Source organism: Zosterops lateralis, assembly GCF_965231275.1.
Source record: "Zosterops lateralis genome assembly, chromosome: 3".
NCBI lineage: Eukaryota > Metazoa > Chordata > Aves > Passeriformes > Zosteropidae > Zosterops > Zosterops lateralis.
Genome location: NC_139764.1, coordinates 98,762,690 through 99,051,047, shown reverse-complemented (window position 1 = coordinate 99,051,047; position 288,358 = coordinate 98,762,690). Strand labels below are relative to the sequence as shown.

At 43.6% G+C, this 288,358-nt stretch overlaps 5 protein-coding genes across 6 annotated transcripts; 1 reads left to right on the top strand and 4 right to left on the bottom strand.

Moving 5' to 3' along the window:
• Positions 1–117,726: 117,726 nt before the first annotated feature.
• Positions 117,727–123,146, bottom strand: RRM2 (ribonucleotide reductase regulatory subunit M2; the record flags this gene model as incomplete). Its single annotated transcript, XM_083858272.1, has 10 exons — positions 117,727–118,660; positions 119,053–119,166; positions 119,296–119,400; positions 119,785–119,918; positions 120,688–120,782; positions 121,482–121,615; positions 122,121–122,237; positions 122,334–122,468; positions 122,859–122,936; positions 123,018–123,146. 10 exons carry the CDS (start codon positions 123,144–123,146, stop codon positions 118,508–118,510), a joined length of 1,194 nt encoding a protein of 397 aa, XP_083714398.1. The 3' UTR covers positions 117,727–118,507.
• Positions 123,147–144,535: 21,389 nt separating this feature from the next.
• CYS1 (cystin 1) lies at positions 144,536–161,275 on the top strand. 2 transcript variants are annotated; one of them, XM_083856666.1, is made up of 3 exons: positions 144,536–144,912; positions 154,852–154,904; positions 159,950–161,275. In XM_083856666.1, exons 1-3 carry the CDS (start codon positions 144,607–144,609, stop codon positions 160,050–160,052), a joined length of 462 nt encoding a protein of 153 aa, XP_083712792.1. In that variant the 5' UTR covers positions 144,536–144,606; the 3' UTR covers positions 160,053–161,275. The 2 variants fall into 2 exon arrangements, 1 of the variants encoding a protein (XP_083712792.1); XR_014589501.1 differs by lacking the exon at positions 144,536–144,912 and adding an exon at positions 145,346–145,423.
• A 4,848-nt stretch (positions 161,276–166,123) lies between these two features.
• Positions 166,124–180,814, bottom strand: KLF11 (KLF transcription factor 11). The gene is made up of 4 exons (XM_083858046.1): positions 180,734–180,814; positions 178,033–178,287; positions 170,998–171,991; positions 166,124–169,034 (listed from the first exon to the last, which is right to left on the bottom strand). Exons 1-4 carry the CDS (start codon positions 180,773–180,775, stop codon positions 168,730–168,732), a joined length of 1,596 nt encoding a protein of 531 aa, XP_083714172.1. The 5' UTR covers positions 180,776–180,814; the 3' UTR covers positions 166,124–168,729.
• A 12,595-nt stretch (positions 180,815–193,409) lies between these two features.
• Positions 193,410–234,706, bottom strand: GRHL1 (grainyhead like transcription factor 1). Its single transcript, XM_083858343.1, has 16 exons — positions 234,607–234,706; positions 230,926–231,112; positions 227,865–227,935; positions 225,975–226,365; positions 225,133–225,209; positions 224,196–224,352; positions 223,607–223,718; positions 222,550–222,644; positions 210,053–210,211; positions 204,588–204,675; positions 202,255–202,394; positions 201,332–201,369; positions 201,144–201,232; positions 199,300–199,385; positions 197,653–197,717; positions 193,410–196,491 (listed from the first exon to the last, which is right to left on the bottom strand). The coding sequence occupies exons 1-16, from the start codon at positions 234,624–234,626 to the stop codon at positions 196,377–196,379; spliced, it is 1,890 nt and encodes a 629-aa protein (XP_083714469.1). The 5' UTR covers positions 234,627–234,706; the 3' UTR covers positions 193,410–196,376.
• Positions 234,707–242,250: 7,544 nt separating this feature from the next.
• On the bottom strand, positions 242,251–287,998 carry TAF1B (TATA-box binding protein associated factor, RNA polymerase I subunit B). Its single transcript, XM_083858232.1, has 15 exons — positions 287,941–287,998; positions 287,140–287,238; positions 286,567–286,654; positions 284,685–284,782; positions 284,295–284,390; positions 283,570–283,702; positions 279,809–279,965; positions 273,520–273,619; positions 254,115–254,262; positions 251,904–252,081; positions 251,533–251,579; positions 248,722–248,812; positions 248,205–248,275; positions 245,864–246,089; positions 242,251–242,889 (listed from the first exon to the last, which is right to left on the bottom strand). The coding sequence occupies exons 1-15, from the start codon at positions 287,956–287,958 to the stop codon at positions 242,688–242,690; spliced, it is 1,752 nt and encodes a 583-aa protein (XP_083714358.1). The 5' UTR covers positions 287,959–287,998; the 3' UTR covers positions 242,251–242,687.
• Between the last annotated feature and the right edge of the window lie 360 nt (positions 287,999–288,358).

Below are 288,358 nucleotides of genomic sequence, written 5' to 3'. Positions count from 1 at the left end.
GGCAGCTTTGGGAACACATGGGTTAGGGCCATGTGAAAGAGAGAAAAGTAAACACAAATACAGAATCTTGGTTAGAAGAACCATCCAAAAAGCATCAGGGCAGTAAAGGACAAACAGAAGCAATGTGATTGGATGACCAATGTGACAGAGCTTTGTGGAGACAATTGGCAGCAATAAGAGTTCCCTCTGCAGTTCCCTGTGCTTGGGCTAAGCTCTCAGGAGATACCAGTGCCATACCCTCCCTACACAGCCATCGTTAGAGACCTCTCTGTACACAGCACCACGGTTGGTCCTGAGTACAGGAGAGAAGCAGACAAAAATATCAGCAAATATACTGAGACCTGCAAGAGCTCTTGCAGGGCACAATGCACAAAAGTGAGATACTCTCTGGTAGGAAAATGCCAAACTGCAGGTATATGTAGGATATCTACATGCAGGACAGAAAGAGAATTATTAGAGTAATGTTGAGGTAACAACATGATTCTGGTTTTCTCAAGTTAAAAAAACCAAGGCACTCATCACTTCACACCCATATCTGGGCTTACAGGTGACACTGGGGCACTCTAGAACAAGTCTACATGAGTAGGAGATCTGGCATGGGGACTTTCTCATCTCTTTCCTACCACCACACTCTATGATTTCTCACACTGTGGGATGTGGAGCAGGTCTTGCTGAGCCCTCTGTGGCTGCCCTGAGGTGAAAAGGCAGAGCAGTGGTGCTCACACGCAGACTTGCAGCAGCAATGCCTCATGACTACTCTGTTCCCAAAGCCATTAGCTGTCTTGGTAGGTTTCTTTCAGATGTCTCAGATCCATTTCTGCTTTGCATTATTAATTGCAGCATCCACAACCACATTAAGTCTCATTTTCAGTACTACCACTAAGCTACTTTTAGTAGCTTATTCTCAATGCCTCTCCCTTGGAAATGAGTTCCTGGCCTGTTAACCCTTTCATTGCTTCTGAAACACAGCAGGTATCTTAAAGGGTGTGGAATTTTCCACCCTGGAAAAACGTGGGATATGCATCTATAAGTCCTTGATATCCAAGAGATAGCCCAAAGAGGGACTGAGCAGTGACCACTCCTCTGAGACACCAAGGTTTGAGCTTTCCTGCTGGATTTCCTCCTGTAGGTCTCTCACTGTGTGTAGCCCTGATTCACGCCTGAGATGTTTTGGTTTTCTGAAATTCTTTTCCCAGGGAATTTTCTGTAAACAAAAGAAGTGTTTTTGTAGCTGTATTATGTTTACATTCTTTTCCCTAGGAGGGACTTCTTGATGTCCCTCTGGTCTGACCAGCGTGATTGAAGAGGTTTGTCTTTGTTTCACCAACCAAATTGGTCTGTGTAGAATAGCATATAAGGGAGACACATCTCAAAAATAAAGGAGTCATTTTTCAGCCTTCTGAAGTCAGAGTCTTGTGTCATTGTGGTGTACAACAGTGTCAACTGTGCTTTGTGGCCACCCAATAGACTGGCTGGGGGGTGCAAGATCAGACCATCTGCTTGCTCAGGAGAGCTCTTTTGCACAGCACTGACTGAGAGCAGAGACATTCACGCCACTCATGCCCCAAAGAAGAGGTTTGGTGTCAGTCTTGGATTACTCCTCTATTACTACCAGATGGCCTCACTAACACTGGTCTGGGCTGATCTTGTTCTTGAATACCCTCTGACTCCACCATCCTTTGCTTCTACAGCAGAGAGGTTTAGATATGACAAGGATCACACATGTGAAAATATACCTCTCTTGGAAGAAAAAAAAGCATGTACAAATATTTATATAAAATTTATAAAGAGCAAACGATCTTTATAAAGACAAAAAGGCCTTTTCTCATCACACAAAACACTGCTTTCCACACCATGGGCAGGCTGCCCTGTTCACAGGATACACAGTGGAGCAGGCAGGGGAGAATAGCAGGTGTCTCATCTGCAGGGGGAAGCAGGAGGGCACCGAGCAATTTGTGAGGCCAAAGAATGCCCACTTGTGCCCAGGGATCCTGTAGGTAGCAACATGACTACAAAATACTGCTGCAGCAGCCCTTGGCACCCTCAACCACAGTACCAGTTGCCTTGTGTCCTTGGGTTCACACGGGCTCTGGGAAGAAGAACGTGCATTTGCACCAGTGAACCAGTGCTTGATTTGGGCTGTGTATCTATCTGGGGGAAGTGAGACAGCAAAACTCAATTAGCACAAGCTGTAAACATGGATGCTTTCAGCTCCAGTGGCCCCTGATTCAATTGGTGCCATCTATCCAGGCAGCAGCTGTCACCTACCTTTCCCTCCAGTGAGTTAAGAAAGGTTTGTATCAGAAATCAGGGGAAGCAATTTTCCTTGACAGAAAAGGCCTGGAAAACAAAGAACTTTGTGTCTGGTAGGAAGGGGTGTCCTGTTCCAGCTCTTGCTTTCTAGAGCACACATCTGCATTCAGTTTGCTTTCCACGCCTCAGCCAGGTATTCCAAGCCCTTAGCATTCTCTGTACATCCTCCTTTTTTCTTACCCTTGATTTTCCAGGAAATGCCAGGGAAGCTGCACGCATACTGTCTGCTCCTTTGAGCTAAATGTTTAATAGCTTTCCTGTCAATGAAAACACTTTTCTCTATCTTGCCTCCTCCTCTATTTTTCCAGCATTTGCATTATCCCTTCTCAATATATTGTGACTCACTGTTAACTTGAGACCACTGGTTGTGTCTCCCTCCCCCTTACCCAGGAACTCCTTACATAAATCATTGGGATTGAGGAACAAAAAACTCAAAACCAAACAAAAAATTAACATGTGGAGATTTATTGTTGCTTTTGTTTTCTCAATGCACAGACAAATTAATATTATGGAGATTAGGTCCCTTTGCTCAGCTCTCCTGAGCACAGTGCAATATGACAAGAAAATCCCTGTTCTGTACAGGAAAAAAAAAAAAAAAAAAAAAAAAAAAAAAAAAAAAAAAAAAAAAAAAAAAAAAAACCAAACAACAACAACAAAAAAAACTGGATAAACTCTGCTATTGTACAATCACAAGATCCCAAAGAAAGAGGATTATTAAACTAGAACACAATGTGAAATGTAATCAATACAAAGACTGACTAAGATGACACTGAATTGCAGAGGAGTAACATCTCTTCTGTATATGATGTGTGGCGGGTAAGCAGTGAGGGGCTGCTACAAACCTCATGAGTTTAGAAAAATTATGTGTTTTCCTGGACTCTGAGCTATTCACATCTATTTCACAAGGAGGGAGAGAGAAAGTTGAATAAGTCTTTAAGAGTCATAAAAATCAACTCAAAGCAGAGTCTTTTTCAAGCTGACAGGACCTTATTGCTAGGTGGAATCATTTAGAGTTACAAAAAATGCTTGTAACCAGAATCTTCCATAAAATCATATAAAGAACATCTCAACTACTCCACAGACAGCAGAGATGCCAAAATAATTTGCTTTTCTCTGACTTGTATACAAGAGATGAAATTTAAAAGCTGTTTTTCATTAATTTAAAGTTACAAAGAGAGGGGTCTGTCCAGATAGGTGTGTGCCTTCAACCTCCTCCAAGCAACAATTTCTGGGTAACATAAGGACCTTTGCTAAGTTTTTCAAATTAAGAAGTCTGTAAGAGCTGTGGACAAATAACACCTTCAATCCAAAAATCCAAAACTTTCTCCCTCCCAAATTTGTTTTCTTTTGTGAATAAATGCTACAGACACTTTTACAACTGGAAAGTTAAGTTATACAGTGAAAGCCCTATACAAGCTTATATAAGCCCTTTAAACCAAATTAAATCTTCTGTACTCTATTTAACCCAAGACTGACAAAGCATTTAAAGTAAATCCCAGGGAAAGATTAATCAGTGGGCCATTGATGTACATAAAGGTAGTCTGAGAGCACTGGAAAAGTTCTTAAGTTTGTTGAGGACTTTATCTACCTCTTATACCTCTGGACAGACCTATTCAGAGCCAGCATTTCAGATAATTTAGCTTCTTTGGCCAACAGTGATCACCTAGGTTCTTTCTGCAACAGTGGAGGGAAAATCAGACAAAATTAACATCTGCCAGAGACATTTCTATTGGAATAGGGTGAATTACGTTCATAGGTTGATCCTATTTTTTTCAACACATATTCAGTTTTTAAGGGAGCCATGACACAGGCTGGGACAGACTGCTTGATCTCTGCAGAGCTGAGGGAATGAGGGATGTGCTGAATGACTACATTGCACTCAGGCAATGTAGACCAGCCCAAGGCTCAGTGCAAAGGAAAGCAGTGGCACCAGGCCACCCTTGAGGAGCTCCAAAAATGTCACTCCTGTCCCTCGCACTGTAGTCAGCACAGGACAGCTCTCAGTTCAATCCCCTTCTTCCTTTAGAGCACATGGTTCATATCCAAGGCCTGCTGCAGCCACCAGCCACCCCCATGTACTTTGGACTCAGCTGTTCCAGGGCCTGGTTTTCAGGATGTGGCATCTACAACTGTGATTACTCCCAACTCTGAAAGTCTGGCCCTAAATGCACATCCATTGCCTGATAGACAGGAGTCAAAGGAGTGGTCTGGGTTGAATGGGCTTGTAAGAAAGAGCTTCATCACCAACCCCTGCAATCACCCCTTTTGAGGAAGGGCCAGGACTCAGATTTCTCTCAAGTTGCCACTGAAAATCTGGGAGGTTTCACCAAGCGGGGTTTCTCAAGAGCTATGTTCATCTTGGACTTCCAGGCTTCTGACTCATCACTTTGTTTTGTTTCTCTGAGCAATGTAAATCATTCATCCACTTGACCCTTAAAGATTTTATCAGAGAATTAGCCCAGAATGACAATTTCCACATTGGAAATGCTTTAATGTTTTAATCCTTTGAATAACTTCAAAACAATTTAATCACAATGATTCTGGGAGATAGATGAGTTGAAATCCTAATTTATTTGCAAAGAAACTGAGCCCAAGAAGTTCAAGATCAGGTGCTGTCCCCATCTCAGACATTCCAATATCCCATGTATCAGCCTCCCTGTGGACCTGGAGATCCACCTCATGCACATGGCCATCAGAGCATGCTTACCATGTGTTTGGGGATCCAGATAGGAATTGCCTAAATTGCCCTTGCTTGCCTAAAATTCCACTGATGGGGACATAAGACACAATCTCTGAAGCTTTTTTCTTCATTCTGCCAGTATGAATCCTGCTCCTATTAGGTATTATCACCAGGACCAGCTAATTGGTGAGATACAATCCTGGAACTGAGGGAACCAAGTTCAGCCCTATTGCATTTAACTAAATGGCAGGTCCACCTACACACACTAAAGTGGAATTTTGCTGAAGGTAAAAATCAAGCTGTGCCTCCATCCTCCACCCCCCCTATTTCATGCAGTTTAAGATGACAGTTCAGCTTATGGAAGTTATTATAGGATGCCTGTGCATCATGGTCGCTGGTCTGGACCACTGCTATTCTTCTCCTACACACACACAACACACCCATGCACACACAGAAAAGCTGCCGAGTGCTTATATAATCTGATGTGTCAACAAAGTCCCTGCCAACTCTCCTACGTCTGGGGACTTTAAGTGGTTTCAACTTGTCCCAGACAGAGCATTTCAAACATGTGAAAAGTTCCCCTTCAAGTCTACCCAAACCCAGCCAATCCAAACCCATACTGATTCTTACTGTGTAAGTGAGAAAACAAGTTCAGTTGTTGCTAAACAAGTACTTGAGAAAGCGCAGGCTGGCAGCTCTGCCTGTTGCCAGACCCCTGTCCTCCCATCAGTGTGCAGCACAGCTAGAAGCTGTGTCTGTGTCTGACTAGTCACACGGCATACGTCTGTCAGGTGGGTGTCTGAGCACTTCTTTTGAGAGACTGAGAGTTACATGAGACAGCCAGAGCAGACAGGGGACCACTGCTGCATCTCTGAGTGGCAGCCCTTTGGTACAACAGTCTCATCAAAGTCAAGGGCAAGGGGAATGTATAATTTTTTACGCAAAAAGCTTTTGGTCAGGTGATGGCAAAAGTTTATAAATCTGTACGTAAGTTATTTCTGGTTTTGTCTTCCCAGTTCTATAAGGGGTGGGTCCCTTGTGACTCCTGATGTCTTTTGTCAGGCATGTCCTCATATCCTCACATGTGATGCTGGTGGAGGCCATATGCCAGCACTGCCTGATCCAACTCTCAGCATGGCTACTGGGCTGTGGAGAAGTCAAGTGGATTTACCTTTAGATCCTGCCAAAGAAGGAGGATGTGAGTATACAGCAGGAGACCCTCCTCCTAGGAGACAAGTGCCTTTGTGTGTTAGGTGGTAGAATATCCTGACTTCTTTTTAGTGTTGCAAAGTTAAAACTTTGCATTAAAACTGCTTTTAAAAATTGTTTTAAATGCACCATGGCCACATGTATTTTAGCCCACAGAATCAGCAAAGATTAACTTCAATGGCATTCTTTGCTTAATTGCTTTGCTGAACTGTAACTTAATGAAATTCCGGACTGAAGAGTTTGAAGCCCATAGGTTTCCAGAAAACAAAGTTCCAGTTTCAAAATAAAGTTACCAGCATTCAGATCTCTTCCACACTGGAACAAGTTTGAGGGATTTTGCTTTTTTTTTTTTATGTAATAATTACACCCCTGCAAGACACAAAGAAGGACAGACAAGCTCTGAACTTCTTGATAACCAAACCATTCAGGTGATCAACCTAAAACATGGAAGATGTAGATTCAGATAACCAGAGTTAACAAAAGCAAAGAAACTTGGGACTATGAAGACCTCTAACCATATTACCTTAAACAAAGATCCTGTTCTAGACTCTACAAGTTTACATCAAGCTTTGCACAGTTCTTTAAAATGGCTGTACCTTGATCAGATGGAAAAAATTGCCACTGAACTCTTAAGACTCTTTCAAAAAAGAAAAGGAATCTATTTTGAACAAAGGGCCCCAGCCATAATGCCCCTCCATGTGCTAGTGTTAGTGCTTGGAAAGGTGCAGGCTCCTATAGTAATGTTAAAGCCCTCTCTACCTGCAGTGCACCTGCAGAAGGAATTCCTTGCAGAGTGGTGTCTGTGCCCTACAGCTGTGCAAAAGATGCTCTGGCAGGTCTGCAATTAACCCCTTCCCACCTGAGGAGGCTCCCTGACTCCTTCTGTCCTGGGCCTGTGCCATCTTAGGAGTCTGAGGCAGGTGAATGGCTCAAGTCAAGCAGAGACATCAGGCAGTTTGACAAGAAAAATTATGACTCCTGACTTCAACGTTGAAAAAGGTCCATGAGCTAGTGAGATAATGAAGCTATTAATGAAGTGAAACATCATGCTGAGGCAGAAGCCCATATGTGGATATGATTCATATATTTGAAAGGTCTAGAGTAGAATTTCAGTAAGAAAAGCACAGCTTCCACACTCAGAATAAAGTGACTGGCATTGCTGCCCAAAACGTAAGAAAACAATTCATGTTTTTGTTGAGTCATTTTTCAGCCCACTGAACACATGTTCCAGAGCTCCTGCACAAAAGCAAAAATACACCCTGTGTACACACTGTCTTTATGACCCCTCTCCTCCCTCCCTCCCTCCCTCTCTCCACATCTTGCACCTCAGAGTTTGCTACAGAGGTAATGGTTTCAAAATTATTCCACAGAGATAAACCTCAGTGTGTGCAGTGTAACACTGGTTTGTGCACCCAATTACCACTCAAGAATGTGCTAAATTATTCCATGGAAAGAATGAATGCTCCTCTTTCCTGTTTACTTTTCAGTATGTGAATATTTATTTTCTCGTGTCAATAATTACTCTAATGTTTCGGAACACTCCATTTAAAACTGGCTTTCATTCATAGAGAGAGTCATTCACAGAGAGAGCCATTTTTGAATGATAATGAGGCAATCAATGTTTTTAAAGGATCTTATTTTTCAAGTGAAAATAAACACAATTTCACAATTTCTTCCCAAAATACAGGCTAATTTTTCAAGAAGCTTAAAGGAAATACCAATGCCACTGTAAGCATGTGATGCAATTTTCTAAGCTTTTTATTTTCAAGACTAATTAATGATCTGGATATCTCAAAATACTTAATTTGAATCTAACAAGAAGGAGATTTAAATTCAGGCTGTTTCCAATGTTTTCACCAATGCAGCATATTTATCATTCTCCTTCCACTTTCTCTGAGCTGTGCTGGCATTGCAAGACCTAGAAGGGGGGTTAAAACTCTTCAGATTTTACACTCAAAATCTTAAAAAATAACCTTTCTGACTGGAGAAAAGTAGGAATTATTTCTGTCAGAAATATGCTGTAGCATGCTAAACTTCACAACCCAAATCTCTTTTTAAATCTGGAGTCACATGCAGATGGAATCATGCAGCTGCTTGTAGATAAAATGGATACAGATTTGTCCTTCTGCACGACTTGGTAACTGATAGGAGCTTTCAGAGACTATTGACATGAGATACTGGCCAATGGTCCTGGACTATTAAGAGCAGTGACTTCCCCTACATAACCCTTAGGGAAGCATCAATATGAACACAGGTGGCCAGACCATGTCAACATGAGGTTTCCAGTTTAATGTGCCACAGGTCAGCCTGACACACACTGTGCTTCCCTGCTCGCCACCACCTGAAATCATTGCTCCTAATGATAGAAGGGAAACTCTCCATAAGTCAAATGGCAATAGGAAATGGAAGTATGGCTTGTAGAACACATCCTGGAAGGACTGTGGCCTCATTCACAAACACACACACATTCCCAGGACTGGGTATTGCAGTGCCACAGCAGTCATGAGCAGCAAACATGGAAAAGGCAGAACATAAGGGTAAAGGTCTAAGCAATTCAGGAATAATGCTGTCTTCTTTGTTGGCTTCATTTGAAACTCAGTCAAGAGAGTAGAGCAAGAGAAAAACATGATGCTCCACTACAGGGTTTCCTCCTTGGAGGGAGGGCAAGAAGCAGAATACCAGTAAAAACCCTTGAGAATAGTTTGTGTGGTGGTTGCAGTTCATACCCAGAAAGGAATCTGATTCTATACCAAAAACACTACAGAAGACATTTGATATATATTCAATGAAAATACAAAACAAACTCCATAATTAGTGTGGAGTTTTGGCTTTACCACTTCTTATTAGGTGATCCCAAGTGTTTTATTGTGCTGTGGTACTTGAACTTGAGCTCTGAGCTGACTAAATAATTCGTTCTTTCTTATCAGGTAATTATAAAGTCTGCAACTAAGGAGGACAGAAGTAGTTCTAGTCAATATGTTTGTACTTCCTTCCTACCTCTTTGTCAAAATTTAAAGGAAGGCTCCCCTCAATTGTAAATGTGTAGTGGGATATGTTACTCATCATGTGCAAAAGGCAGGTTGTAATGCAAGAGTATTACAGAGGTACTGCTGAAAATACTGGAGTCCCTGCACTAGAGTACATCCCTACAGTAAAGCACACCACTGCACTTGTCAGGCTTCTGCAAACTAGATTAGCTTTGGATAGCAGTAAAAATTAAAACACAAATAAATGTGTACCACATCTGTGTTCTCTTCTATCAGAGAGTTTGTATGTTAATTCAGGGGTAATGCAACTATTTGTGCACTGGAATTGATTGCAATAACACTTCTGTGCACTGGTAGGTAATCTACTGAGGGGCTGGTAAAATGATAATATCTTAATTTAAAATTCTTACATAAATTTAATAGGACAATTACTTGAGGACAATTAGTTGACAGCCTGCTAAGGAGACTAAGCCAGCAAGTGGTCTTAACGGTAGAAAAACAGGAGAAAAGAATAGAAACACTAAGAAAAAGGAGAAAGAGGAAGAGAAGCCACCAGCAGTGTCCTGCTCATGCCAGCTGTTGCCATGGTGCCTCGATCCTCAGATACCATTCTGGACAGCCCTGGTCCACCCCTGTTAACCCCAGTGTGATTCTGGTCAGAAGGGGATCTCCATGAAAGGCAACCCATCAGCATAAAGGATGGGGTTTGCACTCACATCATGCCTGTACTCTAACTTCATTTTAGCAGCAGAAGAGCAGAGGACACCCGTGCAGCACACATTCTCCTTGTGAAAACTGATGTATGTCAGCATTTCTTGAATAACTGTGAGCCAGCACAGCATGTTTGCACTGGATCAGCACTTTGCATCACAGAGAGATGTGTTTTCAAAGCTCTGTGAGGAGTCTTTCTGACAGGCTTGCCTATCATAGCTTCTCTCCCAGCAATGCTATTAATACTGCTGCATGGACAGGCTTAAATCACAGCAAAATTGCAGGCATGGACACAAATTACAGCAGTTACTGACAGACAAATAAAGAACATAATCTCATGATCTGAAAGTCCAGTCAGCAGAGGCACGGTCAGTATTAAATGCTCTTTGCTCAAGAAGTTCCCAATTGTATTAGATGATTTGGGTAAAATTTGGTTTTCCTGAAGTCAGCAGGGATGTTCCCAAGGTTGTCAGTGAGGCCTTAATTTTGCAGCCTGGCTTTGAAAACTTTGTTCCTGTGTTAACACTGGATTTGGTTGCTGAAAAGAGCCCCTTTGGTTCTAGGCAGCCAATTTCTTTTCCTTGTGGCTGCTGCTTAGCAAATGCACATCAGCCACTTTCCTGACCACAACATCCCATTATAAATGGAGAAATAAATGATGAGCAGTACAAGTAAAGCTGCTTCTCCCAAAAGATTTTAGCTCCAGCCCAATGACAGCTAATTCTTCTCCCCCCCCCGGCCCATCCCTGCTCATGAACCCTGTGTTAGGGACATTGTATGCCACACATTCACCAAACACAGAGCAGCTCTGCTTCTGTAATTAGGTTTCCTTATTCACCATTCATTCAACATGACTTAACAAGCAGACAAGGAGGTGGGTTAAATATTACATTTTTCTTTCTTTGAGGATCTATAATGTAATATATATGTACCTAACTTCTTATCTGGGTACAACACGCTAAAATGCTCAAACATATATCAGTGGAGTTAGGTTTGGTTTGGTTTCTTTTGACCAAATATTTACTGCCAGAAATATGGCTAAACCCCAGACTCCTCGGCTTCAGCTCCAGGCTACCAAAACCAAATCAGCAAATCAGCTTTCTGCATCCTATTAACTCACCAGAGCCCTAGTTTCCATAATGATTAAACAACATTTACCCAGGAAACACACTATAATTTCATTTGTGTACTTTGTGGTTGAGATTCTGTTCAAGCAATTTAACTAGATCAGCTGGTCCTTCCTAGCTGCTAAGCACGAAACCCACACTCTGGCAGGAATGGCACTGGCACTCTCTGAGTGGAGACTTGCCTGCTGGTGATCCTTCAGCAAGATCAAAGTCAGGGAACATTATGCTTCCAACAACCAGCCATTAGCTGATCTCATTACAGCTGACTTGCCTTTCATGCTCAAAGCCTGAGCTTGCACTTACAGTGCAGATGTTGGGGACACTGAGGCAGCCTCCCTGAGCAAACAGTGCAAACACAGGAGGAGGAGATTCACGTTTGGGGTGTTTTTTCCAGACTGATTTTATTCTGACCCTGAGGACTTGACACCCACCAGAAACAGTAACACAATCTCTTTGTTAGGTCCATCTGAAAGGAGTTCATGATTCCTCGGTGGCAACCATGTCCCTGGAGGTGGGAACAAGCAGGAGTTTCACTCAGAAGTGTAATTCTGATTAGACTACAATGCTGATGTAGATGCATTAATAATCCTTAGTCAATCCAGGATTTACACTTGCTCCATAGTCTTCATTAAACCATGGAATCTTTTAGCCTCTGTTACCTATCTGCAGCAGAGGATTTAGTGCTTCTTTGAGGATATATTCACTAGTGCTTCCAAAAGACACTTGAAAATTGTGATGATGAACCCTCAAGAGAAGAAGACATTTCAGCCTCACATTTCTGCAGAGGTTAACACACCAATTTACTCTCCTATCTAGTCCTTTAGCCCAGCCTGTCTATGATGAATAAACATTAAAGAGGGTAATCTTTTTTATTTTTCCAATGTTCATCAGGGTTTCTGAATGCTCTGAAACACACCATGCTGGTTGAAGCTGCCAGTCTTCTGAAGCACATCTGAAGAGCTTGAAAGCATTTTGAAGAGCATGGTGCAACTACCGAGTTTCAGTCCTCGTATCAGGGCCTCCGATGTTCTCCCATCCTACATACCACTTGTGATCAGTGTTACTGGCTGAGTGGTGGAGGTTTTGTACCCACAGATACTTCTCCAGCTTTCTCTGAGACAGATAATTGCTGTGTACTTAAGTACTACTGACAGCAGCTTTGGAATTGAAAGTATTTTGGGTCAACATCTATCAATTCGAGCAGAACAAAGAACCACAAGGATTCACACATAAGGTGAAAATGACCTAAGGATTTTAGAAGCTTTTTTGATAATAACATGTTCCATACTTGTTCTCCATTTCTATCCTTCCCACTTGTACACTCACTGCCAGAAAACCAGATAGCTGCTCTCAAAGGGAAAGGGCATAATCAGAACTCACAAAAAAAGGCCCGGGAGAAAACTCACACTGACTTTCCAACAGACCACACAGCTTCTCAGATGTGACAGGACAGAGACTAAAGCTGTTACTTGCCTCAGTTCATTCTCCCAGCTACACCAGTTAATTTGTTTAGGGCAAGAAAGCAGACAAGAAAGCGCACACTTGTTCATACTGGGTTTTTTGCAAGCCGGACACAGAGCTCTCAGTCCTTCACCTCTGAAGACACACAGGAAGAAAGTCTGCTCACAACATCCAAGTAGTGAGCATGCCTCCTGTCCATGCCATCCCATGTGCCACTGCCATGCTGGGGATGAGGCCAGGCAGTCCAGTGTTTTTCTTTCTCAGGATGCAGGTTTGGAAGGTGTCCCAATCAGGAAAAGAGGGAAAACTGGCAGAGCAACTGGAGTTGTTTAGGACATAAAGAAAGCTGTGTGCATTTCATGATACCTAGGTGTTGTGGTGTGCATTTTGGGGTTTCCTAAAGTTCTGTATGTTTTGTTATTAGTTCTGTAATGGTCAATCCCTATGCCCCCCATTCCCAATTCCCTGTAGCCTTTCCCTGATGATACACACTGCCACCATGCCCTGAAGCCTCGGAGTTCTGGTGGAGTTTCAGGGTGACTCAGCCAGGCTTCAAGTTCCCCACTCCCCTTTCTGTCCATAGATGGCCCTGCCAATGCCCCCTGTTCTTAGTCACTCCCCTCCATCACCAGAATTGGTTCTGGGTGTTGCCTTGTCCAGGAGACGCCCCTGGTATTTAATGGGCAACCTGAGCCCCAGAGAGCTCACTCTGCAAATGGCCTTCGGGGTTGGATAGACCTTCCTGCTTCCCACGTGAGAGTCCTCCTTCTTCTATGCTGTAACCACATTTCTGTCTGGGGTTCAGACCCACCAAATCTTCATCATATTGTGGTCAGAGAGCCAGCTAGCTGGTAAAACAGCTCAGAAGCCACAATACCTAGGGGCAGAGATCTTGCCAGCAGCGTCGCTCAAGACTATTGTCACACACCACACTGCACACAGCAGTCGGGATCCAGCCTTCCCTATGCAAGGAAACAGGCTGCAAGACACAGCTCCACACTCCCAAGTACAGAGGGGAGAAACAAATTACATGTATGCATCCCACACATGAGATTTATGGAGATCAAGGGTCCTACAGACACACTAGGCATTTAAGGTTTCAACATAACCTGCAGAGAGCCAGCCCCAGGGACCTGTATATCCTAAAATAGACCCTTTAGATCTCCTGCTCAGCGGGACCACTCCCCAGGCTGCACTGTGAACATCAGCTGGACTCACATTGACCCAACAGGACTTAAATGCTGCTGCACATGTAGGCTCCTGCTCTACAGTCAGTTCTAGACTGAAACCCTGCCCAGGTGTCAGTGTGCCTGTACTCAGACTGCAAATTACTTTCCTGGGCTGGTCTCACCCTCTCACGTATCTGCTGCTGTTGATGGATGAGACTGACAAAGTCTTCAGGCTCAGGTTCACTAGCTAATGCCTCATCCTTCAGTAAAATGAATATGAAGACAAAAACTTGGCACCAAAGTGCCAACTAGCCAACCAAAGGCTAATATTCTTTTATGTGAATCTGATTTCTGGACTAAAAGCACCTTTCAGCCTTCTGCATTTTATGGTAGCAATTTATTTTTCACTGTGTAACTCACACAAGTGGTAGGCTCTTCAAAACTATTATCAGTAAAGTGCCTTTCTCTTAACACATTAAAATCTTTCCATTTCTTATACTTGCCTCTTTTATAATTTAATGCTGCCCAACTCTGTGCTTGCAAACAGAAGCAGAAGAGAAATGAAATTTGACAGTCACCACAGAGAAGCATCTAACTAATGTTTCACCTTAAAAAAGGTGACAGGAGAAATCACTACCACCATCTAGATAAAGCCCAAAGCAGAACAGTTACACAAAAGCAATCGTTTATTTGGAGTCCAGCTGCTGACATCTGCACTCTGGGCCAAGTGCCTAGGACCAGCCATTTCCACACATTTCCAGGGAATGGAGTTGCTTACACCCTCAAATGGTAGTCATAGCAAAAGGAGAGTAAAGCTCCTTAAATCACAGCTGGCTGATACGGGTTTACCACAGAAATGGTGTTATCTAATAGACTTGGTGACGTCAAACAGGAGCAGCAATATGTACTTACAAGCATGTGCTGCCCTCCTGGAGGCAAGCCCTTGGCATTAGTGCTTGAGCATGGCTGTGTGGCCAGAGACTGCTCTGGAGGAGATCCAGAAATGAGGATAGGATATGGCCAGTGCAGGCTACAGAGCTCATTGCAACTTTTCATCCCACAATGGTTGAATTTACCTTCAGATTTGAGTTCCTTGTGAAAAATACCATGCATTTGTGACAACTGCCCTGGCACCTGCCTTCAGCCCTAAAGCTAACACCACCAGCCATCTTTATTTCTCTTTTCCTCCGGCTTTTGGCTCTTCACCTTTCATGAGACCGCTGCTCATAAGGGGAGAGCATGACGAGTCAGGCCAGATTCCTGAGAGACAACCCAGACTGTGGTGGGCCATGAACTTTTCAGAGTGGAAAGTTGCCACCTGAGTAACTTGAGTGCAAGCAGGCTGCTACTGCAAGCCAGGCCACAGAACGAAGACCACCCTGTTTGGAAGTCCCTCCAAATATTCTTTGTCCTTGAGAATCTTTCAGTATCTGTGTGGTGCAACCAGTAGTCATCCAGAAAAGTCTTCCAGTTCACTCACTATTGGGCAGCTTCCAGGAGGCAAACTTCAGCATCTCATCACAACTGCTGCAGTTTAAAAAAGCTGCCGAGATGCTTTATCCTTGCACAAATCCAGGAAAAATTATAAAAACCGTTGATTATAATTCTTGTGTGAGGGTCAATGCACCTGTGGCATTGTAACATCATTTACTGATTCAGTGCATGAATAATTCAACTTTTTCATGCAAAATTTGTAAGTTTAAATCTTTGCTGAGCTTCCTAGATACAGTAAGCTTGCTGAGGCTTTAACCTAAACACTACACTCATCTGCAATTTTTATTTATCACATTCACTGTTAAACTAGAATTATCTTGAAGTATTGAAATATTGAAGTGCCTTGCAAAGTTATCATAGCTGGCAACCTCAAAATGAATCTTTAGAACAATAAGAGATGTTGCTACCATTGATTCATGAATATCTATCCCAGGGGAATTTTTTTTTTTTTTTTTGAAGAGTAGCATAGCCCAGAGGGATTTTTTTGCAAGAGTAGAATAGTCCAGTGTCTTTAAAAAATTTTAAAATTGGATTTTGCAAGTATTGTTATAGCTGAAAGCTAGCAAGTAAAGCTAACCACAACTGCCTCTCTAAATAGCAAAATACCAGCAAGGAGTCCTTCTCCCATTCAAGACCTTTGCCTTAAGGGTAAGATTTCACCCACATTTTTGAAAGAGCTTTTAAACTGTCAAATACTCTCTCTCAGAGAGCTAGTCTCTCTGTCTGTCTCTCTCTCCGAATCTACACATGCACAGATAAATACATTTGTTTATGGTCTCCCACAGCACCCTTTTAATTTCTGTTTTCAGTGTAAGAGGGGGGAGTCTTAGTAAATGTCATAATTTTACTGTAGTACTTCCTATCAAAAGATCTATCACAAGCAATTAAATATTCTACTCTATTTTGTTCTATTCAATGAGGTGCTTTTTGCTGCCAGGAGTTTAAAAATATACTTGTTAATCTAAATGGTCATATTGGAGGTACTAGGTTTATCATTTCCCCCGTCTCTCACTTTTGCATCTGCATTTCTTTCACATATAAGTGGAGAAAAACCCCAGGAATTGCAAGAGGAGTTTTAAACCCCTCCTTTCCCCAGCACCCATCTCTACTCTAAATGTCATCTGCAACATATGTTTACAACCTAATAGCAGCACTGTTCCCAGTAGGAAACTCCAGATGTCGGTGTAAAATCCTTTCAGGTTTCACAGCACATGTGCTGCTGCTCTCTCAGATCTGTTCCTCAGCTGATAGTGGAAAGGAGGGGAAGGAGCAGGCACTTGCCATCAGTTTTCCCACAAGATGCAGATTCTTAGCTCTCCAGAGCATGCAGGATCCAATCAGTGTGTTATACCATTACTACATAAATGCTAGGAGTGGTCTCAAAATGCTGAGCTCCCTTAGACTTTACACCTCTTAGGTGAGGTATAAAGCACAGGAAACAGAGGGACACATGGAGCCTGCTTAGTCCTTTCAGCTGCTCCAAAGAGATGGGGCTAATCTATGACAAAAAGCAGCCTTATTGACAAAATTCACATTTAGGTTTGGATAAAGGCTGCCTCAGGGTCAAGAAGGTGGTTCTTCAGTCTTTGTGTTCCAGTGTGCTTGTTCACAGAGCAGAAATCAAATCTTATGGCTTGAAGAAAATTACTGGCAGGATTCAGTAAAGCATTGTTGTTCTGTCAATCAGACACAGTGTAGTGCCAGGTGCTATAGGGATGGATCAGTGATAAGCATTACTGGCACTGAGAGAAAAAGGAAAAATTACCATTGGTGCACCTACCTGTTCTTTGTATTCCTTTCCAGAAATGGCCTTCCTGAAATTGTCTGTTACACGGCACGGGGCCATCACTTCCAGCTACTTTTTAAAAAGACTCTGACACTGTATTTCAACAAAAAACTGTAATCAACATTTTAGCCAGCTCTGTTTGCAAGTTCAGCAATCATCTGCTTAATTTGGATTGAAACAGCTGAGTGCTTGGCAACACTGGTAGTGGCAATGTACAACCTGAACAGGCTGAAAAGCAATCTCTCTGTTTCTTAAAAAACATGTTTTGATGTTAGTTTGGTTCCCTTCAGGCTCACAATAACAGGCTGAAAACAAAAAACACTGTAGTTAGATCTGTTCAGTCAGTGAGCAATCCCAGAACTGTCAGCAAGGCAAGCTTCTGGTACAGGGTCCAATTCTCCCCGTCCTCCTCTTACACATTACTGTATCTAGGCTCATAATCTGATTTTATACATGTAATCCTCTCCCCTCTGACAGGAAATGCAGAGAGACAGCCTTTATATCACACTTGCATTAAAGTGCCCATGAGACCAGGCGAAGTGGGATCAGCCCCAGGTCTTTTGTTTGCAGTGCTGCTCCAGCTGAGCCTTCACTGGGCTGGAGCAGGGACATGGTTGGTGGCAGAGAGCCTTCTTCCACCGCACGTGAAATCAAGGTGTGGCTTTGTGTCATTCAGAAACTCACTGGTCAGGTTTGACCACAGCTTGCCTTTTGCATTTTTCAACTTTTTTTTCTACTGAGATGCCAAAGTTGTCTTACTGAATGCTTGGTAATTAAACATAGACTGCATAAAATGCCTCCTTTAAGTCTTCCACTGGCAGTTAAAGTTGTTAGAAGGAAACACGAGGAAAAAAAAGACAGAAAATATGTAGGTTAAAATATAATTAGTAGTTATATTTATCACTGAGCTAATTCTGCTTAGAAGCAAATGAGGTGCCAGACTGCAGGCAGACATGGCCACTTTCTGGGAGGCCCACAGCAGGTCCCAATCTGCTGCTCCAGACTGTTTTTCCACTGAACACTACACTGAGATGTAAAAAGAGTAAGCCAATTGGTATCTGAAAAATTTTTTAAAAAGGCTACACAAATTCTTGACACACAATTACTCTTTTAAAAAAATCAATAGGAGTTTTTACTCCCACGCCTTTGGTCTGCAGAAAAACTCAGCCTACATACATTAAAAATAAAAAATATATATATTTCTACTAATACTTTGCATCAGATATTCATTAATAATTATAGAAATCTGCTTTTAAACTGCTCATTTCAGTTCTAGAAATCAAAACCTATTTTTTCTGCGGGGCACTTTTAAGCCCTGTACATCTTTAAAGCACTTTCTGGGGGGAGTAGAGGGGAAGGGGAAGTACCTGAACTGTATTTGAATCTCCTTTGCTGAAAGCCAAACCTTTCAGTAATAATCACATTAGCTGCAAATATATTGATCCCTTCTAGTAACTCTATTGCCTCATAACAGAGTTTAGCAGCTCAGGAGCCAAGTCTGATACAACCATCTGACTCCCTTGGCATGAAAATTTAGTATTGTAAAACCCATTGCATTTAGAGGGTTAAAAACCAAAGTCTCAGTACTAAGTTGACTGCTGCTGGATTTTTCAGTTTTTGGGTTTTATTTTTTATGCTACATATTTCAGGAGGGAGTAACAGGCTCACAAGAGTTGTCCTGCAGAAAACCTCAGCCTGGTAGCAGGTGGGGTTTGATGTACACAGCGTTTCCAGGGCTGGGACAAGAGAAAGGAAACATTTTATTTTTCTTATCCACAAAAGAGATTTAATCTGAATGAGGTATAAAATGGAAACTTGAAATTTCCCTCTTTTCTGGTTTACTTTTCAAGTGAAACTGTACTTTTCCTGAGTGTCGTGAATGTTGTACTGCAAAAAGTTATTAATAAATAATAACTTGAGTATGTATGCAAGATCATTATTTAATCTTTCAGTAATCTTTTTCCATGCATAATTTATTAAATGTTTTATTTATTGCTCATATTTATTAAAAATTGATTCTATTTCTTCTACCTAATGTCAATTTGCAACAAATTATTAATATTTAATAAATTGAAAGATGCATGGAAAGAAATATAAAAAAATAGAAGTGCTCACTCCACGGGTCTCCTCACAGACATCCTCTCGCTACATGTTAAGCAATCCTGTCCTTTCTTTGCAGTGTGGGGTTCCACTTTAGTTTACAATTTGGGCTGTAATGACAATAAAAAAGCATGAAGCTCCAGAGTCAAAAATCACCAATCTCTTGCCTCAGGAAGCCTGTGAGGTTGGGTTCAACCAAGAAGAGACTCTGAAACTTGGCACTCATCTCTGAGCCGTCAGACTCTACTTTCAAGATATTTGCTTTAACCCCAAAAGTTAAAAACTAGAAATAAATATAAACTCCAAACAAATAATATGGATGGAAAGCTTCCAAAAAAAAACAGGAGATATGATGCAACATATCATAAGGTGATTCAAAACATTCATTCCAGACACTTCCTAGCATTTGCACATGGAAAAACATCATTCTTAGATTTGTTCCCAACATCACTGGGAGCTGGGGACACCCAGCAGATCTTCTGGGGACACTGCCCTGCACATCCATTGTAGCTCCAGCCCAAAGTCCTCTTTAGTTTTTTCCTGCTCCCCAGACATCAGGCTGGCAGCAGGTCTAACCTTGCTCTGCACCAGCCAGAGTGGCTGGGGCTGGGGGGCAGCTTCTTGGCTAACCCTGTGCCTAGGCTCATCAATTAGTCCACTTGAAAGACCAGAAGAGTCTTCATAAGCTCTGAGGTCTCTAGACTTGCCTGCAGTACAAAACAAAGCTAGAACACTGAGAAACTGGAAACAATTAAAAGCAAAAATCAAATAGTAATGACTTGGTTGTCTGGAAGAAATTAAGGAATAATTAAAGCAATTAAATCTGGATAACTTGGGTAAGAGATAACTGCAGAGAAGACAAGCACTTCCATAAACTTGAAAAGCTTAATCACCATCTAAAGGGTGACAGCACACACAGAATTAGAGCCTGCACACAAACTGTGCTGGGAGATGCAGGGGCATGAGCAGGGGGACTTTAAACCCCAGACAAGGCTGGGGAACCAAAACTCTCATAGCAGAGAAAATGGAGGTGGGCAGGAAGGAACTGATGAGACAACAAATCTACCCTCATTGGTTAAGCAGATAGAACAAAACAGCAGGTCACACCTCCAAAAAGGAGACATGACCTGCTAGGAGCATGGCAGGGACAGGGAGAACAATAACCAAAGAGCTCTGGTCCTCATGCCTGCATGCACATGGTGTTATTCACTGCATCACTCTGTTCGAGCTTCAGCCTCAAGGGTTTAAATTATGTTTAATTTGACAGTGGCTCTTTCTGAGTCTGATGTTTCCTCCCACCCCTCCCTGCTTTCCACACACCTAATACAGATGTAGAAATTAGGTTGTAGGCAGTGAGAGCTGGGAAATTAAATGTGATTGCTGGATAAAACTCTGCAAGTGACAAATCCAATGAGCCTGTTTTAATCCTCTTGAACTGCTAAACACACTGACTGCCTGGGCCAGTGCACAGCCTTGTCTGGCAGAGCCAGGGACAGCCCTTTCTGAGGGGCACCTGCTGGCAGCTTTGATATGCACTTTGTTCTTCTGATCTGTAAACTGACCTAGCTGAAAAGTACTGTTTATGGGTATTAAAACACATACAAACTCTTTTAAAGTGGTATGGATGCACCCAGCTTATGTGACAAGTAAGTCTTGCACCCATTTCTTACTGCTTAAGGCCATAGCACCTGAGAACCTGCTGCATGGAGCACTGCTATGGTGCTCCTCCACACTGCCTCCCCTCCCAGCCAGCCAGTGCTGTACCTCAAACCTGCGCCTCTTTCAGCCAAGCTGTTTGCAGTTACCTGCCTGTTCCCTGGGTTGTTTGGGCTTTTAAAACACACCCAGCACCACCCTGCTGCCTCTTGCTCCTTAGCTGAGAGAGACGTTGTCCCATTTTCCAAAGGTGCCAAAAGTACTATTCACAGTTTAGCACTTTTCCAAAGACTCCAGAATGAAGATTCTTCATTAATCCTCCCTCAATATTAAAAAAAAAAAGTGCCCAACCATCATTGTAAAAACTAACAGTGTAAATAAAGGAGAGCTTGAATGTGCTCAGCATCCTGCACCAGGAATTCAGGATATGAGGGAACATAATTCCTAGCTCAGGCACCAGTTCTGATCCTGTAATGTCTTTAGGAAGAGGGCATCATAACTAATTAAGGTGCTGAAAGATATAAGCAAATTATATTTATTCTGGTTATAAATTCCTGCCAATAGTCAATGGTAAAGGTTTGCACTCCAGTGCAAGGGAGCTGAGCTAATTCAGGTGAGCACTATATCCTATTCCTTGTCCATCAGTGCTGCTCCTCATGACTTCATTGCAAATCTTACAGCAACTGGTTTGAAAGGTTCAGTTCTAGAGTCATGATATTGCTTTTGTTGTTGCTTTTTCTTTTAATACCCTCATTAAACAAAATTTTCAAACCCTGTCTGAAAAATGTCACCCAAGTTTAATATAAAGGGTAAAAAGACAAAACAGACAATGCACATTTTTATTTTATTATTTCTTCCAAAAATTTTTCACTGTTTTGGTGAACAATCTCAATTATCTACCTTCCCAGGTGACTAGAGTTTACAGAAGAGAGTTTTATTTTCTAATGATCGGGGAAACTTCTCAGCCAAGAGTCTGAGAACCTTTTCCTCTTGCTCCCTCACTTTTAAGGCCCCGTGCATATCCCAGGCAAGTAATTTTCTGTCCAAAATAGTAACTCAGTCCACAGAAAACAGTAAGTCCAAACTGCACCCTAGCCACCTTCTTTGGAGTCTACCAACTCATTCTTTTTATTGTTTCAGTGAAAAACCACAGAAAAAAAATTACTTCCTCATGATCCTACCTTATTGCTGTCTGATGTCCATCACCCACAAAAAGCCTTCACCTCTCAGTGCTGAAGTCTCCAGTATTTATTAAGGCATGGACTCTCAGAGTGCAAATTTTCCTATGGAAAGCATTTTGAAACCAGCTCCCTCACATAGTATCCCTTGATACAATATACAGGTGTTTCCAAGGCAATATGTGACATCTCCACTGTAGTTAATACCCTTCCAGATTAAGGCAATAATGCAGAAAGCAGCTGTTATAAATGCAATGGCAAATATCGGATTAACAAAGAAACAATTTATTAATAACATGATATCGATCACCAACAAAAAGAGAAAACCACAAAATAGGAAATTAGCAGCGCCGCGCTGGGTGGATAGGGGTCTGCACGCCAGGGTACAGGATGCCCAAATCCACGCCGAACGGTCCTCAGTCCACCGTTTTATAGGATTTTTCTGCCCTTAGGCAGTCCAGGTGTCCAGGGTGGGCTGAATAGTCCAAATTTCTTTTCGATGGCCTTCCCGGATCTTGTCAAGTCCCGTTGATCCGTTCTGGGAAGGTCTTTTCTTATGCCAATTGTACCAGTCAGTCTTATGTTGATTTCAGTGTGCACATCTGCCAGGGCGTTGATGAAATCTGCATCGTCGTCAAGAAGGAATTCTCCTTGCATTGGAAAGGGTGCGATTCGTATCAAGGCTGGCTAGCGTCTTTGTTCAGTCTGATGGTCCTTCTCCTGTTTCTCAACTGAAGCCGTGCAGGCTGGGGATGCAGATTGCTACCTACTAGACTTTACATTTTATTAACATCATTCTTATGATACATTGGATTATTATTTTATACACGAATTTTTACACCAAATTTATCACAGCAGCCAAGTGGGAGATCAATAACCTGTAATAATTTTGAAAGTTTCTGTCTCACTTATCAGTGCAAGCAGAGTATTTGCTTTTTAAGATGGATGTTTGGAATTATTCTACACATGTCGGAGTCCTGAACATATTTTCCCCTGTTCCTGGGGGTTTTGTAGCCTGGGTTTGGGTGGTTGGTGGCCTCACTAAAAGCCTGGGCCAGGGTCACCCCTCTTCTCTGGATGCTAACCTATTCCACCAGATGTCCTGCCCAGCCTCAGCTATCCCCACCTGCCTGGAGACACTTGGTGCCCTGGGCTGGCCTTGACAGAAAAAGTATGAGCTGAAATCTGTGACTTAATTAAAAACTTTTGACAAAACATATGTGGGGTTTTGGGAGTGTTTGAGGGAGTGTAGAATGGAGACACTTCAGCTTAATCATTTAATTTGAACTGAATTCCTGTGTTCCACAAAGAAATGGTTTTGACAGACATTTTTGTTCCGGTTGTCTTTATAAACAATGTCCAGGTGCATTTACGGGAGAATTTTAGTTCAAATCAAAACCATGCTTGTGAAGCAAAATCTCCTAATGATAATGCCTACATAACATTGATTTCCACCACTGTGTGAGAGTGGACCATGCAAACTTATCTCTTTCTGGATGAAGCTAAATCCAAAGGTGGGCTTCAACTGCTAGTGGATGTCCAATCAATGAGAACAGGCTGGAGCTAGTCTGAAACATCCTTGAAATGTCCATAGTACAAACTTTGAGTCTTCAGCATTGGTTTTATCCAAAATCATTTGGTTAATAGGACTTTGAAATAACTTTTCAAGCACTATATAAACTATCCAGGCATATTGGGTTTGTATCTTATTTGAATAAGCAAATACTATTTGTAGAGAACTTGCACTATCTGAATACTCAGTTAACTGATACAAAGAGTAAAAATACTTCCTCTGAAGCTACAGTAGTTTTTGCAAATCATTGATTTATTTTTCTGAACATTTTATCTCAGCATAATGAGGTTGCCTGTATCTTGTTAGATTTAACCCAATGATGACTTCTTGCATCACATATTTCACATCTGTGATGTGTACATGAAAAGAGTCACAAAATGAAAATTTCCTGAAATAGCAGAAGCACAGATGGCACCATAACTGAAGGCCTGTAAAAACTGAGTCATTCATATTGCATCAGAGGAAATAATTTGTGTAAGAAAAGTTGATATAAATGAGACTGTAATTAATTACAACAAATAGAGTAATTTAGACTTTCTTTAAAAATGCAACACAAAGGAGTCAATCTGATGATTAATGCAGGCATTAGAACCTTGAATTAGAACAATAGGTGTATGTGTGGGTTCCACAACCACCTACAGACTGCTTCCCAGATGGTACATCTGAATCTTGTGTAAAGGTGCACAGGCTACCCGGGGCAAGGTGTGATATGAAAGGAAGCAAATGTAGTAAAACCTGCCACAAAATTAATTATTTGAAGAAAATAGTAGCTCACTACCTTATACAAACTATGGAATATAAATGCCCTTCAAACAGGAACTGGAAGATATGGGAAAGTCAGCACTGACTCCGTAACAGCTGATCATGAAACCTCCTCTCACTGCAGCAAACAGGATACTTGGCAGTCAGTCTGTTCTGCCCTGTCCTGTACAGGTGACCTCTTGGGAACCATCCTCAGGAGGTCCTGAAGGAGCCCGTGGTCTGAGCTTCCACATGACTGTCCAGCACACCCTCAACAAGACCAGTAATTAAAAGGCAAAAGAACTCTGACATTAAATACTTGGTACAATCACTGAATTTTAAGCAGCCACACAACAAAGATTAAGATAGAAGACAGGCAGGAAGCAAGGTATGAAGGGCAGGCAGATATTAAGGATAAAAATACAGCATCACTTCCCTCACCTTTCCAGTCAGAGAATCATTTTGTCCCAGAAATGATTTGATTCTGCATCACAGTGGTTTGTGGTTTGATATTCTTTTTTTTTACTAGTCCAATTTCAGCTCTGAAAAAATGTAATTGGCCAGAGCTCTGCTTCTGTGCTTGAAACTTCAATTCAATAACCTCTCTCCTATTGTATTCCACAGAGATCTGGAAGTAATGTGTGCTCAGGATATGAGAAGAGTGATTCTCTGGGAGAACTGAAGTTCAATTCCTTTATTTCATTTCAATAAATGGAGGTTGACTTTTAAATGGACAGATTTGTCAAAGGTGATTTTTTATCACAATTAAAAGCTGAGACATGTAGTGGTCTTATCAAAAGGAAAAGAAATATTTTTTTCTATGTTTCTGTGCAAGTATCAGCCAGAAAAGGCAGAGTAGAGGGAATATAACCAAAAATTATTCTCACAAATACTTACAGTGATTTTAAAAAATGAATTTGTTCCAGCTGTGTTTGCTTTTTTTAAACAGGCAAATAATTCTGTTAAGGTCACACACATTCTCACAGAAAGAAAACTTTGGAAACTCATGAGGATACATGGAAAGCAAAGTATACACAGAGAAGGAAATCAGCCAGACAGGAGTCAGACTGCACTGATCACAACCGGCACTTCAAACAGATGCAACTATCATGGGAATATCAGAGACGATTATAGTAACACCTTTGCAAGACATCAAACATGTTAAACTCTGCCTTGGACAAACACTGGGTCAAGCACAGCAAGTATCAAGAAATTTCAATTTTTTATTGTACTTAAAACAGTGATTGTCGTACTTGAAGGGCCCCAGCCTGAGAGGGCTCTAGTTGCTTCTTTTATGACTGGCTTTAATCTTTATATTTATTGAAATCTTACATAGGTTTCTATTTATCCAAATGAGGAACAACCATCTTCTGATCTGAGAAGGCCGTCTCCCTAGACACCACTGCCAGGAATGCTGAGTATTTAAAGCAGCTGGTGCATGGGGTAAAAAGAGCCAAGAAAGACAACAGCTACAGATATAAAGAGGAGACAGTTGTGGTGTTGTGCCCATAGAACACAGCTGTAATTTCAGTCTGCGTGACCTGCAGCCCATTGTGCCCTAATACAAATAAGTTGGATACTTGCTAACACTGCAGCTATGACCAAGCAAAATGGATTCAACAAAGCCTGGTGATAAATACCCTGAGCAAGGCGTTACAGCAAGTCAGATCAGCTGGCAAGCCAAATGGTTTAAAAGCTTCCTTTTGAGCCAGTCCAGCAGCCTGTCCTGTGCAGGAGGTACACAGACCCTCCTGACACCAGTGGTCAAAAGAGTGGACAGGTTCAAGCTATCAAGCAGTGGCACCAAGCTGGTTTGCCTTGAGACAGCTGTGAAGTTCTTGTGGCCAATGTGGCTAGTACAGCATCCCTTGCATAGATTTCATGAGAATGGTTCCCAATTGCCTGGATAAAAATAAACATGGGCACACTTAGGCAGGTGCTGTGAATCTTGGGACAGCACAGCCCTATGCCAGTGACATTGATGCCACGAAAAGCTCATCCATGCAGCCACTGTTGGAAGATGCCTTGGGTACCAAAGAAGCAGTGGTGAGAAAGAGCAACTGTAGTATTTAGAGGAAATGTAAAAGGGCTTACTTCCACCCAGGCAGTTTTCTCTCAATATAATTTTTTGCCAACTGATAGCAGTTCATAACCACGCAACTGGGGGAATCCCTGTGCCATCTGGAGCATTTCTGAATAGGAGTTTCATAAACCATTATGCAACACTTCTACCTTTGTGTGCATATTCCCAGGAGGGCATTGCAGTGGCCTAGGGAAGGAATGTTTTCAATCCTCACAAAACTTGATCAGCTCCACCCTGCATTTCACCACCTTCTGTCAGATGGCTCCACTTGGCAGATCTTGACATCCCACTCTGAGCAATATTTCAAAGTGTATTTGAGGAATCTTCCCATTCCTCTACACAAGGAGGTAACACGGATTTTTGTTTCCCTGCATGGGTTAGTCACACTGTGAGTCATAACCAGAGCTCACAGCAGCACTACCAGACTCACCACCCTTCAGAGACAGGGAAAGAGGGACCACAGTTCTGTCCCACCAGGGTGACATCCACCTGGCGCTGTTGAGTCATCCTGGAGATGTCCAAAACCCAGCGCAAGAGGAGAACCAAGATGCCCTTTCCCTGCAGGCATCACTAGGAAAAAGGCAGGTTTCAGAGCCGTCCTTGGGATACCATCAAGGTTAGCACAAATATTCACTGTTGTCAGCCCAGAATGGTAATCCATCTAGCTGGAATTGGGTCTGCCTGTCCCATGTGAAAGCTATCCTGTCCCCATCCTATTGCTTCTGGACATTTTTGGCCACCTGAGGAAAGCAAAGATGGGCTGCCCACCCCTCTCCTGTAAAGCCTTTTGTGATACTGCTGAAGGAAAAACAGAAGGTTGACAATTAATGGAGCACAGATTAGTTTGTGACCTCCAAGAAATACATAGCCTGGCACATTGTCTGTGAATAGCTTATGCAAATACAGAACTTTCCTGTTATTATATATATAAATCTGGTTTATTTTTCCAATGGATTATTTTTGAGTGTTTTGTAAGTAAAATGCAACCATCTTTTCACTGGCTTTCCACAGATAAGTGCTCTGCATCCCAAAGGTCTCCAGCCAGCACAACATCACCACAAGTCTAGCAGCATTGTTATAGCCTGCCACACTCATGCTTACCAGCAGAAGAAAGGACAGCAGGTGCTGAGCTGATTCCAAATAACAAATATACCTGACCTCTCACTGCAACCTCTCATTGTGCAGGGACATTAATTGGTGTCTCTCCTCTTTCCAGAGAGTGGATAGAGGTCAAATGTCATTATATAAATATGAATACATCCTCTTTGAGTTACCTCCATCAGAACTGAAATTTCTTGATATTTGCTGGGCAGTAGAGACTGAGAGGTAGAAAGATGGATGGATGGATGGATGGATGGATGGATGGATGGATGGATGGATGGATGAAAGAAAAGAGCAATGGACATGGAAACTGGGTGGTCTCATTGCCTTTGAAGACCACACTGATGTGAGATAGCACACATGCCCATCACAGAACATCAGGTGGCTGAAGTGGTCAGACTGCTATTCTAGCATCAGAAAGGTCAGAAGCTGGACATTTTTTTAGAGAGGTTGTCTCATAAACCAAAAACAAGAGGAAAAACATCTTTGTCTGTGGCCTGTAACAGCCTTTTTGTGAGCACTTGCAGACTTGATACAGGAGAGGATGTCAACCTCAGTCAGCCTTCAGTCAGCCCTGCTGCTTCATTCTGGTAGGATCATATTCAGCCTGAATATGAAGCTCTTGTTCATCTGAGGTGGACATCCTTCTGGGATACCCTGCAGGCCTTCTTCTGGACCCAGAGGCACCCTGGAGGCACTCCATCACTGCTGCAGCACTGTTGGTTTTTTTAAAGTCTCAGTCGATTTATAACTGCTCCAGGCAATAATCATCCTGTTAACTGCATCCTCTTGCTTTCATTAACAGCTCTTCTTTTCATCCTCACAGTCTGTGAGACCTTCTTGTATCTGCATGTCTGCCTTAAAGCAGGATTGCACTCTACAGAGCAGGAATTGCTTTACTCTATGTTTTTTGGTTTTTTTTACCACGGTATGTGGCAAACCACAACACATGGCAAACCATCCTGACTGTGTTGCCTCAGACATCAAGGCTTCCTCTCCAGCAAAGCCCACTGCACCACAACACAGTGAAGGCTGGCCTGAGTGGAGCAGGGAGCTCAGGCTCGTGGAGGTTTATTTGAGGAAAAAAGACCATCTTAGGGCAGGAACCGCTGCGAGACTTGGCAGTGGCTCAGCAAATCTTTCTTGCTCTTCTTTTGAAAGTACATTTCTAAATGTTCTGCCTTGAGGCCAAAGAAATTCCCAGAACATGAATGAATTTTTCAGGAGGATGGAATGTGTCTACTGCTGTTCTCCAAGACACAAAAGAGACAGAAAAGGGTTATTTTCTGATTTCAAAGAAGATATTCTTAGTATAAACTTCCAGAAACACATCCAGACAAAAACACACAAAAATACTACATATATGAACATGAATATGTGATTACCACTACCGCCATTTCTACAGAAGCCCATCCTGGTAAACCATCTTCATGTTCCTCTGCTATAAATTATTAATCTTAACCACTTGATCTGGAAGTAAAGCACTTTCTCTCCCAAGAACATACTAACTCACAATGTGAAGAGAAAAAAAAAAGTACAATTTGCTTTGCTAGTTACTGAAAGCACCAGTAATGCACTGTCCTTGTTCTCTTTTCATTCTCAGTACCCAGAATAGCTGCAGAGTTGTTACCAGGCTGTTGGGCAGGGCTGGGGAGTGGAAATTTATGTATGGAACCCTTAGAGCTAATTGCATGTGCCACCTTTCAGGTGAATAGAAAACTCATACACTTGTTCTGCACCCAAAGTGACAGCCTCATCCTCTGTGTCACATAAACATGTTTAGAAAATGATTCTTTTCTCTCCATTACTGAGCATTAAATCTTAACTAACCTGGTGCTGAGCTGAGAACTGCTCTTTGTTTCCAGCAGTGGATCAGTCCCCCACTGATGATGCAGGCTCCTGGTTTTGTGTCCTTCAAATCACCTCCCCTCTCCACACAGGACACCCAGCCTGTGCAGCATCAGTGCCCATATTAGCAGCCAGGATGGTGCAGAAAATTCAGCCCCCATAGTTTGTGGGAGGCACAGGAGTGAGGTTAGGACAGGACAGAGTGTTCTGAAGCAGCTGTAGACCAACACAGTCATTCTCTCTCTATACTTGTCTATACGCCCATGTACATATACTCAGAATATTTCCACTCTGATATGAAAGCCTGATGAACAGAATCAATGCATTTCATCAGCTGCTCCTAAAGGCTGAAGCCTTAGCAGGCTGTGCACTCCTAATGGAGGTCAAGACATTAGCAATTTTTTGTGATAATGTGGAAAAAATAAGTAATCCTCTGTTACATGGCTTTCTGGCAAAGAAGCCTGATCTCTGCTTCTTCTAGATACTTCCATTTTGTGACACTGCACAAGAGGGGATCCAGCCATTTGGAAGTGAATATTACCAAATAAAGTAACTGACATTCTAATCTTATTATGGATATACGTTGCTAACATTTCTCTTCCACCAACACTTCACAGACATCCAGGGAATGATGCAGTCTTTTAGCTGATTTACCACTAACCTGTTAAAACACCAAACCCAGAAGAATCAAATCCCCTCACATTCTCAGATCTGAACAGAAAGCATTTGAGTAGTCAAACTTTTACTAAGCTTTTCAGAAAACCAGTTTGGAAAGGAATTCAGAGAACCCTCCAATCCATCTCAATGCCCTAAATCCTACCACTGGCTGAAGTTAGAAAAATTCCACATCTGGAGTACAACTAGACTTCATGCATCAAGAAAATGGTCCAAACAACTGACTGACTAAAATTTTATCTGGCAATTTCTTTTTTTTTCTGATTGGAAACTTTCAGCTGCCAGCGTAAGTGTAAATTCTCCTCACTTCAGGCAGGTAAATATTTCCTTGAAACAGTGCCATGAAAAACAGGCCCACTGTGAGTCATTTTATCTCTGGCAATTTTTCATAATTGGACTGCATGGAACAGACTCCTCTTGTTATTGATGTGATATCAGATAATAAAATAAATAATTTGCCACTTTTGTAAGCAGAAGGGAAACAAAACAGATTTATAGCATTGGGATTTGGAAATGCTTGTTACTTGCTTGTTTCCCATTTTGTGTCTCCTCAAGAGGTTAAATAAAAACATCAGTGTCTGTCTGCAAAGAGTTACAGGGGAAACAACAGTGTGTATTAAATTGAGACTTCAGAGGGGAATTTCAATCAGTATATTATCAGGATGTTCTGACAAAGTTTAGAATCTCTAGAGATATAAAACAGTTACTAGAACTCATACAGCTATTTGATACTGATCTGTGATTGCTCTTACAAGCAAAAAGCAAAAAACGGAAAAAAAACCAGTTGGAAATTTTAGCAGAAATTAAGGAACATGAAAGACAGAAAGGAAAGAAAAGGAAGGTGCAACAAGCAGAGAATAACATAATAGGCACTACAGATGCAAAGTTAAAAAAAATCCCTAAAGTAAGAAAGAAGGCACATATATTTCATACTGAGTGATGAAACCTGAGAGTGCATTACTATAAATTCTCCATTTTGTGATGTCCTCTCTAAAAGCATGTGTCTTAGAGTTCAGAATGGGAGTAATGGATTTGACTTGAGTATGTGCTTTAAAAGGATAAAATAGAAATAAAAGTAAATAAGGATAAGCTCAAGCATACAAAGTCTCCTTTATCAGCAAAGCCTCAGCAAGTCAGAGTTCCTCATGGAGAAGGACAAAGCGCCAAGGGAAAGAAAAGCAGGGTTGGCTGTAAGGTAGATACAGGGTCAGGTAAGGCAGTGCCAGATGCCCATGAAGGGACTGCTGACCAGCGGCAAATCAGACTGAAACCAAACTCAGGCCTGGTTAGATCCATCTCCTTCTGGCTGGGAGGCTACTGGGACCACCCCAAGTGGTACAAGGCACACAGCAGCATTCAGGAAAGCCTCTCTGAAGAAAATAATGATGATCATGAAGAGCCTGAAAGCTAGAAAGCTTTCCAAGCTATGGTATTAGCAAGGATAGGAGCCCACAGGACTGCCCAAGCCCTGCCCTGGAGGTCCAAGGTCTCCCATATTTCCACCTGTTCTCCAGGGTCACAGACACCCACACCTAAGCCCAGACCAACCCTGGGTGCTACAGGGAGCTCCTGTGCCCTGCAAGCTCTGCTGCCTCCCTCTTCTCCTCTGGCCCTTTCTGTGATAAAGGAGAGCACATGTCAGGATAGAAGCTCAGCCCCTATTTTTTGCCAGCTCCTGGAGGATATTGTTCCTTTCCACGTGCTGTTTGGGAGGCATAGGCAGAACCAGGTTCCTTGCCTGGGCATCAGTAGTTGGGTGCTCTGGGTAAATGGTGAAATACCCCTCAGACTGCTATTTTCCAGCTCTGCTTCTCCCAAAAGGCCACTCAAGATGTATCAAAGTCACAAAGTCAGCGCATTTGCTTTGCACAAATTCAATTTCAGAGTGTCTCATTATTTCAGAGATGTGAAATGAGAGACTGAAGGCTTCAAAACTGCTAAATATGACAGATACTTTGCTTATGTCTCACTCTCACTTCAGTTCATTCTCCCATGCTACTTGACACTTACTTTTGAGTAGTATGTACTGTTATGGAATTCAATGCTAAAATCTTATGAAAAAAGGTAATTCCTTCTGTAAATTCCTTGATCACCATGTAAACCATGTAAAGAATAACAGTACTGTACTGAATAGCCCCCAAATTAAACACACTGAAGGGAAAAAAAAAGAAGACATCTCACCCAGGAAAAGCAATTTGAATTTTAGAAAGCCTTCTAAAGGAAGGACTATTATCAAAAAAAAACATTACTCAGACATATCTCAAGTGTTATAGGCTACCAGAGGAAATCAGAAAAGAAGAAAAATCAGGAAACAAGCAGTAAGCAACTGAAGTTGAATTCTAAAAACACAACAGCTTCAGCCTTCCCATTGAGTCTACTACACACCAAACAGAAACATGTTTCAAAAAATTTGTCATTCAGAGGCATTAAAATTATTCACTTACTGCCATCACACACTGAGAAAAATGACATTCCACCACATGAGTCATCTCAGCCAGGAAATGGGCACAAAATGTACTGTGATGCACGCTGAGAAGTCACAATCCAGGACCCAAAGAGAGAGGGAGTTTCTGATGTGTAACAAGAGCATGACCTTTGCTGATACCAACTGTGATCGTGTCTTTAGTACATGGAATGGGCCACAGCAAGGAGGTGGAAGTGCTGCTGGAGTGAGTGGTCCCTGGAGGAGACCCACTCCAGGTGGGAAGGAGAATATTTTTCTAGCTGCTCTGTGTCTATTCTTTAGCACATGTTGGATAAATGCACCCAATAAAACCAATTACTGCAACAACTGGACTCTCACCATGTAGTACATCAATAAAACAAGCTTGCAACAAAACAAGGAAATTTTCCGGGGCTGTTCTGCTCTTTCTGGTGCCCACTAACCCATGGCAGAGAAGGGCACTCTCTATCTCATTAAAGTGCATTTTAGATCCCCCCCAAAAGCCATAACTCTCTGCTGAGCATATTTGGGGAGGACATACCAAGCCCTCCACATTAAAGCAGAGGCAGGAGGATCCTCTGGAAACTGCTCAACTGCTGCTGAGCACGTTGGCACCTGGAGACCAGGTGAGGCAGCTCACATCATTGTCTTGGTTTCTTCAGGGACGTGTCCCCCAGTCAGGCTGTCACAGCGGACATAAACCCTCCTTCTTCTCAGGTGGGTCTAAAGCTGTGTTATGTTTTCCTCTGGCCCCAAACCTCCAAGCATGCCCTCCAGTGCTCATGAGGACCCTCTAGGCTCACTCTTTGCCAAGATCAGAATGTGAAACTTCTTCATCTGAACCTCTTGATTCTGGACCTCCCCAGAAGCAGCACATCCAAAATTGCCACAAACAGAAGCTGATGCTCCTTCACAGTGGCCCCTCATCCCTCTTATGTCCCAGCCAATGTCCTTGACCCCTCATACCTCAGAGGTACATAACCCAAATGCAGAGCTCACCTTGGAGAACAAGAGGCCAAAGGTTTCCTACAGCATCAAGTACAGAGAGCTTATCCCACACAGTCTTTCTTCACTGCTGTGGCTGCCCTGCAGTGCAGTTATGTGGCACAATTCAATGCAGTTCATGACCTGTTCCTGTCGTGCGTGCATCGCATGCCTTTGTTCCAGACAGCTGTTACTTATTCTAAGACTGTCTCAAAGTCTTCCTCAGAAAAATCCTCCACAATTTCAAAAGCCGTGATTTTCTTTATCTCCTTTTTGTTTCACAATCATACTGGGAAAATGCTGGGGATTTTTTTCCCTTTCACTTTTAGAAGTCAGGGTTGCATTTCACTTGAAAACAAAGCAACTGAATAATCTTACAGTCAGCTTCTTCCCTTAATGGGACATTTTTAACTTCTTCACTTTAAGGACTTTGCAATGAAAGTCCTTGGTTAGCTAACAACATGTATTAATTAGTATTTTATTGTGAATTTCCAGTGCATATCTTTTCAATGGAAGCATTAAAAAACTTAGACTGTATCTTACCACCTTTGTGATCATTTGAAAAAATTGCCCTTCATCATGCCTTGTGATGACATAAGGAATCTCATTGAGAGACAACCCAAACTATGTGAAAGCAGTATCTGTACAAAAAGCATTCAGAAAAAAAAACCAGTATGGTATCCTCACTTTAAAGAAGTCTTGGACAAACAGTTTGTACAGGGGTTTAGAAAATAGAAAAATTGAAGGAAAGGAACAAATGAGTGGCTCATTACAGTGGAAAACAATTAATCATATCTGGTCCTGCAGGTGGAAGTTTGCATCCATCACCTCCCAGCAAAACTCCCGAAGTGTAGAAGTGACATATTAACTGTGTTTGTGGTTACTTTTGATTCCCCAGCATGAAAGGACCATATAAATTTACAAAAGAAAGTCAAGGAGTAGTCAACAATGTGGTTTGTCTCAAACCACATATGACATATTACCTATAGGGGTGTTCAAAAGCCTAAACACAAGAGAAAAGAGACCACTTGACTTGTCAGAGGTGGGACACAGCCATTCTGGCCACAGAGACTGCTGAAGAAGGACCAGTAGGTTGTATCTGACTCCCTCGTGTCTTTGGCAGCTTCCCTTGAAAGTCAGACATGGCTCAGCAGGGGGATGCACTTACATCCTCTGTCTTGTGATCTCCCAACAGCTGAGCACAGGGGAAAGCTATGGAGTTCCTAACCACAAAAGGACACGTGTCTGGAATCAGATTCCTTGTGGGTGCCAACAGTAAGACTGAGAGCTAAGCTTTTTTGAATCATTCATCAGCTCATATGTGAGTTGTCAGCCATTTGAACGTTTTCCACAAAAGCTGCCACACAGTCTGTGCTCTTTATCCATTCTCCAAGTATAGAAGTAGAGATGTGTCAGACCCACTGTTTCAATTATTAAAACTTTCTGCCTAGTTTGACAAACAGGAGGAAAGTTCTAGATAGAGCTGAGCATTAAATAACCTTCCTGCATTCTCCTAAATCTCCAGTTCAAAGCAGTACATACTGTAAAACATAGGAGAAATTATTCTCTCTCATTTAAGATACCCACTAAAATCCTGTGTCTGACTTTCCCTGTGCTCAAACCCAGGCCACTTCACTGCTGCTTCAGAGACTTCCAGAGCTTCTGTCCAGAACATCAGTTATACATCCCCCAAATTTTAAAGCAAAAGACTTAGCTGGAACATAATCAGAGAATGAAGAAGGCTTTTAGGATAGGTCCAGTTCCTCATAATTTTAGGTACTCTACTCAGGATGGCAGCACATGGTTTTACAACTTTTTGGAGGGGAAAGGTTGGAGCACTGAAATCCAGGAAGTTCTGTGTGTCACGAGGAAAAGGGTACCAGCAAGTTGGCATTGCTAGGGTGAAGCTGTGGGAACATGTGTCCTGTTCCCAATAGAAACCAGTGATGCTGTCTGAGGCTGTCCCCAGGAGAATCCAGGCATGCTCAGATCTGCTGTCTGAGCTGCTCTTAGGGGGGATCCCTGTGCCATTTAGGTCAAAATGCTCTGGGTGAGTCCAAACAGTTTAATAGTGAGTCCTGAGACGCACTAGCCCAAGTTCCCTATGAAGTCAACAGAGAGGAGAACATTTCTGTAGGGCAGCTCAGGCTCCCAAGGTCCAAGTCTGGGCATACCTGTTCTCCCTTTGTCCCGTAGAGTCTGAGGCAATTTAACTCCTGAGATGGATAACTTAGGAGGAGGTCCACAAGAAGAAGGTGGACACAAGGTTTAGACAGGCTTTCACAGCTGAGTGTGGTTTGGGGGGATTGGAAACACTGGACAGGGCAGCAGCTGGTCAGGGTAATACTGCAGCTGGGGCAGCCTCTGGGAAAGGGGATGGGGGTCTCCCCAAAGGGGACAGTGTGTTCTTGCTATGAAAATGGGACAATTAGCTGAAACCAGTGGGAATTATGTTCAAGTACCATAGAGCAGGGATAAAAAATTATAAGTACCATAGAAATCTGTAAGGTGTTTACTGTGAGGAAGCTGAAGGCACAATTCTAATCCCACTCAGTAGTCCTGTTGTAAAAGTACATCAGTATTTGCTTTTAACAAACCTGTTCTGCAAAGAGTACTTGAGAGATCTTTGAGTCATGTGAGGAGAGTCCAACTCCTCCAGGACCTGCAGCAACTAAGGTGCTTTGCATAATTTATAATGTAAAGCATATCTAGAGGGGAAAGAATCCCAGGAGTTAATGGGTTTAACTCCACTAATTTCAATAAGTTATAGCACTGACTCCAGGCCTCAGTTCAACGCATCGTATTTTTAGTGAACTAGATGCAAAAAATAAACAGACTTTTTCTTTAGTTTTTAGGAAGACAAAGTATACAGATTCTGACTTTTTGAAGTTACTCCCAGGAAAAAGGCAAGGAGTAAAAATGAGACATTTCAGGCTAAGAAAACAGCAGCTAACTGAAAGGCTCAGAATGGAAACAACCTTCTTTGTCCAGTAACTCATGATTTAGGTATAATATTCTGGCCCTGAAACTAAAGCTGAAGGAGATTTTATTACAAATGCAGCTGCATTTTTAATTAAACAGTGAAAAGTAGTAGGAAAAAATAGCATAGGAACAATTTTGTAGGGGGACCGTGTGACCTAATAGCTGTTTTTCAACTCTAATATCAATGATTTTGTGCTCTAGTTTCCTTCATCAGCTGGCTGGGGACTGTTTTTCAAGTCATTAGGAAACTAGGAACATACCAATTCTATTTTAGAACCACTGAGAAATGGCACCTATTAGAGAAAAAGGTGGGGGGTTTTATTCTTACCTAAACTGATTGTGAATTGTTTAAACTGGGCTGATACTGTGCCCCTGCTTTTCTTGCTACTGATAGACAGAACAGAGGAACCAGACCCCCCATATGATATTTCCAGACAGCAAGTTACAGACCGAACTTGTAGAAGTGGCAGTTCTTTGTGTTTCCATAGCAACCCAAGCTGCAGTTGTCAGTAATTAAAATTAACTCCATAGTTTTATTGGAATGCCAGGAGCTGCCTTCTCAGATGATGGAGACAAAACAGAAGCCACAATAACTGCAAAAATAACAGTTTTCTATATACAGTTCTGTCGTTCCACCAGCAGCATTCAGCCACATTGCATCCTAGTCCTTGCGGTGCTTTTCCAGCATCTGTTTGACCAGCAGTGGAAGATGGTATTTAGATTTTAACCCAACTCCCAGAGCAAGCCCAGAGCCTTGCAGATGCATCCTGCTGGTGACACATTCTCCTGCCTGGCAGGAACCTCTCCAGGTTCTCCTGTCTGAGCAGTCCTAGGCATGCCCTCCTCTCTCCCCAGCTTGTAGGTAAGAAAGGTGAGCACAGCCTTTCTCCAGGTCAGGCTCAGCTAGAGCCCACTGAGGCTAGGGCTGGTGAGAAGGTGCAACCTGTGACTCCAAGATGCTGGACAGAAAAACCTATTGAGATAGTCTTGCCAGGCTCTGACAGGGCTTTAGGGTGGCTCCTTTCATTCCTTGCCAGCTATCCCTGTTGTGGTGTGCATTTTGTGTTTTCTAAAGTTCTGTATGTTTTTGTTATATTTTTACAATGGTTTGTTCTAACATCCCTATCCCCAAACCCCTTGGTGGTCTCTCCCTCATGACAGACTTGTCAATCACCTTGTAAGATCTGGAAGATTCTGGGGAAAAAGCCCTGAAATTTGGCAAAGTACCCGGGCAACACTTTTCTCTATTGTTTTGTTAAGTTCCCTTTTCTGGGTCACACCCACCCTTCACTTCTATTGGTTCTGGCTTCTCCCCTCCTCGGGGCCACCTCCCAGGGATTTAAGGTGAAAACCGAAGCCCAGAGCTTGCTCTTGTACGTGGGCAGCTCCCTGGGAGGAATGAAGCCTGGTGAAACCCACGTTAGAGTTCACTCTTTTCTTCCACACTGTTGACCACGCTCCAGCCTGAGGTTCAAACCCATCAAACCTTCATTATATGGTGGTCAGAGACCAGTAAAGCTGCCAGTAAAGCAGCTCAGAACACAACTATATATCCCTGAACTGCCATCCTCAAAGCAATTGTCTGTGCCACAGATCACATAGCATGGGCAGGGCTGCAGACTGCAGCAAGCAGTGGTGCTGCTGGGGAGAGGGAATTTGCCACCTTCCAACCCTCCCCAGCCTTCATGCCTACTAAAAGCTCCCTAGAAAAAGTGCTTGTCACATAGAATATATCTACATGCCAAGTAAAGGACACAGGGGAAAAGCCCAGCACTAAGCCCACTACTTCAGTCAGGTAATTTCTTGCTTTGCCCTGAACCTTCCCCACCAGCTGCCTGCAAAGCAGGGTTTGGGCATGAGTGCTGAGATGGTTCACTGCAGGACTTCTCCCCAGTGTGGCTGTTAGTGTGACTGATTTGAGAAGAGAGCACCGTGTTTGGCTCCCTATGCACCACCACTTCCCCAGAACTATCCTGGATGGCTTTGCAACCTCACATGTCCTTGTGCTAAATAGCAGCAAAACACTCCACCAGGATCATGGGGAAAACCCACCGGTGTGGTGGGCTGTAACACTTCACTCATTTTCCTTTAGACAAGTGAAACTGGAAAAATACAGTAAAAATAATAATCATAGTCTTCTCTGGGGCCCAGGGGAGAGCCAGGGCCAAGTGCTGTTAAGTGTAGCTGCAGCCAGTCTGCTCTGGAGGGAGCAGAACAGACATGAACCTGTTTGTTCCCCGTGGCCTCCCACACAAAAATCAGTCCTTGGCTCTCTTTTATTTACTAGTAGGGATGTATACATGGAGAGTACTGAAAACCAGTCCTGTGTCTAAAAGCCTCCTAACTTAATAGAAAAATAAATTATTTTGCTTCTCAGAGAAAGATTATATTTTCCAACTGGCTAAGTATAAATTGAAATTCATGTCTTAGGGCCATAGCTTACCAACAGCTAGCATCTCCAGCAAAGCAGATTGCCATTAGTTATTCTTAGTTGTTAGGTAAGCCAAAATAAAGTGTTATATTAATAAAAAATATTTTCCTAATGTCTACCCTGAAAGGACAGCAGTTAACAGCAAAAGAAGTACCTGCATTTCATACTAATAATTCAAATGAGGCAGGACATTGTAACAGCATTGATTTATATATTTAAGATGAATGGGAATACAAAATACATACATACATGCATGCACGTATCATGAGCTCAGTAATAACATCAAAACTATATGCAGAGAGGTATATGCTGTAAAGGTAATATCCATGACTGGTGTAAATGTCTCCTACCAAAAATATCATTGGCAAAACTATATGTTCTGCAATGATGTCTTAAGGGGCTTCTATGGAAACTGACTTCAATAAAGAAGACTGGAACTAGAACCCTCTGAACTTAAATTTTTTTTAAACACAGCTTGAAACAAAATTTTCTTGGGTTTTTTAAAGTCTGGAAATCAGCTTTCATTTTCTCTTTGCTCATTTCCTTTTATTTAGACAATAAATACCTGGAAAATTTTGCTCTTCCTAATTTTTACCCCAGAAAGCCTCAAAGCAGCAGTTCAAGAATCTCTCACAGAGCAAAACAGTGCCCTAGACCTATGATCCAATAATCCATCCTGCAGATGGAACAACCCAGTCACACTATGATTATTGTTCACCACTTGCAGCTCTGGTTTCGTGCTGAAACAAAATTCTGGTAAAGACACAAACCACAATTTCCAGGAATGTCCGTACAAGCAGCACAACACAGAGATGAGCATTCAGGGCATGTGAACAAAAAAGGTCTCCTGGAAGCAAAGCCATGTTTAGAAGTCTCAACTTGCAGCTTGTTATACAATGCTATCAATAGTCGAAATCCTGCCAGGAGTCACAATATTTTTCGAAATGAGCTTGTGTTGCTCCGGGGTTGTATTGGTTGTATCGCTGTGCTGCTGCATTTGACTGCTTCCTTTCCCTCCCACTTGAAACTTGATAAGATCGGGTGGGAAATGGAGCATAAGATGGACAAACAATGCTGTTACTTGGTGAGAAATGCACTCGGGAATAGAGGAAATCCTACATTTCCTTATGAAGATAACTTTTCAAATAAGATTTTAAGCAAATATGCAGGTCCTAGTCACAAGGGGAGCCAGACGTGAGCCAGGCAAAAGCTCCGAAGTGTGTGTTGTAAAGGGACACTTAAGCCTCTATATAAAAGGTGTCTAACAAGTGCCAAGGCAGAGATCCATGTCCAGACCTCAGGTTCAAAGGACTTAATGCCAATGAGCATTAAACTGAGCCATGTTCATGCAGGCTGCCCAGGAACCTCTTTGGCTGCTTCCTGCATCCTGCCTCTGGTGAGGGGTGTGTGCTTGGGAAGTCCCCCCAGCGTGCTAAATGTGTCCAACATGTGCAGGGGGGATCCCTGCAGCCACCAAAACAGAGTGACACTCTTGTTTGGGCCCCTCAAGCAATGCACAGTATAAGCACCATGCCAAAGTGTTTGTTGCAAGGATGGGGTAGAATGCAAAGCCAGAAATATGTGCAAATGTGACATCACCCCAACACCCAGCCCATGAGAAGAATTTCCACATGGGGAAAGAGGGTACATGCAGGAAAGAAAAACATGTCAGCAAACCCACTCCAGCCCATGTGGCCAAGGGGTGGTCTTCAGGACAGCCTGTGGTTTTAAAATGAAGCATATTCTCAAGTGTTCTGTTAAAAACTGCTCACCATGTGAGCAGCAGCACAGCTTTCCCAAAACAAACTGTCTGGGAAGTTGACTGACTGTCTCTCTGCTTAGGATACAAATTGTGTTTGAAGTACCAACACCAGGGACTTTTCATATGTATCACATATCTGCACAGATATTTGGTGCAGTAGGACACAACAATCTGTGAATTGAGCATCTCGGTTTAGGAGAGACCAAGCTCGTCTCATGCAGCCTTGGGTTTAATACTAGATTTCAACAAAACAGAAGTGGAATTCAAACACCTTCATGCAGGTGCTCACATGCCCAACACACTTCTTTCACCTCAAGGAGGGTTACAAGTTTCAGACCCAGGTATTACCATGCCAATTTTTTCTGACCATACAAAACTCAGGTCAGCAAAAGCCTGCCCAGGAACTGGAAAGCAGATCTTTCTGCACAGCATGACAGAGGTAAGAAGAAGGGGGAACACCAACTCTCAACATTGCCTCTTGGATTGCAGCCCTGAGCTGCAAATACCTTTTCCACTCATCCTACCCAGCAGGATACCCGCAGCAGCAGCAGCAGCAGCAGCAGCAGCAGCAGCAGCAGCAGCAGCAGCAGCAGCAGCAGCGTGACCAGTGCTGGCAGAGGCAGCCAAATGAACCCAAACCTGCCAACATGACTGTGCTGTCTGGTAGAAGTGGAGAGAGACATAACAGCAAGAAAAATTTAAATTAATTAAAGATATGGCTTTAAAACCCCAATATCTGCTCTGAAGGAGTTAAACTTGCTCTTTGTGTCTCTCTGACCTGTCAGTAGTGATAGAATGGCCTCCCTTCCTCCTACTTTTTTATATACTGCTACACAGTTAGATTCCAACATGCAGGAATGGCTTCTCTAGAGTTTTATACATTTTGTCATGGTTGGCTGCATTTTTCAGAACTCTTTCTTTTGCCTTCATTAAACTTGAATAAAAAGAGGTCTATTAAAAAATGCAAAGGACTCATTTTTCAAAATCAAACCTAGCCTCCAATTTTTCAAAGTTAGAGCACTGTTTCTTTCATTTGGTTTAATCCAACTGCAAAAGAAAGGAAAAAACCCATTTAGAGGGTAACCAAGGATATAAATGCCTCAGGACCAAGCAGGACAATCCAACACTGCCTGTTCCATTCACAAGCTGGGCTCTCCATGGTTGATGGTGGGAGGAAGACATCTTCCCAACAGAGCCCAGAAACAGTGTCCCCAGCAAAGTGGTCACAGCACTAAGCCTGGCAGATTTCAAGAAGCATTTGGACAATGCTCTGAAGCACATGATGTGACTCTGGGACTGTCCTTTGCAGGGCCAGATGTTGGACTTTGATTATCTTTGTGAGTCCCTTCCAACTCCAGATATTCTTTGATTCTATGATTCAGAGCAAGAGACAAACTGTGGAGCTCCAGCAGATCTTCTGTAGAGACCTTTCTCTCCCTGGATGGCATTAGGTGCCTGAGCTTAAATCCTTCCATCAGCTGCACAAATATCCACAGCTGTGCACTAAACTTTGTCACAGTTGCAATCAGTTCTTAAAAAAGCACTTAAAAGGCCATATCTTCAGGAATTGTATCAGAGTAATCAATATCTTCCAGCCAGACAAGAGAGAAATTTTGGGTCAGGTTTGGATTCACAACTAAGCACCCATTTTCAAGGTGACCTTATCTCTCAGGCTTCTAAGTCAAGCTATTTTTAAAAGGTTTGCAAACAAAAAGAGCTCCATATTTTAAAGACCATAGTGCATGGGGTTAGGCACAAACTGTTGCAAATTGTCAGTGCTCTTCTAACATCAACAGGACAGTCAATGACATTTGGCTTGGGCAGCAGCCAAGAGATGCACAAAAGCTCAGGCTTTTTGAAGCTTAAAAACACTTGTATAGGTGTCTAAAATGACAGCTTTGGTTTCTGGGGAAGGTGTCTAAGGACAGAGAATGTAGTGGACTCTGCCAGGCAACTACATCTCTCAAGTAGAAAAGACCATTGTCAATAAGCCTGGTTGCATACATTTGAACCCACTGATTTAAAGAGTAATTCTCCACCAGGACCTGTTGCTGCAAACAAAAATATGATGAGAGTGTGAGTGTAAGATGTCAAATTAGTCAATGCAATGTTTTTAAACTCACAGTAATGGCCACCAGAACAGCTGCTTTGTCTAATATTTTCCTTCCAGCAGAGAAGACCATAGCCACATCCCTGTCTTGGCATAACATGTAACACAGAAAAAGTCTTCAAGTGTTTCTAATCCTTTTTTGCTGTGAAAGATTCAAAGCAAAACCATCAAAGATCAGGAAATATGTGACACCTGCTCATTCCCTATATCTGATGGAATCTAGAGGTTAGTTTATGTTTTCATTTGCTTCTGGTTGTTTTCTGCTGCAGCCCAGAAAGACAGTTTTTTAATGACTACTTAGGAGGAGGAATCAGTTTAGATGCTTCAGACCTAAAATCAGATCTGTAGCTGATCCTCCACAAATTAAAGTCACTATCCTTCATTAATGGAAACATCAGCCAATGCTCTAAAAACCATCTGTCGTTTAAACCATGTTGTTTTTGTTCAAGCCTTTTGAATCTACTTTAAGTTTCACATCAGAATTTTACAGCCAATACCTTTTTTCAAGCTGACTTTTTAAGGCAGGCTAATGGAGGCAGGAAAGCAAAATATCTTCCTCTAAGCCCATAGGGAAAGTCAAGCACAGACTTATCCCACCTGCATCAGTGCAGAACAAGCATAGGGAAACCAAGAACTCCACAGCATGATTCAGCACTCCCAAGACACAGACCATTTCAGAAAGTGACCATCTCTTCCATTGCCATACAGATAGCCAGAACTGAGAGATGTATTTAACCAAGGGCCACTGTTAAGTGCTTCAACTGGGATCACTGGAGAGCTGTGGTGAGTCTGAACATGGCCTGAAGTGGCTTTTAGAATGCCACATTATTTATCTGGACTGTTCACTTTGCTTTCTGCAACCATTAAATTGGAAGACAGTTCTAAAATACTCTATTTCAAATGCCATGGGTTTGTTATTCAAAGGTTTTAATCCATCTCACAAAAACTTTAACTCTCCTGCAGACCTTGATGAGCTCAAGTGGATACACTTGCTGCAGATCATGCCTTGTGGTCTCCTCGCCAGCCTATTCTTTGTGCATGTAAAATTGCCCTTGCTAATAATAAAGAGCACCAAAGCATCTCCTTGAAGCATCTGGGAATATTTCCCTTCAGCTGCTTTGTGAAAGCTGTATTATGTTGGAGCAATATTTGTAAAGTATTTTGTTAGACTCTGTCTAATGAAAAACCATCAAACAATCTTTTTAAATCAAAAAGACCAATGACAGACTTGTCCTGAGCAGAAAGCTCATCATAGTATATGATGGACTCCCATTGTGGGTTGTACACTGGAAATGTATTTCCAAAACTAGAGGGGTAAAAGGTAAAAAAGAAAAGGGGTTTTCTTATATATGAGCAATGGATGTTATAAAATTTCTCCCTCTTCGAAGGAAAATTAGAACTTAGGTCTTCCAGCTGCCACTAATTCACTTGTAACAAAGCATGATCAATTATTGCTATAAACAAAGCACATTCCAAAACAATTGAGGCTGAGGCAATAAAACCACCCATTAGAACAGACACGTTGGACAGGCTCCAGTCAGTCTCATTTAGGTGAGTAATTTAGGCAAAGCTCCACTGAAATTTTAGGCATCTGGCATGGGAGAGGAGGGGGAAGACAGTTCAGCCAGCCCCATACACCTCTCTGGAGTTTTCTGGAATCAGTGGAGAAGAGTGAGGGCTGCTAAAGATGGAGGGGGGGATACAGGCAGCCCTGCACTGGACAGGAAAACACTGTCCTGCCCTGTCACAGTCCCGCAGGTTGAGAGACTACCCAGGAGATGCTACAGCCAGGAGGGTGAACAGCACACAGCCCCAACAGGACTCAGCTCCATGTTACCTGCTCTGGGCTAGAGGAGGGCACCTGGGGCCACCTCTCTTCACCCAGGGGGGTCTGTAAGGGCAGCTGAATAATGCCACACACTGCACATGGCCCGAGTGTGTCTCACCATCAAATTCTCACTCTGCTTTCCCTGGCTCAGCCTTAGGGGCTCAGTATTTTCTCAGACAGCACTCCAGGCATGTCCTGGAGATGGCATGGGCATTGTTAAGGTGCAGCCCTCACAGTTTGGAGAGTAAGGGAATATAAGTGTATGAATGCAAGCTGTGCTCTATCAGTTGTCTTCAATACAAAAGAATACTTTGGCCCATCAATCTATTTGTTCAGATGTAGTCACAATCAAAGCAGGGTTAACAGTCGAGCTCCCATCTTCCCCAAAGGGGGCTGAACACCAAGGCTCAAGTAATGTGTTTTTCTAGGCTGTCCCTCACCTGAACACGTGACACCTGTCTCCAAATGGGACCAATTTTGTCAGGAACATGTCAAGTGTAGATACTCAGGATACACCACAGCAGATTGTCTCTATTACTCTCCCACAAACCCACCAAGGCAAGCACCATGTGCTTATGATGGTGGAAGAAACCACTGGATAACTGAAAACATATTCTGCGCCTCATCCACCACCCAGAACACTGTCCTGGGCCTTGGAAAGCAAGTCTTATGGCAACATGGCATCCCAGAAAGTACCGAGCCAGACAAATGGACTCAAACAAAGGGTTGTTCCAAAACAACCTCGTAGACACCTGGGTTGAAGATCATGGCATTGTGTGGGTTTATTGCATCCCTGTCTGTGAAAATCAAAAATACAGAACACTGTTAAAGCCACTATTGAGAGCAATGGGTGGTGGGACCTTCAAACAATGAGATACACATTTAGCAAAGACCACCTGGGCAGTCAGCACTAGAGGATCTGTCAGCTGGGCCAGCTGTGCTCAAACAAAACTTTTACATAGCATAGAAGGGGATAAAGTCCCTGTAGTGAACACAAAAAGGCTTCTGGGGAAAACAATCTGAGTTATTCCTGCTTCAGATAGTGACAAACCCATCCATGGGATTGCTTTTGCTCAAGGACCTGCATGCACTTGGTGGGTAATGTGGGAGAATAGGGAAGTCTAAAGTTTGTGGGAGGATAGGGAGGTCCAAAGTTTGCTTCCAGGGAATCTGGTTCTGTGTGAGAATAGCCAGTGATTTGGACTGTACGGTGTTAATTGCCATTAACGTTGATGTCATCACTGCTGAGCTGGCTACATGCAACATCAAGGGTATTACAGTAGGAATCACCCAGATTAATGAAGAACAAACTTTGATGAAACTGGGCAAAATGCCCAGATAGAACTGAACAAGCCCAGCACTGATGGAACGAGAACTGACTTCAGCAGGCAAAAATTCAACACCACACAACACGTCTCCAGCCCCAAAGGACTAAAATGACAGATGGAACCCGAAGTCATGGACTAAATGAAGTCAGTAGACTTGTTAGGGGGATGGCACATAGATTAAGGGAATGATATCTGTGTTTATAAATCAAATGACAAGGAAAAGTGATGGTGGTTACTTGGGGTCTATTGAAAAGTGTGGGACCTGGGCACAGCATAAATGGTATTGAATAAGGGATGAATATTGTTCTGATTTCAGCTAGGATAGAGTTAATATTATTCCTAGTAGCAAATATAGTGCTGTGTTTTGGATTTAGGATGAGAGTAATGTTGATGATTATCAGCACACTGATGTTTTAGTTGTTGCTAAGCACTGTTTACACTAAGCCAGGACCTTTCAGGTTCTCACCCCACCCCACCAGCAAGTAGGATGGGGTGCACAAGAAGCTGCGAGGGGACACTGCTGGGACAACTGACCCAAACTGGCCAAAGGGAGGTTCCACACCATATGGCTTCTTGCTCAGCATATAAACTAGGGGGAAACCTGGCCAGGGGCCACTGCTCTGGAGCTGGCTGAGCATCAGTTGGTGGGTGGTGAGCAATGCATTGTGCATCACTTGTTTTGTATATTCTAATTCTTGTATCATTGTTATTACTGCTATTATTTTCCCTTCTGTTTCTGTCCTATTAAGCTGTCTTTATCTCAACTCACAGATTTGACTTTTTTTCCCAATTCTCTCCTCCACTCCACTGTAGGGAGGGAGGAGGGAGTGAAGAAGCAGCTGTGTAGTGCTTAGCTGCCTGCTGGGTTACATCATGACACCCACCAGTAAAGACAGCTACTGGTACTGGTGTAGGTACTATGTTGAATAACTTCCGCACAGGTAAGGTTCCTGGAGGAATCTCTCAAGTGCTAGACTGTAACATTAAGACCAGTATCTATCACCATCCCAAATGTGACTACAGTCCAACTACACAGTCTCGTCTATTTAGGCTGCTCTGGGGAAAGATCAAGTAGCTCTTTGTCCAACCCTGGATCACAAAATCGTTTGAGTTGACCTGCTCCTGAGAACTGGCATATCTATTCAACTCTGAGCAAACGACATCTGTCACCCAAGGAGGTTCTATGCTGAGGCCAAAGATGAGTACAGAAAATTCTAGGAAGCTGATGGACAGATTTGTCCAAGGTTTGAATGGAATTCAGAGTGGTGGGATCCATGCCAAGATGGCAGGAGGAGTTTGTCCTTGAATGCCACTCAAAAAACAGTCAAAGTCAGATATTATTATTATTACATGCAGAGCTGCCACACAAGTTTCTGATACTGAATAGCAATAGGTGGCAATGAGAAGGTGTAAGAAATATGTGAAGCATGCACTGTTTCCACTGTTCCAGATCATCCAGCAATCAACATTTGGGAGAATACTTGGGCTGGAGGCTACACTTGACTTTTGTGCTAGATCGACACAACCAACTGTATCTTCCAGCCTCTCTTTTTCTTTTGCCACTACAATATTTTTTTACAACTTCCATGATTCAGTTATGTACATTTCTTCCTTTTTCTTGTGTGAAATTTTCTGCTAACAATGCCTTATATTCTGATTACACTCTATTATAAATTATAGCAAATAATTATCCTTTATTCATCTCTTCTAATCATCTGATATCATCCCCCAGTCATCTCTTCTTGGTGTTGAAAGTTTAGTCTATTCACTTTTTTCTGCTATAGAAACAGTTTAATATTTCTGGTTAACTTCCTCTGCAACTTTTCATGTTCTACTGTCTTTGCACAATTTATTTCTTATATAAAAATAAAAGAATATATTTCTTAAATATAAGAAATATTTCTTATTTCTTTTGTGCAGTTAGGTACTGCATAAATTCTGATTACATTGACCTCCATCTGCTAGCTCCTTGTTTTTGGGCAGTATCCACCAGCTAGCTGCAGACACAAGTTTAGATTCCTCTTTTTGTTCCCACTCTTCAGCTCTGCCAGTTCCCAGATGGTATCAGTATTACTTGCCCTGCTACAGCAGGTCAAAGTTTTGGGATGTTGGATTTTTGCTACACAGACTATTTTTTAAAATTTATATTTGGAGAACAGGAAGTACCTGATTTGTGAAAGTCAAATTAATCTAGGACCCACACCCCAGCTGTCAGTACCCTTTTGGGGAAAAAAAAATAGACTAAATCAACAGAACCTTTTAGTTTAGATGCCATTTATTTAAATGCAACATTCACATTGTCTGCAAATAACAGCCAGATGAAACTTGTTGGAAGATTAAGTTTCAATTACAGCTGACATTTCCAAAACACCGTGTGACAGAAAAGCCATTCACACTCCCAAATCCAGAGAGTCACCTCATATCTTCTGTTTCTGGGCATCAGCTTTTCAAAGGGTCATCACTGGCAAAATCCACTGAAGAAATACAGTGGCTGACATTTTTGTGCTCCAGCAATCATGGGAGTCATCAACACTGGAGTCAAATAAGGAGAGCAATCACACAGCATTCCCAGCAGCCTGTGGGATACTCTAGTGATCAGCACATGTTGATGCTGTAATTTCAAGGGAGATATTTAATTGTACAGACAAGTGAAATTTCTTCACGTGCGTGGGGAGTGAAGGAAAATGTTCATCAATCAATAGTAGTGGTTTGGGGAAGAATGGTTTGCCTGGAGATTTGAGTATTGTTCTTTCAAAGGAATTCTCACAGAATTCCTTTGAGTCTCAGGCAAGCTGTTTATGCCGTGTTTAAGAGAGGACTACAGAGAGCCTTAGATGGGAATGGATGCCTTTGGTTCTTGTCTTTCTGGGCTCTTTCTGGGCTTCCCAGGCTCATGTGAGCAATACCCTATATGGGTATTGAGAGCATCCTTCCAGAGTAACTTTTTAGGTGTCTTTGAATCTACTTTCCAGGGAAATACCCACAAGTTTCAGCTACTCTACTAAATTAAAAAGAGTTGGGTTGTGCACGGAGAGAATGGAAAACTAAGAGGCCAGCAAATCTCCAGTCATGTCTTGAACTTGGACAGGCTGTCTGAGCATCATCATCCCTGAATTCCCTTGCTGTCTCCCTGGAGAGTCTGGGCAGGAATACCTGGGTGAGTTTCACAGCTCATGCCTGTGAGCTGGGTAGGCAACATCATGTTTGGAAATGTCCAAATCAGCTGCAGTGTAGACAGACCTTGAATTGCACTTGTGGCTGGGATTGGCTGTGATTACAGCCAATACAATCAATAGCCTCTTGCAAAAAAAGGTCTGTCACTACGGTTGTTGGACAGACATTACCAAAACATCTATTTGGAATAACTGGTTATATGAACAAGCTTTTCCTTAAGGTATTCTGAGTATTTCTTGTACCTGTACAAACCCTTTGGGAAATGGGACCCTTATAAGGAACATAGTCTTTCAAATAAAGTCATATGAGTCACAAAAACACCATCTAAAAGTGCCTATATGTGAGTAGATTTGTGCTGTCCAGAGTATAACTAAAAATAAAGGAATAATCTAATAAAGAAAGCTACAGGAGGAAGACTAGATGACAGGAATTTTCTTGTAATGTGCCCCCAGATGGACTAAGCAGCTTCTAATTCCACTGATTGAGATGGTTTTGAGGGACAAGCTGTAGGGTTAGATAAAGGGCTATTCTTAATCTGACTTACTTGAAAATACACAGCACACATCTGTCTCATAGCTGCAACAAAATATTTATATTCATCTTTGGGACAGGAAAATTACAAGATCAATTGAAATAAAAAATGTACATATATAATGCCCATCTCCCCTTTGCCTTGAAAAATTGTAAATATTCTAAAATTCCAAAGCAATATTCTCAGTTTTAGCTAAACCACCTCTTGACAAGAAGAAATTTTACAAAATGACCTGATACAAAAACAGCAGCTGAACTCTCTCAGTTTGGGAAGAAATCTTATTTAGGAAGAGGTCTTTTCACAGATCTAGTCTCTCGCTTAAGGCTGTTTTGTACCAATAACGCTATTTGGACCATCAGTAAAATGGACTGACCACTGCACCCAACACAGCTACTTAGGTTTCTCATCTTTCAAACACCTGACAAATATTGGCATTATTGAGATGCATTTCCCATTTACATGAAGTACCTCAAACCATCTTAAGATTTATATAGTGCATTAATCTTTTCATCGACAAGCATTTCCTAACTGGGGGAGGGGAGGGGGTGTGTCTCCCTTATTTCCTTCCTGAGAGCATTTAGCACTAGTCAGACTGCTTTGCCCATAAATGCTGAGTGCTGTTTTGTACATTGCAGGGCTATTACAACCAGTTCCTTTCTCCTTTTTCCAAAAGGAGACTGATCTACACCCCCAGCTGACAGCTTTCCCTCTGACACCACCTTTCTGATCACAGTGTATCTTCTTTCATCCCAGCAAGCCTTTAAAGTAAGACTTCTGACCCAAACACCAACAGAGTCATTGGGCACCTCTGCCCACTGTGAACAGCAAGACCCAGGAGTCCCTCTAATCTGCATCTGATGTCAGGATGAAATACAGATGGGCTGTGAATCAGCCTCCCACGAGCAGACCTCAACGGGAGGAAAATCAGATTGCATGGATGTGTGTCAGCCAACCTACTGATAGAGACAATTGAGAGATCAGGACCTGGGGGCTTGCCATGACCTGGCTGATTTGTACTCTGCACACAGGTGCTGCTTCCCACAAACACTGGATGCAGTGCAGCATGCCAGGAGCAGTATTAGTGTGTGTCCCTGGAGCTTCAGTGCACCCACTCCAGAGGGAGAAGCAAACTGGTGGGGTAGATAACAGAAATGAGCTGAAAGCCCAAGTGGATATTTTATGCCTGTCTATGACAGATAAAAATCAAAGGACAGAATCCACTCTGATTTACATTTTATGCTCACGGAGGGCATCGAAAAGCTAAAGCAGTGCTGCTGAGACCCAGTCTGGGCTTTGATGAGCTTCAGTTAGATAAGATGGGAGGTTTATGGTCACTAAACTAGCCTGTTTATTTGAGCTGTTTCTTCTGTAAAATCTCCAGAGTGCTTCCTTTAAAAATGTGTTCAAGAATACAATTCTAAAACAAATATAAACAAAAAATATCTTATGATTGGCAAGGATGATGATTTACTGGAATAACTAAGACTAGTGGTATCTTAGGCCTTTTCCTCTGATAATTTGAGTGTGAATACACATAGCATTCCTTTGTTTTGCTCTAAAATAAATCACTTGCAAGTATTTGGAAACTAAATGCTACAGTAATTTCCTGCCTTAGGCTGACTCTATTTCTGATAGCCCAGTGCTTTCCACTAATACAATAATTCCTTTTATTTTAGAGCCATATGCAGCTTGATGTGATACCATTAAAGAGCTCACTGAAGGACACAATGGAGTGATTGCCAAGGGAAGAGATATGTGACCTCAAAGTGCTCAGCTTTTCTCTGGTTGGGGGTCCAAGGAGTGCATTTACAATACACAACAAAAGAAATACATTTCAAATACAACCCATGGCTAACTGAATAAATATTGAAAAAGCTACTGCTAAACACTGAATTCACAGGATACAAATAGCAGGAATCTGTTTCACCAGCTGAATGCCAAGCAATACATCTATTCTTACAGTCATTTTTAACTACTTTTTAAGACTATTTACCACTTCTCTGCTAACAAAAAGGCAATTTTTAGCATGATCTTTATTTTTGTCATAAACCACTTACATGTGTTTTTGACCCTTGAAACCAAAATTTTCCCCAAACTTTTCAAAATGAAGTCATCATTAGTTTATACTGCATTTTAATTTTTACATTGATGCATTCTTCTAACCAATATCTCACACCTCTCTTTTTCTCTACTCTGTCCTAAATCATGAAAAATAGACAATTTATTTCACAATCCAGTGCATTACCAGGAAAATAAATCTACATTATTTCACTGCATGCTTCCATTAAAGGCTGCAACCTTTTCTCCAGAGATGTCAGCATACATACCAAAGAAATTATATCAGCTAAAACTGCCTTATCAATGTGCTCAGATTTACTAGTCTAGCCTCCGAACTGCAGCAAACACAGTAATAAATCTTGTCAGGAAGAAGTTCATTCTGATTGTTTCCTCCCTCAGACTGGAAAACCAAGCCTGGCATTATAGTTTTTTCCTTAGCCATAGTTAAAGGCAAGATGTGTGCACTCCCCACACACCACCACCCCCCTGCCCTGATGGGAAATGAGCAGGAGAAGCTGGTGCTGGCACAGGGCTTGCAAGCAACCGGCATTTCTTTAACGGGGCTTTGTCAGACACACACAGTGCTATACAGACACAGGAATCTCAGATACCTCACACTTCTGCTTTGGGCATCCAGCACAAGCTGTGAGGCTCTATAGTTTACTGTCTGTCCATCCATGGCTCTAATCTCTGTTTATCACACAGGAGGATATTACCCACTCCCATCCCACTCCACACTCCCCCCACCTAGTGCTTCACTACAGTATTTCTGAGTTAAAATCATTCCTGTTTCTCTGCCTTCAGAGCATAAGACTCTGAGCCTCCTCCCCCTTCTCCACAAGATGTAGTGCCCCGGGACTGAACCTCAGCAAGTGTGTGAGACTACCAGCTCTCAAACAAGGCAACATCTTTTAGGAGCAGAAGGCATAGCCTTGTTTTCCACCATTCTCTCTCCCAAGCGAGGAGGTGCCTGCCTCATTAGTTGAAAAGAGGTTCAAAAGCCCAGAGAGACCAAGGCCATAATCTTAGTGTGCCTGTCTCTAGGCAGGGTGCAGCACCAGAAGAGGGGTTATGATGGGTAGGACAAGATATCCCAAAAGGAAATGCTGTTTAGGGAGAGCATGCAAGCCTCACCACTTTCTCTGATCCATGCTGAATGTCCTCTTTTGCTGATGGATCTGGTGAATTGTAGTTCTGTCTTCACTTTATCCACTGCCTTCATCACTCCCATGCTAACTGTTCTCCATCCTGCAAGGTGACCACTAGGCCCTACCCTCTCCTTTCCATCTGTTACGCAGCTTTCCCATTTGTTACCTTCCCATTTGCTCACCTTCCCAATAGTTAACCAGCTTTCACCCCATACCAGAACTTTCCTCCTGTAAGCACTGAAGCTCACTTCTGGTGAACACCAGATGTTACTTTCTTGAGCAACATCTGGTGTTCACCCAAGTATCCACCTTACCAAACACATGATGTATACTGGATCCCCTCTACCCACCAGCTTCCTGAAACATTTCCAAAACTACAGAAAGTTGCCAGGGCAGAATTTCCTTCCCATGACAACTCCTCAGGAGTTATGGGAACATGACAACTTCTCAGCTCAAGAATACTCAGAAAACTTGTTCTTTAATATGAAATCCAGCATTTTACAGGGGATAGAAGTCAGGTTCACTGGTTCATCATCCCCATGAGCTCTCCTGCAGTCCCTCGGGTTGTTGGGAATTACACTGCCAGTTCACCAGTTATCAGGGGTAAAGGAACTTTGTAAAGAGGGGTTACAAACCTTGGCCAGCACTATCTAATTCAGCTATTGGACATAATATTTCCCACATGTTTTCTTCACACTGATTTCACTCTTTTGACCCACAGGCCCTGAGGAATGTACCCAGTGTGGGAATGTCTTCAACACTTTCAGTAATGTGTTCAGCAAAGTTCCAATGGGCTGTTCTGCTATGTCTCACTGTCTATGAAGTCCCATTTATCAGTAATGTCCCTTTTAGATTTTTCTACCAATTCACTACCTTTCTCTAGATGTATCTAAGGAACTCTTTTACTCTTGGCTTGAGTGCCTTTTCTGAGGTGTTTTCCAAATGCTTTTTTCAACCCTCTTATTCTCCTGTTTAGATTTCAGCTAACATATTTCATGGACCTTGCCATTATTTTTATTTAGAAAAATAATTCTGTTTTTCTTGGACACTCATCTTTTTCTTCAACACTCATCTTTTTCTTTTTTAGACCATCCTGACTTTTTGTTGACCATGTTGTGCTTTATCACACTTTCTGTTTTTATTTTTTGGCACACCTTTCACCTGTGCTTCTAGTATTTCAGACTATTGAGGAGGTTGGGGGGTTGAGCTTGTTCTGTGTGACTTTTTTTTTACTAATTACTGCCTTTTAATATCAGTCCTTGTTTCTGAATGTAACATCTGCATGCTGAATTAGTTTGTCCTGCTCTCTCTCCACAATGTTAAATCAATTTGCAGTGTAGTTGCACTATAACCACCTCTCCCACTAAAGACTCCCAGGTAAGACAGTACACTACTGAAGAGCAAATCCAGGCTGATGACTTTCTTTGTGCATCCTAGGACTGGTTGTGATGTGAACCCATCACTCATCACCACTGCCTCAGGTAGGATCTCTACAGGTGTCCCACATTAGCAGAAACAACAAAATTCATTAACAAAAATGGAAAAATGGGGAACACCCTTTATTCCCTTCTTTAGTTTTACTGATGCACCACATCTTCTTTGTTCACTGTTAGATTATAGAACTATACATCACAATGTCAGGTCATTTAAAAAAAGTGAGTATTTCCTCCAAAAATCTAAATTCTCTCACCTGAGCATGCACCAGATATGTTTACATCAGTCTCCTCTGTCATTCAGCTGAATACATTGTTTACATCCAGACCTGCCTTTTTCATAATGAGTGTCCTTGAAAATTTTGTCATAATATTTTCCAGTGAAAAATAATTACTTGCCTACATATCAATTTCTGCTAAACAAGATTCTTAGCTAGAAATTTCATGATGGGGGAAGAATCTTTTCCCCAGCAGCTCTAGTGTTTACTTCATCAGAGGCAGAGCCATCATTTAAAATTCCTCCCCAAGGCATCGTAAATAATGTCACAGCACACTGCTCCATTTTTTAGCTCCAAAAATTCAAGACACACAAATGGCAGAGGCAGTGGTCTTTGTGAATGCTAAGATTTGTTCCCCTATAAAACTTAGTTATTACCAGGTATTCTCAGAAAGATGTTATCACTGTATCATGCAATTACATGACTTTATGGTGATGGCAGACTAGTTTACAAGAAGAGCATATGGAAAATACAAGAGTGGATCAATTAGTTTGAAGATGCTTTTGATTAAAGGACTGAAGCTGGCATGACATTTCTCGAGCCTTTGAGACTATCTATGTTTCATAAATATCACAACATAAACATTTTCTAACAGATTCTGGTTCAGCTTGGTAATATCCTCAAAAATCCAGTGCCCAGAATCCAGTGTGCACTAATATCTTGAAATCTGATATCAAGGACTGGGAAACCACAAGAGTTTAGATAGAAGAGAAGAACTCCAAATGACAGGAAGATCTCCAAACATGAGATATCTTGTGCTCCAAATGATACCATTTATTTCTGCAGTATCTTTGGGCCCCATGTCCCTTACAGATGGTGTGGCAACATTTTTAGTTCTTACATGGGCTAGACTAGTTTCTGTGGTCTTCTTATTTTCTGCTTTAAAAGAAAATACATAGATTACCATGGCTGAGAGAACCTGTTAATATTATTATTATTATTATCATTATTATTATTATTAAGTAATTGAAAATGCATTATTTAGTTTCAAATAATGTCATTTAATATCTTAAATAGCTTTTGGTAGAGACAAAGCTACACTGTACAAAGAATAAATGCATTTTTTCCTCCTGTTGTATTTCTGCTATGTGGAGGACAAACCCAAATTCTGGAAGTAAATGACATTTAAGCAAAAGGAAGGTTATGCTTAAAGAGACTATAATTGATTAATACAATAAATTCTAAAATACCTATTTGCAAGAGGAAAGAAATTAAATCCTTTCTCTTTTAATTCATAGGAAGAAAATCACATAAACATTTCTGCCAAAATTTCAATTTTTTCATACCAAGGAAAATCAAAGGCAAAAATGCCTCTTTTCTTTTCAAAGTTCCTATTTTTCTCTCTAGCACCTGAATTCAGCCCAGTGCCAGCTGGGGTAAAGGAGGCAGACAGACGGAGCCAGAACAGCACTTCACAGGTTTTTGGAAAATGTAGCACCTTTTCTGCCTTTTTTTTTTGTTGTTGCTTTTGTTCAGCATTTGCAATGATTATGAGGACTTCTGGTCTTAAAGTGGTCTAAACCCCTTGCCTGCAGAATTTTTCTCCCAACTCCTTGGCCCTGGGAGCTACCTTTGGAATAGAAGCTGAGCTGCCTCCAGCCAGAGCCAGCTTTGCAGCTCTGGGCACATGGAGACATCCTCTCTCCTGGAGCTGGTGAGAAAGGAGATGGAAGTCTGGGAGGAAGAAGTCTTGTCCACCTTATGTTCAGCTGTGGGAGCCTGGCAGGTGCAAGGTGCTGGCTAGCAGCTGGCTTGAGCTCTGGGCTGCTCCAGTTCCCATTCTAGCCCTCCCTGCACAGGACTTCTGATTAGTTAAATCCGCGTTTTTCAAGGTTAGTGTTGGCTCTAAACCAGGGAAAATAAATAAAAAATTTGATCATATGCTTTAACCTTCAGTTCATGGTTGTTATATGTCAGAGAAAGAAGGTGCTGTCACTTTCAAGAGGAAACACAAGCAAAGAATTAATCAAGCTTCTGTCTCACTATCTAGCTGTCACCTGGCATTTATTAATAAAGGACAAGTTTGTTGTCTTAGGGGATTTTTCCATGGGGGCTGGCCAACTGGTTGGCAGTTCCAATTGCAGAAGTGCCTTTTACTTGCCAGCCGGATTAGCTCCTTCCCAGCATTCCTGGGCAAGCACACAAGATAATCTGACTGAGACCTCGACTGCGTCAATGCAGATATGAGTGATAGTCAGTGACGTGGTCAGACAGCCCCACCAAGCACCCAGGCTCTGGGTGCTCAAGGCAAGACCTTGCTGGGGCCAGCAAAGGTCCTCACCTGCCAGCTACAGGGCAAGAGGATGCTTTGTACTAATTATTTTCTGGGGGATGCCACTCAAAGCAGAGCACCAGTATGTCAATTCAGCTTGTTGGAGAGTCAAGCAGCATCAGCACATGAAAACTTGTCATGTGGTGTTGTGTCCACAGTCCACAGGGTTGAGCTTTGGGATGCTGAGTGGTTGCTAAGATGGCAGCTTTCCAAACTAACAAATTGCAGGGCTTCCTGGGTTGAGAAACAGAAGCTACTTCATCACAAGGATCAGTGTCCTAGAAACTGCCCTGTCCCAACCTCACCATGAAAAATTCACTAGTGAGATTCTGCCCTTGTGATAGACATATTGACAGTAACGTGGACTAGAGTTGGACTAGATGATCATTCTAGGACCCTTCCAACTGAAATAGTTATCCTGTTCTGTTCTATTCTATTCCAATCTATTCTGTTTCCATTGTATTCTTTCTGCTTTATCAAGCAAAGAAAGGCCCGAAATGCACAACAATACAACCCAGCTATTTCTGATTCATTTGACATGCCTAAGAAATAAAATTGAAGATCTCTATGGAAACAGTGGGATTCATCATAGGAAGTTCATTGGATGGGTGAGTTTTTTCAGGTGACTTGGTGTTAGATACCAGTTATTTGCTTGTCTACTTTTGTCTGGAGCAGATGGACAAGCTGCCCCAGGAAAAGCAACCACATATTTGTACAACCTTGTGCCCACAAGTCCACAAAGAGCAGATAAAACTAGTCATTTTCATTAGCTACTCCAGGTCTGAGCCTTCTCCATCTCATTTTCATCTCCTGTTCTGCACCACAAGGGAAAAGCAGTAGTGTCAGCCCAACAGACCAAGAGCTGCTTCTCTCATGGCCATTCCTAGAGTGAGATGACACACAACATGGAGCAGAGGGACAGGCTCTGTGGAGCTGGTCTCACACATCTCACCAAACAGAAGAGGCTAGAAGCCCTACTCCTCAGAAGAAGACATTCACATGAGGTCCAACAAGGTCCAACAGAGCATGGAAAACTTTTGACACAGAGAGCCGAGACTGGAGGGTGGGTGGGCAGAGAAAGTCATCCCTCAACTCTCACTGACTTTCAACCTGACTCAGACACATTAATGTCCTTCACATTGTTTGAAAGCCTCCCTTATCCAGTGCACTTAAAAACAAGTTATTTAGTTTTGCTGAACTGTTCAGAGCTGATTATGTCTTCTTATCAAAAACAGAGAAACAAGTGATGCACATTTTTATGTATACACAGTGCAAAATACCATCAAACAGATGTAGGTGTAGAGATGCTATTTGTGAGATGCACCAGCTGGCTCTGCTGCCCCTCAAATGCAAGGTATCTTGCAGTCTTCATAAAGGTTATGTATGTAACAGGTTGAAAGCAGAAATGTGATGTCTGAAGGCAAAAGCAGGCATGAAATACTGGGGTGGATTTTGATACAGCATCTGAGTTAGGATTTTTAGAGAAGTTAGAAGGAAGATTAATGGGCTTAAAATATAGTTTAGTTTTTTTAAAAAAAGAGGAATGTATTGAGAGACTGCTCATACTGACAAGTTTGGATAAATTTTCAAAACTGGAGATGCTGGAGTTTCAGAACATATCTATGCATCCAATTAGGAAAACACATTTGCACTGCAGTAGTAATCACAAAAGTACAGATATTGCTGCCCTGTAAGGGTACTTGTGTGTGCACTGGCTTGGCTAACATGTATGTTTGGCAGGTAAATATAGAAGGCCTATTATTTTAACACCAAAGGCAATATTTCAACAATGCATCTCTTCTTTTAGAGCCTAAGGTTCATTTTCAAAGGTAATCTAAACCTCTCCAAGGCTAACTAAGGCTGAATTAAAATGAGCATCAAAAGCTGAACAGTCTGTTTCACCTTTCAAAACAGGACTTGAGCACTTTCAAATATCCTCTTCTTAATCTCCATTGACATGCATTGGTTCTGCTGTGCTATTCTGGGCAGAGTGAGGCTTTTGTAAATATATGAGTCAGTCCCATAGTACTGAAAATGTGAGAGTTGTCTTCTGCAAGGTAGCAAACCCAAGGGTTGTCTTATGCCCACACCTGGATTTCATGGATCATACCCTGGATTTCAATGGAAACCACAGAAGGATGTCAGTGTTCCTCCAATAACTACTCTAGTAGAAGTAGGGCTATAACTGGTGAATCCTGATACCTTCTGAATGGCTATGTAAATAACTGCAGGAGAAAAGACATCTAAACACAGAACAACTGGTTCAGTGACTCCCTGCCTGGGTGATGGAACAGCCAGTAGTGAGAAATAAAAGATGTGACTGATGATGATCCAAGGCAAATTATAAATGTAGATTGAAATGGTGAGGGGCAGAGAGGGGGGAATTAAAAGACCACTCTTGAATAGATGGGAATTGTAAAGTTGATCTGTAAAATAAATACTGTGTTCAGCTATACTTCAGTCATGTGCAAGCTGGAGTGAGAGGAAAATGTGGCATCCAGCTCTGATCTTTATGCTGCAGCCACAGTGGAGCCATCCAGGAGGGGCCTGAGCACCACACGCTGCAGATGAACAAGAAAACATTAGGAAGGGCAGGTCAGAGCTGTGAAACAAGGGATGCCAGTAATAAGTTCTCAGGAACTTCAAGTAATTTATCTCAGCTCAGTGATGGGTTTATTCATTCATAATGTGTCAGGAAAAAAGTGGAGCTTGAAAAATAATTTTAAAAAATCCTTTGTCTCTTAGGCTTTGCATATACATAATTGCCCTGTGCTGCTTTCAGAAAATAACCCAGACAGACATTTTATCTGAGGAACACACATTTTCTTGTGTTTGTAGGTCTGTCAGGCTTCCATTTATCATTATATAAGCAACACTGAAATGCCACTACTTTCAGATGAGGATCTCTCATCTCTGCCAGGTGGCAATTTAAAAATCATTAAAAACAGGCAGGTCTCATCACCAGTGAATATTGGACCAATATATTGTCCAATATTTGGCTCCTTTAAGGGTTTCTTTCTTATTTGTATTTTAGGTTTTACACTATTGTAATCATTTCAATCAAAGCACTTTTTATTTATGTTCGCAACTAATATATCACAGAATCACTGAACAGCTGAGGTTGGCAAACACCTCTTGAAATCGTTTCGTCAAACTCTCCAGGCAGGGCCAGCTACAGCAAGTTTCCCAGGACTGTCCACTTAGGGTTTGGATAGCTCCAAGGATGAAGGCTCCATAACCTCTTTGGGCAGCCATATGCCAATTTGACCACCCTCAATGGAAATAACTGTTTTCATGCATTCAGATTATTTTTTTCTTTTTATTCCTAATTTGCAGAAGATTCTGAGAAGAGAGAAGTGTCTGGGTCACTCTTGTTCACTTCTTCCCATGAGGTATTTATGCCCTCCTTGAGCCTTCTCTTCTCTAGGTTGAACAATCCCAGCTCTTTCAGGCTTTCATCACAGCAGAAATGCTCCTGTGCCTTCATTGTCTTCACGGCCCAGTTCTGGACTCAGTCTAATATATCCACATCTCTGTATTGAGGATCCCAGAACTGGACCTGGCACTCCTCAGTGTACTAATGCACTGTGAGCAGAAGGCAGAGGTCCCTTCCCTTTAGCTGCTGGCAGCACTCCTCCCAGCACAGCCCAGGAGGTTGCTGGCCTTTGCCACAATGGTGCATTGCTGGCCCACATCAGCCTGCTGGTAACCAGGACCCCCAGATCCTTCTCTGCAGAGCTGCTTTCCAGCTGCTCAGCCCCCAGTCTGTACCAGGGCATGGGATTGTTCCTCCCCAGATGCAAGACTTGGCATTTCCTCTTGTTGAGCTTCACAGGGTTCCTCTCTACTCAGTTCTTCAGCCTGTTGAGGTCCCTCTGGATAGCACCAGAACAATCAGGTGTACATTTGCTCTCCTAAAGTCTTTGCAAACGTCTTCCAATCACCATGGTGGCACTACTGTGCCACATGGAAATTTAAATCTCAACCTGTTGCAATCCTGCTACCTGTGGACACGCTTCACAAGGAAGAAAAAGGGCTGCCTTTTCAGGAAGTGGTGTCTGTCTCACTCCTCACACATGGACTGAAATTTATTATTCTGGTTTGTTAGTTGAGGAAATGTTTGATTTTGATTTGAAATATTTCAGGGTTTGTTATTTCTCCCCAAAGCCACAATTTTCTGTAGCAACAAAACCTTTTTTTTTTTTTTCCAAACCAACTGTATCACAATAACTAATCTGACAACAGAGAGATTCTACAACGGCAGGAATGCTCTGAGATCAGAAGGAAAATACATCAATACCAGTGGGGCCACCAGCAATGACTAAACTACATTTATTGTTTTACTATTCACTCCCTCAGCGCCAAGAGCCAGCCAGCAGACTATGCTGACTCCATACAGTGTTTTCTTCTGTGTTGTGCTCAAACTACTGAAATCCCACTCACTCTCTCTGATACTCCCACTCATCCCACACAAGGGTTGAGTGATGTTTTGTGACTGGTAGCAGCCAAGAAAATGCCTATTCTCCCCCATCCATGAGGCTCTGGGGGTAGGGAAAGACATGGACAATTCTCTGCCATGAGGCAAAAGGCAAAGATCTACAAGAGCAGGCAAAAATTACGCTTGTCATCACTTTCCTACTCTCTAGAAAAGGCACACAGACCTTCGAAAAAGCACTTTTAATATATGCATTATTAATAGAAAGCTAGTGCACAGTAATAGCACTTTCTGCTACTACTGCTGTCCGCAGAGGGGCAAAAGAAGGCCACCAGAGAGCTACTAGCTCTGGATGAGAGGCATGAGTGATTATTACAAACTCATGAATAATTCTGGTTTACATTTGAAAATTGCACTGGTAGACACTCCTCTCCCAACACAGGCAATTTCAAGATGCACAGACTCCCTGAGAATCCATGTTCAGATGGGTTTGCCATTGCTTTTATTTAAAAGATATGTAGACAGGTACTTAGTCACATGGTTTATTGGTGGAGTTAGCAGTGTTAGGTTTATGACAGGATTGAGTCTTTTCCAACATAAATAATTCAAAAAAACACAGTGAAAAAGGTAAGCTTTCCATATAGCAGCATACTCAAACCTTCTGCCTATACAAGAAGAGCAGGGCACAGATGTATTGGAAGGATAAGGGAATTTCCTTTACATTATTTCTACTTGTTATTTCAATGATGGTTTAATCCACAGGAGTTTAAAGAACAGCTTTTACCTTACCTCAGAAAATTCCCAGATCCCAAAGCAAGAACTCTGAAATAGCGATTTTATTTAAGTGCTGCACTCTACTGAGGAAAAGCTGACCAAAAGCAGGTGTGACTGTAGGATGGGAAGAGCTGCAGGAGCTGATCAACCATCTCAGCAAGCCCTGACCATGCTGGGAAGCTGAGACACAAAGAGGGCCTGCCCCATACAAAGCTGGAAATAGCTCCTGCTTTTGACTCACACATACCCATGACCATCACTTCTTCCAGACCAGGCTTTTTCTGTACAGACTCACCTGGCACCACAGCTTTCAGCTCTTTCCTTTGCTCTGCATCACCTATTGTTTCTTTCTGTGAATAGAGAACCACAAAAGCTGTTGTAAAATCCAGTCATGTTGCTTGTTTGGAGTGTGATTTACCAGAAACCATGACGTTCTCTCTCCCTCCTGCACCACCGAATTCATGTTTCCACCTTCTAGCTGCAAGGGCAGGGTGCTGCAAAATGAAAGTTGAATTTAAGCTGTGATTGACACTTTTGGGAGTATCCCCCAGAGAAACTCTGTCTGAATCCAACTGTAGAAGAGAAAAGTTTATGACTCACCAAGATCAAGACTGTACAAGGGAGCTCATGGCTTGTGTCATTTGACTCAAATAGTCATTTGACTATTTTTGGTTTTGGGCCATTAACTGAAAGAGATGAAAAATCACCCAGTTCCCAAACCAACAGCTGTGCATCAGCCTTTCAGTCAAAGTGAATTGGCAAAAAAACTATTCTGATTTGAATTTTTAGGTCAGGCTGTACCAGAACTTCATAAACTGCTCACACGTGCTGAATTTTTTATAGTGGTATTTTCAAGAGAATGGTCATTAGGTTGAGCAGTGTTTATTCTGGCAGATACTATTGTTTCCATGGCACGCAAGAAAGGAGGAGTTTTTTTTAAGTATAAGGAAGATAAGGTCATGGTAACAATCCCCCATCTGCTCATCACATGGCCCCTTCCTCCCCTCATCACTCACATTCAGAGTATTCCCCACTGTTTTGCAATTCTTGATTTCTGGGAAGCATTTTCTTTGCAGAGGAATATTTATTTATTTATTGACCCATTCAAAGCTTTAGGCATGTACAAAGCTTAGCCTCTTAACATTTTGTCAACTGCCAGTGGAGGGAAAAATTCCAGGAGTTACTTGTTAGTTATAATGATGCCAAACTCTGCCCTCATAGGATGCACTTTGCCACTCATGACGGCAATGGGAAGGGCTCCCATTTATCTGATGGCAAAGTGAGCCTCTCCCAGGCTTACTGTTTTGTCAACAGGGAAAGCAGCTGGCAATCTTGCTTTCCTGAGGAAAAGAAGAGCAAACATCCCTCCTCAAACCTGTCTTTTGGAGAGGCACATAGCACAACAATGTGCTGCGTTTTGTTTGTTTTCTAGTTTTCATTTGCACATTGAGTCCTAATTTGTGTAACAACTGTTCAGGCTCAGATCTGTTTTGCAAATCATTGTGAATTGAGCAGCAGTGGCAGATCTGTCTCAGCCGTTTTTATTGAGCATAGTTGAATGCAAAACAGTGTGGTTTGTAAAGAAAAGGCAAAACGAGAGGACCATTTTGAGCTGCAAGTGCCTCAGCAGCACTGCCAATCCCTGTGCAAAGAGTAATTCTCCCAAAGTGTCTGGTGTATGGCTGCACCTACCTAAAAAGGTGGGGAAACCAACTGTCATGGTGGTATAAAGTTATTTCCTGCAGACATGATCCTACCACACCAAACCCACTGACAGCCCAATACTGGCATCTAGAGCAGGAGCCACTCCCAGCACACAAAGCCAAGGCCCCTGTGAGACCTGAGAATCACTCAGGGCCAAGTAACATCCTGCAGCTTGTAAACGAGCAGCCCCCACCCCAGCACCACAGGACAGGCCAGCTCCTGCCATCATGCCCAAACACTGTACCATGAAGTGCTGGGAGTGCAGGACAAAAAATGTTCTTCCTTGTCTTTATTTTTCTTCACATCTTTTCAGAGGTTCCTGCTTCGGAAAATCATGACTAAGTCTGATGCTAACTTGAGATATAACAGTGATGTTTTCATGACACCACAGCTGCAGGATACAGGGACCAGCAGACACAGCCCCTCTGAAACAGTGATCCCAGGACAAATAACATAGTCTTGTTCTGCAAAGTCTTTTGTTTGTAGCTAGGATTTCCTTGGGTTCAACTCTTAGAACAGTAAGAACCTCTCTCCCAAATTAGAGCCAACAGAAACTGAGGGAGGCCATGTTTCCAGAGAAAACACTTTAAAGGTCTCACAATCAACGAGTAAATAGCTGTTCAAATGCCCCCACACCAATCTGGGCACTGAATTGTGGTGCCTTGATGTTCCCTCCTCCCCCCAAGGTTAGTAGGTGAGGGCTGCTATGGAAAAGTCAGGAAAGAAAGGGCCTTTCCAAGGACAGCAAACATACAATGTCATTACAGCCCTCATAATATGCAGAGGTCCTGCACCCTTTTCCTTGTATTTCGTCCACAGCTTGCAAGCAGCTGTAGATGCCATCAAAATAGAATGATGAGAACAGCCTCACACCCTCCAGCTTCTGCAGGGAGGGCACCCTCTGAAGCCACAGCTTCTGTGGTCAGTGCTTGATTTGCATTATTGAACAGTCTCACAGTGTCTGCCAGCCAAGGCACCACCCTGCTGCAGTGTCAAACTGCTTCATCTTCACTGAGCATCTCCATATTTACATAATAAATGAGACATACCAAAGCATAATATATTTATGCTATATCTCAAGCCACCTGCACATTATCATTCCAGTAACCTCTCCATCAGGAAATGAATTCCACATCTTCACAGAGTAGAAATGTGAAAATAATTGTTAAGCTACAAATGGATCACTAGGAACCAAAATGTATGGAGAATTGTTCAGCCAAAATTAAACCTCTTATCTCTACAAAAAAGAGATTTATCATTTTAGTATCTTTGAGCCAGGTTCAGGGATCTATTAATGATTGCTCCTTGATCAAGTATCTGCAAAAAAAGTGTATTCCAATGTGTGTTAGTGTACAACTTCAAGTCAACCACAATAATGTCCTGAGCTATATAGTGGGGTTTATGCATATATATGCATATTTTTGCGTATATGTGTGTCTATAAGTACCTAAAACAGTGCCTACAAGTCACCTGCAGTGATGAAAAATTAAGTCAGAAATATGGTCACAGGAATGTTGAACTCTAGAAGAAGAGAGCTATTCTGTCTCCACTTCCTCTTCCTTTTGAAATGTCAGGAGTAGCCTACCTTGACCTCTGTATATTATACATTCACTTTTTGAATGTCACACAGGAGGAATAACTGCCACATCAATATTAATATTAATATTGTCCTTCTTGAGCCAGCTCAAGCAGGAAAGGAGTACAGTGTTAGTGTAGGAAGCGTATTAACCCAGAAGCTTGTTAATTCCAGACTCGGCTTCAAAGCCAAAGTCAAAGGCTACCCTGTGCTAGGCATTGCCCTCTGGATGATTCCCTGCAGACATGACCCTGCTCCAGCAGTGCTCCAAGCCCATCCCCAGGGTGGGCACATATCCAACAGCTGCCTGTGACCTGTCCAAGCCCATCTGTGTCCAGGTCAGCAGCTGGGCAGCATCGTGACAGCACCCCCAGCACGTCTCCATCTCTACTCTATGATCCTGCTGCCTCACTCCATTGGAGGGTTGTCAAAAAGCCAGAGAAGGCAAGAGGATTTTCTGTGCTCTTGATCACAGTTTATAAATCATCTGTCAATGGAGTCCATCCCCTGCCAAGCAAACAGTGCTTCAAAGAATAAAAAATAGATCTTCACCCTAGTGCAGAATAATTATACCTCCTATTACTCCTGAATTTGAGATTAAAATATAGCAATAGCATGACAGCCACGCAAACCAAGGATACTGCAGTCTCTCTTTTCTGGTCAGGTCTTCCCTTTTTTTTTTTTCAAGTGATCACATTTTCTCATTTAATCACATGCATTGCCAAAAGGTTTTTCCCCTTAATGTCACCAGCATCTGGGCTTACAAGAAAATGGACAACAGTGGTTATGTACAGTCAAATTAATGAAACACAATCTTTTAGTCCAATGCCCATCCAATTAATAGAGGTCCAGCTCTGCTGCAGCCCTGTGAACCCCTCATGGAGAGGAAAGCTGAACTGGAGTAAACAAGAGAAAGGATTGCCATCCAACCCCCATCTACCACTGTGCTTTCCATTTGTTACATAACCACCAACCACCAAAGCACAAAATGGAGACTTGGGGCACGCAGAGCTGGCACTGGACTCAAATACTTGATATATACCACAATAATAATGAAAACAAGATGATTTCTGCTCCTTCTCCTAAAACAGCCATGTTAGAAATCCCACGTGCCCTACTATCACACTAAGAGGATTCCTACCTCAGATGCATTTAAATGTTCAGCCAACAGAATTTACAAAGTCTTCTGTTGCTTTGTCCTTGTCTTGTCTATAAAGTGAAGCTTCAATTCCTGTCTTCAGCTTCCATCCCCAGCTTGGTTTTGGGTGGCCACTTCTCCCAGTGTGGCCTTTGCCTCAGTGTATCTACCCATGCCCAGTCTGCAATCTCTGTACCACAGAGCACCAGGCATGCTCTTGGTGCTTAATGGATTCTAATTAATGGGACGTGTGGAATGGCACAGAGATTAAAATGAAGCATCTTCTCTCACTGAAAAATGATTAATTTCTTGTACAGATGTGAATGTTGTGCTTTGTTAGCAGGACATTGTATGGCAGATAGGCACACACACAAACAGCACCCCATTGGAATATTAATTAGTGCTTCTGTATGCAATTTATTAAAAAGACAGTGTTCCAAATTCCACAAGACTAATGTTACAATTAAAACACTTGAATAACTCTCACTGTCATTTCCATAGCCAAGTGCTCATCCATGCCTACACACTCAGAGAAAACAGAGCTGGAGATAAATTCACTTTAGAACATTTAGATCTTTAGCCAAGAAGAGCCTAAGTGGGAGAACAAATGGAGGATCCATCTCCAAAGCCAGGAATATGATGTGACCAGTGGGAGTCTGCATCAATCAATCAATCAACTATGTTTTCACATTTTTCATATTTGGCTCCTGAATGTGCAGGGCGGCAGCTGGTAGGATGTTCTAGTATCACACTGAGGTTAACTCCCAGTAGCATTCAAGTCAGGCCCTGAAGCACACAGAGGAGTCCCACCATGTCCTGTTTGCTCTCTGATTAAAATCCTCTTCTTGGTAAAACTCTGACTGCCTTCCCTCCTGTGACTGTGTTGACTGCCAGCACTACCACAAGGAGATTCTGGTCACTCCCAACACTGGAGCTTTTTCATTAACTAGACCTACTGCTCAAGTGACCATCTTATTTTGCTGGCCATGGGCTGCAGGGAAACTCCACTGCTGCTCTGGCAGCCTGCCTAAAGCAGCAGAAGACATGGGACACCTCCAGGCTGCCCAGCCAGGCTCCAAAGAGGACACATACATAGCTACCATCTCCACGTGAAGGAGAGAGAGAGACATCCCTCCCAAAACAGCCCACACTCAAAGTGGGCAATGGCAAAAAACAACAACCCCAGGCCACACAGTCCCCCATTTTCAAAGATGTATCATCCAGGTTCATGAGATGGGTTAACACAGTCCTCAGCTCAATTTAGGCTTTGAACACCTTGGGTGTAAAAATTACCCTTTTATTTAAAGGAAGATCTGCCTGCCTGGCACAGCAGTACCATGTCCTGATGGGACCATCCCAGCAGAGATCCACCATAGCTCCACCAATTAACCTCAGGGGTAGCTGTGGCCTTGGCTGCAGAGAGAAGTGCTGGCAGGGATGAGTGATCAGGGATGAGCATATTTTATCTGTCATTGTTAAACTACATGGAAAATGGCATTGTATAAAAAGGTATTCTGATGTTTCTCTGAAAGAGTTCTATCTTGATATGTTCCATGGAAAAAGTTTCTGAATAATTTAAAATCAAAATTTGTTGTCTTCCTTCATGTCCAACAGTCCTTTTCTCTTCCCATTGCACTGACAGTAGAACAGAGCACAACAGGGCAGGGTGGAATATATTTTTCACCTTATTAGGCGAAGCTGCTTGACATCCATGGCACAGTTTGACACCCCACTGAAAAGCTGCATTTCAAGAAATTTGTCTGATGTTTCCACTAGAAACATTTTTTAGCTTTTCTCTTCTGCAAAACATTTCAAAATTCCAGCCTTTCACCCCGATTAAGGACAGAGACAAACTTCATGATGCTGGAATGTCTCACAGTACTTACAATTTCAGTGGGCTGCAATTCAACTGATGGGTATGTGTAACACCAACCTCTAACTCCATGCTTTCTATAATTGGAGAATTTCAAAGATAGGTTCAAGTGCAAACATCAAATCTGACTGCTGGCAAAACTGAGCATGATTTTCTCTGGGGCTGTGAATCACATGTGATGCTACTAGAAATGAGGGATATAATGTATAGCAAAACCAAAAATCCAACTTTACAAAAGAAGGGCTGTGTATTCAATATTCACCTCACTCTAGACATCACAAACTATTTCCAAGCACATCAGTCATATTCCTCTCTCTAATCCATTTCAAGGCATACTACTTTGTCAATACTAGTTCTGCATTAATATATATTAATGGCTTTTTTTCTCGGTTTCAAATTGACCCAAGATCTTCAATATCTTGACAGGTGACTTGAAATGACTGCTCAAGTCAGCTCACATTTGTCACATATTTAAGTCACAGGTATTGAGCTTGTCATCTGAATTACCAGTATTGGACTTGTCAGCTGAATTTTTCAATATAATATCAGAGAAAACCAAATTGTTATTGACACACCACAGGGAACATCCTGCTCTCTGGATACAAAAAGTGAAAGGTTACACAAGGAGCACTTGGGGAACTGAGAGTATAGAAGAAGGGAAGAATGGGTTGTCATGAAGTCAGCGGGCAGTCCTGAGAAAAAATAAAGCAATCTGTTTCTGCTTTTTGATGTTCTACCAAAAATTTCCTTGGCTGAACCTTTGTAAGTCAAGCATGATAGGGCTCCTGGCTTTCTTTGGTCCCACCAGATTTTCTATTCCTCTTGGAAGACTTTTAATTCCGGACCTCAAGTCTGTGCTCCTTAGGCATACTTGGTTTTGCATCATTTGTTTAGCCTAATTGTTGGAGAGGAAAGATGGTTGACAACAGACATTTTACTGTAGTCAAAGTCTGTAAAAAAAGAAATATAAATATTTAACTGTTAGTCTAATAAGTAAAGCATACATTGTAGTGGTTAGTGTACATTTAAAATACAAAGTCAACATAGTATCCAGAGATAAAAAATGGTAAGAAGGGAGCTGAGCTTCATTCACAACTCTTCATACAAAAATTATTGGGCATAAGACTTGTATATGCTTTTGTGCTCAGCTGGGCATTCATTTTTCTGGCTGCCTCTTTGATGGATGGATGGCCACACAGAAGATGTGCAAAGCAGTGTCAGTGTGTGTGCAATAATTTTTAAATGACATGATGTCACAGGGAATCATCTCTAATAACAAAGGCTCTGTGCAAGGTGATGACAGTCCTGAAGAGGATACTGTGATACTGAGCCTGTCATGAGCAACACAGCTTCAGGTTTCTTCCTGTCCTTTTTTCCTGACAGTCACTTAACTGAAAGCACCACTTGATGAAAACTGGCAGCAGTGTCCTAGGGAGTGCAGGATGATGACACAAATTCAATAACCAGGGATCTTCTCCCAGAGATCAAATGAAAGTCTGAAAGAGTTTCACACACACTGTTGTTTGGGTCAAGATTAGTCATGAGGCTTTCTTTTTGATTTGGATTTTGAAAAGCATATCCTTGCTGTTTTTCCAGCACAGTCAGTCAAAAGAAAAGAACTGCCTTTTAGCTGTGGTAAACCTTTCAGCGGTGCCAGGTATGGTTCTCCTCTCTGTAATCTTCACCAAGATCCTTTGGGAGCTCTGGTCCACCCCCTTCAGTGGAGACCAGGAGTAGTAACTCCATACAAATCAATAAATTAATCCTGGAGCACAATGGCTGAGTCAGATGTGTACATTTTGTCATTGATATTGACTGCAGAAAACCTAAAGGTATTGAGTAATAATTTCCAGGATCCCTTGGCACAGTCCCTTGATTAACTACCAGCCACTGCTCTCCACAGGGCCACCTCCATGCCAAGGGGAAACTGAACTGCTTCTGCTCAGCCTCAGGACCAAAGGGAAGCTTCAACATTAGGTATCTGTCTCTCTCCTACTTCTCCCCAGGCTTCAGAGGTGACTTGGGCATGAGAGATAATGGTCCCTATGCAAAGGCAGAGAGTGAGGGGCGAGTGCCTCAGCCACCAGCACAAAACCAGCCCTCACTCCTCCACTTCTGAGCTAAAGCCTCACCAGGCTATTACTGTAAATACTTTCCAGAAGACTTAGTTCCATGGTACAGCCGTGCCCAGCAGCATGGTAGGATGCCACAGATGGAGCCCATGGGTGTGTGGCTGGACTGAATTCCCCAGGGAGGGATTATGGCTGATGTGTTTGATGAGGAGATTTATCCATGCACAGGATGCAGTCAGTCTCCTCATCTCCCATCTATTTTCATGTAATTACAGGGACATATGGTTGTGTTCCATAATTAATTTCAACAAATTAGAAGCATTCAGACAAGGCTGCTTAGAATGAAACAGTCAGGCTCTTATGTGAGTTTGTCTTTACATTAATTTATTTTAAAATATTTGTAAGTAAGTTGGTTGTTCCAGCTGCAACAAGAAGATTGATACCTTCAAAACCCTTTTTCACTGGGTACCTTGGGGGCCTTGGTGAATCCAAACAAAATTAAATTCCCAACACTGTTCCATGGTCAGAAAATAATTTTTCTACAACTGGGGAGACAGAGATGCAAAAAGTGAGTGCATCAATTCAGCCTTGTAATAGGAACTGCAATAGGGAAAATTTAGGTCAAAATGTTTTTGTCAAAAGAGAAGAATCCACAGGAATGATAATAAGATCAATGTTTCAATTCATATTTTTAGAATTCCCCTTTTTAAATGGCAAAGATGCTTTTCCTGCTGACATATTATTGAATCATAATAGCATCAGATTTTTTACTACAAAGAAGTACTGTATGCATAGTTGTAACTACTTGGATTTAAAGAGGATCAGTGCATAGACCTTCCCAAGTACCAGAAATCCTGGCAAAGATTACAGCTGTCTTAGGCTATGAAGATTTGCCTTGGCTTTGGTTTGCTTTTACTTCAAGTGTATGCCATTAAGAGACACTAATTTTTCAGTATTTGACACATAGAAATAAATCTGAAAATAATAAGAAGGAATTAAGAGGTCCTGACATTTCCCTGAATACTCAGAAGAATTCCTGGAAAATGAAGCAGTGGAATAATTCCCCAGGTAAGCAGTCTCCCATTACCTTCCAAATTTAATTACAGCCTTGGATGTACAACTGGAAAAACAAACAGCAGTGAAAAAATTCTGCCCGGTCAATAAATATTTTCTATTTCTGACTTGCCTCAGTATTAGATAAGTTTCTCCCTTTTTAGATAGAGAGATTGAGTAAAAGACCTCTAGATATATTGCTACTTTTCAGTGGCTCCCCACAAAGCTCTTCAAACAGAATACTCTGCTTTCACAGTTCAGAATTCAAATATACTCTGAATTTACATAAATTAAATTGTCCTGCAGAAAAATAATAGTAACAAAATATCTGCTCCAGGTAACTAACAAAACCTTGTTTAATGCCTGTAGAATACAAAGGAAATTCCAGATATTTGAAGATGTGGGGTTTTCCCTTCCCCACACAGCCATTTGTCCAGTACTGTTGGCAGTCAAATGAATTATTCAGGAGAAACATGAATACTCTAGGAAGGCATTTAAATAAATATGTAAAGCAGATTACCTTATTCTATTCATTTATTTAGATGAAAAACACAATGAATTTTGTTTGGCATTTCCTGATGATTGTCTTTGTTAATAATTTCACTTAGTATTTTCTGGCTGTAGAAGGGACTGTTAGAGGCCCTCAGACCACTCAAAACAGGACAAGCTTCAAAGCCCTTCAAATTTCAGGGTTTATTACCCTGCATACCAGCTCTGGACCAGTAACAGAAATCTGTGTGGTGCTGTAGCACTGAGAGCAGAACCACAGCGGCCAAAAGTGCCACTTTGGGGCAGTCTCCTCCACACTCCTCCATTACAATCTGAAGGTAGCCTGAATAAACCCAACCTGTGTATGAATTTTACACTTCCCTGGGCCCAAGGCTTTCTCCAGTGGGCCCCCCAAGTGATGCTCCATGTGGGTGCAGTGTGAGCCTGCTGCAGGCTCTACAGACCCATCCCAGCACTGCTGGATGCCCATGGAGCACATGCAGGGCACAGAGGGAGCACAGCAGCCCAAGCCACCTCCAGCTGCCCGAAACCCAGCTCACCCAGGACTGTGCTGAGCCCAGCACACAGCCAAGATAAAGCAGCAGTGAGCTGGAGGGCGTGGTATGTGTCTGCCTGCTCCCAGACCTGTTTTTCCCCCCTCCACAGGATCACAGCAATGGAACAAGAACCAAGGCTCCTCAAGGCAGAGCTTTGCCCTCTCTGAATGCATGAACTAGATCCAGACCTATTAAATCCAAATTCTTATTCTTAATACTGTGGTGGAGTGAAACGATGCTGGCAGTACCAACAGAGGCGAGACTAACAGTGTTGGATCTACCAGGCTCCAGTGGGATTTATTATGGCCATTATTGACGGTCTTTGAGCCCAGCAGCCAAACCAACTGCATTCCCCCAGCAGACACAGAAACACATTTTTACAAGCAGTGAATACCTTGTAAGCCAAGCACTCCCTGCACTTGCAGCAGAAAGGGATAATTTAGAAAGTGGCTATTCAGAAAACAACATAATAGAAATTTAATTCTGCTGTTTGAAAGATTTGCAAAGATCATTTGCCCAAGGAGAAAAATAACACCAGAGAGTAAAAGCATAAGCAACTGGGTATGATGGCTATGCACATTGCTGCCTTGCTCCGACAGAGGTGACTCAGAAATACCCCACAACCCTCCTGCAGCAGCTCTCTCCTGGCTCCCAACAGCGCCGCACAGGTAAGCAAACACAGAGGAAATAATGACAAGATGGAAAAGTAAATGAGGGAGAGAAGATTCCCATATTATGTAACACTGCATTTAAAGGATTAATTGGGACAGCCTGATAAGGATGAATTGAATGTGTGAGAGCTACAGTTTTTTTAATTGAGCAGCTTTTCTCGAGGGAAGAGAACTAAGTTTAAACCATCTGTCCAATTTCAGTGTCATTTGCCAAGGAAATGATTAAATATTTTAAGATTAAATCAAAATCTGGGAATCAAGGCAGGAGCCTAGAAATAAACTATTTTGGGGTTTGTTTTACATGCAATAATATGAAGTTCAAAGTTGGTGAATTTTAAATACCATTTCTCCCTCCTGCATGCACACACACACATGTACATATGCTCATCCACAGTCAAGTGAAGCATTGAGACACAAGGCACTTCGCAGCATCTGAGTGAGCCAAAGGCCAGTGTGCAGCAAGGGACCAGACAAAAAGAAATGAGAAAGGCTAGGATGGCATCTGCCACACAGGGTGAACCTGAAGGGGCACCTGGGGTGAAGGATCCTCTCTCATGGTTGCCACAGGGAAAGAGTGAACATGGCAGAACTGACCCCACAAAGTCGTTTTCCAGGAGACTAAGAGCATTTCTAAAGTCTGATAAAGGATCTGAACTACAGTTGCTAATCACAAGGCAACTGAAGAAATACAAGATTTTAGATGATCACTTATACAAAGCAACTCCTTTTCCACCCCCACATGTTGTGCATGCCCCACGGTGTCCACCCACCCCTCATGTCCAGTTGTCAGGTGTTGGCCATGGTAAGAGAGAGGTGAAACAAAAACAGAGCTACTGTGCCACCAAGTCCCTGAGCATCTGCTGGGGTAAGCCAGGTGCCCAGAGTTTATGTTTCTCTTCCTGTTCAGGGGATACTAGAAAGATTTTCCCTTTCCCATCTTACAGCTGAAAAGTATCCAGCAGTCAGGACTGGAAATGGACCAGCTGAAAGGATTACCTGCTTGGAGTGGAGAAAGTTTTGTCTGGAAAGTCACTTAGCTCTCTTGACAAACACAGCACATTTCACTTAACCACAGTAGTCACACCGTGCCCATTGCTGAATGATGCTGGTCAGAGCTTGGTCATGATTCAATTTTAGATTAAGAAGCCTAAAATTCAGACATTTACATTTACACTGAGTATATAAACTCCCACCATAGTCCATGGTGTTTTAGAGATCATTTTAGTTCTCCAGCCAAAGTCAACAAGTGCCATTTGAGTGTTCCCAGGGTGTCTGCAGAGGCCTGATGGGCATGTCACAATGTCTGCACAGACCTGTGTTCCGCTAGAGACACCGTGGGACCCCCCAAGACCACTGAGGTGATGAAAGGCACTTGTGTTTAGGACACTGCATCTTCCTCGTGATGCCACAGACTTCTCTGCTACACCTCCGAGCTCTGGAGCAGGGCACAGCCAGCACTGCCTGCAGCATCCCAGCAGGACACAGCCTGAGGTGCCACCTTTCCATAGGGAACCTCCTCCTACTGCTGCACCCCTCCACCTTTAATGTGTAAGTCCCTGTGCTCTCCCAGGTGGATAACAGCTGATAGAGACAGACTTCACCCCACCTTGGGCACCCTTAGACCACACTCTCTGTGGGTGAATAGAGAGGTGTTTTGGTTGCACTGGAATTTGATCAGGGGCCAGTCACAGCAGAGATTTTTCCATAAAGTCATAAGCTGTAGCTCCAGCTGTTTAAGGGAAAACCTTAGGTTTTATTTCTCCTTATTATAAAGGAAGTTTCTATCCTTTCTGCCTAGGAAGAAACCTGGAGTCCATGAGGAAGGTGAACCAAACCAATGAAACCAAGGTGAGCATCATTAGTATTTTCCTCTAAAATCTGATGGCTTTTAGCCCAAACTCATAATGGCCCAAGAAGTCTTGCTCCTGGCAATGCTGTAGGAGAGGGATTAATCTCAGCTTTATCCAGCATTTGTCTAGTCTGTCACTGAGAGCTCGTTTTAATGGCAATGAAGCAAAACAGGCACTTTCATCTCAGTGGGTGCCTCAGACACCATGTTAGACGTTGGATCTAAAACTTCGCTAAGTCTGGGCCAAGAAAAAATCATATCCTAGCTAAACACTGCTTGAAAATGATAATAGATTTTTTTCGAGGTGTCATTTAATCAGGTTTTAAGACATAAATGTTATTTTTGTAGGGCAGCCAGTTCCTTAACCTCATTTACAGATTTTTTTTTAATTTCTGCCTTTATCTTCCCTCAACAACTGGTACATTTCATAATGTCCAGCTAATTACATTCATCAGCTTCCCTTTCACTCTTATTAAATATTGATTTGTTTACAGAACTTTTCACACCACCTCTTGACCAGAACTGCTTTGTAACCAAAGTCATTTTATCAATGAGCAAAATACCAGTGTTCTTCAAGTATTCAAATAATCTTTCACATTATTAACTTTTCTTCTTTGAGAAGTAGCCAGTTATCAAGTACCCAGATTATGCAACCACTTGTGGAACTTACCTCCTGCTTGCACAAAATGTGTCGAACTGGAGTGTGATCTCTTGCACCCAGGGAAAAAAAAAAAAAAAACTCAATGTCTGTCCAGTGGCTTTTATGCCCTTGAAACAACTTTGATATTCACCTTCTCCATAGAACAAATAAAAGGCTGACCTTCCACAATGGAAGGAGGAATTTTAACTTATAAAACTGTACTGTGAAATTTTATAACACATTATAATTTTTGGGACTGTCAGGGCTATTTTATTACTAGCAGCACAAGTTCTTGAGCATCTTGACTGGAATGGTGAGGCATTAGAGAATAGAGTAACCAAATTCTTAGCATATCCATTAGCATTTATTTCTTGGTGAAGAAAATACATTTGCAAATAAAGGAATTTTAAATGTGAGAGTATGTAATATTTTTCGTTCCTTATGAAAAAAGTAGATGTATGCAGGGGAAAATTCTTTCTGATAAAGTTCTTTAACCACTGAATTTTTTTCCACTTTGACAATATTATTTATTTCCAACCCGACTTTCAATTTAATGAAGGAAACTAAAGCTGCATTTCTTCCTGATAAATTTCAAATAAATGAGAAATGTTCAGATGAAAACAATCTTCATCGAATTATAAATCATATTTTCTTCTGCCATTGCAAAATGTGTTGAAAAATACAGTCTAAAATAACCCAGGTACAACCAGTCTGTGTGTTTATTTTAAAACAAGTTTATTGGATATTTATTCCTCTTTGTTGAATTATACTTTCTACACAAAACCACAGCTCGTGCAGACCAAGATCAAATTTCTTGCTAGAGCTATTTCAGAGGAAAACTATAGAAAAAGGAAGGTATGACTGAACCACATTCTGCAGTCCCTTTTTTCCCCCTGGTAATGTCTATCTTATATTTAGAGGACTTTTTTGAAAAACAACAAAATGAGAGAAACTCTGTGCCTGTGGGCTCACCCCTCTGAACTGCTGACTAAAGTGAAAACACCAGCCCTGGTGCAATCAGTGAGCACCAAGAAGATGTCTGCAAGATTTTTGTCAGAGCAAGGGACTGGACCATAACCTTAGTGGTTGCTCTAGGGGGAACAGGCACCCCTTCCCAGTGCTTCCCAAGTAGTCACAGCCTTCATTTTTTGTACCAGCTGTGCTTAAATAATTACAGCCTGTTCCAATCTGAACCACGACTGATGTGGAACTGGAGGAAGAGAGGGGAGGAAGGCTGGAGGAAGGCTGGAGCAAAAGTCATACCAGGAGCAGTTGAGGGGGCAGGGAATGTTTAGTCCAGAGAAAAGGAGGCTCAGGACAGACCTTATCTACAACCATCTGGAAGGAGGCTGTAGCAAGGTTGGGATCAGCCTCTTCTCACAAGTAGCAAGCCATAGTACCAAAGAAGGTGGCCTCAAGCTGCACCAGGGGAGGCTTAGATTGGGTATTAGGAAAAAATTCTTAACTGGAAAGGCTGTCAAGCATTGACATAGGCTGCCCAGGGATGTGGTGGAGTCACCATACCTGGAGGTATCTAAAGATGAAGCACTTAGGGATGTGATTTAGTGGTGGAATTGACAGTACTGGGCTAATATCTGAACTTAAATATCTTAGTTTTCTTTTCAGCCTAAATGATTCTGTGATTCTCTGATTCCATATTTTTATGAAAATAAAAGGGAACTGAGAATCCAAGACTCACATCACAAAACCACCTTGCCAACCGCTAAAAAGATGTTTTACATAGTTGGCTTGATTCATTGTTTTAATTCAATTTTCCAGCTCCAGCTGCAAACAGCTTCAGGACATGGCTGGTGGAAAACTTCTCAACCCTGCCAGACCACCCTGGGACATTTTGCTGGGCAGCCACACAAAGGAAAAGGGGCTGTAGTTGGGATTGGACAATACACCCTGCACTGGCTGCAACATGAGGTGTTACCAAGAAAAACCCAAGGCCTCTTCATGTCTCTGTAATAGAAGAGATCCTGCTGGTCAGCAGAATGAGACTGGGAGGCACTGGCTCAGGGCCCCAGCACAACAGCCCTGCTCTATAAGCTGAGCCCTGTGACACAGGGATTTTATTGAAATAGCCTTCTTGGATGGTAATGGCACTAAAAGGGGGAGGAGTAACATCTCCCAGCAGCAGAACCAGAGAGCAGCTTGCCTGGGTTCTGCTGCAGCAGCTGCAGACCACATGCTGGAGGCACCTCCTGTGCAGCCACAGACTGTGGGCCCCGGGCAAGACTCCACCAGCACCTCCAAGAAGAGATTGTCCACGAGGCACTGGATGCAGCTTTTGCTAAATTCTGTCTGCTCTTCCAATCAAAAGTCAACGTGTGTCCTACAACATTCTCTCATTGCTTGCAAGTTATACCATACAAGACCATACAGATGAATCAGTTCTGGCATCTAAGAATCCCAGAGAGCACAGACCCCCTAAATAAAGCAGGTACACTGTCAGCTGTGACTTGCTAAAGTAGGTTAAGCATCTCTTCTCCTAAGGCAAGAGGGGATTCATGACTATGAAGTCTGTGGTGTTACTGATAATACTGTCCATTGTCATATTCATCTGTGTCAAATAGCCAGAACTCCTCAGATTTTATTCCTCTGTAGTGCAAAGGTGTGTATGTGTGTAGTTTGTGCACATCACTGTAGAACTGCAGGCCAAACAACTGAAGTGAGGCCAAACTGAGGAGCTCTGAAGCAGTGCTGCAGAAGAGTCTGTGCCAGACACAACACCTCACTGCACTCTGCATGTTTACTCCTCCCTGACACCTCCAGGGATCACACTGCAGCTCACCAAAGCAGGTACCTCCTCACAGCTGACATATGCCTCTGCATCACTGAGCTAGATCAGTTTTGTCCTGAGTACACCGTGCTCTATCCAGCTCTATAAACCCCTCATTCACTTCAGCAGCTTTCAGGAAGGACACGTTTTCTTCCAGCTTTCTAAATCCTGACTGCTATTCATGAAAAGTAAAAGTTTTGCTAACCCAAGAAGCAGCAGGGGAAGGGATATGGAGGAGGAAAATTAATGTTAGTACAGAGATATTCTGCACGACTTCAAGACAAAAAATAGCCAGGGAGACTTTTAAAGAGACACAGCTAATCCAATGGTCTTGAAAAAAAAAAGCAGAAACAAAGGCAAAAAATTAGCATGAATTGATGAAATTGTATAGTCTGGGAATTAGCAACTGTGGCTGAATCTCTACACTAAGATTTTTTCTGGAGAAACTGAGACTGAAATAAGTGCTGTAACCTAATTTCAATGCTCGAGAAATCCGGTGGCAGAGTCAGGACTTAACTGGCCCAGGCCCAGTACAGTGACTTTTGCATCCTGCCTGCTGTGTTTGAAAGGTGACCCCTACATCCTGATACTCCTGCCCAAAACAGAGAGGGATAAAATTGTCTTCACTGAGATTAGGAAATACATTAGCATTAACTTGGCCTCAGTTCCAACCCTAACACCTGTCTTGACAGCAATAGAGCCCCATTTGAGCAGCTCATTATATCAATTTTTGTGCCTGAGATGAACATCTCATTGGAGGAGGACCTGACCTAGTGCCTGCTGCTCCCTCAAGGAATCAACACATCCACTGTGGGGATGTTTGATTGGAAAGATGTCTTCCCTCTCCAGGAGAGAAGTGGTATGACTAAGGTGCTTTGCTGAAGGCACAAAATGCACCCATGGTTGTACCACAATGACAACCTGATGTCTTCCAAAGACCTCCAAAAAATGGTTTTCAAAGGGATCTGAAAATGATCCCTACTTTTCATTATATTTGGGAGGAATGTTGCTGTTGAGAACAGCCTTTAGCAATACTTCTTTAAATGAAAGAGCAAATGATAATTAAATGAAAAAATAATCAGCATTTAATGCTCTCTTTTATGTACTTTTCTTTTTTGAGTAAAGTTTTGTGTGATAGGTTTAAAACTAGATCTAGATTGAGCCTCTCATCCATCAGACAGGCTAACTATAAGATACTGAGACACTTGAAAGTCAGAAATGTAGGTGATGTTGATAACATCTTCAAATAGTGCAATAATAGTGTTCAGTCACTCAAGGTCTTTCATTTTTGGAACTGCCCCATATGAGCGTGACATTCATTAGTTCAATCCTGTATCGTGCTACAGCAGTTTGAAAAAAAAAAGTCACTAGGAAAAGTATTAAAAATTTCATGAAGGAGTCTTTCCCTCAGGCATTTCTTTCAAGGTCAGAAAGCCTCACTTGTGTTTTTTCTGCTGACATGAAAACATTCAGAGAGATGATGTGATGTGAAGACCCACACCTAATCCTGACCTTTAATTCTGAAAAACCTTCATCTTCACACAGTTTTTTCAAATGTGACTTTCTTTGATCTCCATGAAATTAAGAAAAATATGTGCCCTGTTCCCTAGCATGCCTTCTGTAGGATGCCCACTTAGAAAACTTCTCAAAGATCAGCAGAGCCTCATTAATAAAAATTGCTCCAAAGGCTCCTTTACCCAAGTCAGAAGTAAACATTTATGACAATTGAAAGCTATGATAAGGGTTGCATCTCTCAGTTTTTTGCTTTCTTTGTAACAAAGCACAGTTCACTTGGTTTGTCCCCCCGGAGGCTCCCATGTAGGACCAGTTCCCAGGGAACACACATTGCCTGCTCTACTCTCCATCCCAAACCCCAAACCCCTGCTCTCCTCATCAGCCAGCCCTTGGAATCCTCAAACCAATGTTTACAGCGTTTGATCTCAAGGATCATTGGCAACACCAAGAGGAGAAACACATTCATTTGGGCTCCTCTGTCAGATAATGCACGGCTATTCCCAATGTCACTTTCAAATATCAAGACTTTCAAAATTGGGTGAAAATATGATTTATGGAGTTGTGCATGGAAGAATTCTATCAGCATTAAAAACAGAGCTTGACAGTATCTTATGACTTTTTCTTCCACTCATCTCCAGCCTTTTATTTTTTTTTTTTCTTCAGAAGAAAAGGGCATTTCTTATAGTTCAGGTGTATTTTCAAAAAAAAGTTCAGTTTTCTGGTGAGTAAATTTATCAAAACCTCAAAACCACACAGTAACAAGGAAAAAGGTTTTAAAAGCAGCAGTGTGATTTAGGCACCCAAATCCTCTTCTGTAATGATTATGAAGACCCTGTTCTGCCAATTCATCAAATTTGGCTTCAGGGCTCCTACAGGAACACAGCAGTTCCAGGAGCAAAATCACTCCATCAGTTTGGTACAAATTGACCTCTAAAGTTTAAAGTTCCTTATATATATATATATTTTTTTTTTTTTTTTTTTTGAGAACTTTATATCTGTAAAATTCTCAGTGCCCAGGGTTCCAACATTTATTAGGCTGGAGTTGAGTGCCACCTGCCCACACCACCCTAAATTCAGATAAGAGTGGTCTCTCAAAGCCAGCTCAAAAACTTGAGGTGGATGCAGCCCGTGCCAGGTCCTCTGACCAGTTTGGGAGCACAATTGAATTCCCAGCAGGCTCTGACAGACAGATGCAATGTCCAGTGCCCTCTCCCATCAGCTGTCCCCAGCTCCTCATGTTTTCAGTTTGATGGCCCCTCTGGTTGTGCAGATACAAGTTTTCACAGGCCTGTGATGGAGTCAGATCATGGAATTGGTCTCGGCTTTCCAAAATACAAAGGCAAAGGAGCTCCAAAAAGAAAAACAAATATCCATTTTTTCAGGCTCCTTGGAGTTGATAGCATAGCCTACAAATAAGGGGAGCAAGAAGTGACAGGACTCTTCTCTGGGGAAAAAAAAAATTTAAAAAAAAAAAAAAAAAAAAAAAAAAAAAAAAAAAAAAAAGAATTGCAGATGGCAATCCAACCTGACCTTACTGAAAATCAGGAGGATCCAATCTTAGGTTCCCTCCAAGACTTTTCCCCCTCCCTCAGGTGCACACCCTTGATGTCCCCTGCTGATGCTTGTTCCCGGAGCTCCAGCCCCAGCTCCACAGCAGGGTCAGCTCTCCCTGCAGGCTGCCCCCAGCACAGGCAGCCCAAGCTCAGCCAGCATTCAGCACACACTGTCACTGGCATTCTGACCTATCTCATACAGGGAAGTAAAACACCCTAAAACAAAGCCCCAGACCAGTGAAGTTTTGTTGCTATGCTATGGCAGGACTCCCTCATGGCTTATCAACATGTAAGATGTGCAAGGAAGTGATTGAGTCCTCATCCCTGGAGGTATTTAAAATATATGTAGATGTGGCACCTGGGGACATGTTTTAGCGGTGGACTTGGCAGTGCTGGGTAAATGGTTGGATTCAGTAGCCTAGAAGTCTTTCCTAATTTAAATAAAACTATGACTCTAAATTCAAAGCTTCCTGCAAAGTTGGGAATTTCATAATCACACCCTTGTGGCAGGAGTATCCGATATGGGATCCTTATGGGAGCACATCAGAGCAGCTCTTCCACACCTGCCCCTGCTGGGACATTACAGCTTTGAGACCATTGACCACCGCTCCCCCCGTAAAATTTAACTGAAACTAGCTCTTTTGTGTGTGTGCAGGGTTTCTTCTTTCCAAGCAAAATGACAGATGCTCTGGTACAGACTCTCAGTTTCATTTCCATAGGAGGTCAGCCTAAAGTCTTGTGTAGAACAGTCCAGCCAAGCACAGAAAGGTGACAGACAGGCACAGGTACTGCAGTGGACAGCTGGGCAAGCAGCTCCTCCCCCATCTTCTCATAAAGTACATCCAGGAGGGCCCTGACACTTCTGAGTCCTGGGCCAAACCACAGTGCTGCATCCAGGTGCAGCAATCCCTGAGGATCATGATCAAGACCAAAAGAAGCCTCCTCTAAAGCAACATCAATGGCCACAAATGAGTCAGCTGATGGAGGTGAACACGTGCCCCAAGGTGCTGCACACAAGCCATAGGGATCTGGGGAAGATCAGAGCCCATGGGGACTCAGACAGGTCCCCAGCCATGCTGCACATGAGGAGGAATGACTCTCATGGGTGGCAGATGAAGAGCAGCCTGACAGAACACAATGCCATGCCCTAGGATAGCTTGGCACTGCTCAGACACAAGCCTCAGCTTCACTGTTTTACTGAGCACAATCCAGAAAATCCATTTACTCCCCAGCTAATGCTCATTTTATCACCCTCTAATTTTATGAGAACTTCCTAACACAGATAGCTCCTGCACTGTGTGTACGAAAGGCTTCAGTGCTGACCTTTAAGGCTAATGGCTCTGTCTGCATTTGAGATATTTGGACTTGTACACTTAAAGCCAGATCTTGAGCTCACAAGCACTGTAAGCAGTATTGGTGGCACTCTCAGCAGGCCAAGCAGCATTCCAGTTGTAGGTGTACAGGGAGTCTGTGTGGGGATGGAGCAAGGAAGCTGTCCTGCCCTGGGATCAGGATGCTTCTAACAGTCCAGTAAAGGAAGATGCTGCTGCTAGCTTTTGGGCAGAGGTAGCATCTACAGTGGCAAAATCTGAAAAGCAAAAGGACCAAAGGATCTAGACTGGCTCAGTGCTCACCACCAGGTTTATTGTCTTCCTCGTAACAGCCAGGCAAGATGTTGAAGTAAACTGTCCAAGCAGTGCTTTCTGTAAAGTTCATGGTTCAGTGATGCAAAGCCTTCTTGGGATAAAGTACCACAGCACTGAGGTTGCTGCCCCTGACACCACCACCCTCCTCTCCAGTGGCAGTCCATCCCATGCCCTGACCCCTTGTGTTTTCGTACCCCAGCAGAGTCTACCAGCCCGGTGTGTACTCGCTGCCAAACACAAGAGACTGGTGCTCCAGGGAACCTTCAATATCAAAAGAACACACAAGAGAGGAAAATAACATTAAATGTTAACATTAACATTAAATTACTGTCTTGTCCATAGCCAGCCTGGCTTCTGAACACGTGCCCACCATGAAGTTGTGATTAGGAGTTAAGTGTATCTGTTCATGCACCTTGCAGAATAGCACATTCTGGCAAAAGCCCATGTAATTGATTTCATCATACTTTTATCATCTTACTAGTAAGACATCTGAGTGCTCATATGCTCTGTTGGACCAGCATAACCTTGGGCATTAGGTTACTACATAGCTGAAACCAAATCGGCACTTTCATTACCTGAAATGAGACTAATGTTTATTTTAAAGTCCCAAAATGCAATCAGATTTTTGGCATTATAATTGTGCTTTTTAATCAAACCTTCATGCAGATGGAAATCTTCACATAGTATAGAGCTGTGTTAGAGACCCATACAGAACAGAAAGCACTCTAAATTTGCACAGAAAGACCTAGAAGCAACAAAGACCTGGTCAAAGGAAAAGGGAACAAACAAAAAAAATAGGTATTTCACCTCACATCTGATTACAACACCTGGATCCCAAAAGCAATTTTCAAGTAATTTCATGGAAACATTTATTGTCTCCAGTAAAGTATTTGCAGACAATGAAACCCAGAATGGCTAATAGGCACTTGTCCATGATCTGCATCTAAGGAGTTGCCTATTATTAGTTAATGAGCAGACAGCAATTCAGTGTTCTAATTTTAGCACTAACACATGCCAGGAACTGGAAACAAAAACAAGGAAAGAGAAACAGGCCAGGGCTGAATAAAAAAGGATGTTCTGCTGCCTTTCCATCAGTTGTAGAAACCATCCCACCTGCCTCATCCCTGACACCAGTTCAGTCTCCAGGCAGCAGCAGTCACACCATGGAACAGAAACACAGGCTTGGCAGTGACCCCAGAGATCAGCCAGTCTGCATCTCTCTCCCTCCTCAAGGCAAGCTCAGGTGTCCTCTAGCAGGTCCTGTTCCACCTCTAAAGCTGCACAAAAGCAATGCTGCTACAAGAGCTTTCCAAGGGCTGGGGCCATGTCTTTGAATATCTCTTCCTTTTCCTCTTCTAAACTAGAACATCCTTCAAGAGCAAAAGACTTCATTGTCAGGCTGGGAAGACCCAACAACACCATCCTAGTGAGATGTATGTGACCACTGTGAAGAAACAGTGAATTGGTGCTTGGTGCTGCAGGGACTCCACACCCAGCAGGGAACAAGGATCCAGCAGTGCCAGTCGTGATCAAGCCCCTACAAATTCATAAGAGAGGTCTGAAACACTAAATCATAACAGCACAGCTTTGGCTCTTCAGAGGGTTTGGCAGATTTACCCATCTTTGGCTACACAACTCCTCATGAAACATGGCCAGGCCTTTAACTGGGTGTCCAGAACAAACAAAAGCTGAACATGGCACTGTGACATTGCCACTTTTCACTTAGCAGGCAGGCAATTATTCTCATGTTTAATTGCATCTGATGAGTGACACTCACAGGCCCCATGCTGTTTAAATGTGAGATATTTTATTTATCATAGCAGTTTTTACAGTTCTACAAATGGATAACACTCAACCCATTATCATTTTGAAAGCATTATTATTCACACAAACATGTCCCAGAACCTTAGAATTTTTTTTTAATTCTTTTTTTTTCTACACTCCTTTTAAATTCAGAATGCAAATTCCCTATCTTGCCAATGAGATTTCCTCCTCCTCACCAACCCAAAATAAATTAGAGAACAAGCTGCTATCTCTAAAAGCTTTATAAATAAAACATACAGCACACACAAAATTTTAGAGTACTTTTGTATCCTGGATGGATTTGGAGATGTCATTGCAAATGCACAGATGCTGCCAGTCACGGGAGCTTAACAAGCACTATGAGGTTTGACATCCCATCAGACTGCAGCCCTTTGTGGCAGCTGAGGCCTCCCAGGGCAGAAAGTAACATGACAATTGCTTCTATCAAAGAAGAAAATAATGGCAACCACACTGGCAAATACATCAAGGGACAGAACTAAAATTACTCTTTCCTGGCTCAACTAAATAAAAAATTATGACAGTTCAAAAGAATGTTAAAAGTTTTCTGGAAGTTGCTAAATCACACTATTCCAAGCTGTCAGTGGAAACATTTGCTTTTTTCTTTACCTCAAAAAGGAAGTATTTTTCAAAGAAAAAGTTAAAAATTTGACTCAACTTGAGTTTTGATTTTTCTACTTTTTCTCCAACCAAAACATACAAAATATGAGGAGAGAGCAAGAAAAGAAAGTAGTTCCAGAGGTAAGAAATCTTGTTTGCTCTACGAGATTGAGCTGGGTTTTAACTCAATTAACACAAAGCTGCTGTCGAGGCATGGCCCATCTGTCGGTGATGCCCGCAGGGAATGGAGGTGGCCTGGCAGAGACAGAGGCTGCAGCACAGCCTGAGCACCGACTCTAAGCTCTTCCTGCCTTCCAGCCCTCCAGCCCAGAGACTAAACAGGCAGCAAAGGTGGGAAAAGGGGGGAAAGAGAAAAAAGAGAAAAACGAGAAAAACTGTAGCAGGAGAAAAATACTACATTCCAAATGGAATGGTTTGAAACTTCTTAATCCACGTTTGGAAAAATCAGATGTCATCTATGAAAGCAGTCCTCCTGTGCCAGCAGCACCACTGCAGGGGAGGAGGCAGCTCACTCCCTGCCTGCCCAGGGAGCACAGGCACTGCCCACAGGATCTCTGTCCCATCCCAGCACAGAGCGGGCAGAGAACAGTGACCAGCCCTGAGCAACTCTGTGAAGGGAAGTGGCCCTGCATCATGCCTGAGGTGAGGAATCTGGGACAGAGGTCTTCAAAAAGCCTTGTCTGTCCATCTAGCTTACTAAATAAGTCTCCAAATTACCACCTTCCTTTCTTTAGGGCTTACAAAGAGATCAAACAGGTGGATTCAACAGACAAAATGGGCTCTGCAGACAAGCACCTGTTACAAATGCTGTTTTCCTGAGCCAGATCACGAGTGCAGTTAGCTTCAAGTGCCACAGTGGCCACTAAAAAGCTGAGACAAAAAGAGTCATGCTGGAAATTTTAAAAGGTCAGATGCATTTTAAACATTTTTGAGGTCTGGCTCATTGGCTCTGCTCTAACAGAGAGGAAGCTCTCTGTTAGACTTCCACCTGAGCAGATAACACAGCTTTAATGCATTATCTCCACTCTCAGCATGAGGCACACATCAGCAGCCCTTGCAGGTCTCTGCCCACCCGAGGTGAAGCCTGACCCCCCCAGCAGCCCACTGACCTGGGATGGGCTGGGAGGCTGTTCAGGAAGCCCCAGCCCTGACTAACCCCCTGCAAAGGGAAGCATCTGCCCTCACTGGCATTTCCCATGAAAGAGGACACACACAAACTTCATACCATCTTTTTCTGCCCTAGAACAGGGAATTTTATCAGCCATGTGGGTGTCTATGTTTTTGGAAAACACTGAGCTCCTGGCCTCAGTAAAGACCCACAGTAAACAGAACCAAGAAACAGTTTCTTCACTGCAGTCAGACTCACTAACCTCCATTTTCACTGCACTTCCCCTGTTCTTGGATGAAGAAGAAGAGTAAAGGACACCAAGCTGGCCTTCAGCACCCCCATGCAGTATCTCCACACTATTCTACCAGCCCATTTTTCTCAGCTCCTTTGCAAACCAGACAGCCCCAGCCTGTTTTCACAAACCCCCTGTGGTGCCAGCCACAGGAGTTCATCACACCCTGTCTACCTCTGCTTTTTTGCAACAGGGGCCACTTTTTCCTACCTGTTATTTGCTGCTGTTCAGTAACCAGGACACAGCTGGGTCTTGGGTCACACAGGCAAGGCTGTCACGACATGCAGACAGCTACAGCATTACAGCCTAAAGCCAGAGTCCAAGGGAAAGTGGCAACAGACAAGACACAAAGGAGAAAATCAAGCTGCCATCTTAACAGTGATTTCAGTGATTCATAGGAGTCATTTTAGTCAATTCACTGGTTAATGACTTAGCAGCACTGGTACAGGGTCAAATCACAAATGGGTAGGAGCATTTCTCCAAAGCAATCACTTATTTCTCTCTTTCCAGCTCTCCATTTCAACTTGAAGAGCAGCACTAAAAAGGAGAGAGAAATCAGCTTTCCATCTAAAAAAGACTTGTGAGAAACCACAAGTGCCAAGCATGTTTCATCTCCACCCTTGTCTCTTTTCATACCAGCCCAGTTCCTTAATCTGCTACAGCTGCCACTTCTTCAGTGGTGAAAAATATTTGCAATACACATTGCTGAATGGTATTGAAACACTGAAGAGCAACTGGAGATCAGTTAAACAGCTTCATCCCTAAGCAGCAACACGTTGAAATGCAGGAAAGACAAGTGATAACCAGCAATGGGTCAATGCAATGCACAAGCTTCATTAAAATCTATCTGTAAAAATAAAGCCTGCTGAAGTACGGCTGTTTCATCCTATTTGCATGTGATCTTCATATAACTGGTGGTAACAAGATGACAGATATGTTATGAATAAAAATGGGCGGAGAAAATATTAATCTCCATAAACGCCTTTATTAATCAGCTCTTATTAATATTTGCCGGAGGGGTTTGGTCGCCGCGGAGGAGGAGGGCTTTATCAGCTCTGCTGCATGCAATTCAACAGAGCTGGAGGACTGGCCCTCGCCTGGGAAGCAACCCCAGAGTCCTGTCAGTTCTTTGTTTTCTCCTGTGGTCTCATCTCTGGTTTGGTCTTTTTAACTTACGGCTAGTAAGCTAAACCGGAGAAATTAGCTCTTCTGATTCTCTAGGGTCCACACGGCTGAGTATTAGTTCTTATCCGTTTTAATTTTACTTGGTTTTTATTTGATAAGGGGTTTTTTATGTTAGATTTCATCCCGGGACGCTTTCGGAGTTCTTAATTTGCATGCGGGATCACCGGGGCGGGCACTTGGAGCTCTCTGCGGCCATGGGCTAGTTTTTGCCGCAGAAATGGCGTCCCAGTCTCATGCCGCTCCACAGCGGCGGCAGTGTTGTGGGGGGTGGACCGGGGCTTGTGCGGTGGGATGTGGAACGTGGTGGGTGTGGGGTTTTTCTTTTGAAGTGGGGCAGCGGTCCGGCTAGCTCAGGGACGCTTCATCTGGCCGAGGCAGCTGACCGCGTGGCGGCTGCGGCGGCTTGTACAGGGAGCATGGTAACTGCGGGCAGACGGGCGGCCGGGGTTTCTCCGCGCTGGACCGGCGGCGCCTGACTGCGGGCGGCTTTGCGGGCTGGACGGTTGGGGCTTTTCTGCGCTCCGGCACGGGGCTGACTGCAGTCAGGCTTCTGTTCGGCTGGAACTCTTTGTGCTGAGCCTGGGGGGGAAAGCGGCCGGCTCCTCTGCCCTCCGCTCCGGCGGCAGCGGCGGGGGTTGGGACCTCCCCGTGCCAGACGGCCGACTGTCCCGCGGCTGGAGCTCTGCTGAGGCGGGAGCCAGGCGGGCGGCTCCGCGGGCTGGATGGCCGGGGCTGGGAAAGGGGCTTTTCTGCAGCGAACCGGGGGGGGGAAGACGGGGCGGCCGGCCCCTTTTCTCTCTCTCTGTCGGTGGCAGAGCCGGCTCTGCCGCGGCCTCCCCGCCCCGTCCCCGACCCGGGACGGGGGGGGTGCGGCGCTCGGGAGCTTCTCCATGGGAACGGGCTCCCCGTTTTTCCAAGGTGGTCTGGGAGGAAGGAAAGCCACGGAGATGGCTCTCCATTGCTACATCATAGGACAAACACCCCAAATTTCATTTTTAACAGATAGAGGCAATAGAAAAACATGGTATTAATTACTCAAACTCCTTGGTTCTAAGTCCTAAGCACACTAACATATCCACACCATAAGAAATCGGGAGAACTCAAAGTAAAATCTTGTCAGGTCCTGTCCTTCCCTCCCAGAGGGCAGGAGAGAGCTGAAGCAGCACTCTGGGATCAGTCCCTCTGGTTCTCTGACCATGCTGCCCCAGAGGGATCATCTTTCACTTCAAAACCATCTTTAGGCATCCGTCTCCCTTCAGACATGGTTTATTAAAAGACATGCTAGAGGAAGACTGACATGGAATAAGACAGGAAGAAAGCATGGAGGAGCCCAGATATTCTTAGCTCTGACAGGTCTGTGGGGACATCTCTAGGTGGGACTCTGAAACAGACAAAACAGCAGCTGGTGATGGCAGCAGGTAAGAGACTTCCCCTAATCACTACCCTCTCCGGATTTGACTCAGACATTTAGTGGGCATCCATTCCAGCCATCCTGGATGCTGTTTCTACATGTCCTCCCAGCTGTTTTCACCAAACCTGAATCCCTCAAGTATTTTGTACAAGTCGTGGTTTAAATCACAACCAGCAGCTCAGCCCCACACAGCCACTTGCTCACCCTCACCTGTGAGGGGAGAGAATTGAAAGCATGAACATGAGAAAACTTGAGGGTTGACATATAGGCAGTTTAACAGCAAAAGCCACATGCACAAGCAAAGCAGAACAAGGAATTCATTCACTAGTTCCCATGGGCAGGCAGGAGTTCAGCCACCTCCAGAAAAGCAGGACTCCATCACATATAACACAGACTTCTAAGAACAAACACCATCACTCTGAATGTCTCCCATTTCCTCCTCCTGCCCCCAGCTCTGCATGCTGAGCCTGAGGGTGTATGGTCTGGGATATCCCTGGGGTCAGCCAGAGTCAGCTGCCCCAGCTGTGTCCCCTCCCAACTCCTTGTGGTCCCCTAGCCCACTCACCAACGGGGTGGAGTGAAGAGCAGAAAAGGCCTTGGCTCTGGGTGAGCCCTGCTCAGCAATAGCAAAATCATCCTGGTGTTATTAACCTTGTTTCCCTACAAACCCAAAACACAGCCCAATACGAGTTACTGTGCAGAAAATTGTGTTTTGCTGAGACTAAGGCACTTGCTTTCAAAAACAAACAGGCCAGAAATGTTTCCTTTTCCAAAACCATTCCAGCTGTTTAAAACCATCCTAATTTACTGATGTTCACTCTATCTGAGGTACCCTAGGAAGGGCTGGGACCTGAAACAGGACTACATTCTTAGTGAGGTGAGACAACACACTACACATGAGTTTTTGACCATGGGTGGGGTTAGTTTTAATCCAGGACAGAATTTCAGTCTTACACAACCTTTTCCAGTTTCCAAGAAAATGGTTCTCTTTCTTGCTGCCTTTTATTATTATTAACTGAACAAACCTGAGGAATTGGGACATACAACATGACAGGAAAATAAAGATGGTTTGAGATGAGCATTTTTCATTTGTACTGCTCTATTGGATTACACACAGACTGTTGACCTTATTAAGATTCAGGTTAACAGCCCACTTCAGAAATATCTACATGTGCACCTGAGTGTTAAAACAAATGCTTGGAAGACATATTAAATCAAATAAAGATTGATAGCTTGCTGTTTCTATCCTACCAGTCATTCAAACACTGCTTACTTCTGCATATACATGAAATAGAGAAAACTGACAAGGGTGTTTCTCATGGCTGCTCTCTCTTCAAAGCACACCTACCTTTACATAGGTACCTTTGTTGCACCTTTTTACTCTTTGCTTATCCAAACCTAGCACAATGCAATGTGCCAATGTCTGTTGTGCATCATCTACTGCAAACCAAAAGCAAACCTGGGGTTGCATTCAGTCCTTCCTACTTGAAGAGGTTATAACCCTGAGATCAGCCCCACCACTTGCCCTAGGAATCAAGACTGAAAGAAAAGACAGGACCTGAGAGGCAGAGGAAATACATACCTTTCAAGGACAATCTGGATTTATTTTTGCTAACACACTCAGTCACAGCCCACTTAGACAATGCACATATGAGATCCTCCAAAAATCCCTTCCTACCATGCCACCTGGGATGCAACTTCATGAAAGGAGCCCAAAGAACTGCCCATCCACCTCCTGGTCAATCAGCTGCAATGATGGGGAGTAGGATTTACCAAGGTAGACATGCATTTTACTGCATCAATAGTCAAAATTATGCCTAAACCTCAGCTCAAAGCTTCCTCCCTTAACCCAGACATATCCTGTGTGTAGGGACCACCACCATTCTGGTCCTCATTCTCAACATCCTCAGCAGCAGAAACAGACTCAGGACAATAAAGGTGTTGCCTTATTTCAAGTTGTCTTCCCAAACCTCCTATGACTAATGATTTCATTTCCTGATTATAGAGGAAAGATGATATTCATTCCAGCTGAATCAGACACTGCAAAAATCATTTAAGTGATCCCACCAAGACAGGGAAGCACAGGACCCTAGCCTGTTCCTGGCACATGTTCATGTAGCTTGTTCTTGAAAACTCTGCTGATAACTGTTTATAACCTTTCCAGTTGATTTATCAGTGCATTCCTCTCTTTCTAGTTAAAATGCTCTTTCTTCACCCACTGTAAAAATTAACTCCCAAGCTGAGGTGCTCATGGACAACACCATGACTTGGTTGTTGTGGTGTGCATTTTGGTCTACCAAATTTCTGTACAATGCTTTTTCCCATGTAGCCCATGTTTTACCCCATTATGGTTTACCCTAGTTATTGCTGTTAATCAGTCATCATTTATGTGACACCTGCATCCTGTCTGTCACTTCAAGGCCTCACCCTGATGTCTAGAAAGTTCTGGTGAGGACGCTGAGTGATTGGCAGGGTCTCGGTTCTCTTTCCCCCTTTGTTCCTTGATTTGTTCTATGGGTTGTCATCTAGGTTTGGGGTCACTCCCTTCCCATTCTGGATTGGTTCCAAGTGGTAACCTCCCCACTCCCCTACCCTGATATTTAAGGTGAAAACCCACGAGTTCATTGGGCTTCGGCAGGCTGACTCCTGGGTGAAAGGATGTCGTTTGGATTTAATAAAACCCAGTTGAAGTTCCCCACCAGAGTTTCATCTTTTATTTCTCGCATTGTTCACTCTTCTGCCGAGGCAAGGACCCACAGGATGGCAACTGTATTCCAGAATACAGAACTGTACCTTTATTGCCATGTTGGTGCCAGAGCTGGCCAGGAAGTGTGGGTGAAAGCCCCCAGAGAAGCATCACACCTTCGCACCTGGTGACTGCTGGCTTCAGACATACCACTTCGTCCTCATTCATTCCATAATTTTTTTGAACGCCATGCTGCCTCATTCTCCCTCTAGCTCTTACCTGACAGATCCTTTTTTCCATCATATCAAAATCATAAGGTATTTTGCTTCCCTTTTTTAAGCTCTTCTTTACCTGTTCTGCTTCCCTTATACTGCCTCTTGGACACAGAGTTCTCAGTAAAACTTTTTAAATCCTACATTAACTTCTCCTTGCAAGTCTCCTATGCCCTAAAGCAGAGGGATTGTTCTGTGTCAGGGAGCTGGTGGCTGGTGTTGATTCAATAGCATCCCTCCTGCTTTGCACTCTCCTTTTGCTGCACTACCTTGCCCTATCTCATCTTAAAGCAGACATTAAGGTCACAATACAATTTCTGTGCTTAACAAGCCTCCTCCAGGCCCCGACAATAGTCTGTGTTCACTCCAAGCCTTTGGGACAAATATGGCAATTAGATTTCATGTGTGCCTCTAAATTATTCCATGTTTGCCATGGCTAAAAGCAAATGCATGAACAAGACCAAAAGGTGAGACACAGCAACTTGTTATGCAGCAGTCACTCGAGTCTGAGCCCTTGATCTTGGCCAAAAGAGGTCACAAGCTCTTTCTTCCCTGCAGCACACCTCATAAATGGGGTTCAGCTGCCTTAAGGCAATTGCAATTAAAAGCACTCTCCAGAGGAGCAGATTTCCTCTGACAAAGTATTTCTGTGTTCCTCTATATTACATTCTGATCCATGAATAAATGCAGCAGGCTTATCTGTGTTACTCTGTGTTTGCTTTAATAGCTAGCATGAAGCCTGTATTTATTATCCAAATCCTGTTTCTAAATCTCACTCCCAGATAAAGCAGTAATGGCATGACTGCTCTGCTCAGATTGCCCCACAGCTTTTCTTTCTTTCAGAAGGAAAAAACATATCTCTACCCTGCCCCGATGGACCTGCTGCCATTCCACCATCTGACATTGCTGCCAGAACATCTTGGGTTGTCCCAAGCTGCCATCCTTCCTGAGAAATCAACCCAAAGATCACAGTGACATCCCAAAGCAGATCCACACAGTGCATGTTTCCTTTAACTCAAAGACTGGAAGACTGTGGTCATCTCAAAAGTGGCAAAGCCTCATCTGGAATCTCATTGAGAGACACTGAAATAGCAGAGAGCAGTCTCCCAGTAGGTATGAGAGGGTCTCACTAAGGGAGCTGCCCAAGTTTGCATATGCTCCAAGTGTTTTAAGTAGAATAGAGGCTGATAATCACAACAGAATAAGCTTGAGACTTTCCTTTTCTGGGAAACTACTTGGGTCAGGGAGCAATCCTCTCCCAGTGATGCTCCTGTACCTCCTTACAAACCCCAGAGGAGCAGTGCTGTCATAAGCAAGAGAGATGCTTTGCTCCAGGAAAGATGCAGATAAGTTGTTGAGATGAGGAAAGGAAGCTTAAAAAGCAAAAATATATTAAAAGGGAGAGCAGACAGGAGGTTTTCAACAGGTACAAGCTCAAATGGCTTTTAAAGCAATTAAAAATTATCCTTTCCTGGTTCTAGAGACATCAGTTCCCAGTTGATCACAAGATTATTTCATCTTCCTCAGAGAGCAGAGCAGTCTGAGGGAAGGTTAAAATCTGCTTCAGACAACAACTACCTGGTTATATCAGACCAGGGGACTCGGTCAACCTTGACAGGAGCACACAGCTGGCAGGAGCAGTGAGCTGTCCCCAGCACTCACCTGCCCCCAGGCTGCTGTAGCAGCTTTATGGGTGAACACCTCACAGGGAGCTGTGCCAGGAGATCCAGCCCACTATCCTGGCTGTCCCAGGGTGGCATCTAACCAGTTCCCCAGCACTGCATCCAGCTGGTCAGTCACCTCCTGTGAATGTCACCCTCCACCCAACCCCATCTCTTACCCCCTTTAAAGTTGTCTGCTTCCTCCAATCTTCCAGCATAAGAGCTCATGTAATCAGTCCCTAAATCTGGTTTAGTCAAGTGATCTGCATTAGGTTGTTGGTTTGTTTGTTTTTTTTTTTTTTTTGTTTGTTTTTTTTTTTTTTTTTTTTTTTTAATGTTCTGTCTTGATTTAGGGTTTCTTTAAGCCCCCTAACCCATGGTCACAATCATGCATGACATGAGATGGGACAGCTGGGAACCTCTGGAAGGAAAACAGGCAGGCAAAAGGAGCCTAGTAACAACTGGAAGCATGTCAGGCTCCCACAGAGCTGAAGTCTCAGAGCCACAGGAGTCTCAGATGCAACACTCCAAAGCAGTTGTGTTGGAAGCTGCTAATTAAACACAGTTTATTTTGGCTTTCAGTGATTTACACAGATTTAAAGCCAGACTGGTTAAAGCAGTCATTTTGCAAGAGCTGTGCCATCCATGTAGCTGCCTTTAATTACAAACAACACCAAGGAAGCTCTTTTCCACTATCAGTTTTCTCATCAGTGCTACTTTGAGCAACACTTTTTAGTGAAATAAAACTTAGTTTTGACAAAGAGCTTTTGTGGGGGCTTTTAGACCAAATACCTGGCTGTTTCTAGAAGCCCAGCTTGGTACCAATTAAAAAACGGGGCAGTGTGACCTAGAGAATTCAAGAAAATGTCATCGCCTACTGTGAGCTCCTGGGCAGCAGCTCCATTTGCTAAAATTAGAGGAGCAAGAACCATTGTTTTTAAGCATGCCAGATTGTCATCTTTTAAGTAAATGCTCAAATGTTTCAACCTAGTTCATACTACTTTAGGAAAACCTAACAATTTTTGTGTAGGTTGCACTGACAAAACCTGGCATGTGCTGGATTTTCTAGGAAAGGTATTTTGTTGAATAAGTGATGGAAACAATTTTTAAGAGGTCAAACCCTAGGACCTGGGAGTTGAAAATTTTACTGAAATCAAGTCACACTCTATATGGACAGAAACTTGCAGTCTGCATTCTCACAGTAGCTGCTACCTGTTTTGTGCCAAGAACACAACAGGCATTGTTCAAGACAAGAAAAAAGACAATTTCTGCCCTAAGAACACCTAAAACCCAACAGACGATATGAACTGGAGGCCTTGGGGTGTTCCTTACACATTAGTATAGCCACTGCACTTCATTAGAAAATAGACTGAAGTATTTGAAAGGGAGAAGAAATCAACGTTTTGATGACTTGACAATGAACATGGTGGTGATGCTGGGTTGGACAATTGGACTTGATCTTAAAGGTCTGTTTCAACCTTAAGGATTCTGTGATTTTTTGATCTCTTGGATAGTTTGGCATCAGCCCAGATTAAATCTTCAAACCAGGAGTCATTGTATAGCAAATCCCTGCAGGCTAAGAAGGCATACAGCTTCTCCTCCAAGAGCCTGTGATCCTGTAGGAGAGCTACCAGCTGCCTTCATCAGTGTGCCCACAGACAGTACACATCACATCTCACATGCAATATTCTTTAGATTTTAATGGAGAACCAGTTCTACTCTAGGATGATCCAGAAACCACATGTGAAGAACAGAACTGCCTCAGAATCTAGATTATGTAATTTATTTTCACCATTAATTTTATCCAGACTGTTGAATCCAGACTTTTTAGTGAAGGATATAAAACGCTGGAATTCATTTATTCAAGCATCCCCCTGCTTTTGAGCCTTTCTCTCATCTGCAAAGTCTCCTGCAAAGGGCACCTCTCCCTGGCACAGCTTTTGTATCCATGGACAGCTAGACAAAAAGACACAGGGACCATTTATAGGTCTCGTCCTACCAAATGACTGATGGCTATGTTGTAAGCAAAATTCAATTAGGAGAGACTGTGAGATCAGCCTCTGTGCTTGTTAGCATCCAGCACAGGGCAGCTGGTTTGGCTGCCTATTGACTGAGCAATTGACAGACAATCCCTGCATCCAGCCACAGAAACATCCGAGGAGTGCAGTTCAGGAATGGGAGAGGTATCCAAATAAAATCTGCTGAAGGGGCTTGACCTACAAGACAATTATAAGTTTCCAAGTTTGCCAACAAAACTTCAGCATAACCCTTATAAGAAATCATTCATACATGACATTTTGCTTGCCTGCCTCTAACAAGAAACAACTTAAACATTAATTTTGCTGTTCCCACACCTGTAAACTCTGCAGATCAGGACCTGGCTTCTGTGGTTGTATCTAAGAGCTCCTGAATCAAATCGTCTACACTGAAATGTCCATGGGAGGCCTCAGAAGTACCCCACACAAGTTACCAATAAACTTCATGGACTTACGCATATCCCTGGTTCTCTGCTCCTCAAATCATCAGTGCTATCCCCAGAAAGTTCTCACTTTGCAAGAGAGGGGCCTAATAATGAAGGGCTCTTCCAGAGGAGGATTTACTGAGGGTTTCTAAGAAAGGTAAATGACTTGAAGGTATGTCCTCTGTTGTCTTCCCACTGTTTGCACACATTTAAACTAAACTGGGTTTTTAGATTGATTCGAGTTGGGTAATTTCCTTCCAAGTACTTAGGACTTGTCACAACTCCTAAATGAGTTATCATATAAGTCTCAGGAGAGCCTGGGAATGGACATAACCCAGAAGGGAACTCTGTGGTCAGTGAAACAGCAGAGTTCAGGACAAGACTTTTATGCATTTCCCCTCTAAGCACCAACAAACTTTCCCCTGGCTGGGTGCACACCCAGTTCAGCGATGGGGCATGTCCAGGCCTGATAAAGGCAAGATTATTCAGCACAGAGGTTTAACACACACAGTCCTTACACCAACATCCCACTTATTTCACAGATGCTTTTATCAAAGTCACCGAGATCTGACACAGCTCAAATGCACAACTGTGCTGTAAATCTTGGTGCCACACTGCCAGATAATTTCAAAATAAATAATTATTGAAATGGTTCCAAACCAGTTTGTAACTGTTGTGAAAGGACTAACAGGTTACAGTGAGAGGGGTAAAAACTTTCTGGAGTATTCTCCAGGATCAGGGTTTGCTGTTCCCAGCCCTTAGCTTCATTGCACATGGGAGCCAGCAAATTAAGACCTGAGCCATTATAAAAATTTGCCTGAGCCATTATAAAAATTTGCATAATGTCAGAAGCATTTGGTACCCTGAGGATGATGTACTCAGCACAGTCTGACAGTCAGGACTAAATGATGGCAGTGATTTCCAGTGGGACCAGAGTCTGGACACAGCATAAGATACAGAAGCACCATCAAGAAGACAGACCTGATGATGGCCACTTTGGAGTCCTTCATTTTTGGCAGTAAATGGAAAGTTTCCTTGGTAGTTGCAAAAGATAATCAAAGCAGGAGAAGTAATCAAACTAAACAAGCACTGTCCAACCACTGCAAATACATTATAGCTTCACTTTGAACTGACGCTGCATGGATACTTTATTTAGAAAACAAAAAGGTTTACTTGTTTACAGTCTTGCAGCTTCCAAATAGTTAAGCAATTGTCATTGTTTTCATCTTCTGCAAGGAGAAACTGAGAAATTATTCCCAGTCACAGAGGGGCTGGATAAGCAATGACACATACACAAATCACAGATACACGTCCATGGGAGAGTTTATCCTCCTCTAGCTTATGACCTGCCTAACAGAACCAAATAAAAATCATCTGCTCACACTCGTCTACAGATAATGGAGTTATTTACTGACTAAATTTCTCCATGAGCAATATTTCAAGCACTCGTTCCTCTCCATCTGCTTTGCTGTTTTATCCAGTGTGATGAACACGGGAGTTTGTTTCCTCAATTCTTTGTTCATTTCCTTCTTATAATTAACCACATTAGCTTTTTACAGCAGCATGAGAAACACCTCATTCCCTGTTAAATTGTCAACAGATTCAACAACAACAGTTCATTATATCCTGCTGGACTTACACCATCTCTAAGAAAGGTGATCTGAATAAACACCTTTCTCTGGTACCCTCTGTTACAGCTTAACTTTTAGGGAGGGATCAAAGATATAAGACGAAAATATACAGCATCTTCTTCACCTCCCATCTATCCATTAAAAAAAAAAAAAAAAAAAAAAAAAAAAAAAACAACCCACAATCAGCAAACACAAAGTACTTATCTGCAGGTTTATAGTTGGTAAAACAATCTGCAAAGAGTCCCTGACCTTAACTGAACAACCTCTGAACTGCTGCATGATCCCAAGGTCTGCCATTTGACCAGACCACAACCACTACCCCAAAAACATCATCACTAGCAACCACAACCAGAATTAGATTTGAACACAGAGACAAGAAACAAGAAACTTCATTGATCTTTTTACCTGGAATTCAGTGACACTGTGGGGAGGCCAGAAACCTGGATTTATGGGCTGAGTTTAAACTTCTCCTGTCTGGTGTTTTCCAGGCAGTGTCTCTCACATAAATCCAACCAGCTACTTTTAATTTGGTGTCTGGCTTTGCAGATTCCTTTAGAAAGCTTCACATGAGTGATAAACTCGTAAATATAAAATGAAATTTGAATCATTACTGTTCCAATTACTGAAATAACCTGCATTTGCTAGAATTTTATTCTTTTACTTGTGCTCATAATAGTATCTAAATGTCAAGCAAAAAGCATCTTTGTGTCTGTGCATTCATCCTACTGTCCAAATTTATCCACCCAGCAAAGGTCAGGAATTTGCTGAATTACAAATGCAAATATTTAGAGCAACTTAATACAACTTAGTGAAAGCTGCACTCAATTTGTTGAACCCAGCATCCTGAAGTTCCTATGGAAAAATTATTGTGCCAGATGTATTAAGTGCAAATTGCATTAGAAATTCATTTATAATTAAACTGCCATTTCTGTGCCTCCTGCCATACCCCATTTTCTGCTGAACAGACACACCACTCTAGCCCTTGCTGTTTCTGTATCTGTTTTAATCTGTGCAACAGTTAAGTCTCTCCATGCTCCTGGGAAATGCATGTGCTCAAGAAACTGAGGCAGGAGTTAGGCAGTGTTTCACAGAATGGTCTGGATTGGAAGGAACCTTAAAGATCTAGTCCCAATCCACCTGCTGTGGGCAGGGGCACCTTCCCCTAGACCAGGTTGCTCAGAATCCCACCCAGCCTGGCCTAGAACACTTCCAGGAATGGGGCTTCCACTATTTCTTTGGGCAACATGTTCCAGTGCTTCAGCATCTGCACAACAAAGAATTTCTTCCTTCCTAATATCTAATTTAACCCTGAAATGATGGGAGCAGGAGCAGAGAAACTGCTATCTCCCCACTGGCTTTTTCTTTCCCCCTTCCCAAGACTGAGCTAAGCACAATGGCCTCAGAAGCAAACGTGGCCAGCCTGGACTGATGCTCCATAGGCTCTGCTTGACTTTTTCCAGTGATGGTACAGGAGACACCAGTGATTTGATCTTCTCCACTAAATAAATGCCTGCAGACACCAAAGAAGGAGCCACCAAGGACACCCAGCTCCTTGCACTGATCAGTGCCCATCTCTTCACGTCCTTCTACTGCTGCCCACTCCTGCAAGAGACATCCATACCTGCCTTAGTGCCTGCCCCAGGACAGAGAGGCCCCAGCCTGCACAATTCTATCTCTGAACCCCTCCCAGCATTTTGTCTGCACCCCTCACCTTGCTGGCACTCTATCCACAGCCCCTGGCTGTGCAGGGGACACTGAGCTTGCAGCCTGTACCCTTTCCTGCCCTCCCAGGGTTATGAGGCAAACAGCTTCTCGTGGGCTGTGACAACCCAAACCATGGCATTGGCACACATTGATCATTCCATAAAACCTGGACAGCATCTGCTGAGGGAAAGGAGCAGAGAAGTATGGTATGTGCTTTAAAGGGCTGCATCACTGGGAAGACACCTCTGATGCTGAGCTCAGCTCCATAGCAGTACAGGCATTTCTTACCACAGAAAATCAAGCACAGACACAGGAATTCACAAAGCCACTACTTCTCCCTCTGATGTGATACACAGCATAAGGTTAACCCATCCACCCAGAGCAGCATCTCTTCACTAATCTCCCCCACCCGAGCAGTCCCACAGGACAGTGCTGGTTCCAGCACCACTACCTCACACGGGATCTTGCTGGGCCAGGACTCAGGTATAAGCTTCCCTTGTGAATTTCCAGTTTAAAGCAAGGTTATGGTACCCTTGGTTAAAAGGGCAGTAGAAGTACAAGTTAATTTTGCAGCATTGCAACACAGCTCTTCTGAGAGGGTGCAGAAGGAAATTGGCACTGTTCTGATGGAATATTCCATGTGGCTAACAACAAAATGCAGTCTCAGAGAAGACAGTCAGTTAGCTAAATCTGTTGAAAGGTAAGAGTGACGTGCAAAGTGTTATTCTTTCCTTACATGTAGTACAACCATATATTTTCAGCTATATAACTTATGTTTATAGATGAGAAGAAAGCAAAACAAGGAAAAGGCATCAAGCTGAAAATAAATTGGATGCAATTCAAAAGGACAGTGGAAAAATACAGGATGACAAAGAGATGATAACTTAATAAAAAAGGATCAAGGCACCACCACTAATCACAAGCAAGCAGTGCCCTGCAAGCACTGTGTGCATCCACACCATGCAAAATGAACAAACACACTTCAACACCTGGGAGGGCTAGAGACAAGTATCACCCAGGAATCAACAGCTCTAAGATCTCAAGAGGGAACCTAAATGTAGCCTTGGACATGTGTTTCAGAAGAGACACTCAGGAGACCAACAGGCATCACCAGCAACCAGAAATGTATAGTCTTAAAGAAAAGGTTGGACTGGTGGTGAAGCAGGTAAGGAGGGGAAAGGCTGAGGAGAGACTTGATACTTCTTTTTTAAGACATGAGAAGTAGCTACCAAGCAGAGAAGATTAATTGTCCTCTCTATCAGGATAACCAAAAGATTTAAATCAGGGGACTTAGAGTAGACAAGAGAAAGGATTTTTAACAGTGAAGATAGTGAAGATCCAGAGCACTTTACCTGGGGGTAAGGTGTAAAGCCTTTGTTTGATGCATATAAATAAAGTAACTCAGGCAGAATTCACCATGTCTTGGGAAAAGGGATGGCCTCTGACTTCTGCAGGTAAACAAACCCATGCATTTTGAATCACCCTCTCCTTTAGGACATCCAAAGACAGAGAGTCTCTTGTGCTCCAAAATGTAGTCAGGATCCCATGAAGGTGGGATTTGCCCTGCTGACAGGAACTGAGAGGCAGACAGTGGGGAGGTACATCAAGGGACCTGGAAGAGATGGTCCTTTTGTCTGTTGGGCTGCAGGTTGGTAAGAAGAGCCACTGGCTGGCTTCTCACCACCAGCAGTGAGCAAACCAACCTGACCTCACAAGCACACTCACTCACTTATTAACTGGGAAAATAAATCACCTCCAAAAGGAACATGAGCAGAAAGAAACCTGCTGCACTGGAGAGGAAGCTCAGCTTGGCTAAGTGCCTTCAGAGCAGCACATGAGGCTTTGAGCTGTAGAGGTTGCAGAGGGTGGGCAGCAGGCAGTCTCCATGGCAGGCCACAGAGACTTGTGCTATGCTTAGCCCACAAACCCTTTTTCCCCATTGGACACACAAACAAAAAATTAAATATCTAACAGCTCCTGTCAATATTAATTCTCCCCCAAGTGGCTTGCTATTCACAGCAGGATAACTAAAGCAACACTCATTACTTTAATTAGTGAAGGAGACAAAAAAAATACAACCAGAGCTTGCAGAACAGCTACTTTTACTTTATTTGAAATGCCTACCACAAGTCCATACTTCTGTCCATAAAATTTGAAAGTACTCTTCTGCATATGCTGTCTACAGAGCACAATTTCTTTTCTGGTGAGGACAGTTGGACCATGGCAGAAAATGCACTTCTAAAATTTCTCAGGACAGATGTATCCAGACAGATATTTTATAACTGGCGCTATGAATCCCAATGCTGCACTAAAGCAAGTAATACAGATGCAGTGTCTCCAAAGAGACCAAGAACCAGAAAGCCAACACATTTCTTCAGCACACTACTGTAGCAGCAGTTTATGCCTGGACTACAATTCCAAACTATGGCTTAGCACACAGAAAATAGGCTTTCATGGGCTTTTTCTTTTCAATCAGTCATTCAACATCCTCTTGCCAGCAATAAAAATTGATCACCTGCTTAACCCCTTTCTGCGATGAGTCTAGCTCCAAACAGGAAAGCAGGAGGCAGGCATGGTGGATTACAGAGTGAGACCCTGAGAGAGAGCACGTCTGTCTGAGCAAGGTTCTGCCACAGCAGTCAAGACACAATTATGCTCATCATTTTTTAATTAGGAAATGATGTGTGATTTACAAGTCTTAGTGCAATATGGTATTTGAACAGTGAGGAGTGACATTTCCAAACGACATCACAGGAACTTTCTCTTCCTCTGCCCCACATTCCCAGTCATTTAAGCAAGTCATCCAGACAAAAAAAAACCCTCCTTTGTCTGGGTTTTAATCCAAACTAGTAGAGTCCTGTATGTGTTCTTTTCATTCTTTTTTCCATCTTTTTCCAGCCTCTTTTTCTTTAATAAGACACAGTTTCTCCCCTGCAGTCAGCAGTGACAATTGCGATTGTACCTGTCTGAATTCCAGCACACCTAACCAGAATTTGAGTTTCTCTTGAAAGAAAGTTCACCAGGTCTGAAAGAGGAGAATTATGCACCCAACAGTCCAGCCCTGTCTGAGACTTTGTCTGCTGGAGGGCTGTGGCTGGCATGGACCCACCACCACCATTGGCAGCATGATCCTGCAGCCTGCTCCTCAGCCACATCCAGCAGTCACTTGCAGGTTAGATCCACGTCCAACATACAATGTATGAGTGAAAAAGCTCAGAGTAGTGGTGTGGAAGGAGTTGGCTCTCAGCATACAAAGCTTACTGGGTCTGAGAAGGAAGATCTCACTTCTCCTGCTGCTTCAGAACCCACAGCACTCCAGTGACACACCTTACAGGCAAATATCTGACCACGTGGTATGTCCCCCAATCACAGCTGCAACAAGGAGATACACCTGCTCTCGCCAGATCTGATAAAACTTTTTAAGTCTCCATCAACAGTGGAAAGCCAGGAAGAAGGTCATGACATCTTTAGAAACTCATGGTCCCAATACCCAACCCTGTTTTGGGGGATCACAGCCCTGTGTTGCACTCACCCCAGCTCAGAGGTCTGTGTAGGGCACATTCAGCACTGGTGGTGGGCACTCTGAGAGCAGCCCAGAGCACACAAAATTAAAGCTATGGATTGATAACTGTGAGGGAAGTAGCTGTGACCTACCACTTCATACAGAGCTACAAGAGGAAATTCCCCACATGCAGGCAAGGTCTAAGCATAATGCAGCACCTCCAGAAGAAACATCTACTCACTGGTACATAGGGGCAGAAGAGTTTTAAGAAACACAGTGAGAAAGAGTAATTGAAGACACCAAAATCACAGGTGAAAACCTCACTAGCAGGAACAGCATCATCTCAAAAATAAATAAGAGGACTGGAATATTAATACTGCCCTTGTCTGCAGGGAGGAATACAGCAGGAGAAAGGTGGCAGACATGCTTTAGACCCAGAGGCATGAGTCAAAGCATGACTTTAGACTGATAGTAGAGATGGTTTCCCATCAGCAGTCACAAGTGGATAGAGCCAGCCTAGGAATCAACAGAGACATTCCAAATGCAAATACCATTACACATAAAACCTCATGGGTCTGAACAGACTAGCAAGAGCTTGGCCACCAGTTTCAGGTAGAAGACAATCAATTGTGCCCTTTGGCACACTCCCTCCATGTAAGAAGAGGTAAGAGTGATGTGTGAACACAAACCATGTTATCCTTGATTGCAACCTGAGCAATGCCCCAGGTCATCACAAAGCCTCAATGAATTTAACAAGCCCTGGAGCATTACAGGGGGAAGTGAGCACCCAAAGGGAAAAATACTCAATAGTCTACCTACTAAAAGGAAAAGCAGTCTTTCAGAGGTAGCTGTTAATTTTGGAGTTGCATTCCTAGAAACCGTACTTTCAACATAGTCATCTGTTGTGTTTAAAAAAAGACATTTCTTACTGTTAAGACTTTATCAGACTGCTCACACATGAAATAACTGCTAAACTCTACACATTCAAAAACAGATTTTTTTTTTCTATCTACATCTTTCCATAATGACCAAAATATTCCACCTTGGGATTTGACCTTTTCTTGAAGATTACTTGGATAATCTGAATTAGATTACACCTGCAAGACAATTAAAAAATACAGCCTGCTGACTGCAAGTGCTTAAATATCATTAAATAATGATATAGCATAAATTATGCCATCCTTAGAACTAGCAGCTCCCAGGCTCAGACTCAGAATTCAAGTCTGTGTAATTTACATCTTGCCTCTCCCTAAACTGAATAAAACATGACCTATGTTTGTTTATATTCTCCATATTTCATTCACTGTAGCTCTCTTCCATGCAAGCCTCAAAGACAAGCTCTGAAATATAGAGGACAATCATGAGATATTTGTGTTGCACTGTGACTTATATTACACTGTTTTTAATTCAGTTCACAGTTAATTTCATCACTAAAGAACTCCAGAACAACTAAGTATTTTCAGTAATTCTTTGACTTTGTTTGGGTTTATGCATTACTCCATCTAATTCCAGGTGTTTCTGTTCATCTCAGTCATCACAGCAGATTTGGCAGTCCTATAATTCACCTTTTCACAGAATCATTAAAGTTGGAGATCTTCAAGATCATCCAGTCCAACCATCAATGCAGCACCACCTTATTGGTGCCTAAACCATATTCCCAGATTCCACATGCAGATGCCTCTTGAGCACTTCCAGAGATGGTCAAACCACTGTCCCCCCGCTAAGAAACTTATTCCAATGCCTTTCAGTGAAAAAAAAATTCTAATATCTAAACTGGACCTTCTGTGGTGCAACTTGAGGCCATTTCTTCTTGTCCAGTCACTTGAGACATGGCAGAAGAGACCAAGCTCCTCATCACTACAACCTCCTTTCAGAGCTGGAGGGAGCAATGAGGTCCTCACTAAGCTTTCTCTTCTCCAGGCTAAACAGTTCCCCCAGCTGCTCCTTGTAAGAAAAGTTTTCTAGACCCTTCACCAAATTCATTTCCCTTCTGTGGACCAGCTCTGGACCTCAATGTCCTTTTTGAAGTGAGGGGCCCAGAACTGGACACGGCACTCAATGTGTGACCTCATCAGTGCTGAACAATCTCTTCCCTGGTCCTGCTGGCTATGATTGTCTTAAAACAGGCTTTTGTTTTCTCTCCCACTGTGATATCAGATGAGTTTTGCAAGAGAGTCATCTACTGGGGTGAGGAAGAAGCAGGATGAGCAGCAAGCCTCAGCAGCAAGAGAGCCAGGAAGAGTTCATGTCATGTAAATATGCTTCCTGTCCTATTGGAGCATGGCTTTGCAAAGGTAACATCACTAGTGGAATAATGAAGCACTAAGTGAACACAGGCAGAAGGCTCCAAATAAGACAGGCATTGGGCAAGAGAACACATACCTTAAATACTGCCCACATTTCCCAGCCAGAGGTGAGGGAAGAAGTCTCTTGCAAAGCATTAGTGGGAGCTTTATTAGGAACACGAGTGAGCGTGGTCCAATTCCTTCAGCTGCCTCAAGGACTCAGGCTGGTGCCTAATTTTCATTGTTTAAATTAACCCCAGGCTCCAGAGTCCCTCAGGGCTGGGTTCATTCTGTCATTTCCCAGGTAAGAATGGATAAACCCCATCAGGCTCATAACTCACAAGGAGAACAGGCTTCCCTCACCATAAAAGACTTCTGCTTCCAGGTAGCTAAGCCACAAAATACACATTGCACGTCTTAAGAGGCCAAAGAGCAGGGAAGAGTGGGGCACCTGCCTCTGAAGGCCACAGCACTCTATTGCTGGAAGCAGCTGAACAAAGCCAGTCTTCTGCAGCTTCAGCATCAGAAGCCCCTACTCTCCCCACCCATTCCAATCACTCACAAGCTGGCCACCCTCCCCTTTAAGTATGAATGCCCATTTAGAGGCTCTCCCTGGCCCAGAAAAGACCTGGCTGTGGAACATAAGAGGGAAAAAGTTTGACAGGGAAAGGACAGTTCCTGTGGAGCACATCACTTTAACCCCACCATGAGAGCTCATAGGGAGACATCTCATGTGGGGACCAGCTGTTGCTGTTTTGCTCATTGCTGTTGCAACCAGCACTGCAAGCCTAGAGGAAATTTGGCTAGTAAGAGGACTGGATATTCTGGGATTTTAGTGCCAGGTTCTGGGACAGCTCCAACTGAGGGTTAGCCACTGGCTGCTTTATAGCAGGTGGATAAAACATGGGTGGTGGGAGTCAGTTCTAGCCCCTTTTGCTGATAGCAAACAGTTTTTTCAGCAGGCTGAACTAAACACAAAGGGTTTTCCCCTACAAGAGGGCACTCAAGAGTTGCCAAGCAGCCATAGCAGAGGACATCCAGGTGCAGATTGTTCCATCAGTCTACGAGGGAAGCATGTTTGTTTTGCAAGACAGGAGAGATGTGCTTGACTGGTTTTCACTCCCACCCTAGGGAAGGCTGTGCATCACTATTCTGTTTCGTCACAGATCTAATCATCTGCTTCATCTCTTCACTTTGCAAAAAGCTGCAGCAAGGAGCAGCCTGGTAATAAATTTGCTGCATCTTACATTTCAGATCCTCAACACAGTCAGCAAACTTCTCTCCCTCCACACATTAGGCTGCCCAGAACAATTTTTCCCAAACAGGCTAGGCTTGACCCACAACTTTCTTTGGAAGATGATATCCCACAGCCCCAGGCACACCTGAGCATCCCTGCAAACATGGAGCTTGCTAAGGAACGGCCTCCAGTTGCCCCCACATCTAGATCTGTAGTGAGCTGCCACAGAAAATAAGTCCAGTTTTTGAAGAGGGTGCATCTCTGAGCAGCAGATGGGATCAAGTAGTCTTTGTACTCATCACTGGTCTTTTCAGCATAAAGAAAAAATATTACAAGCTTCAGAGTTTTCCCTACAAGAACCTGTGAAATTCATTAACAGCCAACAGAGGGAATTCTCCATTTGAGGTCTTTTTGGAGAATAAGACAGTACAATACTGTTAATGCAGTAAAGCATAGAAGACACATTTTCTGGGGCTGCAGGCCACTGTTAGACTGCAGGAATGTTTATATGAAGGTTCTACTTAAAGTCTTCATCTAAAGGGTCAATAACAATCAGAATACATAAATATTTATACACGTTAGTAAACACGTGAGCTAACATATAAGTTGCTTATGCCCATCTATAATACCTACTTTCATCTCATTTGTATTACATACTCCCCACATGCATGACACGCTTATGAGGATCCATTCAACAAGTTAATCTGTGATACAGATTAAGCATGACCTAAATTTTAGTCTGCATCTCCCATATGCCCTCATAGACAAAGATTTTATTCAGAGAGCTCTGGTTCCTATAGGTGGCCTCTGTGCCACAGGGGCAGCTGCACACCTCGGGTACCTGCCTGCCTGGATGCAGACACAGCCTGAGAGCCTCACTCCATGTGAGCTCAGGGCTGCCTGCATCACCTGGGCAGAAATGCTCCAACATTCCATTCTTCTCTTTTCAGCCATATTTCACAGACACAAGCATCAAACAAAACAAAAAGGAAAAACCAAACAAACAAATTAAAAAAGCCCCAATATGAACATCACTGCTTGCATTTTTCATCTTGGCTGCCTTGATGCTACAGCAAGCAGAGCATCAAGGCAAAGTGGGAGGGAGCATGTGCAAAGAGAGACAGAGGGAAAACAGATCACACAAAGAGGAAATAAAAACACAAACCAAAACGTGTAATGAAAAGATCAGCAGCAAAAGAGGAAAATTCAGGAGACAGGCAGTCATGAGCTTGACAGGTGAAGCAATGCAAGGAGCTGGTACATGACTGTGGGTTTCAGCAGGTACTGTGATGCTCTCGTTCCCATCCAAACAGCTGCCCCATGAATGCCTTCTCTGTGCCCCTCTATCTGCCTTTGCTGAAACCAGAATGCAGCAGCTCCCAACCCAGCAGGCAGCCTTTAAAAACTCACAGTCAACCTGTGAGCCCAGGGAGGGCAGCTCTGACAGATGTGCAGGGCTGGATTTTGCTGCAGGGGCTGGAGGCATTACTGTAAGCAGCCTTCCTCAGGCTCACCACTTCAGCAATCACATAATCCCTGGGATTTAACCAGCAAACACAGTGCCTGCTCAGCAAAGGTCCGAAAAAGGTGGTGTGAGGTACAAAAGAGGGAACCAGAGGAGAACTGGCTTGATCCCAGTGTGATACAGGATACCAGCAGCTGGGCAGCACTGAGAATCCCATTTACAAAACCCACAAGCTTCAGACGCATCAGGGAGATGATGTGATTCCAGCTGTGTAAAGCTGGAATTCATGGCACCAGATGTAAATGCCAAAACAAGAGTTAATCCCCAAGATTGCCTGTGCCATTCACGAAAAGAAATGAGGCACCTTCCATCCCTCTGAAAGCTGTTGTCTGACACTGGCCAGATAAGCTGCCCCTTCCCCTTCATCAGCTCTAAGGGGGTATTAGGTTTACCAGCCAGTTACAAATTTCTTTGTCATAAGCATGGAAACTTAAATGAAAATAACCCCAGGATATCTCACATGTGGCACTTGATTTTGATTTTCATGCTACCACAGGCCTGCTCCATCTCAGCAGCCGATCATCCAAGATGAGTAGACTTCACTTTGACGGTGATATTTAAAAATATGCATCTTCTGTACCATTTCAATAAAGTTTGAAGGCAGTGGCTTTATGTAATAATTAACAACTGTTTGAGGAAATTATTCATTAAGTTTTAAGGGCAACGTTATTTGTCATACTTGTCCTAATTAAGATCAACACCAAGGAAATGTGGCTGCCTTGTGGGAGATTACTCTTTTTGCAGACAGTATGGGAAGCCTCTTGCAAAGTGAAGACTTAGCAACAAGTGCCTGATTTTGAGAAAAGCTTTTTCAAACACTAGAGGGACTTGGGGGAGTTCTCTTACAGACTTCCAAGAAATCCACCCATTCAGGAATCTGTACACACAGTATCACACAGAGAGGCTGGACACACACTGAAACCCCAGCTCACAACACATTCTATCATACTTCAGCACTGACCTGATGCTTCCACACCTCAAATCCCATTCCAAGGCATCAGAACCACAAGCAGAGCTAACAAAAGCAAGCTTTAGCAACCTTCAGCTCCCTGAATGGAGTCACAGCCCTGTAATACAAGATGAGGCTAATGATATTTTTTTGGACACATGGATCTGGGTAACACAAATGGCACGGTGATTCAGCTTAATTATAAGCTTCCTGTTAGAAATATCAAGGTTCCTCTGATGGCACTGTCAATTGTTCTTCTGACTCATCCAGTTGTTCCTGTAACCTGTCAAAACAAAACCCTCTTTGACCCTTAAGGTATAAATAATTAAAGGAACCATTATTTTGAATGAGCACCTGGCAATCCATAGTCGCTGGAACACCATAGTAACACAGAGAGAGAATTACAACATTCTGCTTAAGGACAGTGGCTTTTATTACAATTCCACTCCCTGAAAAACAGCCATAAAACACCCATTCATCCCTCATTTGGAAGAGGCACATTAACTCCCTACACCTTCCTGCTTCCAGCAAGGTTGGATAGCTCATCACTAATCAAGGGTGAATCAGAAGTCCACACATTCCAGGCCAATATTATAAGGTCAGTAGTTCAGAAAGTCTTGCTCATTTGACACACAGGCTTGAACCTTCCTGCAAGTTAGTTCTACCTTAGAGCACAGAACTAGAGACGCAGCAGGAAAAATTCAAGGGCACTACACCCATTTCCATCTCAAAGCCTGACCCTTCCACAGGATCCTCATCCTCAGGTTCAGGGCGAAAAGATATTCATGGTAAATACAAAGACAAGTCAGCCCACAGCAAAACAATTCTGAGCCTCAGCAGAACCTCCAGCACAAAGCAAGGAGCAGCCTCCTTACCAGAAAGCTCTACAAGCTCCCAAAGTAAGAATGGCTTATTTTTTTAAAAAGCCATGTTTTTAACTTACCTCTCAGGAGGTCTCGAACATGATTTGCAAAGCCTCAGGACCAAGTGGGCTCCCACAGCACACAACAGAGCATCACCCCAGGCTCCTGGGAGGCATTAAGGCAGCAGTCAGTTAATTAGGGTAGGGTTTGCAAGAGCCTCCCAGCCTTCTCTCACAGACAATACGGAGTGGCAGCATTCACTTCATCAAGGGCAGGATCGAGTTATTTGTGATTCACAGTAGCCCACTTCTTCCTCCTCAGGTTTTTGTCTCTCTTTGGCATAAACATCTTGAAAAGCCTGTGCAGCTAATTCCCAAGTCCTACACAACTGTGAGGCTTCCTTTCCAATCTCCCTTTGGTGAACTCTAAAATGCCACATGGGGCATTAACAACCCCCATAATAAACCCTCAATGAGTACGACTTTGAGATCTATTTTTTTCCATTACTCTGTCTTCTATTTTATTTAAGAACTTGATTTTGGGAGGCACAAAAGGCCTGATTTCCAAAGATGCTGTGATTGAACAGGGAGAGGGGAACAGAGATGTACAACTCTTTTGAAAATCACATCTCACGCCATGAAACCAAACACTGAAAAATTACCAGCGAGAACTCTATTTTTAGTTATCCTGTGTCATAATATTCACCATTCCCAAGCAAACTTTCTGGCAAACATTTAGAGTGAGTCTCACAATCCGAAGCTTTGTCAACAGAGCCCAATGATTACCTAGAGCAGCTGCAGGCACAGCACCTGCAGCACTGCAGACAGAATCGCTTCAGCTCGTTACCATGGCACTTCTAGGTGGATTTTGCCTGTTTGCATGTAAAGGAGGCAAGATAAACCTACTATGTTTTTAATATGTGATAAGCAGGGCACAACTAATCCCCAAATAAAATGGCTTACAGGGCTCATCTAAGTCAGGGGAAAGTGAACTTTCACACCAGGCATTTGTGGCAGCTCTGAAGTGCTGCTAGAGAGCTTTTCCTGGATGGGTGTTAGTACAAGTCACAGCCAGAAGCAGATGCTGCTGTGCCCAGGGGTGGTGAGGCTGCAGCAGGAAGGGCTGAGGTTGGGCACCACACTGCAGCCAGCCCCATCCCTTGCCAACAGCCACATCCCAGCACCTGTCTGCTGGCAGCAGTATGAACACAGGCTCAGTCCTCAAAGCCACCCAGGTAAACACCCCACAGGGAACTCCTGCACTTGAGCAGTTCAGGAGAACTGACGTCTCAGTTTACAGCACAGCCATTCAAAATGAATTTTAGATGAACTACCAGTTTAGCAATACATGGGGGTTTTGGCATAAATCAGATGTACCGCCCCCTTCTACCTTGTTTAAGTATCATTAAGTTAAGGTGCTTTTGTTCAGCAGCAGAGGTTCAGGCCTAATAAACCCACCTTTAACCCCTCAGCCTCAATTCACTATGTGATTGCACCCAAATAATTATTTGTGGACTGACACTACTCTGAGCTGAGAACCAGCCCCAATTAGAGGATCTGCAGGACAGAATGGAAAGTCCCTCTCTGCTCTCTTCTCACCCCATTAAATCCACCTTTCTGCTTGGACTTCTTGCATCTGCTGGAGGCTTCAAGGAGAGCCATGACCTTGATTCCTGAGGGAAGAAGTTAAGATTAACAGACATTAGGATCTCTTCCTACTGAGGGCACTTGGGTTGGCACCCTAAGAAGTCCTTCTCTACAGGAGCTATACTGCTTGTTTGCTATGGCCCCAGCACGCCAAAAAGAGCACAGCACAGTCCAAAAAGGGCTCCCAGAGAGGTGAATGAGAGAGCACAGAGGTCTGGCATTCATTAAAATACATTACACATCTACAAGAAAACCACTCCCACCCTCAGCTGTCGTGTTGCATGATGAATTAGCCCACATGATGACTTCCATTTAGTCCCATGTCTGTGAGGTGGTAAGAAAAGCACCCATGCTGCAGAACAGGCAGCTCCCCCCAAAAACACAGCAGCCGGTACCCCACTAAAGGAACCAGTCTGCTACGAAATCCCGAGCAGAACAGGATTTGCACATTTAATCTCTTGCCCTGCACTCAGTAAACAAGCCAGTGTGGACCATATCATACTCACACAGGGAGGGAGAGCCCCTGCAGCCCAGCTCTTCCCAGGTGTGACAGCCACCTGGCACTCCATAAACAGCCAGTGCTTGGCAGCGTTACCTGAAATGCTGCAGCAGCTGTTGCTTTCTTTACCAAGGAGCCCCCCTGGTGACAGCCACATGTACTGCTTGCAACAGGGAACGGGTTATACGGCACAAATTACTCCAAAATAAGACTCCTGATTAACTGCTGTGGCAGGGCCCAAATGAAAGAGAACATTTGAGAGAGATGAGCAATGGTGCGTGTGCAGGCTCGAGGAGGGGTGGAGAGTCATGGGAACACCCATTCCTGGAGATCCCCAGAACCACATGTGCTACCCAAAGGGGCACAGCAGCGCCCTGCCAACCAGCCCCTGCCTGCTCACCTCAACACAACCTCTGGGACCAACTGTGTGATGATTGGATTTGGAAAGCCCTTTTCTAAATGGCTTCTTCAAACAAAACTACTCCATCGTGGTGAACAACTCTCCCTATGCCACACAAAATCCCCCTCACCCCTTGGAACCTGCAAAGCGACACTTGAGTGTATAGGCATATTTAAATGGTTCACAATCTGTTTCTGTATGTGTTATTTCAGGATATAAATGGTGAAATAACATCTGCTTCTTGAATATCTACACAGCAATATATAACATTTTATTTGAAATATTTTTGCTTTAATTTATTTAAATGCAACCCAGCCATCCAACTATTTCACATATAATCCCAGGGATTTAGTAGCCACAAGTGCAGCATCGCAGTTAATAATGGAAAAGTGGCAAAATTAAAAACTTACCATAAAATTAGCCTATTTAGCATAGTAAATAACTTTTCAATTTGACAAGGGATAACTATTTTATGAAAATGTGTATTAAAAATAATCCTGTTAGGTTGCCCAACATTTGCCAGTCTTAATCCACACACTGCAATAAACCCAGATCAGAATAACTTTTCCAAAGTCTGTATATCTGTACATATTTATAGTATTATCAAGAGTAACTGCAATAGTTATATCAATAGAATGAGATGCAATTTTCACAAGCAGTAATTGAAACAGCAAAGTTATTGCTAAGCCTCCAATAAACCTAGCGTGTTCTGACTAAAGTTATTACCAAATCCAATATACACTTAATATTTCAATTTCTTTTATGGGTGAATTACATTTAGTCCTTCTTATAGCTGACATTGCTTTTAAGTGACATCGCAGAAATTTACAGCCGGTTCACTGAACTGAACACTTGGCCCAGCCAATGTTTCCCTATCTTGAAATGTTCTTTTCTAATACACACCCTACCTCCAACTCTGTTTCTTGCCTTCACCCAACATCTGCTCATTGTTTCAGAGTTCCCCTGCCAAGTCACCACTGCCTGCTGAATGTTGGCTTTTAAAGCAAGGAAATGCAGGAGTTATTTCTTTTTCGAGGTTCACCTTGAAAATAAGTTCAAGAGATAAATCATTCAATTAAATACCAAGAAGAGACAGGGATGTGGAAATTCAACTGTCACCATAATCTTTGCTACTTATAGGACCAGGATTTAACTAAAGCAGGTGGCAATTCATGACTGCTGATTGCATCCTGAATCAGAAGAATATATTTCAATGTCTCCCAGAGCAGAGACCCAGGGCTAGGAAGATGGAGATCCATTCTGAAGCACTTAAACATTCTTACTGCAAGCTCCTGGACCACACCAAACCAAAATCATTACAGGAAGTGCTACACCCACCACAAAAACAGCGGCTGAAGCCTCATGCTTCATCTTGATTTTGAATCCTATCAGGACTTTGCTGGTTGAGTATTTAGGAGATAAATGCTGACAAAATATTTTCATTTTAATGAGGCAATATATTCCAGAGAGAAGCAGGGAAGCTTTGGCCAGCACCAGTCAGAAAGCAGACTCATTGCAGTCCCTGGCAGCAGAGCAGCCCACAAGGCTGCAGAAGGATGCTGGAAAATAGGCAACACAAGGTTACTGTTTGGTGTTGCCCTGGATTTGCATGAGCTCACAAATGCCTGAGTTAGAACACTGGGTAACACCTAGGAGCTGGATTCTGACAGCTGACTGAAAGGACAAACTAGGTAGGCAGCTCCCTACCTAAGAAAAGGATAGGAAAAACAGCTGGCAATGTGGCTAAAGGTATGAGAAACAACCAGCAACATATGAAATAAAATGCTGTGTAAGTGCTGTGTAAATGCTCATCTGCCAAAGATGTAGATGAGCATGAAGCAGGAATGTGGAATGAACAGAAATGCACTGTCCTTCCCTGGTGCTGCACCTTTCCTTTGGAGCCAGGGATCCAGAGGCACCCTTGAAATGTAAAACCAGTGTGTGACACATATTAGACATTTTTCCTATTAGCTTAATCTTTTTGCCATTCTTCATGTAAGGATTGTTTTACCACGGAAACCAAGACTGTCTATGTGGATCACAGGAACAGTCCCAACTAGATCTCCATCAGCAAACAGGACATCAGACTTAACTTTGTAGTTCCCAACTCTTTCCTGATGAAAGCATTTACTTCTCATAGTACATTATGCACAAAAAGAGCAGCCAAAGCTCCAAGAGGTAATCAACAGCTTGAAGTAAAGCAGGCTGTGAAAAATAGGCTTGGAACAAGTCGACTCCATTCAGCCCCTGCTTCTGCCAGGCAAAATTTCTGATTGGTGTGGAAGAAATGCTTACCCCTTCAGGGATCACACCAGACTGTTAATGTGCCTTCAGATTCACAGGCTGACTGTGCCCTGCTGCAGGCACGAGCAGCTGCAATTGTTCTCTGACCTCTTCTGGGCACAAATTCCTGTAATCACCCCAGGAAATTTCAGAAATCAGGGACTTTTCTACTTCTACTTGTTAGACTCTGATGTTGCAGTTACTTCCTGAGGACAAGGCTGACATTAGGTTGCTTCTTACTCCTCCACATTGTCAAGATTTCAATGTTTGACATGTAATGCAAAGTGAAAATATGTCAATTAAGGAGTTATGGAAGCTTTTTTACCTGAACCCATGTGTTTGGCTTTTTCAACAAATTACAAATATATATATATATATATATATGTATATATAACAAGAGAAACTATGCTTGAGGTTACTCTCCTCCCATTTTATCTGCTGCTATTAAAAGCCATTAATTTTAACAGCAACAAAGAAACCCAGGGGATAACTAGGGATCAGTTATGCATAACTTTATCACCAACATTAGAGCGCTGTCATTGCATCATCCAGTACATCCAGTTTTACTTACCCCTCAGTATTTTTTCCTCTACGGGCCTAATCACTTTCTACTTTTCTGTGGCAATTGCAGCCAGACATTCTGATTCACAAACAAAAAAATCTGCACTTTCATCACTTCAAATCTCACCTGGTTCTCCAAACTTCATTTCAAGATATATTCCAAAGGGTCATTTAAATTTTCATTGAAATTTATTTGGGGGAGTATTCATTTTTTGATTTTTTTTGAAAGAAATAAAATACTTATCTCCTTAATTCTTAAGAGGATCAAGTGTCCAAACAACTGGTATCACAGTCAAATTGGAAAGCAATCCGTTTTCAGTAAACAAGTGTTTCATTAAGACTTTGACATAATCTGTTCAAACTAAGCAACAGCAAGACATTTCAATCCTTGTGAGAACAGAAATTAAAAATAGGTGGGATGAGATGAACAGCTTTTCTCCAGACTTTACAGGAAAAATTGACTTGCATTACAGCAGGTACATATACCAAAACTGAAGCATTTAGACATCAGAAGCATGAATAAGATCAACAGCAGCCACAGCAAGCCTTGTTCTCCCGCTGAATGACTTCTAATTCCCATCTAATCTATCTCTAATGCGTGCACAACTACAGTATCTATTACCCCTTAAGAGCAAGGCTTCGCTAAAAGGGACATTCTTCCTGCCTCCCATTTTAACTGATTACTTGGCCATCATATCCATTCCTAGCAGTTCTCCGAAATTATGTTGAAAATATTCCCAGTTCCTATTTCCCAGGATTGCAGACAGCAGATTAAATCTTTCTGTCCTAATTGTTTGCATATTGATCCTTTGCACATACCAAGAATCAAATGAGAAGAGATGGCTGTAATACAGGTAGACTTTACTCATAGATCAGAAGTTTTACCCTTTCTCTATTTCATCTAAGTATATGAATTAACAGATTTGAATATAAATTGAATGCTGCTAAATCATACTCTGGTCCAAACTAGTCTCAGTATTACTGCCTCCTTTGTGCTCTAAACAGCATAGCCTTAGCACTCTGACATCAGATGCTTTTATCACTTAATTTGATCAAAGCTTTGACTGCCAAGAGAAGCCAAGAAAAAGCACAAAGCCCAATTTGCTGAGAAGGAAATGCTGGTATTTAGGCAGAAACAAGCATTAAATTTCAATACTTCAAAATAATGTGTCTGACTGTCCAATTTAGCACACCCCTATTTCAGTTCCTAATACATTATTCTCAATGCACTGCAAGCACTGACCTGTTGGCAGCATCAGTGCTGCAAGGCCTTTATTAGAGTTGTCAGTTTACAGTCCTCCATCTTGCATTCCAGACTTTGGAAGTTAGGCTTTTTTAATTATTTACTGGGGTTTTCTCCCTAGGATAGCCTTGTGCATCCTGCTAGTTTCAGACTCAGAAGAAGAGCATTCACACACCATCACCTTCAGTGCAATCAAGAGCAAAGACCAGCAAGGCAGGTAATTTTACACCAAGGCAGCATATCTCAAAGAAGCACCACAAATATTGTGCTTTTAAAAAGGGAGCACTTAAGCAGCAAGAACCAGTGTTCTTTCCTGTGAAGGAAAAAGTTTTGAGTTCTATAAGGCTTATTCACTTTAACTATGCTTGAGGAAAGAAAGGCTTGCAGAACTTTCCTTGTTGGATATGGATGAAATCATTGATAAACACCTTTTGTACAGCGAGGCAATAACCATTTTCAGTCCACCTCATTGTCATTTCATCTCACTGCAAATCACTCCCAGGAACTCTGAGCCCAGAGGGATTTCTTCACAGACCACACACATCAGTTATATAAAGCATATTTCTTTTTACTGCTCTGTCTAGAGTGGAAAAACCATGTTATAGTATATACATTGTTTTCACTACTGTTATGTATTAAAACCAAGACTTAACTGGCATGATGCAAAGCTCAGAATACTGCAGCAGCCTGAATTAGCTGAATTTACCCTGAAATATCATCTGTTTAAGTGCAGTCAGTCTGAAAGTCAGAGCTAAGCACAATTTCATTTGACATCCATCTACCACGTGACTGAGCAGCTATTTCCTGAAGACCTTGCACTTCCTCAGTAAAACTGTAATTCAAAAAGAAATCAGCACACAACTTTGTCCATTGGAGCACTGAAGCCAGTACAACACTGAGTCCAAACAGCTCTTTATTACATGAAATACTGTTCCCAGGTATTAAAGAAAAAGCAATCAAGTCCACAAGCCACCTGCATCTTATTTCAGTACCCAGAATATCCAATTAAGTTCTTTACCTTTCATACCAAGTTTCTTCCTGTGCTTTAATATATTTTAGGATGAATAGTTTAATTCATAGCACCATTTTTAAATTACATACCCAGAAAGAAGCACAAGTCATAAAAGGTTAGGCTGCAAAAGATTTTAACAAGCATTTTACTATGGATGAATATTACGAGACAGTTGTTTATTTTAAACATTAAAGTGCCAGGTTTATGTACAAACTATTAAAATAGTAAAAATGGTAAACTTAAAACCTGCTAAAAAAGCAGTGAGGTCATCATGTAGTTGCCCCCAGTTTTCTACGGACTATTCAACAAATTTACAACTGGAATTTTTAACTCTTCCTCTGTTTATGGTGAGAACAGCAGAAGCCACAGGTCAGTGCCCATAACCTCCCATCTTGCTGAAGGAAGTACCTGTATCTTTCATGGAGTGGAATAGCATGTGCTGTAAGATACACCTGAGCATTCTATGCATTAACACCATTGTAAAAATCTAATTAAAAGAGGTTTTACTGCTGGAGCTAAACCAGCCTTCTAAAGTATACCAATATCACCACACTTTGCAAGAGTGGGATTTCAGTACAGGAATCAAGTCACTATGACTCAGCACACTGAGTGTTTCCCTGCAAACAGGGCAGGATGCACATTAATGCACACGGTCCCAGGTCACTTAGAATTCCGCATCCAGGGTGAAGGAGTTGTCTGTGGGGTTCGACATGACTCCCATCCTCTGGTATTCACCTACTCGCTTCTCAAAGAAGTTTGTCTTGCCTTCCAGAGAGATGTTTTCCATGAAGTCAAAAGGATTCTCTGCTCTGTATATCTGAAATAGAAAGGCAATTCTCTAGTCACCACAGGTGCTCACATTCTGAGTATGCAAGAGCATTAGAGATCAGTGGGAAGGAGCCTAATGGCAGCATCAGCAGGCTTACTATGCAGTGAACAAAAATCTTTGCCCCCAAGCCTCCTCTACTCTATTTGTTCCTGTCTTCTTTTAGCTGCAGTAAACAGAAGCACAACTACTAATACAGCTTTTTCCATAGCATCCTTTTGCTCTTGCTTCTGTGGGTCCCCAAACAAAACATAGCAGAACTGCTCAATCATTTTACAAGTTAAAACAATATTGCTGCCGAAATCCAAATTTACAATTTGGATTCCTGAAGGAAATTAACATTATCTTTTCCCCAATAAATATTCAGTGTATTAGAGCCTTACCTTGTTAAATCCCAGTTCCAACATGAGCCGGTCTGCCACAAACTCGATGTACTGTTTCATTAAAGTGCAGTTCATGCCAATCAGATTTACAGGCAGTGCCTCCGTCAAGAACTCCTGCAGATAACAGGCAGGAAGCATTTTATGGACTGAAACTGGTATTCACTCTCTACCATCTAGGTTAATTTTATGCCAAACAGCTCTGTTGATTGCAATGAAGTTCCTAAACAAGAGACAGACAGTTACCTGTTCTATGAGAACAGCATTCATAATGATTTCCTTTACTCTCTCCTCTGATGGTTTGTTTATCAAGTGCTTGAACATGAGGCAGGCAAAATCACAGTGCAAACCCTGGAAAAGGTTTCAGAAAATTATTTCAGGAACATATTTAAAAGAATACAGAGTAAGTGGCATCACCTTTGCCACGTTACTCTTTCCTACACACAACTTTCTGCCAAACCAGAAGGCGTCACAAGCAAGTTGTGCCAGTGCGGGGCACAGCAGATGCCAGCATTGGTGAGAACCCTCCAACTAATTCAGACGAAGTAAAATGCCAAGTTCATTCATATGCTTCTGCAAGATCCACAGTGACACATGTTTACACACTTTAGTGAGCTTTATAGTCTGCCTGTTTCTAAATATACTCCTGTTTTAAAATATAGGCTCCAATTGAGTATCATTACTTGGATCTACTGTGGCACATTACCATCTTAACTGCTAGAATTTGACTCATACCTCATCTCTACTGATGAGTTCGTTAGAAAAAGTGAGTCCAGGCATTAATCCTCTTTTCTTCAGCCAAAAAATTGATGCAAAAGAGCCAGAAAAGAAGATTCCTTCCACAGCTGCAAAGGCTACTACACGTTCTCCTGTTAAGAGAAGATTGATAGTGATACCACACAGAAAACTTAACAGGACTGATACACAAAAAATTGCAAACTGCATCCTGCAAAGCAAATGAAGTTGTTTGTGCCTAAGTGTACTATGGCCTGTGCTTACAAAAAGATTTCTGATGATTAAACAAAATGAACATGAGAGGAAGTAGGAACTACTTCCTACATGAGAGGAAGTAGAGTGGCTACTAAGTAGCTGAAGCCAAGGCTCCTTCCCCTTGGGTCAACCCTCCATATTATCTTTTTTCAGATGGCTCACTAAAAAGAGCAGTCATTTTTGGCAGCTGATTTAAGTCAGTGTCTGCTCATCTTTGGCCGTGAAAAATGCTTCAATACTAGTGAAATTATGATCTATACCATCTCACCTTTGAAGCAAGACATGAGGAATCACCAAGGCAGAGCAGCTACAGCCTCCAGCCAGACATGTCTATTGGCTATAGATGGCCATGACATGTCCTGACATGTGCCAGCAGTGTAGTTTGATCATACAGTCAGGCATATGATGATTGCCACATGACCTTATTATTCATGATATCAACAATTCTAAAAAGATTTCCTGTCAGTAGCTCATTTGAAGATGAAAATTATTTTCTTCACATTCAGAATTATACCAGTGCCATATACTGGAGAGCATGTACTGTCTCTGTGACAGCAATAATCCCTGTTAACTGTGAAATCTGGAGTAATGGTGGTTCCTCTATCTTTAGGAGAGAAATTTCACTTTGTTTTCAATAGAGGTACTCACCATATGTTGCTTTCTTGTCCCCAATCCAGCACATGGCCCAATCTGCCTTCTTTTTAACACATGGTAACGTTTCAATAGCATTGAAAAGAAATTCCCTGAGAAAAATAAAATCCCTCAAGGTAAGATATCAGCAAAAGCAGCAGAATAAGGATTCACTGCCACAAACTGTCTTGATCACTTACACATGCTCTGCACCTCCATCCTGGCAATTGTCCTTCCCCCTCTTACCTGGCAGCAATCTAGCTCTGTTTGTTCCAATCAACTACTTTTTCTTTCACATACCCATCACATCAACACCAGTTCACATGAATTCCCATTACAATATCAAGGGGAGAACTGTTTCACCAAGTGTACTTGAACAAGGCTGTAAAAACTAGATATTAACCAGGACCCAATTTACAGTATGAGGGCATCAGACCTCTTATGTAAGCCACTCTTGCTAGAATTTAGCATCCCAGAGTAGAAACAACATAACAAGCTTTTAAAGCAGCAGTAAAACTCACTTGCAACTTAATATACTCCCCTTATTTGACTGCTCAATCATTTATATTGCATAATTCCTTTATTTCAGTACTGAGTGATTTCAGTTTCACTCTTCATGTAAGCAAGGTCTTACACCTCAGAGGAAAAAGATACTGTGAAGTAAAACTGCTCTTAAACAGCAGTAGCTTTTTATATGTCAAATTTACATCCTAAAATTAGCCTCAAAGTTGGAGAGCGAACAACTGACAAGCATTAGTTAAATTCTGAATATTTGCTGAGTTTTGAACTTTTCATCATCAAGCAATACAAACCTCTCTTTGGAATCCTTAATGTAGGTGTCAATAAGAAGACTGTACATTTCTGAATGTATATTTTCCATGGCAATCTGGAAGCCATAGAAACAACGAGCTTCTGTGATTTGTACTTCTTGACTGAACCGCTCCACCTAGAGGAAATAAATAAGCATTTGCAGAAGTGTTTGTGATTTACAGGTTAGAGGCATTAATGCTGTATGAACCAGTTATTGATCAGCCCACAAAATCTCCTGATTAATTCTAGAGATGCAGATTACTAACAGCAATATTCAAAGCAGCAACCCCTCAGAATTTCAGCTCAGAAGGTATTTTTTCACCCCATGGGAAAATAACTTAGTTTTACTTATCCCTCATTAGGAAGAAGAGCACAGAGGGCAGAAGCAGAGAATGGGCTGGGAAACAGCAAAGTGTGACTGCGGCCAGCACTCAGTGCCCAATGGGGAGTGAGCAAACCGGGAGATTAAAAAACTGACCCCAATTAGTTAATTAACACAGGACTGCCTTATGCATTCTAACAGTGTAACACTCCCTGATCCACAAACCAGCTGGATCAGCCACAGCAAGCACGCCGGACATGTGAGTAATCTGGTTATCGACTCAAAGTGATTTTTCTGTGGGGACTTTTTACACACTCACCAAGTTCTCATTGACAATGCCATCACTGGCAGCAAAGAAGGCGAGGACATGTGAAATGAAGTATTTTTCCTCAGGCTTCAGGGACTCCCAGTGCTGGAGGTCTTTGGAAAGGTCCACCTAAACCATTGCAGGATAAATAAGAAACGGGTTCTCCTGTGGGAGCCCCTCCCGGAGCCCCGGGGCCGCCCCAGGCTGCGGGCGCCCACCCCTCACCTCCTCCGCCGTCCAGAAGGAGGCCTCGGCCTTCTTGTACATCTGCCAGATGTCGTGGTACTGGATAGGGAAGATGACGAAGCGGCGGGGGTTCTCCCGCAGCAGCGGCTCCTCCTCCTCCCCGCCCCGCGGCACCTGGAATGGCGGGAGAGGCTCGGGGGGGCTCGGGGCGGTGCCGGGTCGGGGGGAGGCTGAGGGCACAGCTCGGGGGAGACCCCCGGGAGGGAAAAGGCCTGGGAGGGCAGAAAGACCCCTCTGAGGGAGAGGGGCTGGGCAGGGCGGGGAGACCCCCTGAGGGGAAGGGCCCGGGAGGTGGGGGCACCCTCTGAGGGAGAGGGGCCGAGGCGGGTGCGGGGCCGAGGCGGGTGCGGGGCTGCAGGGCCCGGCGGGGACCAGCGGCTCGGCCGGGGCAGAAAGGAGAGATCACCGATGGGGAGAGAGGAGCGGAGCTGGGGGTGCAGGAGCCTCTCCATGACAAGGGGAACATGACAAGGGCGAGCGGGTGCCCGGGCGCTCTACACTCACCGGACTGCCGTCGCTCTCCTGGAAGATCTTGCGGGCCGTCTTGCTGGCCAGGACACGGGCGCTGCTGAGCGCGGGGGGCTGCGGGGAGGGAGAGAGGGGCAGGGTGAGCGCGGTGCGGCGCTGCCGGGCGGGGGGCGGGGAGGACGGGCGGGCGCTCACCGTGTTCTCCTTGTCGCTCAGCCCCAGGCCCTTCATGGGCGACAGACTCTTCATAGGAGACTGGCTCTTCCTGGGCGACACCCGGGGCTGGTCGTGGCGGGCGGCGAGCGGGGTGCGGGCGGACAGCATGGTTGAAACTGCGGCGGCGGCAGCAACAGCAGGAGGAGCAGCGGCGGCGGCGGCGGGACGAGCGGCAGGAAGCGAACGATCCCGCGCAGGCCCTTTATATCCCCTTCGAAGTTGGCGCCAGAACGGCGGGCTGGCCACTCACAGCCCTCGCCACGCCCACCTCCGCCCGCCCCCGCCCGCCCCCGCGTTCCCATTGGCTGGTGCCGCGGGCGGGGCCCCGCCTTCCATTGTGGCGGCGGCGGCGGGAGAGAGAGCCCCGCCCCTCGGTTTGGCGCCAGCGGCGCGCGGACAAGGCGGGAGAGCGGCGGTCCCGCCCCGCCCCGGCACAGAGCGCGGGACTGCGCCCACCCTGCCTGCGGGACAGCCGCCTGCCATGGGAAAGCCTAAACTGCTTTGGGGTACACTCTGGAAATGCCCCTTGGCCTTGCTTTCGCCTTTTCTTTTCTGGTCCCTCCTACCTGCCCATTCATTTTCTCTTTCAACACTGATCCCTGAATTTGGATAGAGATTCCACATTCCTGCATTGAAATTGGCAGAAATTGGCTTCCTGGAGAAACTGACTCCGTGTGCCACCCAGTTTCACGTGTTTTAAATAATTAGACAAGAAAAGGAGTGTACAGGTATGAAGAAGAGATGAATATTCATAATTTTTAAGTCAGCTTTTATTTTTTGTTGGCTAAATTGCAACATCATTTTCCTCATCCAATTCCACAAGGCCAGCAGAGACATTAGGCTTCTGAGGTTTTTGGTCCTATTCAGGACATCAGACTGGTGCAGACACCCACCCAGATGTTCTGTGTGACTTTCTGAGTTAAATATGCACCCCAATACACAAGCCTAAATAAACATCTCCATCCCAGGAGAGTGAGCACCACAAAGCCCCATCCTAGCAGACAGCCTGGACAAGCACAAACATGCTCCTGCTCTGCCCCAGGATGCTGATCCTAGAGGCAGGAGTACCAGGCATCTCTCAAAAGTCTCACAAGTGTCCATGCAACACCCCATTATCTCCTGCCACCTCTACAGCTGCTGGGAGAGTTGGCAGAGAGTTAGAGCAGCACCCTCCCCATCCCACCCAAACTCATTTACCCTCCCATCCCAATAAAGAACCCCAAAGCCACCACAAGCCCTGGGCCAAAGGCTGTCACAATGCAACAGCTGTGTTATCTCTGTACTCCAGCTCCTGTTCCCAGAAGCCCATGGCAGGGCATCAGAGCCTCGTCCTGAGCATGATGGCTCTGCAGGGAGAGAAAAGCAGCAGGGAGAGCACAGAGAGAGTGTGTGCAGAAGTACGTTGCAACTCCGGGCTGCTGGAGCTGCCACAAAATGGTATTTAGAAATGAGTGTCCATGCTGAATTTTCCTATTACAACAGTTTAACCCAACTGCATTTGTTCCTCCCTTCATGCACATCCTTCTCCATGAAGCAGCTGCATTTTGGGATCAGCATTTTCATGGCAGCCTCTTTGGCAGAGCTGGGTTGAAGGCAGTAGGCTGCTGCCCTGCTCTGAAGTGCTCAGCATCAGGGATGACAGGGACAGTGACCAGGGATGTCAGCTAGCTCCTGCCCTCTCTTTGTGTGTGTGAAAGAATGCTCTGCCCTTATGGCTTCTGGCCACTAGTTCTGAGTACTGTGTGCTTAAAAAAAAAACAGCCCTGGACTTGTATTAGTTTCTTGCCTTCTTTGTTTGCAGGAATTCAGACACTCAGCAAGGTGGAAGTAAGAGCAGCCTGGGGTGTCTGGGTGGGGCAGATGTGGGGTGTTGTGTAACCACCCTGTTTGCAGGGTGCCCCCCAGGCCCCATGCTGGGGTCCCAGCTCCACCCAGGCCCTGGCATTCTCATGGGCTGCCCGTGGAGCTCAGCAAAGCCTCTGTCCCAGCACTGCTGCTGTGGTACCCTCAGTGCCAGCAGGGCAAAGCCCCATCCCACCAGACACAGCCCCCAGGCCCCGTGTCCCCCTCACACCTCTGCTTCCTCAGGAGGGCTGTTGCTGTGCCTCTCTGCTCACTGGCCCGATGGAAATGCTCAGGGCAGGGTTCTCCTTGCTCACAGGATTGGTTTTCTTCCATTTTAACACAGATTACCTACAGATCAGACAAGTAGTGACTCCAGGTGGCAAACTACCTCCCACCACTGCAGAAACTGGTCTAATGAAAGTCAGTGAGGAGAACTGACTCATCCCTAGCTGAGGACTCAGTGTTTGCTGATGGTTTACTCCTGATTTATTTGCTTGGTCTCATCCAGCCACATTTATCCATGCCAAATCCCAAAATCCTCACCCACTGTTCAGTCTGGTAGGGTTGATATTTGTATTGAGCACCATGCTTGAGGGCCTCTGCTTTGGTCCACATGCAGCACAAAGAAATTCAAGTACTCTAAATATAAGCTGAGACAGGGTAGGAGAGGCCACGAGCCAACATCTCTGGTCTCAATGTCCTCCACTTTCTCCAGCAGGTTTGGAGAGAGGCCTCAGCGTTTCTTCACCCAGCTCTGCTGAGAAGAGTGTTCCACATCTCTCCAGAACTGATCTGAACCATAAGGACTCAGACCAAAACTTCAAAAATTTGAATGAAACATTTCTCCCAATAGCTGTCTACCTGTTTAGAGCAGGTCACCCTCCATTTACTCCAGGATTTATAACTGCAAAAACTGAACTTCAGGGCCAAGGCCCTTCAACAGGCTGTTTCACAGAAATCTAGAGCAGAACAAAACAAGTCTTCATTAGCATGATTCTGTCTCCTATCACATTTGCCAATGCAGCCCATTCATTTGCAGCACCATCATTAGCCACCTGCTTACCTGACAGTCAGCCTCTTTGGAGATAATGAGCTGTTGGAAAACAAAGCCCTCACAGGGTTAACATCCCCAATGCCTTGATTTTTTTTTTTTAAACTGTAGTTCTCACTTATTCAAGGTCCTTACTCAACATTTACAACTCTCAGGACAAAGTCTGCAGATAATATATGACCACATACAGCGTTTTAATGGTGTAATTGGACATGTTTCTTTGGTGTTCATGAAACTCAGCACAGTGCTGCAGATACAGTCCCACAAGTGCCAGGTACATGATGCAGCACTGAAAGACTTTCAAGAGCTGGACAAATGAAGCTTTCCAAGCAGCTGCACTTGCTGGCCATCAGCAGTCAGTAACATGCAAGAGCAGCACTGATTCTTCTGCCTTCCTCAGGATCTGTGGGCACACTGTGGAGCTGGACTAGCAAGGCCCCCATTACATTCATACCTGTGCTCAAGAAGGTTGTAATTTTTCCTGGCTGGTAGCACCTCCTTGTTTCCTGCAATAGCAGAAGGCAGCGGCTGCAGCCTCTTGGCCCACCATTGACTTGCCTCAAGCAGTCAGTGTTTTGGCCTTCGTTTTGGGCTCAGCTCCTGTGCTCTGGTCATTGAGACTGTGGCTGATCTCTTGCCACACATGGACAACTACAAGTCTCCCTATAGCAGCCTGTCAGTTACCACTGAGCAATGAACCTTCCTGAGGGTTACGTTCCTCAGCACTTACTCATCCAAAACTGCCTGTTGGAGGGTGCAGCCCCAGGTCCTTAATTTCTGGGCAGGCCCATGCTGGTTATGTTGAGCAGGGCTGTTGCACAGCAGCACTTTTGGGACACCTTCTCATTGCTACCATACATACACAGTGGTCTGAGCCACCCTTTCCCTCTTGGTCCAGAAGACAACCTTGCCATCTTAACAAGACAACAAGGAGCCCTCCTGTACTTCCAAATGGTTCCAAAGAAAACCACCTTCAAACCATGAAAGTCAATTAACTGAGGAGACAAAGGTGGGACTTCAAATCATTTTTCTTAACTGGGTCAGCAGTGGGCAGTTTGTTCACCACCCAAACCTTACTCACCTGTGGGGAACTCATATGTGTTCCACATCCCTGCTGTATCTTCTTCCAATGACCTTTTCTTCTCCAGCAGAGACTTTTTTTTTTCCCCTGGAAAATGCAGATTATCTTCCACAAAGTGATACCTCCTACTACCAGACTTCCTGGTGTACATTGGCATTCCTATCCTAAGAAACCACCTAGTCAAGATTGTCATGAAAAGACTGAAAAAGGATGCTGGCTGCCACTTTTGGCACAGTACAACATTTTAACCCTTTTCTGCTCCAGATGGCCATGACATTTGCACTCATCCAGCAGGGCAGAGAAAACAGGGAGACTTATCATTGAACATTTTTTCTGGTGGCATCTGCCAGATACTTCCCTGCAGAGCATGAAAATGTTCAGTATTTGTTAGGATTCAATTACAGTGTTGCCAAAGAAGGGACTGGGAAAAGCCAACTCCTTCTATGCCCTGTCCTGTGGTTCTGCCATGGCAATTTCATTGTGGGGTCCAGCAGTGACCCCATGGTGATAGGAAAAGGTGCAAAGGACGGTTTACCTGGTCAGTCCCTGTGCATGAACAGGCAGCAGCAGAAATGATCCCAGATACATCCAAGTAAGTGAAAGATGAGCTAGGAATATGCCTATATATGAAGGCAGTAATTGACCTGGGAATTGTAACCAGGGGGAAAAAAGATAAAATGGAAATTAGAAAACTAGAGAGATGCAGGTGTCCACAGCACTTAGGGGACCATGAAAACACAGAAAAATGGGTTTATGTTGCACTTGCATTCAAAGGGATAACCAGAGGTAGATAAATGGATGCAGGTCTGATATTAAATGAGACAGAATCCTGTATGGGAATGTAATTGGGTGTAAGGGGTGACAAAAAAAAGACTGTCATCTATTATCCCTTTGGCAGTACAGTCAGGCTGATAAAAACAAAATCCCTTGGTTTATAAGGGCACATTTGAGTCACTGTTTTGTGACACAGAGAGGATTAAAACTGGCCAACTGATAGATTTTAGAAAGTCACTGTTGGGGCATATCATTACCAGCTAAATGTCCTGACGTGCCTGCAAAGTTTTATGTGGTAGATGTGGTGCATAGTGAATGTGTGTAAAAGTAACCTGTCCTTGGTATTAATGAGGCTAAATGCAGGATCATGCACTAGGGAAGAAAACTAAAGGTCACATTTATGAATGCTGGAGTGGCCCTGCAGAGAGGGGCTCCTGGGTGATGATTCATAGCAGCTCCATCAGCAGCTTCCCAGGCTAACCCATGGTCAAGGGAGCAAACCAGATCCTCTGCTCCATCAGCTGGAGGCATGACTGCTTCCCTCCTGCATTGTGTGGGACAGGATCCATGGGGCAGGACTAGCAGGGCTCAGCTCGAAATTCAGCCACCCAAAGGCAGGTGTCTACTCATGGGGGGGGTGTGCAGGCACATTCTAAAGCACCCTGCCTGACCTCTCTGTGCCACTCCTTCCAGCCACACATCTAGGCCCTCTGGAGCCTCTCAAATGGCACAAATATCCATATTCAGGCAACCAAGTCAAGCCATCCAACATGAGTTGTCTGAACATCTAAATGCATTGTTATTATCTCAAAACAAACCCACTCCCTGTGCCCAGTCCCAACAGCAAAGGGTGAAAAGAGTGTTGACAATGTGGGAGCTGTTCAGAAGACAGCTCCAGGACATACCAGAAGATTACAAACCTGCCCTGGAGCAAGATGCTGGAGCAGGCTGTCCTGTTCACTGCTGTGAGAGTGAGCTGGGGAGCAGCCAGATAACCACCTCAACCCAGCATGGCTGAAATCAGCCAGTGGGGAAAAAAGGCATAAGGTCTTACAGCTTTGAACAATCACCAGAACATGGAGTTCAAAGAGAAGGTATTTCCCACCAGAGGTAATTATGCATTGAACAGCTTTCCTGAGCACATAGCAGATTCCTCAATTCCCAGTCATGATTTCAAGATTTCACATGACAGTTTTATTCAGGTACATTATGTTTTGCTCAGCAGTTACCATCAAGTTTTGCTGGGCATAAAAGGATTAGGATATATTATTTTATTAGTCCTTTTGTCCACCATCCATCAAGATGCTCTTTCATTGCACAGCAAGCTCAAGGGCACGCCAGAAGCTCCTCCCCAGCTATGCCTGTTGGTGCACCCAGCTGAAGAAAGGGGGGGGAAAAAATCTTCAAGATAAAGTTTTAACACTGAATATCTCAATAAATAACCGATATTTTGTTGCAGCAAAACACTCTGGTCTCATGTAACTCCAGCAGTAAAAAAAACACACTATAAATCAGGAGACAGCAGGTCTCTTACCAACAGAAACCCACTGTAACTATTCTACAACATATTGCCACATATCTCTCTTGGGGCTTCAGTGACTTCTAACATTTTCAGTGAAGCTGAGACACAAATAATTCCCTTAAATGATATAGCATTTTCCATATTCCCTTCCTTTCAAACCCCTTAACAGATCCACTCCCTCCTCCTTTCCTACAGCAGCCCTTGGGGAAAAAGAGGGATTATGCAGCTGAAGTGTTTCCTTCCTAGCAGGAATTGGGAAAACTTCCCTTTTGTAACCATCCTAGATCAATCACAGATGGAGACAGCAAGGCATTATATGACCATACTTTGCCTATACTGCATTGCAGAACTGCATATCCATACACAATTTTCTACAATAGTTGCCTTCCCTGTGACTGTCCCTATATCTTCTTTATTTTTTCATGGTTTTTTTTAAGTTCCCATCTATCCCCTTTTCTCCAGTGCTGCCACATTGCTCAGGACAAGGAAATTTGCACCCTCTTTCCACTGGGACCTTGTTCCCTCCCCACCTCGACCCTGAAGCTCATTTCTGAGCTTTCAGTACCAGCTTTCCTCAGCCACTTCCATTCTCATTTTCCACAACTGCCCCAGATCCAGCATCCAGGACAGATCCCATCTGAAAAGCAGCTTTGGAAAGCAATCTGTACCCCATGCACAACACATCCCTTCCCTGGCCCGAGTGCTAACACCCCAGCCACACATCCCTGATGATGAGACCTGATGTCTCCAGCTTTATGCAGTGCAAACACAGGCACATGATAAGCTGGGCATGAAGTGTGTTTCCTAAGGTCACTGTCCAGAAAAGGGATGAGACTGCTACACAGCTGCTGCCCTGTCATCTCCTCTCTGCAGAACTCATGGGTGCTTGGCTGCAAAGATAATGAGTACAGGCACAGAGCTCAGAACAGCAAGGCTGTAAAGGGGAGAGGAGAGAGGGTGCAGAGGATCTGCACTGTTTGGACTTTTTAAGCCAGTCCAACAATGCCAGGATCCTTTTTGGCATTCTCTGGGCACTGCCTGAAGGGGAATGAGACTTCACACAGATTAGCAGACCAGACTACCACAAAGTGGGGAAAAGGAGCAGAAGAGACCAGAGTTCCTTTCCTTCTTCCTTCTTCCTTCTGGTCATCCTGAAATTCACACACTCTGGTGCCTTTATTTTTTTAGAAATAACATTAAAATGGCCCAAGCTCCTGCCAGCAGCTGCCCTGCCCTGAGCAGAACACAGTCTCCCTATCTTGTGCTGGCAGTTATCAAAACACTTTGCAAAGGAAATACCAGAGGTGGAGATAAGCACTGGGTTAAATTCACCCCCCACTACATTCAGGTTTTTATTCTCCATATCACCTCCTCCTCTTTCCCCATATGATGGGCCATTAATCTTAAAACTCAGAGAAAGGTGTGCCACTGGAAGAAAGCAGCCTGCTGCCCAAGCCAAGCAGACTTCAGCCACACCACCTGGAAACTACCTGGCACTACAGGGCTGCTTCCATCACACTGCTTCCACAAAGCAAACACTTCTCAATACCCTGTAAATAATCTAGAGCAATAACCTTAGGACTCAGAGAAAGTTGTGCCATGGGAAGAAAGCAGAAGGAATTAAGGTCATCACTGTCTTCCTAGGTGCCTGTCATCACCAGGAATTAGTTAACCACCAAAAAATTATTATTCAAATGGACATTTAAATGCTAAGAGGAATGATCATTGGATGAGAGCCAAGAGCAGACCCTTGTCTCCCACACTAGTGCCAATGGTTAGGGAAAACACACTTTAACTTCTGGCCAAGTATTCCTGCTCCCACCATTGCCAGGAGGAAAATGTGCCTTTTCCCAACACCTTTTCTTAATGTGTTCACGCTGGTTTCATATAGAAGCACTAATAAAAGGGGAAGATGTCAGGGATTGTGAGGAACACAGACCCACAACTGCTTTATTTTTCAAATCAGTCCAACTGAGTGCAGCCACAAATCATGCAAAGTTTTGTTAAACAGAGAAAAAAGCTGTATTGAGCTTGCCTGGCAAGCACAGGACAAGCAACTTCGGGTCAGAATTTAATTACATCTCAATGGGGCTAAGCTGGCTCTGCTCCCATTGATTGTGGAGAGAGGTGAGCAGCTATCATCTGCTCTGATGAGGCTGAACAGAAGTAGAGCAAAACCAGATATATTTAGCAACAGGGCATTGATACAAGAACCTGATGATGTAAAGAGTAACCACCACCCTGCTGTCAAACCAAAAAAAAGCATTTGGCTGCCTGTCCTGAGCATGGTCCAGGCCCCAAGGGGCACAGCACAGACATCACCACCTCCCTCCACAATTCTTACTCAGCCTCCAGAGTCAGCTGGGGCTTTTGATTCTAATTTCATGGTGTGAGCCTAGACTTTAGTGGGTAGATTGCAGTCCCCCTGCAATCTACAGCTTGGCAAGTGGATGTGAGAGGTGGGAACAAACCATTGCTAACTTACAGAGGTGGTGAGGTGAGATGTGAGAAAACACTGCAAAGCACCACCCCTTTAGCTACTAACTAATCTGAGCCAGCTAAATTCAGGGCAGGGCCTAAAAGCAGCCCTGCCTCTTGCTGCTGAGGCAGGAGGAGGCACATCCCTGCTGCACCAGGCACACAGGGATGCTCTGCTTGCACACAGCCTGTGTGTGCAACACATCACCACCCACACTGCAAACCTCAGCTCCTTCTGAAGTGCCAGGAAGTGGCATGTCCTGCAGGCTGGGAATTCTGTACCCAGCACAGAAACAGCAGCCAGCCCCTCAGGGCTCTGGACAGGTCTCCAGATGGCAAGGCTGAGGAGCAACCTTGCAAACTGAGTCTCATCCTGGATCTCTTGCTACTACCCAAGCTGCAACCACAGCATCATCAGGGGTTACAAGTATCACAGAGGGGAACAGCCTTCAAAACTGGATGGCCACAAAAGAAATCAGCAGTGATGTTAACTCCCAGGGGACCAGGACCTGGCAGGGAGGACAGAGTCATGCAGAAGGAAATGCTGCTGAACTGGTCAGCCCTCTCCACCCCCTCTTTTGAGCTCCGGGATGTAATCCAGGCTGTGTGTCAGGGACAGTGCTGCACAAGGGACATCCTGAGTACCATCAGTGACACATCCTGGTGATAAACAGTGGGTTTCCCAGACATGCACCACTGTCACTGCCAGGTTTTCCTCCTCCCTCAGTGCCTGATATTGACTGAAGAAGTAGGACATTTCCACATACATCTGTGTTTTGAACTGTGTAGTGTCAGAGATTAAAGCACTGCTGGCTGCACCCCTGGGGTCTACTCATAACTCCAAAAGGTGACACATTAGATGTTCATGTTTGAGAGGTGCTCATAAAAATCACCATCTGCTGAGGTAACAGAAAACAATGACTTCTGTCACCAAATTGTACAAATGTTTCTCTGCTCTGTGTTATCTCCTTTTCACAGGCTCCCTTCAGTGCCATTTTATGATACATTTTCAGACAGCTTCTCACCGTTAGCTTGAGCCAGTTCGATTTCTTGTAACATTGTACAACAATTAGGGTAGTTTTACATTTAGTCTGGGTTTAGCAAAAGGAAAAACATGGTGAAGTTAAGGGGTTTTGTTGGGTTTCCTGGACCTAGAGCCACATTAGCCTCTAGGCAGTGAGCTAGAAAAAAACCCCATGTTTCTAATCCAGAAAAGCTCCCTGGTCTCTATTAAGTATTAAATGACTGATTTATTCATCAGGAGTATGGTGGAGGGTTTTTCACTCACAATCCTTTCAAGATGATTATTATTCTACTTAAAATGCCTTCCAATGTCTGCTTTTGAGTCTAATCCATGTTAAACAAGAGCTGGGAGAAAGCTTTCTCTGCTGAGCTAACAGAAGCTTTGTTTCAAACTCAAATAACCTCTTTATGGGAAGCTCTTCTGGAAACAGTGTAAAACAAACATTGGTGGAAAAAAAAAAAAGGAAAGAGAAGAACAAATCATATCTTCCTTCTTCTCAAATCAGACCTCTGCTACTACAGTTACTCTATATGTTCTGAAGAGTGCTTCTTTGTGATCCCCCTTAGCTCACATCATGAGCAAATCCCAATCCTACATGCACTTATTAACAGGCCCAGATATTTAAGGGTTAAAAGGCTCACTTATGATAAGATGAAAATTAAGTACATCAAGATTGCAAAAGACCAACAGCTTGTTTAGAAATGCCTGTACTCAGTAGTCAAAACTAACAGCCATCAAACAACTATTTTTAAAGACCTTCCCTTTTCCCGTTTTTAAATAGATGAGAAACAATTGAAATATTCAGTAAAATGCCTGTCAATGCCAGCTTGTGTTTGTAATATAATGTAGATTACTAAGATGTTGGTTCAGTATGATTAATAGTATTTAAAATAAAATCTATGAAATAGCCACATCAGAAATCTGAATATTAACAAAAAAGCTTAAGAAACCTAAATAAAAAAATCAAAGTACTAAGAATTTCTCATGTCTCACCAGGTGATATAAATTTAGTTCTCCCTTATAAAAAGTTATTGAATCCAACTTTAAAAAGGTCTTTGTTCCCCTTGTGTTTTAAATGACAATTTAAGGATACATCTGTTAAACAGCACACTCTAAAAGTCATTGCATGACTCTTCTGGCTGATAAAACCAAGGTAACCTTGGTACAACATTAAAGCAGTCAGTGTTAATGGATTACAGGGTTTTAAGCAGTCCTGCTGCAGAGGCATCCAAAGCACTGCAGGAATGTGGTGGTTTGTTCCCCTGCACCAGGTTTCGGTCCAGGACTTCTCCATCTCAGTAGGTGGCAGATCATTCAGATTACAGCCTGTTTGGATTGCTCTTGCCAAGGAGAGCTAGAAACTCTGCAAAAAACAGGCAGACAGTGACTGAGGCTTTCTCTTAGCCCCCATGTCCTTCTGCCATGCTGCGGAAGGGCACTCCATGCCAGTCACAACACAGAGTGACCCAGAGATGAGCAAGTTCCTCCTAGATGGGTGCAGGAGTCATCACCACTTGGTCACAGAGGGACAGACACAAGTGCACAGGAGGGCCTAGTGCTTGGCATGCTCTGCCTGTGAGTGTGGTCTAGCATGTAGGTGCATCCCGCAAACACCAGTGTTGGGGCATGGACATTCCTCAGACCACAGAGTGGTCAGGAGCTGCACAACTTAAACCCTGTCTTCAGTGGGCCCAGCAGGACCCATTCTGCTGGGTGCTGAGTTTAGATACAAGGAGCACATACCTGAAAAAAAGAAAGATAAATTCAGTCACAGAGCCAGTTAACAGGAGAATGAAGAATAAAATATGATCTTCTTGCTCCAAGGCAGAAACCCATTGCCAGTGGTTCCCATTGTATGTTTTCCACAGACCCCAAGAACCTTCATACTATTTCAACAGATCTTCAAAAATCAACTAAAGCTATTGTCACAACAGGCTGAGGCTCACACCTCTAAGATAAGCATCCTTTGGGGACCCCTCACTTCAACAGAGAACACAAAGATCTGCTGCATTCAACCCAACAGCTCCTGAATCACTGCCAACTGTTGAGCAAAGAGTCTTTATGATGCTGTGGACTGGCTCAGCTAAAGGCAGCATGGCATTACACTGCCCTATGGGAAATGAGCCACAGTCAGCACTAAGGCAGTCCAGCACAAGGTTTTATAGCACACAATTTACTATTTCCATCTTTATTACACCAAGGTGTCAAACAAGATCCTGAATATGCAATGGCAGCAGTCAGCATGCTAATGGCTGTACTCATTTTCAGCATCCTACAAACCATTCAGACTGGAAAAAAAAATTGCAGCCTGCTTTGGTGTTAGCACTTTGCAATTAAATCCTCACCTTTCCCTCTCTTGCTTGGAGCACTGTCTTGCTAGAAATAGTACAGCCATGCCTGGCTTCCCACTTTTCTCATATCTTTATTATTCCAGCAGGCTGGGGCCACTTGGTTTGCGAGGGCCAGCAATTCATAAGCCCTTACCTTGCTCTGTGGAAAGCCATTTCATGATAGCACAAAGCCCACACTGGCACTGCTCTGTTATCCACAGGCTTTGGAGCTTTGCAGGGAAATCCATTAACCATGTGCATTTAGAGGAGACACAATTACTCTGCCTGTAACTGCACCTCAGTGAGTGATCCTGCAACACCACAGACATTCACTAACATTCACCACCCTGGGCCTCCAGTGTGATGCACAGTGTGATGTCTCTTCACTCAGTTGTGTAGCACATTGCCACAAAGGAAAGTGAAGGCAGTTTCCTCCACAGCCTTTGTAACTGCAGTTGTAAAAAAAAAAAAAAAAAAAAAAAAAAACAACCAAAAACCTCCCCCAAAAAAACGCCACAAAACTTCTAATTAAATAAGTCACTTCAAAACCCAGACCTACCCACATTAGCAGGAGATTTAACATCAAGTTCTTCTGGGGATGAGGGAAGTGTTTATACCAGGCAACAAAGCATCTCTGAGCTCTCTGCTTTGCCCTTACAGAGAGGAGGTAACCACATCCACCCCCAAGAGGGACCAGAAAGGTTCATTAACTGGTGGTTACACAACACTTTCACAGGGAAGCCATGTGTTCACAGTTTCATTTTGTCATAATTAGGGTCACATACTAAAGCAGTGTCTCTAGGACTTTAATACCCCATTTGTGCAAGGGGCATTTCACAAAACTCAGCAAAAAAAAAAAAAATTCCCTGCTATTAAGCAACCTATTATTCCCACATACATACACTCATGTCTTACAGATGCCCTGACATGCCTCAGAAGAAGCAGGTAGCAGGCAAAAGCTTTACTTGCTCATGACTCAATGACATTAAACCAATTTGCTTTAACTAACTCTCTGATGCAGGCAGCTACTACTTAACTGCTAAAAACAATTTAAAAAAAATGTTTGCCTTCATTGAAAACAAGCCCGGTTCAGGTGGCTATCTGAAAACAAGAATGGAGGAAAGGCAGATGGATTGCTGTCCTCTGGGCTAAACCCAAAGCATTTTTCAGGACTGGTCAACAGAGATTACAAAGCTATGCTGTTCGTTGTGTGACCTGAGCTGTGACTTTGTGCAATGTGTCACTGACCCCAGGGTGAGGCACTGGTCTCTCTCTAGCCCATGGCACCTGAGCAGATGTGACAATGAGCTTCCATATGGTCTGTTAATGAAGGTCACTAAAGGCTCTCAGCAGATACATGTTTTGATATTTCTTGGACAAAACCATGTTTCCATTTCATCACTGTCAGATGGTATTTGAGTGTTAATACCTAGAAATACCTTGACCTCCTTCTTCTGGGAATTTCACTCTGTGTTTTGAAAACATAGACTTGACTTCATGACTTGACTTCATGCCCTGCTGAAGTGTTGCTGACATTTCCTGACATCCTGGAGCTGGCTAAACAGGGACAAGAGCCTAGAGGAAGAAAAGGAAAGATTTTTGCAGAGATGATGTCCTGGTAGTATTATACACAGATATTTTAAATCAAGGGCATAAAAGGGTTATTTAAGGTCATGGCTGGGGTCACAGTAATAAACAGTTCAGGCCTACAGAAAATCAGAGTAATGGCAGAAGAAACTCACACATGAGATTAAAGGTAATGAGTACATCATGTGACAGATTCCAGAATTTTGTTTGACATTATTTTTTGATGCATAACATCTCTGCTCCCTGTGGTCTGCCCCCATAAAATACCCCCATCTCCCCCAGTCTGCTTGGGTTTTCAACCTTCAGCTACACATAGGTGACAAATCCACTGAGTCTGTAATTTATGCACATGTGTATCTACCTCCAACCTTCCAGCAGCTCCAGAGGAGAGTCAGAGGGTCCATCTGTGCATGTAAATAAGGCTAGGCAGGGCTTGTCTACGACCAGGGGTCACCTGACACAGCCTGGCCACCTCTCTACAGCTCCATTCTCTTCCCACCAATCTCCAGTCTGAGGGCTAAGGGTGTAAAGTTGACCTTCCCAGCACCTGTGGAGGCCAAGGAAAGGATGGACATTTTGAGAAAATAATAACTGATGGATCTGGATGCAAAAATGAGTATTGGGAGTAATCCTGAGCAAAGAACCTGAGCATTTCAGTGGCCTCTGTAGGAAAGGTGAAAAAGGCAGCACCACCATTGAGCTCAGTTGTTTGTACTCATCAGGAGCTGGGACATGTGCTGTTTTCCCCCTGTGCAGACAGGCTGCCTGCACATTAGCAAAAATACACCCTCCTCTCCAGGTGGAATGTGACTGCCCAAGCAATCCCAGAGTTGGACTAGGTGGTCCTCACTGATCCCTTCCAACTGAGGATATTCTGATTCTGATTCCAGTCATGGGCTGGTGTCAGTGCTCTACTCAATTACAACACTCATGACTCTTCCTAGAGGAGCTCAGCAACAGGACAAGAGCCACACACTGGAACAAGGGAAATGAGTTTTTACTGTGAATGTGGTCAGGCACTGGAGCAAGCTTCCCAGAGAGGATGTGGAGTCTCCATCTTTGGAGATACTTAAGAATGGACAACACCCTGAGCAGGCCAATCTGGCTGGCCCTGCATTAAGCAGAGGGTTGGACTAGAGACCTTCCAGGGGTGACATCTCTAGGACGTCTCAAATGGTTCTGTTTTTCCATGTGGAGATTCAGTTTGCTGCTCCTCCATGAGCTGGAAAAGAAAATGTCTTCCTTGTCAGCAGTACCAATTTGCCCATCTCCATTCCTTGTGAAGCTACTCTGCGTTTGCAGACGTCAGAAGAGTTTACAAAACCCAAACCCTGGGATCTATGATATATTTCTGGGGAGTTCAAGGGAACAATCCTATGTCTCCTCCTTCCCCTTTTAATTCCCAGCAGCACAAAGATGAAAGCAATGCCAATCCCTGAACTCCTATACCTCAGGCCTGCCTTCTGGAAAAGCACAACTTGACATTTTTAACTACATGCTTAAAGGTACATTGTACATTGGCTACAGTCTGTACAGGTGAGCGTTTTTTACAACTTCCTTGCCATTAATCCCTTCAAAAATTGTACAAGTTCTTTCAACTAGAAGAATGCTAAAGCTCCCTCTGAGGTAAAAGCACACAATTTTGCACATTAAAGACAGGGTAGATGAAAGGAAGGTCTCTTCACAAGGGATCTCATCCTGTAGACTCCACCCTTTGCAGATAAACCCCTGGGAAAGCCCTGCCCTGCCTCTCCCTCAGGCCACCCAGCTCTGATCCCACCTCCACTCCATCCAGGAGATGGATATGCTCTATCGTAGGCCAGCTTCAGAAATCTTTGTAACAATCCCACCTCGTCTCTGGGACTGGTTAGGAGACAAAGGTTTGCTAGCACCAGGATTGGTCATGCATACCATGGAGGCACCAGGCAGAATCCCAGCACAGCTATCAGGATGTTATTCCATGGCCTGTCCTATAAACCAAACATTGCCCAAATGCATGTCTTTATCCCAGGTCATCTGTGAGGCATGGATGTAGCTCAAGTCTGAAGTGGGCTAAGGGCAGAGAGACTACCAGCACAGCACAGCCCTCAGGGGACAGGAGATCAACCAATCTAACAGTGTCTCAAGTCACAGGAGTTTACATTTGCCCTTGACCCCCATCACCTCTCTTGCAGGGCTCCAGGCTCTCAGGCTGGAACAGAAAGCAAAGGTGTGGGTGTCAGAGAAGAGATGTCCCTGGTCACAGACATCTGCAAAGCTCAACTTGGCAAAGTGGACCAACAGCAATGCTGGATGTCACAGCTGCCTTTTGTTCTCTGGACAAAGCATCATGAGACTGCAGCACATCTGTGCTGGGCAAGCACCTGGGGAAGTGCTCCTGTAGCCCCTTGCCTTCTTCCAGGCTGGGACTGGGCAAAAGCCACAGGAAAACTGGGTGCTGTGCAGGCAGCAAAGCAGTTTCTGCTGTACAAAGCCAGGACTGTCACCTGCTTGCTTCCCTACACCCTGCCTGGTGTCATCCCAGGCTTGTGCAGGTCTGCTGAGGTCCAAGCCCAGCAGCCCTTGTAACTTTGCTCAAGTTTGGGATTTAATGCTGTAGCGAAAATCCTGTAGCCTGACAAACACTGGGAATGTCAGCCTGTCCAAGGTCAGCCAGTCTTCAACCCTGTCCTCACTGAGGATGAGAAAAAATCTTCACAAACGTGGAACAAGAACAAAGTTTCTTCAGGAAGGCGAGGTTCATCTCTTGCTGATTAGCTTCACACACCCACAGCATCTCTGCAGGGCTCTCCTGCTTCCTTACACTTGTGTTTACCCAGCAGAGTTAGAGGCAGCTATCTCTAAGGGCCACCCACCGTGAATACCAGGACAAAGAGGAGAAAAACATGACTAGGAGCCTCAGCAGGACACCCAGCAGGGCTCTCTACAGGAGAGCAACCCACTGGGGATGGAGCAGGGGTGTGGAGTCATCAGGGGATCCCTGTTCAGAGATATGCTGGCCTTGGGAGCCACAGTGGGAAAGGCCAGAGGGAAGTCAGAATTGAAACAAGCAAGCCGGGACAAACCCAAAGGGGCTGAGTGGACTCAAGGGTGGCATTTATGCTACTGATGATGTGAGAAGACCACACAGACAGCTTGAGTCGTCCTTACTTTGGTAACTGCATCCATCCTGTGGCCACTCACTGGCTGGAATCTGCAGCTTGAGTAGTAAGTCACTCGTGGGAACACAGCAGTACCAGGTGGACACCAGCTCATCCTCATTGCGCTGCGTCTCGTCTGCTGTGGAGCTTCCCCCCCTCCACTGCAGGTGACAGTGATTTTGGCCTTTTTCCTCATCTGGCCATAATTTGAGATCACAGAGGGTCTCAAAAGAAAGGGCTGTTTTATGAGCACACAAGCTGCTCACATGGGACATACCGTCACACTCCAGCTGTGCACAGCAGAGATGCTGGGGCAGGAGCCAGCTGCAGCTGCTGCTGGTGGAAGTGCTCCCATGGCCTGAGCCCTCCATGCTCCCAAAGGAAAGGCAGCAGGAAGACAGCATGGTGAGAGACATGAAAGACAACTCTTTGCTGGGCTGGGTCTTTATTCTTGTGTTTTTGAAGAAAGCAAAGCCCATCCCTTGAAATGTGGGAAGCAGGGAGAAAATAAGTGTTTACTGGCAATGCTTAGGTTGCAGTAAAATCCAAGATGTTTGAAAGGACACTCCTAAAAATATGCTTTTATATTTAAACATCTGTTCTCAGCAGGTTTTTTGTGAATTAGATGAGTCAAGCTCCAGCCCTGGGCCAAAGCCCAGCTTCATTAATTACACAGGGACAACCTCCCTCCCACCTCCAGCTGTGGCTTCCCCACTGCATCCTGGCCCAAAGCTGCTGAAGGATGGCTCTTCAGTCAGGGAATTGGTGTCCTCTGCAGCAAAGCATCCAGCTTTCCAGCTCATCTCAGCTGGGAAAGGCATGTTCAGTGTGAGCCAGCACCTCGAGGAGGAGCAGAGATGAAACAGGTTTATGAACATTAACTCCTAGCCCTCACCTTCCAGCTCAGCCTCATGGACCTTTCTTCTCTGCATCGCAACAGCCTCTCTCTTGCAGTTATTTTTCTCTGGGGAACTTGTTGGAGGCAAAGCAAATTTCCTCCTCCCATTCCCTGTTTGGGTCCCCAGACAGACAACACTGGCTCTGTGCTCTTTCTCAAGTCCAGCTTTTTCCATCCACTGAATTTCAGAGTACATGAGCTCAGAACATGGCACAGACTCACCAGATATAAGGTCTTCTCTGCATCAAAGTAAATACCTGAAGAACTCTCAACATTAGAAATAAATTTTTCAGAAGGTTTTGGGTCAGAACTGTAGAAAAACGCAAGTTTATCTGGGTAAATGTTTGGAAAGCCAAGTGATGGATGCTGGCTCTGCTTTGAGCAAGATACACATTGCCTTTGCTACACACGAGTTAATGTTAGAAAGGCAGATTAATATATAAACTTGTTCACTGAAGGGTAACACCAATGCAGCAATTTATGGTGGGGAAATGAAGGTTTTCCTGCTTGTTCCATAGAGGCTAAATCTTGCTGGTTTTTTTCTCCGAGCATGGCAAAAACTGTCTAAGCTAGTTTGAAATCTAAACAACCTTCTGATGGACATTCACTGGACTTCTTCTAACAAATCCACAGTGAAAATCTGTACCAAGATCTCCAGACTCTCTCCAAACATGCCATGGTGTCCTCATGGTGCAAGGCAGGAGCATCCAGGTCCTGGCAGTGGTCAGCCAGCATCTGTGCCATAGTGGAAGACAGCCAGGAAGAGGCAGCATCTCCCCATGCTACATTCCAGGGAAATGGATACCCTGTGAAGGGTGCCTGGGAAGCATGGAAGAAAACACCCTTTCAGTCAGCAAGCAAAAGGGAGAGATCCATTCTGACATTCTGTATTTTAACTTTGAATTTTAATCCTTTTTGTGGTTAATACAGGTGACCACCAAAAAACCCTCATAGTTTTCCTGAACTGTTATGACAAGAGACTGCATCTATCTCTCTTGAAGACTTGCTGAAAACACAGCAAGTATTAGGAAAGAAAATGAAATCTTAACACATGTGCTGAGATATTTATTGTTATAAGATCAGCTCCTTCAGTGAACTAACTGCAAATAGCTTAGAAAATTTCTGGTGGGAACAAAAACCTGGAAAAACTCAGCTCCCCAGGTTTTGTTTTGATTAATGTATTGGAGGGAGCCTGTTATTTTACCCAGAAAGGAAACTCCTTGTGTTTGGCTCTCTGGTGCTCCTATCCTAGCTCCTGGTAGTGCTGCAGCTGTCCATCACACCTCACCAGGGTGAACAGCAACACAGCCCAGCACAAACACCCCTCCCAGATGCTGGTGCTGGGACCTTCTCAGGGTGTTTTCCCTGCCAAGGGAACGTGTCTGTGGCATGTTCTTCCATCTTCCCCATCCCTGTCTTGCACCAACACTGCCAAGTGCAAGGGCCAGGTTGGGCTGGGCTGAGCTGGTCCTTGCCCTGGCTACAGCCATGGAGATCTGTTCTGTGGCCAGAGAGTTGGTTGCTCCAGGAGTTGAAGGCAAGTGAGCAAAGACCTGAGGAAGCAAAAAGCTCAGGCTCTGTATCACAGAAGAACAACATTTCCTTGGCTTTAACAAAGAACAAGTCTTAACTAGGGGGTTTGACCCGTTGAGATTAAAGTCAGGTGTAGAATAGGGTCCATAAGATCATCCCACAGCAACCATGGACTAGGGAGAAGGCAGGGAACAAAAAATGTCACTGGATATGGCTGCAATTTTTCACATGCCCTTTCTCTTCACAGATGAAAGTCTGTCAGGAGAGAGGAGTGACAGTCCTGCCTGTAGTCTGGGGATGAGATATGGCATGGAGAAGGAAGAGTCAGGTATGAGTTAACAGTATAGTTTAATCTCATACTTGGGGAGTGAGCAATCTGAAAATCAGATCTGAAAGTCACATTTTGTCCAGACAATTGCATGCCTCAACTCCACTTTGGCCTTTGCTCATAAAAGTCCAATCGAATTCTATAGCAGGGTAAATAAGTGCTAGTGGTTTCAATGGATAATGGTAATCTTAAAATAATCCCACATTCCTTAAATAAATATGATGGTTTAGAAAGACTCAGATGTTAATATGTACAAGAACAAATGTGTATGTGTATATGGATGTATGCATTTATCTCTCAATAATTAAATCTTTTATTAGAAGGCATGATTGAAGAGTGCTAACAGCGAGCATCTATAACATCTTTTCTTTCCCAAAGCAGAGGCTGAGTGGCAGCACAGCAGGAGTCAGAAGAGGCCATCTACCATGTAACTCCAGCATCCATGCCCAGAAGAGCTCCTGGGCTCCCACAGGATTTGGGAGAAGCCAAGAGCCAGCACTTGTTGGCTCCTTCAACACTGTGCTTTTGATGTGAAGGATTCTGACTCCTTGCTGGTCTGGCTGGGTGCCATGCAAAATTGATCCACATGCCACATTTGGCATTTGTACTACACACTTCCACCCTTGCTCTTGAAGATCAGCCAAGATACTATCTACTGGCCCTCCTGGGAAACAGTCTTAAGGAGCACCAGGCCATCATAAAAAGGAATTTGCCAATTTTCATTGATTTTTCTGAGGAGTTGTGCTAATTAGGCCTTTAGCTTTTGGGAAATTTTCTCTTTAATTCTCAGCACTCGTTCAGGGGCAGGGAAGTATCACTGCATGGCCTCAGAGTCCTTCAGTGTCACTGCTAAACCACAGCAGCATTTGAGATCACTGCTGCTCAAACACTGTCCTGGCTCCAGCAGTGATCTGCTCCAAAACACAAGGCATTTGGCTCATTTTGACAGCTGGTTTATGGAGCCAGCACTGCTTCCAAGTGAATCTGGGGAACTGTCCTGGAATGAACTGTTTCCATGCGGGCAGCCAGGAAACTTTCCAGGACGCTCCACTCCTTCAGAGACAGCCTGCAGGGATGGAGGAGGAGGAATTTGCTCACTTTGGTTGAGAAGATTTTTTGTCTCTGATGCTTGCAGAGCCTGTTCCCTTGGAACATTTTGTTTGGGGCTATTTAATCCCATATTCAGCTCCACCATCTCCTCCTCCTCATTTCTCCTTTCCCCAAGACCTGCCTCAGATCCAAAACAACTTTGTGACTGGCCTGGCTTTGGACCCGGAGCTCTGCATGTGACACCACACCCCCACATTCCCAGATTATCTACTCTTCCAACAGAACATCCTTCTCAGTCACAGTTTGTGTGGGAAGGGACTATAAGGAACATCCAGTTCAACCCTCTGCCATTCCACTACACCCAGTCTCTCAGAGCCTCATCCATCTGACCCTGAATGTTTCCATGGATGGGGCATCTGCCACATCTCTGAACAACCTGTGCCAGTGTTTCACCACCTTCATTGTAAAAAAATTCTTCCTTACATCTAGTCTAAATCTGCCCTCTTTTAGTCTAAAACCTTATTCCTTATTCTACCTATATGTGCTCTGGTAAAAAATCTATCCTCACCTTTCTTGTAAGCCCCCATTGCTATGAGCTCATCTTTCTAACAATGGTCTGACCACTCATTTCCTTCTGTCCTTCAGCCCCTCCATTACAAACTCTTGGGCTTTAGCTCAGTGGTTTAGGAAGAACCAGCAGAATGGAAGATGCAATCATTGCAGTCAGTGCCGAGGAGCAGCAAGAGGAATTACACCTCTGTGCCTCTGGTTTGGAAGGAAGGGAGGCAGAACGGGCTGGACACCAAACAGCCACAGTACTGCCCTGCCCTCCGTCCCTGGAGGGAGTGACAGCCTTGCCTTTAATATCGATAATCTCGCACAGTCGAACAATGTGCAAATGCTGCTGGAAGCAAAGAGCAGCCGAGGATGGCTGGGGAATCAGCTGCACAGGCTCGACAGGCTGTCGGGAAGCAGAGCGACTCGGTCTGTGGGCAGTCGGCTCAGGGGATGGCCCACCTTTGCCCGGGAGCTGCCCTGTATCTCCAGGAGCACGGCCGGAACCGCACTGAGCGCGCAAACCTGCCCCACGGGGCATCCCCGGGCCGGGCTGCTCTCCAAGGGTCTGCCCGACCCGTCTGCGAGGGCTGTGCTCAAGTGCAGCACCCAGGGGTGCTGGTCCTCTGCAGGGCTCCCGGAGATGACAATGTCCTCCTCCTCCCAGCTCCGGGAGATGTACGTAAGGATCTGGTGCCTGGGAGGCCCGAGCTAACGGGCTGGGCTGGAAAGTTTTGGAAGGGCAGGGGAGCGCGGCAGGCTGCCCGAAACCGCGACCGGAGCCGGGCGCGCCCCTCCCTGCGCCGCCGCCTCCCGCCCCCGGCCGGGCGCTCCGGGGTGGGATTGTCCCCCGACAGGCGCCCGCCCCGGCCGGGCGCTCCGGGGTGGGATTGTCCCCCGACAGGCGCCCGCCCCGGCCGGGGCGCTCCGGGGTGGGATTGTCCCCCGACAGGCGCCCGCCCCGGCCGGAGAGGCGGCGCCCGGAGCGCTCCCGGCGGGGCCGGCCATGGGCAGCGGCAGCAGCCGGCGGCGGGGGCCCGCGGGCAGAGCGGGGCACGGCCGGGCCGTGCCGGGGACCGAGCCGGCCCAATGCCAGGGGACAGCGGCACCGCCCGGCAGCGCCGAGCCCCGGAACGGCGGGAGCGGCGCGGAGGCGGCGGGAGGCGGCGGGGCCCCGCTGCAGCAGGCGGTAAGTGCCCGAACGGGACCCCCGGCCCCCGGCTGGCCCCGGGCCCCCCGCCCAGCCCGGCCCAGCCCAGCCCAGCCCAGCCCAGCCCGGTCCAGCCCAGCCCAGCCCAGCCCGGCTGTGGCCGGCGCCACCCGCCGTGGCCGTGCCTTCCTCCCAACAGCAGCGGCGTTAAATTCTTTTGATCTTCGCTGCGAGCCCGGCTCGATGCTCTCTTTGCGTTTTCTCTTTGCTGCTCTCTTTGCTTTTTCAGTCTCCGATGTAAGGAAAACACGGTCCCGAGAGGGGCCGTCCCGTTCTTCGGTCTCCGGTGCTGCTGGAAGTTTCTTTTCCTGGCTTGTGGAAATAACTCGACTTCATAAAGTTCGGCTCCTGCTTTTTCCTGGGTCAGCCTTGTAAACAGAAGTTTTAAAATGTGAACATAAAGCTGCCCTTTAATGTTTACTAATCCACTGCAGCTGCAGTCTGGCTCTTCCTAAAGGCACATTTTAGTCTCTAACAAATAGTGGATTTGCTTCCGAGGGAGTTGAGATTTATCTTTTGGGCCTTTTTTCCAATCCAAGAATAACAGCAGCGTATATATCAGCTGGAGATGAGGCTAAAATCACCAACATCTTTCATCTTAGCTTGGCTTTGGAAGCTGTGTGGGTTTTGTTAGATAAACAGTGCTCTCCACAGATACACAAAAGTTGTCAGAATAAAGTAATAAATTCAAAAATGGAAAGAAATATTTAGGACCCGGAAACATTCTGTCTTGGATGCCTCAGTTTTGCTCTTTGGAAGGGTATCATTTCCATCACTGAACTGCAAGCACATCCATGGGTTAAGGATTACTTTAATACAAACTAAATTTTCCATTAGGAAACTTGGCAGGGTTCTGTATGAGAACCCTTTATTTAGACAGGTTTTAAAGAAAAACGTCAAAGTAAGGTTTGGAAATTGAAGGAAAAAAAATAGAGATCTTGTACTGGCATATTTTTTTCCTTGCTCTTTAAACTCCATACCCTCCTACAGAATGAATGGAGCTCACTCCAGCATTACTTTCTCCTCTGAGAGACTCTCATTTATGAGCAATCCTCCTGACTTTTCCCATTTATCTCTACTTACGGGAATAGAGGCTGCTGGTATTAATTTTCCCTCTTTTCCCAGATGTAACTATCATGGCTGGATCTTTAAAAATTCTATAAGCTGTGAGTTTTCCTATGCATAAATCAGTATCTTAGCTCTGTTCTGAAGTGATGTATATTCTGAGTAATAACATATCAGAAGGGCAATGGAGCTGCCCTCATCTTTCTTTTCTAATGCCAGTAGAGACAGCCCATTATGGCAGTAGATACCAGTGAACTAATGGCAAGAAGCAAACTATAGAGGCTGAGGAATTTAAGATGTGGCCCTTGGTGTAATGTGGGGGTCACTATGCCCCACTCCCTGCTTAAGACTTCCACCTCTGGCAGAAATGGTGGTGAGGAACCTGTAGCATCACCTCAGCCACCTCAGGCTGTGGTACAGACCCAGGGTGGGAATGTTGTCAAGCTTTGCAGCACAGAGGTGTCCATGAGGGTCCTCAAAACTCAGCCTGGAGCAGGCATGTGTGGCTTTGGCCATCCAGTGAGGCCAAGTGTGTGCAGCACGCAGCAGTGAGGCAGCAGTGATGCTGAGCATCTTGTGTGTCTTCTCGTCCAGCTGTTGCTGCTGCCTCCTTTTGGGGGGAAGTTCACAGCTCTGGTTGCATCCAGACATAGACAGCAAATAACTACCAGGGCTTTTCAAAGATACAAAAGATATACAAGAGAAGTCTCAGGTAGTTTCAGGGCAAACTGAAGCTTTTATTGGTAGCACTTTATTTTGCTGAACCAGAGATGGCAGTCATGGGCTTACTATTCTGATTCCTTGAGGCCTAAAACATCACTAGCCTGTGAAAAGGAGGGAGGAAACTGCAGCACCAGGTTTTGGTTGTTTACTGGGTGCAATTTAGTCTTTTAGGTTGTTGTGCAAACTGCAGTACCACCCTTCCCAGGAGGCTGGGGAAGGAGCTTTCTGGAAAGGGATGTTGGCTTCATTGCATTGCTAGTAATTTTGAGGGCAATTTCTCTCAGTCTTGGCAGCTTTTCAAGTCATTTGTAGTTTCTGTCTTGTGGGAGGAACTTGCTTGCTTTGCCCTGTTCAGTTGTCCAAATTGGAGCGTAAGCAAAGAGATTTCAGAGAAGAAAGGATGAGTTAATTCAACAAAGTTAGTGGAAGAAAGGTGAGGCAGGAGGAGGAAGGGCAACAAGGAGGTATCACGGTAGGAAAATCTGATGAGAAATATCCCCTGGAGGAGAATATTGTGGCCAGTGGGAAAGACCTTTGACACCAGTCAGAAGAGAGCAGAATTGCAAGCAGGACCCATGGTTCTGCTGTCACGGCTGGGTTTCTCCTGGGCACGATGTGCATCAGTGTTATGTTTCACAGCTGAACCCTGGCACAATTTGCCATCCAGCAGCAAGCTGACAGCACTGATGGGCAGTCAGGGCAAGTGACAAAGGCTGGTGGAAAGGTATGCAGCTGCCTTTAAAGGCTTGAGCCACCTCTGTTATACAAATAGTGCTTGGGAGCAAGGAGGATGAAAGCATATCACAGCAGCAGTCTGGGAACCAAATCCTGATGAGAAACCTGCACATGCCTCAGAGCAGACCCCAACACCTCTTGTCAGCATCAAACACCTGCTTTCAGCTTTGCTCTCAATTCCAGATGGTTGTACATGCTTCTCCTTGTTTCTTTGCTCAAGACAGAAAAATATAGTTGAGGCTTTGCAGGTGCTGCTGCAGCACAGAGCAGCGGTGGCAGCTCTTGGTGGAAGCCAGGACAGAGGCTGTGGTGTCATGCCTTTCCCCATTAGTTTCCTAAAATGGAGGGATAATACAGACTTGTTAGGGGTTTTGGTTTTAACAGCTTTTTCCGTGGCACCATCGCTCCTCCTGACTGGAGATGGGATGTGATTCCATCAAGCAAATCACCCCAGATGCAGCACAGGAGTAACACAAGTAGAGGGTGTATTCACCAACTTCTAGGGGGACTATAATGTAATTTTAGAACACCCAAGTGTTCAAAGCTTTGCCTGATTTTTTCAGCCCGATGTTTTTTCTGCAGACTGATGTGGCACAGCGTCACCTCGTGGCTGGCTGGTCCCAGCTGCAAACACAAAAGGGTCCTGAAGGGACATGAAATGCCATGCCCCATTAGTCTCTTACAGGAACTCAGGTTTATTTTTCTACTCGTGTTAAAAGCACTCTTGTCCTTCCCCCAAACAGAAATTTGATCTTTCTAATTCCACGTTGTTAGCAGTTTATTTCAACATTTTCTTCCTGGTTGTGTTAATAGTCAAGAATGCCCTCGAATCAAAACATTGTGCTACACTCTCATAGGGAGCATGGGGCCTTCAGAAAATGTCATCTCCAGCTGAATATCTGGGACTCCTTGAAGTCAGATTATTTCAGATTCTGCAGTTAATGTCTAGTTCTAGATCTGGTGGTTGCTGAGTTAAAGATCTCACTCTCTCTGCCATTATATTCCTTGTCTTGTTCAAAGCACATGAAATTTCATCAGAGCCCAGAGCAGCGAGCTGTGCTGTCCCCTCAGCCAGCATCACCCTCCCAGCACAGCTGTGTTGCACCTGGACTTGGAATACTGCTGACTAGGTATTTTCCACAACTTCCCCCCCTTCACTTGGCAGAGCATGGGTTGCTTTTGCCCTGGAAACTATTTGTGATCTAAAAAGTGAGCCCGGGGCATGTACAGAATAGCTGAGATAGCTGATGTTTTAGTAGGCAGGGGAGGAGAAGCGTGGGAATTCCTTGTCTCCCTGCCCACTTCCTGTCCACCGCCTGCTCTAATTCCTTCGCTGGCCAGAGGATGTTGCTGCAGACCAAAGCAAGGCTGGAAGTGCTTTGCCTGGGGTGCAAAGCTGGGGCCATGCGTCACATTTGGTACCTGCTGGCACCCTGGGTAAGCCCCTTTTTTTTTGCCAGCAGTAACTGGCTGGGGGTTGGAGAGGCTGGTTGCAGCAGCGCTGACTGTCTCAGCCCGCAGCCCTGTGCTGGTGTCGCTGGAGGCGCTGCCCTGTGCGGTACCGGCTCAGCCCTCCGCGCTCCGCTGCGGACTGCAGGGCGCTCCAGCTGATGTCCTCGCTCCCTGCCACGGCAGCGGGCTGGCATCTCGGCTGAGGCTGGTCCGCTGGTCCTGTTCACGGAGTGTTTGTGAAGAGGGATTTGGGAGGAGCAGAGGCAGGGAAAGAGGCACTGGCGTTTTTTCAGAAACGCTGCACTATTTAACCACAGCCAGAGGACCAGCGCTGGCAGAGATCACACTGCTCCCGTGTCGGTGCTTTGCGTGGCTCGGTCACTCCTTGGACGGGAGTTGCACTGAGCTGCACTCAGGGTCTGTATCTCTGCTGCATCTCAGGGCTGTATCCATACTGGTAAATTGTACCATAGCAGCTGCCCAGGACTGGACTCTGGTGGTCTGCCCCACTGAGCTGGCTTGATTTTCGATCAGGTCCAGCTTGTAGTCTCCCAAATAATGCCTGGGCATGGCTTAGGGAACAGCACAGGGACCAGCTCAAAGACAGATTCAAAGGGAGCTGGCCTCCCAGTTTTGGAGAAAATAGTCAAGACTGTAGCTGGCTGGTTTCAGTGCAGCTCTAGAGCCTCCAAAGGTACACGGCTCCAGATCACCTGGTGGAAAGTTCCAGGAAAGGGTGTTCTCACCCAGCTTACTCAGAGCTGCTGGAGTTGACAGAGAAAGTAGGGGGTTAAGGGCTGGCAGGGCCATGAGGAACACTTGCACTGGACTGGGGAAGTGGGAAGCTGCACCCCAGGAGTGCTGGTTTATGCACACAGCAGAGAGAAATAGCTCTTGCTTCCAGCTCTCAGCTCTGCCTTGCTCCCAGGAGCTGCTGCCCTAAAGGATGGCTGAACTGTGTGTGCAATGCCTGTCAAGCCATTCCACCCCACATGGCGTGATATTAAATTGAGTGTGCATATATGCTGGGTGAGCTTAATATCCAAGCCTTTAAACTTGGAGCAGGGGGTGATATGGGGCTTTGTGGCACAGCAGACCTCAGCACAAGGTGCCTGTGCTGAAAATGGGGTGGAAAACAAGGAGACACACCACAGTCTGGATGAGTAATAAAAAGATGACTGCAAGCTGCAGAAAGGAGAAGCTGACTTCATTTATCTCTTACCAGGACACAGGCCAACCAGGCCAGCAATTACTTATTTAGCTGTAGGATAGGAACCCATAATATTAAAGTGTCCTGACATGCACATCATCCTAACCCACATAAAGGGCTAATACTAATTATCTGCTGAACTTGCAACATACCCATTACAGCAATCCCGAGCCGGCTGGGTGGGGTCAGTTTTTATTGTGTCTCACAGCCCAGGGCAGCCGGTGCTCCCCTCCCTGCCTGCTGCCCGGCACACGGTGTCACCCGGGCCCCGCCGAGCCGGTGTCCTGTGCCCGCAGGAACTGGGAGCAGCTCCCAAACCACGGAGACTCTCATGGCAGGGAAAAGGCAGAGGCTGGAGGTGTCTTTTGTTTTTACTTGCCACTATTTTTGATTCATGCACTGGATGAAATGTTGGTAGAAATCTACCTGTGCCTGTTCCAAATTCTCTTGGGAAATAAGTTTTGCTGCTGACAGATCCCTTGGAAAAGGTGGGAACAGGTTTTGCAAAGAGAAGCAGATTTTGCTAACCAGAGCTGCACTGTCCTGATGACGAATTAATTCTGTCTTCCACCCACACAACACGTACAGCTCGTAATATGGAGGAGTCAGCCACAAGGGAAGAAAAAAGAGACAATCTACTGTACAATCCAAACCCCTCCCTAAAATTATCCAAACTTATCCTTTGCACAGAAGCATTGGAAGCTGGGTTCTCACTGTGGGAAGAACATCATCAAAGCACTCCTAAAGAACTGTATTTCCCTTGGTGCTGAGGATGAATAATGTTCCTCACCTGACGGAAGGAAACTCGGGCCACAACAGTAGTCCAGTGGATGATGGATGAGGAGCTGCATTGTGGGATGCAGTCCCAGGAGAAGTCAGCCATCATGCTGTTCTCCTGGCACTGCTGCTTGCTCTTGTTGCGTGTGGGAGATTGCCAAGAAACGATCATAAATAACCAGGAGAGAACCGTCTTACCTCACTGTCAGCTTTCTTACATACCTTTGTCTCTGCTTTGACCCAGAAGCTCTTTCTAGAGTAGTTCAGCCTCTTCCAGAGAAAACAAAGAGCAGGGACTCTTCTGAAAGGATGTGGAATGCCTTTTGACAGGTATTATACTAAAATGCTATGAAAGACTGGCAACATCTTTTGTCATTTTAAGCAGGCAGCTAGGATGTGAAATACAGTGGATAACAGACACCTTTCCTGGCTCCTGAAATGAAAGCTACGAAGGGCTCACCTGGAAGAGATGTTCACCCAGAGCCGTGAGAGAGGTGTCCTTACTGCAACTCTCCCCACCTGCTGAAGCCAAAGGTGACCACAGTAGCACAAACCCTTGCAAGAGGCAAAGAGGAACTGAGCAGTTTGCTGCCAAGCACCTCTCTGTCTGCCTTAGTGTCTAAGACCACGGTGTTTAAACCTCAAATCCTTTCCATCCCCCATGAGAAGTAGCTGAGGAAGGAGTGTAGTGAAAAAATCTTTTTAAATTAAAATCAGGTGTCTTGCAATACTTGCAGATGCCCACCCAGGTGGACATTTCTACCCAGTGGATGGCACATACAAGCCTGACCAATACCAACAGATTTAAATGGGTGCAAAACTGTGTGTAAAGCCATCATTGTTGTACCAGCAGTGCCTGTAGTGGGGCATTGCCCCTCCATAGCTCCCGGTTTCCAGCAGCAGTCCCGTGCATAACCTCATGGCAGCACAGGTTTGAGCTATTCCAAGAGCATATACATGGTCTTACTGAGGAATTGCTTGATCCCATCCAAGCCTGCAGAAACACAGCAGAGGAACAGGCAATATCTCTGCATTGCAAGCTTTTCCACACCTCTCCCTGGTTCCTTTGCTTCCTGTTGGGGGTTAGGTTCCTTTCATTTTGTTCCTTTTTACTTAGGGAATTTTTTCCCCATAAGCTGCTAGGAAACACTAAGGACTGGCTACTTGAGAAAGACAAAAGAAGTGGCCAAGCTCAGGGGAGGAGGGCATGTGGTTGTGCTTCCCTTATCTGGGAGTTTCTCTCTGAGGGGCAGAGATACCAGAATTGGGCAGGTAAGGGATGGGGCTGGGGCAGCTGCTGGCTCTGGAGCTTGTGGGAGGGAATTCACTGCTGGAGCCCATCCCAGAGCTGCTGCTTCTGCCGTGGGGTTGAGCTTCTGCTTGTGAGAGCAGCCACTGAACTGGGACCTTGTTAACACCTATCTCACTAAAAAAAAGGGACCTGTTCCCATCTGCTCGGGTGCCCGGGGTCCTTGGCTCGCCTCTCCCTGCCCTGCTCAGAGCCGGGCCGCCGCTGCCCCATCCCTGCTGCTTCTTCAGCTCCGAGCTTTTGCTGCACTATAGCCCTACACCCCGTGCCTGCTGAGACATCCTGCCGTTCCAGCTTGCTGCTTTCCGAGAGTCCTGCTGGGGCAGCAGGACCGGTTTGTGCACAGGGGGTTTGTGAAGCGAAGCCTCCCCTCCATCCCTCCCCGTCCCAGCCCGGCCGCCATTGCCCCGCGCTCCCCGCGCCCGCCCACAGCGCCCCCTGCAGCCGCGGGGGAGTCACCGCGCCCGCCCTGCCCGCCGGGAGCCACCAGCGCCCCCGCTGGCCGTGACCGGAACTGCACCCAGGGGAAAGCGCCCGCGGCGGGAAGGGTCGCTGGGCTCCCGGTGCTGTTTGGGGTTTGTTTGCCCTGTTACACGTACTAGTAAAGAACTGTCATTCCTATTCTCATATCTTTGCCTGAGAGCCCCTTAGTTTCAAAATTATAATAATTCAGAGGGAAGGGGTTTACATTTTCCATTCCAAGGGAAGCACCTGCCTTCCTTAGAGGACACCTGTCTTTCTAACCAAGATGCTTCCCTTTTTTCTTGTACAGAAAATATTTTCCTCTTTTCCACACTGATGGAACAGCTTTTCATTTCTGTTTTCTGGAAGGCCCTGGTTTGGTGCTACCTGTTTAACTTGTGAGATTTAGGGTAGCTTGTATGAAGGAGCTCACCAGGTTTAGGACTGCACCTCAGAAAAGATAATGACAAGCCAAGATGCAAAGCCATGTCCCTGTCCCACTCCCTTTCCCTGTGAGAATACAGTAAAAAGGTAAAAAAGATGAGAGATACATTATTCTCAGTAGTATTTGACTACAGAGAGTTCATTTTATTACTGGCCCAGCTGGGGACGAATGGTCACATCACTGCCCCTGTTAAATACCATTAGGTTCAACTTTGGTTGCTCCCCAGGTACCCATTGACAGCCTGTGGATTCCAGCATAGGGAAGATGGATGTTTCACCCCAGATGGGTAATTTTTCTGGGAAACATCTTTGTCAGGTGAAAATTGGGTTGATGTTGCAGTGACTTCATCCCTTAGGCAAGTATTTTCTTACTGTTACCTACAGCTGATGGTGCAGTGGCCATTCATGGAAAACTGGGAGGTTTAACTGTTCAGTGTTCAGGGATTTTGGTTCTGTAGCTGGCAGCCACCCAGCTGCCCCTAATGCTGAAACAGAACCGGCAGAACAGGGCTTGTAAAGGAGAGTCTGTTGTACCTGAATTGTCTCCACAGAGGTTATTTGGGGGGTTAAATCAAACCAGGGGGTTTAAACCAGAACATGTTGCCCACTGTAGACAGAGGTAGGTTTCATAGAAAGAAATAATGGTTTGGGATGAAAGGGAGCTTTAAAGATCAGCTGGTTTCAACCCCTCCATCATGGGCAAGGACATCTTCAACTAGAAAGATGCTCAAAGCTCCATCCGGCCTGGTCTCGCACACTGCCAGGGATGGGGCAGCCACAGTTTTTCTGGGCAACCTGTTCCAGTGCCTCACAACTCTCACAGTAAGAATTTCTTTGTAAGATATAATCTAAACCTGCCCTCTTTCTGTTTAAAACTATTGTCCCTTGTCCTGTCACTACAGGTCTTGTTAACAGCCCCTCTCCATCTTTCTTGTAGGCCTCCTTTAAGTACTGAAAGGTTGCAATAAGGTTTCCCCAGAGCCTTCTCTTCTCCAGGCTGACCAACCCCAACTACCTCAGCCTGTCATCACAGGAAAGGTGCTCCACATCTCTGATCATTTTCATGGCTCCCCTCTGGACTCATTCCAACAGGTCCATGTCCTTCCTGTGCTGAGGGTGCCAGACCTGGATGCAGCACTGCAGATGGGGTCTCACATGAGCAGAGCACTGGGAGAGAATCACCTTCCTTGACTTTAAAATGTTGTAACTGTGTCTTGTCTTCTATCCTAGGCTTTGTCAACCAGAAGCCCACCAGGCCCAGAGAACAACCACCTTGACCATCAGTGAGTATCCCCTGCTTTCATCTTCAGGGGGAAAAATCAGGTGGAATAAAGAGATCTTTATGCTATTTCTGCATTCCTCACACTGTGCAAAAGAGCTGGGAATGGTGTGAAATGGTTTATAGCCCTAAATATTCTGCCCTTTACTTATTTGCAATTTTTTTTAAAAAATTAGGTGCTGCTTGAAAAGATCCAGGCTCCAAGTGTAGTATAGCGGTTGTGAGCAATCAGAATTTAGGATGTTCACATGTCAGAGAGGCACCTTGGAGTAGTCAGTGCAAAGCTATATGCTCTCCAACAAAGAGCTCAGGCCCTGATTCACCTGTGGGCTCTGCAGCCTGTGGAAAAGGAGAATAATGTCTCTGCTCCCCAGGAATCATAAGAGAAAGCCCATAAGATGCTCTAGTGCTACACCAGTTAGAGACATGAGTGTCCCTCGGAGACGCTGAAGTGATGGGGAGCTGCTGCTCTGGGTGCCAAACAAAAGAAACCCGAAATTTTCCACAAGCAAAAGCTGCCCAGCAGAGTGAACCTCTGTTCACCAGGTGCACCAGGAATGGGGACAGTTTAATATATGTTAAAAAAATCCAGGTGAAATGAACAGGCTTGAAAAGCCACCTTAAAATACCACCTCCTTCCATTAAAGAGTGACTGTTCAGCATTAAATGCTGGCTGTCATCCAGCCCCTCTGCTCCTGCAGCACTCAAGAGCAGGCTAATCTGCAGATGCTGGTCATGGGCTGTGTGAGCTGCTAATGCCCAGCAGTGCTGGTGGATGTCAGCAGGGCCCAGGCACCCGCTGCTGTCTGCCCTCCTGCTCTCCCTTCCAGCTGGCAGGGAGCTCACCTGGCCAGGCTGCTGCTTCTCAGAGTGCTCAGAAAACACATCTACCCTTGGCTTTTCTGATGGCGTGGCTTGTACAGGTGCTCTCACAGGTTCTGCATCCTCTCCTGTGCTTTCCAGCATCCTCAGTGGACTTTGGGCTATGATGGCCACAGAACAGTCTCCTCCTGGGGTGCACAGCCAGCCCTGCCAGGCCCCTGTGCAGCTTCCCAGGCCCAGGCCCCAATGGCCCCTCACATCCTCCCAAGGCTTTCCTTCTCCCACCCTCTTGGACGTGCAAAGGGAAGGTTTGAGACTACAGAAAATATTTTCTGATAAAGGATGACAGAGCATGAGATTATTTTCATTTAGATAACATTTACTTTATACCCACTGCAGAGTCCCGTAGCACAGCTCACATGTGAAGTGCCTATACTGCCTGAGATAAGCAGAGCTGCAATTTCTGCTGGCAAGAGCTGTGCAGACATTTTTTTGGAAATGGTCCAGCACCCAGCAAATTTTTGAAGACACCAAATCAAATAAAATCAAATCAAGCCACAGAAACAGAGGTTAATGTGTGTGTGTAGGTGTCTCATCCTTCGCATTTCTGTGGCTTGAATCATTCTAGGTAAACACTCACTTTACGAACAGCCAAAGTCAGCCTTGTCTTGATAGAGTTGCTGACTGAAGAAATTCCCATGCAGCAAATTAAGGGAGAAGCAAATGTCAAGGAAGGAGAAGAAGAACTAGATAGGGAGACTTAATAGTATCCGTCAAGAGAGCAGTCACGCATGAGAGGTGGTGTGCACCTCCTGTCCTGTGACACCACACCACCATCTAAATCAGCCCCTGGTAAATACTCTGGATGTGCTCCTGGTTGGGCTGTGTTACCTCTCAGCCTCCCTTCCCCAAAATCTTTTGAGAACTGCTCTGGTAGTTCACGGGTGGATGACACAGGCGCATGATAATGATTTGATAATTGCTGCCAAGGCTCGTGGCACTGGCAGGATTACCAGGGCGTTGTTTTGACCCATTTTTCAGCTGCTAGGTCTTGCAGAAGGCATTTTAATGATTAACCCTGGACTTCCCCATCCTCAGCAAAATGATAAAAAACATTGGCCTAGATTCACCCCAACCTAGTTTTCAGTCACTTAACTCAGCTTTGTGCCTGGGAGCTTGTCACCCATCAGGGCCCTTGTCACGGGAGCCTGCAGGCAGCTCTCCCCCACACCAGGCACCTGCCTGACACCAGGGATATGGCACTGACAGCCATCCCCACTGCTGGGATCTTGCTCAAAGGTGATTTTGCTCACTTTTGGTCTAATTTTGCCCTTTGCATTTCCTTCTCCACGTTGCATTGTTCATTGTCTTTACACTTTACAGAAAGACACACCCATAACTCCTGCTTCCTTTAAGAAACTTTTGAACATCGAGAAGCTTGTAGCTAAAATGGAACACATTTCTTGCTTTCCTCTTTCCTAGATTGCTTTGCTCTAGCCTCTTAAATCACTTTTATTGCTGCTTTCTAAACTCCCTCCAAGCTGTTAATAACATTTTAGCAGTGAGGCGCCCAGAAGCCTGCCCAGTAATCCTGATGGAGCTGCACTAGCCTTCTTTCTCCTTGCTGCAAATTCCCCTCTTGTATGCTTTTCACTCAAGGTATTGAGCTGTTACTTCCCTGACTGGAAGGTCTAACAGCCCTCAGGTGGACTCAGTGTGTTTGAAGCCAGGCTCTGCAGCCCTGGCACGTGGTGACAAGAGGAGCAAGATGCCTCCTCTGTTTCTGGAGCAGCTGGAGGAGCATGGGAACAGGCCTGTAGTCCACCAGCTTTTGTCCTGTGCACATCCTGAGCTTGGGATTTCCCTGCCACAGCTTCTCACTGAATTCTACGATCAGCAGAAATGACTGCACCAACATGTCTTTGGGGAGGTTTAGGTTGGGATGGCCTCAGGATGTCTCTAGTCCAGTCTCCTAGCTCTAACTCCAAACAGGATCAGCTGTGAAGTCAGAGCAGAATGTTCCAGGCTTTGTCCCATCAGGTGTTGAAAGCCTCCAAGGACAGACCTTGTGCAACCACACAGCCTGTTCCTCTGCCTGCTGTCTTCAAGGTGCAGAAATTTCTCCTTTTATCCAGACTAAAGCTCCCATTTTTTTATTTTATTTCAATTTTCCCATATTAAATGATACAGAACTTTGCCACAAATATAAAATAGAATGAACAGCAGCTTGCTTTTCCTTTGCTCTAGAAAGAACACAGCCCTCTCTTCCTCTCATTTCTGGGTTGTGCATAGGCAGTGGAGTCTGCTTTTGTTTTTTCAAAAGCACATCTGTGTCTCAACGAATTTTACCTGGAGATTTTCTCCATGCAAACCAAAGTATCAGGAATAATTAACAGTGGGAAATTATGTAACTGCTAAGAGAAACAATGGCTCTTCTGTGGGCCTGCAAGCAAGCTGCCAGGAGCTCTGCCTCTTACTCATCACGTAACATAAAATTAGTTAGAGGATTGTTACAATGGGGAGTTTAAATCAATAAATTGTGTATTTTAACTCAGATTTGTGCACTTCCTTTCCCATTATTGCTTTGTAAATGCTGTTGTATGATTAGAGCTCTTGGACTTGTAGCTTTCTTCTCAAGTCTTATTTAATGCAGTGGAAATCAGACACTGTGCAGCCCTTAGCAGGGAAAGGAATAAAAGGAGTAAGCAGAAGAGTCTAGTTGCTAAATCCTACTTGCTGCTAATAGAAGTTGCCATCAAGGGCATAGTGCAATGTAACTGTAGAATATCCACACTCCCAGTGTCACCAGCTGGCCATCAGGTGACTCCAGGAAAAACACCAGGCTATTTCTGACACATGGGGGGCATGGCACAAACACAGCTTGGTCAGAGCAGCTGGGCTGGGCAGGAGCCTCTGTGGCCAGGGCAGGTCAGAGCAGAGGGAGGGTTGCACTGCACTGTGGCCACTCCACAGCTGCTGCCTGTGGGAGGAGCACTGGGGATGCCCAAGGAAAGCAGTATGAAAGCACCTCCTCTATAGGAGAAGGCGTCCTTAGAAAAGCATTTCAAAGCATTTTCTTCAACTCTGATTCTACATTTACATACCTGCATTGGGGCTGTTTCTATGATTTTGTCTAGTAAACAGGTCCTCAGATTTTTTCATTAAAGAATGCTAATGGATGAATTTTATTCATCCCAGCTGCAAGAGCAATAATTGGGATAAATCTCATCCTTAGAGGAATTCCTCAGAGGAATTCAATAGATAAAACATGGTGAATCTGGGACAGATGTGGAGCCACACTAGTGGATATGAAAATCTCTCCTCTTTGGCAATGAACTAACTGACACACAAACCCAAAACATTTATTTCTTGTTTCCTTGTTCTTCACTAGTGGATGGTCACAAAGTCTTGGTTGGCATGGCATGGCAGAGCACTTAACAGTTTGAATTTACCAGCTCAATTCTCCACTTAGCTCTGCACCTCATCGTGACCTCCATTCCCCAGAGCCATGTGTTCCAAGCCTGACAGCCTGGCTTGCTCACCTCCCAGATCTCTACAAGGCCAAGGAGCAGCACTTGTCAGCTGCTGGCTCCTCTCTTGAGTCCTGGAGGACAAGATCAAGTAGACTAAATTGGTAGCATGAGGTACACTGGTCAAAGCCTGCAGAAGATTTGTCACTGTTCTTCCTTATGCAGGTAGGGAGTACCCAACATAAACCACCTCTGGTAACACCAATAAACCTCATACCAGTTCCCTTTGAGTCATACATCAGCCACTCATGGGAGGGCTGTGCTGATGTGAAAACAAAAGCCATAGGAGCAGCTTGAGGGAGCTGCATTCATATTTTGGTTGAAACTCAGATCCCTTACAAATACAAACAAAATAATTTCTTTTTGCGTAAAACATTAAAAGTAGCATAAAGATTACCCTGTCCTTTAGCTGGGCCTGGAGCCTGACTCAAAAGGTTCTGGGAGCTTGATCTGGAGCATTGTAAGGGTAGTACTGTAATGAACTCACAGACTAAACTGGTGCCAAGTGATAGCAAATGTCAGCAGGCAATGTGCCAGCGGGGTATGGGAACGAGACATGACAGAGTATCTGTGTCTCTGCGAGCCACATGCAGCTCAATCTTTCCATTCACAAAAAAAAAAAAATGAAGCAAGGTTCTTCTTGTATCTTCAGAACCTGATTCTCATAACACCAATAATTCATTCCCTTCCATGATAGGTGCCCAGAAAGCAGCAAGAAGTCATTGGGACAGTCTACAATATTGTATGACTACTCGGAGGAGGAGCTGATGGCAAGCATCGAGCGGGAGTACTGCCGCTGAGTCCAGTTCCCTGCCACCGGGATGTCAGGCATGATCCCTGAGGCCCAGCTGAGCAGAACTGCTGCTGACAACATCTCACACAGCGAGACAGCACAGGAGAGGTGGGTGGTAGAGAGTACTGGAGCATGAGAGGCACCATGGCTGCTTGGGAAGCACAGAGGAGAAAGTTCACCTGATCAGCTCCGAAGAGCGTGAGGATCCTCTCCAGCTGCTGATTTCTGATTGGTGCCACTGGAAGAGGGATCAACTGATCTTAAGAATCAATATTTAGAAGCTCATTTATCAATGCTATTTATAAATGAACATGTAGTAGAATTAAGTGTCATACTAGAGGTGTTGAAATGTGGTGCTTTGAAGGAAGATCTTGCTTTGAATTTAGTTTAAAAAAATGCAGCAATATCATCTGATTCAGAACTTAAGGGGAGGTTGAATGAAATTCATGTTTCTGCCACTTAAAATATGCCAAATGTACTCCTTGCACTGTGCAAGCCTCAGGTCCAGGTCTGAATTTGGCACTGTCTCTTTCAATCTGGTCCCCAGTATGTGAGATAAGAGGAAAAGAGGATTGAGCCCACCATCTAGTGCATATGTGGTGTAATTCCAGATTTCAAATCCCACCATGCTGGCAAATTAGCCTCTTGGGAGCCATCAGGGAACATGGGATTTGTGTGAGCCTTTTGGAGCAGGATCCCAGCATAGGTGTCTTACCTGAGGCACCTGGGCATGGATCCATCCCAGTGATGGGAGTGAAAGCAGGAGGCACATCCCCATTTCAATCATCCTTCTTGAGAGGGACTTGCATGCTCCTATAGAGCAGCTGTTTTCAGAACTGCCACTCCTGGCCTTTCCCTAACATTTCTTGTCCTACAAGAAAAATCACTTCATTTTATCATTAGCTGACTGCAAAGTAAACCAGAAAGTTCTCTTTTCTAAGGAAATAGTATTTTCAGTGTTCCCAGACAGGGAAACCTGGTATTTTGGGTTTCTGCTTTTATTATACCTGCATCTTAACATAGTATGAGTATCTGCTTATTATCAGAAGTAGAAAAACACTTTATTCCTATCCTCAACTGAAGCATAAAGGACATCAGATAAAGTCTTCACTACATGTAAATGCAAGAAAAAAACTGCAGGACACCTCTTAAGATGCTGTATTTTAAGTACTTTATGATTCCTGGGACCTATGAAACATAAATAAATGCATCTATACTCTGAAGCCCTCAGTGAAGGCATCAAATGTTCTGAAAAAGGCTCTCTGGCTTACACGGGAAATCATGCTCTGGTACCTGCAGAGACTAAGCAGGATGCATCCCTGAGGATGGCAGGTGGGAAAGCCTTGTGAGGGGGGCACTAGATCACACCCCTGGCACATATACTCACACCCCAGTTGTCTTTCCTGCAGCAGCCTTCAGCAAGGCTGGACATTGTGCTCTGCCTGGGAGCTGGGGAGCCACCAGGCAGCCCAGGGTGGGCAGTGGGAAGGGAGCCAACCTCCCACAAAGTTGTGCTGGCCCGGAGACAGGAGCTCCCAGCACAGCAGCTGGGGCATGTCAGTAGCACCAGGGATAATTGGAACAGGTTGTGAATGTCCCATCCCTGGAAGTGTTCAAAGCCAGGCTGGATGGTGCTCTGAGCAGCGTGGTCTAGTGGAAGATGCCTGTGGCAGGGGGTGAGACTAGATGATCCTTAACGTCCCTTCCAACCCAGGCCATTCTGTGATTTTGTGATACCTTGGAGGCCCAGAAATAGCTGGAGTAGAGAGCAGATGTCCCTGCATTGTTGGGAGAAGTTGGGTGGGCCCTCTGGAGCAATGGCTCTCTTAACACTCCTGGAAAAAAATCCAATTTTGAACAATAGCACTTCTTTCACAGGAACAGTCATTTTTAGACCTGTTAATGTCACTGATCTGTGGCAGGAACAGAGTTTCTCTGCAGTTTATCAAGAGTACACTCACTAGATCTCCCAGAGCTTGTGTTAGTTTTCAGCAGCTCTCAAAGACCTACTGGGATGAACAGAATCTGTCTGTGGAGAGCAGAAAAAACACAGTGACCCCAGCACCACAGGGGACCACAGTACTCTATATTCTTTTCTAATCACTATAGTGGTTTATATTTTCTTTGAACGTGGATTTCATTCTCTCAACTAAGACCTTCCTTCTGTCAAGGTCCCCTTGAGTCTCTGGCACATGTGGGGAGATATTTCATGAGTTCAGTCACAGCTCCCCCTTTGTGAGGGCAGGGCCAGTGGATTGCTGCCTTTTTGGATGGCCTCCAATGACACAGCAAACCAGAGGAAAGCCACACTGCTGTCAGACCATGCTGTGACAGGAGCAGACAAGGACAAGGGCTCTGCCTCCCCCCAGGTCGCTCTGTGTGTGCCCTGCCTGCCCTTACAGAGCTTCTCTCTCTGAGGCTGCATTTGGTGACTGGCCCAGGTAACAGCTCTACAACCCATTTCAGGCTCTCCTGAAGGAAAGCCTAAATATTCACAATTACAGAATGGACTACTTAAAACGAACACCTAAACTGAACATACTGTTGGGCTGCAAAAAAAAAAAAAAATATCTCTATTGAACACAGCAAAGCACTGAGCTGCTTTATAAAATGAGTTTCTAAAATAACCAAGAGACAAGCACATTTCTGTGCTTGGAACGAAGGTGCAGTGGGTTTAATGGATAACCTTTTCAGCATCACCAACAGAAAACGAGCTGCAGAAACATAGGAAGGTCCAGAAAGGAGTGATGCAGCTGGGACAGTCACTGCACCAGGGTGCGAGAAAGAAGTTTGGGGATGCAAGGAGGGACCTCAAACTGTGGTATGGTCTTGCAGGCTTTCTCTGTGCCATAAAATGATGTGTGCTCAGCACTGAGCTCAGACACAGAGCCAGCCAGCACAGACAGCTCACAGCCATCTGTCTGATTCTCATACCATGCAGAACAGGATGGTGGTACTCAACCAGGTTCCCAGTCTGCCCAAGAATTGATGTGTCAAAACCAGCAGCATGCCCAGAAGGGACAGTGGCAGTGGGGCTGGTGCCTAGGAAGCCACAACTACAGTTTAATTCCCTGGTGTCAGTGTAACTCTGCTTTTGGTCCATCCTTTGCTCACAGAAAATGGGACACTAGATCATTTGCAGGTAAATAATAGTATGGAAGCAGTAGCTGTACTCACAACAGATTTCAAGAGAAACTTCTTGAATTAATGGGTTTAAAAAAAAAAAAAAAAAAAAGGACAATTGCACTATAGACATCCCTTTGCCACATCTCAGGGAGTGAATGCTGACATCCAACCAGCTGAATTATTGGGAAATTAATTTTCTTTTCATGGTATTTCTCTATAACACCATTAAATCACATCTGCTTGAAGGACAAGAAATTATTCAGCTTGCCAGTCCCTCCTGCCCCTAAAACAGTTTGCTGGAATTAAGCAGGGTTCTGGAGAGTCTCTTATTCATAATTTTGGAAACTGCCCTCCTGTTCAATACCCTCAGCATAAGACAGGATAACTGACGATGGCTTTTGAGCTGACACCATTCATCTCCATTAATAAACCAGCAAAAGGCTATTATTTTTAACCAAATCACTACATTATTCATCTAACAAAGACAAATGCTACATGCTGCATTTTGCACTAGTCCAAAAGGAGCAAGAGAGCCTTCCTGAAACAGAGCCTCTGCCCCAGCAAGGGGGGCAGCAAGGGGGCACAGACCTGGAGCTGTGCCACAGGAACCTCATGGAGCTGCTCACCACATTTGCCAGCTGCCTGGCACAGACCACATCTACTGCAGGGTTCCCCCTCACCTCACTCTGGACACAGGACATGGCAATTATTTGCACAGGGTGGATTAATCTGGGCAGTGATAACCAAGAGAAAAGAAGTCACTCTGAGCTCAAGAGATGCTATGAGACAATTATACCTAAAGGGTTTTCCTATCTGGGAATTCTTCCCATATGGGGACAAACTCTCCCAGGAAAGGGTATGCTCCCGCTCCCTCAAGTTTTCTGCATGTTTTAAGATGTGCCCATTGCCTTCTGCACACATCAGCACAAAGTCATCAATTTCCTTCTACCTGAGGACTGAAGCAGCAGATGAGGAAAGCTGCACTTGACAGAGGATCCCAGGACAGCCTGGACTGAGATGTGGCTGAGGCTTTGCAGCTTCCTCCTGGACTGTCTCACCATTTCCTCAGCCTGCTCGGTTTTGAGTCATGATTTACTCTTGCTGCAGACCTGGAAGCAATTTGCCTTCTTACAGCCAGAGCCTGCCTGCCTCAAGCAGCCTTGCCAGACGTGAATGGAAGGTAAACAGGCAGATGGGCTTGCAGATTAAACTTCAAAACCAGTCAGATTTATCCCTGCAGATAACTCAAGCCAGAGGCAACCCTGGGGCAGGACTCAGCTCATGAGATGACAGATGAAGGATGTTGAGTACTGCTTTCACAGCTGGAAAGGGAAAGTTAGCCAGAGCTGTGGCCTCAAATGGAGGAGTACACCGAGCGTGCAACCACCCTGCAGCACAGGCCACTGCTGCAGCATCAGAATGGATTCACTCTTCCGGTGTCCAGACTTCAAGAGGATCAGTGCTCACTGATTTGCAAGTCAAGCTGCTGCTCAGCCCAAGGTTTGGCTGTACAACCACACAGGGTAGTGTGTGTAACAAGCAATGCCACTCTGACTGCAAGATGAAGCATTAATCCAATAGACATGTTTGAGCACGAATCAACTATCCTTTAGAAAATGATTCCTTTTCATGGATTTAGAATGACTTCAAGCCAGAAGGGCTTGCCCTCAACAATGTCAGCAATGGGATAGTTGGAAAGGGTTCCTTGTATGCAGGCTGTTTTCTCTCACTGAATGAAGCTGTTCCAGACTCCAGCCCCATTAGGATGTGGACTGAGTGCACCTCCTGACTGCACAGAATAGCTCAGACTGCATCTTGAGTCTAAGGAAAAGCAGAAAGGTGACCACAGACTGTGAAGTCCATTGCCATATTTCACATAAACAAAGCCAGGGAAACAAAAATCAGCCAACAAGTATTCTTAGGGATATAACTGGATGCTCAAAAAAAAAAAAAAAAAATCTTCCTTAAAAACAGTAGTAGGGACAGGTAGGACATCTTCTCCTGGGAGACAAAAGCATTGTGGCAGCCTGCAGAGCCCAGGGGCTGAAGTTTGTGTGTTCTGCCAGAGCATTAAAACTGCATCTAAGTTTTCCCTTCCAGTTGTTCTCCTGAGGAGGAAGCAGAACCATCTATGAGATCTCCTTTCACCTTCCTCACACTTGCAAGAAAGATGTGCTCTTCTGTGGAAAAAGCATTGAGTCACCACTCTTAGGTCACTCCCTGAGGACTCTGCCTGCAGAGACTGAGCCCCTTGCAGTGAAAGGCTGTGACAAAAAGCTGGAATCATTACACCTTCACCCTTTCTGCTGGAAATAAACATTTCTGCAGTTCAGGAACTGGTCAGAGGGAAACAGCAGAGAGACACAACATAAAAATGTAGGTAGTCGCTGCTGTCATCATCATCACTGGACACTTCCTTCCCAGCTGAGACTGGCAGGTAACAGAGCCTGCAAGAGCCACTTCCCACCAGAGCAGGAAGAACTGGGGCTAGCACAGCCATCTTTTGAGTTAAATTCTCATCTCTGCCTTATTTCCAACATTCACTCCATGCACAGCTTGTGACACAAACAGCACCCAGCACATTCATTCTGCTGACAGCTGCAGGAGGCCGGGCTGAAAGTGGTGTGGAGCTGGGAATTCTTCTTCCCAGAGAGAAGCCCCAAGGCCTGGTGGAGGTGTGCACTTTCTAACAAAAACATGAGATGAGTGGTGTAAAATCATCAATAAGTGAGCACTGGTCAACTTACAACAGGATCCAAAAAATCCTGCCTTTACAGGTAAGTGAATCAGCAACCCCCAAAGTCTTCCACTGGCTTAGACACACATCTAATCCTGAAGGATTTACATAGTTCTGGAATGGACACCTATGAAAGCTGAAAATCCATGATTTTTTTATGACTTAAAACCAGTCACATTACATACATTTTATTTAATAAAAGTTAAAAACACGTACAAAAATGCAGTTCCATTTCCTTAAAATATAGGCTCAAAATAAAAAGACTGAACAGTAGAGTTCAGGCAGTAAAGTGCAAAGACAGCAGCTATGCCAGTCATGCTTAATCCATAAATAACCCTTACAGAGCAGGAAGGAACAGACAGAGCAGACACAGCCACACCGCGGCACAGCTATTCACGCACATCCACAGGAGAATGATCCACACATCCCAGAGCAGGCTGCCAGGAATTGCAGGCCAGGTACACCCAAACAAGGAAGGAGCAGTTGCTTTTCCACATCGTTACACACATACATGACACTTTTTGAAAGTCTGTATTCTCCAGTCCACTGTTCCCCCCCCCACACCCCATAATGCAACAAACATGACAATTTATATAATTATGATAAGAGTTTCCAAACTGTTTTCTCAGATGAGCACCATAAATGGTCAGTCTGTAAAAATAATCAAGTGCTAAACTGGCTACTAAACTGAGACAGGACATGCTTCCCCTGGTTAAAAGCATGCAAAACCAGCATCCAAAAGCCAGACTTCTAAGGGATTTATGAGAAAAAAAAATCAAACAAAAAGGTAAGAGCAGCAACATCTCTTTGTTCACCACAGAAACTTGGAAAACTGGGTAACAACAGAGAACAGCAACACCACAAGGATCCACTTCACCAGGAAAAGAGGTTCCAACTGAGCCCTTTGGAGAGTCCAAGCAAGGTCCACGCACACACTCACTGGCACGTACACTGGGGTCAGTGGGATTACAGCACGTGTCAGCAAACAGGGTGTGGGCCTTTGTAAGGTCAGGCACAAAAACTTCAGTACACTTAGCACAATACTCCAATTTAGTGCAGTTTGAAAACTTACTACTGTTAATTATAGCTATAGACTTTAGTGTAAAAAATAATGACATTATCTGCTTTAACTGAAACAGGTCTCTGCCGATTTCAGCAAAGTGCCAGCTGAGGTCAGCAACTTAGCACTTACATAAATGAGATCCATGCTTTGCCCACACTGGGAAGCAAGACCAGCATTTCAGAACAAAGCAGTAAAAGAGAGAGTGCATTCCTAGTTATCCACAGTTGATGCATATAGGAAAAAGAAACCTCCTCAGTGCTCAACTAAGCTTCAGTGCAGGAGTGGCTGAAGGGAGAAGAGTCCAGAAGGAAAAAGCACTCCAGAAATATTTCATTCAGTGGGGGAGCTGTCTCCCAGCAAAACACCTGGTGCTTTACTCTACTGTCAGGTCTGCTGCAGTACATACACACTCCTCCTGTACCACGGGAAAGGAGCAGTCTGATTGTGCTGCAGACATTTTGCTGCTCACACCATGCTATTACAACACAGCACTCCTGCAGCCATTGGTTCCGTTTCTTAACTATCATTACTCTTTTGTGTAAAAGAAAATCCATTAAACAGGGAGAGTGTATTGTTTAATAGAAAAGGGTGGTTTTATACAAAGTACTGTGGAGAAGTATAAGGCCACATGAAGAGCATCATCAAGTTGACATGGTGGCTATTACTTAACTCAAGAAACAATTAGTACTTCCTCTGGTGCATTGATACAGTTAAAAGAAAGCCTTGAACAATTTCCTATAAGGTGCACAAGCATCCACAATACAAAAAAACCCTTTAATTTTTTATTTCTCCTCTACTCAAAAAAATATAAAGAGACCCACTAATTTTTCATGGGCTATCTTACCATTTTTGCATTTTTTCAGTTGATTTTGATATGTTGGTTTAGTAGGACCAAAACTAAAGCATAATTTTTAGTGTCAAAATTTCTAAACAGTGTTTGTGCTTCTACCTCCATCAGAGCAGTCAGGCTCCTCCAAACTTTCAGTGGAGGCTCCAGTGGAGTGTGGACTCAGGAACGTTTCTACCAACAGCCACATCGGCTTCTACTTGCAAAGGGTATGAATTCATTGTATGTTGAGGATTTCAGCACTTGTATTCTCAAATAAGGTCATTCTGGTTTGGTTTGTTTTAAAAATGACTGACTCACTTTGATCTCCAATGTACCTGCATAAGGAAGGTGTAAGAGCACTAGCCCTTTGCAGGATCAGGATTTGCAAATGTGAAAACACCAACCAGTATGAGTTATCTAATAGTAAGTGTTTACAAAACACTCAGAATGCAATAGTTTAGGTTTACTGAAAAGGAGTTTCCAAAACTCTGGGTCTCATCCAGCACAGCCCTACTAATGCAAGTAATTTGCCTGCATAACAAGACCAAAATGAACAAATACAAAATATATTTGGTATAGAAAATAGTACTATAAAAATTAAAAACCATCCTGTTTTACTATCCATCAAAATATTAACAGCAAGCATCACAAGTAACTTTTTTTAACCTATTGCCAAAATAATTTCCAAGGAGTTCTACTTTCCTGAAGTGCTGGTGATTGCAATTGCCCAAGTACTGAAAAAAACAAACAGGGAAGAGACAAGGAAATATGATAGATTTTTTACATAGCACTATCAACAGAGGACCTAAACTGCAGGAAACTAAAGTACACACAAACATGGGGAAAACAAAAGCCATTGCCCATTCTGCTGTTGCCATCGGAGCTCTTCCTGATGTTCAGAAACTTTGCAGGGAAGGCGCTTCTTCGCTCTAGCCCTGGCAGACAGGTGATGGCATGGGGATGAGCATACTCAGAGCACTGCTGCTCTTGGGTTTCTCTGCCGTGGCAATTCTGCTGAGTTTGCCAACCTCTGTCTGCCAGCTGGGGGTCTTCTTGGTGGTCATGTGGCGGCGGGTGTGCTTGGTCAGGTGGTCGCTGCGCATGAAGCGGCGCTCGCACACCGGGCACGAGAACTTCTTCTCGCCCGTGTGCGTCCTGCGGTGCCGCGACAGCTCGTCCGAGCGGGCAAACTTCTTGTCACAGCCGTCCCAGTTGCAGCTGAAAGGTTTTTCTCCTGCAGGACACAAAGGAAGCATATGTTACTTCTGAGAAGCTGTGTTGCAGTCTTATCAAAGAGCTAACTTAAAATCCGCCTTGCAAAAACCAGTGAGTTCCACAGAACTGCTCATCTGTGCAGTCAATTGAAGGTTAAGATAAAGTTCTGTTCCAGAGGAAAAATAATAGGTATCATTTCTACTTATTTCCTCGTTACTCTCTTTAAGTGTTCTTTCATCAAGCCTGGTTTTTCAGTTGTCCAAAATCCCAGTTTAAAGAAATAGAGCCTTCATAAAGCTGCCTTATCCACTGACTGAACTAGAAGCAAGCCCCTGCCCCCATCCCCGTGTATCCACATCTCTCTGGCTGCAGCATGTCATCCACAAATACTGTGGGCAAACAGGAAGCCTGGAATGGAGCCTCAGGGTCCTGCTGCTTCAGTCTCACATACAAACACACACCAGTGAGCACTCCTGAGGCAAAGCCTGTCCTGCCAGCTCCCCACAAACCAGCAATGGCAGCAGTCAGCAAGGCTGCCCACATCAGCTGCTGCTCATCCTGGGCCACTGCTGAACATCCCACCTTGTCCTGAACAACCACAAGTACTGCCTGCAACTCCCACAAAGCTCCAGATAAACATCTACAACATGTCGATTATGGCGACACTTCAGAGTAGAAGAGAAGGGACCCACAGAAAGGAAGCCCCACAGGGCTTACAGTTCTTACTTGAGGTATTGAGAGTAAAGTCTGTGTCTGCTGGATGTGCTATCATCTAGCTAGTCAGTGTGCAGGGAAAGGGCAGAAAAAACTGAATTACTCTTCCTCCTGATCCTGTAATGGAAAGTGCCTGGTGAGGGGTCAGTGTGCTTCACCTGCCACTGAAGTCTTAATCATGATATAGGGACATACACAGGTTCCCTGTGGATCAGAAGCCACATGCACAAAGCAAGGCACTTGCTGATAGTCTGTTTATCCTGGAGCATGTGTTTAATTCAAGAGCCTACAAGCCAGAAGCAGAAGCATCATTCTACCTCTGAACTATGGTTTACAAGAATTACCAGCTTCATGTAGAGGTTAAGCTCTTTCCTCAAAGGAACTATAAAGACAAGCTGCCAAACTAATGCAAATCCCATCATGCAAGCTGACATCCCATAAACCAGTGACTGTGGGATAACAGGAGGTAGGAGAAAAAAGTCAAAGAAAACCAAAAATAGACAGAACTATTCTATACCAATCTCCCACTACACCTATCCTTCAACATCAAAAATAATCCCTGAGAACTCAAAGTTAAAACTAACTTAACAAGATCCTGGAACCAGAAAAAGGATAAGTAAAACACATATAGATTGTTTCCACACTGATGCAATTTATGAAGCAAATCAGTTCATATTAATTACAATTAAATTTCATTTACATCTAAAATTCCCCTTCTGTAACTGAATAAACTGTGAAATTCCTGTAGGAGCTCTACTTCCTAACACAACAGCCCAAAATCTCAATGCATTCCCATTTAGCCTAAACAAAACAAAACAAAACAAAAACAAAACAAAACAAAACAACAACAACAAAAAAAAAGGCAGTTTCTGAGTTTCTCTTTTTTTTTACTGATCTAACAACTAAGACCAACTACCTGTACTGTGTTTTGCTTACACCAGATCTCCCCATGCTCCAAAACAAGGGACTCACACAATTCATTTCAATCTAGTCCAGATGGTAGGATTCCACTTAGATCTAAACACAAGCACACAGACAGCAAAGCTTCACTCTAACTAAAGCCTGTGAAATTCAACTAACACTACAGGGTCAGCTGAGGTCTCAGAACAAAGTATGTCTTGTTTTGCTTGTCTGTGGAGAATGAACATTCCTTCCAGCCCCGAGATGAGCAGAAGCTTCCCCATCACCTGCTTCTTCCCTTTCCCACCCCCTCCCATAAAAAACATGTTTCAGCACCCCAGCAGAAGGCAGAGCCCTCTCATACGCACCAGTGTGGGTGCGCAGGTGGGCTTTGAGGTGGGAACTTTTGAAATAGGTTTTCTTGCACCCGGGGAAGTCACAAACGTAATTCCTCCGCCTGGAGAAGTCCATCTGGGGGGCGCAGGTCTGCCCAGAGGCGATGAACACGGGAGCAGGGGCGAGGGGCAGTAGCTTGGTGCTGCCAACAGTGACCACGGTCTGTGGGCACGGCGGTGTCTGTGTGACAGCAGGCTGTGGAAGAACCAACATGACAGTCCCCTGAGGCACAGAAGGTCCCATGAGCACAGGCTGGGAGAGAGGGGCTGTCTGCGGTAAAATAGGTTTCATGGGAGTTGAGAGTGCTGGAGTTGAAGGCTTGACATAGGCATTGATCATGCTGCTTTGTCCATTTAAAGGGATCATTTGACAGAGAACCTGGGGGCTTGAGACAGGGGCAAGTGTCACTGGGGTAGCTCTTTTTTGCAAGTCATTCTCACAATTCTTTGGTAAGCGGGTTTGTGGTGAAACAGGCCGGACTGGTAGTTGCCCTTTATTGGTCACAATATCACTGGAGTCATGTGCATAAGGCTGATGTACTGGAGAGGTTTTGTTGACTAAATCATCCACAGCACACGTGTCCTGTGGCAGTCTGGAATGTTTTTGGTCATCTGCTCCACACCAGTCTCTGGAAGTGCTGTAGCCTGAAGTTACCTTTGTTTGCTCTTGCACAGCAGGAATGTGATGGTAAGCAGAACTATCACCTGTGTGACGTATGACACTTGTTGCCATGGCCCTGCAAGGCTGAGGTACAGAGGATTCAGAGATCACTGGCTTCTGACTGCACTGTTGCCCCATGCTGAGAACAGATGGCTTGGTTATGGGAGAGGCACCCGTTGATGATGTGACTGAGCAGGCCCCTGTGTTTGCCATGACAGTCCTTGGTTTGGAGTAAGTGACTTGTGAGGACAGGAGCGTGGCCGCCGACATCTCAACAAAGTCAGGGCTGTGTGGAGGGGTCATGCACTGCAAAAAAAACACACACCAGTGTGGATTAGTGTAATGCCATAGCACAGTTTCCCCCATCTTTACTCTGAAAAATAAAATTACATGCCCTCTCCCAGCATCTCAGAATGTGCCTCTTAAGACAACCTGAGTAAAGTATACTGCTGTGGTTTAATCCCAGATGGCAACCAAGTCCCATGAAGTTTACTCATCCTCCACCCCCAGATGGATAGGAAGGACAATCAGAAAAAGGTAAAACCTATGGGTTGAGATAAAAACAGGTTAATAATTCAGATACAGGAAAATACAATAAGAGAAATATTAATTGTAATAAGAAGGCAGATAAAAAGAGAGAGAGAGAAAAAAGACCCAAGACAAACAAATGATGCACAGTACAACTGCTCACCACCCACGTGGCCTGACCCCAAGCAGTGATCAGCCCTTTCTGACCAACTCTCCCCACTTTATACACTGAACACCATGCTCTATGGTTGGAATATCCCTTTGGCCAGTTTGGTCAGTAGTGTCCTAGCCATACTTCTCATGGCTTCTCCTCCTCACTGGCAGAGAAGTAGACACTGAAAAGTCATTGGCTTAATGGTTGCTGAGCAGTGCTTACTCTCAAACATCAGTGTGTTATCTGCATTATTCTCATCTTAAATCTCACAGTACTGTACCAGCTACTAGGAATAATATTAACTCTATCCCAGCTGAAAACAGGACATTATCCATTCCATATTTTGTGCCACTTACATCATGCCCACACTTTTCAATACATCTTAATTAACCACCACTATTTTTCCGATCTTTTGATACAGGTATCATTCCCTTAATCTATGGGCCATCCTTCTAAAACATGTTGAGTTCATTCATGCATTGCTTTGGGCTCCAATTCATAGCAGTTCTTTAGTGCAGGAAGGATGGTGTGCTATGCTGGATTTCTGCCTTACTGAAGTCAGTTCTCATTCCATCAATACTGTGTTTGTCCAGTTTTATCAAAGTTTGTTCTTCATTAATCTGGGTGATTCCTACTGTAATACCCTTGATGTTGCATGTAGCCAGCTCAGCAGTGGTGACACAAGTGTTAATGGCAATTTACATCATACAATCCAGATCACTGGCTATTCTCACACAGAACCAGATCCGCTGGAAGCAAACTTTGGACTTCCCTGGATGTTCCATGGATGGGTTTGTCATTGCCTGAAGCAGGAATAACTCAGACCGTTTTCTCCAGAAGCCTTTTTGTGTTCACTACAGGGACTTTATCCCCTTCTATGCTATGTAAAAATTTTGTTTGAGCACAGCTGGCCCAGCTGGCAGATCCTCTAGTGCTGACTGCCCAGGTGGTATTTGCTAAATGTGTATCCCACTGTTTGGGGGTCCTGCCACCCATTGCTCTCAGTAACAGTCTGTTCTATTATTCAATTTTCTTGGAGACTGGCATATGATAGGGAATGTGATAAACCCACACAACGCCATGCTCTTCGACCCAGGTGTCTGTGAGGTTGTTTTGGAAATGAGTCCCCTTGTCTGGCTCAGTTCTTTCTGGGATGCCACGTTGCAGTAAGACTCACTTTCCAAGGCCCAGGACAGTGTTCTGGGAGGTGGATGGGGCATGGAATATGTTTCCAGTTATCCAGTGGTTGCTCCCACCATCAAAGCACATGGTGCTTGCCCTGGTGGGTTTGTGGGAGTCTGATAGAGTCCATCTGCCAGGTGCCCCCATACTTACATTTGAGCCATTGTCCTTTGCACCAAAAAGGCTTTAACTGCTCAGCTTGAACAACTGAAGTGTATGTTTCACAAGGATAGACAGCCCTACAATAGTGTCCATAGTCAAGTCCACCCCTCAATCATCCCCCATCTACATGTTGCATTTCTTCCTTGATGGCTTCAGATGCCATGGGCTCATCAAGCAATAAATAATTCACTCTTGTGAACCTTGCCAATCCAGATCCACCTGAGCCACTTCAATCTTAGGAGCCTGATCCACCTGTTGGTTGTTTAGAAGTTCCTTGGTGGCCCAGCTCTTGGGTACATGAGCATCCATGTCACGTACCTTCACAACCAGGGTCTCCACCCAGGCAGCAATATCTTGCCACAAGGCAGCAGCCCAGATTGGTTTACCTCTGCTCTGCTTCCATCACTGCAACCACCACCACAGGACATTTGCCAACACCCATGAATCAGTACAGAGATAAAGCATTGGCTGTTTTTCTTGTTCAGCAGTGTTTAAAGCAAATTTTCACCTCTGCAAAGTAACTCAATTCACCTTCTCCTTCAGCAGTTTCTGTAATTTTTTGTAGGATACATCATACAGTGACTTTCCACCTTCAGTGCTTTCCTACAATACAGCAGGAATCATCAAACATGGCATATCGTTTGTTTTTTTTTGGTAACTTATTATACAATAGAGTCTCTTCAGCACATGTCATCTGCTCATCAGGTGGCATCCAGGAATCTGCCCTCTCTCCAATCCCAGGAGTCTTGAAAGTAGTCATGATGACTGAGGTTTCCTATTTTCCTAGTGTGACCAGCAAGACCCATTTATTCCACATAACATCAGTTGCATGATGTGTAGGAGAACCATCCTTTGCACATCCAGTCCAGCACCAAAAATCAGGATGCCAGGGGGAGCTTCAGTACCAAGCACTCCCAAAGCAGCTGGAACCTCTTGGTAAGCAGTCAGCATCACTTTTACAGCTGGAATACAGGGGGCTTCGGATCCTCTGTACCCTCGACTCCAAAGCCCTAGAGGTTGACCCAATTCTCCCCTGATGCTTTCTGCCAGAGGTTCCACGTAGGGCTCTTTTCCTTGGTGTAGAGCACATTTTTTGTATCTTGTCCTGCCTGGACAGGCCCAAGGGTTGGAGCAGAGTTAATTTTCTGCGTGAATGATCTCCTGTTTAATTTGTTCAAAGGCCTGTTGTTGTTCAGGGCTCCATTTGAAAACATTCTTCTTAGGGGTCACTTGACAGAGAAGGCTGAAAATCAGACTGTAATTTGGAACGTGCATTCTCCAAAAACCCACAACGCCTAAGAAAGCTTGTGTTTTTCTTACTTGTTGGTAGAAACATAGCTGTTATTTTGCTAATCAAATCCATTGGGATCTGATGACGAGCACCTTACTACTTTGTTCTTAAAAACTGGATCTCCTGTGCAGGTTCCTGGACCTTACTTTGTTTTATGGCAGCTTTCAGAGAGATTTGGACTATTTTCTTCCCTTTCTCAAAAACTTCTGCTGCTGTATTGCCCACACTGATATCATCAATACATTGCAGGTGTTCCAGAACTAGATCAGTCTACAGCAAATGGTTCAAATTTTTGCTATGTGCCTTGGGCACACTGACTTCATCTGGATCTGTGGGTGACCGTGCCTTGCTCATGTCATCATAAACCCCTTCTGGTACAGCTAATTCCCTCAGGTACCAGGTATCTCCCCCCAGAGCAGCCCACCTGCTGGGTGACAGAATCTCTTTCCTGAAGGGATACCTTTCCTTCAGGCTTGACCAAGCTGTCTCAGCTGAAGACTTGTATCATTTTTCCAATCGCCTCATCAATGCTCTCTTCCCTAGGAAGTCATCCCAACTGCTTGGCTTCTCTATCTCCTAATTCCAGGCTACTAGCCCCACTGGAGCAGCCAGGTGATAATGTGCACACTTGGACAGCAGCTGAAACCTCTTCAAACATCCCACAGATCTCTCAGGGACAGGGATTGAGTGGTTACCCCTTGTTCTGCCTCTTCCTCCACCCAGTTTTTGTGATGGCATCGCTTCATCCTCCTTTACTAAATGAGCTGACTTTCATGTCCCTTTCTTCTTATGTACAAGGACAACTGATAATGGCACAAGCTCATCCTCTGGCTCAGCTGCATCATCTCTTGCTGGGGTCTGAGTGGTCACACTGCATGACACCTGGGTCTGAAAAGCCACAAACAGTTGCTTAACCCTAAACAAGACCTCAACTACATTCACAGTTCCTGGTCATTCACAGACCATCCTGGTTTCAGCATCCCAAGGATATTCAAAATTTCCGAAATTCCCATGCCTGGAGAAGAAGGGGAAGATTGTGTGTATCTCTTCACAGGTTGGCTCTCTGAGCCAAAAAGGCCACAAAAGGTGTCACTATTAACAGTTTCCAATACATGGTTCCCCAAGTACAGAGGTGATGAGAGTATGAAAACCAGATTAGTTTCAAGGCCAGCAGCTCTCTGCTATCATAATCCACTGTTACAAAGTACAATAAAATGATAAGCTTAGCCCAGCCCTCAGAGAGGATACCACAACACTAGGGGGAATATACACATCAAGTAAATTGTTACATAACACAACAACTCTGATAGCAAATAACACTGTGATTAACAACAAATAAACTAATAAGATGAATCCTGATAACAAATTTGTTTCAACATGGTCTGGTCAGATCTGTCATGGAGAAGAATCGGAAAGATAAAATTCACGTGTTGACATAAGAACAAGTTAATAATTGAAATAAAGTAAAATATAGTAACAACAATTGTAATTATTATTACAGGGAGATACCAAAAAGAGAGAGAGCAGTAAATCCCAAGAGAAACAAGTGGTGTACAGTAGAATTGCTCACCACTGACCAATGCCCAGGTCCTTCCCGACATCACTGGTCATTCCAGTTTTCATGCTGGGCATGACACTCTATGGTATGGAATATCCCTCTGGCCAGTTCAGATCACTTGCCCTGGCCATGCTACTTCCCAGCTTCCTGTGCACCTCTTCACTGGCAGGGCACGGGAATCTGAAAAATCCTTGACCTGGGGTAAGCACTGCTCAGCAACAACTAGAACATCAGTGTGTTTGTTACCAGCATTATTCTCATCCTAAATCACAAACACAGCACTCACCCTGCCAGCTACTAGGAAGAAAATTAACTCTATCCTAGCCAATACCAAGACACTACTATTGCCTTATCTTATACCCATTCTTGATTATGCTCAAAAGCATATTAATAAAAGGAGGGCAATGAGGCAGCTGTAAATCTGCATAAAACACTGCAAGTATATACTCAGTGCACCACAAAAAAGTCTTTCATTCCTTTCTCCTCAGCAATGGAGAGGAGAAACAGACAAAATAGATAGCAATACTCTACCTTTCCATTTCACACTCCCAGCAAGCCCTTGATCTTTTCTCAATGATTACCTCATCATCTCATGGCTACTTTTTAGATAAAGACAAATGAAACTGCTCTGTCCCTTCTTATTCATCCATTTCTCTCTATGCTGTCTTCCTGCATCACCTCTCCTTCCTCCTTTACCACTGAAAGGTATCTCCTCTGCTGCTCAAGAGACAGTGTCAACATTGAGCAGCAGGAGTTATTATGGCAGCTGCTTGTCAGGCTGCTCTTATCTCAGCCTCTTTCCTCTATTATTTCCCTTATTCCTGGCAACTGCACTCTAGAAGCCTACTGGTTCAAATGAGCCTTAACCATCTAAAACCTTAATGGCGCCAAGCCCTTTTTTAATACCTACTTTTGTTGCAACATAAATTGAAACAAAACAAAAAAAATTTGGATTCAACCAACATTAGTCAGCTGGAGTAGACCAATGTCTGGAGAAATAACAGACTACATGTATAAACACATAGTACAGAAACTAATTAAATTGCCTATTTCATAATGGTAAGGTGTACTTTCTCTTACAATGACCAGTGAAGCATAATGCTGTCAAAGGCCTTTTTTTATACAGTGCTTGCAGATATGTTGATGCCAAATCACCAAGGCTCACTCTGCCATTCTTACTCAAAGTGCTCCAAGAAACCTACAACAGCCATCTTGACATCCCTGTCAAATCCAATAACCTGTCAGCAAGGCTTTCACACCTAAATTTAACAAAAGCCTATATATTTGCTAAGCCTGAGACAGCAAAAAACCAAACTCAACGTGCTCATCTTCCTACTCTGTGCACACACAGACCACAGGCTGTGACAAAGGGACACCTGAGCAAGCCTGTCTTTTCCAGCCATGTTAAAGCATTGCAGGGATGTGACACCCAGGTGTAGGGCACATTTATTTTGTGTTCATGTTTTTCTTACCAGTGTCGATAGGTAGTCCTTTGGTAATTCAGCCGTAGCCTCGGTGTGCATTGTGAAATCCCCAGAATCCGAGAAGGGCGTGAGGGGCCTTATCTTTAATACATCACCTTTCTGCAATCTTTGACCCCAGGAGCTCATACAAACAAGGGCTTCAACAGCTTCAATGTCATTCTGCTCCAAGGTGCTGCAGGTAGACCTTTCACTGTCATGACGCTGCCGTTCACGGATAGACTCGTAGATGTCCACAATGTCAACCTGAGTGTAATCGGATTACTGCCATTAGGACAAGTCAGAATACAGAGCTGACACCACCCACACACTGTCTGCTCACAATGAAGGTCAACTGAAACAGATCCCATGCTTGTGGCAAGACTTTTTCCAACTGGCTCAACTCTCACTCTCCCCCAGCAGCTCCTCTCCACATTCCCTTCTCTAAAAAAAAAAAAAGTGATTTTTCCAGGAAAAGAACAGATACATGTATGGCTTACATTTCCAGGTTTATTTCCCTAGACCACACTGCTCTGAACAAACACATCCCATGCTTGCATGCAAGCAAAAAAAGGAAAATCCTGACTTCCAACCTTGTTTAGACAAGGCTGTTTCTTGAATCCAAAAGACTATTCGACCCTAATCTCATTTTGGAAACATTCAGAAGGTAAATTTCAGCTGCCAGTAAGATGCTTTAAGGTATGATCATTGATTTAGAGTACTGCACATCACAAAAGAATCTTATTTTTAATAGAGAAGCCAGGATGGGGAAAAGATGGAAGGAAAACAGTCTTCAAAGTGCAGTGGGAACTGTTTGCATTGTACTTTAGAAAGATCTTGATACTACACAGATGCTAGGTATCTAAAATGCTTCATGTTACTCTGAGTAACATGAAGACAAATGTAATCATACTGATTTGTTTCCAATTGCAAGCATCACAGAATATTTGTGTGTGCATGTGTACACATGCAAAACACTTGAACTTCTCTGCAAAAGGCTATCCAAACTTCACAAAGCTCTCACAATGCTTGGCAGTGGCTCCAAAAGCTGTGCTAGGCTGATGTGTTATTACTCACATGCCAGCTCAGCCTCAGCCAGGCATCCAGACTCTTCCAGTCTTTAGACACATCAACTAACTTGAAGGCTGGGATTCGGAAGCGTGGACCAAGCCCCTTGAGCCTACTGCTGTTACACAGAGCATTTCTATACTGCAGGGAAAAGGTTTCAAAAGGCAACAACACAAGCCCTGGAAGGAATTCTGCTCACTGGGTGACAGAACATACACTACATCAATGGGTTTTGTTACTGAGTTAAGTGATGTGGGATGATCCTTATTCAACAGTGTCACAAAGATGTAAAGCTGTGTTTACACTCTAGGGATGTGCAGGCAAACATGCTAAACCTAATGGATCAAAAATGTTGGTACTGCAGTCACAGAGGACTTTCACCTAAAACATGAGGTACCAGGCACAGAGACGTCATGATTCAGGGGCTGGAAGGGGTAAAAGTGATTAACACCTTGGAGAGAGACTTCTAAAAATTTCCACTGAAAAACAAAGAGAGGAAAACATGATGTGTGCCTGCAAGCCTGGACCTCAACCTCCTGTCACACCAGGGCCACGCCAGGTGAGACTCTGCAGTGAGCAGAGAGAGTCTGACAGTGTTCCTCTAAGTGTGCCTGCAAGCACCCAAGCCAGCAGATTTATTTCTTCCAACCCTACGTTTCAGAAGAGCAGCTTTCCCTGAAGAAGCATGGAAAAAAAAAAAAAAAAAAAAAAAAAAAAAAAAAAAAAAAAAAAAAAAAAAAAAAAAAAAAGTGCCTCGCTTCCTCAAGAAAAACCCTCGAAATCCAAAAAAAAAAGCCCTCACAAAAAAAGCTCTTTCTGCAGACGAGCGCTGCAGCCCGGGCTCTCCGGCTGCTGCCAGGGAAATGGCCAACCGCGCCGGGCGCCTGTCCTCACATCACCCCGCCGGGAACGACGTGCGCGGGATGCGGGCGGGATGGGGACGGGCAGGGAGCGCGGGATGGGGACAGGACGGGGACGGGCAGGGAGCGCGGGATGCGGGCGGGATGCGGGCAGGACGGGGACGGGCAGGACGAGGCCGGACGGGCAGGATGAGGCCGCGCAGGGCGGGTCGCCGGCGGGAAGGATGGGCAGGGGCAGGAGCACGGGGGGCGGGCAGGGCGATGCGGCAGCGCGGTGGCTCCGGGCAGGATGGGGCGGCGGCGGGAGGCGCGGGCAGTGCGGGGAGCGGGCGGGCGGTGCCGCGGGGGCAGCACGGGCCCCACCGCCGGGCAGCGCCTCCCCCCGCCCTCAGGGGCCGCCCCCCGCCCCACGGCGGTGCCCCCGGCCGGGCGGTGCCCCCGAAGGGAGGATGGCGCGAAAGGGAGGAGGAGGAGGAGGAGGAGGAGGAGGAGGAGGAGGAGGAGGGGGCGGGGGGCAGCCCCCACCCTGCCGCCGCCCCCGCAGGTCTCTGAGGGCGGGCCGCCCCCTCCCTGCAGGTGACCGGAGAACACCCGCGCTCTGAGGGCTCTGCTCTGGCCCTGGCCCCGGCCCCGCTGCCCAGCCCAGCCGCTCCCCGCGGTGAGCAGCGGTCTCTGCCGAGGCGGGGACGGTCCCCGCACTCTGCCCGCCACCGAGCACGTGTCCGGGCTGTACCGGGGCTTGCTGACCCCACCGCCCCCACCGCTCCCTCCCTCCCGGTGCTCACCGCGGGCGCATCTCCCATGTCCGAGCAGGGCGAGCCGTGCATGGCGCGGCGCGGGCAGGCGGCGTTGGCGGCGGTGCTGCCGGGGAGCGGCGGCGGCGGGAAGGGCGCGCACACGGCGGCGGGAGCGGCACCGGCAGCGCCGCCTCCTCCCGCCCCGCCCGCTAGGAGCGGCGCGCCCGCGCTGGGGGAGCGCCCCGAGCGCCGCCTGCGCCAAACGGCGCGGGGGGGGACGGCCCCGGCCAATCGGCGCCCGCCGCGGCCCGCGCCCGGCCAATGAGCGGCGGCGGGCGGCGTGATCGCGGCGTGCCGGCGGGAAGGGCGGCGCGTGGGCACGGCCGGCGGGAAGGCGGGGCGGGGGCGGGGCCGGCAGGGGCGGGGGAGCGCGCGCTGGAAACTGGGGGAAAGGTCGGGGGCGGGCGCGGCCGGGAATGCCCGCGCGCGGGGGGCGGGGCCGCCGCTGTCCCCTCCCCCCCGCGGTGCGTGCGGCGCGGCACGAGCGCTCCCGCCAAACGCCGCCGCCCGCGTGCGGGGAGCGCCCCGTTCCCGCGCTTCCCGACACCCGCCCCTGTTCTCCCGTCTGGGAATAGCGCCCCGTTCCCTCGGCTTCCCGACACCCGCCCCTGTTCTCCCGTCTGGGAATAGCGCCCCGTTCCCTCGGCTTCCCGACACCCGCCCCTGTTCTCCCGTCTGGGAATAGCGCCCCGTTCCCGACGCCCGCCGGCACTTTTCCCGTCGAGGTCCTGCCTGCCCCATGCGATAGGGAAGGGCTCCGTTGCCTGCCCGGCCACGGCACTGCTTTGGCGGGCGGAGGATTTGGGATTACAAATAGCCTAAACCTCCTCCCAAAATCCACGAAGGATCAGTGTTATGGATCACTGGATCCACTGGTGTTGGAAGGCCTCCCCTGGGCCAGCCCAGCATGTGCCTCTTAAAAGCCTTCAAGTCACACCATGTATTCTATAAAAAATGCGTGTTCTTCGGTTTTCCCTGTCCCCAGTCCTTGTTTTCCTTTTCCAGTGGCAGCTGAGGTGTATCGCGCCGTGATTCCAGCAGGAATGTGGCTGTACTGAGCAGCGCCAGAGCTGGCAGAGCGGCACCGGCGAGGGCGGCTCTGCATTCCAAGGCCTGCAGTGGGACGGGACAGATCTGGGTCCCCGGGGAGGGGTCACACACGTGTCCCAGGACAGGACACACATGGGTGGGTCCTGTAGGCCTCTGGTGGCTGCTGGCCTTGCCAGCACTATCCCAACCCGCCCTGCCCCCTCCCTCTGCCTCCCTGACACAGAACGTGGACAGCAAAAAGGATTTTTTCTGCTGAATTATCTCTATTTGTTCCTTCCCTGTTTTCTCAAGACATTACATCCTCAAGTGTCCACATAGAGAATCATCTTGAATCTCTGGGCTCCTTCTGCTGTCAGCTTCATTTTGCCACTGGGGTTTATTTTTTCCATTACAGCTCTTCTGAGTCCTTGTCCTTCCCTGCTGTCTGTGTAGTTTCTAAAGCTTCACTGCACTGTGCTCATCCCTGCTCTCCATTATTGCTCATTTCCCAGCACTACCACTTCCCAGCCCATCAAACAACAAATTAAAAGGATCTCCCTGGGCAGCGCTCTGTGCAGTGCAGGTTACCAGCAGCCTTCTCTCCACATCTGCATGGGACCTGCTGTGCTAGAGCCCTGGCCTCTGCTCTATGACAGCAAGGAAAATACTTTTAATTCAAACTGCAAATGGAGCTCTAACATTAAAGAGTTCTGTTTGCAAAAGGAAATCAGTTTTGTGACAGAGAATGAAAAAAAAAAAAAGTTAAAATGCCATCAATGGCTAAAAAGCACAGTTGATGTGTCACAATGGGAACACAGGGTTCGTGCCTCTCAACTGCATGGATCCTTCTCAAGAAAGACCTTTAGGGAATTGTAAACCTAGGAAAATACTGTTCTATTTTGCATGTTTTCCAGTTGTGCTGTAGTTGGGTAGTGACTTGTGTTTGTCTCCTTGTTTCTTGTTGTAACACATGCAGTTCCTGCTCAAAGCACTTACTCTCACAGCCTTAGTCACTGACAGCAGAAACTTTTAATTGAGTAATAGCATCTGAAGGCAGCACAGCAGCCTCACCAGGGAAGAGGCAGTCACAGGGAAGTAGAGTGGAATCATTTCTCTGGATTCCCAGCAGGGTTTTTCCCATGTCACACACCACAGACTCTGCCTACATGTTCCAGGTTCCCCAGGGGGCCTCGCTACAGCTTGTGGATGCAAGACCAGTTAAAAAAGTGATGTTACAGGTCTGTACTCCAACTTGTGCTGTAGGGAAAATGTGCTTGATTATGTTCCCCTTGCTGAGCTAAAAATGGCAACTAAAGTTTTTTAAATAAATCCTTGGAACTCTGACTAAAGCCACCCAGTTTGCCTTTTCCTGCTGCTGCCAGCTGAGGTAGTGTTAGGTGAGGAAGGAGCACCTTCATCCTCACATCAAATATCAGGGGTCTGAACCCCACAAAGCCTGAGCCTTAGAGCAGCCCTGGCACGCTTAGAGCTTCTCCTTCTCTCCCAACTCCTACTTCTCCTGCTTTCTTTACCTTCCCAAGGCTGCACCAAGATGAATAATAAAGCAGTTAACGTTATCCTGCTTCTTTATACTTTTGCCTACACCCACTGATTTCCCCAAGGGTTTCACCCAGCAGCAACAGCTTCCTGAGCAACGCACGAGTGAGATTCTCGGGGTGATCCACGCTGGCTGCACTTCCCCTCCTTGGAGGCAGTAGCCTGGAACAAAGCCCAGGTATCCTCAGTACTCCATTCCAAAGAGCTCAGAGCAGCCTCCCCGTGCCGGTGACTGCAGGATGCCCTGCCCTGTCCCTGCCCTGCCTGCCTGGTCTCCCTCCCAGCAGAGCCATCCTGCTCCAGACCCACCCCTTTCCAGTGCTGCTGCTGCTCCGGTGTTCTCTGGACCGGGCTCTCCGAGGACCATGTGGTTTTATAAAGGGCTGTTTAACTCAGACCGCTGGCAAACACTTCAGAGAAAAGCTTTCTTTGTTGGGGAGAGACAATGCCTTTGTTCCGAGGTAGGAAGGAGCAGATGTAAGTGGCTGCAGTGGAGGGTTGAGAAGGCTCTGCTCTGGTTATCTTATCCTTTTGGCTGGGATGACAAGAAAGAATCAAACATCCTGTGTGAGTAGCAGGGAAAATAATGAATACTGGACACTGAAAACAACGAAAGGTCATGCAGGCAGCTCTGCCCCATTCCCTTTTTGTAGCTAATTATGCCATAAACCATTCAAAAGAGACTGAAGGGAGACTATTACAGCCTCAGACAGTTTTCCTAATATTTACCAGTAGTTAAAAATAGACCAAAGCAGTTGTCTGGGGTGCAGCTCTACAGTTACTGCATTTTGGCAGCAGCATCTGGTCTGGCTGCATAGAACAGCAGGCTACTGTAGCAAACACACAGAGCCTAGCAAATGAGAGAGCACTAAATAAATACAGATATTTGCAATCAGAGCTGCTGTGCAGGGGCCGTGAGAAGATACATGGGAAGAAATGAAAAACTGTGATAAGATGTGTGTGGTAAGACCTGTGTAAGGATGTGTCTGTGTCCCCTCTCCCTCCTCTGTTGTGAAGGACAGAACAGTCAGAGCTGCCACAACCCCAGCTTGTCCCAAACCACAGCAGCAGACGGGGAGAAACGCCCCAGCAGGGAGGAAACTCAGGAGCTCTGCCAGCTGGGATCTGTTACCAGCTGATGGAAACGGCTGCAGCAGCCCCTGGCCAAGGGCAGGAGCAGGAACATGACCAGAGGGATTCACCCAGGGGAATAGCAGAGATACAGAAGGTATTTATAGTCAGAGTTATGTACAGGGTGTCTCTGAGAAATAGTGGGGGGAAAGGGATAGAAGGGACAACCATGAAGAATAGATGTGGGAAGAGAATAAAAGAAAGCAGGAGGACCAACAAGGGATATCTCTTGGTGGAATGATTTCTGAATGTAAAAGTGATGATAAATCCACGGCCTTTTACAAAGACTGTGGCCCAGCTGACATCGAGTGTGTGTGTGAGGGACGTTTTGGGGAGCTGCCTGTGCCGGGGGCACCGCGGGGCTGCAGGGACAGGGACACGCTGCGGGGACAGGGACAGGGACACGCTCCCGAGGACAGCGAGCCAGCGGGAAGGGCAGTGCCGACGTGCCGTCCTCCCCGGCTGTCGGGCTGCGCTGGGCCAGCTGCCCAAGGGGACATCTCGCCTGTGGCCGCGGGTATCGGATGGCCCGGCACATCATCCCCCGCCCGGCCCGGCCCGGCCCGGCACATCCCCCCAGCCCGGCCCGGCACATTCCCCCTGGCACATCCCCCTGGCCCGGCACATCCCCCTGGCACATCCCCCTGGCCCGGCACATCCCCCTGGCCCGGCACATCCCCCCGGCACATCCCCCTGGCCCGGCACATCCCCCCAGCCCGGCACATCCCCCCGGCCCGGCACACGCCTACGTGTCTGGCGGCAGGGACAGCCCGGGACAGCAGCCTTGGCCCGAGGGGAGGACAGACCCACAGGCCTCACGCGCTCTCCCCCAGCTGCTTTGAGTCAAAAGTCAAATTCTCCCTCGCCTGCATCTTTCGTGATCGCTTTCAGAAGCAGATTGAGCTTTTGGTGCACGGGGAAGCGTCCAATGAGTGGGGGAGCAGGCAGCACTGCATAAGGAAACATAGCCAGGTTACAACGAGAGGAAAGGCTTTAAGAGAAGAGCCACAAAACCTGTTTCCTGCTCTATTTTGGACCCACTGTGCTGATAGAATAAACACACGCTGCCATTTTTTTTCTTCACTCCCAAAAATATGTTTCTATACAAAAAAAAAAAAAAAACAGTATTAACTGCATCAAAGACTTTGTGAGCCCTGGCAGTACTACAGGGAGAATTCACCACTCAAACAGATTTGTTATGAGTATGTGAAACATAGTGTTTACTGAACTAAAATAATCCAATTCACAAATATTGATTACAGGTGCGGACTGTCCACAGGTCTACTGTTGTAGAAATAAAAAAGTAAGTGACAGTGATATAAGTGTGACATACTAATGCACCATCTCCTTGCTTGAGTGCATCACCTGGTTTTTCTACTGCTGCTATTTGTGCCCTGATCCTATTTTAGTGGCACCAGGAGATGGATTTAAAAAACAGCAAAAATTAAAATTACGCACTATTTATTTATTGTTCTGCTTAAGAGGACGTCTTCATTGTTTTCACTGTTCCCTTGACCTCAGCATTAATGTTAGCTAAGCCTACACATATTTTCTGACACGCAGTATAGTAAAGCATTAGCAATGCTGATGGATGTTCCCCTCTTTTGGTCATCTCAGGACTCACTGGGGCAGCTATCAAGCCTATGTGCAAACATGTTTCCTCCTGAGTTGTCTTCCACATGTTAACAACCTTGCAGTGTTTTCATGCAGCACTCAGGTTCTGGAAGACATGCTGTGTGACCAGAGACCGACTTCTGGACTTCTGGACATCGTTCCTAGTGGGGGTGGTTGGTGCCACAGGGGCAGCAGTGGCCTGGCAGTGGCACTGGCTCCCCCCTGGAACACTCCACAGGCACTCAAGTGTTGTGCAGCACCAAGTACAGAATGGTGCCAAGCCCCTGGGAGGGCTCTGGGTGGTGGGGGGGCTTGTGGCTGATCACAGGGGTCCTGCTGTCTTGTCATGTGTGTCACCTTTTTTGACATTGGATGGGCCTTGTTTAAGATCCTGCTTTTCCCCATGCTTCACACTGGCTCTGGATTAGCCAGTGATATGAGAGGGGCTCTCTGCATGGCTCAGATGTACAACCTCTGTCCCCCCTGCTTGTTTGATAATGTGAGACACTACTGATCACCTCCAACAGCTTCCAACACCCCTTTCTGGGAATGGGCCCTTCTTATGTGCCTGGGAATGGCCGAGATATCCCAGACCTGGCTGTCTGATGAAAAATTGCTGCTGCTTCAGGTCATGTCTCTAAGCAGATCCTAAAATAAGAGTCCACGTTACTTCTGGTCTAGTGCCTTACCTGTATCCCTGCTGCCCTCCCCCCACCCACTTCAAGGGTGACTCCTGACCCTGCACTTCCTGGGGAATTAATTTCTCACATTTCCCTGCTCCACATCATCCATTCTGCAGGTTTTCCATCTCCTCCTCCCTGGAGCTGCATCTCCTATGCTTTCCTTCCCCAGCCCTGCAGAACAAGCCTCTCCGTCTCCCTTTTTGGCCTTCTCCTGGTAAAATATTAAGAATAAGGAACATCCCTGTACAAATGTCACTGTCAGGGGTTGCAGTTACTGTCACTGAAAGTCAGACAAATGAGGGCACTGAGCAGGGGCAGGAGACCAGCCAGAAGTAAACACAAAGACTGAGCAGAAATAAACACAAAGCTTGTGTGGAAGAGAATGAGACAGATGAGAAGGCCACTTTCAAACTACTGTCCCTGGCACCAAACATGCCTCTGCTGCTGCTCTCCTGCACATGGATGTCAGCATGGACACCAAGGCTCAGCCCTGCTTGCCCCTGGATGTTGCCCTGATTTTTCAGCCTTCTGATTGTTTCTCATTTCTACTGGAGTTTTCTCATGCTTCTAACAAAAACAAGGACTGATATTTTGTAAAAACATTCCTTCCAGGGGGAAGGAGAAATTGATGGACTGCTGGTTTGACCAGTGGGGTCTGAGGGGTGTCAACCTCGTCCCCGCCAGTTGCTGGTCAAAGTCCAAACTCTATTTAAACCCTGAATCTAAAAATAAAGTTCTTCTTTTTCTTGCTCTCAACTTGACAGGTGAGTGTGGTTCTTTTCGTGTCCTCTTGCAACACCTGGATGTGTTCTGCCAGGGGTGAAGAACCTGGCAATGGGACCACCAGTGCAGTGGGAGCATAGTCTGGCCCCCCTTGCTGCTCACAGATGCACAGGGTGTGCAAGAGATGAGCAAGAGACAGAAGCTGAGGTATCTCTGATCGGCGTGCTCAGCTTTGCTTGCTGCTTCCTACAACAGCACACACGTCTGAAATTATGCCAGAGCAAGTGCACTGTGAATTTTGCTGCATAAGGTGCTCCCCGTGGCAGCCAGCTGTCACACCACACACATGCAAACAGAGAGGTGATTGCTAACCCATCAGCAGGTTTATAAATAAACTCCTCACCAACCACTCTGGCTACAGCATCACTTTCTTCCAGTTTCCTTGCTGTACTGTGCCCACTCCCATCCCTGCTCCTGGCTGCAGGGTCTGCATCCTGCTTGCCTGACACCCTCTGCCTCCCCAAACACTCCCAGTGGGCAGAACAGCTGTGCTCTTACAGACACGTTGTCTCCAGCTGAGTCAGCCCGTGCTCCCTCATGGGTGACAGGGTTTCTGTTTCCCTCTCCAATGACACAATTGTCTCATTGGGTGTCACAATGCCAAATGCTAGGGGGCCAGAGAAAAGCTGCAGCTGGCAGGACAGACACCAAATCCAGGGACAAGGAGACATCCCTGGTAAATGACAGCCAAAGCAAAGGAAAAGCTGAGGAGATTTCTTGTAAGGGTAATTTCACACACCCCCCTCCCTGCACTCAAACTACGCCATCAATGATTTTATATCCTGAGCAACCTCCTACATAAAATGCTGAATTAACTAAATATTGAAGGACACAGTCAAGTAGAAGATTTTACTGCTGAAAAATACACTTTCCATTAATAGTTAAATAAATTAAAAAGCTACCTTCCAGCTTTTTTTTTTTTTTTTTTTTTGGGCGGGGGGGGGGCGGGGAGAAGTCAGTGGCAATTGAGTTGCTTTAGTTTAAATCCTTGTTCTAGCATCTAAAGGGAGATATCTCACCCCAGCAATGGCCACATCCCACCCCTGCCCCAGCTGAGGAGCTGGAAAACTGCAATTCCTGTTGTTGTGCTACTTCCTTGGCAGCACTGCTAGTCATACATGACTCAGTCGGCTCCATTCACTTGCTCAGCTGCAGAACAGACCTCGCCTGTTGTTTGGATCAAGTATCCAGCCAGCTTGATACTTTTTCTCATAATTAGTGCTTGCCTGGACTTACTCACTGCAACTCCCTTTGCACAGTGGAGATGCTAATACCTCCCTTCAAAAGCACTTTCCCACTTAGTTTTACACTATTTACATAAAAAGGACAAGGAGTCCCTATTTTTTTCCCAGCATGAGTAAATCCTTACATCAGCCTTGGGTGTGCACTTCCCCTTCACTACTGCAGCGCTTCAGGATGTTAAAAGATGCAACGAGATGATTAATGTGAAATAAACTCAGGTTCCAATTCTGCGCTGCAGCTCTTCTGGCGCCTAGCTGTGCTATTTTCCCTTCCTGAGTAGAGGCAACACTGTTTCCACTCAGTTTCTTCCCCCTTGGGCACCCTTCCATAGTGCCAGCCGAGCAGAGAACTGAGCCAGCACCATGTCTTGCACTGCTTTTCCAAGGGGTGGATGTTGTCCAGGGATTCTCCCAGCTGCATGCCCCACTCTGGCTGCTGCACTTCTCCCACCATGGCTGCAACTCATCTGAAGCAGTCCCAAATCACCACTCCATCTCTGAGCTCTTGGTGTCACTTCCTCCAGGAGACCCAGCACACACCTTCACAAGACAAAAGGCACAGACACAAACACAAGAGAAGTTTCAGAACATCAGGAAATACTTCACTGTGAGGGTGGCCCAGTACTGGGTTGCCCAGAAAGGCTGTGGAGCCTCTGTCCCTAGGGATATTCAGAAGCCCTCTGGACAGGGTGCTGGACAGCTGACTGGGGGTGGCCCTGCTTGAGAAAAGTAGGACCAAGTGCCCCCAGACATCCCTTTCAACCCCAACCATGCAGTGACCTGCAAAGAGCAGGCTGAGGCTGAACATTCACAGTTCACAGTTCTCCTGGGTGGGAAAGGCCCTGGACTGGGGACAAACATTGTTTTTACCCTAAAAACCTTCCCCACCTACCCAGTAACTTCCAGGCTTACAGTCAAACTGAGCCCTGGCCACAGCTCCTTCTGCTCCACCAACATCTTCTGAGTGACTGACCAAGGTAAGCTGAGCTGTGAACACCCTGCCTGAATACCTTAACCTGATGGTTTGGGCTTCCATTCAGTGCCAAACACAGACTTGCCTGGCTGGCAGCTTATTTTTTGCCCCAGCTCAGGTCAAGTCCCCTTTCTCCTGACATCAGGGCATGAAATCCCATGCTGCTGCAACCAGCCAGATCCCTGCTGGCCAGATTTCCACCTGCTATCCCTGCACTTTATGGCATTCACATGCTCTGTCACACTGGATTATATCCACCCGAGTGCTGTCGTCAGGGAGCTCAAATATGGTTCATAAAAGCCTCAAGATTTACCTTTAGAGCAAAATAACAGCAGGGTAATGGCTAGATGTAATGCAGTGTAAAAAAACCCTTGAGGATCGGAGAAAGAGGGTTTTCAAAGGAGGGTGATGGGGGGAAATTCCTCCAAGAAATTAAATATTGCAAAATTGATGGTGTTGAAGAGCATCATTAACCCCCAGCACTTAGGAATTGAAAGATGGACCTAAAGAAAAAAAAAAAAAAAAAAAAAAAAAAAAAAAAAACACACAAAGGAGAGTGATTTAGGTTCAAAATCATCATCTTCATTTTTCTTTCTCTTGAGGTATCTTTCAAATTTTCTTTTCAGTCCTGGAGGAAGGCTCAAAACTTTGCTTTGAATAAAACAATGGAAGTCAAAATGGGGTCTTGGGGATGCTGCTGGCCACTAATGGAGCAGTGTTGTGGTCCCTTGCCTTAGAGCCATGAGGTGCCAGCTCACTTGGGAATGGCCACATAGCACAGCAGGGGGTGATTCAGGCAGGAGTGGATTGTTTTTTAGCTTGCCATCACTGATGTTTTAACTGTCTCCTTTTGTCTCAGGCATTACCTGACCTGAGGCTTTGTAGACAGCGAGTCCCGACCAGCCTCTTTGCCTGCAGCCTGGGCTCTTCTTTAAGCACGCAAAGCAGAGGCAAGTGGGAGAGCAAGGGCTGGTTTAGGGCCCTTTGGGATAGCCACAAGATGGGGGAACCAGCACTGCTGCTCCCCAAAAACCCTTAGTCAGCACTGGCTGACAGGCTCAAAGCATTTCAAATGAGAAGGAGCTGTGGGGACACGGCCTGCAAGGTTGACCACTGTGCGATCATTTTTCCTTTATTTACCTATTAATAGCTCATGTAATTACATAGGAAAAAAAAATCAAGCAAGCCTTATCATGACAAGATTAGAAGCATCATCAAACCAAGCACTGGCAACAACCCCTATGCCACTGGCACTGTTGCCCAGCAGAGCCAGTGCCAATCCCTGCACCCTGTGCCCTTATCACAGACACCTGAGCAGGGCTGAGTGTTGCTCCCAGAGTGGTCCCTGCAGACAGCAGCTGCTCCAGCCGTGTTTCTCCCAAGGACTGGGCTCTGTCTGGGCACCTTCTAATGGCTGGAGCAGGCAGGTTGGTTCAATCCAAACTCCTGGGCAGTGGCAGCAGGACAGTGCCCTGCTCAACCCAAACCAGCGAGCTCAGAAGTTGAAAGAGCAGATTCAACTGGTTGGCAAGGGCAGCACTGCCTGGCTGGGGCTCCATCCAGCTCTCCTCTCTTGCTGGACACTGAGGAATCAAGGGACCTGATTTCCCTGGTGCTGAGGAACCACAGGACTCCACGTTTTTCCCTATGTCATTTCACCCTCTCCAAGTTTCACTCCAATTAATCTTTTTCAGCCTGGTGGCAGCAGCCACCCGCACAGAGTGCTCCACCACTGCTGTAATCTCTGGGCTCAGGGCTGTCCCTCCTCCAGGTATCAAATCCCCAAGACATCCAAACAGTTTTCCACCATGTTCCCACTCATCAGAGCTGCTCCCAGGCTCAGCCATGCACCTTTCCTCTGCCTTCTGCCTGCTTCCCAAACTGCAGTGGTGGTGAGTGATCTGCAGGCCAGCTCTAGGCTTGGGATGCCACCTGAGGTGACCAGCTCTGCAGCAGGGACACACAAATTCAGTGCTGTTGACACTGGCCACCAGCTGGTATTGGCACATGCATCTGCAGCCTGCAGGGTGGCCACGCTGGAGGCATGACAAAATAAATCCTGCTTGAGCCAGAGGGCACACCAGCCGTCCACAGCTGTATGCATAGGCACATGGATGGATGGGGCAGGGCAGCACTGCCCTCAGGGAATAAGAACCTGTGGGATGTGCCAAAAACCCCACAGCTGCCCCAGCCACAGCAGCTACTGTCCCTAGCCAAGGGGGGAAAAAAGCCAAATATTCCTTCTGCAGCATTCTGAACTATGCTAAGGTTTCCAGTGGTGTGGCAGGATAGTCCAAGGACAAGCTGCTAAACAAGTTCTGAGAACTCATATATTAGATCAATTAATCTAGTTGAGGTGTCATCTAAATATTGTCTAATAGCTAATAATTTAATTGTAATAATGGCTTCAGTGTTTTAAAATACAAACCAAACAGAGGAGCATCGAAGCTCCATGCTCTTGCAAACCCTTGTTCAACAAAGTTCCATTAAGAAGCTGGAGACTGATGCAGAATTCAGTTTTCCCATACAAAGAGAGGTCAGATCTTAAAAGCCTAAATGTTTTCAATATTAGAGCCTCAAGTCATGCCTTGGGAAGAAGCATGGAGTTCCATGTAAGGCTCCCTGCCTTGGGAGCTTAGAGCTGCATCTTTGGGGGTTCACCTTCACTTCCTTTAAACTCACTTGAATAAAAAAGGCCTGAAGGGTGTCAAGAGGAGGAGGGAGTGCTGGCACAGACACACACACACGGCCAGGGAAGAAGGGGTAGCAGCTGTTTCTCAGCCAGCCCTGCAGCAGATTCCATATCATGCTGAGGTTTGCTGTGAAATGGCCACACACCAACTGTATGGGAGCAGAACCCTGCCCAGTCTTCCAGCAAGCACAAACTCAGCTGGAGATGACACAGGGCATCCCTGCCTGGTGCATCACCCAGTCATGACACACTGCAGCATCTTCCTGCATATGGGACAAACCCTGCGAGCAGAGCCTGCACAAGAACTACAAATAAATAAGGAAATAAGTTTACCTGGCCTTTTCCTAGCCCAGAAATCTTCTGCCACCCACGCTGCTCCCCACCCATCCCCAGCATGTTGACACAAGCCTGGTGGTTGGGAAGATGCCGGTACAGAAGCTGCTGCAGGGGCTGGGAGCCAGCTACAGCAAAAGCTTGTTGAGACATTTTCTGACAGTGAAAAAGAGGTGAACACCACTGCAGACACCATGGCACTAGGATTATCCTGGAGACGTTAGTGTGAATTTTGTTTTCAGTTTGGGAAAGTCAATGCCTGCAGCTTGACTAGTGGAGGTCCCCCTACACAACTGATCTTATCCAGGGATGTTCTGCTCTCCTGCCAAAGGACAGGGTCCTATGGAAGCAAATGCTGCAGCTCCCACACACACCGAACTGAACGAGCTGGAATAAAGCAGGGAATGAGAATGGGGCTGGCCATTTCTTACGTGGGAATAACAACAGCAAGGCTGGCACAGGGATTATTTTCTTTTGCAAGGAGAAACTAGGAAACAATCACCAGGGTTTTATAGATTCCATGTCAGAGAAAAACTGAAGGGAGAAGAGCAGATGCATTTGTATATAAAAGACTCATCATTAGAAATGAACATATAAAATTTAATAGCTTGGTTTAAAATACCTTTTCAATTAAAAAACAGCAGGCAAAACAACAAAAAAAATCAGTTTCATAAAACATACATGACATTGCTGCTACTGTTATAAGACCCGTGTCCCAGAATATCTTATAGTGGAAAACAATCGTCAGATTTAGTTCACATACTTCATTAAGCAGTAAAAAGAAATAACATTCATGTCAATCTTACCCCTATGGAGATTCTAAATCTACTTCCCTGACCCTAGACCAAGTTTCCATAATAAAACTTCCATTTTCAATAAAAATGTGTAAATATATATATGTATTCTATATATCAGGTTTTTTAAAAAAATTCCCTTGCCACAGTAAAATTATTCCCGTGACTGCCGAAGGGCAGCCCAGGCAGGAGGTGTTGGCTGGGTACAAGTCCCATGGCTGCTCTGGTGGAGGTGGATCCCTGTACAGGGTGGCAGGTGTTGGCCAAGTCTCTTCAGCATCTGCTGCACATCAGCCTCTCTCCTTTGGCCTCCAGCCCACATTTTCTGGCCACACGCCCACAGTCAGAGATGCATCTGTGTGGAGTTTGCTCAACCCCAGCCACAGGGCAAAGAGGAGAGCCTGCAGTGCCCAGAGCATCACCAACCCTCTGTTGGGGCCCATCAACAAAAGAGGAGAAGGAAGGAGGGAGGAAAGAGGGGGGAACGGAACGAACCAGCTTAGGACTGATCCAAATACAAATTCCAAAATACTGTATTTTATATAAATCATTAAAAAAGAAGGTGAGGAGGGACGTCAAGTGGTCACCTGGACTCACCACCAAGGGAGAATCAATTACACCTGTGACAGTCCAGACGTATCTTTGCACAGCCTGGCTCTGAAGACCTTTGATGCCAAACCACTGCCTCCATTGGCAACCTGCTCTTTTCACTAGAGAAAACTGCCTCAACACCCCACCTGAATTTCTGTGATTTACCCCTACTACCTCCTTGTGCTTGCCATGGATAAGGGAGGACACTTCCGTGGGTCAAGGAGGCTGCTCCCATCAATCATCCCATGTGAACATGACCAGCCAAATCCTGCAGGCCTTCCTCCTCAGAAGCCACAAGCTCTGGGCAAAGGGCCACATGGTCTGGTCCATGCTCCAGTGGAAGCCTTGGCAATGCCAAGCAGAGCCAAAGGGGGGAGGTCTCCTGTTTCTTGCAGGCCATGCTCCTGTTGATCAACTCAACATGGCATTTGCCTCCCTCTTCCAAACAGCACCATGACAGAGCTAAACAATAGTAGGTTACAATTTGTTAACCATTACGTAGAATTGTCAATTATTAAGTAAAATCATATGCTACTTTTCCAGACTATTTCTCCAGTCTTTCCAGGCTGACCTTCATGTCCTAGGTGAGGTATGTGCAGCTTTGTACTGTCTGAAAATGTTAAAAACCTCTTTCATTACCCAGATACCTAACTAAAGCTCTGACACTGGACCTGGCACTCACGTTCATCTGCTCACTATGTAACGGAGGTTTTTGCCTTACTGCTGCCCTTTAAGTGCTTCTCTCTCACTTGCTATTTACCAGAGTGCCTTTCCTTCATAGGCACATGCACATGATGAGTAAATAGCTTAGGGCAGTACATTTTGGAAGTGTCTGGAACTCCCAGCTGGGGCTCAGGATGCCTGCTGTATCCACTGGGTCTCTCCAGCTCAGCAGTGGGTCCATGGTATGCACAGACACCAAGAATGCATAACCTACTTGGAGGCCCCACTCCCCGTTTAACACTTGGCCTGCTGAGCCATTTTGCCACCTTCCTCTCTCAAAAGCCTTGCCTGTGCATTTCCAGTAGTTGACATCCTAGGCCTTGCAAGCTGGCTCCATCCAGCCTGTGGGCTCCATGCAGCCTGAGCTGCTGGTACAGGGAGCATCCAGCTGAGCCTTAACTACACTGCTACAGAAAAAAATCCACCCTCCAGGAGACCTTCTGCCCAACCCCAAACATGAGACTTCAAGAGAACTGCATCTGCCCAGCTCTTCTTGTGAGCCAGCTCTCAGACTTGGCCCAAATTACCTCCCAGGACAGCAGTACACAGCTGTTTCAGGACTTAGTGGCAGTTCATGATAGAAACCAGGACTTCCATCACCTGCCTGTGGATGAGGATTTAGGAGAGAGCTGGTATCTTTTTCCTTCTACATAGGAAGATCCATGTTTAACAAGCAGGTCTCTTGTGCCTTCGATGAATGTACAAATGTGTGCTCACCTTTGGTGCATAAGGGTTTGTCCATTTTTAAATATCTACATTAAATATGTTTTCTCTGTATATGGCATCCTTTTAGATGGGCTTCATTGCATATATTCACGGTATATACAGAACACCATATTTTATATATATTATATATTGCTTATATGTACACATTTACAAACCTTCAAAAATATATTGCACTTATATACAATATAGCTTCATCTGATGAGAGTTCACACAGTTACTAAGGCGAGTTCTTCATAAGCAAGGCAGTTTTACATTCCCCCCAAATGACACAAGTGATTTCAACAGTCTGCCCTGGTCACAAGTAAACATTATAGACTTTTCTCCAACCTGCATGCAACTCCTACTAGTATCAATTAGTAGTTTTGCAGCTCTCCCTAGCAGAAAATAGTCCAGTAAAATGGTATTAGCGGATAACAGGCTCAAACATGGTTACTGAATAGATAAATAAGACATCACCAGTCTAAAAGGCCACTTTCCAGGAGATTTTCCCTCCCATACCTACTAGTGGTTAATACACTAGTAAAAATATATACATGCTCTCAATTTAATTGTCAATCTTTCCTTGCCCATTTCAAGTGCAAATAAGGTCATGAGCAAGAACACAAACACAAATGTATTAAGCAAAACCACTGCTCTGCTCCCCAGAACAAGTCAAACATCTGGCTTTCTTCTGGAGATGATTAGTGTTTTGCCCAACATACTGAATTATGGGAAAATGTTCACTTGAGACCTTTGTTTAAAATCCACAGTGATCTGTGATCTTAGATCTCAGTAAGAGTGAGCTTGTAAGATCCTCCAACCTCTTCAATCTGCAGCTGAAAGGTATCTTCATTAGAATAGTGTTTCACAATGTTGTCATCCATGTTGACCAGAATTCTGGAAAAACAAAATAGATCAGGTATTTTACAGTTCTACATGCCAAAGAGAGCAAAGGCATTCTCAAACCTAGAAAAGCTTGGACTACCCAAGGGTAACACAAGATCCCTGCTCATCTCTCTCTGACTCACTGCTTCCCACAGCAGATCTGGCTGTTCTGACCCAGACCTGCCATCAAGGCCAGCAACCACACTTCTCAGGGTCTGAATGGAAGGATAAATCTGGCTCCTGGACCAGGGAGGGAGAGGTCTTGGAACCAGCAGAATCCTTCTGAAGCTGCAGGCACCTGGGGCTCTGAATGGGTTTGCTTGTCAGTTATAAACTATCAGCACAAAACCCTACAGAGCTTGCAGGGAAGAAACCACCCATGCTTGGCCACTTCTTTCATTTGCCAGAAAGGTCAATACCTGTGTGTTTGTGTGCACACATGCACACAAAGCTGTGCTTAGCAGTGGTTTAGATGTCACAAATATTATGCTTTTGCAGCTGTTCTGTTGGGGTAATTCTGCTATGAAAGCACAGCCCTGGAAGGGTGTAATTTTCTATCTAGAAGGAGAAGGGGCTGAGACACCAAACTGACTTACAGGCAACCCAAGAAAATTACTGAGAAATTAAAAGATAAAACAAAAGCTGACAAAGTTAGAAACTCAATTACTTATGGTACAAGATAAAAAGATGATGAAGTATGACCTCTAGGAGAAACAGACACTTCACAACTAAGTTCTCTTCAATTTAGGCCACAAAAAGACAACCAAGGTTTAGTAATTGTAGCCAAATGCAGATATAGTGAACCCAGTCACCACTGGAACAATTTAACATGGGTTGAAGGAAGTTCATCATTGGGAGTCTTTTAACAAACTGAACTCCTCTTCCTCTGACATGATCAACTCTGGTTCAAATAACAATTAGCGCAGAGAGGTTCCATGACTTGTATTTGCCCAGGAAGCCAGACTACATATTTCTACAGGACCCTTCCCATAGCCTTCCGGTCTTCAGCTCTGTGGATGATGTTGGAATGTGTGTACTTGTGTGCACACACATGTAACAGCAAATGGCATTCACGTATCTGCAGTGCATGGAGGAATTATACAGCAGATCTACCTACACATTTGAAAAAGGTGTTTATATTCTTATACAGTTATTGCACAGGTACATACTCACCCTTTTTTACATTTTTTGAAGATTTTTCCTATTTTATCAAAAGGAACATCATACTTGTCAGATATCTAGAACAAAAGAAAGCAATGATTGGTGAAGCAAGGAGACTGCTGTCATTGTCTTTCACTTCCTATTTTATAGAAAGGAACAACAACAAGAACAAGCCTGCAAATAAGGACAACTGCTCTGCCCTATAAAGGCAACACTAAATCCCAAACTATAGTGTAAGTCTAGAGATCAGAACCCCTTCTCTGCATTTAGCTAACTTCTGTGCAAAAAATTCAATCATGTTTGAAACCTGGCTACTTACTTCTCATACAGCGACTTCCTGCCCCTACACTCAAAAGCTCACCCGTTAAAAGCCCACTCCACACCCTGACTCTCATTCTCTCTTGGCTCTCTGTTCTCTCAGCATACTGAAAACCATTTTTAAATTCAGTGTCAGAGGGATCAAGTGAAAACTAGTCATGACAGAGACTGAAAGAAGAAAATAGCAGCAGAGACAGGACTTCTGCTGCAAAGGGCATGAGGTGATCAGAAACATTCTCCTTCCCCAGCAGGGTGACATCAGTGTGGAGCCACAGCCACTGACCGTAGCACTTCACAATCTCCAGGAAGTCGGGAGGTCACTACCCTGAGCTTGGTTTCCTTTGGCAAACTGCTGTACCACACCGACAGTAAGTACCAAACCAATACACTGCTTTGACATGCAAATGTACAGGGAGTTTCCCCCAAGCTACAGCTGTGAGCACTTGGTTTCTCGCTTTAAGAAATCCAAGTGAAACAGCAAAGGTGCAGCTTCACTTCAGGACCATGGGGTAAGGGAGGACTTCACAGCCTTCAATCCCTCTCTCCATTAGCCCCTACTCTCCAGTTGCCAAAGCCTCACAGGCAGGAAGAGAGACAGATTCTGCTTGCAGAACTAGCTCTACAACCAAAAGGTAATGGCCAGACCTGCCTGTACATCCCCCAAGCCCCTGTTCCCTGAGCAGAGGCATTACTCACAGAAAGAGACAGACAGAAACGTCAGTTTTGAGCTCATGCCAAACATTACACCATTCCTTGGACTTAAGCCCTGTACTTCCCTTGCTCTGCAGCAGCAGGGACAGTGGAAGTCTATTTTGGAAGTCAAGCACCAGAGAGCAATTTCACACATGTGTACAGAAATATAAAAGTCTTCAGCAGCACACGGAAGCTGGGACTTGGAGCTCTGCATTAGCGGCTTGTGAAAGGGCAGTGGAGGGCCCCAAACATGGTTTTGAAAGGTTGAAACAAACCCAAGCCACTGAACACATTCTGAAAATCACTCCATCTCCTAACAGAAGTACCCTCTCTGACAAGAGTAACAGCCAATCATCAAGTTTGACACACCTGGATCTTCAGGAAGGCTTCTTACATCCAGACCCCACAGATATGGGGTAAGGTACTTAAAAGACAAGCTTCCTGAAATCCCTTAATAATAAATTAAAGTATTATTTGCATTAATTTTCATGTTATTGAAAGGAAATCTTCCTTATTCTTCTTATCCAGAAGAGCAGAAATATGTGGACACAAGGTGTGACAAAGTCTGACTCCTGTGACTGGCCAGTGGGTAAGGACTGGGAAGTCAGGGCTTCTTCTCAAGGACTATAAACCAACCTCTTCACTTACCGCTTCCATTAGGCCTTTCAGAGATGGTGTCTTTAACATTAGTGCATCAAAGACTTCCTCTGACTCTTTTCGGACATACAGCAACACTGGAAAGCAATTTGGAGAGGAATTAACTGTGCAATTGCTTCTCAGGAAAAGTCTGTATCCCAGAGTGGCTAAGCACACAGGGACATCCACTGAGGATCTTATGAAGAAATATGCACAGATGCATCCAACACACACAGTTAAGACTGTAGCACAAACACACACAGAGCTAGGTTAGCTCAAAACTTACTTCTTGCACATAAAGCCAATGTATGCTCAAGCATCTTTATTGTTAGAATACTTCTGTATTTTATTTTCTCTATAATTAGGAAAAAGGTCATATTTGAAACAAAGGGAGGAGAAATACAAAATACAGATCTTTGAGACTCTTGGGTTCCTCCATATCTTACAGTCATTTGCCACAAGACTTTTCACAATCAAATTACTTGACAGATGCTATCACAGCAGGTGAAGCCATCCTGCCCACCTCCTAATTTTTAAATAATTTATTTGTACAGTTCTGTGCTCCTCCTACGCTGTCTCATCTTTCTTTCTACCCCTTGCTGTGTTTCAGTAATACTCTTACCACCAGAGCTGACATAGAATGCAGGCTTGGTCTCCTGCTAGGAGGGGAATGAAAGAGCAAGAACCCCAATTAGGGGAGCATCCCTAGCGTTCTCAAGCTAGCACACACTCATTGCATGTAACATCAGCCTCATTAAAAAATGCATTAAGGCTGAGGAATAAGCCAGGGGAGCAAGAAAGCTTGGACTTTAACAGCTTTGCTGTCTTTAATCCATCTTCTAATGACTAGGTGTTGCAGCCTGGATTGTATGCAAGGGTTCATCCGCCACAGCTTTGACACACCTGCAACATGGAACAATTACTGGCATTTCTAATGCAACAAGGTGAACTCAGGACGGCACAGCACCTTGATGCACTTCCCAATTTGCCTGCTAAAGGCAGGTTTAAAAAGGGAGAACTGTAGATTTGAAAAAGGAAGACAGGACACATACTCTCAGTTACAGCACAGGTCAGATGAGAGTCAACCAAAGGACAGAGAATCCCATGGGCCTTGTTTTATGGCATACAGCAGTATGAAAAAACAAGAAGTCTGATTTCCTTCTATAAAATTAATCCTTCCCTACTAGTTTATCCAGACTGCTGAAGTGCAGCTCCATTATGGTCAGACTTGCTAGACTTAGCATTTGCTGCTTCACAGGTTTAATACTTCAAGCTTTGTTGTGGTCCTTCCAAACACAATGATCATCAAGCAGGTACACCACCTCCAACACCCCAAAGCGACCTCTCACCTCCTTCCACAACACCACAGCAACATGAAATTGCAAAGACTCAGTTAAAAATTAGCAGAATATTCTCTTAGCCTGGCTTTGAGAGGAGAACATCCCATTTCCTGGCACCATGAAAGGTGCAACAATTTTATACCCAGAACCAGTTCTTGCTGTTTGTTGCTTGAAGTCCTGGAGGAGATTTCCAGAGTATTTTGTAGCAGATTACTTGATGAATTCTCAGTCCATTAGGGATACTGGTAAGCTGCTCACCTTATCTTGACTCTCTTTCCTTACGGGTTGAGAGCCCATTACTGTCTGAGCTGGCAGAAATCCCCAGAAATTCTCACAATATAAAATATTTGCACAGCTGAACCACATCTTGATACATGAACTGTCACTACTCAAAGCCAGAAAAATCTGTCTGAAGTATACATCAATATGAATTTAAAAATTCTTTAACCTCAGATGCATCCCTCTATCATGATAGAGAAGTACTCCACAAATTAAGTCTCTGAAAGAAGAAAATACCTCTCTTTGGCTCTTCTATTCTGGCCATCTTATTTGGAGTAGCAATAAAGTCCTCTTCACCAATATAAGCTCCTCTCTTCAGGTTGGAGCTGTCAATGACAAGGCAAAAAGTTTGCAGTGGTACAATTACAGGGACTTACCCCTCTGTCTGAGGGCGAGGAGTCAGGAGGTTGAAGGGCAGCTCTTACCTTTCACCCTCTAACTCTTCTGAAGCAACAGGAAGGACCTTTAAAAGCAAAGGGGAGATTTTGTGAATATTTAACCCAGAACTAGAATTAATTTTCTCTTATAACCTTTCAAAGCTAAATCAAATGACACTTTGGCTCCAAAAGCCAGTAAACATCTTCTTTACTTTTTTTTCATAAAAAAGTAATAAAGGCTCTCAAATGAGAGACAGGAGCAAAGAGGAACTAACCAGCTTTCTACCTGGACTGGTGTAGAGTCTTCTGGCAAAACTCGGCACTAGGGCTTTTATACAAAAACATGCTGGAATGTCAGTCTTATAGATAGAAATTTATTCTCCATTCTTGCTAGGAATTCAGGCAATGCTATTAATAAGTAAAGTTCAGATTATATTAAGAGCATGGCAGAACTCCTGGCACAGCAAAATTCAGGATTTTGAAACCTGGTTGCATGCTAATTTTTTCCCTTCCAGTTTCCCGTAAACTAGAACTTTCCAGGAACACTGAGGCAGGGCACTCTGGCAGTGGATCACAGAGCTGACACATGCCAGTTCCACAGGACTGATTTTCACCCTGCAGCAAGCAACTGGAGGAGTCTGTGCTGCACAAAAGCACACCAAGATCCCAAGGGATGTTAAAAGAGAAAACCACCCTGCAATTCATGCAATGGAAATGCTACGGAAAAATCCTTTCAGGTTCACAGAAACTGGACTTGATAGGAAAATAATTTGATGGTGAAACACCCCCAGTTACCTCCAGCCAATGTACCTTGGAGCAACACTGCTTCACACATGAGACTCAGCCTGTGTCTGATTACAGCACTGATGCAGTCTGATAGTTTGTATCTACATATGCACACACAGCATCCCAGGCTTTTTGCAAATACATCTGAGAGCCTCTTCATCCCCCCACCCACGAGCTTTACTCACGTGAGCCCCACGCTGCAGGTTTGCAAAGTGAACATCAGGGATGAACAGGACAGGCTGAGTGTCTAGGTCCATGAAGGGCTTGAAGATGGTGATGTCAGTACGTTTGTGTGAGGGAAGCATGGGCACTTTGACATCAGAAACTGCGGAGACAAGGATCAGGATAGAGGATACTGAAGGTCCTGATGGGACCCTACATCATTCAAAAGGTACATATATACACTGCTGAACAAGGGTATTCTGCAGCCAGGGTCAAAGCCAAAAGCTCCTGTGGTAAAGGAGTTATAACTTCAGTTGTCTACCTCTCAACCAAGGGCCTGAGCCCTGAGGACTTGTATCACAGAGTAGTCAAAGTTTTCTTTACCTCTCCAACTGAGTGGCTCAACTTCATTTAGATATTAATTGGGAGGGACAATAACCTGGCACTCAGCCCAAGAGAGGAACCAAGGTCTTCCATGTACCAAGTCAGCCATCCAAACAGACTGCAAAAATTAGTCCCTGCCCCACCTTCTCCCTCTCCATTCCCTCAAAAGCTTGCTGGTGTTCCAGGAGAATACAGAGAAGATAAAGGGACAACTTGTGTGTTCCCAATTGGGAGCATCTTTAAGAGACAGCATCACAGCAGCACTGTACTACAGAGTTCGTACAAATATTGGTTTGTGCACGTTATTATATTTAAAGTTACATTTTGATTCCACACTTCCAATTTTCACATTCTGGTTCCTCTCATTGTTCATTCTGGTCACCTCAGGGTGCCAGCCCTAGTCCATTCCCCCAGGATCAGCACTGTATCCCACAGACCCGTTTGCCTCTCACAATATACCAGCTGATGTGACACAATCCACCAAGAGGGTAGACTTTATTCATAGGACCCTCTGAGGAGAAAGTGAGGCAGGAGATGCCTCAAACTGCATTTCAGACACATTCATGTCAAACTATCACAGTTGAAAACTTTATTTTACCAAGTGGAAACATATCCATCTGAGGTCAAAACAACTGCAAACAAAACAAACATTTTTCAAACAAAACCATTTCTCATGTCCTCAGTAGAAAATACACTATTTTCTCCTTGCAAAACTGATTTTTTTAAAGATTGCTGAATTTCTGTAAAAATAACTTTGACCAAAAACCACCAACTGTTTCTGCTGTTGAAGAGTTCATGTACATGTGGCATTTGTGATCCTGGAGGTGAGTGTAACAGCTTATGGCTTCAAGGAATCAAAAACTTCCCACGTAAGAACTAAAAAGCCAAACATTCTACTTTCCAGGAAAATAAGGATCACACTGGGCTAAGCTCAAGCCTAAAAAATTAACATTGGAAAGCATCTTTTGTAAAGTCATAAGATCCTGGGAAATGTGTACTGAAACTGCCTTCCCTTTCCAGCCATGATGCAAAGGGCTGCATGCAGTAACCTTTTGGGAGCCGCTGGGGCTACTACGTTTGTGAAACACTAACAGTGTGCTAAACCTGCCTCTTCTGATGGACTTTGAAAAAAACAAAAACCCAGCCCTTTCCACAACTTCCCTTGAGCAAACGGGTTCCGTTCAGCATTATCTTCTGAAGCTGCTCCAGCAGCCTGTACCTGCTGCACCAGGAAAATCCTGCCTGGCGAGCTGAGAGGGGCATGCTGGCTGAACCAGTCGGGCTGTGAACAGCAGACAGGTGAGAGCACGCGCCTGCCCCGTGCCAACAAAGAACAGGGAGATGTATCTTCCTCTAAGCAGCTCTGCTGGTGAATAACCAGTCATCCAAACACAGGATCTGTCATCTGCAGCTAAAGGAAGATGCTCAGCAGGAAGGAACTCCTCATCCTTTAAGTACTACAGTGCAGAGGTCTCCGCGTGCTTCACACATGCAGAAACTTTGAAATTACTTGCTAAGGACCACTTTGCTCTAGAAGAGCAAGCACAGGGCTGAGAGCCTGGAGGCTCAGCCTCAAGGCTGCCACGGCCTTGCTGAGGAATTGCAAACATTTTTAATGTAAGTTAAAACTTAAGTTTAGGATCAAGCTGCAAATATTCAGAACTGATAATTCTCACTGCCACCTGGACTGGGAGGGGCTCCAGCACTGGCCATAACTCCCACCCTCCCACCACTTCAGCCGCTACAACCCATACCTGACTGAATACACAGCAGGACCCTGTCTTGGACAGAAAGAATTATACAGAAAGAAACCCTAAATGACCCAGTGTGTTGACTGTTCCATAAGGAACTGCTTAAAACAAGCACAGGTCCATAGAGGATAAAAACTGACTTGAGAGTTCTACTGCACAAGCCATTTGTATCCAAAATGAAATACAATATTTAAAATACTGATGGAATAAATTCTACTTACAGGCATTCAACTGAGAGCTGGGATCAGTGCACTTGCCTTTTCTTTTGCTTTGCTTTCGCTCTTCATCCCTGATCTTCCTCTCTGCTCCCTGTCAGCCAAGAGATTCAGGGAAAGGAATGGGGGGTGAAGAAGAGGGGAGGAGAGAGAAAGAGATGGTATTTTTAGTTCATTGAGTTTTTCTTCAGCTGCAGAGGCAGGAACACCAATTCTTCCAGAGTAGTTCCACAGTAACTGAGCTGCAGGTTTGCCACAGTGTGCCAACTTTGAGATATGCTTACTTTTGAGTCCTATCATCTAATGAAATCCAATAACTATATCCAAGATGCAAACACTTGCTTTTCTTTCAAGTCAGATGAAAATACGATGACAAAAGATACTCACATCTATAACAATTGTATAAAGCGTTAGATGAAAGTATAGTTGAAGTGTTTAAAACAACAAAGAATTGCAGGTTCCCCCAGTTTAGGAGTTCCCTTGATTGTCATTAAAAATCTACAGAAGCCACATCACACTTGGATCACCAAGTTCAAGACACCTCCTGCATTTCACACAGAGCCTGCAGCAGTTGCACCAGCATTCACTGAGCTCAAGCTGCAGAAACGCACTGCTTTAAAGCAGGGATTATTTCTTCTCTTTTCATCAGGGCCAGGACATGGCGGAATCCAGATGCCCTAACTGGGTTCATGCCTGTGCTGTTCCTGGCCTTCCAAACAAAGCAGCAGAGGGACAGTGAAATGCCATCTTTTCTGCAAGGTGTGGACAGCTATGATGGAGAAAGAAAAGGAAGGAGAAGCTTTGGAATAGTGTTCATTCCTCCAGCTCTGCCCAGACTCACATGTGACTGTGGGTTAAGTTAGGGATGTCACATTGCCAGCTGCATGAAGTGATAAACCCACAGGAGATCCCCAATACTCAATCCTGGTGCTACCACTAGGTCACCAAAACTGGTATACACAAGTTCTGCCTGTCTCCCAATACCCTCCTGCAAAGCAGGGCAAAAGGTAACAGTTACCTGGCCACACCAAGCCATTATTTCTCATTCTTTTTTCGTCAAAGCTGCCAAAACACACCCATATCCTCACAATGGTACTGGAGGAAGACCTGATTAGCTACAGCAAATGAGGTGTCAAAACTCCTGTGGCCATGGGGTGGGAATCTGTGCCTAATGGTGCATGGGAAAAGGGGAATAGCCCTCCTTACTTCCCAGTAAATCAATGTTCTATAGATGCCAAGCTGCCTATGCCTGCTGGTAGCACTGGGCTTATCTGTACCAGCAATAAAAAGGAAAATTAGCCAAGATATTTGATACACATTAACACATAATCTTTTCTTCCACCCAATGAGAGGGAAAAAAGCAGCTTCAGGCAGCTCTGGTGAAAAAGAAAAAAATACACATGAAGACACAGGCGCTGTCAGCTTTGCTTGACCCAACAGAGCTGATATAGCCCACTACAGTGAAGACATCCCACCTAAACCTCAGCACAGCTGGATCTGAACCCCCTCTGTGTCATCCCTTACCAGAGCAGTCACAATATCTCAGCTTGGGAACAGAAAGATTAGATTTGGTTCCAGAACAGATTTTCACCTTCCACGTGGAAATAATAAAGTTGTGTTACTCAAACACTGTGCTAAAAAACAGCATCTGCTTCCTCGTGGAGAACATGCTGATTCAACAAGAATTGAGAAAACCTCTGCCCTCCCATTCCCTGCCTGAAAGTCAACTTGATGCAGGCTACTGGGGCCCACGTAAATAGGTCTTAAAACTCACATTAAAAAAACAAAAACAAGTTATGTCTTGGTAACAGACATAATTTACTCTGCCAGCAGAGTTCAGGGAGCAGTGGTTTCAAACTGAAGGAGGACAGTTTTATTATGGACATAATGAGAAATTTTTTTTCTGAGGGAAGTGGCGAGGCACTGAAATCGGTTGGCCAGAGAAGCTGTGAATGCCCCATCCATAGAAGTGTTCAAGGCCAGGCTGGATGGGGCTTTGAGTAAGCTGGTCTAGTAGAATATATCCCTGACCGTGGCAGAGATCTAGACTAGATTACCTTTAAAGGTGCTTTGCAACTCAAATCGTTCTGTGATCATGCAACTGAAAGAACAGTGTCCAGCTGCTGCCCATTCACATCCATGCTCCAGCAGCCTGGCACCCAGTCCTTCCTTCCAACAGCATCTCACTCATTTGTTCCTACCATGCCATGAAAGCCTCCCCACACACTGCCCATTGCCACCAGAGTAACAGCAGATCCCAGAGAGCAACACGAGCTTTGGTCTGTGAAACCCTGTATTTAATTCTGCTCTTGTGGATGCACAGCTGAGGTACCATTCAGAATAGAGAAGATCTTCCTGTGGGACAGGTCGGCCCCATCTCTGCTCAGCCAAATATTGCTGGGCCAAGCCTGAAGGAAGCTTGTGCCATAACATTCTACAGGATGACACCATTATACCCATACTGCTTTGCTCAGGTCCTAAAACCACACAGGAATAGATGAAAACCAAACATCCCAGGCACTGCAAGCACAGCCTTGGCAAAGGAATAGAGGAGACATCTGTGTTAGGTGGCCAGAACATCATAATTTTCTGCTGGTTTGCGGTTTTTTTCCAACAGACCTCCACACTAGAGATTTGGCCCTCCATGAAGAAAATATGGGTAACAAAATTTCTACAGGTAAGAGTGGTTACATGAGGATAGACACATTCAGGGCTATAACAGGTGTGGATATTATAGTAACAACGGTCCTCTAAACATTTGAAAGCAGCTGCCTGATTACATACAATTCAATACAGGGCAGAAAATAGGTGCTCCTTCTGAAACGCCAACACTCTTACAGGAGTCTGGAGCAAGCAGCCAGCATTGGAGTCCATGAGTACACAGCGTTTGTGTATGATGACAGAGGGCCTACAGGGATGGATTTTACTGAGGGGATGTTTATTCCAAGAAGCAGCTTCCCTCATGCCAGTCAGCTTAAGATGGCCAAGGCCCATTGGCAGTGGTGGTAGTGCCTCTGGGTTTATGTATTTAACAAAGAGGGAAAATGTTCTGCAGCAACAGTCAGGAACAACATGAGAATATGTGAAAGAAGCAGCTCTGCAGATCCCAAGGTCAGTGCAGAAGGGGGAAGCCAGGCACTGGAGCAGAGATTCCCCTGCAGCCCCTGGTGCAACCCAAGGTGAGGCAGCTGTGCCCCTGCAGCCCATGGAGGTCCATGGGGAAGCAGAGATCCACCTGTGCAGGACTCCACACCAGAGCAGGTGGATACCCAAAGGAGGCTGTGATTCTGTGGGAAGTCTGTGCTGGAGCAGGGTTCTGGCAGGACCTGTGGCCCCATGGAGAAAGGAGCCCATGCTGGAGCAGGTTTGCTGTCAGAAGTTGTGGCCCCATGAGGCACCAACATGGGACCAGACTGCTCCTGAAGAACTGTACCCCATGGAAGGGACCCACACTGAAGCAGTTTGTGAAGGACTGCAGCCTGTGGGAAGGGCTCATGTTGGGGAAGTTTGTGGAAACTGTCTCCCATGGGAAGCACCCTATGCTGAAGGCAGGGAAGTGTGAGGAGTCCTCCTCCTGGGGAGGAAGGAGCATCAGCAATGTGTGAAGAACTGACCACAGCCACTGTCCCCACTGCTGCAGGGGACAAGGGAGTGAAGTTGAGCCTGAAAAGAAGGGAAGGGTGAAAGGAAGGTACTTTAAGATTCAGTTTTATATTTTATTATCCTGTTCTGATTTAAATTTCTTTTTCCCTTCTTCCCTCCTCTTAATTCAGGTACAATTTGCAAAGTATCTGGAGGAAAAATCAGGAGAGTAAGTCAAAATCTCAAAGGGAAATAACAGATGCACTGGCATTACTACATAACTAGATTTGCTGAAATTTCTGCCATACCTTGAAGGAAGCCATTGGAGTCTATATGCTGACTACACATCTGCCTTTTTATTAACCAATTTGTCTTATTAGCAGTGGCACTAGCCTGTCAGTCATTTTAGCATTGTGTTAAATGCTAAATCTTACATTGACTGGACAATTAAGAGTAAAAGATTCCCCCCTACCCTGTAGCAAGTCTGTCCTCTCCGTATTATAAAGAAAACAGGTTGATAGCACAAGACTCCCAGATTACTTGGGTGAAAAAACATTAGATGATACACTGGCTTCAGTCTCACCTTGAAATAAGCAAAAGAAAATAGAAAAAGAAGTAAAAATAAAGGCCTGACGAAGTCTCATGAGACCCAAGCCTCTTGGGCCTACTGGCAAGTTTTTTAGATGGCTCTGGAGAGCCTTTGCTAAGTCCCTGTAAATTCTTTGCAGGAAGTATCACAACAGGAGCAGCCACAGGCAGCTCTCCCAGCTGTGCAGGAATGCAGAGGGATCCATTTAAAAGCCTATGGATGGACAACAGAATGTGGCAGGGTGAGTTAATGGGATGCTACAGCAGGAGCACAGTGCACCATATATTTTGAGAGGTAAGCAGAGACAGAACAATGGTGCATGAGATGAATCTTTGTGTCAGTGTCCTAGGGAACACCAGGCAAGACCACAGAGCAGTCTGGCAAAGCCAGCACAGGACAGAGGGTGGGTTACAGACCTGCTCCTGGAATGGAGAGGCATTTGAGGTATTGCCTGATACCTCAAATCAAGCAGAATATCAGCAAAATAGGAAGTCAACATGGTTCACAGCAATCAAAAGGACTGGGAAGTCCAGGAAGCATTTATCACGGCCTAGAACAGTCTTGGTCACTCTGGAAATAACATCATACATTACTTGCCCTGGAGCTTCAAAAGACTGCTCAGGTAGGAACAGGTTATGAAGACTGGGAAATTTCCTTTCTTTACAAACTCAGTTAAGTTTTTACAGCTGCTTTCAGCTCAGCTTCTGCTCTTTCTTTCACAGCTTCTGTTGAATACTGGCTTTGGGAAAGGCATTAATTCCGTGTGCTAAATGCATTAGGCAGAGCAGTCAAATTACAGCACCCATACAGCTTGTAAATGGGCTTTTTTATGCTGCTGTATCTCACATTGGTACATCTTTTGTTCACAAGCTCTGCAAGTTATTGGTTTGGGGTTTTTTGTAACAAATGCAGTATGAAAACATGAAGAAATTTAAAAGGACCAACACAACAGAACTTAGGCAAAAAGACAAGCTTACACAAGCCTCTAGTCAATGGCAATGATTTCTCCTGCTGAAGGCTCTTCCCAGTGTCAGTCTGTCACCGGCTGACCTTTCTCTAAAGTCAATGCTCAGGAAACTTAGCACTCCAGCATTTTGAGAGCAGCAAATTTATTTGAGGTCATCATTAACATCTATGAGCCAAGTAGAAGGGGTTGAAATTTTTTCCTTGCAAAGGCTAAACACAGACAGCACTTTTCAGGGAGCCAAAATAGCAGGTGACACAATTAGGGAAAAAAAAATGCTGCTAAGCTGTGGAGCAGCCTTCCAAAACAGTCATTGGCACATTGATCCAAGCTTACCTTGTCACAGAAGACTTTAATTTGGCAGTAGGCTCTGTGGACAGGTTTGTTACTCCTGTTATTGTAGCTGTAAGTGTCAATCTGAAGATTCAGGGGCAGGCCTTTAACTCCCTTCTGAGAGGAAAAATCTGTGCTGAGGCAGTTGACAGAAATAAAAACCTGCAGAAGAGGAAAGCAGCAGCTGTCAGTAGTGACACACAGAGTCCTGGCTGACCACTGAGTGAGGGATACTCAGGGAGTGTAAGGCCCAAATGCTGGTCCTTGCCACTACGAGCAGCACCTTCTTGCTTCTGAGACGTCCAGTAAAATCCCCAAGAAGCAGTATAACATTCTTAAGTCTTTACATAAGCCATCGGAGAGGACAAAGCCACTTTGTCCAAAACAGATTTCAACAAACTCTCCAAACTTTAGGAAGACTCCACCCATTTTCCACCCAAGAACTCTCGAATGTCACCATCTTGGCAAGAACACAACCATGTTCCAAAAAACCTCATGTTACTCTGGGTAAGTGAAATCTTTCCATGAGTTTTACATGAGCATAGCTTATGCTAGAAAGGACTTGGTTGAGGTTTTTTCTAAGGGCTATTAAAAGCTTTAAAAAAATATTAGGCAACATGTAATTTTTAAACACAGAAATAACACCATTATTCCAGTGAAGGTTTCTGGGCTTTACACTAAGTTGAACACTACTTTGAATATTCCTTAGTAAGACCTGCAATACCCTGTTAACATTCAGATGGAAAGAGTAAGAGAAATATTTCCATTATTCTTACAAAAAATTAATTACAGGGAAAATTAATTGCACATTTGAACATACCTAATTTCATTTTCATAACTGCTTGAAAAAACAACAAAAAAAACCCCTCTCAAAAACACAAATCACACACAACCAGAGAACAAGTCCAAGGCTGCTTAACAGAATACAGAAATATCCTTAAGTGGATATGAGCAGATAGACCAGGGTACTTTGTATCTAGATAATGAGCTTGCAGTGTGCCAGGCTTTTCTGCAGACACAATGCCTATTACTGGCACATCTCAGAAGCTGTAAGGATTAATTACCAAGAATTTACGAGCCACCAAGACCTGCAGTGGCTTCTCTCCTCTCTGCCTGAAGAATAAAGGCTGGGAACGCACTGCTTTAAAATGTAATCAAAGCCCTGGGAGCCAGAAGCACGTCTCCAGAGATTTTGCAGGAGTACCATCCCCGGACCCGATGGCTCACTTAGGTGGTGCTTCCAGCAGCACTGTCTCGGCAGTGAGCTGGTGCCACCTCCCGGAGCTGCAGAGGCTCACACAGGCTTGGAAAGCTACAGGCTTTGGCTTTGCTAAATGCTGCTTATCAAGGTCCTCTTTGTAGAGGTTCTGCAACATCCTTTACCAGTTTTAACAACGATGGGAAATGGAAACGTAAAACCCTGATCTGGTGATAGTTTATAACCACTTTTTTTCCCTGCCATGTATAATAAAGCTATATAAAAAGCTGGGGCAGGGAGGAAAAATAGTGCAGGTGAGGGACTTCTCTCATAATAACTTGTCTGAACATTGGGGATTCACATGCTGCTTCCTCGGGCCCCTGTGCCCTGCGAGGGCAGTGCAGTTTATTCGGCAAACAGCCCTGATTCCCTTGTGTGCACACACCATCCCAGAGATTCCAATGTCCCCACCAAGTCCTGCTGTGCCAAGGGACATGGACTGTGTAAAACACCACCCAAGCCAGGCCAGCACAGCACGTCAGCAAAGCCCCAGCCCCTGACCTGCACTGCTGCCTCTGCAGGGACTCGAGCCAGGGACACGTGCAGGACACAAGGTGAGCTGGTGGTCAATGCCTGCTCACTCTCCAGCCTGGGTCCCAGCACCCCAAACCTCCATTGTTCAAAGACAACTTTTTGTGAAAGCATTAAGTAGATCTCAAATCACAGTCAGGAAAATTATTTTAAAATAAGCTATTCGCAGTCTTCCCCAGACTAATCCAAAGGATGGCTTTGCCTGCTTTTATCCACCCCACTTCCCTTTTTTGCTGCCTTTGGCTTTACAAGGGCATTTTGCCTGCAGTGCTGGTACACCCTGGGGGAAAGCTTCAAGGAGTTTGAAGAGCTGCTCTCACCAGCTTGGGAGCTTGGTAATCAGATGTATGCACAGCCTGAATAATTGCACTCCCTGAGCAGGGGTTTTGTTTTTTAAAAGACCCTCAACTCTGGTGTTTGCATATTTTTACATTTTAAATTTTAATTTTAAATTAACTACACTGAATATTCACTCAACTCATTTCTGTATGAAAAAATGACTACATTCTTTAAGAAAAACATGCCCAAGCAGCCACATCAGCAGGTCCATCACCATCTTGAAATTTCTGTGAAATCTCTCAAATGAGTTTCACACCACTGGACACCCAAAGATTCAGTGTGAAGCATCAGTCAGCAGTTCTCTAGCACATGGTATCACTTCTCTTCTGAGACTTTAAGTTCATATTTTCAGTTTTTATGGCTTACCAGCCAAAGCCCACTGGGCTGAAGGTGGGAGAGTTGGTCTCAGCACAACAGACACATGTTACTACAGCAGAGCTGCACAGGTATCTCGTGGGAATTTAGGATTGCCTGTCAGATGACAAAGATTATCCTCCTACTTGAGAGTCTTCTCATTTGATTAGCTTTGGCTTTAAGCAGCTGACTTCATTTTCATGCCATTTAAATCTTCAGGACTCTAGGCAGGAGATGACAACTAAAACCTAATCACATCTCTGAAGCAAGAGAGCCAGCCTGTCTTCTGCTGTTTGTACTAAACCATTTCAGTTCAAATGGAGCACCTACTTCTCCCTACCCATCCTGTAACTCCTATTTTTGAGCAACTTCAGGTTGCCTCAAGTTTCACGAAACAGAATTTTAGCAAACAGCTTTTCCAGTTTGGGCTAAGACAGTTTCAGCCAGGTACTTTATGTACAGGAATATTTGACTTACATTAGAAATGAAATGTAAGGCCAAGTGACTGCATCAGCTACATCCCCACCCCAAAATTGCCAGAAGAAAGAAAAACGTAACCGCAGAAGTTGCTCTGCGTCTTCAGCCTGCTGAGCAAGATTCCTTTTCATGTCTCCAACCTATTTTTCTAAGGGCAGTTCCGCATTCTCAGCTATATTAAGATTTGTTGTTACTTAAAAAAAAAAAAAAAAAATTTCATCTCACCTCCCAAGATTCAACATAAAGACAGCACTTAAAAATAGAGCACTGTCAAGCCTGGGCACTTACAAACATGAGTCAAGCCCTCAAAAGTTACGCAGACTTTCTTTAAAACTGAGATTTGTAAAGGGATTAGAAACCTGTTCTTGAGTTATTTTGCTTGCTTGGCAGTTGAGCCTCTAGTCTATATTTGACTACATATATCTAGGCTATCTTATATCCAGGTTTTTCTGTCTAACCAAAGAGGCTTTATCTTCCCTTTTTTTTTTTTTTTCTGTTAATTTTTTCCATGCTCTTCCTAACTCCTTTTTAACAAAAGCTGAGATACTCATTGAGGCAAATGGCTCCACAATGGTGGCATCTCAGACAAAATCAAACAGCATGAAAACTGTGATCTGCTACAAACTGCTAACCTCCCACACCTGGCATTTACCCCAACACTCTTGAGTCTCCTTTCCCTAACACCATGCTGGGTTTCCTGCAGCCTTTGGGGCAGCCCACAACAAAAGACTGAAGGCAGAAGGATTAAAGCACCTCCTCTGGGATCATGCTGAAAGTTAGCGTGGGAAGAAGTCAGACCTCATGACTTCTCTGTCTGCTTTAACCATCCGGCCCCTCATGCCCCTCCTCACCTAAGGTGGGAGGAACACACCATGCCTACATTCAAATCCACGAGAAACAATCTTCCATTTTAATAATGCAGAAAGAAAAATTAATCCGACAGCTCTGCCGTGTGCCCTCAAGGAAGGGCAGCAGAGACAGCCAAGTTCTTTCCACACAGCACCTTTTTTTAACAAGATCTGCCTTTCAAACAAACCAGGAAAAACAGACATAATTAAAGGGCAATCAAAGCACTGCAGGAACCTCTCTGTCAGCGAGATGAAAGATGCCTTTTTTAAATGAAGGCTTGCATACCCAGATCTCTTCTCCTCAGTTTATCTTGGACACTGTACACTTTTGTCACACAAAAAGCACTAGCAATTCTCATGAGTCCAAAGGCTACATATGCAGCAGCTTTAGATGAAATGTCACCTCGTCCAGGCTCATCTGCCCAGCTGGAAAGGAGCAATGTAACTTCTCATCCATGGCAGCCAGGGCTGCCACAGGCAATGGAGAGCAGCTTGTGTTAGCACACCATGAACTCTGACCAGTCAGAGCAAACACAGGAATGGGTAGCACTATCCTGCAGAGTCTTGTACATCCTTCTGGATAAGGACCTACACAGGCAGACTTGGGATTTTCCAGGCTGATCACCACAGATTTAATCTGAAGGCAGGTAAATGGTATTATTTCCTCCTATTTATGATCCTCTATATTTCTGTGTCTAAAGGATTTAGACATTACTCAACAATCCAAGTCCATTGGATATTTCTTTCTCTATTGAGAATTCAGACAAAAACTTTAGCTCTTTTCTCACACTAGTATGCAAAAGCCTCATGTTTTAACCACAGAACAGTTTGGGTTGGAAGGGACCTTAAGGGTCATCTAATCCAAGCCTGCCTGTTATGGGAAGGGACACATTTTACCAGACCAGAAGGCTCAAAATTCCATCCAACCTGGCCTTAAACACTTCCAGGGACAAGGCACCCCCAGCTTCTCTGGGCATCCTGTTACAGTCCCTTAGCACCCTCACAGTGAAGAATTTTCTCCTAATGCCAAATCCGAATCTGTCAGTTTGAAGCTGTTCACCCTTGCTCTGTATCACTATAAGCCCTTGTAAAAAGTTCCTCTCCAGCTTTCCTTTAGGCCTCCTTTTGGTACTGGAAGGTGTTCTAAGGTGTCTCCAGAGCCATCTCCTCTTCAGGGTGTAAAACCCCAACTCTTCAGCCTGTCTTCATAGGAGACATTCCAGGCCATGTTATATTCAGTCTGTGTTATATTCAACTTAAAATTGTCAGGATGTTTTTGATTTTGGATGACTGTGTTTATACAGAATACAGAGTTTGGAGCCTACAACACAAGAACCAGACACTAGTTAAAATGCAATGAGCTTCTTTCCAGGGAATGCAGCTGGATACTTCTTTTCTTGGCCTTGGCTAAATAGTTTCAATGTTATGCCCAAAATACAGTAGGCAAAGGGATTCTAGTGGGTCTGGAGACCATTTTCCTGACACAAAGGCAGTGTCTCCCTCTCCCATAAAGAAAAATTAACCAGCAGCTCAAGGTTTGTAAGTTCAATGCTAATAGCTGAAATCATATGGTTTCTCTAAAGGATTGGAGAAATGTAAATGTAGACAGCAAAGAGAAAAAAAAGAGTATTTTCTAAAGATTTGCCCCCATATGTTTCCTATATGCTGCAAGCTGGCTGGATGCAAAACATCTCCAGTCCAAAAGCCTTATGAAGTACACCAGCAGACTTCCAAGCCCTTCCAAGAGGCAGAGCTGTCAGCCTGGGCACTACCCTGCGCCAATGTGTGTACGTGGCTTCCAAGATTGGCTCTGGGTGAGAGCCAGGCAGCTTCGAGTGCAGGCAGGGCAAGCACAGGTCTGCCTGCACATATCCACGAAGGCATGTCCTAAGAAAGCAGCGCTGGGAAGACTATTCTGTATTTAAAAGAAAAAAAACCCCAAACCCACACTTTGGTAAGATCACCTGAGAGGTGGCTAATCTTACTGCTCTCACATTCATTTCTTCACCTCCCACATGCACCGCAGGTTTTGCATCAGCAGGAGGTGAGCCAGGAAAGAGATAAAAAAATTGGGCAATTCATGCACCTGTGGGCTCCTCAGCCGCCTCCTGCCTTTGGGATCGGATGCTCCAAAAAAGGCTTGTCTGGAAGATGGGTGATAGGGCTGCATCCGCTCCAGCTCCGCTCAGGCAGACCCAGCACCATCCTGCTTGCAGCCCAGGGGAGTTAGTTTGCATTCAAACCTACCACTCCCAATCTGGGTGACTGACACAGAGGCCATCATGGGTCCCACATCATGTCAAGCAATGACAAGTGGGAAATACGATCCACCTCCAGATAAAGAACATCCTCCGAGCAAGTTTACTCCATCAAGAAAACAAAAATGAATGGTAATGAAAGGAAAATACATATTCCTGCTCACAAAGAGCAATGCTGATTGTTATTCCAATCTGTACTGAGGTAAGGAAATATAGGGATGTCATTGCTTACAACACCTGGGAAACCTGGGGATAATGGTTCCCAGTCCTACAGATCCTTCCTCCCACCCCACGCTTTGTTAAGATAAAGCTGCTAGGCCAGTTTCTGTTAGGTTGATTGGAAAGAAAGTAAAAAGAGTAGTTTGGCAAAAATCATGACAATATGTTGGAAAAAAACCCAAACAAACAAACGAGCCAACAAAAAACAAAAAAACAAAAAAACAAAAAACAAACAAACAAACAAACAAAAAAAAACCAAAAAAAAAACCAAACAAAAAAAACCACACCAAAAAACCCCTTAATGCACCTCCTCATAACAACAACACAAGTCTCAAAAAAAAAAAAAAAAAAAAAAAAAAAGAAAATAGACAAAACACAAAACAGAGAATTAAGTCTACAAAGGCACAAAAATGGCAGAAAAGAAAGAGTTGCCATCAGGTTAAAAAAGGAATAGAAAAAAGGGAAAAGAAAAAAAAAATCACCTCCTAGTTTTCTCTATAGAAAAGCTACTGTCAAGAGGTTTTTCTTTCAGCTTTGGGAAACACTCTGTGATCTGGTACATCCTTGGGACACCAAGATCAGGAGAAATACTGAATTGAAAACTTGCTTCTAGTCAGCAATGCTTAAAATCAAGGGTGGCATATGCTTGTTTTCCAGAAAACCCAGGACAGAGTAGGGAGAGGTCAGTGTTAAGAGGCAGGTAAGCAATACTTGCTATGACTTTCCTATGTCACTGCTCCAAAGGCTGCGTGTACCTGTGCCTAAGTATTTGTGGTCTGCAGCCTTGGCTTCACAGCAATCTCTTTCCTTTAAGTATGTTTGACTCATCACATTTCATAGTTTCATTTCCAACTAGTCAAACCTGTACCTCCTCAATGCTGCTGAAGGTGGTAACACCTTCTTTAATGAGGCATATGACTGCTGCTTCATTACAAAGGCATCCATATAAATGTATGCAATATTCATCAATCAAAAAAGCTGAAATTCTTCCTATAGTTAACACCAAGGGAGGATTATGCTAGAATAAACTCTTCAAATAAATCAGTAGTGTACCACCCAGCCTCACTTCAAGTTGTAGCAAGAGATCCACCCTCTCCAAAATCTGAACTCCTCTAAACAAAGTAATCTTGCCAACACATGAAAGGATCTGCCAAGAAGACCACCCTCATTGCCTAATTTTCTATTTTGAAAGGCTATCCCAAATTAGATGCAAATTACCATAATATTAGGACCATTCCAGTCTTTTTGGACCAAAAAAAAAAAAGTAATAAAGAAGCACTGTTTAATTGCTCTGTCATTCAGGGCATCATTTCAGAGACACCACAGCATCTTCCCTTTGGTGAAAAGGTGGCAAAAAGCTCTGTCATGATATTCTCAAGATCAAAATGCCTGTTACCCTCTCTCCATGTATTTATTCCCTTTTAGTAGAAAGGGTCTTTTCACAGAGAGCATCTGGCTTACAATGCCCTTTTTTTTTGGAGGGAAGGAGTAGGAGGACAATAGAACCCTTAATGTGTAGTGACATCATTTTTGGCTACAGTCCCATTACCCAGCCTAAAGTAAGCCAGACCAAAGACCTCCACGGAGGCCCTTCTCTGGGAGCTGCTGGTGGAAGCAATGCTGCTTTTCAGAAGGGACTCGTTGGGAAGCACAGAAGGGGTGCCCCAGCACAAGGGCAAGATCCTTGCCTTGTCAGAGCTACAGAAACGGGCAGGGGGGCTCTTGCAGTGTCACTGTGGAGACAACAACTTGCCCTGTTCAGACAACAGAAGCCCCAACCCTCCTGCTCCACAGGTCAAGAGCTCAGAGAAGATTTGAGCAAGGCAAGAGCCAGCAAAGCCAGTCAACCCTGGTGAAACCAATCTGTCCAGATTGTTCAACTGCCACTGACCTGAGAGCAGGCCATGTCCCCAGGCCAGAGTTAAGGGACAGAATTTGCTTTGCAGTCTAACGGGTAACACAGCAGAGATAACAGGACAACAGCCAGTATTACGAAGAGCAGTATGAAATGTGCATTTAACTGCACACATAGTGGCAATTTTCATTGAAAGACTTTTATTGGGTACCAAACAAGAAAAGGAGAGCTTGGCATGTTGTACAGACCTGGAAAGAAATGGATCCCAGTCTCAAAACTCATGACCTGAACCTACAACCGCTTCTTCTGACTGACATGAGGGACAAAGACACAAAAAGGGCTGCAAGAATTCCTATTCCCTAATTCTAACATCCTCACATTTCAAAGACAGCCAAGCCTGCTCAATCAACAAGAAGAGGCAGACAACTCTAGAGAAAGCTGCATTCCAGCTCTAGACACCCTGTCCCTAATGAAGTCATAGACGCAAAAGATGACAACCTTGTGTTCAGACATCTAAAAGCTTCTTAGCAGGAGAAGAACCCCACCTCGACTGTCTGCCCACGGCAGACATCCATCATGGGGTGGGAAACTGTTTGAAGTCTCCACAAGCCTCAGGGTAACTCCAGCATTACCTGTTGCATGCAAGTGAGTATCAGGTACACATCTCATCAGACTCATCAGATCATGCTTTCACTCAAGCAGGATGGCTCCTGATTGAGTAGCTACACTGGCTTTCTTAAATACCTCATTCAACAATTTACCAGTTCATCAACTAATTTTCTAGTCCACCCTCTTCCTTTTTCTTCTCACAAAGCACGATTGATTGTCTCCTCTTTCAACTATTCCCCTCCCCTGCTCTGTCAGGTGACGGGATTGGACCTCACCTCTAATACAGACACTGAAAGCCCACCGGAATCACAGCTTCCCCACTCTGCAGTGTCTCCTGACAATCTCTCTAATCCTGACCTCACTCTCCTCCAAATCTCAACAGCACCACTCCAGGGCAGGTAGCCTCTTTCGAAGTCTGGCCTTCCTCCCCACCCTTCGCTCCCTTCAGTGTCTCAGAGCAAGGAGGCTTTGGATCCTGGGCCTTTTTCCAGCTTGAACACACTCTTGCAAAGGTCAGAGAACACTTAAACCAGCCTCTGCTATGAAGTGGCTGCTTCCAGCAGCTCCTGTGATGTCCCAAAACAACAGAAGAGGGCAGAGAGGAGCTGCCAGAGAGAAGCACATTTGCTCTGAAATCCATGGATACGGGTCTGATCCCAGAGTGGGAAGTGTCTGTCATGCATGAAATACTCCTGGTTTCTACACCCAAGGGCTCAGGATCAGCACACCAACACAGGCAGCTGTGGGACAATTCCAGCTGTGCAGAGCCAGGCTCGTCTGATGTGTTCAGAGCCCTGGCCTTGCTCTCAGCGCTCCCTGCACAATGCAACTGGGAAATGGGAAATACTTGTTACTGAAGGCATCTCAGACATCCTTTTTCCATCCCACAAATCCACAGCTGCAAAATCCACACAATTTTCCTTGCTATGGAAGGAGCACACGACTTGTATTGTATGAAAAGCCCTTTTCTTTACCAGAAAGGTGCAGTTTACTAAACCCCCTTAGTGTCCCAAGGGCACTGGCAAAGCACTCTCAGACAGGTGACATCCTCCTGAACAGACACAGTGGCAGAGGTGCAATATTCCTGTACACTCCCACAAGAAGGCAAGTATTGGGTCCTAGAGCTGCTAAGGGCAACTCCTTGTGATAATATGCTATTTCTGCCCTAAATCTGACCCATACCCTGTGTGTCCAAATGAGTAACTACATCCAGAAATCCCAGACAGAGTCTCATCACCTCCCATCTGACATGGCTGCACAGGATCAAATCATTCCCACAGCAAACTGTGGAGGCAAAGGAAGAGGGAAAGAGGAGAAACAGCAAGCCCAGAAGAATCACCTGGCTCTGGTCCAAGTAACTCCAGGGCTCAGGAAGCAAATTTCTAATGATCAAGGCTTGCTGCCTGGGTAAGCATACTGTCTATGCATCACTTCTGCTGTTATTAAATATAAAACACTGTATTTATTACTGTGAAGGAATTTCTCTAACATCAGAAACTCGGCTCTTTCTATTCCCTGCTTTTTCATAAACTTTAAGACTGCTGTCAGGGGTTGGGGAGCAGGGAGGGAAAGGAAAAGAGAGAGAGCAAGAACATACAAGGTAAATGAACCATGCAATAAAAATTGTTGAAATTGGCTCAGACATCTCCTGATAAGATCACAGAACTTGAGAAAGAACTGCAGCTCTTCTGGTGAGAAATTCAGTCATTGACAAAACACATCCACTCAGGGGAAAAAATGAAGTTAAACAGACACTTAAGCACATGAAGCACTTGCTAAAAATGCCAATTCTTTAAATACTGAAGTCGAGAGTATTTTTGTCTTAGTATGAATCTGATTCCAGGAGTCAAAGCTTGCACATTTGGTATCAAGAGTCACCTCTGAAAGTTCATATAATCCAGGACTCCCAGAATATGGATCTCACACACTACGACTGTGAATCTGGAAGCAAATTTGCCTCTGTAGCTAAAAAACCAGTCTGTCTCACAGTTTCCCACAGCACTTCATCCCATGAAGTTCAGCCCCAAGGTGAAATATCACCATGAGGGTCCTTAGATCTTTTCAAGATGCTATTGGCAATTTCATTATAGACTGAAACTATTCATTGAGGGGTCTGTAGAGTAACTTGGCAATAGCCAAGGTAGGAAGGAATGGCTTTCCTTGGGGCAGCCACAAAGTTCTCAGCACCAGCTGTGAGCCCTGCTCCTGGGTTAGTGGCCCATCCCTACTGCTGCAGAGTGGCTCAGCCGGCAGAGAGGCAGCTGCAGAAAGTGCTTCCAGCTCCTTGAGGACTTTCATTGTTCTCCCTGTCGACCCCCGTGTGCAAATCCTAAGCCTTTGCATACCTCATAGACACCAACTACCCAGGTTTGTTAAATGTTTGACTGGCTATGGCAGCAGGATAATACCTACTGACTCCTTTTGACAGCTCTGCTGTTTGTTCACAAAGTGAAGTGCTCCATGTTTTAGAAATTCTGTCAGCCTTTTAGCATCCTCCAGCAGATAAGGCCCCCCCTGCCAGCCCTCTCAACCTGACTGAAGCCTAATCTGGTGAAAAGGGAATCCTGGCACCCAACACCAGCCTCACAAGTAATGTCCCACAGGCTGCAAAGAAGCACTTTCGGCAGCAGCATACACACAGCTCCTCACTGCTGTCTCCTAAGCATCCCAAACTTCTCCTACAGAGCTGAAACCTAACAGCAGTCCCCATACAACATTTTCTCCACAGCCCTTGTGCAGGACAGAGAACTATTTGCGGTGACACCAAGCTCTGTGCAGTGACACCAGCCCTTGCTCTTCCTGCAGAGCACACACAGCTCCAGAGAAGGACCTGTGTTTGCTGAGAATTCCCATGTCCCCCCAAGCCAGGGTCTCCCTAGACATGGCACTCTGCAGTCATCAGTCTTTTTCCCCATGATACTGGTGACTATTGGTACTGCTTGCTGGTACCAGTTACTAGGTACTGCCAAGGAAACAGCCAGTCTCAAAAAACGGATGGAAACTATTCCAAATTTTTAAAGAAAATCCAGGCAGTAATGAAATTCTCGAAAGAAAACTCCCTCGCTTTGACTCCAGCAACTAACCAGTGAGAAATGCCTTTAGAACTGAGTTGGCTCCATGCTTTGACCTGCTTTCCTTGAACCTAGAAGCTGAACAAGCCTTTTTTCCAGAAGCCAGAGTGGCTCAAACAGTTAGCTACTAGCTAGGGAAGCTTCCTGTACCTACACACCTACAAAAGCACCCACAGTTCTGAGGAAAGATCAAACCAGAGTTCACCAGGAGGTTGCTCTACTTTGAAATAGGTCACTGGGTGTTGGGATGTGCGGTTTAAGCAACACATGCTTTGGGAGCTCAGAGGCCACAGCTGCTCCCTCTCTGGTGAAGGCAAGCCCATGGCTGGAGCCAGCAGGTGCCCCCTGGCCCCCACGGGGACCCTTGGGGAGGTGGTGCTCAGTGCCAAGCCCAGCTACACTCCATCACACCGCCACCTGCTCAGGACACGCTCAGGGCTTCCTTCTGTCAGTGCATGTCTCTCAGGGAGCCACTTCTGCCAAGAACCCTACAGCGGTTGCAAAGCTCTCCCAGTTGCACATGCAAACCCTCTTAAGAAATAGCCAGAAGGTTTTGCCTAATGTAGGAGAGTAAACAAACTTGTTACATGCTAATCACTAGGTAGGCCACACACCCTTCCCTTCCCCCAGCCAGCCCCTGAATCTGCTAAAAGGACAGGAAATATAATAATGGTCACATACCTTTGCTTCCTCGTTGATGTCCCAGGTGAAGGATATGGCATTGTACGCGATCTCCTCGATGTTGCTGATGGTGTTGAAGCTTTCCTTGTAGTCAGCTGTTAGAAAGAAGGGTTCATGAGGGAGAGGAAGAGGAGATATCACCTGAATCCTTAAATCACTTGGAACAGCCAGAAACTGTAACTCTTCAGCAGCCCCTTGGGGGCAAAAAAAGCTGAACTGTACCTTAGGAATGGATCTTTAAAGAGGTTGGAAATGGTTCTCACACACAAAAAATCCTCAACAAAAAGGGGGAAGGAGAAAAATGGGACTTGCAAAAATTCTAAACTAGAAAACCCAGTGAGAAAGGCATCTTAAGTATCACGTGTTCTGTGCCATAACATGCTATGTGCGGGAAACTCTACCCTGTATGGCAAGGACATAAGCTCTCAATAAAACTCCTTCAATAACAAACAAAGATTTGCATCGCGTCTGCTTTAAGTGCCAAGTGATTAATCCCTGCTTTGATTCACAGAAGGAAGGGACGAGGAGCACAACCCAGCCTTCAGCCAGAGAAGGCTGGAACCCAGCCAGCCTCAGCCTTGTCTGTAGGCAAGTGGAAATTTGCAGTGTTTTCTTTTTTTACATGTACCAAAGATGAGTTGTGAGCAAAGCTGTGGGAAGGAGGATCATTAGTCTTGAGGTTTTTCTATGAGGATCTTGTCCTTTGAAGAAACACAGTATTTAGGACAGCCACTGGGACTACAAGCTGTGATTTAGCTACAAGCATCAGGATATCCTAAAAAAACCTGTTGTCTGTAGGGGACTGTTGGATCTCCCAATAAAAAACCCCAAACCCCACCAATCAAAATCCTCCAAAAAAATCAGCCTCTTTAATGAGTCTTAAAAACTACAGCATTAACTCCAAGCAAACACAAACTGTCTTCGGGCTTTCAGCGAAACTATGGATAGCAGAGAGTGATCCAGAAGTTCCTTAAAATAACAAAGCTTTGGCAGAAAACTGAACCTTGCCAAGGAATTAGGTCTGAAGTTTGACATCAGCAATGAGAGTGTTCCTTACCTATGTCAATGCATCTTTGTTTGGCTGTGTGCTGTCTTGAGTGCCAGTATTTCCAGTGCCTGAGCTGATCTTCCCTTGTTTTGTCTTCAGCAAACACAACCATAATAACACTCTGAAAGAAGAGAGGGAGAGATTAAATAAAAAACAAACGAACAAATACATGAAAGAAAAATAGAGGAAAGGCCAGAGAATACATTTGGTTTGGAGCTTTAGGCTTTCCCACTTGAGGCACCACAGTATACCTGTATACCTATACAGTATATTGCTGCCAAACAGGAAGGCAGACAACAGCACTTTCTGGGTCATAAACAGAGATGAGAAGAACTGCTCTCCTAACTAGAATTCAAGGATCTCATTCCAGGTGTTGCATCACCTTTACACAAGTGCTGACACTACTTCTTAACAGTCTGAGCCAGGCTGGGTTGGTCTGGCAGCAGGTGGACAGCAAAGGAATGAACACTGACGTAAGAGCGCAGGTAAGCTGGCCTTTGTGCTGATGCTCTGGTCTAGATTACTGCACTTTGGGAGAGTTTAAGGTTACCATCATACACACCCTCCTTCCCAAGAAACCACAAGTGCTGCCACTCACTCGGACTTTACTGATGGGGTGATGGATTCCTTCAGTGCTGCTGACTTCTTTCAGTGTGATTGGGTAAAATTGACCTTTATTCAGGTAAGTCATTGTGCTGTCCCCAGGCTTCTGTCGGAGAGACTTGGAGGCTTCCAGAGTGTATTCAAAGTTATTCCTATAGAGTGAAGAGTGTAGTGATTGCTAAGGCATTTTCCTGGAAAGCTGATTAAACCTTCCACATTTAATTTGGAGAAATTCCAAAGTCGTTAGTTGACTCATTAAGCCATCAACAGGCAAAGAAGTTGCAAAACAGGATGAGCCCCTTTTTCAACCATTTCCTTCATGAATGAACATTTAAGAGAAGCTCTTGGCAAGCTAAATCCTAAGACGTATCAGCAGGTGAGACTGGAAGGTCCCTATTCAGGCTTGTGAGCAGCACGCTGCTCTCATGGAACAGAAAAGTATCTATTAGCAATTTAATTAAATGCACAACCTAATAAGCTACTCAGTGGCCACTGCCCTCTTGGTCAACTGCAAACTAATTAGCTCCCCTCCTCTGGAGTTCAGATGAGTTTTAGTTCTCCTGTTTCTGCTGTAGATTTCCAGCAGAGTGAGAGCAAGACAAGCAGACCAGGGAGGGGGGCACAGCTGGAAGCAAATTCCCAGACACCACTGCACCTTCCCTTGGGACACAGATTTGGCGCAAGGACCATAACTGAAGCTGGGTGGTATTTCCCATACTATAGGTAGTTTTCCTTAAAATGTTTGTTTTCTTTAAAGCTACAATTTTCAACTGTGAAATTCAAATAAGCAGATATAATTGTGGGTTTGAGATCCACAAGCCCCCCCAAAATCCACCTGTGACTTGGTGCAAATTGGCATGAGTTGTACTGCTTGCTCATGGACAACTAAGAGAATAGGAGGATACAGGAAAATGAGGGCCTTAAATCATTACCCAGAAATGCTGTCAAAAACATAATCTTCTGAATTCATGTTGGCCATTCGGAGATTCAGTTCAGTAGGAAAGAAAACCTGGAGTAGACAAAACAACAATTAACATTGTAGCAACAAAAAAATTCAGTATTAAATAGATGCTCCTTATCATGGAACTCCTGTCAGGCAAATTGTTCACCAGATAATAACTGATTTTTGGTTTGAACAAACAGGACACTTAAACTGTTTTAATCCAAAACTTTTGGGTGTCAGCTAAGCACAACATCTCGTAAGCCTTCCAAGTCAGCTTAGGGCAAAGTTTTAACACTTTCCCAAGGGCAAATCTCAAAGGGCATAGCTACACAGCTCCTTGAGGTTTGGCTTAAAAACATCAAAACATGGTTACACCGCTATTTTCAGTTGGTATCATAAAACAAAATTCACAGATTTTCTCACTCAAGGGCCCTACATAATCCAACTGTTTTCCATGGACACACACCACACCTAGAAACTGGCAGTAAGGAAGCTTACATACAGTCGCTTCAGTTTGGTACCTGCAAAGGCACCACCAAGTGCCGAACTCTTGCAAAACCTGGCTCTATGGATTGAGATAACTATTTCAACACCCTGCAAGCCAAAGCCTCTGTCACTAGTAAGATTCGTCATTTGCTTTTGATAATGATTTCGTGTTGTGAAGGTTTTATTTACTAAGTTTTAACTATGCACCTTTCTGAGAAAGTCTTCTATTTCTAAGCCACTGGACAGATTCCTGGCTCATGTAACAAGAACAGCTAAAGACAGAATTGGATCTCTCCACCCAGATCAAGACACACACACACACAGAGCAACTGCCTCTCTTGGTACCTCTTGCACACCCTCCTTGAAAGTCTCTGAGAAGGTGGAGTCCGGTGTCCGCCTCTGGGAGTTCTGGGGCTGGGTGTTGGAAGTGAACTGGTCAGGGGTGAGGTTCCTGTCGAAGACCACCACGCGCTCGGGCGGCTCTGGGTGGTACACGCTGGGCGGGATGCCCACAGCAAAGCCATGGGGCTGCGTCTCTGTTTTGATGGAATGCGTGGGCATCGTGGCAATGGAAACGGTCACCGTCGTGTCAGGGGTGGTCAGGTGGCCTCGCTTGTCCATGCCCATCTGGGGGGTATGTGGAAGGACAATATTGAAAGGCACATTTTTCAGAACCTGGACTCTGTTTTCTCCAGTGGAAATGAGCGACTGTTCTGTCACATTTGGGATGCTGTTCCTTAAAAGGGCAAAAAGAAATCAGGCATAAATTATACAGCTTATTTTCTCATTGAACAAGAGCTAGAGAAGCTTTTCAGCCTTTTGGATAAGGACAGCTGACACAAACTCTCCTGCTTGTGCAAAACAGCTCAATCCTAACCTGAAAAGCTGAGAAACTCATTAAAAAAACCCCAGAACTCCTCTCCCACTGTTAACCATCCCACTTTGGAGATGAATTACCCTGGAGCAAAGGGTGAGGGTTCACAGCCCAGATCCTCACTGCTTGGAAAACAGCAGTCCAAAACGAAGCACTTCCCACCACACACCGGCAGACACAGGCTCCACAAAGCTGCTCTTTGGCAGAGGGAGAAGGACTGACAGCAAGGTTGCTGCTCCTCTGCCCCAGGACTGTGCACCACACAGGAAGCACTAGTAGGAAAATTACACCCCTCGTTTCATGCACAACCCCCCAAGAAAATCCACACCAAGACTCCTGGGAGTGGTTTGCATAACTCACCACTCTCCACCCCACCACACTCATTTCTGCCAGGACAACACTGTGATCTGTGGCTGAGCTGACATAGCTAGTAGCCACTAAGTCAGCCTGCCCTCCCTTTCTCTCTCCCCACAAAGTGGTCCTGCCCTCTCCTTTACACCAATTCTGACATTCCCCTGCCTCCTGGATGAGCCAGTTCAGCTTGCCTGGCTGGCAAAAAATGAGCCACCTTTTCTTTCCCTGTTTGGTGATGGATCAGTGTGAGACCCAATCTGGTCCAAGAGGTGCAGTGGGAACATATGGCTGGGAACCAGCCTGCTTTTCTTCACAAGAAGTCACCCCAGCAGCTCAGCCAGACCACAAAACCTCACCTCAGGTCCTTAAAGCATTCTAGTCTGTCCAAAGGAAGAGAGGATGGTAGGATTAGAAGCCTGGCTTGAGTGAACTTCCCATTTGTTATATTCACCTAATCGGGATCATCTGCTTTGGAGGCACAAGAGAAGGAAGGCAGGCAGGGGAAGAAAGATAGAAGTTCCAGAGGATATAAAGGAAGTCCCCTAAAAATACAAAACCAAATCACAAGTACTTGGAAGTCCTTCCCAACTGGCCCACACATGAAACAGCAACACTGCTGCTGCCTGAGAACAAAAATCAGCAGAGAGCTACTGAAGTAACTGCATAAAAAATGAGAAGTGTCACCAGTCACCACAGCCTGGGGGTGCCTGCACTACCAGGCTGTGCCTAATGTTAGAGAGCAGCTTTTGCCTGGCTGACTATATGACATCAGCACACTAAAAGTAGATAGATGTCATTGAGCAGCAGTTTGAGCCCCAACTCTCCACACCATGGTTCAATCCCCACCCTGTTCCTGGGGGCAACACAGGAATCTGAGGCACAGAGTAAAAGCTAACCACTTCTCCTTCCAGCACATCACCACAGTGCAGCAAGTTACCTTCTTTCAGCAGCTTTGATGGTGTAGGAGGGAAGGGAGGAAACAGAGAAGCAACAATAATAAATAATACCTTTTGTTATGGTCTTGTTCCGGATGTTCTACCTCAGGCTTAGCTGTTGAAGATCTCCTCTCCCTTGGAACCTGGGAAATTTAAGACATAATATAATTCTATTCTTCGTCCCATACAAAAAAAAAAAAAAAAAAAAAACTCCTTAAAATTTGCTTTGGATGCCAGTCATTATTTGCATTACAGCTTAACCCATGCTCACATGGCTTTGGGATGCCAGGCCAACCCCAGGAGATGCCCCACAGATCCCTATGTAGCCAACTCAGTCACCTGTGTCAGCCCCAAGCTCTTGCCAGCACCAGGTGAGAACACCAGTACAGAAAACCATCCATCCATGGCTGGAGCATCACTACTGGGGTGAGCAGGACCAAGAAGATTTCCCAAGGTTTGCTGGCAGTGCAGGTTCTCCCCTCTGCAGGCTATCAAGAGTTCAGCTTGCTGGATGAGCTCAAAGCTTGTGAAAGGATGCTGATCAATACCATTTCCCCAAGGACATGTGCTCTCTAGGCCGTTCCCTCTAAGACCACTTGAGGCTCTCCTTTCTCCTCAGTGATCAGGGAATTTGGGGAGCATCACGTCCAATAAGCATATTGAGATACTACAGCTCATATTTGTGCATGGCCACACAAAACACACTGGCCCAAACTATATTAAATCTTTTATAAACAAAATGTTTAAGATTTTGAGCTGAATTTAAGACAGCTCAGTATTGCTCCTTGTATTTTATGCTACGGACAGCATTTGCCCTGAAAATACAACATCAATCAATGCCCATGTACATGCCATTTTCCTGCTGCACTGCAAGGCCAAGGCACACAGGAGAAGGTGAACTATTGGAGCTGTGGTGGCTCAGTTCCTTGCATGGAGCACATAATCAGTACTCCAGCAACCCAAAAAGCTCTTGCAGCTGCTGGCACAAGCCCGTAGTGCTCAGGTCCCCTCAGCCACACAGCAAGTTCACACAAGCTCTCCTGCCAACCCACACGTAAGGCCCAGGACTTTTGTCACCCTCATCACGCCTCCTGAATGAGCAAAGCAAACATCTTCTGGTGTGTGTACAGAGGAGTGAACTCCCACCACTCTCCTCCACTGAAATCTGCTCAGATCCTGCCAGCCTGGGTCCAGGGTGAGGAACCACCACTTCAGCATGAACACAAAGGCTGAGGGCACACTGGCACAAACAGTTCTTCTCTACACAGCCCTGCCTGAAAATTATGTCCTCGTTCTTACACATTACCTGGAATCCCCAGAAACACCAGAACTGTTAAGATTCCCCACAGCAAACAGCAAAATTTAGAGAACCTCTAGCTGGAGACTGCTGGGAGGCAAACACCAGTCACCAAAAAAGAAGGGTTTTCCGAGCTGCATTTGGCCAATACCTCCAAAAGAATTTTTAACAAAAATTTGTTTCCTATAAGGCCTTACTAACCACAGTTATGCAAGCCCAGTAGTCAGATGGAAGGAAAGAAAAGGTTTTTGGTTTTACTGTTTTGTGTTTTTAATAGGAAGGTGATCTCATCAGCTGCCTTTAATATGCAGAAGGGGCGTATTAGAAATGCCTCGACGTCATCCCTCTATAAGATTACTCCACAACAGCCCTCAATAAATCTTTCAACTTCCAGCCATTCTGCTTTACCCAAGTGTGTAGCATACCTGTTCTTCCACCAATTTTTTCTATACACCCACTGATACCCAAACATAAGAAGAAACCCTGAATTAGGCATTAATGTACAGCAAATCCCTTCTGCTTTGCCGAGCATGGAGGATCAACATCAACATTCTTTTTGTAATCGGCAGGTTTAGAAATCAAAATTGATCTTGTGGATTAAAATTGCTCTGGTGAAAGCATATTGTTGAGTTTTTTTGGTTTTTTTTCCCAAAAGCATAGCAAGCACAAGTACAAAGCAGAAAGGTGGTTTTCTCACAAAACTAGCTGAATAACATCCACATCAGTGAGTCTGTGGCATTTTGTTGTATGTGGAGTGTTAATCTCCATATTAAGCATTACAAGAATATTTCAATATGTAAGACATGTTCAACTCTTAAAAGGGCAGGCAAGAGTTTTGTCTGTGCCAGGCAATCTCTCCTAGCGCTTGAAGAACATAACTGAGGCTGGCAACTGCACTCACTACCTGTTAAAAGACACAAGCCACAGTGCCAGGCAGGAGAGCCAAGTCAGCCTCCTGGCCTTCCTGCACGCTCAGCAAAGAAAAAACAGGCACCTCCACCTGGTGAGCCACGCCACCATAACACATAAGGCATCTCAACACAAGCAGGACCCCTCCCTGCCTGGAAATGCCTGCTGGTCTCCACTGACCTGGCTAGAGATAACTACCCTCGCTTATACTTTTGGTATTCAGGAAACAAAGCTCAGCAAAATGCACTCCATGCAGACCAGAATGTTCTCTGACTACTCAGTTCAGCTGTGAGCATCTAGGAAGGCACATGTACCCAAGAAGACCACAAACACTGGGGAAGACAATCACTGCTATCAAAGGATTAACAGATTACAGCAGTCAAAGCTCACTGAGGGTTAGAGGGATGCAGACAGCAACTCTTTCAGGTGGACACTTCTGCCCCACATACCACCAAAAACCTGTAATTGTATCTTAGTACCAGCTGAGCCTAAAGTAACACAACAAGGCCCCAGCAAAACCCAAAGGTCCACCAGAAAAGGGATCATGTGAGTAAAAGGAGTTTCTTTCTCCATGTATATTTATATTCAGAGAGGGATACAGTCCTAAAATGTCATTCTTTATGACTATTTCTATAACACATTGCCTCTTGCAGAACCTGGGGTCAACAGAAAAAGTGCTACTCAAGTTGAAAAGTAGCAAAGTGCTTAACTTTTAGATCAAGATCTGGGGATCTTATTTTACAGAGCTAAAAATAAAACAAAATTTCAGCACAAGAGACATAGGTTTTTTTTCAATTTAAAACCCACATTGTTTAAAATCCTTGTAATCTGTTCACAGCTTATGTAAAATCCTCTAGCAAATGACACCTTTTCCACAGGTGGAACACAAGCTCTGCTGGCTGCCAGAGCAAACCCACACCAATGTACCTTGTAGTAATCATAGAGCAGTCCAAGGGCAGCTGCACTGTCTTCGTCCCCATTGATGCTCATCATAGCTTTGGTAGCTGCTGTGAGGGGATTTTCAAGAAAAGTTTTCCAGGCCTCATCTTCGTTGGTGTAAGGACGTCTCTGAGAGTAGAGTGAGTCATTCTGAAGAACCAACACGGGTCTTTTACTTGAATCATAAAAAAGAAGAAATAAAAAGAAGCCACCTGTTAGAACATATGAGAACCATTCAAAATTAGCTGCCCCAGTTTCACGGGGTTCATATTCTGATTCAGTGTACTGCAAGGATTAGTCAACACAAAAAGCCTAGAAACTTAATTCTGATCTCACTCATGCTCAGAGTAAATCAGGATTAATTTGGCCAAACTCAGATGGATTACACTAGCCTCTACAAAAAGATAAAGCCATGTAAGAGTACAACTGACCTGCTCATGCTCTGAATCCAACCCAGAAAGAGTTATTCACTTTCTAGCCAAACACCTACGACGCCTCCAGTACATCCTATGTAACACTGCCAAGCTACAACCTGACCCAGTCATGTGGAACCAGAAAATGTGTATTAATGAAACATCACTTTTCTCCAGTGCTTTCAAATGTCTTCACTCTCAGATCTAAAAACACCACCTAGAAGCTACTGATAAGTTACAGATGACATAGGGAAATTGGTAAAGGGGAGTTCAAATTAATTTGGCAGTGTTTTTTTCTGACAAGGGAAAAAAGAATCAACTTACTGTCTGGTTACTGCTGAAAAAAAATCCAGCACACATACTCAAATGAGTGAAGAAAAAGGAAAAAAATCTGAGTTACTCCCTTTGTGCTATAGTATGTATATAAAAAATTGTATTTACGCTGAACATTTGGAGATTGCTGGGAACCAACAAACCCCAAAATGGCTTGGACATTCTGTTCATGGACAAAAGCAAGATGTGTAGAAAATGTTGTCCTGCCAGCCTAGACAACTTAATATTTTTTGGTTCTATTGGTAAAACATATGCTGCTTCATCTTTTAAGTCAGCTCAAGATAATGTTTAAATCTGACTTTTGAAACAGTTCAGTTTTCTTTCCAGTCCAAGTTTAACATTAGTTTACTGCAGATGAGCTGGGGGAGAAGGGGAGGCTTTTTTATTTTCCTTAATAATCCCAAACAACATTTTTAGTGAATTGGTCATAGTTAAAATAGAAAAGTAATTATTTAAAATCAACTAATCCCACAGAAAGTCCTCCACCACCTTCACATCCTTCTCCTAGTAGTGAATCCTTCTTTTCATCTATTTACCCAGATACATTCAGAGACTGAAGTATACCACAAATACAAAAAGTTGTGAAATAGAAAGTTGTGAAATACTCTAATCACTATAAGCAGCTTAGCAGTATCCTACATTTATCACCACCTTCTACCAAAAAGATTGCAAAGCAAATTACGCATTCAATGTTTTATCAGTTACACAAGTCACCCCACTGAGCTGCCATCGGACAGCCTGGCTGAGCTGAAGGCACTGAAAGCAAGTGGGAGTTTCCAGGACTCATAAGAGCCCTTCATGGCCATAAATCAGTATTATGTAGTTAGAAGAAGAGCAAACAAAAATGACAAAAGAGACAAGTTTTTGCGCCAAGCCCTTTCTTCAGGTCTTCATAGGTATTTGTGTACACACTGACACAGACACCCAAAGGCAGATACCTCTGGAATTGAGAGCAGCTACTTTCTATCAAAACTAAGGTGACCCAGAGAAGACAAAGCAGAATATTCTTTAAGGACCCGGTACAAGCTCCTGTTCTTATACAATATGATAAAAGAAACTTCGAATTTCCATAGCAAAGGGGAAAATCCTCCACTTAAACTCACTCACAGAGAAAAAGGCAGCTGAAGTAACCTGGGTGCAGCTCCCTTGATCCATCCCCGCCAAGCTGAAGGGCTAAGTCAGCCTTGCTGAACTCACAAGACCACTAAGCTGATTACCTCCAGCAACACAACACTCACACGGGAAGGGAAAATAGTGAGACAGAACCAAAAACAGTGAGAACAAAAGCACTAAATAACCAGAAGCCTAGTGAATGCAAGATCTATGTATGTTTGTGTGATTTCTTTGCCATTGAAACACCCAAATTCAATGCACATTGCCCTACAGGTAACCCACCCACCCCAGAAAGCACAGAAAAAGTTATCTACAGAATGATCAAGAAAAGTACAATGTTTGGCAGGAACTCACTCCTTTAGGAGAACCACAGCTTCTTTCAAGAAAATGAGAACGTGTTAATAAGAGAAGGCAAACACATTTTTTTTCCTAAGTTTTGTAAGGTAACTGGCATGCTGGTCTGCTCACAGAGTAGTAGAAGTTCAGCAGAGGCAGAAAATTAAGCTTCACACAGCAGTTCTAATAATTTCCCAATTTTACTTTGCACATGACCACAGTGGAAGCAGACGAACACTACAAAAAGCACAGACTCTCTCTTTGCCTTTGAGGCTTCCCCAGCCTCCGGTGTTGTGTGTTCAGACCACAGAAACTATTCCTCCTTCCCTCACTGATGCAGGACCAGCCGTGCTGTCTCTCACCCTGCAATTTACCGTGTGAGGCTGAGCGCTGCCAGCCGTGCTGTGCCTGCCCCTGACAGAGCACACACCTCTAACGCTGGGGCAGCGCCGAGCACTCCTGTCACTGCCGTCTGCGTGCCAGAAAACCCCAGTGCAGTACCCAACTCTACAGTCCCCTCTGCTGAGTGTCACTGGAAATAAAAACACCCGTGAAAACTCCCAACCGCACGCATGAGTTAGCGAGCTGCTGCACAGGAGTCCTCTTCCTAGAAAGTGGCACGTTGAAACAAAAAGTTGGGTTTAAAATCCTACACGTTCCCTAGGAAAAGAGTGCATTTGAGTCACTGATCATTCAAAGTATAGAAATTTTAAAATCGGTTCTTGATGTCAAATCACTTCAGCGTTTACCCCATTCTCTGGCACTCGGGTGTCCACTGTCAGCAGAGGGACACGGTGACAAGTGCGGCAACAGACCCGAGTCCGTAAACACAGCCTGGGATCCGCTTGAAGGCGACGTCTCGTACTCAACACCAAAGAGTTACGGAATACACACACCTCGAGCTCGGTTTAACTCTTTCAGGACCCGGTTTCGGCTACTCCGGGGTGGTCGCGGCCGAGCCGGCCGGCACCCGCCCTTACCTGCCGAAGTCCACCTTGCCCGAGGGATGCGCCTCGTAGAAGTCCATGGGGGCGGCTGCGGCCGCCGGGCAGCGGCGCGGGGGCTCGGCCCGGCTCGCTGGGCCCGGCAGCTCCTCCCGACGGCGCGGCCGCCGCCGCCACCGCCCGCATTTAAGGCGCGGCCCGGCGGGCGGGGGGCGGCCCACGCCCCGCTGCGGTGTCGGGTTTCAAAGCCGGCCCGGCCCCGCCGCTCGCCCCGCGGGGCGGGGTGGCCGCCGGGGTCGCCCCGCTGCCGGCCGGGCCCCCCTCCCCGGGCCGGGCCCCCGCTCCCCCCGCACCGCCCCGCCGCGCCTCCGGGCGCTCCCCCGAGGGAGAGCAGCCGGGGGGGCGGGCCCCGACAGCGGCCGCTCCGGCCCGGCCCCCGGGCGGCGAGCCCCTCGCGCGCAGCCCCTCGGCGGGGCGGCGGCACCGGTCGGACCGGCCGCGGTACTTCTTCCCCCGCCCCGCTCACTCACTTGTCGTAGTCCTGTGTCATGTCTGGCGGAGGAGCGGGCGGCAGGACTGGCCGGGCGGGTCGGGAGGAGCAGCGCCGCGCACCCGCCGCTCCGACGAGTTTTGTCGGCTCCTCTCGCCCGCTCAGGTGCTCCCGCAGCCGCAGGTGGACGCGCACCGCGCCGCGCCTCCCATTGGCTGCCGCCGCCCGAGGGGCGGGGCCACCGCGCCCCCATTGGCCGGGAGGGCTCGGGGGCGGGGCCGGCGCCGTGAGGGCTCCGGGGGCCGGGGCGGCGGCGGCGCAGGGCCCGGAGAGAGCGAGGGGAGAGGAGAGAGCGAGCGAGGGGAGAGCCCGGAGCGGCCCTCACGGCCCCAGCCGGACACTGCGATCCTTCTCGTTCTAGAAATGGGAGTCCCTTCTCCCTCTCTCCCCTGCCATGTAGCTTTATTTCTTTTTCATGTACTACACCCACTTTAGGAAAATCTAAACTCGTCACAACCGTGTGAATTATCTTTACTCTAGTCTTAAGCGGCGCCACGGAAGGTTGAGGTTGGGCATGAGGAGGAACTTCTCTGCAGAAGGAGCGATTAGACACTGAAACTCCGGAGGTGCCCCGGGAGGTGGCGGCCCCCTGGTCCAGGCGGTTTTTAAGAAAAGGCAGGATGTGGCACTCAGGGCTCCGGTCCAGCTGACAGGGCAGTGCTCGGCCATAGGTTGGACGCGATGGTCTCAGATACGCCGGAAAAGATAATTGATTCTGTGAATTTGCACAAGCACCGCACCAGCTGCTAAAGGGCAGCAGATCCATTCGTTGCCTCTCAGATGAGCCCAGGCTTGGGGAGCAAGGGACACTTACAATGTGGTTAGTGCTGAAACTTGCATCAAAATGCTCCAGTGTAGCACCAGCAGCAGCAGCACAAACATCAGATTTATCCAAAGTGGCATGCATGAAGTTAAATCAGAGAGATCTTGAGTTTCTCCTTGGGAAATAAGGGTGGGAGGTTGCTTGTCTAAGTAACAAGTTGAATCAAACCCATATAGCAACAGCGCTATCTATCATATGTCAAGATGCTTCAGATAGCTACTGTAATTTAAAAGTATGCTCACTAATAAGAGGTCTCTCCTTCTAGGTCAAAATCTCTTCCCTATTTGTATAGGATATACTCCAGTGCAAAATTATAGAAGAACAATTCAACCAGCCAACCGAAGGAAATATGAAACTGAAGACAAACTTTAACTAAGGGTCTAATCCTGGAAGTTGCTTAATATCCTCTGACTGGATTACAGCTAGTGTTCTAAAAACAAATGCTTTGTTTGGATCTGCAAACATTGCCATTAGGATGGCAGAAGATAAATACCAATACTGAAGTAGGATCTTGCTCTACAAACTGAAATGAACTGATGTAAATTGTTCTTTATGACATGCAGTAAAAGGTATTCTATATTTTTAACCCATCTTTAAAATCTAATTCAAAATTACATAGAAGAAATTTCTTATCTGATCTCACATATGAAAAAAATACTGTCATCTGATTAGGAGGTTGGAAAGTTACATTTTTCCAAACAAGTATAACTTGCTTTGTTTCCGATACAAATTACAAAACCAGCTCAAAATCGCAAGTACTGGGAAGGACTGCTGATGTTCTCGGGTGTCATTCACTCTTCATGCTCCCTGCTTCATTTCATAGAATTCTGGGATGTGCAGATGCAATGGCTGCTCTTTGGCACAGGTGCACACTTTTCATTAACAATAAAATATAATACTGCCCTGTAAGCGTAGGTGACCCAGATGCAGGATGTGCTGAAGTTCAGTCACATGTTTATATTACACCCCAACTGCTAAAATGTTAGTGGTGTGCCACACTTGATATTCTGCTTGAGTTTACCATGATTTTATTCCAAATATCTCAAAGCTGTTTGTCTCTGCAAAAGGGATGCCTTTTCTTAACAGCCTGATCCAGCGATGAAAACTTGGTTATCACCATAGCAATCACTTCCACATTCAGGAGACAATGATATAAACACCGGATTGTGACACCGCTGACTAATCTGCCGGTCACAATCTAGACTCTGCAACACCACTTGTAGGTGTATTTATGTGATGTCACTAACTGGGTTGCATCACCACCAAGTAAAATCAGGCAAGAAGCACAAAGGGATTTAGCAGAGCTTTGGCTGGGGCATAAAGCCATGCCAGCCTGGTGGGGCAGTGCTCTGGTAGGACTTCCTCTGCCCTGTGCTGACTGGCCTTCCCTCCAACTTCTTCCTTCTCTCAGCCCTTTCACCTCAAATTCACTGCTCTCCTCCACCTCTCATGCCCTTCCCTTAACCTTTCCCTCTGCCTCAGTCTTTCCTACTGCATTCTCCTTCCCCTCTTCACACATTCATTTCCTCTTAAATGAATCCCACTCAAAACATACAAGGAACCCCACCACACTCATACATCACTGGCACCCATCAGGTCTCCCACTGTCTCATCATGCTTGGCCTCTCTGCAGTCTGTCTTTTGACATCGCTGTGTAGAGAAACTGGGATTTATTCTGGACAAGAATTAGCTACTGTTATGACTTACCTAACAAATATGGGTTTAAAATCTCATACCTGATAATTATCATATACATGGTCTGGTCATTCACACCTGTGTAATAAACAAACAAGTTGCATCAGGTTTGTGGCAGTACTTTTGATTTCACAAAACACGGCAGGGAGTCAAAACAAGAATCTTTTTGCTTAATCTGAAACCCTAACATACAACAGCTGGGCTGCAGAGCTGGATGTAAAGAGCAGGGAAGCTCCTGTGCTTTCTATTACACAGCACACCAGGCAAGCTTTCCTTCTCTGCCAACAGGCCTCTGGTCGCTAAGGATAGACCTGGAAAAGTGAGCTCAAAGCTGACCACTGAGCCTTGCAGAATGAGCCTGGAAACAACAAAGAGATTAAACAGGAAAAGAAAGAAAAGCCCAGACAGAGTTTTCATGAACTCAGTGGAAAGTGAGGCAAAAGAAGGCACAGTGAAAAGAAACAGACAAGTGATAGTGGAAAAGGAAGCTGGAAATGCCTTTTAAGAAAGATATGGAAAAAAGCTGAGGGGGAAAAGATATAGTAATGAACAAAAGCACAATGTGTGAAATATTGAACAAAGAAACAGTTTGCTTTCTGCTTCAGTCATATCCCTGTATGCAATCTTGCAAACATTGCTTTAAGAGTCCCCTTTTTGATTCTGTGTTTATCCCTAAAGATAATGTCAATACTGTTAAAAGGATACAGACTACTCCGGGTCAAGAGATGCAGTTCCATCAGCCGGACTGAGGACACTGAATTTACTACAATATAAATTCACCAATTTTGCAGAAGCCTATATATTAAAAAAGAAAGTCAGCCTGAAACCTAAAAATTTATTAATGATAAAATCTTTAGCGTGTCATCTGGTTTCACTGAGCACTTACCATCTTTGACCAGCATTGTGCTTCCTCTGGGACTGACTGCTGTATCCACAGGTCCTGCCACACGGGCCCATACTGGTAGCAAGAGAACAGTGTGAGCAGGCCCTTTGCTGCCCAGTGTTCCCTGCCCAACCCACTTTGCTCCACAGCATGGAACCCACACAGCTGCCTCGTCTGAGGTACAAATGCCCCAGGTCTCAGTTCAGGAAACAATGGTTTGCCACAATTTTATATCAACACAGCAGGACAGAGGCACCCCAGGATCACAACATAGGCACCGAATGTGCTTGGTGACATTGTCACGAGGCAACAGCAGGGTCTGCAGCTGGTGAGCAAAGCCACTGCTGGGACAACAGGGTGGTCCATGAGCTGACACAGATGACTTTTACAATAGAGAGCAGCCATATGAGATTACCAGAGGAAAAGTGCTTGTATTTTCTTCTAAAACCACCTGATGTACTGCTGGAGGCAGAATGTAGATGCCGAGGGCAGGGGAGGCGTGTTCTGGCTCTGGAAATGCTGCCATTAGCAGTTGTACAAGGGCAGCAGTAACCTCACGTGAGGACACCTGCCTCCATCTCCTGTTCTGGTAAGCCTTACTCACTCTTGTTCACAATTTCAGCAGCATCCTAGCAAAAGGCACCAGTGAGAGATCTTTCACATATGCCTGTTTCCACATCTTGGCATCTCCATTATGCTCTCTCTCATCTAACCTGGCCAGGAACAAAGAGCTTCACACATGAGGAGCAGCAGAACCAGTAACTGTGGAGGAGATGCTGGAAAGCAAGCATCCTGCATTTAGCAGAAGGACAAATGTGGTGAGAGACACTGCTGCAACCAACCCACACCCTTACATGCTCAGCCAGGAAATATGTACAACCATATGTGCTGGGAAGCCCATTCCATTTTGGATCAAAATAGAAGATTCGTTACACAGAGTTATCCTGACTTTTCTCTGCCTGTGAAGGATAAAACTTACTCAACCTGACATGGGGAAAGGACAGATGATCTAGGGGGCAGACACCTTATTTAGAGATTTAACAGATCCAGAATTTACCTGTCCCAAAAGCCCTGTGGGTCCTGGCTCTTCTGCTCCCAGCCCTGCAAGAGCATCCTCTTGAGAACTTATTACAATATCCTGAATTTTTGTTCAGAACATGCATAAGTCTTATTTGTCCAAAACAGGAGAAAAGTCATTTGAGGGACTTTTGAAGTTTCCAAGATGTTATGAGAAAGCAAGGTACTCATTGCCTTGCCTGCAATACTGCATGAAGCTTTCTTAAATCTTCTACGCATCGTTGTTTCAGAGGTTGTGCTAAAAATGGATTAGAAAAAATGTAATTGCAAGAAGCCCATGCAGTACACTATGGCAAATAAATTAGACTAGAATTGCTTACAGGCATTGGGCTTTGCTGACTCTCATTTTCTGGTTAAAAAAGGTTCAGGGCCTTCACTCTGTATAAGCCAAACACCTCTCCTTCATGTCTGGACAACAGCAAAATCTTTGAAAAGAAAAATGTATTTGACTGACACTAAGTTGATACTGAGAACACAGACACACTGAGGTAGTAAAAAACTAGTAAGGGCAATATTCCAATTCTGCTGAAGGTCTCAAAAAAAAAAAAAAAAAAAAAAAAAAAGACATCTGTCATATTTCTCCACCAAAACAAGAGAAATGTGGCATTTAGGAGAATTCGTAAAGTAAGGTTACTTTTGCCTATTTAAACACACTTCTTTTCTAACACATAAACTAGGAAGAAATGAAAATTCATTTTAGAAGGCACGTAAAGGTCTTAGAATAACTGATTTGCTACTGCCTAAGTTAATAATTAATTAAGACATTTCAGTATATACTGTTTAAAAAGTTTATTCTAAAAACTCCCACTTGCCTTTATCTACGTACTTAAGAACCGTCATTCAAATTCTAGAGTAAGAAACTAAACAAGGGGAGCCTCTTTTACTCAAAATTTACACGGGATTAAGTACAAAAAAGTAGCTGAGCTTTACCTGGGAGCTTTCAGCAAATAGTTACAGAAGGGAGCTGTAATTTCCAAGGCGAGAGAGGAGCTGATTGGAGGCGCTGGGCTGTGCAGACACCCTGCCCCTCGGCTATGCCCGCAGCCGTCTGTTGGGCCGGCGCGGCCCCGCCTCCGGCTTGTGCTGACTGCACTCGGAGCAGCTGCCCCAGGAGAGCTCAACTACACTTCACCGAAGATAAGGCACTCCTGGGGCTCGTCAGCTTCTTTAACACCATTACTCCAACACAAGTGTTGATGGATTAAACTGGATAGAACTAACAAAAAGCATTTTTGGGGCACACCCTTTATTTTAAACCTGACTCTTAGCCTATGTGTCCAGAAGGCACATGGCTCTTGATGATTAACTGCAAGCTTTATGCCAGTTTATTAAAGTACAGCCTTAATTTAGTTTAACATCTAAGGGAGCTTTCTTATGTTTGTAACAATGTAACAATGAGCACAGTATTTTTAATTTGTGAAGCTCAGATTTTACTACTACAGTAGTTTTAGGAGAAAGCTATACCTATAATTAAATGTGTAAGTCCCTCAAATAAAGACTTCTGAATTAAATTAATCCTTTATGTATTCCAAGGTGCCTTTTAGATAGTTAATTCAAAACTTTAACAGATATTACAGTAAAAAGAATGAGACGCTTACAGTCATTTGAGCCAGCACTACTGAAAAGAGTGACAATGTGTATTACACTTCTGTAGATTTTTAACTCATAGAAATACTCATCTAGAAAAGTACAAAGAATAATTTAACCAAATACTTACAAACATTAGTAATTCACTCAGGTGAGGTCAAACATAATAGGTAATGGCTAATTTTAAAACACAAACACCAGACACAAGAGGAGATTTAAACTGGTATGTTCCAAGTCCATTAATGTAAACATCAGTTCAGACACACCTCGCCAGAAGTCTGAGGTATCTAGCACAGCATGGCAATAGATTTAGACATACTACACTGTGCCCACTTACGAAATCTCTTAACACATACACCAAGTAATAATTCAGTCTCTTTCCACTTCCCACATCAAGCAGAGTTTAGTTTTGTATGGCTAAAGCTATGCCTTCTCATCTGCATATTAGTCATTTTATAGGACCATTGCTTTAAATCCCTGTGCTACAATAAAATGTTAAAATACCTGAGAAAGTAAAAACCTTCACCCAAATTGTGTCTTTTGTGTCACCCCAAATCAGGACACCACATCACCTCCTGCCTCAACTGAGCCAGTGAAGCCTTCTCGTTCGCCACTATTTCCATGTAACAATAAAACTCACTTAACAGTCCTGTCTGCCTTACTTGTATGTGAAATACCACATTTTCACTTGCTCCAGACAGGTAGGGCACATCATCTCTCCTATCATTCACCTGTTCCCAATTTTTAAACAACTTCATGGTTCAAACCCACGGCAATCAACTCACTGAACTGATCACCCTCCCAGATTACATCTCACTGAAGCCCTTGCTCAGGGAAGAAGTCATTACTCTTTGTCAAGTCTGCAGGCACCATTTTTCTTAGTTATAATAATACTTAGAAACAGGTGTTGGTTTTGGTTTTGATCAAACAGATTTGGTAAGTTCTATACTCTGTACTGATGGTTGGAAATGATGAATTTAATTTCCTTCAGAAATTAAATGATGCAGAATGATGCAGAAAGCAGTATCATTCATCTGGCTATCTACACAGCATCTAGGTTCAACATATGTATGTATATTGTTATGGTGTCTTTCATGTAGTGGCAGCACCCAACTTCATTTACATGCTGTCTGGGACAGTATGAAAACATGGTGCATAAATAAGATCAAGCATGAGAAACTGGTGGAATGGCCAGGGCATAAGCTGCTGAAGATGCTGGGTTATAAAGTGTTCAGAAGAAATTCAAGGCTTTAACAGTAGTCTTGCAAAAGAGGAATGACAGGAGGATCTGGCAGTTACCACTGCACAAGAAATGGGATCAGATTTTATACCAGGTACAAGAGTATCGGCAAAATCTGTGAAGCCGGAAGTGGAACATGGACCTGAAAGGTGTTAACCTACATGAGAGGCTCAGGCATAACAAGAGACTGGGACATACACAGTATACGAGGAAATGCAGAAAACAGTGCCAGAGTTGTTCCAGAACAACTGGAATGCTATTTAGAAATAATAAAGAAAAAACTCACTGCAATGACAACATTAACCAACTGCTTCTTTTATTTGTTAACATAGTATTTAAAAACAAAATAAACATTATTCTCTAGAAATATATTTACTGTCATACAATGGTAGGTAAAAAAATAGACATTTTAATTTCAAAAATTCACAATGTAATTAGATGCTAATGTCATATCCAGTACACTCAAAATATGTACGATTTTGCCCCCAAAAATAGTAATTTCACAGCTTCCTGTTGGCTCTGATGCAAAATAATTAAATAAACGGTAATTAACAGTTTCCTTGACAGTTTCCTTTGCCAGTATCAGTGACTTAAATCATAGGTAAAATGACACTAAAACTGAAGTACAGTAATAGATCTCAGCTCTACTATCTTAACAAAAAAAAACAGGAGACAAAAGAATCAGTGCACGTTTAGATGTAATACCATGGTTTGGGACCAAACCAACTAATTTATATGGATTTAATACTGGTGGGTTTAGTCTTTTTTACTTCTTAAGACTGTATTGTATTTTAGTTTTTTATAGAGTTTTTTATTAAAAAGTTTGTGTTCTATCATACACACCTCATCATGGATGTAAGAGGGCTGAACCCGCAGAAGAAAGGAGAACAACCCTAGTACGAAATGGTAACTCTGGGGAAACTCCACTTCTTTGTAATGAGCCAGATGACCACACAATCTGAAAAGAAATGGGGAGAAAACAAAAGCCCTAAATAAAAAGTGTATTTAGTACTTACCTAGCATTTATATATTAAACTGTATTAAGAGACAAACTCTACATTTTACCAACAGCATAAATCACGATTCTAGTTTACAGTGTTGATTCCTGTGAATTGATCCACTCCTGCAAAACTCTGAAGTATAGGACTGAAACAAGGTATCTTCAGAGCTGGTGCAAACACACTAAAAAGAAAAAGCCACTATAGCTTCTTGCACTACGAATCAAGATCTTACTCAGCCGGCCAAAAAATACATTCTTTGCCTTTCAGGTCTAAATGGAATCACAGTTTGTTCTTCCAGTTTTTAGCAAATGTAACAAAGTATTAAAATGACTACCTCACCCTATTTTTTAAATTTCTAAGACTATCCAATTCAGACACCTTAGGCTCTTTACTCTGTTCTTCTCTCTCCATAGGGTTCCCCTCTCATCTTCCTGACACTATGTCACAGGATAATAACCCATTCATTTATTGTCTGTTGCCTTTGTGTGCTAAATACAAATTACATGTCTAGAAACAAGACAGAAAAGCTAAGTTAAGTCAATGGAGTAACACAGGAAACATTGGAGCAAACACTGATGAGGTCAACAGAAAGTAATTAGTGCTGTAGCAGCCTTCTGCTTCATTACTTTGTAGCTTTTGTGGTGAAAATGTTAATGAAAATGATGAGGTGATTTTATTGATGAAGTATATAATGAAAATAGCAGACTAGACTTGCTTGTAACAAGTGTCAGACTGAACAAAAGATGACACAGAGGACGAGTTGCAGAGATAGCTCTGTAAACATTAAGTTCAGCAACTTAGGTTGGAAGAACATCCAACTGGGTAAACCTCAAATTTAGTTTAAAATACTACAAAATTACCGTTTTTAAAATAAAAACACCATGGAGGTTCAGGTGCAACATTCACCTATAAATCCTATACATCTTCTAACTTACTAGGCATTGCCTTGGGATGTGGAGGAGCAGTTAAAATGTTCACTGTGTCTGATTCAGAGCAGCTGTCTTAAATATTCACCAGAACAACAACTGGGATCTGTCTGTCCCAATTTACCGGTAAGTGTGCTAATTACTAGACTATAAAGTCATTTGCTCGCTCCCTCTGGCCCAGCAAACATTTACATTTTACCTCAGACTGGAGGAACAGCCAGGCCCATCCTGAGTGCCAGGCAAGTCAGGGAGTGCAGTCTGTTCAAAGCCTCCCAAAGTCTGGCACTTTGGAAATTCTGAACTAGGTCTCTCATGCCATACATCCCATCCTCTGCCCTACCTCACACCCCCCCAAAAGCATTACAACATTCTTCACACACTGTAATATCTCATCACATCTAGAATCATGTAATCATTTAGGTTGGAAAGACCTTAGGAACACGGAGTACAACTCCTGTCACCTAAAGACTTTCATAGCAAATCAGTTGAGAATCCAGTTTTAAACAGAAAGTTTTAAAATAAAATGTAAAAGCATTTCAGCAACCTTTTGACTGATCTCAGCTTTGCTGACACCGTAATCACACTTTAATCCCAGGAATAAAGCATTTTAGCAGTCCAGTTAGGCTATGCTGATTCTTAGAGAAAGAGCATTTGCAGGATTTTTTTTTTTTTTAGTTCTATTCTACATACACAGAAGATAAACCCTCATATCTGAGGGAGTAGATGTTGTTTTCCAGTTAAGTAAGTGTCAGATGTATACTTAACTACTTGCATTGCAAATGATATAATGGGAAATTTAATCGGTAAGAATTTAAATTCAAATCTTGTTTCATGAAGGCTATGACAGTTTGCCATTAACATTTTAATATATTACATATGAAAATGTAAGTTTAAAAACAGACTTTGCATGGAAGATTATTCACACAAACATACACCAAAATATCCACTCATTCAATGTGTGCATAAGATTACGCAAATCTGTGGTAAGAGGATTATTACCTCTACTCCCTTTAAAAAAAAAGGTTCTTATTCATACAAAAGAATGAATCCATATAGCCAAACCTCTTGTAATGTAACACTGTGCTTACATTATTCCAACCCATTTCTGTCACGGTGGGTACGTGAAGAGTAAAGTGAAAAGGAAAATAAAGATAAGCAAATAAATCCACTGAAAGATAGAAAAGACTGCATACTTGTAAAACTCAGTTATTTTCAAGGAGAATTTAATGTTTTAAAAATCAGGGCCATATCACTAAGACTGCATAGGGGCTATTGATCTCTGAATACCATTTCAAATTATGGTAAAGATTTCACATGTTATTCAACACACAAATAAAATTTCATTTCACATGAATGTAACTCAACCTCCTTTCCAAAAAAACGCTTTCCAACAGCATACATGAGAAATTCAGGAGAATCCAAGCCAGCTACAGAGTTGATCTTTTTCACTGATATTCATCAGTACATTCCTCTTCTGGATTAGGGTTTCATAATACAACCAGTGCCAGAACCAAAGTCTGGCATATGACCCAGAAGTCATTGTGATTAAGGCCATCACAAAATCAGTATAGTGATTTAGAAAATTAATTTTCTGTGCTTTTTTTAGTGGACAGGGAGGAGAGGAATGGGACTGTTTTGCCATTCTCTGGAGAGTTGCTCCAGAGCAAACTGGAATATTTATAAAAATACTTGTATTTTTATAAAACACTATGAGGAAATTAAGTATTTGCACCTATCTGCTACTCTTGCCATGTGACTCTACTTGTTGATTTTGTCTCATCTCTTCTCATAAGCTCACTTTGATCACTCCTCATGTTACAGTTTGTCTACTCACAGTCCAAGACTATCCATTCCTCACACACCCCTTTCTAGAAATGATTGTAACTATATGTGAACACATAGCTGTGCACACAACCTGTATTTGTCATTTGCAAAAATGTATGTACAGGACTTTACTTTCCGGAGAACTTTCCAAAATGTATTTAGCAAAAATGTGAATACTTACTTCTCGTTACATAGTTTAACTGTACACAGCCAATAGTCAGGGTTCATGGCTGTCAGTAAACCACGTTTTTCTTGCAAAACTCCCTTCAGGCTATGCCCGTGAAAACAACTCCCATCTGTGTTTTTTTCAGACCAACTTAACTGAAAACTTGAAGGATTTGGCTTTTCAGCACATTGCACTGAACCAGACAGCTTGCCAAACTGATTTTGTAAGTTCACAACCATTTCTGTGCAAAAAGAGACAAAAGAAACAAATGCAAAAGTATTAAGTACTGTTTAGAGGTGATTAATACAGGAAGACAATGGGGTATTTGTGCTTTTTAAACTTCTTTTGTTTTTTTTTTATCTCTGCATGAAGGACTGAGAAACCCTGGAAGTCTCTAGGTTCTCTCTGCCACTCTCTTTACAGGTTTTAGTGAAACATTTTGAAACATAATTCAAAATGCCATGTCTTTTATACCTCATGATATTAGTAGTGGGGCACTCTAAAACATTCCTGCAAGTAGAACCTGTAAAATCCATTTGATACTGCTGGAATATTCATGCTGATAGAAAACACATTCATACACACGTGGATTTAAGGTTAAGCTTTTCATGGTGCAAATTTCAACTGGTAAAAAACCCCAACAACAACAAAAAAAACCCCACTCCATGTTTGCCCACTGCTAACTGAATTCCACTGAATGAATGACAAGCTTTCCTAAATTACTGAGGCTGAGACGGGAAAGAAGGTACCATGATAGATCAGCACACACTGTATGACTGCCTATGCTTTGTTTCCCGAGGATAAAAAGCAGGTTAAAAAACATTGTTGGAGCTTTAACTTCTTTTTATGAGCTGTATTTAAATAAACTCATTCATATATTGAATTAAAAAAACCCAAACCAAAACACCAAAAAAAAAAAAAAAAAAAAACACAAAAAAACACAAAAAAACAAAAAAAACACAAAAAAACAAAAAAAAAAAAAAAAAAACAAAAAAAACAAAAAAACAAAAAAAAAAAAAAAAACAAAAACAAAAAAAAAAAAAAAAAAAAAAACAAAAAAAAAAAAAAAACCAACCCACAGAGGAAAAAACCTCCTAAAATAATCCAAAGACTGGGAAGTTTATCTTTCAAGATGACACTAAAATCTATGATCAAAATCAAAGGTTTAAGAAGGTTTCTGAAAATCTGTATGTGGCACATCAGTGTTTTAGAGGACTATTTGTCTCTATTATGGTACATCTGTTTCAAGATGAATCCTGTCCAGTTACAATTATGTGATATTCCTGCTCACAACATTATCATAAAGCTCTGTAATCTAAGTGGTCCTCTGCTACCTCCATGAGAAGCAGAGCTAGAAGAGGAATCTCTTTTCCTATAAATGCAGGTATTAAAAGGCATCTGAGTAAATAATCAGCTTGAAATAAATATATCTGAACATGGTTTTCCATAGAATGTGACTTGACTGCAGGATCATCCCAACTGAATTTTGAAGAATAAGTACTTAAAAAAAACCCCACTGCATTCTTGAAGGAGAATATATTTATATTTTGAATTACATGCGTAATTCAAACCAAATAGGATTATACAACTTGTTTAGAAGTCCCTGAACCAGTCGCTTCCAGAAACTGAAAGAGCATATAAAAGGAAAAATACCACTTGCCACACTTAATATCTCTCTCCAAATACCTGCTGCTTTCTGGATATCATAAAATGTAGAATGAAGAACTCCAGATCTAATTTGGCTGAATAAAATTCTGATTTTCCCTATTTCTACAGACAACTGGTGTTTTGTTGTTTTGTTTCTTTGCTTTTATGTCAACAGAAACCCCAGAAACTTCCAGAGCTGCTAAAGTACAGTAGCTGTACCTGCATTCTGACCATATGCAGCTGGCTATGCAAGTAAAGCCTTCCTTGCTTTCTGTAGAAGATTGTAAGAAGGAGTGGGAGAGAAGAGGGACATGCAAGATCTACTGAAGGACATACTGGGCTATTCATACCAAAGCATACAAGAAGCTAAAGGAGGAAACAGACAGGAAAGCTGTGGAACAGCAACAACTCACAAGGAACAGTGATGTAAAGGCAAACTAGAGAAGGTGAGGAAAAGAGCACTCATTCTGAGACATGGTTCAGTAGGTTGTTACAAGACTGGCAAAGGCAGTTTCAGTTGTGCATGTTTGACAAATTCCAGCCACAGGTTGTAAAACAGTACTACATTAATTGTACCCAGAGATGAAAGAGAAGAGAGAGACAAAATATTTTAAGATGTAAATGTTATCAGTCACAGCTGAAGCTTTTCTATGATGGGAAAAGCTGGAGCAGATTTCTGTGTTGGTGGGAAGAAGGAAAGTTTACTCACGTCTTCTCTTTAGAACTTTGGATTTATTCTTGACTGAATAAAACAATGGCTTTTCACATCTCCAAAGATACCTACCAGTAAGAGACATAAGAATTGTTAACAAAAAGAAAGTTGGACCAAATGAATAAAAGAATAATAACTTATTACAAATACTGCTAGAGTTTTAAATTAAAATTAAAATAATCTAATGTTTAGTGCCATTAAGGCACTGCCCCTCCAATGTATAAAGGAAATCTTTTTCTGAGTACGCAAACCAAGGCATGTTAGCCTAGACCTACTGTAATCAGTCAATTGTTCAGCTGTATAAGCTATTTTTCACAGTAAGTGAGCATTTAATTAATAAGCTGGATAAACATTATGAGTGTAAACAGAAAATTAAGACAGTGATTTAATCATTCTATTCACTCAAGCTTGGTAGATGGATATGCGGAGCAAATTTCTGATTTTATTTCTGAAGGGATCAGGAGTTCACAAAGAACTGTCTACCTTCAAAAAGCAGCATCTAAAAACCTCTTACTTGGCTCTTTCTTCATCCAATTTCTTTTGCTTCACATCCAAGGAATGTTTTACCACCTCATACCACTTTTTGAACTCAAAATATGGGCCACCTGAATAAAAGATGTACACTTTAGTTTGGGAAGAAATTAAAGAAATGTCAGAGAAGCTGGTCTGCAAGCAATTAGACCCTGCATCTTGCACCTGTATACAAACTACCCCAAATGCTATGTGCTTAAAAAAACCACACTTGACCTAATAATTCCGTAAGAAAGAGAAATGCAGAAATGGAGTGAAAGAACAGCGTGTCATAAGAAGTGCAAAGAAGCCCTGCATCTTACATTTCATAGATATAGCACAAGTCAAACCTTTTCTCTCTTTTCTGGAAAGGTAAGCCTAGAAACTACCTCCTCTCTACCAAATCAACTAGCTCTTCATTGTATGGAGTGGCCTTCAACTGTTTCAAAGTTGAATTCAAGGGATTAATGAAACTATGCCTCAAGCTTAAGTTTAAACAAATAAAACCTAAGGAAGCTCAGATGCAAAATTTCACATTGTTTCATCAGCTCCCCACTGTCTATCCTAATACCCATGAAATCCTACAGGGCTGGAAAGAAAAACAAGACAATGGTCTTCATATCAGCCTCTCATGGTTTGAAGCACAGGAACTTCATTTGTTGATATGTGAAACCATGGAGACATAGCACATTTAGCAGCACCTTTATCACTGATCCTCCAAAGAGGCACAAGACTGAAGCAGACCAACTGGATACAGTAAGGATAAGAATTCCAAACAGAAATACGATGTAGATTTATATATTTAAAAATAATCAACTCTTACTCCCCGTGGGTGGAATATCTGCATTGTGAATTAACCAGACTTTGCATTTCCTCATCGCCCCAGCTGCGCTGCATGCGATGCTTGCGTCATGCTCAGCTTTGCCAGCCAGCTGTTTAAACTCTCCTGAAGGTGAATATGCTGTTCTTACAATCAAACTTATGTACCTCTTGTATTATTTCCATTCCTGCTGTTTGCATTATCCTGCCTCAATGTCTAGATGCTAAAAACATAGATGGTCTCAAAAGCAAGAGATACATGAAAGGAACAAAGACCCCTCAGTAGTCATTGAAATTCAAAGACCTGGATACAACTTCTTTTATCAGCTCCTCAAACCCTGAAGTTTGGGTAAATACTCCTAAATTGTTGGGAGAGCAGTGTAGGAGGTGGCAGAAATTTGTTTAAACTTCATATGAATTATTAAGCATCTGTCACATGCAAACCCATTGTCAGAGACACTGTAATAACCCTTCACCTGGCCAGTACTACTGGTCTGACATTCATATAGCTGAGCTGACAGGAAAATACCCAGCTCTGATACACACATACATCTACACATACATCTACACATATCTAAATGACGTTTTTCACATTTTATTTGAACAAAAGCCATACTGTGCATGTGTGCAGTTCACAGAACACACACAGTAGGTAACTACAACTATTGTACTGCTTCCAGTGTGACTTGAAGAAATGTAGGAGCTGAAATACTATTTTTTAATTAAAAAAAAAAAGGACTAGAGAATGGATAGTTAAGTTGAGAATGGAGTCAACATAAATTGAATCTTTAAAACTTGGTATTAACCATTATTCATTTCAGCCCTCTAACTTTGTGAAAATGCCAGAGGCAGTTTTGATCAGTTGTCTAACCGAAATTCTCACATCAGCTCCTCTGTGCAGCTGCTCACCATCACCCCAACATTTTAAACACAGGGACAACAAAACAAAGCGTATGGATCATTTGCACCAGCAGATTTTAAAGTAAAAAAGTGGGCAAAGAATGAGCTGTTAATTCCCAAGGACAATGAGACTTGTTAATAAGGGAGAAACCCCATTAAGACATTAATGGCTTTGAGCCTCAGCTTGTAAAGCAGTTGCCCAACTCCCCACTCCCATCACTACCATGTATTTCAAGTTTTCACAGGAAGTAAAAAAGAAAAGAAAAATCCACAATTAGTTTGTGTATTCACCTGAATGTGAAAATTACCAGTTTTGGTTAACAGTGATGACGGTCTCTAGTTACAGCAGTAATTGAGCTCACACATGACTAACACTGTAATTTTATTATGGACCTAAATTTTAAACAAAGCAACAGAAAGGTCAAAATGACCCAAAACTGGATAAAAGGCCTAACAGATAGACCACTATAACACACCTTGGATCTTATCTTCAACTGGGATTTGGATCGGGCCACGGAACATCTTCCTGAAGATTTCTAATCTTTGATTTGGTCTTTCTGCCCTCAAAGAACCATGTTCACACCCTTATCTTCTCTATCTTAATTGCTGCTAGCTTTTCCACACTCTCTCAGGATTATTTGGACTAAGAAACTAAGATTACATCTGAAATATGTTACACACTAAGACATTTTATTTAACAAGACTAAACAAGTTTGGATTTTATCATAAATGTGGTTTGATGCCACTAGTAAGTATCTGCTATTCACGATCAAAGTGTGTTCCCCTTTCACAGCATATCCATTCATCTCCACCTACCATGCATAAAACTCTAAACCAAGGGGCAAACATGCAGAAGCAGAGAGGGACCTAGAAAAATGTGTACCAAACTCCCCTATTCTGAAGAGTAGAAACTGTACAGGTCCACTGAGGCCATTTTACATGAACAGGATCTACTCTTTTCCCCAGATAAAATTTGCCCTTAATGAATGACAAAAACACAGTTTCATGATCAATAAGAAAAGTCTTTCTACCCCTGATTGCAAAACTGTTCTAATTACAAAATCATAACACTGCTTCTACTAGAATATTTATGTACCTTCTGTGTTATTTTTATTTCTTTCTTCAGCATACTCTGAAAGCAACCTGTAAAAAAATTTTCAACATCAGGCTGTTTTGTAGATCCAAATACTGGATCATGAAGTATCTTTTCACACTTTTCACATGAAGTTCAAATATAATGGACAAAAACAACATCCTAATTTTATTCCAAGTATCAGATAAAACCCAACAAATTTTAGAAGTAACTAGTATTTCATGTCTAAAATCCCTTTAAGGGTATGGTTTAAGCTACTGAACTTAATTGAAATTCCAATAGTATAAATTTAACTCTAAAGAAAGAACGATCCAAGACAAGCATTTACACTATTTGAAATTTGGGGGTTGCTACAGATTTGTCTGCACACTTACCATTCATAGTGATCATCTAATAAAAACAACAATTTGAGCACAACTACAATAACTGCTACAGCAAGAACATCATATTTCACTTTTCTTGTTGATTTATTTCCAGGCACAAGAGTCAGGAAATCCACTTCTCCAATACCAATCTTTTTCACCACTCGACAAGTCCAAATATGCAATTCATCTGATTAATATAAATAAAAATATAAAATGTTAAGACAAGCTAGAAATATTTTTACCGTGCAAATATGTTTGCCATTTGAGGAAAACACTGCTTAAGTCTTTCAGGACCATTTGACAGCCATATTTTTCAGGCTGAAGAGTATTTTTGGATACTTTTAAAAATACAGGCAACCTTCACTGTGCTTACATGGAAAATACTTGTGACTTATTATACATTCATATGGAGAATAAAAAAATCACATATTTAATAGTGCTTTGATGTTACTTGAATAACGTAGTGAGATCATCCTGAACATTTTTGTGGGAAAGCCCATTGCAAATCCATATAAATATAATTTTCAAAAAAATCCCCAAAAGCAAAGAACTTGTCACAACCTTTTTTTTCCCTGCACTAAACTCCCGTGGCAGGAGTGAGCAGTGCAGAGGGGAGGAGCAGGGCTGGTTGTACAGGAGCAGTTTGGTGGTGGCAGGGCAGCGCTGGCGAGGTCACGCCTGGCTCTGCCATGGCACGCGCGGGCTCTGCCAGGGAGATCCAGCTGCAGCTCCTCAGGATACACAGCAGGCTATCTATACAGCCTCTTATTATTCTGCCTATTTTTCACAGATACAAATCCCCCAAATTTCTCACCTTTCCTGTTCAGCAAGAAATACAGGAATTGATTACATCACCATCAGATTCCACAAAGGTTAGCAATGTATGACTAAGTACAACCTTAATCCAGCTGTATTTATACTCTCTTGCTGCTTACAAAGAGTTCAGTAGGAACTCATTTTTAATCCTCTTGCACATAACAGTAAAAGTTAAAAAAATGTGGAAACTAAATTTTCTTATAAATACTAGAAGCATATTAAGTTTTATTTTAGATACATAAAACAGTGTCTTTGTTGGTATTTAATGTTCTTTAACACTCCCAATTAATTTTTTTTTTTTTAGGAGTTGCTAGAAAACAGCAGTAGCCTTTTTTCAATTAAAAAAAATGCTTATACATGATAAAAATCTTAGTTGCAGGGAAAATGACAATACATTCCTCTTCAGCAGTAATTTTCAAAGAGTAATTAGCTTTGCATTTATCTGTAAAAGATCTGAAAATGACAAATTTCTAGCCTTTTTTAAATTCATTTGATACTTCGCAATATGTAAAATAATGTAACTCTATGGGATCACAATACTGGTGTCAAACAACAAAGTCAGAATTACTACACCAGAATTTTAGTCCTAAACCTGTTGGTTATCTTCTCTTCATTCAATTGTGAATAAACAGAAAAACCAAACACTTTTATTCATTGTAACTAATTGCAAAATAAGACAATAGCTCCCTCCCCTACTATGAATTGTTGGAATGTTTTGAGAAAAAAAAATACAGGTCATCTGTCTGTGTAACTCATCTTCAGTCACAGTGGTATTTGACAGAAAGTATGGTAACCCAACAGAGAGTTCACATACTAGGACATACTGGTCTTTCTTTGACAAGTTAATATTCAAGATAGACAAAAAGAGTCAACATTTATGCTATATATGATTTCAGAACTAAATCATAAATCAAGTGAGACAGCTGCTGATCTGTCACACACCATTAATTAATATTATTGGAAATGGTAATATACAATATTATATAATACATAAAATGTATTTTTGTTAAAAAATATACAGTCATTATTACATATGAGAATTCCAGAGCTAAGCAATTTGGTCTCAACTTCATGAATCATTTAGCAAAAGTTAAAGTTAATATATCACAAGAATTCAACAGGTGCCTCTTAGTTCACATGGATACTGTAAGATTTAAAATATCCACTCCACAGCCTTACAGAGCCAACATCAGAGTACCCCTGCATATCTGGGCCTATAATACATACTCTAAATGTTTGATGAAGGTGCTTTCTATAGAAAGAATATCTTTCAGTTCAAGCTGAAATGGGAATAAATTAAAAGGAAAAGAGCAGGCACTTTTGAAGTAGTAATTTAAGCCTTTTTGCTAGAGTTTAATAAACCACAGAAAAATTTTATCAGTTCAGGCTAGGAAAAATATTTACCAGGTAAATTAGCTTCCATCAAGTACTTCATGCACAGCATGTCTGGATGAAGAAAGCAGCTTTCTGTTATATCTGGAAAACGAGGCAGGTCTAAAAATGCTGCAAGCTCATGCATTTGGTCGAATACTTCTTCATATACAGGCCACGACTGAAAGACAGGGTTAGAGGGGGGTTATACATTTGCTCTATTACCACACTTGCTAATTATTTAAAATTAGTTATTGATGTTAAATTCTGAATTGTTTAATACAGGATTGTTTATATAGATTCCTCTAGCACTGTGTGATTAAACACATGTGCAAGAATGGAGCCAGATTGCAGTACTGCAAAGAGAAATGTGTGCTAGTTTTAAATTCCATTAAATACATAAGGAACAAACAGAAAGTTGCTTCAGACCTCCCACCACCTTTCTTGTGAAATGCTCATTATATGTCCAGATGCTCCAAAACTGAGAGCTTTGAGAAAAAACAACAGAGATGCAATTGAGAGAGAACAGTCTAAAGAGCTACGAGGTCAGAGAACCACAGCAGGTGGAGGCTGGCAGGGACTGCTTGAGACCACGGGATCCAAGCCCCTGCTTGGGTCAGCTTGAGCAGGCTGCCCAGGACCACGTCCAGTCAGAAACCGAACATCTCCATAGATGGCAGCTCCCAAGGGTTGTGGGAAATCTGCTCCAGTGTTTCACCAACCCCACTGTACAAAGGAAAAGATTTTGTTTTCCCTTACACTTAAATTTCAAGTTGTGCCCATTTCTTCTCATCCAGTCACTGGATACCATTAAGGAGGATCTCGTTGTCCTCCTTTGCACCCTCCTGCCCTGAATATCCTCCAGCTCCAGGATGAACAGCCACAGCTCTCTCAGCCTCCCCTCATTTGTCAGGCTCCACTCCATCATCTCCACAGCCTTTACTGGACTCACTCCACTGCATTCATGTCTCCCTTGACCTGGGTAGCCCAGAACAGCACCTAGCACTCCTGATGTATCTTCACCAGTGCCAAGTAGAGAGGAAGGACCTCTTGCCTCCCTTGAAGATTGGTGCAGTCACCAGAACTGCTCCAAACTTATTGACAGTGACCTTGCAGTGACACCAGCCAGCCCCAACACTTGTGCAGCAGCATCTCATCACACCCATGAAACTTCAGATGTCCACTTTGTTCACATATTCCCTAAACTGCTTGTTAAAAACAGAGGCAAAAAAACCAATCATCACTTCAGCCTTCTCCTTGGTCTTTGTGACCATATTCCCACTCAGCACCAGGCCCACATTCTCTAGAACCCTTCCACAGAATCTTTCATGTTATTTAGCTAAAAAAAAAAATTAAAAAATTTCCATATTTACATATTTATTAGTGAATATAAATCTGAAATTCTCTTTTTGAAACCATTGGCTGCATGAAGAAAGTTCTCTCAATCTGTACTGAGGTTTGCTGCTATAGGAGAACATAATTTACGGAAAGATTTTGATGTGTTTATTCATAATGAACTCAGCAGGACCTGGATTTGCGTAAGTATGGATGTAAGGTTTGGCCCTCATTTCACAATACATGAACTGTTTCATTAAACATTCTTAATTTTCTACAGTTTAAAGGATTACTTGAATTTACATCTAAAAGCAACTATTTCAGTTGTCCAGGCTACTTTACCATTTTAAATGTATAAAAAGCAATGATTTTTCTGCTTTAGCCAGTGGTTCTAATTCAGCAGAGCACTTTATCATGTATTCATATTTTATAAAGTCAATTTGCACATATAGAACCTTCCCTTAAAAGAAACTCAGCAGGGCTTTACAGTTTGTGCACAGCTTCAAGACTCCTGAACAAGACTGAATTCAGGCTTCTGCTCCTTTTCTGGTTTAGATTACAAACAGAGTAACTGTGTTTAGAAGACATGATGTTACCTAATGTGGTTTTACTCAATAATTTGCCTTCATCTATTTTAATACAAGCTCTATAGCCATGCTCAAATTTTGTTTTGAGTGATTACCAACATTACAGTCTTTTTTTTTGTATGATCTCCCTTCAGACTTGCATGAACACATGCTTAGGCAAATGAATAACTCTGCTGTCACCTACTATTACACATGTAACTTTTTGTAACAGTTAGGAAGTTGTATCATGTTCATTATAGTTTCTAAATAGTGTTAAAATTGGCTTTGACTGCTCCAGGACTATCTTGAGAAACAAGAAAAACTTGCACTACCAGAGTTCTGCAGCAGACCAGGCTCACAGTACTTTCCATTCCTTCTGAAAAGCAGTGCTAAATTGAATACCAGACCAATCTTGGAACAAAACCTGAATCATATGTAGCTTCTCTTGCATGTACTGGGAGAAAAATTAAAGTCCTACATAATTCAAACAAGAACATTACACGAATACTATTCATAATTAGATAGCAAGGAAATATGCTTTCCCCTAATGAAAAGCAGTTGAATTAGTAGCTTCTTAATAATATATCACATATGAAAATAAATTAAGACACTGGGAATTTAGTCATTTGAAGCATTCCCATTCTCAAACATTAAACTATCAACAATGGAGCTATCCAAAGTCTAATTTGACACCAAGCTACTTTAAGGAATATAGATTTAATTGGAGGACTCCAATAGACACCTTCCTTTGTCACCTTTTACCTGAGCTTCTCTCCTCCTGGGCAAGGAGACAGCTTTCTTATCCTAGGTATTAGTGAATCAAACTGAAGGGTTTCTGCAGTAACTGGCTGTTTTCACCTGTAACTGTATGCTCTAACTCTGAAAGAGCTGTGAGTTCTCACAGAAAATCTTTTATTCTGCAAAGTTTCAAACATACTGGGAGGGTTAAAAGAGAAAGAACTCCCAAATTCCACACAACCGACACAGCAAATGTTGAGAAAATATTAAGAAAAAGAAAGATGCAGCAAACGAGCAGCCTCAAAACTAATAAAAGGTACCACCTTCTACCTAGCAATATATCTTTGCAAAAAACGAAAAAAAACAAAAAAAAACAAAAAAAACCAAACCCACAACCAGAAAACAAACAAACAAACAAACAAAAAAAATCCTGATAAAACAAGTTGCACTGGAAGTCAACCAGTAAATCCACTAGGAAAGCAAGACTCAGAGCCAGGGCCACCCTCCTTCAGTTAAAAAAACTCTGCCTCCAGCAACCCATGATTAAACCCCAAGGGAGAGGTACTTGGACAATGGAGGACAGTGTTAGATTATATGCCACACACTCTCCAAGTATAACTTTCACTTATCCAACCATAAATTAAAAAATCCAAGATATATTTCTGTGCTATATATTAGGACAACTCCCCTGTCCATCACCATGTGAAGTTACTGAGCTCTCACCCTGTTTTGGGAACCTGGGAAACACAATAAAAACCACATATAAAACTCAAGTTACAAACCCTTAAGGGCACCTAATAATTCCAGGAAGACTGACAGAAAACCCTTTCAAAGCTATGCCACCTGCTATCCTTTTCAGGTGTTTCGCAAGCTGGGATTCCTTCAAGACTGATCAACAACACTGACAGAGTCTGTAACTTGTCCAGATGGGGTACAGAAGTTGCCAAGAGCTTTCCTTAAGCTTTGTTTTTAAAACCTTTGTATGTTATTCCCACATGTGACAAATAAGGCCACTACAGGTCTTCTCCAGAAAGCAGTACAGAAGATTAGTACTACTTGAGAGTACTTTCCCCTGCCCCCTGAGCAGAGGAGAACAAAATACACATTGTTGAGTCGGTCAAAGTGTATAGAACAAGATTTTCATAATGATAAAATTCATTAAACTATTTAAATAAGTTGTCTTTATCTTTCAAAGTTACATGGCATTTTTCACCTGTATTAGAAAACAACAAACTGGTTTTCAGGAGCAGAGGAGCCAAATTATTAGCATGATAATCAGATCACTGTAACAGGTAATTGTTTTGAGTAAGCCAAGATTGCAGCCTCTCCTACTTGTTCGGACAATATCAGAATGTTGCTGATCAACAAGTAGAAAACAGTATGCACTGGCTGGCTTTCTAGAACAACTTGCAGGCTCCATAGCTGCTTCTTTTAAATGTGGTCTGACCAACTCTCTTCTTGGATAACTGTTTAAGCCATTTCCTCCTCCCCTTTCAGGACAATTTCCCATTACTTACATATTCACAATATTCACTATTCAGCTTATGTTATAATGACAATGTGCTATTATTTCCAAAAATAAGTAATGATACACTTATTCTAAACTCTTTATATTTTTCCCTTCCATCCTTCTTTCCCATTCTGTATTTTTTTTTTTGCAGCACAATTCCATTCCTCATCATCTTTCTACCTGTGCATTTCCATCCTAGGACCTCTTTTTCCCCCATGCCTGCACATTCTCTGAAGTTCTATCTACTCTGTGCTGCTTATATTCCACAATGGACATTTTTCCAAAGGGATCTGTTTAATGACCATTTAATACTGGAACCTAATGAGGTCTGACTCATTTTTTCATTATCAGCTTCTTGTAAATCTCAGGGAATCTTCTAATGTTTAGAGTTGGATATGCTGGCAATAATCCTAAACTCAGTAAGATTTCATCATTTTTAAGATGACAAATTCAACTTAGACCAAGTTTGAAAAAGAGTGTACTAAATTTATCACTAAATGGATTAAGAAAGCCATTTAACTTGAAAGTTTGGAAAACAACAAGTTATGAGGGTTGAAGAAGGGGTTTTTGCAACACAGTCCAGAATTTTGGTTCAAACCTTGTGTAAAGCAGGGCATGCCCATAAAATAAAAGCTATTTATTGTAAAAATAATAAACCAAATGGCTGCCCTAGTGTGTGTAAAGATCTTTGCTGTCTGGATTAAAACACACATTCCCAGGAACCTAAGCTGGCTTTACACTTACATAAGGTAAAATTAGGTACCAACGATGAGCAAAGCAGTTGAGTTCTCTATGGCACCTGGCTCACCTTACTTTGCTTCTGCCGCTCAACTGGTTCAGATATATCTGGTCATCTGCAGCATGAGCCTGATGTGGGATGACACCAGCCACACTGCATGCAGATTGCATAAAAGAATTGACAGTAGACAATAACTGTATTAACTGGGAAATTTACACCCAAATTAGTATTTAAAACTGAATGAAATGACCTTGTGGACCAATCATTACATACTAGATCATTATTATGGTCACTAATGATTTTTTTTCATGGTTTTTATGTATTCTTACAATACTATTAATCTGGCTACCTCTCATATAAACCTACATCTATAAATACCGCCCACTTATTTTTAAACAACATTGGTTTTCCCCCTTGCCTGACCTCTACCTACCTCTCAGGCATAACCACCATCATGCCCGACCTCCATCAACCTCTCAGTAACAGGCACAAACTAATGCAATAGCCATCAAACACAAATTAAAGGCACCCTAACACTGTGTATTATGATGAATACAAACTTTTACAAAATAGGAAATACTGAAACTTTGCCATTTAACCTAGTTGGAAAAAAAACTAATGTGGTCAACTTTGTTACATGGTTAGATTCTGTGCAGTCTCTTCAGGAAAGCCTTCTTTTCCAGAGCAAAAGGTACACAGAAAAGACACAGGCAATGTTTGAAGAGACTCTTTAAAGGTCCCTTCCAACCTAAACCCAAACTATCTTGAGAGTCCATGGCATTGTCAGCATTGTCACCACTGCTGTACAGAAACACCCCAGGCTTATGATTTGCGGGTGAGTGTGAAAGTGTATGGGAGAGAACCCCTGCACCCTGCTCCTGCCTCCTTTCCTTGGTCACATCCAAAACAGGAGAACTGACTCCATGAGCCCCAGAACTGACTCTGCACTCATCTTTACACGGACTAAATGAGTGGATAGATTTCTCCAAACCCTGATATCCATGAATCACATACAGATGCTGATGTAACAGTGAGAGGGTGTGCCTGGAATTATTAAAAGGGAACCAAATGACAAGAAGAAGACAAGTGAAACTGCTGTAACTCCATTTAGATAACTGCAAAGAAATATGAATCTCGTGAAACTTCTTCCATTAGAAAAGACAAAGAGACCAAGCACACAAGTAAAGCTGCTCCTTTACAAGCCTGCCATCAACCAGAAGGAATAAAAGGAAATCAATTTGTCCACCTGAAAGACAGGCAGACAAGTTGCCCAAGTTACCGTCTGGTAAAAAATGGGCAGAAAGGAAGAAAAAAGGAGTCAGCATACCATTTGAAAATCACAGAAGTCACAATGGTAGGCTCTCACTTCCTCTCTCCTTTTAATAACTGCTTCAGCTGCAACAACTACTACATCCTAAAATCCCAATTTAGTCCTGATCATTGCTGTACAGCAAGTGAGAAGGGTCTTTATATAGCAAAAAGATTAATTTTAGAAAATGACTCAATAAGCAAAGCTTATGCCTTTTTGAAAGAAAAAAAAAAATAGGTGCTAGGGTATTAGACTGCATTAAACTGATATAGGCAGTCTTTATTGAAGAATTCAAGATGGCAAGCAACCTACATACCAAGAGAAAAAAGCCAACTGAATGTCCAATTCAGATGTATGCCTTTACTAGGAAAAAAAAAATTGGCTGCCTAACAGACTTTTTAATGGGCTACTTTCAGAGGAAGACATAATTTTCTTTACATGATTCCCAGTTAAAGTGGTTTTTGAATAAATGAGTTTCAATATTATTAAACCACGAGAGCCACGTGCTCAAGCATTAGCTCGTTCATGCTCACAAGCAAACTGCCAAATATCACTTTTCTAAAACAATATAGTCTTTCTAAAAATACATAGAGGATTCCAATAAGGAGCTGAACTGTCATAATGTATTGAAATTTAAGAGTTTGGGAAGAAATTTTATTGAATTTCATAGATACTTCGGTAGGTTTGTTTTCTTTCTTCATTAAGTAATGCTCAAAGACAGGTATGGACAAGCTAGAGTTTCTGTTACACAACAGCAAGCTCTCATGATAAACTTGATTACAATAACCCTTTCAGCAGTGAACTTCCTCCTCAGCTTTTTTCTTCCAAATAAAAGCCTCACCCTTGCTTCTTTTCATTCTGCACTACTTTCTATCCTGAACAAGTACTGCATGCACCTGCTAAAATGCACAAAAAGTACAGTTAGGCAGAGAAAAAAAGCCCCACTAATAGATACACATCCACCCACAAAAAACTTAAGATTACAAGGTATCTCAGAGCACCAGCAGACCAAAGCAGGAATCCCTGCTTGTTTGGGAAAGTAAGTGCAGCATAGTTGATTAGCAGAATTTGTATAGATAGAATTTTATCCCTCTTAAAAGCTTTTTTTTTTTTTTTTTTTTTTTAAATAAACAAGAATGACCGGCTTCTGTGTTAATTTGAATTTTTTACATAGTCACCACTAAAAAATCATATGGCAATTAAGGTCATTCAAATTTCAGTCAGGAAAAGAGGCTCTTACAAATAAGACCTGGCATATTTTGAGAGGAAGACTTCAGCAAACAGAGGAATATGTCTAAAAGCCAGTCTGATAGATGCACTTTCCAGGGAAGTAGAAAGCTGTTGTCATTCTTGTCCAAACTCTCCAGGAGAAAACAGCAAATACTTTGACCTGCATTTATGAGTTCATTAACAGACTCAGTCAGAAATTACACTGTTTGAATCAGACCCAAACTAAAATATATATGTGCAATCCACCAAAACCTAGAGCGTTAGACAATCCATATGTCAGCAGTTTCCTAAGAGCTGTGTGATGACTTGAAGACATGCTTTAGCCAGTAGCAGATTATTAAGAGATACAAAATCCTTTTAAAAAGTCAATGTGGAAAAAAAAAATTAAATACAGGCATCATTTTACAGCATTTATAAAATCTTCAGGTTTCTTCATGACTGTGGCACAAACCCACCCCAGTCCCTCAGGCAGGTGTCTATCCCAGTTTTCCACCTTGGGACAGAACAGCACAACACCAACCCTGAGAGCCCAGCCCAGCAGGAGCAGCCCTCATGTCACCAGAGGGAATGACCAGCATCAGAGCAGGAGAAAGAACCAAATATTCTGCAGCTGAGCTGGTTTCACGTGGTTTGTACTAATGCAGGCTGGAACTCCATATTAAATGAGGAAAAGGAAAAGATTCAGAGCAGCTGACTACTTCCTGCATGATGAACTAAGACGCTATCTTGGTTTAGAAACAATATGAGATGCAATTGTAATGACTACACCCTAGTGCACTTACACACTCTCAGCTAAAGGCATGTTCTCTTCAGTAATTCCTAAATTTCATATGCTCAACTGTAAAACTTTAATCGCTGTTCAAGGAAATGAAAAGAAGATAGAGTATTAACTTAATCTGCTCACAAATCAAGACCTGTACTTGCTTTTAGGGCCAAAAGAGGACTGCACAGAACTGAACACTGTTTAGAAATATTAAGGGTGAAGTGCAAAACTCCTTAAGCTGAGGTGTCTTTCAGCCCAGGATGGCTCCCCCATGACCTAGAATTTATTTATTCTTACATGGCTTTTCATGTATCTCTTGCCACATTTCTAGGCCAGGTTTCTTTGCAAGTGTTCCTGCTTCCTTCTGGCATTGGGATCATCACTACTACTCAACAGTAAGGAATTTTACATCATGAGTTATTAAACAAGCAATTCCTTTACAGTTCCTCCATCAAAACAAACCAAAAGGTCACTAGAAAAATAAAAGCATGAAGAATCTTTTTTCAAAAAGCAAAGTTTTGCTTAAGAGAAACATGCAATATTTATGGCTTAGAATTCTTTGGTGTAGGCTAGACATACCCCTTTTATATAATGATTTTGTATACATTTACCATTTAATAATTCCTCAACATTTTTCAAGTTGAATAAGAAACATCCTGAGATCTCTAAATGTGAAACTTTATCACACCATATTTAGTTCACCTAACTTGAAGGCTTGAACAATGACTTTAAAAGAGTTGTCCTAAGACAACTAGTTAATGAAAAATGAAGTTTTATGATCTTTAAAAGAGTCTCCTCAGAACACAAAACCCACAAACTGAAAGCCTGACTGAAACCCCAGCACAAAAAAAAAAAAGTGACTGTACCACATCAATCAAAATATTCTATTTAGCCTTGCACCCAGAAGCGAGCAAGCAAAATGTGCAGGGAGGAATTTATGAACCAAGCAAGCCACAACGCTACCAAACATCTGTCCAGCTTCACACCATTTGTGGCTGACTCAGCAGAGAGATCCCTCTATTCTTTTGTTCCAGATCTCTATTCCTCCATGGCATTTATACAGTCAGCATCTGGCTTTTTAGCATCCAGAGCATCCTTTAAGGCAAGGAGTTTCACCAGTTACCCACAAAACACATGAAGCCACATCTCCTGCTGTTTGATTCTGAATCTGCAAACCCGCAACCTCTGCTGACACCTCCCAGATCTTGAATTGGAAGAGACATTGAACAATTGCCTCCTGAACACGTTCTACAAACTATCACCACATCTTCCTCTTAGTCATCTCTTTTTTAGGTTGAAAGACAAGTAGATAATATTGTTTCTCGTAGGAAAATTGTCCCTACATTTGATAATTTTTGTGAATCTTTGTACCTCTCAGTTCTTCTGCAAGAAAAGGAAGGGTAAGTAAAGCAAAACAAAACAACAAATCAAAACTCCATACAGTATTTAAGATACAGTACATTATGGATTCATAAATTAACATAATTTTTTTTCATCTCTGTTTTTTGTTAAATGTCAGGAGTTATTAGAAAATAACTCTAATGTAGCTGGGCTAAAACAACTGCATGTTCAAAAACTGCATCATAAAAGGATTACAGAAACCTGTATAATTAAGATCATACAGGTATTTAAACTAAGGCTGGTACATGAACATAGGAGTACTGATAACACCAGCTTTCAGAGAACACTACAAATCAATTTTTTTTTACTTCATACTGTTTTTTTCCACCTAGAATAAAGATATGTCAGCTGTTGGACAAGAAGGAAGTTTGAGAAATTTGAAGCAATATTTCTCCATTTGCATTCTCCTAACTATGAAGCTCCAAGATTATATGTCTCAGTAGATGCAAAAAGAGGAATATCTGACTTATACCAAACTGCTCACACAGGATTCAGAATTTTATCAAGGAAAAGAAAAAAGGAGAGGAAATTTGAAAAAAACAAAGACTGAACAGAATGATGAAAACTAAGGAATTTGTAGGTACAGTTTTGTTTACATTGGAATTTTTTTTTTCAGATTTATCATTCTTCTTTAAAAATTCCTTCTGCAAGTGTAAGTAATCTTTGCACGTATCAGTGATATGCATTTTACTTTTTCCTACATGGTTTATTCATCAAGAAAGGTCAACAGATCATTTTATTGAAAATCCATCTTCAGACTAGAAAATTATTTAACATGTTATTAGCATAGCATTGTTGTCATCTACCAAATTAGCAACACTAAAACAGTCACCCAACAGCATAAATCATTTCCACAATAACAATTTCAGCACAATGACCTCACGCAATATTCACAATACAAAAGTATACAGAGAATTTCACTCCTCCTTAGACAGTGGGACAAGAAACATAAAGCCTTAGAACAGTGATTCACTTCACCTGTCCCTCCTAGAAGAGTACTATAATTAGCAGACTAAATCCACACCCACAACTAAAGAAACACCAGCACTTAAGAAATACTGTCAAGTTTATAACTTCTATTCACATACTCAAACTCTGTAATGAGGCAAATTCTAATCCTTCTGCTTCTAAGTTGATGAAATTACAGTACCATAAATAGCATCTTTGATATAAAACATACACAAAGAACGAACTATCATTTGTTGATGAAGGTACTCAGCCACATTGCATCTAATTTAGGGTACAAATCAAGGAATTATACCAGAAAACCCAAGGGAGACATTGGCCTGAAGAGCAAGACAAGTACCTGTATCTTTAGCAATGCTAAAAACAGTCATTGTGAGATTTCCAAGGATCTTCAGTGGTCACTATTACAGTTCCATATCAATTTATGCCATGAACTATGAGCAGAACACTCCACTGACATTCCTAAATAAGACCATCCCCATAGACATTCTGCTTTTCCCTGAGCACTTCATGGTCCAAGGACAGAACTCATTCTTCCCTGTGGTGCAATGAGGGTCTCCAGTGATCTTTTATTATGTGAGGAGATATTAATTCTTTCAGTCTTGAAAAGAATGATTAAAAAGTCCTTAGGTTTTGTTATCAGTGTAAGGTGGGAAGAACGACCAGCATGAGTGAAAACAGCTCACAAACTTTGCAATTTTGCACAGACCTCCAGAAGAGCTGAGTGTAGGCAAGACAAAAGTATCAATACTCTAATAACTGTTCCTCTGCTAATCTCTATCCATCTGTCCTTGCTATCTACATTTAAGTGATCTAACGAAAATACTCTCAGTAAGTGAGAAAGTAGCTACTTTTCAAAGCTTCCCAGGGAAGATCCTATCTAAATTTATACACTTCAAACACAGTAAAATATCTGTGATATGCTTCTGATTGCAGGAAACAAAACAAACACAGCTCAAAGTATCTAAACCAAAAAGAAAACAAGTGTTTCCAATGTGAAAAAATCAAGCTATATACTCTGATACAGGAGTGATAGCTTCCTTGTGTTATTAGGTACTGTAAATTAGAAGAATTAGTTTTAGATAAACCCAAAATACTGATGCTACTTCTGGTCAGAAGATAGATAAATTATTCAACCAATCATAGCAGCATATTTTACACTAACACCCTCACACTTTGTAACAAACTGGTAAAGATTATTAGAAATTACTGGGGATTGAATGCCAAATTATTTTTAAAATTGAGCCATTGTGCTCGAAAGCTAAGGACTAACCAATTCCTACATTTGGCTGTATACAGTAGGTAACTGTCAAAGCACAGAGCAATTGTCTTTCCTTAATCCATGAGAAACCCTCAATTTTTATGTTTTCCTCCAGGCTACCTGACAGTTCCTTCTGCCCCCAACATTCACAGGGAAATCAAAATCAGGAGGCGTCTTAAACTACTTAAACTTTTCAGCTAAATTTACAAAGCAAAATGGCTTTTATTATGCTTGAACAAAGATTAACTGATTCACATACATTTTTGTGGCACCTCCCCATGTAATTCAAAGCAGTTTTACTGAGCTACTGAGTGGTTGGGATGGTTACAAGGCACAGGACTCAAGATTTCTATGGTACAAGTATTAACAACCTTTTTTTGATTGTAATATTGCCTGTAATTAAGAGAATGAGAAAAAGGGTCTAAATGTGAGGTTCCATATCTTTAACCCATCTGCAATAGTAAAACTCTGGAACATTTAATCATATTGTAACATAAATGATTAACATTACATGTAATTTATAATGTGGAAGACAAGTCCCACACTGGGTAGTACTGCACAAGGATACAAGTCCCAAGCTTAAAACTTGTTCTCAAGTAGACCTCTCCAGATACAGTCCTGGTAGGTCACTACACTCCCGGACAGATCCATCACATTCCTCTTTTTATTGTGGGATAATTGGATAAAGGGACAACCACCAAAAAAAAAATTAAAATCCTCCTTTCGAAGCATGGAGGGGCATTTGACTGCAGTGCTCAGAGACCATCTGCCAGATAAAAAAAAAAAAAAAAAAAAAAAAAAAAAAAAAAAAAAAGACAAGAAACTATAGATATCCTGCAATGAAACACAATGTAAAGGTGGCTAAGCCATAAGCAGCAGGGAAACTTAAAAACCCAAACAACCCAAAAATCTTGAATTTCGATGCCACAGATAAATAGGTAAGTCATAAAATAGGAAGAAAAGCAAGACTGTGCTATAACTGGAAAAAGAATTGGAATCCAATTGCATTAAAATCACATGTAAGGAAGAGAAAAATTATGTCTGCAAAAAAGTAAACCACTATCTGATAAAATGGAGTATTTTACAAAGGAGAGGCCCAGGTAATTTACACACAAGAAGCTTCAAGGAAATGACTGAGGAGTTCTCTGAAACACAAATGTTGTTTTTTAAATAATCTTAAGAAATTCTCAACATCAAAAGATTTTCCACTTTAATATGCAGTATTTAAAAAAATGTAAAAGGGGAGATTCAGGAACTGTAGAATGATTAGCTTGGCATGGATCCTGAACAAATTAATACTATGACAATGGGAAAAACAGAAGCTAAAAATATCCTGTCAGTCAAGCAACCTTTTTAAGGTCAGGAGACGGGAGGAGGGGAGAGAGTGGACTGAAGCTCCAGCTCCCACAGGAAGCTGATCTGAAAAAACTTTTTCCTTTTTCACAGGAAAGCTAAAGGGGAACCAAATCAAAACTACCATTAAGTCTCACTGGAAGAGAGTAACTTGTAACTGAATCAAAACTCAAGAGCTGCTCTGCAGGAAAGAGAAGCATGAAGAACAAAGGTGCAAAACAGAAGCATGCTTGATTTGATAGCAGAGGAGCAGCCTGGCAAATTCATCTCAGAAATCAGATCTCTCAAATTCTCAGCAGAAGTGAGATTGAAGCTGACACGGAAAGATGAGTGACAGAAGGATTAGTACTAGAGAAATATGGATACCACAGTGCTGCCAAGAATAAAACTGAGCAACATTAAAAAAAAAATGGAAGAGAAGAAGAAAAAGAAAATACAAACTATAGAATAGTGTAAAAGAAAAAACAAGAGTTAGGAAGTTTCCAGGCAGAATAGAGAAGAATGATCATCTCTCAATTTTTCAAGGAAACATTTCACTCCTAAATAAAAGAGGGAAGAAATTTACTAATCCAAGCTAGGGAGGGTGTGTGTGCGAATGCGCAAGTGGAAGGTATGCACTACTCCAACATAAATACAATAAAGCCAAACAATAGTACAGAATAAAACACCACACAATCAAGTGGCATATTCTCAAAAGAGCTGAAGATATCCAGTCTACTTTATAAGTATAGCATCTACTTCAACACCTATCACATGTTACCTTTAGGGAAAAGAAAGCCTTGGATGAATTACAGAGTAGCAAACATTTGTTTTCAAACTTCAATTTTCCATCAAAGCCAACATCAGTTCATAACGAAGCATTAATTAAAAGTCCTTATTTAACTGAACCCAACTGAGCTGCCCAGAGCTACTCCACTAATTCAACACAGAGGGAAAGAAACATAATTTTAATATAGAATGATAAGCCATTAAACCTGAAAGAAACAAGGGATCAGCAAGAAGGTAAGAACAAGAAGCTTTTCAGTTAGGTGGGATAAAAGGGAAAAAAATCATGACATGTGATTTTGAGTTTCATTATTCCTCTCTCTTGTCCACAACAGTGATTTATGACTAGCAGAGTATATTTTTGCTGCTTTATCAGGATGCATTCAAGAATTTTCCACAGGCAAAGGTAAAGGAAGAGTGCTAACATCATTCTCAGCTGGAAGTTTGGAAAGCGTTTCTGTATCATGGAAAATTCTGAGGAGTTGACTATAAGTCATTTAAATGAACGGAAGTAATTTAAGATTCAAGACATCTATGGATGGAAATAGGTGAATTAGACAGACCAGAATTCAAACTAAACAGTGCTTCTGTTAATCCAAGTTGGTTGGATGTGTAAAAAGAAACAACCAAAAAAAAGCTATACTAAGACAATCAAAAAGTAGTATACATGGTAATTTTATGATGTTGACAAGGTCAAATCTTTTTAAGTAATTACATTCCCTGTTACAGGCAGAAATGCTCTGGATTATAAAAACAAACAAAAACCACAAAAAAAGAGAGGATGGAATTGAATTACAAAACAAAAAAGGGAGTATTTTTAAGATACAGATTCCTAGGCAGCAAGGTGTATCAACAACACCATCAACACTAAAACATTCAGCAGCCTTGTAAAGCATGCAGATTTAGAACTGTGCAGCCACTTCTACCTAAGAGTAAAGGAATGGGGAAGGGGGACTGGAGAAAGGCTTATAGAGAAGCCATTCCATGACCACTCTCCAGGGCAGAAGTAGTTGTAGTAAGGATAACTCAGTAAATACCCATTCCTTTTGTCTTCAGGGACAAGTTGGTAAACAGGTCTGAAAAGAATTCAACTAACCCACCAAGCTCAACTTTCTCCAGGCCTCCCCATCCTTGGGGAAAAAAAAGATTCTTAAGTTGTTTCTTCCTAAAGTTTTCTTTTAAATTTGGGGAAGAGATTAAGAGAAGGGAACTTCTCTGAGGTCACACATTGTGCTCCTTGCCAAGTCCAGATATTTGTGCATCGAGAGACAACCATCTCCAAAGCTCTTTAGCACAACAGGATCTGAAAGATGCTTATGAGACTACACCTATCCTGTTGCACATGGCACATACTCCAAAGTGACGTGGTTGTTATCTTCAGTACTTTAGTAAATCATGTTGCCCAACATCCATGGGAGCGACCTGCTTACCTATATATACAAATGCATTTAAATTTTTGTGTGTGTGTGAAGAATGTGAGAATCAAAACCAAGTATTACTTTTGGACATTAAAAAAAAAAATCCACTTACAATGCATTGAAGGTAAAATACACAAAAAAATAGTGTGTTTTATAAAAAGTAATGAAAGCTAAAAGTAAATTCAAGGCAGCAAAACACAAGCAACTTTTAAACACAAGCAAAATAATACTTGAAAGATAATTGGGTATATAGTCCCAAGCGTAGAATGCATTGCAAGATGGACCTATGGCAAAGACAAGTTGTTAATAGTTCAAGACAAAAGAGATGCTTTAATCAGTTTTGTATAAGGATAAAGATAAATCCCTAAAAGCAAAATAGAGAATGTGTATTTTAAAGATGTATCCCCACTTCATGCAGAAATAAAAGAGGGAATTTGTGTGCAGCTGGAGGACAGATCATATCAATAAAATAATACAAGCTGAAAACAAATTTTCCAGTGAACTTTATATATACTACTACTAATTTACAAATACATTTTAACTCCTACAGTAATGGGTCTTACAAGAAACAGATATCCTAAATCCTGGATATCCTAAGTGCATTAAAAAGGGACAGTGACAAGGAGAAAAGATGACTGCATTTATCAAAGATGTATTGGCTACTTGGCACAAGCCTTAGGATGAGCAGAGATTTACTGTAGTTAAACAATTTGCCAATACAAGAAAAAAACCCTTGACCTCCTGCAGAGAACAAAACCAAAAACTTATCTATCTTATTCTTCCTTCATACATACAAAAAGATTTTTAATAAAATGGAATAAGAATACTTGCTTTAGAAAAAGGAAATTTTGCTTTTCCTCCCTTGTACTGGGAAGTTAGAACTTCTGAACAAAACAGGAGCATCTTGAGGCTGCTGCTGTTTGCCCTGTTAACTCTCTCATTGTACATTTAGGTAAAACCTCTTTTCCAAGGGCTAATTTCTAATATACATGGTTTAATAAAGGAAGGGATAAATACGATGACTAATTAAGTAAAAGCTTAGAAAATTGACTTGGAGCAACAGAAAGATAAATACATATGGAAGATAACTTATTTTTCTTAAATATCTTCTGTAACATACTTTTATCCTTCATAAAACACTTTTGAGCAGTACTTATCTCCAGCTAGGCCCTGACACCTGTCTACCAGTTATACATCATGATTAAAGTTGATACAGAGAGCTGGAGGCTCCTTTTTTATTTATGAGACAGTCATGCCAGAGCTCCCAGACCTCTGGACAGAAGTGTTCAGATGCAACCATACCTTTGTGGGAGGTATTTTAAATAAAGTTCAGTTTCAGCAGAACAAAGAATTATGCCCTTCTTGTTTGTTAGCTGTTCCACTACCAAAATATGAAGGGCCTATCTGCCACCTATACTGAACACAAGGCATACTTGAGGTTGGAAGGGACCTCTGGAGATTATCCATGGAGTTCAACACCTCTGCAGAAGCAGCATCAACTACAGCAAGCTGCTCAGGACTGGGTCCCATCAGGTTTTGTGTACCTCTGAAGACAGGGACTCCACAGTGGCCCAGGGCTGCCTGTTCCAGGCTTTCACCTTTGCACAGTGAAAAAGTTTTATATTTAAATGGAATTTCCTGATTTGCAGTTTGTGCCCTGTATTTCAGTTGTCTCCTGTCCTTCCACTGCATACCAGCAAGAAAAAAGCCCAACACCATCCTCACTCCTGACAGACATTTATACAAGTTACTGAAATCCCCCCCTGCCTTTCCTTCTCAGTGATAAAACCTCCATCTCTCTCAGCCTCTCCTGGGATGGCAGATACTGCAAACACCTCTAATTGCTAAATACTATGCAACACAGGGAAAAATCGTCAGTGATATTGACTCCATCCCTAAATTACACAACGAAGAAATTTATCACAGCTGGGAAGCCTGAAACCAGTCCCATTCCTTGCATATGGAAAACTACTACTAAATGACAAGTCATAAAACCCCCTTTGTGTGTGTATACACACACATGCCACTACACAGAAAGCAGACATGACTCACCTCGTAATAATGTTGCATTGACTTTTCTAACACCTGTAACAACTTCAACCTTGTACAAATTCAGCATATTTTGGGTATGTGGGAAATTGTTACTTAAAAAAGTCTTTAAGCCACTAAGAATATTTATATAAAAGATGAGCCTCATCAAGTTAGGCTTCATCTGCACTTAACTGATAAAGTGATATTTAGTATGATTTCAAATCCTTCAAGTTACAGTAACATAATTACTTCTGGATTCAAATTTGGGCTGCATAGGAGACAACTAAATGCATTAAAAATCTGTTCAAAATAAAAAAGGAAACATATGGAATAGTTCTGTCATTTAACAATATTTTGGAACATGCTTCCACCTTATATTCACCACACTTGAAGCACAACAAATAATGGCAGTAGAGTAACTTACACCTGGTTATAAAGCCATAATATCATAAAGGTTTTTAAGTTTTTACAGTTTTTAAATATTTACAAAATATTCTACACAGAGGACAAAGCAGAAAAGAATGTAAGCTATATTTTCAGAATGGAGTATTATACAATCTCATTTCCTGTTCCAGGACAATAACCTCATCTCTTGAATTTCTCAAAACTCAGATGCCAAAACTAGACAAAGCAAGACATCAGTAATCTCAGTGCTGCAGTGAGAAACATGAGATGTAGGAAAGAGCTAGTAAGGATTTTGCAATTATCAGCCTCATGATGTAGTAAAAAACATTAAGTAAAACTGAGAATGCCTTACTAAACTAACATTGAAGGTAGAGTAAGGAGCAGATATTTCTAAAAAGAGGAAGCCACAATAATACTGGAGTGGCTGGAGAACAAATGGTATAGTAAGCTTACAGAACTGTACCTATATGTCTCAGTGAAAACACAGTTAAGAGATTCCTTGATTAGTGCGCATATCTAGTTATGCTTTGAAAGTGAAGGGAGCAGCTGTATCCCAAAAGGAAATAGTAGGATCCTCCAAAGGAAACTGTCATCTCCTCTCTGTAAACCAGTTCTCCCACTTTGAGGTATGGTACAAGCTTTACAGCTGCAATTCATGAAACAAAAACTCATCCAGAAGACAGACATGAAGAAAGACGAACACTTAAAACCAAGTTTATACTCATATTTCAAGCTAACATCTTTTCTGTTAAGGAAATATCTAACACAAAGAAATCAAGAGGGTTTATATTAAATTTATTTCCTGATCTTTAGAAGTTGAGATCACAATTCTCATTTATCCGGACAGGAAAACAGTAATTTAAACCCAAAAATAATATAAATGCTTAAACTTCTGAAGGCACAACTCCTGAACAACTCATGACCTGCTGAACATAAGCTACGTATTGGAGAATGGTAATGTTACTTGCAACATCATCAGTGAGGGTTTGGCAGAATTGCTGCTTTCTGCTCTTAAAAGCTAAGATTTTATCTGCCCACTTCAAAAATCCGTAATAAATTTTTATCTGCAACAGAAATGTCATTGGACAATTGTTACCACAATACATAAGAATCTTAAATAAGGGAAATTTAAATTTCACTCAAGATTATCCATTACTATTCAGTTCCTAGAAGAGCTGTATCCCCTTATGCAGATTTTAGGTTTGATATATTTCGATCAGTACAGCAAGGAACTGAACAAGAGATAGCATCTAAACCGTATTTTATTAAAAGTATATGGAATTACAAAAAAATTCAAGAGCTATTTTAAATAAGCAGCAGAAGGGATAATATATTGCCCTTAGATTTGAAGCTAATTCTTATTTCTGGGTGTTTTGAGAACAGTTCTGAATACCCTTTTCTCCACAAGTACTTATTGATTTCATTCTAACTTAGGTAATCAGTTTAATAAGACTGGTTAAAGACTAAAGCACTGCAAGTCACAGAGTGCAATAGTTTCTGCCAGCTCCAGTACTGTGAAATATGAATCCCATTACATAACAAGAGATTTAATCAATTTATTAGTACAGTGCCCAAAATAATTAAAATACCACAAAATAACTAGGCTTTGGTTGGGTTTTTTTAATTTTTCCTTTAAGAAAAAAATTACCTCTACACAAAAGATCTTAAGATCAAGTCCACATAACTTCATCTTCTCCGGAAAATGCTGAAAAACATTCAAATATGGAATATGCCCTTCAACAACATACCTGCATTAAAAAAAAAAGAAGACCAAATCAAAATAATATATAGGATGACAAATTCATATGTTTATTATAAAATTAATATACAAATCAACTTCTGATTCGAAATAACATCAGTATTATGCTACCTAAACAATTCAACTTGAAATTACACATCCAAAATGCTCCACAGAACAAAAATCAGTTCAATCATTTAACAGGCTTCTAAGTTCAAACTCAGATGTAACTGATAAATGATAACATTATGGCAGTAAGCATACAATCAACAAGCTTACATGGAGCTTGTTCTGCACATTCTTCAACTACTGCATTTCTTGAACTGCTTTAAGACTCCTTTGAATGGTATTGATTTTTTTTTTTTCTAAAATTCTAAAGCTTTAAGTAAATTTTACTTTTAAAACACAGACTTTCTGCTGGAGGAGTTTGAATCAAGTAACATAATAGGGAAGAAAAATCACAGAATGATAAGTGGATATATAGAACTGAAGCCACATTAATCACATTTCTATGATGATACTTTTCAAAAAAGTATTACTGAGGTATGAATAGAAACTGGTTTGTATACTAATAAATAAAAATAGTTTAATTTTTATTTGCACACAAATAATACATCTTTGTTGTTAAAAACTGGTTTTGATAAGTGGTTGACAGTATTGATATTTTTCCTGAATACACACACACACACACATATATATTTAAAAAAAAAAAAAAGATGAGACTTAACAACAGATACCAATAAAAAGCCACCACTACACCAAACCTCTGCTCTTATCCAGAATCTTAACAGACACCCACAACAGGCCAAGCAAGCATTGAACAAGCACAGGTCCCCACAAGGCAACACACTCATTCCACACTAAGGCACACTGCCATAGGTCTAAGCTAGAAATGCCTTCCCGTCTCCTCTTCTCCAAACCCATTTTGTTAAAAGAGTACATTAAACCTGAATAAGGTAACATTACAAACAGAGAAGACTGTTCATTAACTAATATCAGGACTGAAAACAATTTTCTCCCCTGCTGATGACTGTTATCTGCACAGGACCTCTCTGATCTTTCTACATAGATTAGTAACTTCTTGGTATACAAACATCTCATGTCCCTTTTGAGCCTACAGCAATTCACAAGCTCACCTGCTATCTCCCAGTTCTGTGCCCCCATCACTATTTGTTCCATGTTACGTAGTATGTATCTATTCAAGTTGACTAAAATTATGTTTAAAAGCTAGTTACTGCAAAGTTCACAGTTATACTTTTTTTAAGCAGTCTTACCCGAATTTTCAGTTTACTTGAAAAAAATGAGTAAAACCCAGGATTAAAATAAAAAGTGCATTTCATGATCAAAACTGTTTCAGTTAGAATAATTTATAATGATTCCTGAAAAATAACAGCAATATGAAAAATCATACTGCCCAACAGCCTTTGTTCAAAAGCTCTGCTTATTAGTCTCTTAAGTGAAGAAGTAACAGGTGGTGTACAGTCCTTTTCAATCAAATTGTGTAATGATCATTTTCCTAATGAAATTTCAATAGCTTTCCTCAACCAGCAGAAACAGCATTTCCCCATCCTGAGGGGAGATGTGCACTGGGCTCCCATGAGGTTTTTCTCCAAACCCAGCCCCCACTGCTGGTCCTCCCCACCGTGCCTGACCTGCTGAGCAGTTGGCACATCAGCCCCTTAGCTCATTTTAGTCATCCACTAAACTGAGGAACATCAGCTTAAAGTATGGTTTCACAAAGTTGATGGAGCCAAACTAAAAGCTCAACACAACTAGCAAGACCTCCCCTCCTTGTGATCCAGCCATAAGCTCCTGTTGCTCGTCTCTCCCCCAAATATAAGTCACAACAGCAGCAGAAAATCACCTGTTACCTATTACCAGCAAGGTTTCTTTCATCATGTAACAAACTGTGAAGAGGCTCACAGAGGGCTCTACATGTGAAACAGCTGCCAGAGGGAAGGGGGTGCATCACACTGGCAGGAGAAGAGAAAAAAGGAAAGCAGGGCCTTCCCCTTTCAGCAACAGTGATGCATTACTGGCTCAGCTGATGATAAGCTTTGGCTGACACACGTTAAGGCACAATCACACCACTAGCTGTCAGATATGAAGGCCTGGCAGCAAGACACCGAGAGCAGCAAATGCCTGAGCCAGCACAGCAGCAGCTGGAAGAGGACAGACAATCAGGGCATTGTTTTGGGTGTGGTATAGTGGTGATGTAGCCAAATCACCCTCACAGCTTGCTGCCTCTGAAATGGGAAATCCCACCCTGCTTCAGTCCCCGGCCCCACACTCCTCCCTGCTGACAAAAGCACTTGTGTGACTTCTCAGAGGATCAGATTGGGAACTAGGTCTCTTCAGAGTTTCACTCCAACAGACTCAAATGACTGCAGGAACTTTATTGTCAGCACAAGGCAGAAAGACACAGCAGTGAAGCACATTAACCTACACTAAAATGTCCAGTGAAACTTTCTTTTACAAAATTTATCTTCTATAGATCTACTTTCAACTAATAAATCATAAACCAGATGAATGCTAGTACTCATGGTAAGAGAAAGAACAGGAATGTTTATGCATGACCACAGCAACATAAACTTTGAGCAGCTCAAACTGATGCTGGAACCACATCCTTACACTGCAAGAGACAAGCAGTGTCCACCAAAACACCATTTAAAAAAAAAAAAAAATTTCACTAATTTGGCTGTACCAAGTCAAAGCACTGAAACTGTTTAAAAAATAGTATCTTTTCTAGCTTAAAATTATTGTCTCCAGAAAAAAAAAGAATGCTCCTTTCTCTCAGGTTAGAAGTTGTTTTACACTCTTAAAATACAGCAGAAATACCCTGTTATGAATAGAATGTGCTGATGATTCAAGTTTTAACACTTAATTCAGAAGTCCAGATTTGGAATAGCACTTCAGAACAGTTTCTTTTGTCTGCTGTTCCTCCAAACCTTTCATTTAACAGACAGATGGTCAAAACACCTGCAGGACTATGTTCTATCAGGGAGGTGCTTGAAAACTTGACTGTCAGATACAGTACACAGTCCATGGTCTTTTAATTATAGCAGCAATATACATTAATAAGGCCCAAGTATGAAAAAAATCCTAGGTCCTCAGCATGCTACAAGGAAGTGATGCATCTGTTCAAGCCACAGTAATGCCACAAACTGATTATAAGTTTAGTCTTGCCAGCACAACTAGGTATAACCTCATTTGAAAGGCATTATTTCTCAGAACCCAAAAGTCTAGCATCTTAAAAACTTTTTCCAAAACTCAACTATTTTATTATTTAAATGAATAATATACATCATATGGAATATTGTAAGACTATTCACAAAGGATTTAATGTGTAACATAGACTTGAGCAGAACATTTTTGAAAGTGTTATTTTTAAACCAAAATGTTCCTGTCAGAGGAGGTAATTGTAGTGTTTTTCTACTAAGTGTGTCAAGTAGCAAGGAGGAGTATATTTTTGGTGTTGTAAATCCTTTAAAAGCTGGCAGATTGCCCGACCATAGTGCCTAAGCATGTATCACAAGGGAGGAGTGGTAGTCAGCTGACTTCAGGGTACAGAGAAAACCAAACTGAGGAAAAAACAAGACACAACTTTAAACAGAACTCTAATTCAGCTGGTTTAAATAAAATAATTTGCCTACAAAGACTTAAAAGGTAATGCTGAATACTTAAGGCTGTCTCTGCATAGTTTTCATCATCAGTCTGTCGTTATTTTGTATCTTAATGCATGCAAAAATGTGAACATTGTCTGATTTTTAAAACTTAAATATTCAGAAGTCAGAAAACAAGTATTTTATGGCAGTTCATGCAATTTAAAATTCTTTCTACTCCTTCATCAAACTTGTTGAAAGGCAAAGACCTTAAGGGTAGGGAGGGAAGCATGATAACGTAATTACAGTCTTATATAACTATCGTATCATGGTAAAACTTTGCAATACAAATAACATTCTTTTAAACTTCACTTTCTGTACTTAATCCAGTTTGTATGTTCAGTGCATTTAAAGTTACTGAATCATTATGATTTACAGTCTTACACACATAAATTGTATCTAAATTATATCTTCTCATTCAAATAATCTTACTTCAATGTCCAATTATTAGTTTCAGATTATGCCTTTCTCTGCTATATTTGCTGCTTGATTTTTTAAATCTTTTTCCAACCTTTTCACTTCTTTCATATTTTGTCTAAATCCTTTCAAGTGCACTCATCTCTTAAGAATATTAGTCCAAAGGATAATCTCCAGGTTCTGAATAATTTTCCAGGATCTTTTTTGCAGTCTCCAATTTTTAAAGTGCCAAATACAAAAATTTACCATTCACATGCAAACAAAACAATCTATCTTCCCTCTTGACAGCTGACTTCAACAGTTGTTGTTTGGTTGGGTTTTCTTTCAACCACACCATTGTACTTAGACAGAAACATGTGAAGATGTCTTTGCCTAGTATGAGCCAAAAATGCTTCCAGAGACAGTTTCCAAGATACAATAACCAAAGAATATATATTTAATTAATAATTTTTTCTCTCCAAACAGGATGGGGTAACTAATAATTCCCCAGTGTAAACCAGCTGCTCTGTCCCAGAAATTGTAATTTACTACCTGGATTTTTGCCATATACAAACATTATTTGTTTGCTGATCATTCACAAGAATACAGAATATGTTATGGTAGTTCTGACTCGTACAGAATTTCCTAAGGAAGAATGTAGCCAGTAAAAATCTTGTTATTGAGAAGTACTTTTGAGTTCTACTATTCCTTAATCTACTCAATAAATACTTCTGTATTGCAGGATACTAGTATGAATTCTGAATATTATGGCATTTTACTGAAAATTTCACAAGCATCTTTTATGCAATAGCATGTCCAGTTATGCAAATACACAATGGTTTGTGCAATTCTGATCAATGAAGGCAACAGGCAGCCCCAAAATAAAATCAAAGGCTTAAACTGATTATTTAGTAGTAGCTACTGTACTGCAAGACATAAAAATCTCCCCATTTTAAAAGTACTTGCAAAAAAGTGTCCTTGCATACTCATCCCTCTTGGAAAGCTTATACAAAGCTAGAAAAGTGCAGGTGGAACATGGCACACCAGGTAAAAGAGGCCACGATGGAATATCAGGCTCTGGGGGAAAAACCCCCTTGCATTCATCACACTTTCAGCAGCTACACCAGTTGGAAGCACCACAGGTGGGGGACAGTGTACCCATTGCCTTGCCTTTTAACTCACAGGTTATATATTTGAAAAATAAGAATGAAAGCACTGATTTTTAATCAGCTTTTCCCTTATTTTGTCTGAGTTTTCAATCTGATTTACCAATGTATTTACTTGAGTGTTGCTATTCCTTAAATTTTAGCCAAGTAATGTTTTCTCACCATCTGTTTAGAAATAACCAGTATTTCAACAGTTGTTAAAAAAGGGTATCAGAATACAAAAGGTCTTCCAAGGAAAATCTAGGAATTCCTGAACTTATTTGGGCCCGATTTAAAATACTTATTTCCAACAAGAAGAGTTGATGAGTTATTTTTCACTCCTGAAGTAAATTAGTAAAGTGTTCATTGTCTTTTTGTAGGGGAGAGAAGGGAACTGCATTGTCAGCAGTAGCCTGACAGTCTCCATTTAGCATCAAACCCTATTATTAGAACAATTTATTTTTACCATATTAAAAGGTATTATTCTGAACTTTAATAATTAAAGATACAAAGATATGAAGACAAAATTATCTTTCTATATTAATTTCAATTAATAACTCCACTGCATTAAGTTACTTTGCTGCATTTCAGATCACTGTATACTGCTGGTATTGTTTGCATGGTGACACTGATGTAAGTCCTGGAGAATGTTTACTCATTTAATTCTGACATGCTGACAGCAGCAAATATCATGGAAGTGTGGCCATACACACCTCCAGCAAGTCTTAGGAATTTTTGAAGGAGAAGGATAAAAACTTCTCAAACTTCCAAACTTTCTTCCTTATAAGTCTTTGAAATTCATTGCAATCAACAGAGAACGTCCTCTAACAGCAGCTGCACAAATGGTTATGACAAAGGAAAGACAAGACAACTAAATACAAAGAACTTCTCACTATTACTGAGTAATTTCATAAGAGGGCAATAGTAGAGATCCATTTTTTAAAAAATTATTAATATTTATAAAAGCAACAATTCTTCACTAGAGAATGTTCATACCTTAAGAGCTCAGACAATGTAATTGGTTCCCTCACCCAGAGTAATGCCATGTAACAAAATGAAAGGGTCATTGGCATCGTCATCCTCAGTTTCTCCTTTTGGTTCTTCATTAAATACAAGCTGCCATCTACTGATCCAGAGTACACAGAGGTGCTTTCTTGGGTTTATGTTAAAAACAGAAAAGAAAAAAAGCAATTGATGTGATAGAAACATGAACCATGGCATACAAAAAACAAGATAAAGGAACATACAAGACTTGTTCAGCGACTAGTAACATTTTGAAATAATTACTTTGAGTTTTTTGCTTGTTTGTGTACTTTTCTATGAAACAATTTAACCCTAATTTATTCATCCACCACAATATGAGATGAGAACCTCTTTCATAAAGTGCTATTCCACTTGACTAGGACATTAACTCCTATATAACATGTAACTAATAGTACTTATGAGCTGGAAATACTGTTTTCCATTTGAGAGATAAAGGAATTGTGAGGAAACAAGGGAAAATTTGATGTACTTAAATCAATGACTGAGTTTGGGATTAAAACACAGTTTTAAACTTCAACACAGGCAGGACTTTAATGAAGGAGTCATTTACATTGCAGAAATTTTACTGATGTTAGAAGTCTGCCCTGAATCCATCTGTCTTATAATCTCTAACTGTGGAAACACAGGTATTCTTTAAAAAAAAGTATATAAATTCAATGTCAAAGAAACAAGAAGAATGTAGGAAATGGTGAAGAGGGTGGGAAAAAAACCCCAATAAATTACCATCCAAACCTCTCTACTTCCTTACTGAGGTAAATCACTAGAAACTAAGAGAAACAGAGAAAATTTAGTTTGGTAGAGTGATTTATGAGTTTAGAACCTTTTCAGCAGTGAAGCCTGCAAGTTCAGGGAAAGAGGACCAAAAAAAAATAATTAAAAAAACCCTGTAGGCCTCTCTTCCCTACATCATGACCCAGCCAGGATGAAGGAAAATGCATTTAAAGCACACCAGCACACAATGTCAGCATTGACTCTGCAGAGATTTTCTTCACTTCCCCACAAACTGTCCACCTGTTCAGACAGGAATGGCGAGAGCTGGACCCAGAGCTCCCCAGCTGGGAGCCGCAGGGCCAGGGCGAAGAGCCCGCTGGAAACAATTTGGACCTTCCGAGAGCCTGGCAGCTCCTGGGCTCGGGGACAGCCACACCTGCGGGGCGGCAGGGTCGGGCAGAGGGGCAGGGTCGGGCAGAGGGGCAGGGCCGGGCAGTGGGGCAGGGTCAGTCAGAGGGGCAGGGGCGGGCAGAGGGGCAGGGGCGGGTAGAGGGGCAGGGCCGGGCAGCGGGGCAGGGCCGGGCAGCGGGGCAGGGCCGGGCAGCGGGGCAGGTCCCGCGGGCAGCGCCCGCAGAGCGGGGACACCGCACACGGCGCCTCCTGGGCCGGGCTGTGATGCCACCTACCGGCCCCGGAGCCCGGCTGCGGCCACGGCACGGCACGGCACGGGCACGGCACGGCACGGCACGGCACGGGCACGGCACGGGCACGGCACGGCACGGCACGGCACGGCACGGGCACGGCACGGGCACGGCACGGCACGGCACGGCACGGCACGGCACGGCACGGGCACGGCACGGGCACGGCACGGCACGGCACGGCACGGCACGGGCACGGCACGGGCACGGCACGGCACGGCACGGCACGGCACGGCACGGCACGGCACGGCACGGCACGGCCCCTGAGAGCCGGCCCGAAGCCCCGGTGCAGAGCGGAGATCCCAGCACGCACAGGTTCATCAGGGAACAAAAGGCAGGAACACTGAACATCGGTTTAATCCCTGGAGTCAAGTGCTTCACCTTTCACATGGATACCTGTGCTTAAAAGCAGCTTCATGACTGAAGCTTCATTGTTAATTTCACATTTAGCTCAATTTAAAATAATCCTCATTATATTTGTGGCCATAATGATGGCACACAATTTCCTTTTATTTCTTCCAGCTTATGCAAGGCATGACAACACACAGTTACACGCAGCTAATAATTTAAGAGTTTTATAGGCTTCTCTAGCAATATCTTGGTGCTGTACTCAGTGGAATTTGCTATTAACCCTACACAAAAATAACAAAGAAAAACCCCAATTGCTACCTGGACGAGCCTCTTAGGGAAAGAAGGGTGTTGAGGTTTCTACTCTGTAGCAATAACAGCTCAGCAAAAACAACACTGAAGAGAATATTCATGAATCTTCACAAGAGTTTACAATAGACTAGAATACACTTACTTATGTTAAATTTCAACAGGCAAAACTATACCTATGGTTGTCTGATTTCACTAAAATTTACTTCAAGTATCACTGAACTCTTAACTAATTTCTAGTGATTTTAGTGAAATTGATGACTACTGGAAGCTCTGAAACAACGAACCAAGACAATAAATTATGGCCTATTTAAGATTATCTCGCTGTTCCAAAACTTCAAGCAACAAGGCCTATGAAAGCACAAGCACCATGAAAAAAAGGAGTTCCTCTAGACTTCAAAAAGGCGAAGAAAATTCAAGGAAACACTTTCACTAGAAATTCTTCACTCAATTCTTTCCTTTTTGTATTATATTTGTATAACATCCAAGATCCTACATGCACAAACATACAGTGACTCTTTACCTCAAAATGTTGTCATTTTAATATGTAAGGATGAAAGGTTCTAGCATAATATTCAAAAAAATTTGCATCACCATTTTTATACCTTTCCCCCTCCCCTCCCTAATTCTGTCTGGAGTTTTAAACATGCATTTATTTTTCTAATTGCTGTTGATCAAATTTCTCAGTCTATCACTTCTGGACTTTACAAAATAAAGAGAAAAGCCTGAAAAAACAAGATTGCATTCTTCTGAGGGTAGAGAAGCAGTATCACAGAAGAACACAAACATGACATAAGTAGGATAGTATATAACAGGGGAATAAGAAACAGAGATAAAGAAGGAAAAAGCAAGCAAAGAATAAAGCAAGCAAGAAAACCATTGTAAGTTTAAAACATGAGCAAAAGCTTTCAAATGTGCCTTGCAATACATTTCCAGTATCAGGTATTGCAGCATTGTCTGGTATTACACTTGCCAGGCAGAACCCAACACTCCAATTTTCTACAACATTTTAACTAAAAACTTCAGCATTCTGTAAATATTTTCCAGCTGCTACTGTGAGCAGAAAAAAGAAACTGACGGGATGCTAAAATATGATTTTTCATAGAAGGGGTCATTGGGAAAGCAGTAAAAAGACTGTGGAGACAAAAGATACAGAAATACCAAAATAATGTAAAGAAAAAACTTAAAAAGCTAAATATATCTATGGAATAGAAAAAAAATACACCCCCTTGAAGAACAAACTCATGTTTTTTAACATCAAATCATGACAGACAGCTCTGCTATTGGTTAAGTAAGTGCTTATTCTTCAAAGCTGCTGTGTTTGTGAACATCTAGCTTGGCAGATATAACAGCATTTTTTTTCCCACTCCAAACAGGAGACATGGAGCAAATTTGCCATAAAACAGAACCTCCTCCTGCATTTCCCACTGTATTTCCAGGTTCTGTTCAACTTTTATCTCCTTGGGTGGGGGTTGAGGGAGGAAGTCTCCTATTTCTGGTAGAATATAAAGTAGTACAGTGTCAAACAAGACTGAAAACTACACCTTCCAACCAGTTTGTCCAATTCACTATACATAAATACACTTTATTTACATTTAAAAACTACAGAAAAACTGGTTTCCAGACATTTTTTCTCACTGCTCCTACCTGAGACCTTGCTCACTGATGAGGCAAAGCTGCAGTCAGTCTGCAGATCCCCTTCACTTTCTGAGAGAGACAGCAAGTGCAGAAGGCTGGGTCTCTCTGGATCACTGTCCACATCAGTGCTGCTCTCACATACCTGGGGTTTGTAAGTAAATGTCTGTATTAGCTACTCTTAGTTACTGTTTCAATCTTAACAAACTACATAACACATGAGCCATGCAAAGTTAACAGTAAGTTAAAACCCAAACTGTTCACATTTTTACTCCATGAATCACCAGTAAGTGGGGGAAAAAATGAAGTATTTTTAAAGGATTTCTCAAAATTAAAAAACTTCTAATGACTACATTTTAATCTGCTACAATGACCAGAAAGTTGGCAATACACAGAATCAAAGCTTGATCAAATGAGTAACTTCAAGAGAGCAGGCAGGAGAGGATGGTAGCTGATGATACATTTTGCATTGTGATTTGTATTTACTGATTATTTATGTCAAGACAAAACAATACTTTTAAATAAGAAGTTTCAAATACAGTCACAGAAATATTCATCTCTTGAAATAGGTAAAAAACTCCAAAACCCAGTAAAATGGACACGTGCAAACCTGTTTATATGATCTCCTTCATACTGAAGTGACATTATTACCAGCAAGGTATGTAGCCTAAACAAAGATTTATGTTGTTGCTTTTAAAAGATACCAAACACCTCATGGGATCTGAGCTTTCACTTACTGATAATGTTTTGACAGTTTCTGGAGCTGGTCTCTTGCAATATGCCTGTTTGCTCTTCTGAAGGTAACACCTCCAAAAATTGCACAGAATTTCATCCTGATAAACACAAATGGACACTAATTAGTACAATGTTTACAAGATCACTAATTGCTGAGAGAAAGAGCATCATTTCTAACTCAGGAATCTGAATAATGTTCCATCTCTAATTTCATTGACTGTGGTTTATAAAATATGTTTTAAAATTACCAGAGAAAAATATTTGATTTCATATGCTCAATAAATTTAAACATGGTCTTATGTGATTCACTTTAAAAATTAAAACCTTTTAAAATCCCACCTTCTGTAACACACACATACAGAATGTACAACCCACACTTAACATCTACATACCTTCATTTGTGGACATACTCCTAATGCTTCTAAAGCTTCCACTTGTTTCTTGAGTACAAGCTGAAAGCCTTCACAAATATACCATTCACTGCCTCCATCTAAGGGAAAAAAAGAGGGGCTATGTTTGTTTGTACTATTTTGGGTTTCTTTAACCTTATGCACACTTATCCCCACATCTCTACTTAATAATTTCAGATCCTAGTGCATAAACTGTTCAGCTACACTGAACACTCCACTAACTTCCATTTATTCACAGCCTCAAACAAGAAGAAAAGTTACTGAACAAGAACTTCACACATTTCCCAAGAATAATATAATTCATTATGATGTCTAGTGTGGCATTTGTAATTGAGTGGAGCATTGTTAAATTACCAGTTTAAAAATAACTGAGAACCTGCCATTAAAAATGAAATATGAACATTTCTTTCCCACCCCTGACACAGAAAACTGGAACATTACAGTAGAGAGTCGGGCAACCAACAACACCATGTGCTTTACCATTCTCTCGTACAGAATCGTGTATGTTTAAATGAAAGAATATCCCAGCTTCTAAAAAATCCTAGCACAACATGAATTTCACAGGAAGTGGGCCTGCTCCAATCTACTCACTATTTCTTCAAGCTGCATTACAATTACTTTTTGCCCTTATCTGTCTAAATTTACTGCTAACCTTTTCTACAAGCTTTTGGTTTTAGAAATTTTCTCTGCATTTCTCAACTCCCTTTTCACTTCTTCTACGCCTATTCTTCACTACTTTTGTTCCATAAGACACCTTGCACCTCACCATCTTAGAACTTACCCGCCCAAAGCTTCTGCCCTGCCTTAATGATGTTGCTCTTAACTGCTAACCAGTGAACCAACAGACACAGCTTACTGCTGTACATCCAGGAAACACAGTGTAACATGACTGCATTCACAGAAGGGACCTTGTGAAGATAATAACATCTTTCTCAAGAAACCTGGGAGTTGGCTAATGATGTTCTCAACAGGATAAATGAAGAGCATGAGTGGTACACAGCCCAGACTTTAGAAGCAATACAGGATAAGGAAAAGTGGAGGGGTCCTTTTCACACCTCCCTTCACTTACACATAACTGCTCTTTTCAAAGGAAAGTAGCAATTCTCTGCTGCCTCTGCAGCACAGCAAAGGTAGATCAGCATATCAGAGAGAAAGATAACCCGTTGCTTTATTTGGCATTTTAATGCAGCTTTGTTTTCTGAAAGTGGCCACACCAGAGATGTATCCAGCCAACACAGAACACACAGCTCTAGCAGCAGGTTGACCACTACACCCTTATGGCACAGATCCTCATATGTAATGACCACTATACTTCAGAATATTCATGAAATTAAAAGTAAAAAAGTGACTCTGGATGAAAGATGCAGCTGGTTCAGCTATTGGAACTGCATGAAACCTCTTCCATGCAGTTTGTGCACAGGCTGCAGGGCCAAGTGCCTGTAACACAGGCCAGGCTGACACTGAGAGCTGGACCACCATCACACCTCACCTGCCAAGACAAACAGCTCCTCTGGTTTGGTGACAGCCATCACAGACAAGGAACAAAGGATCACCACATCTCAGTGCATGCCACCAGTACCTTCAGTGAGCATTTGCCTCCACAAATCAAAGCAGCAGTAAGTAATGCATACCCCTATTCAATCAAAAAACCCCACCACTGGGCTCACATAGGTCACCTGTGGCTCAGGAAGTCATCAAAAGTCATCTCTCAAGGTTGTGACAGCATCAGGGAGATGCGCTTTGTTCCCATTCTTACAGTCTTTCCTGCCTACCCACTTTTGTTCTCCAACAAAGACAAAATGGTCTAGGTGAACAGTGGCTGAACAGCCACTTTTGCAAAATACAGACAGAAATTCATACATACCATTTTCTTCCTGCTTTCTTGAACCTTTGGAGATTGTTTGGACTCTTGAATTAGTAATAAAATCAGTGTTTACAACTTCTCTAGTTCTCTGCAAAACAGGAACACGTCTCAGCAAGAAAAAGAGCCAGGTCTAACTTGCACAGACTGCCCCACCATAAAACATAATGGAGGAATTTACTCAAACTTCCTAAACCAGCAGGAGACGAGGCAGTCTGAACTTATAATTTGGAAATTTCAAAAATAGACAATTACCATCATGGACATACAGGTGACATGCATCAGGGTTAGCCTAGATTTGGACTGCACAAAACACAGCAAGAGCCAGGCAATGCTTCTAAGGCATCTCAAGAGCACACTGACACCACAGCTACAGCACATAGCAGGCCAAGATGGCTCATTCTAAATGTTGTGATTTCAAGGAACATTAGTTTTAAACAGTGTCAACTAAAGCAAGAAAAAGGAAGAACAAAAATACTGCCCTCAATGCCAAGAAGAAAAATCTGTCATTTTCTTATATAAAGTAAAGAAGGAATGAGAATAAACCTTTTCCAAGGCAGTAACTTATCTTTTTACCTCAGTGACGTTGTGGCAAGACCTACAATAAAATCTGCCTCCATCAGTGAGACCCCAGTTCACTTCTGAACACTGGGCACAGCGCTCATTAAAATCTCTCTGAAAGAACAAAAAACAGCAGACTTTCACAATGGCTCAGGTAAAACAAATGGCATCATTACTAGGCTACTGCACAGCTTCTGAGATTATTTACAGAGGAGAGTATTCACGCCCTTTGTGTAAGCTCTGGTTGGTAACAAGTGACCATCGCCCCTGCCATCAGCCACAGTAACTCTGAACGTGTAATTGTAGCCGTGGAGCGCCAGGACAAGGGAATGGTGATCCACGCCTCGCACACACGTGGCAGGGCTTTAAAAAAGGCCACTCGTCAGAAACGAAACAGGACACAAAAAATGGGGGGGGGAGGGTGCGAAAGGAAAAATAAATTTCTAGAACAGCAAATAAACACAGGCAGTGGGAGAAAGCCCGCACGAGCCGGTGCTCCCCGGAGAAACCGGAGAGGGAAAGAGAAAAGGGAAACCGAGAGATTAAACGGAAGTGTTTTCCAGAAAGGCCCCTGTGGCGCTGGGGAGGGGCAGCTCCGCGGGCCCGGCGGGGGCACGGCCGGCGGCGCATCCCGGGCCGACACCGGGCACGGCCTCGCCCGCAGCTCCGGGCCCCGCGGCGTGGGCAGGGCAGGACCGGGCCGGGCCGGGCAGCGCCTGCCGGCGCCCCCCCCCCCCCACCGCTCTCCCCCCGCCGCCCGCCGCCGCCCGCCCGGCGAGGAAGCGCCCCCGGCCCGGCGAGCCCCGCCGGCCCCACCGTGTCCTCCTCGTCCATGGCGGCCGCGCCACCGCAACCGCGCCCCGCGGGCAGCGGCCCGCCGGGAAACCGCGACCCGGCGATTGCGTTCCGGCCCGCCGCGGGGACACAGCGCGGCACCCGGGGACACGGGCCCTTCAAGGGCTCAGCACTGAGGGGACAGAGAAACGAGTGTTAGACAGCAGGCAGGAGGAAGAAATGCTTTCCTGTGAGGGTGTCAGACACTGCAGCAGGTTGTGCAGGGAGGCTGTAGGTGCCGTAGCTTTGGGAGGCGTTCAGGGCCGGGTTGGTTGGCTGGTTGGTTGGGGCCCTGGGTGACCCGGCCTGGTGAGGGTATCTGCTCATGGCAGGGACTGGGGCTCGGTGATCGGTGGGTCTGTTCCCACCTCTTAATAGTCTATTATTGATTCTTCTTAGT

What these genes read in the sequence shown, in the direction of transcription:
- CYS1 (XM_083856666.1), top strand. Translation starts at nt 144,607, where the DNA reads ATGGCTGGGGAATCAGCTGCACAGGCTCGACAGGCTGTCGGGAAGCAG. An exon ending in TCCTCCCAGCTCCGGGAGAT is followed by an intron (nt 144,913 to 154,851) that starts GTACGTAAGGAT and finishes CTTCTATCCTAG; the next exon opens with GCTTTGTCAACCAGAAGCCC. An exon ending in AACAACCACCTTGACCATCA is followed by an intron (nt 154,905 to 159,949) that starts GTGAGTATCCCC and finishes CTTCCATGATAG; the next exon opens with GTGCCCAGAAAGCAGCAAGA.
- KLF11 (XM_083858046.1), bottom strand. Translation starts at nt 180,775, where the DNA reads ATGCACGGCTCGCCCTGCTCGGACATGGGAGATGCGCCCGCG. An exon ending in AGGACTACCTATCGACACTG is followed by an intron (nt 171,992 to 178,032) that starts GTAAGAAAAACA and finishes TTTTTTTTGCAG; the next exon opens with TGCATGACCCCTCCACACAG. An exon ending in CCACCTGCGCACCCACACTG is followed by an intron (nt 169,035 to 170,997) that starts GTGCGTATGAGA and finishes TGTGTCCTGCAG; the next exon opens with GAGAAAAACCTTTCAGCTGC.
- GRHL1 (XM_083858343.1), bottom strand. Translation starts at nt 234,626, where the DNA reads ATGACACAGGACTACGACAA. An exon ending in TTAAAGTCTTCTGTGACAAG is followed by an intron (nt 204,676 to 210,052) that starts GTAAGCTTGGAT and finishes CTTGGCTGACAG; the next exon opens with GGAGCAGAGAGGAAGATCAG. An exon ending in GAAGAGTTAGAGGGTGAAAG is followed by an intron (nt 201,233 to 201,331) that starts GTAAGAGCTGCC and finishes TGTCATTGACAG; the next exon opens with CTCCAACCTGAAGAGAGGAG.
- TAF1B (XM_083858232.1), bottom strand. An exon ending in CTTGCCACAACGTCACTGAG is followed by an intron (nt 286,655 to 287,139) that starts GTAAAAAGATAA and finishes CCTGTTTTGCAG; the next exon opens with AGAACTAGAGAAGTTGTAAA. An exon ending in TTGGATGAAGAAAGAGCCAA is followed by an intron (nt 248,276 to 248,721) that starts GTAAGAGGTTTT and finishes TCTTACTGGTAG; the next exon opens with GTATCTTTGGAGATGTGAAA.